At 40.5% G+C, this 285,379-nt stretch overlaps 3 protein-coding genes across 11 annotated transcripts; 2 read left to right on the forward strand and 1 right to left on the reverse strand.

Annotated features, from left to right (window-relative positions):
• Nucleotides 1–17,145: 17,145 nt before the first annotated feature.
• Nucleotides 17,146–140,502, reverse strand: plcd3b (phospholipase C, delta 3b; the record flags this gene model as incomplete). Its single annotated transcript, XM_079389106.1, has 16 exons — nt 140,269–140,502; nt 139,701–139,801; nt 137,664–137,831; nt 118,489–118,717; nt 115,342–115,471; nt 93,101–93,326; nt 92,513–92,714; nt 92,180–92,321; nt 80,466–80,618; nt 42,345–42,467; nt 32,989–33,139; nt 32,271–32,387; nt 31,993–32,171; nt 23,080–23,215; nt 17,361–17,510; nt 17,146–17,279 (listed from the first exon to the last, which is right to left on the reverse strand). The coding sequence occupies exons 2-16, from the start codon at nt 139,762–139,764 to the stop codon at nt 17,146–17,148; spliced, it is 2,304 nt and encodes a 767-aa protein (XP_079245232.1). The 5' UTR covers nt 139,765–139,801; nt 140,269–140,502.
• A 403-nt stretch (nt 140,503–140,905) lies between these two features.
• On the forward strand, nt 140,906–148,517 carry acbd4 (acyl-CoA binding domain containing 4). 8 transcript variants are annotated; one of them, XM_079389564.1, is made up of 11 exons: nt 140,906–141,101; nt 141,322–141,471; nt 141,698–141,818; nt 141,963–142,047; nt 142,188–142,308; nt 142,385–142,513; nt 142,782–142,870; nt 142,961–143,183; nt 144,979–145,193; nt 145,561–145,614; nt 145,753–148,517. In XM_079389564.1, the coding sequence occupies exons 2-11, from the start codon at nt 141,381–141,383 to the stop codon at nt 145,876–145,878; spliced, it is 1,254 nt and encodes a 417-aa protein (XP_079245690.1). In that variant the 5' UTR covers nt 140,906–141,101; nt 141,322–141,380; the 3' UTR covers nt 145,879–148,517. The 8 variants fall into 8 exon arrangements, with proteins under 8 accessions (XP_079245690.1, XP_079245691.1, XP_079245692.1 ...); XM_079389565.1 differs by having other exon boundaries at nt 142,967–143,183; XM_079389566.1 differs by having other exon boundaries at nt 142,385–142,489.
• On the forward strand, nt 148,224–151,045 carry LOC306852599 (protein HEXIM1-like). 2 transcript variants are annotated; one of them, XM_079389573.1, is made up of 2 exons: nt 148,224–148,517; nt 148,735–151,045. In XM_079389573.1, the coding sequence occupies exon 2, from the start codon at nt 148,751–148,753 to the stop codon at nt 149,729–149,731; it is 981 nt and encodes a 326-aa protein (XP_079245699.1). In that variant the 5' UTR covers nt 148,224–148,517; nt 148,735–148,750; the 3' UTR covers nt 149,732–151,045. The 2 variants fall into 2 exon arrangements, with proteins under 2 accessions (XP_079245699.1, XP_079245700.1); XM_079389574.1 differs by having other exon boundaries at nt 148,374–148,522.
• Nucleotides 151,046–285,379: the final 134,334 nt, after the last annotated feature.

Genomic DNA, 285,379 nt, shown 5'->3' on the forward strand with positions numbered 1-285,379 from the left:
AGTGTTGTGTGTTTGAGTTGTCTGAGTTAATTTATTGTCTGTGATTCATTTGTGACTGAAGACTTCAGATTATTTCTACTAATTGCTGGATAAAAGCAAAAAGCAAAAATCATTTTTGACCGCTTTTGCGGTTTTATGAGGATTTGGATTACCTTACCTGGATGGACTATGGAAGCTATCGGTGGAGCTGCTTGTGGAAGTGCTGTGTAGCCTTCTATGTGAAGGAAAGTGCTTCTTTTTGTCTTTGGTGGGGTTTTGTTTTTGTTTTGGACCATACTAGTCTTGATTTTGTTAATTTATTGTTTCCATAGCACCCTTTTACTGTGTCGATCTTCCTGTTTTCATCTGACGTCAAGTGCTGCTTTCATCAGTCCCAGCCTCCCAGGAGGGCGAATAACTGGACTGGATTTCAAACGAAGCGGATTTCACTATTGAACATTTGGAGAAAAAACTAAGGGATTGACTCGAGTGCTGTGTTTTTTCTTTTTTTTTGTGGTGCTGTGTCTATCTAACCATTATAATAATGAAGGTGATTTTCTCGGGCATGACCCATTTGACTGCACTCTTGATCACAGCGCATCGAGGAACGTCTGCATCTGGCTTTGCACTAGAGGTACCATGTGTCAGACTGTCTTTTATGTTCCAGTCCTGTTTTTACATCATACACTTGGTCCGTTTGTCTAGTATTATGGCTCTCCAAAATAATTTTACAATCGCCATAAATGCCCGTTGGAATTTTAAAATAGTAGAGACAATTTCTAATGATTATAATATGAAAACATTTAGGCAAAGGTGCTTGATTGTTTTATTACTTTTGATTTCGGGAAACGTTGACTCTAATCCAGGCCCAGTTTCTGCCTCTGCGCCAAGCTTTGAAACACCTGTGGATTTTAAATCAAGGCTCGGACTTGGTTATATTCATTTAAATGTTCGGAGTTTAATCACTAAGATGGATATGGTTCGTATTTGGGCACAGTCAACTGATGCGGATGTGATACATTAAATCTTTTTTCAGATTGTTGATAGTCCTACTAGACCGAATTTAAAATGTCCAGAAAAGTCATCTTTAATTGATTTAATTTTAACAAATGTTCCGCACAAGTATTCAACTGCATCTGTATTTGCGAATGACATCAGTGACCACTGTGTCATCGCAACGGTTAGAAATTCCAAAATTCAAACCACGCGTTATAACAAAACGTGATATGAAACATTTTTTCAGAACAAGGGTTTCTACATGATTTGAATAACTTGGAGTGGGAACAAATTAATTTAATTCCTGACCTTGAAATAGCTTGTGAATTCTTTTATAATATTTTTTCTGGTCTAGTTGATAAACATGCCCCCCTTAAAAGCTACAGGGTGAAGGGCAGGGACAATGCATGGTTTTCTCCTCTTTTATCAAATATGCTTCATGAGCGCAACTTGGCATGGGCGAAAGCTAGAAAAACTGATTTACATTCAGATTGGCTAGATTTTAGACGACTACGTAATGCATGCACGGTTGCAGTCAGAAAAGCTAAAGCTGAGCACTTCCTTATACAAACTTCTAATAATTTAAATAATTCATCAAAATTTTGGAAAATTGTTAAATCATTAACTGAAAATAATAAAGGTATAGAACTTCCTTCATGTATTATGAAAGGCTCCCACGCAGTCATTGATAAAGAAAAAATGCTTAATTGTTTCAATGAACATTTTATAGCCTCTAGCTTTTTGTTTGATTCAATTTATGGCGCTCATGCAAACTCTTTAATTGTTCAGTCAGAGAATTGTATGTCTAGTCAGGCATTCAGTTTTTCACCAGCTGCAATTTCTGAGGTATGCAAAGCTCTTAAATCTTTAGATGTTTCAAAATCAGCAGGTCCTGATAAATTGGAACCTTATTTTTTAAAGTTAGCCGCTGATTTTATTGCCCCTCCTTTGACTTATATTTTTAATCTTTCTCTTGTTTTAAATGAAATTCCATCTATATGGAAATCAGCTTTTGTTCTTCCCCTGTTTAAAGGTGGAGATCCTACACAGCTAAATAACTATCGGCCCATTTCAAAGTTGTCTGTCCTTGCCAAAATCCTTGAATCATTTGTTAATAATCAACTAAAGGACTTTCTTTCTGTTAATAATATCCTGTCTGATTTTCAATCTGGTTTTAGAAAACAACATAGCACTATACAGCAGCCTTAAAAGTACTAAATGATTTTTATTGAATCAGTTGACAACAAGAAACACTGTGCAGCTTTATTCATTGATCTGTCCAAAGCATTTGATACTGTTGATCATACTTTGTTGATACAACGTCTTGTCAGTATCGGATTATCTGAAGATGCTATTGGTTGGTTTAATAATTATCTCTCTAATAGAACTCAGTGTATACAGGCAGATGGTTTTATTTCTAGTTCATTTAATGTAACTAAAGGTGTGCCACAGGGGTCGCTCCTAGGGTCGCTCCTATTTACTATATATATTAATAATATTGATCAAAATGTTAATAATACACATTTTCATTATTATGCTGATGACACAGTAATTTATAGTTCAGCGTCCACACCTAATCTGGCTCTTTCACAGTTACAGCTTGCTTTTAATATTGTTCAGCGAAACTTATTCGATCTAAAACTAGTTTTAAAAGCAAATAAAACAAAATTTATGTTGTTTTCTAAATCAAAATCAATTCCTCATAATCCTCCTTCTATTATAACTTCTCAAGGTTTGGAGATTGAATTTGTGTCTCAGTATAAGTATCTTGGGTTTTTAATTGATGATGCTCTTTCCTTTGGCCCCCATGTCCAGAAATTGGTGAGAAAATTGAAAGTGACCTTGAGCTTCTATTTCAGAATTAAATCCTGCCTTTCCTTTGAGGCAAAAAATAAGCTTGTTGCTGCCACTTTTATGTCTGTATTGGACTATGGTGATGTTATATATATGCATGCATCTTCTCAGAATTTACATACTATAGACACTGTTTATCATGGTGCACTGAGGTTTATAACAAATCTTAAGACCTTTACTCATCATTGTGAGTTGTATGCCCGGGTTGGATGGTCTGCTTTGTCCATCCGTAGGTTAAAACACTGGCACGTTTTTATCTACAAATCTATCCTGGGTTTACTTTCCTCATATCTTAATACTTATATCTGTAAAAAATCCGTTTGCAATTATAGCCTTCGGTCCCAGGAATTTTTCTTATTGTCTGTTCCAGTGGTACGTACTGAACTGGGAAAAAAAGTCTTTTAAATTTGCTGCTCCCTTTGCTTGGAATAATTAGCAAATTAAATTACAGCTTAAGGAGCTGGTGTCACTAGATATTTTTAAAGGGTTTTTAAATAACTTGGAGACAGAAACATTGGGCTGTAGATGTTTTGACTAGTTGTGTATTGATATGCTTGTTTGTGTGCATGTGTGTAATTTATGGATGTTACTTGATGTTTTGGATGTTATATGTTAACCCCCCGTGAGCTGTGTTACTGATAATCTTGGCCAGGATGCTCTTGTAAAAGAGATTTTTAATCTCAATGTGTTTTTCCTGGTAAAATAAAGGTTATAATAATAATAATAATAATAATCTAGGGCCTTTTTCACAATCAAATTTAAGTTATGTGCAAAACATGGGATATGTTGAAGCTTCAGTAGCTGGGCACTTAAGATCATGTTGGATGCATTGTCAGTCACCATACACTGAACTTTCGAGGTAATTCCCCACTCAGACATGAGCAAGGTTTTAGCCTCCATGAGATGCTGGGCTGTGTGGGTTTGGTAAAACCTCCTTACACCCAATACAACAGTTACCATCTTTGCTTCTGGTGTAATGTAGTGACAAGTTACACCAAGATATCCGTCCATATTGATGGATGACCACATATCAGCTGTAGGGGTTATACATTTTATAATATTAATACGTAATTTAAAGAAATAGTTTAATTTAGCTCAAAGGGAATAATTTATGATTTTATAGGGATTTGAACAGAATCGGTATTGCGGCGACTCACTGAACGAGCCGTATGACAAGCTCTGCACTGGATATTAAAATCCCAAATATAGTGAAAACACTATTAAATAGCACAGTAACGAAATCGACAGATTAAGGCATTAACTTGTGAGCAGAAAACACAAGATACTTCTCTTTTCAATGTAAATAAGATTTTATTTATATAAACCTAAGACATAAACTAATCTAACACATGAACACAAGCATTCACACATTCACACGTTGCAGAAAGAGAGAAAGTGAGGAAAGGATGAGTTTAAGAGAATGGAAATGTGAAATCCCAAGTTTACAGCAATATGTTCAATTGCATAGACCTGAACAACCATCAATCACTTATTTAACCCTCGCTTTGAGTTTCTCAAAGAGGCTAAAATTTACATTAAAGTCACCGATTCAGAACTTGGAGGCGTTGCTTGCTTGCCTGTGTTACAGGGTTTCCTTTGTGTCGTCGTTGCAAACAGGGGGTTCCCCGAAGTGTCTGATTGGCTGGAAGTTCAGTAGTCTTTGAAGCGTTGGGCGTTGGCTGAACATGCGGAGTTGGGTCTGCTGGAAGTTTAAAGCGAGTGCAGTCGAAGCTGGACTTTGTATCAAACTTACATTATCACACGAAACTCCACGGAAAGAAAAGAAACTAAAGTAAAAGAATAAAATTAAAAGGATGTGACGAGACTAAGTTGTTTTCTTCTCATTATGGCACGTGGGCCAGAAGAGAAGAAGTGAGAGAGCGCAGCCAGAGAAGAGGGTGTAAAGAGCTAAGAGAGAAAATTTTACGATGTCCTGAGTTTTAAACTCAGCTTCTAGACCGTCCCATCTGGATGTCTTGACCAATTAGATACTGTCCTTGCTTGGGGTATTGCTTTGTTTCTCCACCCCTCTAATAAATCTGTTCATTCAGAGGTCTGAACTTTACAGGCTCTTGCAAAGTAAACCTTTTGATTTCCATAAGACTATGATGCATTTGACAAAGAATTGATTGGAAGAAACATTTAAAGCATGCATTTTCAAACTCATAGATACTAAACATGAATTGGAATCCCTCAGCTATTCAATAATGATTAAAAAGACATACATATTATTTGATTAAAACATGATATGTGGGTACAACATAAAAATGTCCTTTTAGGATGATTTTATGTGCATATGGAGAAGAAAGTCTTTGTGCAGTTCTAAGGAGAACGAAGGCATGTTCTTTAGACAAAGGAATGTTGGTTTGGACTGTCTTCTATGTGTGGAGACATGCCCAAGAGAGAGTCTGTAGCTAGTGATTTTATATCACAGGTTTACATGTGAACATCAGTCTTGATTACTTGCAACAAATTTGACAGTCTCCTTCTTGAATTGGAATTATCAAAAAGTGTTCGTTTGTCTCAGTGTTGCAAGCTGTTTGGTGACAGAGGCTCGCTAAGTTAGGATTGCTTCAGCTAGTTGGAGCTAGGAATCCGGACAGATTTATGATATCCTGTTTCTTGGAGCCTCTCTTTCTGGAATCTCAGCTTCTCATGTTTCAATGTTCTGATCGCAGCTTCACTTTGTCTGATTCAGTCTCTGATATCCTACACAGCCGTAAGACTAACAAATTCTGCCTTTTGTAGGTCTCTTGTTGTCTTCTCCTTGGTGCTGTTATACCTTTCAGTGACTATCGTTTTAAGTGCCTTCCGGGTTGGGAGGACATAGCTTGGATCAAGCTTGTTCACAAAGGCCCTGAAACCCATATCCTCCACAATAGTGAAGGGCTGCAAATCCTTCACCACCATGTCTACAAGAGCCTCATCCAATTCATTTTGTCTGCCTCATAAAAGAGAAGAGTAAAACTTATTTTCAGTCAAATATATTTAAATTATTTAGATTGAAATAGTCCACAGCTATAAAGACTAATCTGTTGGTTCATTAGTTTGAAACCTTCCTGAACAAAGAAGTGTGTATATATACACACACACACATACATACATAGATCCATACATATACAGTCAGGCCCATAAATATTGGGACATCGACACAATTCTAACATTTTTGGCTCTATACACCACCACAATGGATTTCAAATGAAACGAACAAGATTTGCTTTAACTGCAGACTGTCAGCTTTAATTTGAGGGTATTTACATCCAAATCAGGTGAACGGTGTAGGAATTACAACAGTTTGCATATGTGCCTCCCACTTGTTAAGGGACCAAAAGTAATGGGACAATTGGCTTCTCAGCTGTTCCATGGCCAGGTGTGTGTTATTCCCTCATTATCCCAATTACAATGAGCAGATAAAAGCTCCAGAGTTCATTTCAAGTGTGCTATTTGCATTTGGAATCTGTTGCTGTCAACTGTCAAGATAAGATCCAAAGAGCTGTCACTATTAGTGAAGCAAGCCATCATTAGGCTGAAAAAACAAAACAAACCCATCAGAGAGATAGCAATAACATTAGGCGTGGCCAAAACAACTGTTTGGAACATTCTTAAAAAGAAGGAACGCACCGGTGAGCTCAGCAACACCAAAAGACCCGAAAGACCACGGAAAACAACTGTGGTGGATGACCAAAGAATTCTTTCCCTGGTAAAGAAAACACCCTTCACAACAGTTGGCCAGATCAAGAACACTCTCCAGGAGGTAGGTGTATGTGTGTCAAAGTCAACAATCAAGAGAAAACTTCACCAGAGTGAATACAGAGGGTTCACCACAAGATGTAAACCATTGGTGAGCCTCAAAAACAGGAATGCCAGATTAGAGTTTGCTAAACGACATCTAAAAAAGCCTTCACAGTTCTGGAACAACATCCTATGGACAGATGAGACCAAGATCAACTTGTATCAGAGTGATGGGAAGAGAAGAGTATGGAGAAGGAAAGGAACTGCTCATGATCCTAAGCATACCACCTCATCAGTGAAGCATGGTGGTGGTAGTGTCATGTCGTGGGCATGTATGGCTGCCAGTGGAACTGGTTCTCTTGTATTTATTGATGATGTGACTGCTGACAAAAGCAGCAGGATTAATTCTGAAGTGTTTCGGGCAATATTATCTTCTCATATTCAGCCAAATGCTCCAGAACTCACTGGACGGCGCTTCACAGTGCAGATGGACAATGACCCAAAGCATACTGCAAAAGCAACCAAAGAGTTTTTGAAGGGAAAGAAGTGGACTGTTATTAAGTCAATCACCTGACCTGAATCCGATTGAGCATGCATTTCACTTGCTGAAGACAAAACTGAAGGGAAAATGCCCCGAGAACAAGCAGGAACTGAAGACGGTTGCAGTAGAGGCCTGGCAGAGCATCACCAGGGATGAAACCCAGCGTCTGGTGATGTCTATGCGTTCCAGACTTCAGGCTGTAATTGACTGCAAAGTATTTGCAACCAAGTATTAAAAAGTGAAAGTTTGATTTATGATTATTATTCTGTCCCATTACTTTTGGTCCCTTAACAAGTGGGAGGCACATATGCAAACTGTTGTAATTCCTACACCGTTCACCTGATTTGGATGTAAATACCCTCAAATTAAAGCTGACAGTCTGCAGTTAAAGCACATCTTGTTCGTTTCATTTGAAATCCATTGTGGTGGTGTATAGAGCCAAAAATGTTAGAATTGTGTCAATGTCCCAATATTTATGGACCTGACTGTACATATATGTATGAATATAGAACTATATTGAATACATTGGCTAAGTTTGTGAGGTGCTATTTTTAAATATTGTCAGTGAAACTATTTTTAACACGATTGTTAATTGTGATTGGGATGTTAAGTTGTAGGGTTTAGGTTGACATAGGCCTAAGTCTTTTTAAAAATATGGATTTTCTAAACAGTGTCTCAATACTTTGTGATCTGACTTAGATTTCATACAATGCATACCTTGCTTAGATGGCCCAGCGGTGCCAATAGGCGGCCTAGGTGCAGGAGCAATGTTACCATCCTCTGCACCCCCCAAAAGGGCAGGATGAGTGCTCCTCAAATGGCGCATCATGGATGACGTATTATTACAGTAGGCTAGCTGCCTATCACAATGCATACATCTCACTTTATTTTGTGTTTCCAAATGGAAATGCTCCCACACCACAGAGGGCCGGCATCTCTTGTGTGGAGCTTCCATTATTATGTAATTTCAATATGAAATAATCTATCTATCAACTAGCCTATGATATCCTATCTGTAACTTGATGTGTTTGTCACTATCTAACTTACAGTATATGAATGTATATGTATGCCTCTATGAATGTATCAGTATATCTATCCTAAATATCTGTCAATATCTATAGCCTATCTATCAATATCTTAATAATAACTTTTAATGTAGCCTAAATATAATTAACCAAATTACACTATAAATATCCCTATATCGCAAAACTTCTCTTCTCTCACAAAAACCCACGAAGTGAAGATGCGTTAACTCTACTTTTATACTTTGTGGGAGTTAGGTTGAGACAGATGTGCAATTGTGTGATTTGTTCCCGACCCTGTCAATCAAACGCCAAATCTGCAGGTATGACACTTCTCGAAACACTTGTGACACGCGCCGGAGCTTCGAATCACCATAGTCACGTGACATGGGTGTTTCGAATCACGCTTCGGAGCAGTGTTTCGAAACATCTGCGCTTCGGAATCTCGACACTGTGTCGAAACGTCAGTTTCACGTCAGCCATCCCTACTCTGACTCTGCCTGCCTTGTTGACCTGCTCTATTCTCAGTCTGCCGCCTGCCCTGACCCTCAGCCTGAACTTGGTTTATGATTCTGCCTTGTCTACATTGTGTTTACCGTCTGTGATTGACCTCTGCTTGTACGACTATTCTGTGGAACTAATAAAGCTGCACATGGATCTAAATGAAAATGCCTCCCCGTTACAGAAGACTTTGCCTGAAATTGATCCAGCAGCATTCCACCATTTCACCACGGAGGTATCTGCTCAAGCTTCGATCCTGACCACCCATCAACAGCAACTCAATCACCTTACCTTGCTGACCAAAGAGATGCTACAAGCCATACGGGATCTACGCCGACAAACGCCCATAGCTCAAGCTCCAGCCTCAAGCTCACCTCCTCAAGCCCCGACTTCCTCCACATCCACCACCAGTCCTCGTCTGGCCTTCCCAGATAAGTTTGATGGTTCACCCATGAAATTCAAGAGCTTCCTAATGCAGTGCTCGATGTTTGTGAGTCAACAACCTCTGCTTTATCCCTCCGATGACAGTTGCATCGCTTTTGTCTGCTCACTTCTCACCGGAAGAGCATTGGAATGGGCTACCGCTATATGGAGTGAGAATCAGTCTGTTTTTCCCAACTTTTCTGTCTTTATTCAGCGGTTCAAGGAGGTATTCGAACACCCCGCTGGAGGTAAAGAGGGGGGTGAGCAACTGATCACACTACGGCAAGGTAAAAGTTCGGCAGCCGATTATGCACTCTCTTTCCATACACTCACAGCACAAACAAGATGGCCCGACGATCCTTTAAAACTACATTTTCGGAGGGGTCTCAATTCGGAGTTGCAAGCGGAGTTAGCCTGTCGAGATGAAGGCAAAACACTGGATCAATTCATCGACCTTGCCATTCGGATTGACAACCTTCTTCGTTCCTGCCGTCAACCCCGCTACTTCCCGGCTCCAGTCGAAACCCTAAGCCCATCTTCTGCTCCAGAACCCATGCAGGTCGGATTCACTCACCTCAGCAAGGAGGAGAAAGAAAGGCGCATCCGCAGGAACTTGTGTTTATATTGTGGACTCGCAGGGCACATGAGGATTAACTGTCCCACACGTCCATCACGTAACCCTCCGACGGTGAGTTCCAATTTGAATTCCTCCACTGTATTAGAGATACCAGTCACCCTCTCTGTTAATGGACAAGTCACAGAAACGAGGGCTTTAATCGATTCAGGGGCTGCTGGAAATTTCATTGATGCTGATTTTGCCAAGTCTCACAACATTCCTCTTGTTCCCTGTGTGTCTCATCTGGCAGTGGCAGCGCTAGACGGCCGGCCGCTGGGTTCGGGCCGAGTTCAGTTCGTTACCGAGGAGATTCAGTTAAGTGTTGGGGTGCTTCACATGGAATCCATCAAGCTGTTTGTCTTCTCGTCACCCCACACCCCCATCATCCTCGGATTACCCTGGCTTGAGAAACACAACCCTTCCATTTCATGGTCAGAAAGGCAAATCACGCAATGGTCAAAATCCTGCCAACAAGACTGTCTTCCAGCTACCTCAGCCAAAAAGATTATGAGCACACCCAAAACAACTCTACCACGATCTCACAGAGGCATTCAGCCAGACCAAGGCCACTCAACTTCCACCACATAGGACTAGTGATTGTGGCATCACCCTTCAACCTGGTTCACAACCACCCAAGGGGAGAATCTTCCCTCTTTCTCAACCCGAGGCAGAGTCTATGAAAGCATATATCGAGGAGGAGCTCTCAAAGGGATTCATCAGACCATCCACTTCGCCAGCTTCAGCCGGTTTCTTTTTCGTTAAGAAGAAGGATGGGGGTCTTCGACCATGTATTGATTATCGAGGCCTGAATGACATCACCATAAAATTCCGTTATCCACTACCCCTAGTTCCGGCGGCCCTAGAGCAACTGCGAGAGGCAAAATACTTCACCAAACTAGACCTACGCAACCCTTATAATCTCATTCGCATAAAGGAGGGTGACAAGTGGAAAACGGCCTTCTCAACCACCACGGTGCACTACGAATACCTCGTTATGCCCTTCGGGCTTGCCAATAGTCCTTCTGTGTTCCAGTCTTTCATCAACGACGTATTCAGAGACATGCTCAACCGTTGGGTCATTGTGTATATAGACGACATCTTGATTTACTCTAAGTCACTCGAGGAACATATCAAGCAGGTCCGAGCTGTCCTAAAACGCCTCATTGATCACCAACTTTACGCCAAGGCAGAAAAATGCGAATTCCACCAAACATCTGTTTCTTTCCTCGATTATGTGATCAGTTCAGGAGGGGTAGCCATGGATGATCAGAAGGTCCGTGCCGTTGTCGACTGGCCTCAACCAACCACACTAAAAGAACTTCAACGCTTTTTGGGCTTCGCTAACTTCTATCGGAGATTCATCCGTGACTTCAACACGGTAGCAGGACCCCTTACGTCCATGACCAAGAAAGGTAATCAACGCCTCACCTGGTCACCGGCAGCCCTTCAGGCCTTTCAGTCCCTCAAGGAATGTTTTACCTCCGCTCCCATATTACATCATCCCGATCCAGAACAAGAGTTCATTGTGGAGGTGGACGCCTCCAGCACGGGCATTGGAGCGATTCTCTCCCAACGTCAGGGCAACTCGCCTAAACTATACCCTTGTGCCTTCTTCTCCCGTAAACTCAATACTGCCAAGCAGAATTATGATGTGGGCAATCGGGAACTTTTAGCTATGAAGGCAGCCTTTGAGGAGTGGCGTCATTGGCTCGAGGGAGCTAAACAACCTTTCACCGTTCTCACCGATCACCGGAACCTGGAATATCTCAAATCCGCTAAACGACTCAATCATCGACAGGCCCGATGGGCACTCTTCTTCACAAGATTCCACTTCAAAATAACTTATCGACCAGGATCCCAGAACACCAAGGCAGACGCACTCTCCCGACTCCACGAATTCTCAACCCTGACTCCCGATCAAGAACCAATCCTGCCATCTTCCATCATTCTCGCACCGATTCAATGGGATATTATGACAGAGATTACTGATGCCCAGACCACTGAACCTCCACCTGCCGAGACTCCGCCTAATCTCACCTATGTCCCTCAGGCTTTACGGCAACGAGTCCTCAGTTTAGTACATGCAACCCCCAGCTCAGGCCATCCTGGTATTATAGCCACACTCCAAGTTATGAGTAATCGATTCTGGTGGCCCTCCATTCAGTCTGACACAACGGCGTTTGTGAAGAACTGTGAAATATGCAACATCTCCAAATCTCCTCATCAATTACCCGCTGGTCTGCTCCATCCACTACCCATTCCTCAACGTCCTTGGTAACACATCGCCATTGACTTTATAACAGATCTTCCACCCTCACAGGGCCACACCACCATCCTCACAGTCATTGACCGCTTCTCTAAGGCCTGAGGACGTGGTCTCGGATCGAGGACCACAGTTCACTTCGCGGGTATGGACCGCATTCTGCCAACAACTGAACATTAACGTGAGTCTCACTTCTGGATACCATCCCCAATCCAATGGCCAGGTAGAATGCCTCAATCAAGAATTAACCCGATTCATTCGATCTTACTGCCACCGAAACCAATCCGACTGGAGCCGCTACCTATTCTGGGCTGAATACGCCCAGAACTCTATCTGCAAACCTGCTACTGGCATCACACCATTCCGATGTGTTCTGGGATTCCAACCTCCTTTGTTCCCCTGGTCAGGGGAGCCTTCAGAATTACCAGCTGTTAATTCATGGTTGCAACGGGGCGAGGAGACGTGGAATGAGGCTCATACTCACCTGCAAAGAGCTGTTCGTTGAACCACGGAACAGGCCAATCGACGCCGACGCACAAATTCAGCCTCTGTGGCTCCCTCCGATCATCACCAGAGGGAACCATCTCCTGCGTACTAACATTATCATTCGGACTCCATTTCCCATATCACCCCGTTCCTGAGACTGATTACCTGCACAGGTGTTCCTCATCAACCAGCATATATAAACCATTACTTCCCCTCTCTCAGTCCGAAGTCTTGTTCTTGCCCATGCAGACATTTCTGAGCGTTATTCCCGTGTTTGAATTCCTGTTGCGGACCTGGACTGTTATATCGATTATGAACGAACTCTGCCTGCCTACTCTGACTCCGCCTGCCCTAACCCTCAGCCTGAACTTGGTTTATGATTCTGCCTTGTCTACATTGTGTTTACCGTCTGTGATTGACCTCTGCTTGTACGACTATTCTGTGGAACTAATAAAGCTGCACATGGATCTAAATGAAAATGCCTTCCCGTTACAGAAGCACAGACAGTCCCAGGACAAACGTTCAAACAGCCAATGTCCAGCGTATCAGATATATGTCTTTGGAGAGATGTATTGCGTCTGACCTCTGATCACTTGTCACCAAAATCGTTGTCAGAAGATATGCTTCAAGTTTGCGTCCATATGTGGAAATTGTCTAAGTTTATCTAGGTTTTAGAACCAATTAGAATTTTGATGACTTATGCATTAATGCAATTAGCAACCTCTGTCGGGGTATAATTGTTGGTGATTTTGGCTTGTAAGGCAGGTCGGCCTACGAACTCCATCGCGAGTGTTGAAGCTGACTTCTGCTGATGAAACTGCAAACTATTTTCTTCAGTAAATTTTTCTTTAATTAATTGCATCTCTGACTCCTGGTCTTTGTTCATCATACCTGGTCCATGGGTTTTAACTGTAATTCCCCAACACCATGTATAAAATTCATTATATACATATTTTTACTTACTTACTTACTTTACTTTTGTCATTTAGCAGACGCTTTTGTCCAAAGCGACTTACAAATAAGAAAAAGTAACTAAAACTAAAAAGTTACAACTCTATATACTATCTACCCACATATTTAAGAAAATAAAGAAATTAAATAAAATTGACACATGCATATAACAAAAACATTTCAATAATAAACATATCAATGATAAAATTAAATAAAAAGCTACTACTATCCCTTGCCGGTGTCCCTGCCTGGTGGAGTCGCACGGTAGAGTCGATGGTCTTTACACTCTTTGGTCTTCACACTAAGAGGGCTTCACACGACGACTGCCGCGACCGCTGCCGCGGTATAATAACCTTTATTATACCAATCCAACAAATGATCATTTCAATTCAGCTGGACCCACTTTCCTGTTTATCAACTACAAATGGCCAAGCAAGTGCACACACTGACAAGATACACGATACAGTACGAGACCAAACGCGATTTCAGCAACTCTCATCCCAGTAAACAAAATAAGCGTTTCCTAGCAACGGCAAATGCCCTAAACACTGAGACAAGTAAATACACTTACGAGCTGATTTTAAACTTCCGCTGATAGACTGCTTCTCTTAAAGACCACTTCCATTACACTGCCTTCTGCTGGCGCTTGAACCCACTTTCCTGTTTATCAACTACAAATGGCCAAGCAAGTGCACACACTGACAAGATACACGATACAGTACGAGACCAAACGCGATTTTCATATTTTTAATGTAAGTCTATATACTAATTTTATGTGTATTTCATATATGGTAAAAACCTATATAACATCCCATATAAGCACAATGATTGTTTGCATATATTATGTTTAAATACACTTGCATATATAAATTACACATACATTAACATATATGGTCTTGACATTAATTATCATTTAAATAATCATATAAATATTTTTAATACAAATCTATACCCATTTTACTATGTGTATTTCATATATGGTAAAATCCTGTATAAGCATACCAAATAGTTGCATATATGTTGTTTAAATAAACTTGCATATATCAGTTAAACATATATTTTTCACATGTATGGCCTTAACATGCATTACCATATGTATTACAAAAAAAAAATCATCATATACAGTTGAGGTCAAAAGTTTACATACACCTTGCAGAATCTCTAAAATTTTAATTTTAGCAAAATAAGAGGGATCATACAAAATGCATGTTATTGTTTATTTAGTACTGACCTGAATAAAATATTTCCCAAAAATTGACCCCATTCAAAAGTTTACATACACTTGATTGTTAATATTGTGTTGTTACCTGAATAATCTTCCGTTTTTTTATTTTATTTTTTTGGTTTAGTGATAGTTGTTCATGAAAACCTTGTTTGCCCTTGAAAAGTTAAACTGCCTGCTGTTCTTCAGAAAAATCCTTAATTTCCCACGCATTTTTGTGTATTTGAACCCTTTCCAACAATGACAGTATGATTTTGAGATTGTTTTTCCTTCTGGAGCATCAGTGAGCATTTGAACCTTCTGTAATAGTTGCATATGAATCCCCTCATTGTGAAAAGAAACTTTGACTTTAACTGTAAATATTTTATTATATGTATTTAAACTAATTTTAATATGGGTATTTAATATATGGTATGAACTTATAGCTTTACATATCCTGAGGATGTATATATTTAATAATAATATATTATAAGAAAACATACATGACAACAGCACTTGCGATTAGGGATGTATATCATGCATTACATTTCTGTATGGAAATGACAAATAATACATTTATTTTCTAATACATTTGTAGTTTTTTTTGCACACATACAGGTACTTGGACATGTTATGTAGGATATTGTCCAAGTACAGAATTTACAACAAAATCACAGTTCGCAACAGACAAACTGGTTATTACACATCACTATTTTTAATATAACAGCTAGGGTAGGGTAAGGTAGGGTAGGCCATTTCTGTGCTACCAGTGTCATCTAGTGGAACTACAAAAATAAAGTATGTTTTCAAACAACCTTTTCAAATGCAAACACAGCTCTTACAGGTCTATAAAAGTGAAGGCATGCCTGAGCCAGGTAAAAGTAGACTACTTTCAATAAAAGGTTCAACATATTAGGAATACATTTACCTTAAGTTTAGCTTACCTGTTGAGAAAAAAAAAAAAAAACTGCAAGTTTACTGTATCAATCAAAACTTAAACATTTCATCAAATTCCTTAATCTTTGTTAACAAAACACAATTCCATGTGTACCCTTGTTATACCATTGTTCATCTCTGTGTTTTTTTGGCAAATTTTCTGCCACTGTACTTCTGTAACATAATCCGAATTCCATTTTTCACACTGGCTTAAACACCTTCTGGCTCAGACTGCTATAGTAGCCATACCCCAAACTCTCGCTATTGGCTGCACGGAGGTATGCAAATAGATTGACAGGCATGTAGAATGCCCTGTCATTGCATTCGGACTCAACTTTCTGCATTTAAAATAATCACAATATAGATAACAGATGGTTTCCATGCTACTAACAGGAACAATGTGAAGGTGCAAAAAGGTCCTTCTTTACTTAACAGCAGTATTGTAATTGATTGATGGACAGACATGAGTTGTTCAGAACACACCTTCTTAATTTCATATGATGATGACAGTTAGTTTGAGTTCTGAAACTTGCATTATGCTTTTAATGTAGAGTAATATCTCGTTTATCAAAATATCAAGAATATTTTGATTCTCCTTTTCATGACTCTTTTAACATGGCTTTTTTAAATTGGCTACATGACAGAGTACTTGGCATTGATTCTGTTCATTAATATTAATATCACATTGGCCAATCAGGTAGCATTAAAACATATCAAAACACATAATAGTATAATAATTAGTATAATAATTATAATTAGACTAAAACTACTGACGCCAAAACTCGCTTTGAGAGAAATATCCTAAAGATAACTATTCTATAAATACATGATAAAAATTTGAGAAACTGATTAAGTAACTGCTACACAAGTTAAATGCTGTAAATACTTTAACATACAAGTTCAAAAAGTTTTAGAGTTAACTTGGGAATCTGACACCTAAGAAAGAAATAAAATCACTTTTTCATTCTTTACTTGTTTTTGTGTTGACATCTAAGTGCAGTAGTTTTAGAGAGCTCTTATTGTACCAAGTACATAAGGATTACGTTGGCTGGACTCAGCGATTGTCAACACAACGTATACAAGTATGCTTCATCTCTGAGTCAATTCCACTCTTAACTGCATAGTAAAATGTTCCGTTAGGAAATGTAACATAATATTTGTATAACATGGGCTGGTGCATATTAAATGTATTGCATTGCCATTTTAAAACATCACATGACATCATTAACATTGTACTTTTGGAATAGGCTTGCATCTGCACATATATATTTATATATAAAATAATAATAATAATTTTCTTGAACATATCTTCTTGTTTTCCAGTAAAATAATGATATACATACATTGTCACAATTAAACTATAAGCCTTAACTTAATTCAAGACGCATAACATGCCTTGCAATTTTACACTGTATTGAGTCTTGTCATTTTGTTTCCCTGTAAAATTAAAATTTTGAGGATATTTACTTATTTTTACTGGAAAATAAGACAAACATATTATTTTCCACTCTGTGAAATGGCTTCTGTGTCATTTTTAAATAAATTATAATGTCTCGCACTCAGTGGTGGCAATTTTGGGTCTCAAATTTTATATAAAACATAATTTCCCAAATAAGGGCACTCCGGGTGCTTTAACTCATTGCTTTATTCTCTGGTACCATGAGAGCCCATTTGTCCAGCAGGGCTGCTGTAGCCAGGTGTGATTTTAACGTGGATGAAGAGACTGGAGGGAGACATGCTAGAGCCGTCTGCCTTCAGCAGATGAACATGTCTGTAACCTGCAGAACAGATGTTGTAGAATGAGCTTGTGCAGTCACAATAGAGCAGTTTGTGTTCAGTAAAAAATCTACAAATCATACCTGTCTGCATGCTTGTGAAAGGAAGCGTAAACTGGCCCAGAAAATCATTCTTGGTGGTGTAGTCATGGTCTTCAACCTTAAAGCGTACTAATACCAGCTCTGGCACATGAAGCTGGAACTTAAAGATGCAGTCCCATCTGGGGTTAAAGCCTGAGGAGAATGAGAAATTTATATTCACATATAATAATAAAAAAATATGGCTGCAAGCAGCAATTAAGGGGTCAAGCACAACAAAGGCAATATGAAGAGCCAAAGAGCTGAATTGAATTACATTTATTCATTTAGCTGACGCTTTTATCCAAAGCGACTTACAATTGCTATATATGTCAGAGGTCGCACGCCTCTGGAGCAACTAGGGGTTAAGTGTCTTGCTCAGGGACACATTGGTGTCTCACAGTGGATTCGAACCCGGGTCTCTCACACCAAAGGCATGTGTCTTATCCACTGCGCCATCACCACCCCACTATTGGGTGAGTATATGAATTGCTCATATACTCACCCAATAGTGAAAATCCTGTCATTAATTACTCACCCCCATGTCGTTCCAAACCCGTAAGACCTTCATTCATCTTCGGAACACAAATTAAGATATTTTGGAAATCCGAGAGCTCTATACCCCTCCATAGACAGCAAGGGTCCTACCATGGTCAAGGCACAGAAACGTAGTAAGGACATTGTTAAAATGGTCCATGTGACATCAGTGGTTCAACAGTAATTTTATGAAGATACGAGAATACTTTTTGGGTGCAAAGTGAACAAAAATAATTGTATCTCCTGGGGCAGTGCTCTGCCATTATCGACACATGCGTGTGGTCCTACTGACGTAGAACACACATGTGCTGTGCCTTGTTTACAAGCAGAGGAAAGCAATATGTATGCATCGATAATGGTGGAGGACTGTCCCGGGAGAGAAGAAATTGTTGAATAAAGATGTTATGCTTTGTTTTCTTTGTGCCCAAAAAGTATTCTCGTAGCTTCGTAAAATTACGGTTGAACCATTGATGTCACATGGACCATTTTAACAACATCCTTATTACATTTCTGTGCTTTGACCATGGTAGGACCCTTGCTGTCTATGGAGAGATAAAGAGCTCTCGGATTTAATCAAAAATATCTTGTTGGCGCCAATAACTTCGTGGATAGTGCACCAACATACAACTGCACTCACAGTGAACCGAGTTCAATTCCCATCTCGAGGTCCTTTGCTGATGCTGCTCCCCTCTCTTCACCCAACAATTTCCTGTCAGTGCTCAACTATCCTGTCTCATTAAAAAGGCATAAAAGCCCTTAAAAATATCTTAATGTATTCTGAAGACGAACAAAGGCCTTATGGGTTTGGAACGGCATGAGAGTAAGTAATTAATGACAGAATTTTCATTTTTGGGTGAACTAATCCTTTAAAGACCAGGGATCTCCAACTCTGCTCCTAGAGAGCTACCTTCCTGACTTCAGTTCCAACCCTGCTTCAGCACACCTGTAATTACATCTGTAATTATCAAGTACTCCTGAACCCCTCAATTAGCTGGTCCAGTTATGTTTGATTAAAGGGGTCATATGATGCGATTTCAAGTTTTCCTTTTTCTTTGGAGTGTTACAAGCTGATTGTGCATAGATAAGATCCCTGAAGTGACAAAGACTAAAGTCTCAAAACCAAAGAGATATTCTTTATCAAAGTTAAGACTCGCCCTCCTAAAACGGCTTATTCAAACACGCCCCCACATGTCTGCGTTACGATGTGGAAATATTTGCGCGTTAAGTAAAATTAAATAAAAGCACGATATTTGGCCTTCCGCAAGTAGATGCAGTTAGGAATCACTAAGATTACTTACAACAGAACAGCGACCCATTTTATGGACGATGACTTTGCTATGACAATCTGGCGCTTCTGAATCAGCTACTGTAAGTATGTTTTGTTTAAGTATTTGCTATTGACTGTTCAAATGCAGAGTTTTGTATGTGTGTGCGCGTGCGCAAGTGTGAAAGAGAGAGAGATAGAGAGGGAGAGAGACAGGGTCACATCACAGTGGAGTCAGCTGTCTTAATCGCAGCTTGTGTGCAAACACATCATCACTGTGTCTGTCACGCAACTCTGTTCCCATTTCGGGCTTGAACTGATGATAAAACTAAGGACAATTATTAACTGTCTTTACATTTATTTTGAAAGATGAAGCTTGCGATTATGGAAAGGGGCGTTACATTTCCGACGAGTGCTTGCGGTGTTTGGCCAATCACAATGCAGTGTGCCAGCTGGCCAATCAGAGCAGACTGTGCTTGTCGGAAGGAGGGTCTTTGTAGAAAACAATGCTTTTCAGAGAGGCGGGGCATAGAGGACCTACAATAATGTACAGTATTTTATAAATAATGTTTTTTGAACATTAAAGCATGTCACCATATTCTGTTACACCAAATACACAAAATAATGATCTTTAAAAAAGCATCATATGATCCCTTTAAGGTTGGAGCTGAATTCTGCAGTATGGTAGCTCCCAGGAACAGTGTTGGAGACCCCAGTTAAAGGCATTTGCTGATACAGCATTTTACTACAAAACTCAAAATGGCCAATGCCCAAAATGACATAGGAAAACTGGGTATCGTTCAATTTGGTATGATGCACCAAATCTAAAGTGAATTTTATAACTTTTCAGAAGTTATAAACAAAAATGTGTTTTTAAAGATTGTTTGACCAGTAGGTGGCACTGTGCTGAAAATACTCATGTTCCCTCAGGTCATGCTTAGTATAACACATACCAAGTTATATTTCAAAATCAATAGTAAAATTTGAAAGAATTTAGGGGAAAAAAAAGTATCAATGTTTCCACAAAAATATTAGGCAGCACAACTGTTTTCAACATTGATAATAATAATAAATGTTATTATATAAATGAAAAACCATTTTGTCTATGAGCACAAAATCCATAACTTTGTACGAGCATGGTCTAAAGATGATCAGAGTTGAATTTGGTGAAAGTCAGACAAATCATTTAGGAGTAGTTTGAAAAAGTGGGTTTTCAAAGAAAATCAAAATGGCGAACAGGAAGTTTGGCTGATTATGGTATAATTAGGGTTAGGGTTAGGTTAGGCCCGAGTACCGGTGGTGCAAAGACCCTATTGGAATTGCTCAGATTCTTCTTCTTCTCCAAAATGAATCACATTTTTGAGGGCCTAAACATGCTCAAAAACTCATGAAACTTTTGCACACACGCCAAAAGTTGTGAAAATGTACATCTGATATGGGTTTAAGAAGTGGGTGTGGCAAAATGGCTCGATAGTGCCACCTTTAAAATTTCAACGAAGTGCCTCTCAAGCTATGTTTCACATACACTGCCGCTCAAAAGTTTGGGATCAGTAAGATTTTTAATGTTTTTTAAAGGAGTCTCTTCTGCTTATCAAGGCTGTATTTATTTGATCAAAAATACAGAAAAACAGTAATACTGTGAAATCTTATTGCAATTTTTAATATTGGTTTCCTATTTTAATATACTTTAAAATAGAATTTATTTCTGTGATGAAGCACTGAATTTTCAGCATCATTACTCCAGTCTTCAGTGTCACATGATCCTTCAGAAATCATTCTAATATGCTGATTTATTATGAATGTTGAAACTGTTGTGCTGCTTCATATTGTTTTTTTGGAACCTGTAATAATTTTTTCTTTGATCCTTTGATGAATACAAAGTTAAAAAGAACAGCATTTATTTTAAAAATAAATATTGTGTTACAATATACAACGCTACTCAAAAGTTTATGTAATTTTTTTTATTTCTTTTTTTTTTTTAAGAAATCAATACTTTTATTCAGGAGGGATGTGTTAAATGAATAAATGTCATAGTAAAGACTTATATTGTTAGAAAAGATTTCTATTCTGAACAAATGCTGTTCTTTTTAACTTTATATTCATCAAAGAATCAAAGAAAAAAGTATCACAGGTTCCAAAAAACAATATTAAGCAGCACGACAGTAAGCAGAACAACAGTTTCAACACTCATAATAAATCAGAATATTAGAATGATTTCTGAAGGATCATGTGACACTGAAGACTAGAGTACTGATGCTGAAAATTCAGCGCTTCATCACAGAAATAAATTATATTTTAAAATATATAAAATTTGATGGTGGTGATGGCGCAGTGGATAAGACACATGCCTTTGGTGTGAGAGACCCGGGTTCGAATCCACTGTGAGACACCAATGTGTCCCTGAGCAAGACACTTAACCCCTAGTTGCTCCAGAGGCGTGCGACCTCTGACATATATAGCAATTGTAAGTCGCTTTGGATAAAAGCGTCAGCTAAATGAATAAATGTAAATGTAAATGTATATTAAAATAGGAAACCAATATTAGAAATTGCAATAAGATTTCACAATATTGCGTTTTTTTTTCTTTATTTCGAATAAATACATAAATACATCCTTGATGAGCAGAAGAGACTCTCTTAAAAACATTAAAAATCTTACTGATTCTAAACTTTTGAGTGGCAGTGTACAAATACGAAACACATATAATATACCAATACCTACAAAAAAGTTCCCCAGTACGAAGTCCAAAACCTACGGAGGCTCTAAGAGCTCATGGTGGTGGAAAGATTTCGGGGTGGGAGGAAAAAATATTTTTCCATATATCGTTGAAAAACTTTGCATTCTCTCGCAAAACTTTTGCATTCCCTCGCAAAGATGTTTGCGTTCTCTCGCAAAACTTTGCGTTCTCTCGCAAAGATGTTTGCGTTCCCTCGCAAAACTTTGCGTTCTCTCGCAAAGATGTTTGCGTTCCCTCGCAAAACTTTGTGTTCTCTCGCAAAAATGTTTGCGTTCCCTCGCAAAACTTGAGAACGCAAAGTTTTGCGAGGGAACGCAAAGTTTTGCGAGAGAACGCAAACATCTTTGCAAGAGAAATGTGTTTTAGCTCATAAGCTATAAGCTATAAGGTGTTAAATGACTTTGACATATTCCTCCAATATTTACCACTTTAAATGCATATTGCTCACCGTTCTTTGGCTTCCTAAAGTAACCAGGTGGCGGCGAGCCTGGGTGCGAGGGCCCTTTCAACGCTGCTTGCAACTTTAATTGATATTGATGTTCTTGGCATGATCCAAGGATTCTATCAAGACCTCATTTAACAGGCAAAAATATTCAAAGGCTATTATAATTTTATTCATTCAAACTTTTTGAGTACCTTAAGGGCATTGTACTGAAGACACATAAGTTTTTTCATATCTCCTGAAGAAAAGCGTGCAGGTACCCTCAGGTCATGGTTGTTGTAACACACACCAATTCAGTTTGAATACGCTAAAGCATTGCAGAGATACAGCCTCACAATAATTTTGGCATATAATTAATTCACGCTTTGTTTGAGAATGGTTTGACTTGATTTCTAGCATGGTCTGAAAATGATCTCAGCTAATTTTTGTGAAAATCAGAGAAACCATCTAGGAAAAATTCAAAATGGTGGAAAAATGTTTATGATGAAAAATTACGTCATAGGGTGCAATTAAATCATCTTGAGCCAAGAAATCGGAGGAAAATGACCCTTCCAGTTCAAAAGGTAGGCAATAAGCATAAACTTGCTGAACCATTGGTGACACTAGAGGGTTTAGAGATTTTGAGTTAGAGACTCCAAATTTATGTATGGTTCAGACCGTCCTCTGTGTGCCAAATTTCACAATAGGTGAATAAAATAGGTGCCTAAGCACATTTGGTGCTTGGCCCCTAAGAATTCTGAAGTACCATTATTGTCAATGCGGTGCGTCTTCTTTGTGTTGTTATCTATGGGAGCCCCATAAGTCTGCACCCATACAAGAGGGTCTACAATTGAGCTGAGCTTCTCTTTGTCAGGTTTAGGCAGCTGCTGGGCTGAAATCACCTGGAACAAGACAAAAATTTGAGCATGCATGCCAACAAATATGGTAAAATTATTGCAATGGAGGCTGCCACAATTTCATCATAGTTTATTTAAATATCAGATTGTTTTCCACCAAAAAGACTGAAACACTTGGAAAAAGATCAGTGCATAAAGTTGTTTGCTCACACTCTTTGATTAAAGTGAGTGATGATGTAGTGCTATTGTATTGAATTCACCCTTTCACCTACAGTGCGCAGCATAATTGAGTACACCCCCTCTGGAATTGAAGAAATCCAGCAATTACTCTTTACTTAGAAAACATGTTAGAGTTCTTTAGAGATATGTGTACCAGCAAGTATGCTTGATCAATTACCAAAGAAGCATGTCAAAATTATTCAGGGAAAAAAAAAAAAAAATCTTAAAGTGATTTGTGTTGCAAAAAAAATGTGTTGCAAAAATATAGCAAAAGTAACAAGAAATTCAAAAACAATGGACTTATGACAAGGCCCCTGAAATAACCAGGCCTTCACTTTAAGCTTTCATTTAGCGATGAGTGATTTTTTGCTAGAAAAATAGCAAGAGAAATATCAGGCGTCTCAGATCTAGCAAAATCTATGAAAGAGTGACAGTGTCTGTGATCTCATAGAGTAAGATGCAGCCTGCAGAAGTGACTGGAACGATCTACTGTAGCCAATGCACAATAAACTCATTTCACCCTTTTCCAAGGCCCAAGTCAACACCAAGTCAATCATTTCGGATCTAACTGCATCCAAAATGTTATGGTGTTGCTAGAGTAGTAGTACAGTGAGAAGTGCCTGGTTCCCACAGTGAGGTTCAGTGGTAGTAAAGATCTAATATGGATGTATGAGTGCTGAAGGTGTGAGGGAGTTGTGCTTCTTTATTGCTGTCATGAATTGTGATGTAACATCTTGAAACAGAAGATGCTATCCTTTCTTCATTCCCTGCATTGTTGGGCATTTTTTCAACATGACAATGATGATATGCATTCTCCCAAGGTGAAAAAAAACAAACTCTTGAGCACCTGTAGGGGATTCTGTAGAAACAAGTTGAGCAACATTCCCCATTTATTATTATTATTATTTAAGGAGGTCATCCTCCAGGAGTTAAACAGAAAAGATGAGACAATTTGTCATGAACTTGCACACACAGTGCCAAGAAGGGTCAAAGCAGTACATTTAAAATTAGGACATATTAAGAACTATAAATATTATGCTTGTGTTGAATTAAAGGTGTACTCATTTCTACAATCCTTCATTTATTTATTTTTTTTTAAATTACTTATTTTATTGATATTAAAGACATATTTCTCTGTTTTTATTAAGTACGTTTAATGCATGTCTTAAGATGTGAAAAAGAAGTGTGCTTAATTGTATTAAAAGTGTACTTTGTGTACTTCAAATCTTAAAAATATACGTTTTTAAAAAGTGCACTTGCAAGTAATATAATATAATTTAAATTAAAGGCCATTCGAGTGTACTTAACCCTTTCAGTGGTGAGTTTAAAATATTCTAGCGGTCCCCCCAGAGTGAGTTTTTTTTTAAGGCGACCATTATTTTTATAACGTTTCCCCTTACTGTTTCCATGGCGACGCGTCATGCTTCTCACGTAACACACCGCGGCCACAATAACACTGTATGACAGATGGATCGCTTTTATTTAATTTTTCCATTTTTATTTAATATATTCACAAAGTTGCTTACAATGTCATGAACAATCTGATATTCCAATTCACAAATATGTGTAAATGAGTGTGTTTTGTCGTTTAAACGCCTTTATAAATGAGATGGGCGCTATGTTTAGAGAGTCCTGTTAGTTGGATTTACACCACGTGAATTCATCAATTTCTCCGAAAATACGTGCAAGTAAGTGGCTAGTGAACTGGGTGAAGAATAGAGTGAACTTTATAGTTACTTACACTATGTGTCTGATATGAATAAAACGCATCGACAAATTAAATTTAAATGGATTGTTATTGTTGCTTCCATAGACATCTGTGTGTATTTTACAAGCTCTAAATGTATTGTTTTACTAGTACTTGTGTATTTAAATGTCTGAAACCTAAAATATGCATTATGTGGTTAAGAACACTGCATAGTTGTGATAATATGACAATGGCAGTGCACATCTCGCTTTGGCTCAGCACCAGCCAACGCACGAAACCACCATTTGAATTTGGCAGTTTTGCAACGTCACCGAACGTTCTAAATTTTACTTAATCTTACATTACTCACAGGGGCACGGAAATAAAAATCCTATATGTGGGACCATACCACTCAAAAGTTTAAAGAGAGTACACTTTAATGGCAATATGTCTTAACACATTTAAGTGCACTTTTTAAAAATGCACTTTATAATAATGTCTAATTAAGTATAACTTAAATTAAGTATAACTTAAATATACATAATTATGATTATATAGTGTTTAAAATAAGTACACTTATTGTGATATATTTATCAATGTACTAAAGCACATGTAAATAATTGATTTTAATTCAATTTAAGTGAGTTCTCTCTCTCTCTGTGTGTGTGTGTGTGCGTGCGCGCGCGTGTGTTGGTAATCCTATAGATTATGGGAACTAAATGACTCCACAAGGATAGTAATACCACTAAATTCTGACCTTGTGGACATTTTTAGGTCCCCAATGACGAAACAGGCTTATAAATCATACATAATTATGTTTTCAGTGATAGGTAATTTTGTATGTAAAACAGAAAATGATTTTGCATTATTCTCCAGACTCTAGGCGAGTTCAAATGTTTTAACTGTGTGTAGTATTGGGTTTTTCTTGCGCATCAACAAAAAGGGTTTTAGTGTATTTGTTTTAGAGATTGTTTTGAGAATAAATGTAGAGGGGTTTTCCATTTTGTGTTTGTGCTGTTTGTACCTAGGTACAACCCGAATTCCGGAAATGTGTGTTGGAAGGGTCTGTACACATCCATCCTATAATGATAAAAATCCACCCGTGTTTTTTTTTTTTTTAAATCCCTATTTTAAAATCCTTTTTCTCAAATCAGGCTGTTCTGAGATTCCTGTCAGAATAATGTAGTTCTGTACATGCCCCCCTACGATAGTTGATTGACAAGACCGCCTTACCTTAGACCCGCCCTGAGTGAGCTGAGAGCTGTCCGCCTCTGGTGCAGGGGAAGACAAGATGTCTCCGATTAAGTGATTGAGGCGTTTTTTTTGTTGGATGTAATAATGAATAAAGCAGTCATAATTTACTCCTGACATCTGAGCAGCTGACGACGCAGGGGATTAGTATTACTTTCGCTTTGAAGTGAATGCGCCGATCCCCAATCTGCCTAAATGCGTCTATGTTCGCGCCAAGCATTCGTGATCCAGCTTCATCTACAGAAGTGAGTATAACGGTTTTTTGCAAATCACCTTTCCTAATAGCGTGCTAGTTAGCCAGTTTCGCGGCTAAAGTAAACTACTGCTCATCACTCCACGGAAGAGAGTGGCAGGGTCAGCAGAGTCATGAGCATTTAAAGCAGTGGTCTCAAACTCAATTCCTGGAGGGCTACAGCTCTGCACAGTTTAGCTCCAACCCTAATCAAACACACCTGATCCAGCTAATCAAGGTCTTCAGGATTACTAGTAACTTCCAAACAGGTGTGAGTTGGAGCTGGTTGGAGCTAAACTCTACAGAGCTGTGGCCCTCCAGGAATTGAGTTTGAGACCTCTGATTTAAAGGGACATGGTTTAAAAAAAACGGCTTGATGAAAACAGAGCTGATTTTGACAGGGTAAAGAAGGTGTTTTTTACACTACCATTGAAAAATTTTAACCAAAGTATTTGTGGAAAATGGGCATCCAATGACCCCTTTAAAATTTGAATAAAATGAAAACTAAAAGACTTTAAAATCACATGAGCCAATATTTTATTCACAATAGAACATAGAGAACATAACAAATGTCTACATTAATTTTATCAACTAAATGAGCTAATTTTAAATTTGATGCCTGTTACAGGTCTCAAAAAAGTTGGCACAGGGGCAACAAAGGGCTGAAAAAGCAAGAAACTTTGAAAAGATTCAGCTGGGAGAACATCTAGCAACTAATTAAGTTAATTGACATCAGGTCTGTAACATGATTAGCTATAAAAGGGATGTCTTAGAGAGGCAGAGTCTCTCAGAAGTAAAGATGGGCAGAGGCTCTCCAATCTGTGAAAGAGTGCGTAAAAAGATTGTGGAATACTTTAAAAACAACATTCCTCAGCATCAAATTTCAAAGGCTTTGCAAATCTCATCATCTACAATGCATGACATCATCAAAAGATTCAGATAAACTGGAGGAATCTCTGTGCGTAAGGGACAAGGCCGAAGACCTTTGTTGGATGCCCATGGTCTTCAGGCGCTCAGACGACACTGCATCACTCATTGTCATGATTCTGTCATTGACATTACAGAATGGGCCCAGGAATACTTCCAGAAACCACTGTCGGTAAATACAATCTGCCGTTCCATCTGCAGATGCCAACTAAAGCTCTATCATGCAAAAAGGAAGCCATATGTGAACATGGTTCAGAAGCACATGTGGGCCAAGGCTCATTTAAAATGGACTGTTTCAAAGTGGAAAAGTGTTCTATGGTCAGATGAGTCCAAATTTGACATTCTTGTTGGAAATCATAGTGGCCGTGTCCTCTGGGCTAAAGAGGAGGGAGACCTTCCACTGTGTTAGCAGTGTTCAGTTCAAAAGCCAGCATCTCTGATGTTATGGGGGTGTATAAGTGCATATGGTATGGGCAGCTTGCATGTTTTGGAAGGCACTATGAATGCTGAAAGGTTAATAAAGGTTTTAGAGCAACATATGCTCCCCTCCAGACGAAGTCTATTTCAGGGAAGGCCTTGTGTATTTCTGCAGGACAATGCAAAACCACATACTGCAGCTATTACAACAGCATGGATTTGTAGTAAAAGAGTCTGGGTATTGAATTGGCCTGCCTGCAGTCCAGATCTTTCACCATAGAGAACATTTGGTGTATCACTAAACGAAAAATATGTCAAAAACGATCACAAACTCTTCAGCAGCTGGAAACCTATAACAAGCAAGAATGAGACCAAATTCCAACAGCAAAGCTCCAGAAACTCATAACATCAATGCCCAGATGTCTTCAAACTTGATGTTTACCATGAAATGTTTACCATAGTGTAGGAGATGCTACACTATGGTAAACATGCCCCCGTCCAAACTATTTTGAGACCTGTAGCAGGCATCAAATTTGAAATGAACTCATTTTGTGCATAAAATTGTAAAATTTCTCAGTTTAAACATTTGTTATGTAATCTATGTTCTATTGTGAATAAAATATTGGCTCATGTGATTTGAAATTTTTTTAGTTTTAATTTTATTCAAATTTTAAAAAAAAAGATGTAATTAAGAGATTTTTCTAAATAAAATTTTAAATATACTAAATTACAACTTCATTGTCAGAGATATAACTAGAAATATATTTAATTACATAATAGTATACATGTAAATTAAATTAAAGTATTTTTAGTTCACATTAATTGCTTATTCAGAAGTACACATTTACCATATTTCAAATTACATATAAAATATACTAAAGTCTCACTTAAGTGATTCAAAAATATCACTCAAAATGTAATGATTTTAAACATTACATTTAAACATTACATTTAATTCACCCTTAAGTGTACTGTTAACTGACATTAAATTATATTTTAGTTGACATTAATTGCTTGTCAGTACATAGCAGTACACTTTATTACCATATTTTAAAGACACTAGAAGCAATTATGAAAGTACATACTGTGTAAAGATGTAATAACGTCCCAATTAAGCGGTTTAAAAAAATCACACAAAAGTTTTTGTGTACTTCAATCTTAAAAGTATACTTTTTAAAAAGTGCACTTGCAGATAACATAATATAATTTAAATTAAAGGTCACTTTAATGTACTTAAAGAGAGTTGTTGTATTACAAATTTATTAAATGTTTAATTTAGGTTCCAATACAATAGTATATAAACTGAGAAAGTTTAGTAGACTGAATTTTGCATTTGAGGCATAGATGATGATATTCAAAGAAGATTAAGTCAAGCAATCCAGGTGTCTGACATTAACCTTTTGTCTTTATGCACCTCCTGAACAGTGTCATTGTCCCAAGTTAAGCTATGATAATGTGAAGGTATGGGTGATACTGTCAGGCTGATTGGATTAGCACCTATGCATTTGAATCACACTGTTATGCTGATGATGTCAGGGCCGGGGAAATTCTGGTAATGGGCCGATTCCTGTACTGCATTTGCATGCTTTGTTTAGATTGTCTCCACCTCTATGTATCCCTCCCCCTCGAAAGGTATAAACTCCACTGTGCTGAGATATAGTCAGACTTGGATGACTACAGCAACGCACAGTGAGTTCTCAATAAAGAGCAACTTCTGCTTGAAAGATATCCCAACGTCTCCTGGTCTCTGCTTTGATGAAGGAAAAGTTTCCAACAGAGTACAATTGAAAATACACTTTATAATAATGTCTAATTAAATATTACTTAAACATACATTTTACGTAATTATGATTTTATTGTGTTTTAAATAAGTACACTTATTTTGATATTTATAATATATTTTATTAATGTATTTTAGATGTATTTAGTCTATAATAAATATCATGTGCATTAATGCACTTGAAATTTTTTCTTCTGAACTTCAGTATACTTTCTTTTATTATACTCAAATAAAACTTATTATTGGAATTTTCATCACCAGCTCCTTCGCTATGAACTCTATGAAGTTCATAATATTTCACATACAGTGTCATTTATGAGAGAACTGTATTTGTATGTAATAGGCCACGTACACACTGCAGTTACATTCGGTTGTCAGTTCACCTTTTACTCCTTAATCGCGTTCTGTACACACATAATTATCTAAAATATGGGAGTGACAACCGCATTCCACAACCGCATTAGCTCCTGAAAAATACAGGTAGTGACCACCGCATTTACAGAAATTCTACGCAGTGTGTACGGAACGGAACTGAACAACTAGTTGTTAATGACGTATTTGAACGTGCATCAGAAATGTGTCTTCATTTGTATGTGAGATGCAAGAAAATAACAGTGAAAGAAGTCTTAACTTAGTACGGGGCTAGCTGCGCTCATGAGCCCTGTGTTAAAGTGTCAGTGTTGCCAGATCTTCGTATAAAAAAACTAAACAAAAAAGGAAAGGACAAGCACAAAAAACACTAAAACACCCAAATGCTTTATGATTTCATGTATATCTATGTATATGTCATATCCGCGACAGACCACTTTATTAACTCCATCTTTTTTAGATAAGCCCAAACAACATGCCAAAAGCATGGCAACACTGCAAGACAGCGCAGCCTCCCGAGCATAAACACAACGCTGCACGTCTATCAGCGGTGGTTCAGTTAAAATCGACGGACAAAAAGAGTCTTTAGTCAAAAAATGGCAGATAACAAACGGTAAACTTTTATTCACTCCCGCAAGGCGACAAAATGTTGCTATGGTTACAAATGCGGGAGTGAGTGCTGTTTTCTACACACATGGAACGACAATTTATGGGACTCACTCCCGCATTTAAATGTGGTTGTCACTCCTGAAACGTGTAGTGTGTACGTGGCCATAGTACTGTACTTTACATCGGTGTACAGAATACTTTGAATATCATTAAGGAAATGTGATTTCCACCAAGGGGAACGCGATCTGTACAGAGGGGGAACAGCCCCCCCAAACAAGAAAAACAAAAGAGCGCCACGTTTGGATGATTACAGATAAGAATTTATGTACTGCAGATAATGAATCAAGTAAGTATATCTTGATATAAGCTTTCTTTATTCTTAATTTAGTCTTGCCATTTGTGTGGCTTTCAATGTAAAGTGACAGTTTTTACAAGATGTACTGGGGAGGTGAATTAATCGTGTCCTATAATTTATCTATGACTTCATTTTCATATCGGAATGTGATCATGTGTGTGGACCAAGAAATTTGGCTGCTGAAAATACAATATTTTATTTTAAGTAAACAATTTAAAATTCAATTTAAGCTACTGAACAAAAGTCAAAGACCCGATCCTATAACATTTAATGTATATAATCAATATTATAACCACCAGTAATATTCAATATATCAACCACCTCTAGGAAGAAAAAGGACTCTAAAGTCCCACTCAAAAGTTCAACTTATTGCATTAATATAACTTTATAATGTGATGCATTTTAAATTAATTACAAATACAATGTACTTAAGCGACAAAAACATTACATTTAATTTTCACTTATGTGTGTTCTTTTAATGTATATTATTTCCACAATAAGTACACTTTATAAAAGTATACTTAAGTCCATTTCTTTTTCACAAGTTAACTAAAATATGATACATTTGAAATGAATTACAAATAAAATGTACTTAAGCGGTGAAAACATAACATTTAATTCGCACTTACAGTAAGTGTGTTCATTTAAAGTGTATTATTTCCAAAATAAGTGCACTTTATACAAGTATACTTAAGTTTACTTTTTTTGCACAAAGTTGTCCATGAATTGTATTAGTGATCATTACGAAAATACATCTCTTCTATTCATTCATAGGAGGTGCACTCATTTATGCGCTGCACTGTATATTTCATTAGAATACATCTCAAATGTGTAACATCTCACATGAAGTCAAATGTGTAACACTGTGACATCATGTAGTGTCAACTCAGGAAATAGATAGGGAAATTTTTCTCAATGAATGTGTTTTTTTTGTTTGTTTTTGTTTTTATAAAGACCTCTCTGTTTAGTGCTATACCTTGATAGTAAGCAGTGTTGGATTGTGGCCAGGGCCTCCCCCAGTGTTTTCCGGGTTAAAATCTGAATCAGGCTGGCACATAAAGCTTGGTTTCAGCAAGTAGCCACAGCAGCCGTTTGGTAAAAAACGGCCTCTGTTTAGATCCATCTCTTCACATTGGGTTTGGAAGTTCAGTGCCACTGTAAAATATTTTTTCTGTCAGTTTTTTATAAATGTTGACAACGCAGAAATTTTAAAAAATGTCATAGTCTGCATGTTTTCTTTGCTTAAATATTTACCCATCTGACAACCAGCATTCCACATGTCTTGAGGGTTGTAGTTGGAAGACTGCAAGCGCTGACCAGATGGGTAGATCCTGCTCAGTTGCATGCTGTTGTGACGTACAAACAACTTCCCTGTGAAAAAAGAGAGTCATTTTGGACCCATTCAAACAAACAAATAGGATAAAATATTTATCTCTGATTTACAGTTCAAGTTAAATTTGTTTTTACTGTAGATGTGATGTTTTACTTAGACGTTATGTTTAAAAAAACACAGCAAATATTCCTTGTGTATACACAAAATATTTTTTCTTTGTCATTTCCAGTCAAACTGTCATTTAGTAATCAAATTTTGCACAAAAAAATTATATATATATATATATATATATATATATATTTGTGTGTAGTTAAATATACATAAAATAATATATAAAATCACAAAAAATTCCGCTATTTTATTCCAATAATGTTTAAAATGATATCTTCACTTCAGAATGTTAATAAACACAATACATCATTTGAGATGTGGAGGAAATTACTCTGTGAGATAGAAATCATAACTTAAAATAAAAAAGACAAAATTCGGTCCACTGTTAACTGTGAACATAACATTGTTAATAGACAAATTAAATGATTCAGTAAGAATTTCAAAAGACTTTAATTTTTGAAAGTCTACAAGGAAGAAAGTACCTGTAGAATGAAGAAACACACTCACAAACATGCACTTGCATAGTACCTGCTTCTTTGATTAGCTTTAACGCATCACTTTCTGAGAATGACGATATTTCATTGGGATGCTTCTTGCCACATGGATCAAATTGTTTGAAAGCAACACTTTGGGTGTACACCACAAGATCAGACAGCTCTGTACTCAACCTGCAGTCCCTCTGAGGAAAGGAAAAGGCAAAATGTGATTAAATTAGTTATCTACAAAAGTGAGGATGATGATGATGATGATATGAAATGAATACTGATAGCAAGTCAAATAAAGTGAAATGACCCATACATGGAATTTTCCACTGCTTTTAACCTAAGTTACTGTACACACACATTAGGAGCAGTGAGTAGTGAGCACATACACACATTTTGTTGCAGCACCTGGGGAGCGACTGGGGGTCAATGCCTTGCTCAATTGGACCTCAGTTTTGGGTATTGATTGTGGAGAAGAGCGCTGTGCATTCACCCCCCCCCCCCCCCCCCCCCCCCATATGTATAAAAACATGAATAGAAGTGGTTCCTACGTTCCTGGAGCCCCCAACACTGCACATTTAGCACTTTAGGTCTTTTGAGTCTCCACCAGTGGCAGCTGGTGCTAAAAAATTTGGGGGGCGCAAACAAACTGAATGACACTGTTAATGCAGGCAGCAGGACTGAATGCAATTGTTAAATAACCGTTTAACAAGTGACATATTAATGAATCAGTACTGCTTAAAAATGTAAGTTGAAAATTCAACTGTTAAAGCACGAAAGATACCGAATCAGTGAATTTGCATTTAATGTGGGCATATTATCAATATTTATTGGTATTGACAATATATTTGTCAAGTTGTCAGACATAACTGAATGTATGTCCAACTGAACAAGGGACACTATCTATTTTAATATTGTGCATATAATAATACTTAATAAAGACTCATAATTTACTTGAAAAGAGACATCCATTGTATAACTACATCATCTACACAAGCCACTGTCAGGGCTCCAAACTGAGACTAAAATGGTCGCATTTGCGACCAAAAATATTAATTTGCGAGTGAAGTTTTTGCTGAGGTCGCCAGTGGCGACTATATATAATTAGCATGAAAGGACTTTTTTCCCGATTGTTTTGAGCTCACATCTTTTGTTATGTTCATGTAATAAACTTACATAAGACGATGCGCATCAAAGTTTTACTGGAAAAGAGTTTCAAACAGTCCTCGTCTCTGCCGCACACAGTCTGCTGAACGCAGTGAGAGAGACCTGAAAGGGCCTGTTTACACCTGGTCACTTCATGCATTTTCTCTGATCGGATATCTATATGATTTGTTAAAACGTTTCCCCATTTACACTTGGCCACATAAATGTGTCTTTGCAAAACGGATATAAATCCGTTCTTCAATTCCCGCTTCATATGCAAATATGACGGAGTTCACGTCAATGAAAGCAATGGATAATTTTATTAATTATCAGGTAATTTCAATATCAGAGACCGCAACAAGAGAGCGCGCGGCATCAGCACTGGAAAGATAGGCTAGTCTCGCTACTTTTAATGAAGAAGATTGTGTGTTGAGCGTCTGCGACTTACTTTCAGGTTCATTCAGTTTGCGCGTCGCTTGCTGAAGAAATACTCCGCTACTCATCCGCGGTGATGCTTGTTGCATTGCGCTGTCATATCTGACTATAACATGCCATATAGCCTATAAAACGCTCTCACACGTCTATTATTTTAATATTATGGGAGGAGTAAAATTACCATATGTGGTTTCAACAACCAGATGCATTTACACTTGTCCGGTTTCGCCCAGACCACCTCCTGAAGTGGTTCCAGCGATTGGATTTATATCCGTCTCGAATGCGTTTCGGACGGCATTTACACCTGGTCTTTTCAGGATCAGATAGCTATCCGATCAGAAAAAAAATGCATGAAGTGACCAGGTGTAAACAGCCCCAAAGTGCAAGTGCAGAAAAGCTGTGTCTATTTCGTGCACAACTTGAATAAACTTCAACAGGTAAAGCTGTCAGCTCTGTGCATACTGGCAATATCGTCAACAATTCTCATTTATAATCATTACTAATATGGCTTCTTCTTATCGCGATCTTAGTCTATATGCTGTGCTCTGTTAATGCATGGACTTCCTGTTATTTGAAGCGCACTTGCCATCCAGTAATCGCAAAAAGCTTTGTGCTGTCTTACTTTTTAATAAACAAAGTATCAGCTTTAAAATGCTACGAAATTCTAATTATGCGGTTTGGGTGCTCTTTAATGCGGACCACAAGCGCACACTTTCAGTAATATAAACACCAGTACCCCGCGTCCACACGGTCCGTGTATGCGTCCGGATCGCGCGAGCGGAGAGTATCGCACTTAATGCTCAGGCGCGATCTCTTTAGCACCTCAGTTCAAGCAGCAAATGAACCCATTATATATTTCGATTTACTACTATAGTAGGAAATGAACATGATCAAAAGGTAGGCAATAAGAAAGCCTATAGTACAACTTACTGAAATGTTTCATGTAAAAGCTCATTCAGTGTTTCAAACTAAGGAAATGTATAAAGCTTGTAAACATTGCATTGTAATACATTTACCTCAGAATAACCACTCAGTGTCCATAAACTCATCAGTCAGCTAGAAAAATAACTATAAAGAGGAGCGTTTTGCTATATTTACAACATTTATAGGATGCACTGCACAACATTTATAGGATGCACTGCACTCAGTTGCCAAGTGATGCTTATGGTCCATGATATTGGTACAGATTCTGTGTAACGAACAATTCTTTGTGACTGTATATTTCAAGTTGTAAAAGACATTTAATTCACACTTTAAGTGAACCTTAGTCCCCCGGTCGACCTGATCATCTACAAGATGGATTAAAATGCTGATAAAGCCTAGAAAAGATAAGACATAAACACATGACAAAATTATTGAAATGTTAAAATAGGGGGAAAAATAAAATGATAATAAAATAAACCACTTTTATTCTGTGGCACCTAAAAAAATAATTTGGCGCCTAAGTTTTTCTTTTATAGGAGCCAATGGCTCCTTACTCGATTTTTTTGTCTGGAGCCCTGCACTGTGCTAGTTAGACCCGATGATCGCCTTGCATTGTTTAAGTTACCTTTTGTGTCATTGCTCACAACGCTTTGGTGACAGGACTTTGAAATAGCAAACAGGGAAAACAATAAAAGGCATGACTTACATTGCATCCAGCTAGCCAACTCCATCCAAACTCCATGATCCATTTATTCGTCTTCTTCTTCATTTGAACAACTTTAAAAGTTAAAATTGAATTTACTTAAGATCAAAAACGGGAGGCTCTGATCTGAAAGCAGCCAATTAGGATGATTAGGACGATCTGAAACAAGCCAATTAGATCTCAGTTTCAAGTCACATGCTTTTCAAATGTTTACAGACCTAGTAGACATCCATTAGTCCAGTACCCAGCACACACACAAAACAAACAAAATATATATTTAAAATAAATGGTTTTTAATGAATTCATCAAAGAATTGTCAAACTGTATCAATGTTTCCACAAAAATATTAGGCAGCACAACTGTTTTCAATAATATAAGAATAATAACTAGAAGCTAAAGTTTGAAGACGAACTTTGATGATGGCTTGGCAAAGCCCATCTGGGCAGCCTTTTGGCAAAAGAGCCAGAGTACTTGTGTGTCCGGCATTCTTGAACTCCCCTGCTGCAAAAAAGCGTACAACAGTTATAGTTTTCATAATATTTTTCTATGGAACTTTGCTATTATCTATTTTAATAAAAAAGCTTACTAAGCTATGACAACAGCTTGGACAGAGTTGGCTAGCTGGATGCGAAATAAGTCATGCCTTTTATTGTTTTCTCTGTTTGCTATTTCAAAGTCCTGTCACCGAAGCATTGTGGGCAACGACACAGAAGGTAACTGAAACAATGCGGTTTAACTCAAGGCGATTATCGGGGTCCAAGCACAATGGTTTGTGTAGATGATGCACTTACACGATGGACATGTCTCTTTTCAAGTAAATTATGAGTCCTTATGTGAGTACTGTTATATGCACAATATGAAAATAGATAACTACTGTAATATAGTGTCCCTTGGACGTACATTCAGTTGTGTGTGATAACTTGAGAAATATATTGTCAATACCATTAAAAGTAAAAAAAGTAATGGTATTTAGAAGATTACAGTTTTTGCATACTTACTAAATTGGTCTTTATTAAAGGTTATGAAAATATAATGAATTTATATGTATTTTTTATTTAGTCACTTAAATGAAACCTTTTCAAAGTCTTTGAACAGATCTTGAAGATTTTGCTGTGGACAACATTAGCATTATGGCCTTCAGTTCTGAAGAACATTAAGATGAAATGGTCAATATTTTTTGAATGATTACAAATGTTTAATGATTAGTTTACTGATAATTTACTGATTCTGTATCTTATTTCATGATTTAAGAATTAAATTTTCGACTTACATTTTTAAGCAGTGATGATTGATTATTATGTGACTTTATTTTTTAAGTTGTTTTAAAATATATAAACAATATAATGATGAAACAAGCACAACAGTTATTGTTTTCACAATATTTTTTATAGACACCACTTGCTATTTTGTATTGTAATGAAGAAGGTTTTTCACACAAATGAACTCACAATCACCTGAATTTATCTCTTGATGTGTTCTAACGGGTAGATTGTATGCTATCGCTGGAATATTTTAACCTAAAAGGCTCTAAAACAAGTGTAAATGCTGTAATTTTTATGAGCATGTATGGACAGCACTCGCTAATCAGTGCGGTGAGAGTTCTCTTGTCTTTCACACTGTTCTCTGGCCTGACAGTCATTTATTAATAAGGGGTGGTGATGGCGCAGTGGATAAGACACATGCCTTTGGTGTGAGAGACCCGGGTTCGAATCCACTGTGAGACACCAATGTGTCCCTGAGCAAGACACTTAACCCCTAGTTGCTCCAGAGGTGTGCGACCTCTGACATATATAGCAATTGTAAGTCGCTTTGGATAAAAGCGTCAGCTAAATGAATAAATGTAAATGTAAATTAATGAGCCCTGACCCAGTAATAATCAGATAAAATGGTTTAGCTTGTCAGTGTGAATGAAATTTATGTATTTATTTGTATTTTAACCGATGTTAAAGTGAAACTAAGTGAGAGGAGTTATATGACTCCTCCCTCCAGTGGCACAATTTTTCTATGGGAAATTTTTCATTTTTAATAATTAATAATAAAAAAAAACTTATTTTAGGATTTATAGGCCTATGGGTACACTATATAGAGAACATATAAAATTACCAGTTTATAGTTGTCCAAAAGCAAATGTTCAACATTTTTTTGAAAATTATTGACCTAGAGAGTCTAGAGAACTGTACTACACTGATTTTACTAGTTGACAAAAGTAGGTTTTTAAAATAAACTCAAATGTTTAAAGAACAGTTTGACTGACAGCAGTGGTCACTGAGGCAAATTTGTTCAGAATGAGGAGATCTATCATATGATATGAAGATCTAGTGTTTTTGTGAATATATGAACATTCTACAATTTGAGGTAATTTTCTATAGAAATATTATGTTTTGAGGCCTTTTTAACTGTTATAGCGCCACCTATGGTCAAATCTCCATGAAACTGTGCATGCTTGTTAAGAGACATCTGACACGTTTTCAGTTATCGTTTAGGTTTTACAAGCTTTTCGGTACGTTTGGCCACGCCACCTTTTTTAAACAAGCCAGTTATAGCTAACCAAAGGACAAAAGTCAACTTTTTTTTAATATAATTATAGATCTAGAGATTCCAGAGAATATTACTACCATGGTTTGATCAAGGTCGAAAAACCTAGGACTAGTTCGCAAAAGTAAGTTTTTAACATATTTCTGAATATTTAATGAACGATTTAATTGACAGCAATGGTTGTTGAGGCAAAGTTGCTAATTATGATGAGATCTATCAAATGATAGGCATATTTTGTGGTTGTGTGAAACACCACGTGATTGCAGAGCCATAAAACTCGTTAGTGCCAACTACTGGACGATTTCTTTCAAAATTCTTCCAGACCTTTAGGGCTATGAGTCAAACATGCCCATCGAGTTTCTTTCTGATCGATCATACGTGAATGTCCTTATAGACACTTGTGCCACTTCAGACAAAGACATTGCACACCCCTTAACTATCAACACCCCCCCCCCCCCCCCCCCCCCATTTTTAAAATAGGCATGAAAGTGCAATATCCAAACTTAAATTGTTGTAATTTATGAACACTTTGAAATACAGACCTAAGGCTGGTCTCTTTTTAAAGAAGAAAATTAGAAGATTATTGCAAAAGTGGAATTTTTGTTGAAGTATTTTGAAGTAAAATTTAAGTATTAAAAAGTTATAAAAGTTTACATTTACTGTGAAGAAAATACACTGTACTCATTTTATTTTATTTTATATAAAAATATTTTACATAACAGGTTTTACTCTAAAATTGTTATACAATTAAAGCCTTATGTCTAAATAAGTTATGTTCCAAATTTGAAAATTGAGGTTCCTGTGAGATTTTAAGGTGTTATACCACAAACAGCCACCAGGTGCTATCAAACCTCCATAAAATGTTTTATGCATTTTTCTGTCATAAATGTGTATATTTCTCTGTCAATATTACTCTGTCAATATTATCACAACATAACCACCAAATATGGAATCCTGAGACTCAGACCTTTCCAATTATATGTTTTTTGTGAAGATTATAAAAAGTTTTGATTCCAAAAGACCGTAATGCATTTTGTAATATGACACTTGACACTGCCCCCTAAGGGGGAGGAGACCACCAAGACCGTTCTGGCGCACTATGGCTGCCATTGCATCATCCAACATGGATGCTACATGGATGCTACACACTGGTGGTGGTTGAGGAGATTTCCCCCTTTTATGTAAAGCGCTTTGAGTGCCTTGACAAGCGCTATATAAATGTAACAAATTATAAAAGATTTTAAAGTACCATTTCCATGGTAATGCAAAGTCTGATTTCAAAATGGTTTTCACAGGATTTATTTATTTATAGACCATTTATTTCACAAGCTTTCAAATGATGTATAATTTATGATAATTACGAAAAGATTTGATAGAGAAAAAGGACAAAAAAATGAAAAAATGTGCCAAGTGTCCCACAGGTGATTGCACCAACGGTTGCAAAGTTATAGTCGCTTTTATATTTTTTTTCATCTTGTAGTGCCACCAAGTGGCAGAGCTGCACATTTTTTTTATTTGACCAAAGATTGAGCTCATACATATGTGTACCGAGTTTGGTGAAGATATCTCATTCTGTTCAAGAGTTATAGCTCAATTAGCTATTGGCTAACGTTAGCATAGAAAGTTTTTTTGCGTACTGTTGGGGGTGAAAATCAAAATTTCTACTTTTTTTTTGAAAATTATTGATATTCAGTGTCCAGAGAATATTTCTGCAGTGGTTTGGTTCTGATCGGGCAAAAAACCTAGGACTAGTTTGCAAAAGTAGGTTTTGGACATAACTCAATTTTGCGCAAAAAACCGACTTCGTAGAGAAAATCTGGCGAATGTGCTTTTGTTCATATTGACCCAAGGATTCCAATTATTTAAAGTTTTTGGGCCTCATTCATGAAACATTCGTAAATATAGGAGGAAATTCAGAGTAATTTCCGCATAAAACGGGCCTTCCCAAAAACTCACCTGCAGATTCACAAAAGCTTCGTAAACGTCCGATTTGATAGTTAAACATGTGTATGTTAATGAATTCGTAAATGTATGTTCAATCATTCGTAAATAGGGTGCTCGTACACGCTCATTCACAATTATCGTAATCCCCGCCTATGACTACAGCTACGCAAATTTCATGTCCAGGAACGCAGTGGAATATTCTCGTCTACTTTCTCAGGTTTGGCTCCAGTATATTGCAAAAAAGACTAATAGGTCATATGGCTATCAATAAATATTTAATAACATGTGTCCACCAAAGCGTTTTAGCCACCTGAAAAATATCAGGTGCTCTTTTGAGCTGGTGGCGCTTGAAAACACTTTGGTGGCACTGCATTTTTCCCATAGACTGTAAAATAAAGTTTTTTCCAGCTGTCGATTTGGTTGCTATGATGTAGAATATCCACGGCAGTAACGTATTACTAGTATCTCATTTTGAAGAATATTACTGAATATAAAAATGCAGTAACTAATAATATTAACTTCTTTATTGTTGTTCAGTTTTTGTATAAGTAGGATGATTGGTCTGTGTAGTATTTGTCCCGCTCCTCCTCCATTGATTGGACGGCTGGCTAAAAAGTGATAGTGACAAGCGGCAAAGCTAAACTGGAGCTCAACAGTTTATCACCTCTCAGCTACAATAAAAAAATAAAAAGAAAACAGAGCAAACAACCTTGTAAAATATTATAATGGCAGTGCATCAAAATTCCAAGTTTGCCAAAAAGAACACAGAACGTTTTACACACAGCATTTACACGTGGTAGGGAGCAGGTGTAAATTTCTTTCATAGCAACTAGCGTCTTGAAAATACGAACATTTTCATGAATCCGAAAATTGACATCAAAACAGCTTTACAAACGATTTACACAAAAATTCATTCTGCTTGTGTTTCATGAATGAGAATTTTAGTTTTTTTGCACTGTAGCGCCCCCTTTAGGCCAATTGGGGCGAGTCTTTGGATCTGAGTAGCGAGCAATACTACTACAATCTGACCAAGTTTCAGCTCTCTAGGCCTTACGATTTGGGCTGCACAATCAGTTTTACCGGAGAAAACAAATTAAAAATCCTTACAATTACAATAGGGTTTCAGCACTACGTGCTTGAACCCCTAATAATAAAAAATAGCAAATTAATAAATTAATTAAAATAAATTTAAATGTAATAGAACAGAATACTAGAAGTACATAATGTAGGATATAAATTATTGTTAAAGAGTTATATTATATTTTATAAGATATTATATTATATATTATATATATTATATTGTAATATATATATTATATTACATTTTTGTCACAGGCTCACCAGGCTCCCTCAGCACCATCACACAACGCTCTCAATCAACAGACTACTAATTCTCCAGTGATCTCAGAATCCTTTCCAGCATCTCTATATAGAGATTTTCTCGATTTCCTCCATCTCTAAGAGATAAGACATTCCCTGTTAATTATCCTGATACCTACCAGTCTCTGCTTACCTGAGGTGTGTGCTGCTCAGGTCACGATCCAGCCATCAATCCACTCTGGTGATCATATCTTAATTACCTATCTAAACTCTTTTTAATAAGGGTTGGAGCTGAACTTTGCAGAAAGATTAAGTAGATCTCCATGAACAGAATTGAGCACTGTTGCTTTAGAAAAATATAAAAGCATGATGTACAGACAAAGACACACACTGACCTTCCTTGCTTTAGGTTTGCTTTCAGCTTTAGATTCATCATCTGAGGAGCTTGAGTCAGAGCTGGAGCTGTCCTCCTCCACTTTGATCTTCTTTGCCTTTATCAAGATCTTCCCTTTTAGGTCCTGCCAGAAAGAGAGCACCACAAGTATTTCAATTTCAACATTATACTATCATTTCAATTGGTAAATGTTGAACATGTAAACACTGTAATTATATAATAGCACAAATAGCACTTGCTAATGATCTTGATTAGTTTTTATTATCTGTGTATTACATTAAAAAAAAGACCACTGACCCCTTTAAAAGTCATTTTAATTCATACTAGTGGTAATAGTAGCTCTGCTAGCTGACATTATTATACAATCTTGACATTATGTATATATTAAAAGTGAAATCTATAAAATAGACAAATGCCAATAGATTCTAAACAAATGTATTCAAAGGCACTTTGCAGATGTCTTTAGACCTGTATCAGGACTCTTTGATAGCTGTCCTTTTTCTCACTACCATTTTCTTGTTCTCTCTTTCTCTTGCTCACTTTCTTTTTTTCTGTGAAGCGGCAATCAGTTGAGCACAGCCACTCACCTACTCTAACCTGTTTTCTATTGCTTTTAGTCCTATATCTGCTAGTGCTCTGCATCATCTTGATGCCAGAGCATTTGTTTTCTCGTTTGTTTAGTACATTTTTAAGTTGATTTTCTTAAGTTCATTCTTTTCCTGTTGGTTTTATTTGTTCTTTTGTTTTTCTAACTAATTCACCATTCAGTTGATTTGTCTGTTTGTCAAGGATTACGTTCACTGGCTGTTTGTTCAGATGCTGGACCTCATTTGGACTACTGGATTTGAACCTCACCTGTCTCTGACTCAGTCCATTTCTAGCCTATGGATTCATATGGATTTCTTGGCTTTGGTCTGACTCCTCTTTGCCTTTGTCTAATTTCTCCTCCTTGGTTCAGGTCTTGGTGGCCACTGAATTTTGTAATTTTTTTTTTTCATTTAGTTTCTACAACTCTGCTTTTGGATATCATTCTGTTCCTTAACTGCACACAAAAGTTATGAGCCAAAAAAGCATGAAGTTTACTAGCCTGCTTTACAGTTGAAAGAGCCTACAATAAAGCAACCTTTAGAGAAAGGAGTTTTAAATCAATACTGTATATAGGCTCAAAAGGCTGACACTTTGAGATCTGCCATTTTCAACAGTGTTATAGCTGCTTCTACACATTTGCTGAACAATCTCATGGCTAATGAGTGCCCAAAAGGAACAGTAAAAATATGTGTTGGCTGTGCCACGATAGGCAAACCTGAGGATTTTTTCTGTGCTGGGTTTCTTTATGCCGATGTATTGTAGGGCACTCACATTATGACCCGCTTGTCTAAAGTGCGATGCTATAGGACTGCGATCATCTCCCATCCTGATATTACTGTGGTGCACAATGATAAGAATATAAATCAAATGTGTAGACAAACAAGTAATAGTACAACAAATCAAAATACTATGACCAGTGTGTAGATGACTAAAAGACTTTTACATTTATATGAATCCATGATTCATAAATCTTCAAGGTAAATCAGTAGACCATTGAGAGTAGGTTCCCTTTCAAGGGAACTCAAACTGCGTCAAAACACTTTGGGAACGCCTCTGCATGACCTTGTCCTGAAGCATGTTGAAATCAGCCCAATAAAATGGCAAGACGTCATGGGCGGGGTGACGTAGAGACCAGGAAGCTTAAAAGCACACCCGAAACAAACAGCATTAGCTTCTGTTCCTTCAGCAATTGTTGTATGTGTGTCAGTATAAAAAATCTGTTGTTTGTCAGTGTCAATGCACAATCACAACAATATATGGTGAGCAAAGAAAAACAGGCAGCACTTTACACCGTGTGTTCTTCCCTGCTCGTGCTAAACATTACGGGTGGGGATACACGCATGGTCAGCTCTCAAGGGGGCTGACTTTGTGCATTGTGCTCCTGCTGCAAATGCTCTGCTCCTGCTGGGCACACTTTGAGGAGTGTGTCCATGTTTGTAATCTTTGTGCTTCTGGTCCCGCAGTTGAGGCACTGCGGCAATTGAGATTGTGGGAATTGCAAATGGATCTACTGGAGAAGTTGGAGACAAGCCTCGCCCTTTCTCCACCTTCACTGCCCTCTCTACATCATGGGTGGCGGTACATGCAATTTATGTGTGGTTTGTTTGGGAGGAGAGCACTCACAGTCAGCTCTTGAGGGGGTTGGCTGTGTTCATTCATAAAATGTCCCGACGTACAAGTGTGCACTCTAGAATGTTTAGCTTCACTCTTCTCTTTAGCTCTCAAGAGAAGAAAGCCTTATGCAATATAGAATCGAGTGGCTCAGATCTGCATTAAGTGCTGCAACAAAATAATGCCGGGGGAAACTTGGGACGGGAGATTCCCTTCTCTCTCTTTCCTCTGATCAAGTGTTAATGTGTTTGCAAGCTATTATTCACAGTTCTTTTACATTGCATACTTGCTATATTATTATAATATTCAGCTTATCATCCAGACTGTGTTTCACTTGTCTTCCATGGGCCAGCTCCTCATATTGACACAGCAAGAAGTTCTGATGGCAGTGGTGTCAGACTTCTGAGGGCAGGCCACTCTAGAGAAGAGCGGTTCACACCTCACTAAATGGTGCCTGTCTCTCCTCAGTGCCCTCAGGAGGCCAGTCTGTTAACCCCACTAGCTTTGGTACTTAAAGCACAGTGGTCTCCAACAAGTCCAGCTCTCAGTGTCTGCCCAGAAATGTTTTGACTCTGGGAGCATAGGCGGAGATTGCGGGGGACCAAGGGGGCCTTTCCCCCCTAACGATTGAAAGATTTTTCTAAATATTTGTTAATTAATAATGTTTTCAACTCAAAAGTAAATATGCATATAATGTAGTTATTTTAATATATTTTACTGTTATTTTTTGTAAATAAATTAATAAATAAAATCAAACTTACTAATAGGCTTTCCCAATCTTTTCTACATAAGAAGACAATCCCGAGACTCAAACCCACAACCTTCGGGTTACAAGTCCAACTCTCTATCCATTAGGCAACGACTGGTGCGTGACGAATCTGCATTTTGGTGGATAATAGCCTATGCTTGCCTGTTGCATGCGGTTGCATGACATGAATGGATATTTAGCCAGGTTTTTTACAACATACAACAACTGCAGAGAAATCTGAACCTAACCAAAATAAAGACAGATGAAGCTAGATGCCCGACTCCAGACCCAGACAGCCTCATAAAGGTGATCCACAGGATGCTCTGTTAGCAGCTCAGTGTTTTACATTTATGTCAGGAAAAGGACCATTTACATCCAAAAGTAATTTAATGCACACAGAACAAAACCTAGAAATATATTTCAGAATATAAACTACTTAATCGGCCATTGTCAGTAAGATTTAACGTTACTAAATGTGTTTGTGGGCCTGCGTGTTCAATTTGAATAATGTCCAACAGATATCTGTTTTAGAGTAGTGGGTAATGCACTCGTTGATTTGCTTAAAATCTACTTTGCGATTCTGTTGGCAAACATGTTTATGGCGCATTCTATTCAACATGTTTATTACTAGTGCAGCAGAAATAGACAGCGCAGCCTTTACAAGTAATTTGCGTGCAATGTATCTGGTTGCCATGGCAACCTCATGCCCTTCCTGCTGCTTTAATCACAGTAAAACCACGTTTAATGGTACACGGATTGTGACTTTGTACATTTACTACAGAAATGCTAAATTGTATTTAAAAGTTTGACTGACAAAATCGACTGGCTTGGTTTGGTCCCCCCAAGCTCAAACATCAAGCTACGCCTATGTCTGGATGGCTTGCGTTTTCCAAGGGGGTTATCAGAGCAGCCAGTTTGGTTGGTCCTTGCTGGTCATCCTCTTCAGGGCACCAAACTGACTACTCCAAATACACCAGAGGCCAGTCTCGAGAGACTGGTTCCCTTAGTAGACCTCTTGGCAACAAGGAAACTTCTGCCAAATGTGTCACAGTGGGTCCTGCAGTTGATGCATCCCGAGCAGGCTCTGGTAGTGGAAAAGAAAGTAGAAACTTGTGAGCAAGGAGGCCACAGAACGCGTTCCTCCTCTCAAGAGGGTGTTCTATAATCGGTACTTCATAATTCCATGGAAGGATAAGGGGCTGCATCCAATTCTAGTTCTGTGCCCACTGAATTGTTCTGTCAAAATGTTCACATTCAAGATGCTGACATTAAAACAGATTGTGACTCAAATCAGATCTGAATACTGGTTAGTCACCATAGAAGATGCATTCATCCATATTCCATTATTCCACAACACAGGAAGTTCCTGAGGCTTGATTTTTGTATTCCAACATTCAATTTTTCCTTTCAGCCTAGCACTTTCACCAAATGTGTGGATGCCACTTTGGCTCCTCAGAGATTCCATTCATAATACTCCATTCCAGAGCTCCCTCCACGAGGAAACTGTACTTCTTGAATTGGGTTGTGTTCAATTCATGGTGTGGAAATCATCAGCTTGTCCCAGTTAACTGCCCAGTTTGTTCAGTTCTGGAGTTCTTGGAGGGATGGTTCTCCACAGGGTTGACTGCTTCTACTTTCAGCTGCATACCACGCCCCTTTGGGTGGTCAGTCATTGGGAAGAAACCCGTTGCAACTCGCACTTGGGTCCCAGCATGGGATTTGGCCATGGTCTTGAAAGGGATTTCTAAGGGAGTTTTCACATAAAGCTAATTTTAAAGGAAACAAATCCAGTTCACTTAAAGTGAACCAGAAAGGGAACCCGGTTCTCTTTAGCACTGACATGATCTCAGACCTTTTCTTGTTTACACCACAACGACCCCAGCCTTTCCTGTGATATGACATTCATCTGAATTTACATTATCTTGTGGATGTGACTATTGTGGTTCTCAGTCATAGTGGCAACAGCTAGCTACAGTAAATGTGGCTTACTTTAGTAATTTTGACTTAGTAATATACAGTATATAATTTTCAAGAGTTTTTGAGCATGTTAAGGGCCCCAAAACCCCAGATGGTTGTGAAACATCATGTTGAGATCCAAAGAAATTCAGTAACAAATGAGAAAGAAAGTAATTGAAATCTATCAGTCTGGAAAAGGTTAAACCCTCCAATGTGGCTGAATTACAAGAATTCTGCCAAGATGAGTGGGCCAAAATTCCTCCACAGCGCTGTAACAGACTCATTGCAAGTTATCGCAAACGCTTGATTGCAGTTGTTGCTGCTAAGGGTGGCCCAACCAGTTATTAGGTTTAGGGGGCAAGCACTTTTTCACACAGGGCCATGTGGGTTTGGATTTTGTTTTCCCTTCATAATAAAAAACTTCATTCAAAAACTGCATGTTGTGTTTACTTGTGTTATCTTTGATTAATATTTAAATTTCTTTGATGATCTGAAACATTAAAGTGTGACAAACATGCAAAAAAAAAAAAAAAAAAAAAAATCAGGGAGGGGCCAACACTAATTCACACCACTGTATATATATATATATATAGAGAGAGAGAGAGAGAGAGAGAGAGAGAGAGCTCATTCCAGAATTGCGGGTACATTTCAAGCTGAGAAAGAAAATGAAAAAATAGGATTTTCTGTTGTTAAACTTTTTTATTTTCATAGAACACACTTTAAATGTAATATTTTCTATATTTGCTGATCTAAAACTTGTAAGATTTTAAATATTTATTCTGAAAATCAATGTACTAACAGAAAAATCTGTCAACTCTGTTGTAGACAAATTGGGTCAAACATATACAGTTAACAAATGTAACACAATTTAAAGCCCTGTCCTCCCTAGAAGAACATCTGTTTCTTAATCCATTAATTGAACTTTGAACCTAAAATATATATAGACTTTTTGTTTTAGAGTAAAAATATCAACACGTTTAATTGAAAAGTTGCCAACATGGTGTGCATTTTCTCTAAACATAGCTTTAAAAATAAATAAAATTCTTTATAATTTCATGTAGTAGTAGTACTATTTAGGCTAACTAGTTTCTGATCAATTTGTTAACAATAAAACACATAAGTATCATTTTTAAAGCAAAACTTTAAAGAGTTAAGAAAACAGAGTTGACCACCTGTAGTTAAAAGACCAAAAACACCAAAATTTTCTGCCAGATTCTGAAACGGAAACCATTTTAAATGTAACAACTATTTAATTTTATAAAATACATGTGAAATAAAACGACATAGCTGCTCTCTCACCCTGGGCATGCAAATCAGTTATTGGCGATTTCTGCCCATATGTCTTTAGTATTTAAATGTGCACTATGCAAGTTTTTTATAGACATAATAAAAGACAGAGCTCTTGATTAGGAATAGCAGTTTGCAAGAATTTTAGATTTACTTTGAAGCCATATGTTTACATTAGTATTCATAAACATTAGAGCAAAACAATCTTGTATTTTGAGTAGTGGTGATTTTTTTCCATTTGTGCCATCTATCTCTGTCTATTTTCTGCCTTCCTTACAGGGTCAGCATGTCGCTGTGCCCTCTGTTGCCCTTGCCTTTCTGCTGCTGAAAGTTTAATTTACCTGTAATTCAATTTCTTTAGCCTGTAATTATATAAAACAAATGTATCATTTACAGTAAAATGACCCAGAATCCAAAATAAACATATTAAGAATGCAAAATACTTAAATGTGACCGGGAACATTTGACTATGTTACTCATTGTCAACTCTGTTGTCATTAAACTTTTTAAACCACTAACAGAGTTGACATTTTCCACCATTTTGTGCTTTAGCTCAAGATGCTAATCCTCAAACCAGATACCACATGGCATGTCTAAAACAGAATTTTATGGATTTCCATCATATTATTGTTTTTAAAAAGTGAATGAGAGATTCACTGCAAAATCACAATAACATATTTGACAAATAATTATTCTACTATTGGTGCATCCTAAACATTTTGTACAAATTAATGAGAATAAAGAATAAAGATACATCAATGCCTTCCAAAGATTCCTACCAAAGGAAGTGACATCACTTGGTGCAAGTCGCATGTTTTCTATGAATTCTTTAAAGATTTGTATGCCTTTTTATAACTGAGGTAACAGAGTTGATCAGAATGTAGGGACATACATAAAATTTATTTTTAATTAATGAAATAGAATATTTAATATTTTATATAAATATTCTAAAAATTTGATATTTTATGCATTGTTTATGTAACTTAATAGAGTAAACACAAAAATATGAAAATTAGACTTATGTCATGATAATTCAAGCTGAATGTATGAATCAGGAGGCGAAGACACTCAATAATAGGTGTAGTGGCAGTCTTTCAATTATTATTTTCAAGACTAAATGTTCCTTAATGTACATAAAAGCATTGTTTTGGTTATAGCTTAATATAATTTGTATTATTATTCAAAACTGATTCAGCAAAGTTTTTGTTTTTTAAAAATAACAAAGGTTTACCTGGGAGATGCGAAATGTACCCTCAATTCTAGAATTACCCACATATATATACACTGAACGAAATTATAAACGTAACAAGCTGAAAGATGAACTGAAAGATGTAAGTCTTTTTCTATGTACACAAAAGGCCTATTTCTCTCAAATATTGTTCACACATCTGTCTAAATCTGCGTTAGTGAGCACCTCTCCTTTGTCAAGATTATCCATCCATTTCACAGGTGTGGCATATCAAGATGCTGATTAAACAGCATGATTATTGCACAGGTGTGCCTTAGGCTGGCCACAATAAAAGGCCACTCTAAAATGTGCAGTTTTACTGTATTGGGGGGAGGGGGGTCCGAAAACCAGTCAGTATCTGGTGTGACCACCATTTGCCTCACGCAGTGCAACACATCTCCTTCGCACAGAGTTGATCAGGTTGTTGATTGTGGCCTGTGGAATGTTGGTCCACTCCTCTTCAAAGACTGTGCGAAGTTGCTGGATATTGGCAGGAACTGGAACACGCTGTCGTATATGCCGATCCAGAGCATCCCAAACATGCTTAATGGGTGACATGTCAGGTGAGTATGCTGGTCATGCAAGAACTGGGATGTTTTCAGCTTACAGGAATTGTGTACAGATCCTTGCAACATGGGGCTGTGCATTATCATGCTGCAACATGAGGTGATGGTCGTGGACGAATGGCACAACATTGGGCCTCAGGATCTCATCACAATATCTCTGTGCATTCAAAATGCCATCAATAATATACACCTGTGTTCCATAACACCGTTGTCCATAACATACGCCTGCCCATACTATAACCCCACCGCCACCATGGGCCACTCGATCCACAACGTTGACATCAGCAAACACCCACACAACGCCATATACGCTGTCTGCCATCTGCCCTGTACAGTGAAAACTGGGATTCATCCGTGAAGAGAACACCTCTCCAAAGTGCCAGACGCCATCAAATGTGAGCATTTGCCCACTCAAGTCGGTTACGATGACGAACTGCAGTCAGGTCGAGACCCCGATGAGCATGCAGATGAGCTTCCCTGAGACGGTTTCTGACAGTTTGTGGTTATGCAAACCAATTGTTGCAGCACCTGTCCGGGTGGCTGGTCTCAGACGATCTTGGAGGTGAAGATGCTGGATGTGGAGGTCCTGGGCTGGTGTGGTTACACGTGGTCTGCGGTTGTGAGGCTGGTTGGATGTACTGCCAAATTCTCTGAAATGCCTTTGGAGACGGCTTATAGTAGAAAAATTAACATTAAATTCACTGGCAACAGCTCTGGTGAACATTCCTGAAGACAGCATGTCAATTGCATGCTCCCTCAAAACTTGCGACATCTGTGGCATTGTGCTGTGTGATAAAACTGCACATTTTAGAGTGGCCTTGTATTGTGGCCAGCCTAAGGCACACCTGTGCAATAATCATGCTGTCTAATCAGTATCTTGATATGCCACACCTGTGAGGTGGATGGATTATCTCGGCAAAGGAGAAGTTCTCACTAACACAGATTTAGACAGATTTGTGAACAATATTTGAGAGAAATAGGCCTTTTGTGTACATAGAAAAAGTCTTAGATCTTTCAGTTCAGCTCATGAAAAATGGGGGCAAAAATAAAAGTGTTGCGTTTATAATTTTGTTCAGAGTATATTATATATTATTATATATTATATATATATTTCACAGCCATGTGGGCATTTGGGGCCCTTAACATGCTCAAAAACTCTTGAAAATTGGCACACATGTTGGAATCTGTGGTCATTAGGATGCAGCTGAGGCTAGGATCCGGGCGTGGCACAGGCTGCTCTACAGCGCTCCCTGGAACACAGTAAGAAAGCTTGATGTATATCTTATACATACTTGCACGTATCCATATCTATCTCAGTACACATAGATCTCATTGAAACTTCAAAAACTTAAAACTTTGTAAACTATAATGTCCAGCTTCAGGTCGCTCAAGCAGGCATGTTCACGACAAGGTGGTAGAGCATATGACGTAGGCATAACGAAAGGCACAACGTAAGATCCAGGGAGAAGACTTGTCTCGCGAGAGTAAGCTGCCGGGAGAAGCGTGTAATCTCGCGAGAAGTTTTGTTTACGGCACAGGAAACCATGTGAACTAGTAAATTGTATCTGTTTTGATTAATATCAGAATCAGAAACAGAATGAGCTTTATTGCCAGATATGCTTACACAAACGAGGAATTTGGTTTCATGACAGATGCTTCCACAGTGCAACAGAATGACAGTAACAAAAACACAGATAATAAAAGAAGAATAAAAAATAGAACAAGTAAATAGGGAATAGCAATATACAAGCTGACAATTGTATGTACTGGTATATTACAATAGACAGTTTTTTATGTACAGGTATATTATGTGCAAATTGAAATGTAGACTATGTATATGTGTTAGATAAATAAGTGTATAAGTGTATAAATAGTGTGTGTTCCACAATTATTGTCAAGTGTTCATGAGATGGATTGCCTGAGGGAAGAAACTGTTTCTGTGTCTGGTCGTTCTGGTGCTCAGAGGTCTGTAGCGTCGACCAGATGGCAACACTTCAAAGAGGGAGTGTGCTGAATGTGAGGGGTCCAGAGTGATTTTGCCAGCCCTTTTTCTCACTCTGGATAAGTACAGTTCTTGGAGAGTAAGGAGGGTTGTACCAATGATTCGCTCAGCAGTCCGTGCTACCCTCTGTAGTCTTCTGCAGTCAGATTTGGTAGCTGAGCTGAATCAGACAGTTATTGAAGAGCAGAGGACGGATTCAGTGATGGCAGAGTAGAACTGTTTCAGCAGCTCCTGTGGCAGGTTGAACTTCCTCAGCTGATGAAGGAAGTACAACCTCTGCTGGGCAAGAGGTTTTTAACAATGGAGTGAATGTGAGTGTCCCACTTCAGGTCCTGGGAGATGGTGGTGCCCAGGAACCTGCATGACTCCATGATGATGAGTGGAGGGAGAGCAGGGGGGTTTCTCCACAATCCACGATCATCTCCACTGTTTTGAGCGTGTTGAGCTCCAAGTTGTTAAAATTGCACCTTACAGCCAGCTCCTTAACCTCCTGTCTGTAAGCAGACTTGTCACCGTCCTGAATGAGGCCGATCAGTGTGGTGTCGTCTGCAAACTTCAGGAGCTTGACAGAGGGGTCTTTAGATGTGCAGTCGTTGGTGTAGAGGGAGAAGAACAGTGGGGAGAGAACGCAGCCCTGAGGAGCTCCAGTGCTGATCATACGGTTGCTGAATGAGAATTTTCCCAGCCTCACTAGCTGCTGCCTGTCTGTCAGGAAGCTGGTGAATCACTGACAGATGGAGATGGGCACGGAGAGCTGAGTTAGTTTGGGCAGGAGGAGGTTTGGAATGATAGTGTTAAAAGGCAAGCTGAGGTCCACAAACAGGGTCCTCACATAAGTCCCTGGTCTGTCTAGATGTTGCAGAACATGATGCAGTCCCATGTTGACTGCATCATCCACAGACCAGTTTGCTCTGTAGGCACATTGAAGAGGATCCAGCAAGAGTCCAGTAATGTCCTTCAGGTGGGCCAGCACCAGTTTTTCAAATGACTTCATGACTACAGACGTTAGAGCCACAGGTCTGTAGACATTTAGTCCTGTAATTTTGGATTTCTTTGGGATGGGGATGATGGTGGAGCGTTTGAAGCATGAAGGGACTTCACACAGTTCCAGTGATCTGTTGAAGATCTGTGTGAAGATGGGGGCCAGCTGGTCAGCACAGGATTTCAGACAGACAGGTGTAACACAATCTGGGCCTTGTGCTTTTTTCCTTTTCTGCTTCCGGAAGACCCGGTGCACATTGTCTTCGATGATCTGAAGTGCAGGTGTGGGGAAGAGGGGGGTAGCTGGAGGTGTTAATGGTTGCGTGGAGAGGTGTTCAGAGCTGGTGTGGTTTGTTTTTGTAAACCTGAAGTAGAATTCATTCAGATCCTCTGCCAGTTGTTGATTCTCCACAGTGCTGCGGGATGGTGTCTTGTAGTTGGTGATCTCTTTCAGACCTTTCCACACTGATGCTGAGTCGCTGGAAGTGAACTGAATCCTTAGTTTTTCAGAATAATTCCTCTTTGTCACTCTGATTTCCTCTTTGTCCCCCTTCCTGTAAGCATCGTCTTTGGCCTGATAGAGCTGTCTGAGTTTTGCAGTGAACCACTGTTTGTCGTTGTTGTATGTTAGATGAGTTCTGGTAGGAATGCACATATCTTCACAGAATCTGATATAAGATGTTACAGTCTCTGTGAGCTCATCCAGATCATTGGCAGCAGCTTCTAAAACACTCCAATCAGTAAGGTCAAAACAGGCTTTTAAATCTTGCTCTGCTTCATTAGTCCATCTTTTAACACTCCTTGACACAGGTTTAGCTGATTTCAGTTTCTGCCTGTAGGTCGGTATACGATTAACCAAACAGTGATCAGAGAGTCCTAAAGCTGCCCGTGGGACAGAGTGATATGCCTCCTTTATTGTGGTGTAACAGTGGTCCAGTATATTACTGTCTCTCGTGGGACATGTAACATGCTGTCTGTATTTTGGCAGATCACGGGGCAGATTTGCTTTATTAAAGTCCCAGAGAATGATTGAAACAGAGTCCGGCTGTTTTTGTTCTGTGTTTGTGATCTGATCAGCGAGTTTCTGTAAGTATTTGGAGTTTTACGGTATTCTGGCTTTTTTTACTGTCCATTAAAGCCTGCCACATTTAAATTACGGTGTAGACAAACGAATTAGATAGATAGCAATCTTCCAAACAGCTCCATATAACAAAGCACTGTAACGACTAAATACCTTGGCAGCAATAGGTAATCCTTAATAACCTTTATAGATTTTTTTTCCTTTTTATAATGTAGACCAGGCAGTCACTTATAGTTGGACATGCGTGCACTTGAATACCGTAGCATGTAGCATGATCAATCATAAAATCAGTAGCCTACTAATCCATATTGTCGGACTAATTGGCTTTAATGATATGCAATTTCCTGATCAATCCTCTGCTAAACAAACAAAGCGGTCAGACAAAATAGAAATTGATTTTCACAATCTTTTAGACCAGGGGTTTCAATGTTACCGCTTTCAACGAGTAAGACGGACAAGAGGAAACAGAAGACAGAACGTCGCTGTAACGGTAGGTGGTTGTAGTAATCGGCGCCCACAACGATGAATAACACAAGATATATTTATTTAGCATCAACTCACGTGAACCATTGTAAACTTAAGATCAGACAAACACAAAGGCAGAACTGAGGACTTATAAAGGGGCTGGACGGGACCAGCGGGAACAAAGGAGAGCTGGACATACTCTCAGGCGAAGGGCTTGGACGACGGGGAAAGGATCTCAGCGCTGACCTGACTGATATTATAGATGGGTCCAAAACTCTCGCCCCCAGGTCAGCGCTGTTGGAAACACTCTTTCGGGCTCGTGGGCACCTAGAGATCGCCGTGGGTGGTGGCATCTCCTTTGTCATCTCGGGCGGTGGAACGTTCCTCACCACAGACGGCGGACTAGCTCCGACTCGGGTCCGGTAACTCCCCAGACACTGGAAAATCCCCCGTCTCCAACACAAGCCAGAAGTGTCTGGGAGGTCCATAGAGTAGAGACGACGGATCCCGAGTCGGAACAGCTCGAGGATGGCCACATCATGCAGATCCACCGTTGCGGCGAGCTTGCAGAACTCATCTGTGAATTTATAAAATGTGGGGTTCTGCTGGATTAAGGCGTCGAGGCAGACGATAAACTCCATCGTGATGAGTGCGTCGTCCGCGTCCTCGGTAATGGTCCGATCTTCTGTGTCGGTCTGATCTTCTGTAACGGTAGGTGGTTGTAGTAATCGGCGCCCACAACGATGAATAACACAAGATATATTTATTTAGCATCAACTCACGTGAACCATTGTAAACTTAAGATCAGACAAACACAAAGGCAGAACTGAGGACGTATAAAGGGGCTGGAAGAAACGAGAAAACAAGATAATTGAATCAAACACAGGTGATGCATATAACTAATTAACCGACCTAGGTCAGAAACTAAAACAGGAAGAACCAAATAAGGACAAAAAGGAAACTAAACAAACAGTTCTGTTACAGTCACAAGCGGGCCAAAGACAGAGCTGGAAGGTCAAAAGATCTTTTTCAAACTAAAAGAGATTCTGAAGTTAATGAGAAAGCAAGAGTCGTTGAACAAAAAAATAATGAAGTTTATGAGAGAAATTATCAATTTGTATGGGTTACAAATGTTAACAAATGATTTAGAAACAATGGAACTCCAGACTTTTATCACAGAAGAGTATCAAAATGTTATGTTATAAGTATGTGCTGTATTTAAAGAGCACAGATATGAATTTCTTAGAAGTCATTAATGCTATGTGTTTATTATGCTTGCTTTGTAAAAGGACGGTTGCTGACCAGAGGATGCATTTTGCATTATAGATGTGTAAGGAATGGTCTGAACGCACACACAGCTAACACCAGACTTCTTGACGCCACATAGAAACCCCCCCCCCCTTGACTTCATGCAGTAAATTCAAAGACATATCGCAAAGGATGACGTTTTTACGGTCGACTCGAAATAGACAATTTCCAGACTTTCCAAACCAAAGACTTTTACGACCTCGCAACTATCAGCACATTCCAGGAAAACGCGCCGTTTCTGTGGTGCTATCTAACAAAGAGAACCACACCTTTGAATTAGAAACGAGTTTTAAAAGGGACCAAAGTATACTCGTTTCTGCTACTGAAGCAAAATATACTTGAGAAAAGAAATACTATATCTATACATGTATTAAGGAGTGTGTGTTTGTGACATTTATAAGCTGTTGCATTATTTTTAATCCATGGTAAATCCAGAATGTATAAGTTACCTGATTACTAGATTTTTAGCTCACCTGCTATTTGTGTCGTTTAGAATTTGAGGATCTGTTTATCAATGTATGTAACCCAGTAATATCCTCTGTGGTCACGTGTATTTTTTGGTGCATATCAAAATATAAGTGTTTGGTTTCTTTAGAAAGCTAACCTTATGAAGAATATTATGGTTGAATGAAAATGATCCGCTTTATCAACCCGTGGTTACAATAACGGATAGAAACTTGCTTGCAATAATTTGTTTTATGTGATGAATAACTGACCAGATAATGTATGCAAAACACGCAGCTACGCAGGGCGGGGCTCCGCTCACAGAGACGCTTGCGATTGGATCACGCGCCAAAAAAAGGCGGACCTCAAATCGTCCCGTTAAAAACGGATACTCAACCATGAGAGTTGAGTTGGAGTTGGAGTTTTGAAAAACAACAGGAGGACACGCACGCTAGCGAGTCTCTCGTTCTGCTCACGCTGCAAGCGCTTCAGGCCTCGAACATCACGGCGAAGCAAAGCAACTAACACAAAGACTCAGTTAAACTTTCAAAGAACTTTAATCCTAAACTTCTTCACGTCAGAACGAAGCCCGCCAACCACTGAAGAGCAACCGCGTCACACGACCAATCCGCACGCGATCCGTCTCAAGCTGAGCAAAGAACGGATTTCACCTTTAAACCGAAGGAAAGACTGAGTTCGATCGAAACAACGCAAACGACAAAGTAAGGCAAAATCTCTTTACTGACTGAAACCGGGACTCCTCTCTGTTGCTGTTTAAATATAGCATGGTTCTGTCTATGAGTGTCCTCAGGTCGAAAAGCTAGCATTAAAACCTAAGTCTCTCTCTCTTCAGATATAAACAACTCGCTCCCATTGCAACGTATTTGTGTGTATGTTAAATTGTCTGTTTGTGTTGTCAGTAGTGTATTAGAGTTAGTGAATAAAACTTTGACTTTATTAAGAAATCTTTTGTCTGTGTTATGTGATTTAACATGTCGTAACTATTTGCCAAAAAGATCGCGTTTTACCTACGCTCATTGAGCTAACTTAGCTAACTCAATTTAACTATTTGATTTATTTTAATCGTTGGCCACGAATGAAATAAACAACGTGTTAAAAGATAACTGCTGTTATTAATGCTTGCTGGACAAGTCGTTAACAAGGCATAAGTGGTACATTCTGATTAATAACAATTAATCATATGAAGATCAACTCTTAAGAGTGATTCCCTAAAAGCTAAATAATAAAATAAATAAATATATTTTGTAGGGTTAATGTCTTACAGTTATGGTGGAGAATTTCAAGCTGGCATTAGTTTGATTTGAAAAATTCATAACATATTAAAAAAGTTGTGTTTTTCTATTTTTAACCGGAAAGAAATAGTTCATACACAAAGAGTCAAAGTTGGTTTCACTATTCTGTACATGCAAGTTACTTGTGGCAATGTGTTTGTGGAATGAAAGTGTATTTGTGTTGTTTAAAGATATAGCTTAAAACTGCAGTAAGATTAAAAGATGTCCGTGAGACATGTAAGTCGCTCATAGCGCAGAAAAAGAAAAAGAAAGGAGAGAACCTAAGCGTGTTCCTTTTGTTATCTCTCATAAAGGCCTTGTTCATAGAGTGATAGTCAAAGTGCGTTTCCCACTTTCTAGACACTTATGAAAACTAAATCTCCCTTGGCATTAAACATTAACGTAGCTACTTAATATTTTCTGCCACTTGTAAATTCACTAAAGAAGTGAAGTCAGCGCGTGGCACTCAGAAGGAGGGGCCAGATCGCGTCTGTGAGGGAGCATTTTATTGGATCTGATTTTATAGTGTGATAAAATAATCCACTGTGTTTTTCCTGTGAAGTCACGTGAAGTGACACAGAGAATCGGCCCGCCGTGGTCAAACTATTAGATTGATAATTAATCTGTGGGTTAATTTGATTCGGTCTAAATAAATTGAGATTGCAGTGCTAGAAAGAAACTAATCTAAAACAGTGCTGTGTGGCTGTTGAAACCTGAGATACCCTGAATTTGGACACAGCCTAGGTGTGTCATGGTAACGGCCTGAACCGGAGGTAGTCAGAAGACTTGCCCGGAAATGTTCTAGTGCGCACGCGCAGCCGCGAGCGCCATTTTGAAGCTATTGTAAACAAATAGCATAGCATTTGAAGCTAGTAGGTAGCATTAAAGCTTAGCCGAGCTGGTAGCATTGAAGGCTAGCGAGTAGCACATAGCATTTGGTAGCCTGGGCTTGAATGCAGTGGGTGTGTGTGCGTGCCACCCAGTTAACCCCTGTCTGCTGAACTCCAACTCACACTGTGTTCACGTCATTCCTCTCTCTCTTGTGCATCATTCATGCTATCTCTCCTCCCTTTTGAAAAGATTTTAACAAATACAGATGTCGATAAACTATTGTTAATTCTATAGGAATAGTTATATTCCAAAGCAGTTAATTTTATAGGAATAAAGGCATTTTATTCAGGATTGGTTTCCTCCCTTTGAGGTTAGACACAGTTAATATCAGACCTTAACTTCATTCACCTTGATAAAAGGATAATTAATTCAATTATAATTGTGCTCATGATTTTGGGATAATCAGTGGATGAATCGCTATGAAATATTTGAAACTGATAATTTAATTTCATCCCAGATTTGAAATTAAACTCATTTGAAAATAATTTCAGCTCCGGATTCCATATAGACTGATTGAGAGAATTATGTGTGCTCTGATAATTTAACAATAACATTAAGATCGTAGTTATTAACTATCAAGGTGTTTGATTTTCAGGCCCTGAAAATTTTTAAATTTCCTTTTATAAATTGAGATTAATTTGTTTTGAAGGTTCTGATGACACAAGGAATTAGTAACCTGTCAGATTTAGGGATGTGGAAGTTGTAAATTAATTTCATAATTAATTACGAATTTGAAAATTCTAATTTAATTTAATAATTGATTACAGTTCCTGTTTCATATTGGTTTCAGTTGCAATTGTGCTTGTAATTTTAATGACAAACCTCATTAAGATCTTGATACTTAACTGCCACTAGGAAGACTATTATAATATTTTAATATTATAATCAAATATATATATCCCTCTGAAAAGTTAATCTGAATCGATCCTATCAATTTTAATGATGACATCATGAAAAATTTAATTAGGAATCCCTATTTATAATTTGAAATTCTAAATTCAAATGGCAATTAAGTTTGTTCTGTCTACATTATTCTCAATCCTTTAGTTACTTAATTAACACGGGAGTTAATTTAAATATACTTTTGCTTAGGTCAAATGAGAACTTAAACTTCTAATTAGCCAAACCCTTAGGTGTATCGACTCAACAGCACCACCGTGCGGCCATACTTGTTATTAATCTTGATATTGGGAGTAAATTCTAAAGCTCATTTGTCTCTTTTCTCTCTGCCACTATCTTCTGATTTGACTACTGCTACTAGTTGCTGGGATTTTGCCTGAGGGAAATCATAAACAGAACTATAAAGCTATCAAGCAGGTATTTGGAAACTTGAGAACGTCTTTTCAATTTGTTTTCATTTTACCTTCCTCTTTGTGAAATCCTACCCCACAGCTGGAGCAGGTCAACGAAAAGGTAGGCGTCAGCGAGATTTCCAACACACACGAGGAACACGATAACAGGCGTCGCGGTGTCAATCTTGCCATTACGGGACCAGGGCTGTAACTGTTATTATTTTCCTTCACCCCGGAGAAAAATATTAGCAATCACAGACTTACAAAAAAAAAAAAGATATATTTTGTTTGAGTCCCTCTCCCTCATTTTGGCTTAGCTTAACCTTCGCCCTTGAAAAAAAAAAGAGAGAAGGGCTTTCTTTTACAGAAAACGGTGAAGCATCCGATTATCACCCTGTTCCTCGCTCTGTCGGGATTTTTCATTTTCTTTATCTGTTCTCTAGCTGTTCTACCTGTGTGTGTGTGTGTGTGTGTGTGTGTGTGTGTGTGTGTGTTCAATTTCTCCCACAGAGGCAACGAATTAGAAGCACGCACACCCCCACCCCCCCCCCCAGAGGATCACAGTCACAGAGAACCACACTAGTACACACTCAACACTAGTACACACTCAACACTAGTATACACTCAACAGTGCATATCTACACTCCTTTGTTTGTGATTTGTTTTGTTTGGTTTCTTTTGTTTTGGTTTGTTTTGTTTTTCTCTTCAAGGTCTGTGTCAGTTGCGGTTGGAAAACTTCCCTCACCCGTCAGAACATGTCTCGCGCAACGGAACATGTCGGTCACTGGGAGGATCTGGAAACATGGCTAAGTGCTGCAACCGACAGCCTCCTGCCTAAAGCCGCTGAAACACTGAAACACCAGACACAAGACCAGCTAGATGAAAACATCACAAGTCTCATGGCACAAGACCCAAGTCAATGCTACAGTCACAAAGAATTAGCCAAGATTACCGGCTCCTTAAGTCACACACTCATCGCGACCCTCAAGTTGAGCGACAAGAACGCTGCACAGCTCCAGCAGGAGTTGACACGCGCACAACGGCGCATCGAGCAGCTACAACTGGAAGCTCAGGAACGACGGGAAAAACCCGATGAGGTGAACCAAGGCGCTGAGGAGGAAATCAAAAGGCTAAAAGAAACCCTAGCAGCTACTAACAAAGAAATGCAACAAGTCAAGGCAGACTACGCTGATCGGTCCGAAAAGCTACAGTACGCGGAACAGCTGCTGGCGAAAGCAAAGGCCGACTTCAGGGACAAGAACGGCAGAATCAAAGCCCTTGAAGCTCACCTGTATGAGTCAAGAAACGAGGTTAGCCGTCTAACATATCAGCTAGACTATGTCAAAGAAGAAGCTGATAGTTTCCAAGAGGAACTCAAGCATGCTTATGAACTGCGCCGTGAGCCATCAAGGACACGAGACGCACCGACCTCACCCCTGCCAAGCAGGACTGGGTCACCTGTTCCTGGACTGACACGTGAGAAAAGGATGGAGGGCGTGGAATGGAAACCTTCACCACCTGCCTCTAGAGAACTTTACCTCACTCTACCTCGCCAGGAACATTGGCAAATTCACTCCGAGTGTGCCAAACAGCCAAAATGTCCAAGCGTATCTCCAAGACATCGATTTCCATCTGGAAATGCGACCTAACGTTACGGACAAAGATGGACTCTATTTGCTCCGAACAACATCCAGCTCTGAAGTTCGCAGCTTCCTGGACAGGCAGCCTGCTTACACAAAGACTGATTACCAACTGCTCCGAGAAGCCCTCATTAAAGAGTTCTCCGACCCTGAGTCCGATCAAGGCCTAGTGGCTGCCCTGGAGACAAGACAAGGACGTCACGAACCTCCTCAAGCCTACTACAGCCGACTCAGACGAGCCTACTTTGGAACTCGTAACGAACCTGACATGGAAGATGAACTAAACTTCAAAACTCTCTTCCTAAGGAACCTTCACCCCGGCGTAAGCCACCATCTTGGCGTTCTCGCATGTCCACGAACAATGACTGCTCAACAGTTGCGAGACTTGGCGCAGAAAGCCTACGGCAAACAGAAAATGGCCTCGGAAAAGAGCGGCAAAAGCCCAGCAGTTCTTGACTTCAACACTAACAGTCAAGGCCTGGCTCTAGAGGGCGCCCAACGCCAAGACAGTGCCAAGCCGCCACCCAGAGAATGGAATGCACCCTCGTCCAACAAAGAACGAGACTCCCACGCCGGTACCAGATCTAAACAGAGGTATGAACGCTGGGATGGACCGCGTGGACGTCAACGCTCACCTGGACGGCATTGGGAAAAGACATGGGACCAGCCAAGGCCTCATGAGAGTCAATGGGAAAGATCGTGGAACCAGCCAAGCTCGTTTGGAAACTCAAGAGGAAAAAACTCATGGGAATCCAACGGAAACGCCAAGGGAAAACGACAAAGTCACCCTGGAGCGACTAGCCCAAGGAATCGACGAAAGAATTCACAACGATTCCAAGCTGACCGAGCTCAAACTGAATCCACGCAAGAACAAAAGTCACCACCGTGTTTCGACTCACAAAAATTGATGGAAATGATGATGAAAGAATTCTTCCAACGGAAAGAGGAAGATCGAAGATGGGAAAAGAAAGAGAAACCAGATTCAGCCTGACTAGCGGCCGGACGAGAAGGCAGCGACCAGCTGGCCCAACCAGCCATGGAGAACAGCACTCCTTCATCTCACTCTCAGAGAACTGCAATCACAGTAACTTCAGATGGACACAAAACCCCATCTGAAAACCCAGCAACAGAGTTAGACATTAACTCAACACTCAAACCTCTAGATCACAGCAGCGTCCAGCAAACACCTGCTGATGAAACCACTCAAGTTCCTGAAAGTGCTGTCTTGGTCGTCTGCCACTCCTCCGAAGAACACCACATCAGCCCTGATATCCTAACCGTTTCCTCCCAAAATCCAGTCCCTCAACTCCTAGGCGATCTCATTGAGAAAGGTATAGCGAAAAAGTTTTACCTCTCCATCATCATTGAACGACACATCAGAGTCGAAGCCCTTCTTGACACGGGAGCCGACATCACTCTAATGTCCACCGAGCTCCTCGAAAAGGTCCAAGAAAGAACAAAGGGGACTAACAGAACTCTCAGACTCCACAGATGTGAGCTGGACCTCCAAGCATATTCCCACACGGGCCTCCAACTGAAACATGTGGCCCCAATCCACCTAACGGTTGGATCAATGGATCTCGTCCATCCAGTATACGTCTCACCACTCAAGACGTATCCACTTCTCATTGGGAAAGATCTGCTTAATCGCTTCAAACCGCTGATAGACTTCAAGCACCTAAAGATGTGGACACAAGTCCGCGAGCCTCTGCCCTGCCAGTCATTAGACTCCAACGAGTCGCAGTGTCAAGTCACAGACACCACCCTCAATCCAGCGACTGATGATGCAGTAGCAAAGCCTGTACCTGGATCAAGCACAAGCAACAAAGACCAGGACACACTCCTATGCTCACTGCAAGAGCCTGAATCAAACACAGGCCCCCATCGAGTCATGACTGCAATAGACGTTCAAGGCACATCAGTGTCCGACGCAGCACTAGCCCTGTGGGCAGAGAACTCAGCCATCAGCCTGAAGCTATTCAGCACAGTGAAGCAAAGACATCAGAGCCTACCACATGTTGCTAAGCACAGCCGCTTCCCTCTCAGCCCCTGGGCAACAACCATGGCCACCTCCAAGATCATCTGCGCTCTGGACATACGATGGAACAACAGACATCTGAGTCACTACTTCCTCGTCATTCCAGATCTACCGCACGACATCTATATTGGAGCGGATATCATGGTCCGGCTCAATGCTTACATTGACACTGTGAACGACGTCATATGGGCTCCTCTGTCACACCAACTGACAACTGCAGTCAACCTCAAGAACCTCCAATCTGGTCAAACCATGCCCGATGCATGCGCTATGATCACGGAGCAAGAAGCCATAATACCTGCCTACAGCAAGAGTGTCAGCGTCCGCCTCAACATGCGACCTGGCCAAACTCTCAACAGTAAGCTAAGCTTCTTCCAACCTTCCAGGACCTGCCTGAAACTAGGACTGACCCTGGAAGCCACACCTCTCATCGAAGTGTCATCTCGTGCTGTGTATGTGTTATTCAACAACTGTACGGCCCAAGACATCCACGTTCCCAAAGCCAATCACCTGGGATGGCTCATCAGCCAGACATTCCACGACTTTGAACTGATGGTACCTGTCATAGGCCCTATACCAGCACATCTAATGCCAGACGAACACGAATACGACGACACCGTAATGTTCACAAAACCTCATGGAATCATTGCCATCACTTCCATTCTGCCGGTGTCCAGAGAAAGCGTCTGTCGATCAGAACTAACAGATGACACTCATCTCGCTGTCTATGCTGTCTCAACACAGCCTGCGACGGAATCACCTCCACAGGGGTCCAACGCCCCTCAAATGACTTAACTGCAGAAGAACCCTACACCGGGTTCAACGCACAAATTCAGCAGATCCTGAGTGAGGCGGATGCCCTTCACAACGAAGTGGATCGCCAAGGACTCAAAGACATTCTGCACAAATACCGAGACTCTTTCGCAAAGGATTCTCTGGATTGTGGACTGACCAACATCCACACGGTGCGCATCCCGACAAACCCGAATGCGCCACCCACATTTGTGCGACAATACAAGATTCCAATAGCGTCATATGAGCCAGTGCAAGAAATTGTTGACTCCATGCTGGAAAAGGGGGTCATCCGGCCCTGCAACAGCACGTCCTCTGCCCCGATATGGCCAGTCCTAAAACCTAACGGCAAATGGCGGCCCACCATCGACTATCGCAAGTTGAATCAACAAGTACCACTGTCACGATGGCCTATGACCCAATTGGATCAAGAAATCCCAAAGATCAAAGGCTCGACGATCCTGTCAACACTGGACGTCGCCTCCGGGTTCTGGACGATCCCTGTCCACCCCGATGACCAACACAAGTTAGCATTCACCTTTGGCAATCGACAGTACACCTTCACACGGTGCCCCTTCGGCTATGCCAACTCACCAGCTGAATTCAACATCTTTCTAAACAAAGCATGCCCTGACGCCAGAGCTAGAGGCAACCTTGTCTATGTCGATGATATTTTGATGAAAAATTCAAATGTTCAAGATCACCTTAAGGAAATTGATCACGTCCTAAACCAGCTGACAACGGCAGGAGCCAAAATCGCTCTCCACAAAGGACAGTGGTGCAAAACCAAGGTGAACTATGTCGGACTGCTTGTCGGAAGAAACGGCATCGAGCCACAGTCTAACCGCACTCAAGCCATCCAAAGCATAAAAGCGCCGACTAACATCTCTGAACTGCGGAGCTTTCTGGGAGTGTGCAATTACTCGCGACAGTTCATCGAAGACTACGCTGACATTGCCCGACCACTAACCTCCCTCCTGAAAAAGGATGAAACCTTCGTCTGGACGGAAGCCCAGGACACCGCGATGAGCCAGCTCAAACAGCGCCTGTGCTCTGCCCCGTGTCTAGCTTACCCAGACCCCGGAAAAGAATTTTACTTGGATGCTGGATTCTCCAATCATTGCCTCAGCGCAGGCCTATACCAGCTCCATGACAAAGACAAGCGAGTGGTCGCTTATGCCAGCAAAACGCTGCTTTCCCCAGAATGCAAGTACTCAGACTGCGAAAAAGCTTTACTTTGCACTGTGTGGGCTATCCAGCGTTTCTCGAATTACATCGGTGCACAGAAAGTCATCATCGAGACTTGTCACCAACCTGTCACCTTCCTCAACAGTCAACGCATCAGAGATGGCGTGGTGACCAACGCACGCATAGCTACCTGGCTAATGACACTCCAAGGACGGGACGTTGAGGCACGATACGCCCAAAACTACAAATCATCATTGGGCAACGGGCTAGCAGCCTGCCAAAACTGTTCAACGGACACGCTGCACACACCAGCGGAACCCAAAGAACCACCACAACCTCAAATGACGAATCACAGGTACTTCGAGGAGAATGTGTGTGAAGGAATGCCCACAGCATATGTCGATGGCTGCTCCTACAACCACAAGGGCAACTTACAAGCTTGAGCGGGAGTGGTCTGGCTCAACAACGACCCTTGCCCACCGCAACAATTCAACTTAGGCCCTCGCTCATCACAATATGCTGAAATAGCAGCCATCCTCATTACACTGCAAATGGCCGCATCCCACAACATCAAAGAATTCCTCATCTGTACCGATTCAAACTACGCCCGTCTCAGCTTCACCTGCCATTTAGCTGGATGGAAACAGAATGGATTCAAGACAGCTAACAACAAATCTGTCAAGCACCAGGAACTCTTCCAAGCAAGCGATGCCATTGTCACTGAACACGACATTATCGTTTATTGGAAAAAGGTTCGAGGTCATTCACGTCAACCAGGACAAGACAAAGACTTCAATGACCAAGCCGATGCCCTCGCCAAAGCAGGAGCATTACACGGAGAGTCCTGGACATTTCAATCCCTCCCACCCAACCCAACGGTGGTAGCCATAACCCGCCGCCAGCACGCCACTGGCGTTCATGCCCCCGCCTCCTCCCTCGTTACCCTATCACCTCAGTTCGCTACTGACGATCTGCTCACCCTCCAAACAGCGGATCCCACTCTACGAACTATTGTGGCTCACATAGCCGACCCATTATCTCATCCTATTTCCACTTCCGACCTAACTGCTTCCTCTGAGCTCCGCACGCTCCACTCAATCAAGCACATGCTGCATCTGAGAGACGGTGTTCTCACATATGTCCCTGAGCCTCTCACTGCGCCAAAGCTCGTAGTGCCTCACGGCCAAAGGGGGATTTTGCTGACACACGCACACGATGCACCATGCGCTGGACACCGCGGTGCCAAGGCCACATACGAAACCCTCAAGCAAGTAGCATACTGGCCCGGCATGCAGCAGGACGTAGCGGAATACGTAAAAGGATGCCTGGTGTGTTGCCAGTTCCAACCGGCAAACCCAAACCACCGAGCCCCACTGCAAAGAAAGGGAATGACTTTCCCATGGTCGGACCTCCAAATAGACTGGGTAGGACCCCTGCCACGGTCAACACGGGGTAACAAATACTTCCTCACCGTGGTCTGCGAATTCACAAAGTGGATAGAATGTCTCCCAGCTCCCAACGATACAGCAGAAACAACAGCCTGCCTGTTAATGAACCACATCTTCTCAAGATTTGGACTGCCTTTAAGGGTCAACTCTGACTGTGGAACCCACTTCACCGCTGCAATCATGCAGGAAGTGTGGAAACTCCTGGGCATACAGGCCAAGCTCCACATAAGTTTCCAACCAATGTCCTCAGGGCAAGTCGAACGTGGTAACCGAACAGTGGTCAGCATGTTAAAGAAGTATGTGTCCGCTAATCAAAAGGATTGGGATATCAAACTTCCACTGGTATTGATGGCCGCTCGAGCCACCCCTCACCGGTCCACCGGAGTACCCCCGTTCACATTGATGACAGGGAGAAACATGACGCTACCGCTGCATCTGCTGTACCAACCCGGTGACCTGAACCTTGTCACTGCCTACACCACTCACCAGTACCTGGAAGAGTTGCATCAACACCTGAGAGCGACTTTCGCCTTCGCGCAACAGCAACTGCAGCGAAGCGCAGAAGGTCGTAAAGCCTACTACGACCAAAAGGCCTCTCACCATGAGCTCAGTGTCGGAGACAAAGTGTGGTACTACCGCTTTGCCCAACCAAAGCAGAACACTTCCCATCGCCTGGCAAAGAAGTTCTTACCTCGCTGGACGGGACCCCATGAGATAGTAGACAAGCTCTCACCTGTCGCCTACCGAATCAAAATCAGCCAAGGGCGCAGCGAGCCAATACTTCGATGGGTCCATCGAAACCAGATAAAGAGGCACCAGAGCTCCAGCCGACTGGCAAAGGGGGAAGATCAAGCCCACTGACACAGACCGACACCCATACGCTCTACATCACACTAACATAATCTCTGTTGTTTAGGAAACATATAGCGACCTCGTTAAATATAACACATACACTCTCTCCTCAGCTGCACTACTAGGGCCAACCTCTAGTAGAGAGGAGTTACTCCACACGTGACACTCGTTTGCGGCCTCACCTCATTCGGTGTCCTTGTGTCTCTTTGTGTATCTTTTTGTTTGTCGTGTCTCTTTTATGTTTTCCCATTTTCCTTTTCTCAATCCAATCTCTCTTCTCCTCTAGTCCCCTCATCAGGAAACTCCCTTTACAAATTCCTTAAATCCAGGTCCCGAAATTGAGATTGACTCCCTTTAATAAGTCGTTGGAACTCGTTGCGAGAACCGTGGTCAACCGATCCAGGTGACCGGGCCATTCTCCTCAGTTTAACCATTATCGACGCTAATAACATTTACCGGCTCAAAGATGTAGTGAATGTGGGATTTTGGCAAGGGAACACCTATGTCAAAATCCACACTCCTGAAGTCGTTGCGTATCACGATAACAACGAACAGTTGTATCTGGCCCCAAACCTAAAGATGTGTACGCTCACGAAGGACATTCACTTCCTTTGCCCGAGTAAGCCTTTTATCCGCGATAATACTGAGGGCATCTGCGGCCTAGAATCCATAAGGCCCGACACTAGCTGCCCCGCCGAAGCGACACCACGTTCTCAAGTTGAGGTAACGCAAGCCGAAATTATCGGAAACCGATGGCTGGTCAACACCCCAGCGCGAACGGCTACCCTCACATACGATCAACACGACACCGCCACACGCATTATCCTACCTAACCAAACTCTATGGATCACGGTCCCTAAGGGCTCGATCCTCCATATTGACGATTTGGCGTTGTACCACCTTACCGACGACGAGTATCAGGCTGAAATCGAAATCTCACCTTTCTTCAAACAGCACTCCTTCACCCTTGATCCAGAATTGGAAGAAAGGATCAGGGAGGAAGGAACACAACTGATTGATTTAACTCCCGTTGATACAGCTTTAGAAGCTATCGCTCGCCTTCCGCCCGTTGGCGCGTCAATTATTCGGTCTTGGTCTGCCGCTGACACAGCGCTTTGCATCTCTACTATTGTAGGATATGTTGTGACTTTGACCCTGGCCTTCCTCCTACACAAACGAGTGAACGCCGTTCAAGGGTCTTGCAACAAATGCACGTCAGGCGTCCCGCGCATTTTCCGACGTGATAAAACTGACCAAGAACCCGAACCGGAGAACTCACTTAACCTGATTGAGATCACGCCTGTACCGCCTCGTCGAACTCCGGACAACTAAACCAATCAAAATAACCCCACTTCCAGTAATCCAGTTGTCTTCTCAAGTTTCTAACCTGTACATTCCAAAATTACCCTGCACCAGGATTCAGTCAGTGATGGAGATGTTGTTGTGCCTTGTGTGTGCCTGTTCTCCCTTCTTGTTCCAGCGCCCGCTAACGTCCACAACGGGAACCTCACCGAGCGAAGGGGGAATATGTAAGGAATGGTCTGAACGCACACACAGCTAACACCAGACTTCTTGACGCCACATAGAAACCCCCCCCTCCCTTGACTTCATGCAGTAAATTCAAAGACATATCGCAAAGGATGACGTTTTTACGGTCGACTCGAAATAGACAATTTCCAGACTTTCCAAACCAAAGACTTTTACGACCTCGCAACTATCAGCACATTCCAGGAAAACGCGCCGTTTCTGTGGTGCTATCTAACAAAGAGTACCACACCTTTGAATTAGAAACGAGTTTTAAAAGGGACCAAAGTATACTCGTTTCTGCTACTGAAGCAAAATATACTTGAGAAAAGAAATACTATATCTATACATGTATTAAGGAGTGTGTGTTTGTGACATTTATAAGCTGTTGCATTATTTTTAATCCATGGTAAATCCAGAATGTATAAGTTACCTGATTACTAGATTTTTAGCTCACCTGCTATTTGTGTCGTTTAGAATTTGAGGATCTGTTTATCAATGTATGTAACCCAGTAATATCCTCTGTGGTCACGTGTATTTTTTGGTGCATATCAAAATATAAGTGTTTGGTTTCTTTAGAAAGCTAACCTTATGAAGAATATTATGGTTGAATGAAAATGATCCGCTTTATCAACCCGTGGTTACAATAACGGATAGAAACTTGCTTGCAATAATTTGTTTTATGTGATGAATAACTGACCAGATAATGTATGCAAAACACGCAGCTACGCAGGGCGGGGCTCCGCTCACAGAAACGCTTGCGATTGGATCACGCGCCAAAAAAAGGCGGACCTCAAATCGTCCCGTTAAAAACGGATACTCAACCATGAGAGTTGAGTTGGAGTTGGAGTTTTGAAAAACAACAGGAGGACACGCACGCTAGCGAGTCTCTCGTTCTGCTCACGCTGCAAGCGCTTCAGGCCTCGAACATCACGGCGAAGCAAAGCAACTAACAGAAAGACTCAGTTAAACTTTCAAAGAACTTTAATCCTAAACTTCTTCACGTCAGAACGAAGCCCGCCAACCACTGAAGAGCAACCGCGTCACACGACCAATCCGCACGCGATCCGTCTCAAGCTGAGCAAAGAACGGATTTCACCTTTGAACCGAAGGAAAGACTGAGTTCGATCGAAACAACGCAAACGACAAAGTAAGGCAAAATCTCTTTACTGACTGAAACCGGGACTCCTCTCTGTTGCTGTTTAAATATAGCATGGTTCTGTCTATGAGTGTCCTCAGGTCGAAAAGCTAGCATTAAAACCTAAGTCTCTCTCTCTTCAGATATAAACAACTCGCTCCCATTGCAACGTATTTGTGTGTATGTTAAATTGTCTGTTTGTGTTGTCAGTAGTGTATTAGAGTTAGTGAATAAAACTTTGACTTTATTAAGAAATCTTTTGTCTGTGTTATGTGATTTAACATGTCGTAACTATTTGCCAAAAAGATCGCGTTTTACCTACGCTCATTGAGCTAACTTAGCTAACTCAATTTAACTATTTGATTTATTTTAATCGTTGGCCACGAATGAAATAAACAACGTGTTAAAAGATAACTGCTGTTATTAATGCTTGCTGGACAAGTCGTTAACAAGGCATAAGTGGTACATTCTGATTAATAACAATTAATCATATGAAGATCAACTCTTAAGAGTGATTCCCTAAAAGCTAAATAATAAAATAAATAAATATATTTTGTAGGATTAATGTCCTACAGATGCAAAATGGAACTTCTAGTTAAAAACCAAAGAGTAAGGTGTTGTTCACACCTACTATGCGTACGAGGTGTGTGGTTTAGACACATACATCCACGAATGCATATGTGATGAGCAACGTGTTACAATTTTTCTATAGTTTAAAATAGCAATAGGCATGCTTGCTCTCTAGAGATATAGTAGTCTTTTGTTTGAACTGTTAACCCTGCCATGAGAAGTATCTAGGGTAAAGGTTGCGTTTCCTGTGTGCATGAGAGGCAGGAGCAGACACAGACAGAGGGAGAGGAAAGCAGTTGTGTGCGAGAATGACACAGGTGGATGCAAGACTATAAAAGGCTGGAAGAAGAGATGAACAAGGCCGGCAACTCCGTGGTGAGGACTTCTCATTTGTTATTTTGTTATTTTGTTATGAGTTATTGTTTTTAAATAAAACGAAACCATTGCATTGGTGATTCGTTAAACGTTTAAATCCAGTCTCTGAGTAATTAATTATTAAACAACTAGTTATCAGAACCTGAATAAATCCTTATTTCGAGCTTCAAGTGGTCTGAACTTGGCTGAACTAGCACGGACACCGTGGAGAGAATTGAAACTTAATTTAACATCCATTCAACAGAGAGGTAATTATAGAATTGTCTATTATGGATGCTTTGAGAAATATGGATGTGAATATTAGGTTTTAATCCCCCATACCGGTATAGAAATACTACAATATCCTACTGTAACTTTTCTTGTAACCCGATAAAATCAATCCATGGCGATGAACGTTGTCGGAGATGTTTAATCAACAAGCATACTTAGCATTACTATTCCTGCTTGCTGGCATTCACATAAATTCACAAGTCGTTCTTTTAGGTTAGGCTATTTCAATCAAGTCAATATAAAAGCAATTATGCTATGTCTAGCATTCTTTTACATTACTGAGCATAGCAAATAAATTGGTTGCAAAATGGTCACATGTTCTACTTTTAGTCTGCTTGTTAGTAAAAAAAAAAACATTAATACAGTAACATTACTATATGCAATAGCCTATATGAGATAGCCCATGATCACTAGATTTTATACAGGTGTTACTGTAACGATTTTGTAAATGGTGATCAGCAACCAAATACTGAATGTGGAAGTTACTGCGTTTTGCCTTGGTCGAATAGAGAACGTCTCTGGATCGATTGCTTCATTCTCTTCCTTTCTGTTGTGCTGCTGAGAGGTTTGCGATTGTAGCTCCGCTTTTTTATTGAATCTTTACCTTACTTTCACTCTCTGTTGTTTAAAGTGATAATATATATCTTAATTCCCACCATATATTTCTGGTATTATCTATCAAACTAATCTAACTAATTTGATCGTTCGCTTTTAAAACCGTGAGTGCAGCGCATTCGCATTCATTAGCTGGTTAGCTTGTTACTCGCAGTTCCACTCGCGTTTCTATTTGCGAAATAATGTTAAAGAGGTGTGTGAACTTGCAAGTACGATGTCAGACACTGTAATATGCTCTGGCCCCTTCCCTGATTACCGGGGTGATGAGATTCATAGCAGACTGTCATCACTCAATGGCTGGATGTGGTGCCCGCAGAATAATATAGACTTTATAGACAATTGGACGAGTTTTTGGGGCAGACCTGACCTGTTGAAAAGAGATGGTCTTCATCCCTCCTGGGGTGGTGCCGCTCTTCTCTCTAGAAATATGGCACATAGTCTTAAAGTTCGTACTTGACTAACTGAGGCCCAGGTCAGGAAACCGACCATCTGCTAGCTGCCTCACATCACAGAAGTCAGTTAATTCTCAGCACATAGAGACTCCTTGACCTAGATATTACACTATAGAGACTGTCTGTTCCCGAACTAGAAAATACAGAAAACGTCCAAACAAAATTAAGAGTAACAATTTAATTGTTGTTCAACAAATAAAAAATGTTTACAATACAGAGAAACAATTGATAAAACTTGGCTTACTGAATATCAGGTGCCTTTCTACAAAAGCACTTTTTGTAAATGTTTTGATCAATGATCATAACCTAGATTTGCTCTGTTTGACAGAAACATGGCTAAAACCAGATGAATACATTACTTTAAATGAGTCTATCCCCCAAGATTACTGCTATAAAAATGAGCCACGTCCAAAAGGTAAAGGGGGAGGTGTTGCTACAATTTATAGCAATATTCTCAGTATTTCTCAGAGGGCAGGCGTTAAGTATAACTCGTTTGAAGTTATGGTGCTGCGTATAACATTATCTAGAGAAACACGTGTTAGTGATAAATCCCCTGTGATGTTTGTACTGGCTACTGTATACAGGCCACCGGGGCACCACACAGACTTTATTAAAGAATTTGCTGATTTTCTATCTGAGTTAGTACTGGCTGCAGATAAAGTTTTAATTGTTGGCGATTTTAATATCCATGTCGATAATGAAAAAGATGCATTAGGATCAGCATCCATAGACATTCTGAACTCTATTGGGGTTAGACAACACGTTTTAGGACCTACTCATTGTCGAAATCATACTCTAGATTTAATACTGTCACTGATCAAAGAAAACAGTCTGACTCCGTGGTATAATGAGCACACTCGCACCCTAAAGAGAGCAGCCCAGAAAATGGAGCGCAGCTGGAGGAAAGCAAAACTAGAGGTATTTCGTATAGCTTGGAGGGAAAGTACCCTATCCCAAAGAAAAGCATAAAAAATTGCTAGATCTGATTACTTTTCGTCTCTTCTAGAAGAAAACAAAAATAACCCCCGGTATTTATTCAATACAGTCACTAAATTAACAAAAAATAAAGCATCAACAGGTGTTGGCATTTCCCAAGAGCACAGCAGTAATGACTTTATGAACTACTTTATTTCCAAGATCGATACTATCAGAGATAAAAATGTAACCATGCAGCCGTCAGCTACAGTATCGCATCAGATAGCACTATAGGAATAATTCCACTCATTCTCTATTATAGGAGAGGAAGAATTGTATAAACTGGTTAAATCATCTAAACCAACATGTATGTTAGACCCTTTTCCATCTAAACTACTAAAAGAGCCGCTTCCAGAAGTCATAGATCCTCTTTTGGCTATTATTAATTCATCATTGTCATTAGGATATGTCCCCAAAACCTTCAAATTGGCTGTTATTAAGCCTCTCATTAAAAGTTAATTACAGACCGATCTCAAATCTCCTTTTTCTGTCAAAGATATTACAAAAGGTAGTATCCTCACAATTATATTCCTTCTTAGAGAAAATGGTATCTGTGAGGAATTCCAGTCAGGATTTAGACCGCATCATAGTACTGAGACTGCTCTCATTAAAGTAAAGTAAAGTCGTGACGTATTGTCAAGTATGGTGACCCATACTCGAAATTGGTGCTCTGCGTTTAACCCATCCAAGTGCACACACACAGCAGTGAGTAGTGAACAAATGCACACACACACCGTGAACACACACCCGGAGCAGTGGGCAGCCATGCTGCAGCGCCCAGGGAGCAGTTGGGGGTTCGGTGCCTTGCTCAAGGGCACCTCAGTCGTGGTATTGAGGGTGGAGAGAGCGCTGCACATTCTGCACAATTAGAGTTACATATGACCTTCTTCTATCATCTGATCGTGATTGTATCTCTTTATTAGTTCTACTAGAGCTTATCGCTGCGTTTGACACTATCGACCACAACATTCTTTTAAATAGACTAGAACACTTTGTTGGCATTAGTGGAAGTGCCTTAGCGTGGTTCAGATCATACTTATCTGACTGCCATCAGTTCGTAGCAGTGAATGAAGAGGTATCATATCGATCACAAGAGCAGTATGGAGTACCTCAAGGCTCAGTACTAGGGCTGGTACTTTTCACGCTTTACATGTTACCCTTGGGAGATATTATAAGGAGACATGGTGTTAGCTTTCACTGTTATATATTTCTATATATATATATATATATATATATTTCTTCATGGCCCGGTGAAACACACCAAATTGAGAAACTAACGGAATGCATAGTCGATATAAAAAACTGGATGACGAGTAACTTCTTCCGGCTAAATTCTGAAAAAACAGAGGTGTTAATTATCGGACATAAAAACCCTATGTGCAATAACCTAGAACACTATCTAACACTTGACGGCTGCTCTGTCAATTCTTCTTCATCAGTTAGGAACCTGGGTGTGCTGTTTGATAGCAATCTTTCATTTGAAAGCCATGTTTCTAGCATCTGTAAAACTGTGTTTTTCCATCTCAAAACATATCTAAATTGAGACCTATGCTCTCAACGTCAAATGCAGAAATGCTAATTCATGCGTTTATGACCTCAAGGTTAGACTATTGTAATGCTTTACTGGGTGGTTATTCTGCACGCTTGATCAACAAACTACAGTTGGTCCAAAATGCAGCAGCTAGAGCCACTAGAACCAGGAAGTATGACCATATTAGCCCGGTTCTGTCAACACTGCACTGGTTCCCTATCAAACATCGTATAGATTTTAAAATCTTATTAATTACTTATGAAGCCCTGAATGGCTTAGCTCCTCAGTACTTGAGCGAGTTTTTATCACATTATAGTCCTCCACGTCCGCTGCGTTCTCAAAACTCTGGCCGTTTGATAATACTTAGAATATAAAAATTGACTGCGGGCAGCAGATCCTTTTCATATTTAGCACCCAAACTCTGGAACAGACTTCCAGAGTTTTCTTTAACCTGGCTTACACATAACACACCAATACACTTTTATTATTAAAATCCGTTAAAGGATTATTAGGCTGCATTAATTAAATCAACCGGAAACGGGAACACTCCTCATAACACACGATGTACTCGTTACATCGTAAGAAGAATGGCATCTACGCTAATATTGGTCTGTTTCTTTCTTATTCTGATTCTCAGTCCGTGTCCGGATCAGATGGTGGATCGGCGCCGGGAGATGATGTCTGCGGTCTCTCGACACCTGGATGAGCCCCAGAGACATATCCCCAGTGAAGACCTCGACTTAAAATACAATAAAAATAAAACAAATAACTAAAAATATAATAAAATACCTAACTACATAATACTATTGTTGTTAGAAATGGCAACAATATAAAAATAGAAATATAATACATTTATACATTTAAAATTTTTATTAAAACAATAAGCAAACAATAAATAAACAATAATATCCTGGCCAGAGGAGAACTGCCCCCCCAACTGAGACTGGTTTCTCCCAAGGTTTTTTTCTCTATTCTGTCACAGAGGGAGTTTTGGTTCCTTGCCACTGTCGCCTCTGGCTTCCTCAGTTGGGGACACTTCATTTCTAGCGATTATCGTCAATTTGATCTCACAGATACTATTTAAACTAAACTAAGCTAGACAATGACATCTCTGAATTCAATAATTAAATAACTGAAAATTAACTGAAAATTGAGTGTTTAATCTTATTATTATACATTACTGACACTCTATCCTCCAATTTGATACTGTTAATTGCTTTGACACAATCTGTATTGTTAAAAGCGCTATATAAATAAAGGTGACTTGACTTGACTTGACTTGTGACTTCTCACTTTTTGCAGACAATACAAAAGCAGAGTACAGTAACTTCAAAATAGGGGTAAAAATCTAGTTTGAGCCCACAGTTTTTTATGTTGATAACTTTCATTACTAAAACATCTAATTACCAAATTTCCAGTGTCCTACCTATAATTAAGTTGGCTGGAAAAATAAAACAGTGATAGAACAGTGTCTAGGTAATGTAGATATCTATCACACATTTCAATTGACAGGTGAAGGCTGTAATACTAAGGTTGTCCACCAGACGGAGGATAAGAAATTTTTTTTTATCATAGGATAAGAAATATTTTAACCCTAATCTTGTTCAGCTCCATCTCAATGGAGAGTCAGAATGGCTACGTTTACATGCAACTAAATCTGTTTGTAATCAAATTGACGGCTTGATCGGGATGAAATTTCGATCGGATTGAAGCGGGTGGTTTATTCCTTTTATAATATGATTGAGCATGCATGTAAACACTCCTTGTTTTGGATTCTCATCCACAGAACCCGTTTTGGGCGCGGGGAGGGTGATTTTTACTGCTATGAGCAGCACGGCACAGTGGTTTATAAGTATATTTATCCAGAAATGGATAAATATTAATTCTGCTATTAAAAACAAATAAAGAACCCGTCAAACAGTGAGAAAATCTATATTTGTGCAGTGTGCACATGTCAAAAACAAAAAATCAATTCCGATTTGAAGCTTGTGACATATAAACGCGCACATCAACCTGATTACTTTATTTAGTGATCATGTAAACACTACATTCTGATTCATCAGTCGGAAAGAATTCAGTCCGATTGAACCAAAAATTGAGCATGTAAACATAGCTACTGACAAATAGCCTAAATGCATAGAATCAGTTGATATGTACTGTACTGTAGGGGTGTGCAGCGGAGCCATTATTTGTATCTGTATTTGTATCTGTGACAATCTCAAAATTATTTGTATCTGTATTCGGATGTATCCGGAAGTGGGCGTGGCTTAACCTGTAAGTTCGTAAACTTACATGAAAATACCATTTTAAATGCAAATCTATTTGATTCGTAGTTTTCATTTAACAAATATGCCTTGTATAACTAAAGAAAGTATTATTTTTAATTATAATTGACTTTGTAAATATCTTCTATTTAAAACTAAAGAAAATGTTCATCAAAAAAGATGAAAAGTGAAAACTTTGTGTACAAATTTGTCAAGAGACAAGCATCCACAATCTTAAATAAGAGTATAAAAAAAGTAGCTAAAAAAATTTAAATGGAAAGAAAGTGCTCAGTAAGACAATAAAGACCCCAACGCGGCTATTGATTTGCACTCATTTCATTCATATAGGCTAGTTTACACATTCACTTTACACATCCAGGCCCATAGCCAGGCCCAGGTCCAGACCTCCGCAAATGTTTCATGTTCAAAAATAAAATTTGAAAACATGAAAAATTATTTAAAATCATGTCGCTGAATAAATTCATGTGGCTGACTCGCAGCAGCTGCGAAACGCAGGAGTGAGGGAGCTTGGTGCAAGTGCAGCCTTCTCCACTCCGGTCTGCATGTTACCAGATCTAGTTATTATAAGCGTTGCTGGACTTGTTTTAATACTTAATGTAACAGTGTTAATAAAGTAATTAGGGCATTAATAAAGTGGGAGGATGAAGGCTGAGGTTAGAGATTTTGTATCCTATTTGCAAATACAAGATTTTTCAGGGGATTGGTTGTGTTTTTTTTTTTGTAGCAATACCTGGCAACACTGCTTCGCTGGCACTGACGGTCAGCAATCAAAAAAGGAACGCGTGGATAGTTTATTGCAGAGACCACATTCATTAGACAAACGCAATGATCATGATCACCATGATATTATCTGTACGAAACTGTGTCAAACGCTATCAGAGCAGTACTAGCCATTACATTCATTAGACAAACGCAATGATCATGATCACCATGATATTATCTGTACGAAACTGTGTCAAACGCTATCAGAGCAGTACTAGCCATTATTATAGCACAAATCTTAACAACCGCAGACCTCACTAATGAAAATTTGTCAGGCGCTCTGGCTCCCGGTAATCATTGGACTATGGTGGCTGGTGTCTCTATTTTCATGTTCCATACAATAGAATCGCCAATAACTAGAGTACTTTCATCAGGTTTCTCAGTGGGTGCGTCACTGAGTGGGGAGAACCTGTTTGATGTTTTGATCGGAACAGAATAGTGGTGTTTTGACCCACGACTATGCCTCCTCACAGTCACCCAGTTGCTCTGCTGCATGGGCTCTAATACCGGAACCGAACAATGTACAGGACTCCCTGAGCTAGTCGCATCCAAAGCCATATCTACAGCCCTCACATTCTTACTGTCCTCAACTACAGTTTGGATGCGTGTCTCTAGTTCTAAAATCTTCTCTGTCAGCCTAACTATTTCCCTGCATTTATCACATGTGAATCCCTCGCTGCTGACAGAGACAGATAAACTGTACATGTGGCAAACAGTGCAAACAACAATAGCAGGAGAAGAAGCCATTACTCACCGTGATTGATGTATAAGACTTATGAAAAATCTATTTGTGGCAGTCAGTTTTGATATTGTGACGAGCCGCCACAAATAACTCAATGTATGGGAAACACTTGGACACTGCTGTAAGTCAAATGGCCATAATCTAATTGATAACAAATATTAGATTATGAAGTGAAGTATCGCCCGATTACAAACGCTCACTGGATGTCATGACAACAATGTCACACAGGAAAACTTGAAATATCTCGCCTTCACTTTCATTTCAGACCATCTCCAAGAAGACATTAAAAAAAAAAAAAAAAAACTAAACAAATGATTTACAAGTTTCACATGAGTTTATCAGAGTAGGAAATACAGTTAGTGTTTTTGAAATACGAAATGAAGGTGGGTCCGGATTGAATTCCCCCTGGGTCCGGATCCTTTCCGGAGTCCGGACTTTGAGAGGCACTGCACTATATTATCATCTATCGGCACCCTAAATTGAGTTGTGATGAGGCTTTGTTTCCTTGCCATAATAATGTACTCTCTTGAAAATTCTTTATTGTCAAATGTGTGTTGAATGTAAATTCCTATTAGGAATTTAACCATTCAATGTGAATTTATCTGAGAATATTCTTAACTAAGGAAATCTATTCAGTGATTGGTTCATGCACATGTCGTCATCCAAAATCCCATTTGTGGCACAGCAAAGCGTTGCGAATCAACTCTAAGACTGACACTTAAGATTTAGTCCTACACTTCACTTAAATCATGACTGAGATGATTGATAACTAACTTTTAACTAACTTTTTCAGCTTTGAGCCAAGAATTTTTTTTCACTTAAGTCAATTCTTAGCAGTGTTCTTGACAGTAATTCTTAGAGGCTTGATAAATACAGGCCCTGATGTTTTTTTGGAGCAGCAATATCAGTGTGCAGACATTTGTTTGTTTTTTGCTTGTTTGCCCCTTTTTTTGTCCTGCTCCTGAGCCCTAGTTGGCCCTAGTTCATTTAATCGTAAATGAACGATTAAAAGAAAATCTGTATGGACGAACTGTAGAGAACTGTTCCAAAACCATTCCAAGAATATCAAGCACTGTCTGTTGAATAAAATTCAAAACAAACTGAAGGGAAGATAGACTGCTCTTCTAAATTGGTTTTAGAGCATATTTGATTAAAACTTTATTGGGAAAAGTCAGACTTTATTACCTCTGGTGATGGTAGGCACTGAAGTAGCTTGTCATTGAGAGGTTTGGTGATCAGTTTGTCCCCCAGAATTGAGTGCAGCTGCTGGGCCATGATAGTCTGCTGCTCCACACAGCAGTGGTTCTCCAGAGACAGAATAAGAGGATATGGAGAGGTCTAGAAAATAAGCATATGTTCAAAATGCATATGTATTTATTTGTTTAATTTATGTATTTATTTTTGTTTTAGAGGAGAAGGGAAAAGGAAAACCACTAGAGATAATGACCAGAGCATTCACAAGGAGGATGAAAATCACGAGAGCGAAATTGGCTTCCAAAAGGTTATTTAGAGTGGATTTGCAAATTTTGCAAATAAATATGTTTAAGAGCTTAAAACAAAGATTGCAATAAAACAGTCTAAAACTAGAACTGCTAAGTACTAAAAACATGACTAACCCCCCTCTACTACATCAAGGCTGGAGTTTTACATAATACACATCACCACAATCTCATTTACAAGCTCTCGATTCATCCACCTCTCTAACTACTAGCAACAGCCATCTTAAATACACATTTCCCCACTTTACAAATTGGAACATGTTTCTTATAAAATAAATTCTTGTATCACAATATGATTTATACATGAAAATAAGTAACAAGATATAAGTAAATAAATACAATTAATATCAATAAAAAGAGGACAGATAAACTGAAATATCATATTCGCACAAAGATTTTCATAAATTGGCTAAAATGAGCTCTTTCCTCAAGTTCGCAATTCTTATTGCTACGCCCACTAAGCTAGATAAGGAAATAAATAATTATAACTATGCATCAGAAACAATAAGAACACAGTAAAAATGGTAATGATAGAAAAGTTTAAGGTCTCTTCATCACACCACTCTAAACTGTTTAGGGAAAAATAGGATACTGTGGCAAGGCAATGTGGGAAGGAGGAACCCCAGACCAAAGGAGCAGGCCCCGGTTAGAAAAAGTCATCAACCATGAGTATTTCCACCTGCTCACCCTCCAGACATGGAGCCACCCACACCTGTAGCCAATGATGACCTAATGGAGGTCATCATAAAGCTAGAATCTCTGCTTCAGTCTGTTGTTGGTGGCCCAAAGACAAGATGCTGAAACTTTGGATGGCTTAGACCAGACCAGCTGAAAATTAACCAGAGACACCTGGCTGAAGAGCAAAAAGGGTGAATCTTGTCATGTGTTGCTTACTGACCTGCCTTCCTTCTGTTCTGTCTCCCTTCTGAAGGTGGCCCTGTGGTGAAACGGACATAGGGAACACAGACAACGAAGATACCCCAGACCGGAAAGAACCTAAGTTCCAGTTTAGATTCCTTTTTACCCTCCTATTTTCTTGGTTGAATAAAAACCTCAGTTTTTGTTAACTGCGCATCTGCCTCTCCTGTGGTTATGTTTTGTGGCAACTAAAACCTAATTTCGCCCTAGGACATCACATTTGGTGGAGAATGCTGTCATAGAGGTCATCGCTTCAAGTGGCCACAAAATTATACCCAGATAAGGACAGAATGTAAGCTGCCATTAATGCCTTGCTGACCAGTCATCTCAAACAGAGGAAGGAGCTATGTGCCCTCAGGGAGGCAGTTACCACAATGTGTCAAGTCCGGTCCAAAACCAGGGACACAATAGACCCAGGGAGGGTCCTCACTAAGCACATTCCAGATGATGATATTGAAGCTTACTTGGAGGTGTTTGAGAAAACTGCAATCAGAGAGAAATGGCCTGAAGGAGACTGGGGCACCCTGTTGGCACCTCAAGATCTGCTGGCTAAAGATGCAGCTGATTATGTGAAGTTAAAGAGGGCCATCTTGTCCCACTATGGGCATAGCCTCCCTGCTCGAGCCCAATGTTTCCATGCATGGACTTTTGAGTCGACTCAGCCAGTGAGACCTCAGATAGCCACACTGACCCGACTGACAGAGGCCTGGCTCACTACAGGGGAAGGGAATTGTGCTGGACTGTTGCATTCACTCCCTGCCAGCTGAGGCAAAGCGTTATGCTGCACAAACCAGTCCTGCTGACGTTGAGACTCTGACAGCTCTATTGGAAAACCATCAGGTGACGGTGGAGGTAATGAAAGTGAATCATCAGGATCTATTGAGAATGGGCTTTCCTAGTTCCAGAGTAGAAAGAGGGGGTCCACTGAAAAACTAGGGGGACTCTCAGGTGGCAAGGTCAGTAACACCAGCCCAGGCCCCAAACCCACCTCTCTGGCAGCCCTCTAGCATTCAAAACCAAAAGTTTTACTCCTGTGGACAGGAAGGCCACCTCTCCTGGAGCTGCCCAGGAAGAGAAGAATCAATGCCCTCAGCAGACTCTAGTAATGAAGCATGTCACTATGGGATGACCTGTTAGGCTAGCCAGTGGACAACAGCCCCCCGTTTTGCAGTAAGAGTGGCCAACCAAGACACAGAAGCCCTACTAGACTCAGGAAGTATGGTTACCCTAGTATGGCCTGAATATGCACTAGGGCCAAAATAAATTTAGAAAATTACATAGTGGTGTCCTGCATTGAGATGATAACCCCCAGAGGAGGATGCACGTTCAAAGCTGGGGTGGTTGACGGCCTGCCAGTTCCAGTCCTGTTAGGTAGGGACTGCCCAGTGTATGAGTGTTGTTGGCCTCTAGATCCCCGAAAAACCCCTCCAAGGCCTAAAAGCCAGGTAAAGCGAAGTGACGAAAAACCTCAGTCCTTCCGGGTGTTTGCAGCACCTTCAGACCAGTAGTCAGGGAGTGAGTCGGTGAAACCCAGAAAGCGGTGTAGTAAATGTCCCTCCTGAAGATGAAGCAGAGACTCCCTTAAACTTTAAAGACTTCTCTGAGTTCCCCCAAGGAGAGGTGTTGGAAAGATAGGCACGGGCAATTTCGCACGCTCAGCTGCAAGACCCTAACCTCGAACAGGCTTGGAAAAGCATCAAGCCTGTGAATGACCACTTACTAGAGGGGGTGAGTGAACATTTTGCTGTTAAAAATAATTGATTGTACTGAGTCATTATGATTGAAGGGGAGGTTGTTGAACAGCTCCTGGCATCTAAACCCTATATCTCCAGAGTGTTGTACTTTGCTCACTTCCATCTCTTGGGTGCCCACCTGGGAACAGAGAAGACATACAAACGGATACCGAGTAGGTTTTACTCGCCAGGGGTGAAGCGAGCAGTCAAAGAATACTGCCGACAGTGTGCAACTTGTCTGAAGACCAGCCCCAAGGTAATAAATTGCAGCCTGTTGGTTCCTTTACCCATTATTGAGACTCCCTTTCGCAGAATTGCGATGGATATCATGGGGCCACTGCCCAGATCCAGCCGGGTCCATCGATACGTTTTGGTAATCCTTGATTATGCCACTCGGTATCCAGAAGCCATACCACTGCGGGCAGCAACTGCTAAAAAACTGCTATAACATTCCTACTATTCAGCCGAGTGGGCATTGTGGAAGAGATTCTAATAGACCAGGGTACCTGCTTCATGTCCAAAGTCCTGAAAGAGATGTGTAAACTCTTGAAGGTGAGCCAGATTCATCCTCAGACTGACGGGTTGGTCGACAGGTTTAATCAGACCTTAACCCTCTGGTTGCATTTGGATTCCAGTCACACTTGTGGTGTTCCTGGTCAAAAATGACCGGACTCCAAACAATTGCTTATAAATCTCTCATTATGCTATATTATCACCCAGGGCTAGCTATAGGCAGAGCAGGCGATTGCCTAGGGCCTCTGGCTTTCAGGAGGGGCCTCCATAACTGTAATATCCCCTACATGCTAGTCCACCAGTCAAGACAGGCAGAAATGATAGCCTCATTGTTCATTTGATATAGCTGAATTGTCACTCATCTGTAATTAAACCAATTAATGTTGCAGTTTCAAAGCGGATCCCGCCTTCTGAATGTTTGCATAACTAACGCATCCTTCAGGTGCTGCGAGTGTGAACTATGCAAAAGGCTAAATAGGCACGCAAAGAAATTTAGCTCCTAATGCAGGTGTGTGAGTTCTTGTCATCTATTTTGGAGTGATTGCAATATATTCTAAATATAAACTTGTTCTGCTTTATTACGAGTTTAAAAGAGCGTGAGTGCCGTTGACAGGCCCAGACGTGATGCTTTCAATTTGTGCGTATAATGAATGACATCTCGTCGGGAGCTGACTAGCAAAATAGCTACAAAAAGAAAAAGCAGAGAAGTTTGTATCCAAAGTTAAAAAGCAAACCCACTAGAACCTTTTTTTTTTTTTAATGGTTCAAAAACATTGTCATCTTCTAAATTCAGCTGATGATTAGGATTACTGTTCTAACACCTTATAATTTCAGTTTCAACTAACTAAACTTTTTTTTTTTTGCTGCTTAGTAGAAACCGTGTCTTTCTGTTCCACTTGATTTTAGTATGCATGTGTGTGTGCATATAATATATATATATGTCATATTTAACAATGCAATACATAATATCATATTATTGCTATTAACAATATTACAATATCTGTAGTCAATATTAATTAAATGGTACAGGGCAATCCTGCCCATGCCAAGCTAGGGGGAAAAAAAAGATAAAAGCATTTACTGAAGTGGTATTCAACAACTGTGATTAAATTAAATAAAACAGCAAAATAATAACATCAAAAAAAAAAAAAGAGATTACCTAAGATAAAGTTTGATTAATATGTATGTACAGTACCAGTCAAAAGTTTGGACCCATTACTATTTCTAATGATTTTGAAAGAAATTTCTTATGCTCAAGCCTGCATTTATTTGATCAGAAATACAGAGAAAAAAACCCAGTAATATTCAACAAGGATGTGTTAAATAGATAAAAAGTGATAGTAAAGACTTATTGTCACGGATCGGCCAGACTCGCTCACCACCCAATCACAGTGCAGAGTCACCTGATATCTGATTGCACGCACCTGTTCGGAATTGGCACTCTCATCAGGACTCCTTCAAAGCACACACCTCACTTCACTCAGTGTCCGGCCTCGTTTGTATGAAGTGGACTCTTCATGCTACTTCAGCGAAAGATTGATATCCTTACCTTCCTCGTGTACTTGCCTCCTGAGATTCGCTCCAACGTCTGTCTCCTCCATTGTCACCGAGTGATTGGCTCCATATCCTCCAGTGAGGTGTGTGCAGTCATCCATTCAGCCATCAGTTATTAGTGACGGTGAAATTAAGCTTTTCAAAGCACCAAGGCTTTCCCCTCAAGTGTATCGTAAAAAGGTTCATTACTCAAAGCTTTCCAACACTGCGCTCACTAATGACATCTTGTGCTCAAAAGGTGAAGGTGATGCATGTCCCAGATGGCCCGTTATTATAATAATAATTATTATTTTATGTATATTGTTGATTGTTTCATGTAATAAATCACTTTCTGCTCTGAAATCTCCAAAAGCAATACAATAAAATTCTTCTAAAATAAAGTTTTTCTACGTGGATGCAGTACACAATAGCTTATTAATTAATTCATGAAAGAATTAATAAATGGGATAAATTAACTTGTACAGAAACTATTTTTTTTTTAATGTGCTTTGATCAACACACGCAGCCTTATTCAAATAAGCTGTATCCTTATTCCTAAACCTATGGATTCATAGGCAAGGCTCATGTAGGCATATCTAATCAAAAGAAAAGGACATTATTGTGGAATTGTGAAATGCTTGTGAACTGGTTAGTGAAAGTGCTTGTTTAGCTCTAAAATATCTCAACATGGAGGATGTGTTGTTGTAAGGAAGCTGTTGAGGACAAATTAGGCACTCAACCTACAGAAGGAGGTCACATGTATTAATATATTGAAATTTTTTCCTACATTATGTAGGCCTATTATTTAACATATTTTATTATACATTGAATAAGCATAAAATACACATGCAAGTATTTATTTATATTATAGTTCATTATTATAATTTCTTATTTTAAAATACCTTTTTTCTTGGCTTTTTCCATGCTGACAATTCAAAAGAGCTCAGTCTCTGTTCCGAGGTGCTTGGCACGCGAAACCTGCGCAAGGGGTTCGAGCTATTTTTGAATCAGATTACAAAGCAGTCACGTGATTGTACACGAAAGTGAAGCTTCGGACGTCACTGATCATGTGATTATGGCAAAACGAATCAAGCTCCAGTACACTGCTTCACTGCCAGATGTTTCGTATTTTTGATACAAGCTTCGAAGCCTCGGCGCAGAACGTCACATCACTACCAGTTATTCTACGAACTCGGGTAAGAGCAAGAATTCACTTTACAAACCCTAATTATCCAGCGAACTCATCCATTGAACTGTTTACTCGCCTGCCTTTTCCTATCCAGCCTCTATTGCCGTTAATAAACTTCAATTATTATTTCTAACCCTCTGTGTGAGTCTCCTTCCATAACACTTATATTGTTTATATATATATATATATATATATATATATATATATATATATATATATATATATATATATATATTATTTTTTATTTATTATTTATTAATTTTAACATCAATTTAATAATAAAAAAAATCCTGAAAAAAAAGTATCACAGGTTATTAAATAAACATTAAGCACTGTTGATAACACTGATAGTAAATCAGCATATTAGAATGATTGATTTATGTAGGATTATGTGACACTGAAGACTGGAGTAATGGCTGAAGAAAATTCAGTTTTGCATCACAGAAATGGGTCTATATTTTATAGTATAGTAAAATAGAAAACCATTATTTTAAGTTTTAATAATATTTCACAATATTTTTTTTTCTGTATTTTTGATCAAATAGGCTAAATCCATGTTTAAGAGACTTTTTTTCTGTATTTTTGATCAAATAGGCTAAATCCATGTTTAAGAGACTTTCCAAAACATTTAAAATAGCAATGTTAAAACTTTTACGGACGTTCTAAGCGGCCATGCATTATTATAATTTTTCTGTCTTGTTTTCTCGTGATCACGACTTAATTTTCTCGTGATCTCGACATAACGAAAGTTGTTTTGTCGTTATCACGACTTAATTTTCTCGTGATCTCGACATAACGAAAGTTGTTTTGTTGTTATCACGACTTAATTTTCTCTGTGTATGCGGCATGAGAAAATGCTATAAGCAGCATCATCGCAGCATCATGGATGATCGTATTCGCTTAAACTTTGATCAGGGACTCACTCAAACTGAAATAATAAAAATAAAAATATGGTATAAGTACCATCCCAAATATTGAAGGTGTTGTGTGTGTGTGTGACCGACTACATTGATCCATGATAGAATACTTTTCATGCATATTCATACTTGGCCATTTTAGCTCTGTGTCTGTCAGTGATTGACGACTTACACATAAGTGTTCGACACTTGAGAAGGAGGCTGTCGGGTCTGCAACTTTATCGTCGAAGACAATATAGCGACCCTGATTTTCTCACGATAGCTTCAATTGCGTCGTGAGAAAACGGTTTTTAGGTTGAGATCAACAACTTTCGTTATGTCCAGATAACCACAAAACAACTTTCGTTATGTCGAGATCACGAGAAAATTAAGTCGTGATAACGACAAAACAACTTTCGTTATGTCGAGATAACGAGAAAATTAAGTCGTGATAACGACAAAACAATTTTTGTTATGTCGTGATCACGAGAAAACAAGACAGAAAAATTATAATAATGCATGGCCGCTTAGAACTTCCGTAAACTTTTGTACTGTATAAGTAAAAATATACAAAATTTAATGTTAAATATTGTATACATAAAAAGGTTAGGAATCTGTTTCAATCAAAAATTGTTTCAAGTGCTTTTTATTGGGGTGGGGGGGCCTCCAACATGAATTTTGCCTAGGGCCTCCTAATGTCTAGAACCGGCCCTGTTATCACCAAATATTGGATTCAATCTTTTTGTCAACGTATTTTCTTTCATTTAGGACTTTTTTTGTTTCTATTTGCATCCGATTAATCATAGGCCTCAGTTATCCGAAAGTAGGTACCTAATTTTTTAAGTGAAAAACGCTTTTTTTATGAATAATTTTCACAATATGAGAAAAATTATGAAAATTTGCACTGTTTCTCACACTAGTGCGCTTTAATGTTTAATCAGGAAGTATGCTTTTAAATACTTTAATTTTGTTCAAAATTGCACAAAGTCACACTTGTCAAAAATGGCCGGCCATTGAAAGTGAATGGTGAAGAATGAAAGCAAGAAACACAACTAGTGTTTAGTGTAACACACTAAACATAAAGGCCATGGACCTGTGCATGTGTGGATGCATGTATACTCACACACACACACACACACATCCATGCATACAAACTATTGTGAGTATTACACCTATTTCATTCTACCCTGAACTGCATGCAATATGCTTTTATGATAACTCTCTCACTCACACTCACACACACACACACACACACACATACATGCTCAAACTGCCTTGTCTTTAGCCTGCATTGACTTCAAAATAATCTTTTCTTTCATCACATTCTAGACAAACCATTATGACAATAGGTTTTGAGGTTTTCATGTTCTCACAGAGTACTGTTTTTTGTGATCTTACCCATTCACTTTCAATGGCCGGCCATTTTTGACAAGTGTGACTGTGCAATTTTGAAGTTCCTGATTAAACATTAAAGCACAATAATGTGATAAACAGAGCAAATGTTCTTTTTTTTTGTCATATTGTGAAAAGTATTCATAAAAAAAGCTTTTTTCACTCAAAAAATGAGGTGCCTACTTTTAGATAAATGAGTCATACAATGAATCAGATGCAAATAGAAACAGAAAACCATTCCTAAATGAAAGAAAACAATTTGCCAAAAAGAATGAATCCAATATTTGGTGATAATGTATCAAAATGAGAGATTTATAACCAATTGTTTAGAGTCTGGTCATTTTTGACCGGGAACACCACAAGTGTGACTTTGTGCAATTTTGTACAAAATAAAAGCATAATCTGAGAAGTACTTATACCCTGTGTGAACAAAGTCAGTAAGTTTGAGTCCAATGCAATAACGTTATCTAGTATTTTCGGGAAAAAGAAAATCTTCTCTAACTCAATTTGACCTGAACACAAGCAGAGGGTTAAAGCAAATGTTTAAACAGTGATTGAGGTGGATGGGAAAAACTGGGATCAGTTGCTGCCTTATGTGCTGGTGTACATAAGGGAAGTGCCACAGAGCTCCACTGGATTTTCCCCATTTGAGCTTCTCTATGGGCGAAGGCAATAGGAATGATGGCTATTGCCAAAGAGGTCTACATCGCCATATCGCTCTGTGGTGGAACATATGGAACAGATACACCAACGTATGACTCAGGTGTGGCCAATTGTTTGAGAGCACATGAAATAGGCACAAGAGGCCCAGGCACGAGTCTACAACAGAGGGGCCCAGCTAAGAGAATTCCAACCAGGAGAAAAGGCTATGGTGTTAGTCCCTACGCATGAATGCAAGTTTCTCGCCAAGTGGCATGGGCCGTATGAAGTGGTGGAACGAGTGGGTCCAGTGAACTATAAGATAAAGCAGCTCGGTCGGCACTGGATCCACCCGATTTATCATTTGAATTTACTCAAGAAGTGGTATGAGCCAGAACAATGTCTGCTTTCCACACTGTCATCCCAAATCCTCTCCCAAGGGCCTGTGGAAGTGGAGATGGGAGCCCAACTGACCCCAACCCAAAAACAAGACCTCCGGGAATTGGCAAATCAACATTCAGATGTATTCTTCGTACTATCAGGATGGACCGCAGTGGTCCACCATGACATAGTCACAGAACCTGGGAGGAAAGTATGGGGGGCGGAAGGGCGTGTGTGTATGTGTGTGTGTGTGTGGGGGGGGGGGGGGTACACTAATTTGGGATTAGAAGAGGCAGAATATCTTGGGTTCACCATTGGACGTAGTAACATTCAACCTCAGAGACAAAAGACCACAATCTCCAAGTGGCCAAGACCGGTAACAAAGAACAAAGTAAAAACAAAGAACCAAGTAAAAACATTCCTGGGTCTGATTGGATATTACCGTCAGTTTATCCCCAACTTTGCAACACTTGCAGTAACTCTGTGTTGGTTACCCCAAACATCCAACAACCCTTCATTGTCCAAACCGATGCCTCAGAGACGGGCTTTGGAGCAGTCTTTTCACAGCTGAGAAACGGAGAAGAACATCCCCATTATGTTCATCAACCATAAGTTATTCAAACCTGAACGTAATAATTCAACAGTAGAGAAAGAATGCTTGGCCATCAGGTGGGCCCTCAAAAAGCTAAGATATTACCTGCTGGGGAGAAAATTCACCATTATTACTGACCATGCCCCTCTGAAATGGATGTCCACTGCAAATGACTCTAATGATTGTGTCACATGTTGGTTCTTGGATCTACAGGACTTCTGCTTCAGAGTGGAGCATCGAGGGGGAAAACCGCAAGGAAATGTGGATGCCCTGTCACGGAGGGAGGAGTGCCTTTGGTCGGTCGCTCCCGGTGATAACCTGGAGCTCAGGGGGGAATGTGTGGCAAGCCAATTCAGGAAGGAGGAACCCCGAACCCAAGGAGCAGGCCCGGTTAGGAAAAGGGTGAATCTTGTCATGTGTTGCTTACTGACCTGCTTCTGTAAGGTGTAAGGCACGCCTGCCAGAGAACGGTCCCTGCGAGGATCTCGCCGCTTCTGTGCAGTGGGTGCTGGTGAATTGTGGATGTCCATTCACCATCTGCTCCACTGAGGATGACTTCACCAGCCCCACTCCTGATCCAGAGAACAGCCAGCCTTTACCCCACCGCTGCACGGAGTACTCGCCAGAGCACACCACAGACAGAGAGCCCGAGTCTGCCACGACACGTGAGTCAGCGCATACAACCGCGACTGAGCTGATCGTTGCCTGAGCCTCTAGACACGACTGACCATGGGTGTGAGCCGTGTATTATCGTGGGACTTTTGGTCCCACGACAATACACTCCCGCCGCTGAGGGTGAGCTGCAGCTGGCCTTTGGGAATTAATATGAGGAACTAGGGCTGGGCGATATGGCCAGAAAAATTATCACGATAATTTTTTTCATATCAGTCGATATTGATAATTATCACGATAAATGTCAACTCTTTATTTCTTTCAAGTTTAAAGCCAGAATTTTGCACCATTTGCTAATTTTCCTTAACAAAATAAATATCTAAATAAAAAAATAATTTCTTAGTTTCTGCATGTTCTAATGAGTGATATTGTTTCTAATCAAGAAACAGGTTTGGGTTGCCTGATAATAATAATGATAATTATAATATCACTTTTGTTTGTCTCTTAGGAATGCACATTTGATAGTAGCTCATCATCCCACTATAGTAGATAGTATAGATAGTAGCTCTATAACTATAACTATATATAGTATAGATAGTAGCTCATCATCCCACTAGCTCCACCGGGCTCCACTGTTGAATCTATGGTTTTTATATCACTTTTGCATTTGTTAACACTATCGGGTAGGTTTAGGATTGGGTTTGGTGCAGAGGGATATTTTCAACAAGAGCATTTTTTTACTTTTAGTGACACTCCTCGGATATTTGAATTATGAACCACCACAATACGTACCTGAAGCAAGGTAATACAAACACACCAATACGTGCCTATATCAATGTAACAAATACGTATCCCTTTGAAAATGCCTCAAAATGTGCAGTAAGGTACATAATAAACGTGTTGCAGAAATGTATTTAGAGGCACGTATTTCCAATGAGCCTGGGTTGAATATAAAAGCATCACCCAGTAAGCTGAAGTTGAAGAGGCACTTCCTGTGCTCACCCTGAATGCATATTCAGCGATAATCTTCAAAACCTCGCTAAATGGCACTTTGGATGTGAGGGTGTGCCCATGGTAAATAACTGGCTCCTTTTCCCCATCCCAGCAGTCCAGTTCCACACAGCGACAGCCTTGACTCAGAGCTCTGCACCACAAACAAAAATAAAAAACTTTTACTTTATTTGCTCAATATTGGAGAAAGCATTTTTGTGTGTCTTTGTGCAAAATTTCAATAAATAAGTCATCCTGTTTAGTATGCAAGCAGATGTGTATGTATAGCATTATCTGCTAAAATGACCAGTGCTGTCTTTTTTAATATATATTTGAGCATTGTACCTGATATAAGGGTCAACGCTGCTCTCGCCGATGAGCTGGTCTTTAGTGAGGTAGGTGTTGTGTGAGGAGGAGATAAAGTAGTGACTGAGTGGGTGGCTCATGTCCTGGTAGACTCTGCCATGCTCTGGGTTATACACATCATTCTCCTTAGACAGCATGTAGATGGCAAAACCATTGGGTGTCATAAACTGGTTCTTCTGGGCTGAATGGGACAGAACATACCTGCATCTTTAGGCTCAGAATTGCAAGCCTGATAAACAGTGCAAATTGCAATAAAACAGGGGTTTTCAAACCTGTCCTGGAATATTCCCAAGACTGCATATTTTCTATGTCTTCCCTCATCTAACATAACTGATTCAACTCATCAGCTTATTAGTAGAGACTGCAAGACTTGGGTGTGTCCAATAAGGGAAACATATAAAATGCGTATGCAGTGCTGGTTTGAAAACCCTTTCAATAAAATAATACCAATTATTACTGTAAATTAAGAGATCATTCAAAATTGTTCTGTGTTTTTAATCACTGAATGTTTAGAGGGTTTCTACCAAGGATTGTATGTTTATGTCATAGTAAGCAAAGTGTGAATACCCCATTCATTGAGCTCATAGGTAAGGATGAGGCTCTGAGCATGTACAAACGTGTGGTCTTCACCCTGGTCTTTCAGAAATTCACGCAAATCCACGGTGGACAGGACATAACCATTAGCGGAGTACTGCTGAAACACTCCATCTAGCTCAGGCCGACGTAGTAACTCACGGCAAAACAGCTCAATCTCCTCATGTTCAAGCCGTCCGTCTGCTGACTTATCACACTTCTGATATGCAAAGACACAAAGAAAAAGGTCATGTAGAATAAGGCATTAATATGTGCTTAATTAGCACTAATACATGGCTAATATTCTAGTAATATGCATGCTAATAAGCAACTAATAGATAAAATAATTTCTGCATTTAAAGTTAGAAAAGAATACCATGCATGTACAAAAATATGCATGACTTATGTCATATTATTAAAATCCATTTTTGTCTTTAGTGTTCATTATTGTCTGTTGTTTTTCAGCATCACATGCAGATTTGTTCTTTGATTAATGTCTGTGTGAACCAGAAGTTGCTGCCAACTTTATTTCAGTGTAGTGATGCATTTCCAAATGAAACTGAGTTTTGAATAGAGGACAGGGTTTTATTTTAGTGCCCCTCCTCTGTCTCTCACTCATAATCTGCGTCCAAAAGTTAAGGGTGCGAAGGACCCTTCGAAGTGCATGAAGGACGCTCCACCTTGGCAGGATTTCCTAATTGCACCAAAAGGGGTTCCTGATTACTGCTCCTGCCGCATAGCAATGGTGCGAGAAGATAGCTGCCATATAGAGACTGAGCGCATTTAGGCCATGCTCAAGGGGGGGGCAGTGTTGATTTGGATTGCAGGAAGCTGTCTCCTTGTCATTTCTGACTTATAACAAAAACAGAACAATGCCCAAAATCTGCTGTGTGACAAGGTGTACAGCTAACAAGCTAAAAAAAAAAAAAAAAAAAACAGAACTAAGTTTTTATAAGCGACTGAACCATAAAAGCCAGCCTTTAGGGAGACAAAAGTGGATACAGGCAATAAGACGTGAAGCATCAATAGGAAGAATGGGCAAATTGTGGGATCCTGATGCTCAGTATGTCTACGTATGCAGTAAACATTTCATCACTGGTAAATCAAATATCCAAATGTCAGTTTTATATATTATATTTCTGTAAGCTGTAGCATTTTGACAGTATGCAACTTTTTAGAATGTGGATAAAGAAGAAAGCTATGCAGCAACATAGTGCTAGTGCCTAAGCTGCAGTAACCAATATAACTTATAGCTTTTGAACAGCTTGTCCCACCATCATTTTAGTTAATAAATAGATCAATAAAGTCAAAATATCTCCTCTTCTCACGTTCACATAGAATATCAAACATCGTATAGATTTTAAAATCTTGTTAATTACTTATAAAGCCCTGAATGGCTTATCTCCTCAGTACTTGAGCGAGCTCTTATCACATTATAGTCCTCCGTGTCCGCTGGGTTCTCAAAACTCTGGCCGTTTGATAATACATAAAATATCAAAATCGACTGCGGGCGGCAGATCCTTTTACTGTTTAGCACTCAAACTCTGGAACAATTTACTTAACACTCTGTCAGTTTAAATCTAGATTAAAGACACATTTCTTTAACCTGGTTTACACATAACACACTAATACACTTCTATTATTAAAATCCGTTAAAGGATTGTTAGGCTGCATTAATTAGATCAACCGGAACCGGGAACACTCCTCATAACACACGATGTACTCGTTACATCGTAAGAAGAATGGCATCTACGCTAATATTTGTCTGTTTCTTTCTTATTCTGTTTCTCAGTCCGTGTCCGGATCAGATGGTGGATCGGCACCGGGAGATGATGTCTGCGGCCCTGATCATCGGCGGAGGCCGCACACCTCGACTTAAAATACAATAAAACTAAAAAAATAAAACAAATAACTAAAACTATTCTAAAATACCTAACTACATAATACTATTATTGTTAGAAATTGCAACAATATAAAAAATAGAAATACATTTATACATTTAAAATTTTAATTAAAACAATAAGTAAACAATAAATAAACAATAAAATCCTGGCCAGAGGAGAACTGCCCCCCCGACTGAGCCTGGTTTCTCCCAAGGTTTTTTTCTCCATTCTGTCACAGAGGGAGTTTTGGTCTCTTGCCACTATCGCCTCTGGCTTGTTCAGTTGGGGACACTTCATTTCTATCAATTATCGTCAATTTGATTCCACAGATACTATTTAAGCTAAACTGAGCTAGACAATGACATCTCTGAATACAATAATGAAATGCCTTTAACTGAAAATTGAGTGTTTAATCTTATTATTATACATTACTGACACTCTATCCTCCAATCTGATACTGTTAAGTGCTATGACACAATCTGTATTGTTAAAAGCGCTATATAAATAAAGGTGACTTGACTTGACTTGGCATAGGGTGGTGAAATAATCCTTTGACATGATTAAAAATAATTCCTTGCCAATTACGTTTTGCTTCAGTGGGAAGCATTCTCAGAGTAATATGACATGTTGCGCTCTGGTTTTGTGTCTTTAAATGCTAATTTTTTGGGTTTGACAGCTCATAAAAATGTAGTTGTTTTTTTTAGCTTGTTTACTGTACACCTTGTCAAATAGCAGATTTTAGACATTGTTCTGTTTTTTGTTATAAGTCAAAAAAGACAAGGAGGTAGCTTCCCACAATACAAAGTCAATGGAAAGGGTTGGATTGCTGGATTACAATTTTAAATGCAGGTGTTGGGTTGGAATTTACTTGAATAGTGTAATGCTACATATGAAAAAAATACAAAATACACACACATGCACACACATAGCAGTTCAAATGCTGACTGATACCTTACAAAGGTGTAATTTTATATAGTTTATTGTCTTGACCATGGTGATATTAAACACAGGACAGCAACACTACAAAAATGTGGTCTTTTACAACATGATGCATTGTTGTAGATTAAAATACCCAACAGTATATGTAGTAGGCTACTTTAAATTTAACAACCTTGGACATATTCAGAAGTAAAATGCAACATACACAGTAGTATTTGGAGTGTGCAAGATAATACTTTTACTTAAAGGGATAGCTCACCTAAAAAAGAAAATACTGTAATCATTTACTCAACCTCAAGTTGTTCCAGATTTGGAACAACTCTAAAGACCAGAATACACCAAGCCAACGGTCGGCCGTCGGGAACTTTTTGTTCGTCGGCCGACTACGTTTTCTCAGTGTGTTCTGCACCATCGGCTGACGGTGGTCTTCGTCTGCTTTTTTTTGGTCGATTTGATATGTTGAATCGGCATCGGAGCTTGTCGGTCAGTTGGGTCATCTGATCATTCTGATTGGCTTTTCAGCTGGTGAACCAGTGCACGAGAAAGGCACAGAACAGATGTGCTACTTGGCCTTCAGGTGCCGAGCGTCAGCTTGGTGTGTCAGGGCAACTTTGGACCCAGACGCTGCCGATGTGAACTGACCCCTGCTTTTGTCACCACTAGTTTGTCGTATTATAGTAGTATTGCATCCTTCATATCTCCAAAAAGTCTTTAGTTTTATCATATTTATAAAAGGAAGATACAGCTTTACGATTCTGTCCGAAAAAAGCCGAGCTCCTGGAGGCGCGCCGTGGGCGGAGTTAAAGAGTGGCGAGCACTTGAGAGCCAGTTGCCAACAAAACAGAGACATTTGATGCCGTTTCACTTATTGTCTGCAGTTCTGAATCATGACCGGAATCTTTTATAGCTGGGACTGCTCCATCTTTCAGTATCAAGCGATGTGCAAATCCAGCGTCAAACTGGGTCTTGTTTATATAACATTCGTCAAGAAACACAGTTGAGAAACTCTGTTGCTGCCCCAGAAAAACAAACTGCATCCACTGTTTACATAACACTGGGTTCTTCGGGAAGCTTAACAAGGTTATCTTTCCCTCATAACCAAAAACACACTTCTTTAGAGACATTCTTCCCGAGCGAGTCCTGTGCAGTGCAGCCGAATGAAGCGCGTTGATGGGTGCGGTTTTGCTCTCGCTCTGGTCGATGCGTGCACAGGCAAGTTCTTCAGAGAAATGCCCATATAAGGAGTTCCAGCCTCGTTTATGTCATGAAGAGCCACGATCGAAAAAAACTCTCCGAAACTTGTACGAACCCGGAATAAGATTTTTGGCACAGAAATACTCTGTTTTACGTCCAATTTTTATTTATTTTTTTACTTTGTTCATGCTTAGCGTGAGAATCCAACTCTTTAACAGTGTAGACAACTCTGAATGCATGAGGGTCATTCCTGGGCTTAGGTAACATTTCAATTTGGAATATACATGTTTTTCAACTAAATGTGATTCAAATTAAATATAAATTCCCCTCATCATTAGGCACATATCAAAACATATCATATCATATGTTTCCACCTCAGGCATTAAAGACCTTTTATTATTTTCAGTTTTTTCAGCTTTAGACACCTTTTTTTCTCAACCCCGTGACAGACAAAATGGGGTTGGTTTAAAAAGGATTTTACACAGAAATTGTTATAAAACAAACATGTACCTACTGCTCACGTGTCCCTGAATTTAAAATTTTTTATAGGACTGAAGCTAAAAATACACAAATTGTGTCTCTACGGTCTCTTTATTTTTGTAAAAATATATTTTTAATTTAAAATTTTAACTAAAACCGGGGAGTCACGTGATGTGCTTATGAACCTAGTCGCACTTGAGTAGAGCTCCGTATGTTTGATTTTTTCATTTTATTTGAAGTTTTATTAATTAATAATACTTTCCCTGATGTCATACAATCGGAAACAGCAGGAGTTGTCTCTGTCGGCTTCTCCGATTAAGAAGAAATCCAAGCCACCGAACACGAGCGATATGGTGGACAAGATGGCGAACACTGTTACCTACTTTGAGAACATTCTAAGAACTGAGTTGACGACGATGCGGAACGTGTTCGCTTCTCACATGTCAGTTGTTAAGTCGCTATGCTCTAAATTGGATCTTTTTACAGGGGCGATGAGAGAACAAAAGAAAGTTGTCGCAGATCATGATAGGCGAGTAGCCGCTCTTGAGCAACAGGTTGTGGACAGGCTGTGGATCGCAATAGGTGCAGCAATCTGCGTCTGGTTGGATTGTCTGAAGGTTGCGAAAAGGACGACCCTATTGGCTTTTTGAAAAGATCGCTACCGACGTGGCTCCCGTCTCTGGCGGGCAAAGAGATTGAAGTGGAGCGAGCACATCGCGTGTACACAAGGCTCTCCTCAGATCGTGGTAAACCACGGGTGCATTTGCTCCAATTAGAAAGGAAATGAGAGAAGCTGGCATCCAGAATTTTCTTCTTTATCTTGCAATGCTGAAGGTCATTCTTAATCAAGGTGAACCTAAAATGCTTTACTCCCCAGAAGAAGCAAGAGTTTTTCTCATATCCCATTCATCCACCAACTCTCAGTGAACTTCAGCTGGACATTTGCTGTCTAATCGGAGAAGAGATGCTTTAAATGGTTAGGTGACTGTGTTTTTCACTGTTCACTCTAATGTTCACGTTTTAATTCATAGTAACTAGAAGCTTTCATTGTGCATACAGTAACGCTTACTGGTCATGATGTTACTTTATTTATGTTTTAGTTGTATTCCTTCTCTTTCCTTTTTTTATTTTATTTTTTTGGAGATGCTACCTAGTCAATATGTGACTATGGGGCCAATGTTGGTGCTTCAGTAATGTGCAGGTTTTTGTTGACGCCACGGATCATATTAAGGGGTGCTGGCAGATCAAGGCTTGTTCTTGGTATGCCATAGTTCATGGGAATGTGTTTATGTTTTTTTGATTAGTGATGGGACAGGTGGGGGGTGATTTAATGGTAGACTCGACTGGTTTTATTTTCAAACTTGTATTTTGTCTTATTATGCAGTAATTCTGTTTGATACCTATGACTAACCTTAATATTCTGAGTTGTAATATTAATGGCCTAAGTGGCCCTCACAAACATACAGGTTTTCTGGATTTTTTGCGAAGAAGAAATATTGATATAGTGTTAGTTCAGGAATCCCATTTGAAAGAGGAGGATATACACAGGTGTAATAAGTTTTATGAAGTGGTATCTCACTCATCTTCGGACACTAAAACCAAGGGTGTCCTAATATTGGCGCGGAGGACTTTAAATATTACTATTATAGATAAAGGTTGTGATACAGACGGTAGCATAACACATATAAAAACAATAGTGGAGAATAGGAATATTGTATTTCTTTCAGTCTATGCCCCTTATACTGTTATGTAATGCTCCTCCAAGGAATACGGGAAACAGCAGGTAAAGTAAATACAGGCTTTTAATGAATCAACGCTTTCCAAAATACAAGAAATGAACATCCATATAACGTTAAGACTGGACGAAGACTAGAACAAAACTGAATGCTTATAAAGAAACGGAAACAAAGGAGTAAACGAGATGATTGATTAAACACAGGTGACATGACTTAACGATGATAAACTGAAGAGACCTAATGAGGGAAACTGGAACAAAACCAAATAAGGGCAAACAGGAAACTGAGGAAGAACACACACATAACATATACTCCTGACCCTACTTTTTTCTCTGTTCTGTCAACCTATCTCTTGAAATTTTCGGATTTTGAAATTGTATTGGGTGCAGATACGAATTCTGTAATGTTGCATATCCTAGATAGATCTGGACCAAAGGAATCACACTCTAGAGCTTTGTGTTCTGACAAACTTCGGGGCAATGTGTAACCTCATCCTCATTGGTGGATAGTTGGCGTTTATTAAATCCTTCTGCTAAGTCTTTCACTTTCTTTTCTGCTACTCATAAATCCTATTCTCGAATTGACTATATTTTCATTTATACTTCTTTATCTTCAGCTGTTCGTGATGCCGATATCTGTTCCTTATCTCTGTCAGATCATGATGAAAATTTGTGCAGATTATCTTTGATCCCTCAGCCACCTTGTGCCACTAGATGGCGATTTAACCGTAAATTGTTAAAGGATGAAAATTTTTCCAGTCAATTAAAAAATAAATTCGATGAGTTTATTGAAATTAACCAAGGTTCAGTGGATGATCCGCTAACACTTTGGAATGCAGTTAAAGGATTTATAAGGAATAACTCAATTTCATAAGCCTCTTTCCTTCAGAAAAACCGACACAAAAAGATAGTTGAACTGGAATCACAGCTCCAGAATCTGACTAGAGATAATAAACGTTGTTTCTCAGATAATACACTCAGTAAAATCATGGCGGTTAGGTCTGAACTCAATTCATTACTGAGATCCAGGGCAGAATTCCTGAGCCAAACGTCCAGACAGAACTATTATTTTCAAGGGAGCAGACCAAGCCACCTTTTAGCTCTAAGATTACGCAACAGTGAAAAGTTTGCTAATTTTTCAGCAGTGAAATCCCAATCTGGGCTCAATCATTATGACAGACCCAAAAGACATATCGCCTTCCACTGTTTTTACTCTAACCGCTATACTTCTTCTGCGGATGGTCACCCTGACTCTTTTGCATCTTTTCTGTCCAACCTTGATTTACCTAGGCTGTCAGATTTGGATTCGGAATACCTGGCTGAACCAATCACTCTTGACTGGAGTCAGCAATCCGATCTATGAAAAAATCCCCAGGCATAGATGGTATTCCAATCTAATTGTATACTACTTTTTGGTCAGATTTAGACCCCCTCGTGTTAGATATGATACATTTTTCAGTTACTCAAGGATAATTTCACCCATCTATTAATATAGCTGTTATTTCTCTCTTGTTAAAAAAAGATAAAGATCCTGACGTCCTGTTCTAGTTATCGGCCACTTTATTTGATAGGGACTGATGTTAAATTATATGCTAAAGTACTATCTCATCATCTGGAGAAATTTATGAATAGGCTAGTTCATCATGACCAAACAGGATTTATTAAATCTCGGTCAGCTTTGGATAACTTACGCAGTTTATATCATATTATTAATTCAACAAATAGTACGTCCTCCCCTTGCGCAGTATTATCTCTAGATGCAATGAAAGCTTTCGACAAGCTATAATTGAACTATTTATGGGCAGTTCTACAGCATCTGGGTCTAGGATCGAGTTTTATAAATACGATAAAAGTTCTGTATGCCAATCCAGCAGCCACTGTTCTCACAGGTGCTGTTTGCTCTAACCCATTCTTTATACATCGAGGTACTCGTCAGTGTCACGAATCTGGTCCATGCTCTCCCGGTTAACCACCACCAGAGGTCACCCGTTCACCACATTGACTTTCACTCACAACACACTGGACTCCATTTCCCACAATGCATTGCACAGATCACAGCTGTCACCATTCACACATCACACACACCTGATGCTCCTTTCACAATCACTCACTCTCTATTTAAGCCTGGGACTTGCTTTTGCTCAGGTCCGAGTATTGATCTGCGTTTAGTGCTCACCTAGCGCTAGCTGCTTTACCGTGCCATTCCGTGTTTCTGTTTTGTTCCTGTAATTGTTAGCGTTTATCACTCATTCAGCGATAGCAACTTTACAGAGCCATTCTTATAGTCTTGTCTTGTTTATCTTGTCGTGTCTGACCCTGCCCGTGTTTCCTGGATTTACCCCTTTGCCTTGCCGTTTGGACTGTGTTCGCTCCCCGTTTGGATTATTGCTGTCGACTCTGGATTATCTCTCTGCCTTGCCCCTTTGGATACTGTTCGCTGATCGTTGACCCACGCTTGCTCCACGGATTGCTCTGTCTTGTCCTTGCCATACCTGTTTGCCGATCTCTGACCCTGCCTGTTTTATGACCATGTTTTATAATAAAGCTTTGCATATGGATCCGCATGTCTCGCGTCTCGTCAGCCCCGTAACAGAATACTCGGCCACACAAGGATCCAGCGGCTTTTCAAGAGGACATTGGCCAGGTATGGAGTCTGCATGGATGCTATTAACCCTCGAGCAGGGCTCGCGACCGCTCGAGGTTTATGTACAGGAGTACTTAGACCTCGCCTATTTTTCTGATCTGCCGGACTATGCACTCATAGATTTTTTTTGCGAGGGCATTAATCAGCCTCTCCGGTCACAGTTAATCCGCGAGGGTCCCCGTTCATCTCTCAGTCAATTTATGGACTATGCTTTGCTGTGTGTTGGCTCTTCTTTTACTGTGGGTGTCACGGAGGAACGCGACACCGCACTCACTCACAAAATGGCGGCAGCAACAGCACCCCTTCACGTCATCGCGGTCAAGCCAGAGTCTGCTCACATCATCGCGGTCAAGCCAGAGTCTGCTCACGTCATCGCTGTCAAGCCAGAGTCTCTTCACGCCTCAGCTCCTCAGCCAGAGTCTCTTCACGCCTCAGCTCCTCAGCCAGAGTCTGTTACCACAGATTCAAGGTCAGTCCTTCGAGTTCTGATATCCAGTGTGATGGACCCAATACTGATGTCGGTGCGAGTAGCTGGCATTCCCAGGGCCTCAACCCTGGCTGTTACAGAGACTGTTCCCCTGACCTCAGTGCTTCCCGTTATGGCGGTCGCCATTTTGAGTGTGTGGGCTGCACACTGTGCTCCTGAGGCCTCTCCTGTCCACGAGTCTGTTCCTGAGGCCTCTCCTGTCCATGAGTCTGTTCCTGAGGCCTCTCCTGTCCACGAGTCTGCTCCTGAGGCCTCTTCAGTCCACGAGTCTGCCCCAGAACCTCCAGAGGAGGCGGCGTCCACTGCAGAACCACCAGAGGTGGCAGCTTCCGCTGCAGAACCTCCCGAGGTGGTGGTGCCCACTCATGAACTCGCTGTTTGCCCTGTCACGGCCACGGAGGCCGTTCCTGTACTCACTGTTTGCCTTGCCACGGAGGCCGTTCCTGACCTCATGGTCTGCCCTGTCACGGCCACGGAGGCCGTTCTTGAACTCACTGTCTGCCCCGTCACGGCCACGGAGGCCGTGCCTGAACTCACTGTCTGCCCTGTCACGGCCATGGAGGCCGTTCCTGAACTCACTGTCTGCCCTGTCACGGCCATGGAGGCCGTTCCTGAGCTCTCGCCCTGTCCTGTCACGGCTAAAGAGGTCGTCTGTGAGCTCTCGCCCTGTCCTGTCACGGCTAAAGAGGCCGTCTGTGAGCTCTCGCCCTGTCCTGTCACGGCTAAAGAGGCCGTCTGTGAACCCTCGCCCTGTCCTGTCACGGCTAAAGAGGCCGTCTGTGAGCTCTCGCCCTGTCCTGTCACGGCTAAAGAAACCGTCTGTGTACCCTCGCCCTGTCCTGTCACGGCTAAAAACACCGTCTATGAATCCTCGTCCTGCCCTGCCACGCCCTCCGTGATCATGAATGCTCTCCCTGTATTGTCTGTCTCTGCTCTCCCTGTGTTGTCTGTCTCTGTTTCCCCCAGATCTCAGACTCTGCCATGGTTTCCTGCCCAGTCTGCTTCCTGGCTAGGGTTTTCTGCTCAGGTCTGGTGGTCCTCTGCCCCGCCGTGGTGGTCTTCTGCTCGGGTCTGGTGGTCATCTGCTCCGCCCTGGTGGGTTCCTGCTCCGTGTGCTCCGCCCTGGTGGGCTCTTGCTCTGTCCTGGTCTCCGGTTCCGGCTGGATGTCCTGCTCTGCCCCGATCCCCGGTCTTCCCACTTCCTCAAGGACCTGGCCCTCCATCCCTCCCCCTGTTCCGCCTCCACTCCACCGCCCTCCTGGATTATTTAGGAGCGTCTGGAAGCCGCTCCTTGGGGGGGGGGGGGGGGGGGGCTATGTCATGAATCTGGTCCATGCTCTCCCGGTTAACCACCACCAGAGGTCACCCGTTCACCACATTGACTTTCACTCACAACACACTGGACTCCATTTCCCACAATGCATTGCACAGATCACAGCTGTCACCATTCACACATCACACACACCTGATGCTCCTTTCACAATCACTCACTCTCTATTTAAGCCTGGGACTTGCTTTTGCTCAGGTCCGAGTATTGATCTGTGTTTAGTGCTCACCTAGCGCTAGCTGCTTTACCGTGCCATTCCGTGTTTCTGTTTTGTTCCTGTAATTGTTAGCGTTTATCACTCATTCAGCGATAGCAACTTTACAGAGCCATTCTTATAGTCTTGTCTTGCCTTGTTTATCTTGCCGTGTCTGACCCTGCCCGTGTTTCCTGGATTTACCCCTTTGCCTTGCCGTTTGGACTGTGTTCGCTCCCCGTTTGGATTATTGCTGTCGACTCTGGATTATCTCTCTGCCTTGCCCCTTTGGATACTGTTCGCTGATCGTTGACCCACGCTTGCTCCACGGATTGCTCTGTCTTGTCCTTGCCATACCTGTTTGCCGATCTCTGGCCCTGCCTGTTTTATGACCATGTTTTATAATAAAGCTTTGCATATAGATCCGCATGTCTCACGTCTCGTCAGCCCCGTAACAGTCAGGGTTGCCCGCTTTCTCCTCTGTTATTTGCCCTATCCTTGCTATCCTTAGCTCAAGCTGTTCGACAATCTGAAACTATTTGTCCCATAATTATATGGAATACTCATCATCAAATTTCTTTGTTTGCTGACGATATCTTATTGTTTTTAGGGAAACTGTCACATTCTATTCCTCATGTATTGAATTTATTTGACAATTTTGGAACTCTCTCGGTTTAAAATTAATTGGAGTAAGTCATGTTTACTTCCCCTCAATTTTAAAATTGATTCCATGTCCCTTTCCATATTTGTTCCATTGGTTCAAAATTTTAAGTACGTGGGGGTAGATGTTTTTCCTGCCTTGCAAGAAATCGTCTCAAAAAACTATAATAGTATTCTAGCCAAAGTATCCTCAGATTTGGAAAATTGGTCTCGTCTTCCTACTTCTTTTCAGGCTTGTATATCGGTGATTAAAATGAATGTTCTCCCACGTATTAATTACATTTTTTCCATGATTCCTCTCACTCCACCCGCTGGCTACTGGAACAAACTTGATGCATGTGTGGGAAACGTCCTCGTATTAAACTTACTACCTTACAACGATGTAGATTTCATGGAGGTCTTTCTTTCCCTAATTTTAGACTGTATGCTCAAGCCTTTTCCCTCCGCCCTTTGTCAGTTTGGTTTGTAGGGGTGTCAACAATAATCGATTCGGCGATGCATCGCGATGCGGGGCATGAACGATTCAGCATCGATGCGGCAAAGTGCCATAATCGATTATGTCACTGTTTATTTTCTGGCGGAAAATAAAGTTGTGAAGTTTCAAATACTTCCGGTCCCGGGGGGATAACAACAACGAGCAAGATGGCTGAGGCGGAGGGAGATGACCGCGATAGACGGGATATTAAAACGCGCCCAAAGCTTGGAAAGCGGACATCTGGGCACATTTCCTCTCCTCTCTAGGTTAGAAAAGAGATAACGTTACTTGTGCATCCCCGGGACAAGTGTGTCAGCAGAGAGAGTCTTCTCCACTGCAGGAGATGTTATCACTGCAAAAAGAAGCGCTCTCAAACCGGACCATGTCGATCAGCTTGTGTTTTTGCACAAGAACCTTGAAATTCACAAATGCTAAACTGTGAGAAGTTATGATGTAGGCTTAGGTTAAACTATACATTTCCTCACTCTGAAACGGATTGTTGATGATGGTGATGTTGAACTCAGACGGAAGAAGTTGTTTGTTTGCACAAATTTGGTAGTAGGCTAAGCCTACACACTTTTTTTGTTTTGTTTACATTACTGTATTTAACATCTTGATATTGTGTTGTGTGCAGTTGATGTGATGTAGGATCAGGGCAGGCATATAATTGCCATTTTCCTAAAGCTGCTAAGCTGCTGTTTTGTTGAGAATAGTTTGCACTTTACTTTACTACTTGAAAAAAGTTTCACAGTAATAAGTGGTTACTGTGTGTTGTTGCACTGAATATTTTTATTCCTGGGTGGTTGTTGTTAAAATAGTGCTACTTATTATTTTAATATTTGCACAGGACTTCAGGAAGTGGTCTGTCTTAGAGCTGCTATTTTACTGTGTGTAAAAAAAAAAAATATTTATGTTCACTGCTGAAAAAAGTTGGCTGTTATTTTATTGCTCTATTTACTTAATTTCAAATGGTTCTTAAGCAGAGAGAAGAGAAACATTTCTCATTCAAAGCACTGATTTTGATTGTTTTCTTTTTCAGGTTTGAAAATGCCATATCCAATACCCTGTACCATTTTATTTAAATCACATTTAATTTAATTTAATAACTTTTATGTCAAAGATACAGGAGACACATAGCAGCCAATAAAATCTGTTGTTTAATATCTGCTTGTATTGCCTCATGACTGATGAAAAATTCGCCTTGTGTGCAGTAGAATTTTGATGGATCGCAATGCATCATAGAATCGAATTGAATCGAATCGTTACCTGGTGAATCGTAATCGAATCGAATCGTGAGGGCAGTGCCAATGCACACCCCTATTGGTTTGATCCTAACGCTTCGGTGTCTTGGAGAGCAATTGAGGAATTTGTTTATCCGTATAAATTGAAGCATCTTGTTTTTTCAGGGGTTCTGCTTAGGCAGTGTAAACCTCGGTTTGGTCCCATTGTAACCCACCTCCTCTCCACATGGAGGGATGTTGAAAGACGTTCACAACTAGTTACAATATGGCATAGGCATTCGCCTATTTTCCACAATAATAATCTTTTGGCAGGCAGTACTCCATTTCATTGTTGTCACAATGAAAATGAAGCTGATTGCATTAATCACGCTCACACCTGAGAATTATCACATAATCACACACCCTACTTAAACCATGGACTTTCTCTTCTTCTCTGCTGAGTATTGTTCTGTGTATAATACTCTCTGAGTGTTAGCTGCCTTACCGAGCCGTCTGTGTTTTCTAAGTTTAGTTTATTTTGTTTATAGTCTCGTTTCCTGTTTCCCGCCCTTGTATCGTGGATTTACCCTTGTCTCACCGTTTCGGACTCTGTGTTTACCTCGTTTGGATTATTGCTCAGATTATTGGACTACCCTTCTTCTCAAGCCCTCTAGATATTGTTCGCCGATCGAGGACCCACGCATGCCCTAGGATGAGTCTGTGGCCATACTCGTTTGCTGGTGTTTTGACCCTGCCTGTTATTTGACTGTTTATTAATAAAAGCTTGCAAATGGATCCGCACGTCTCTCGTCTCATCGGCTCCGTTACAGAATACTCGGCCACCCAAGGATCCAGCGGCTTTCATGTATAATACTGGCCAGGCATGTACACTGCAAGACTATTATTAGCTCTCAAGCAGGGTACGCGATCACTTGAGGACTTCAAATGGTGGTTGCACCCAACCAAGTCACAGCTAATCTTCACGAGTCAAGTCTCAACTGATCGTCAAGAGGCAAGTCACATCTCCGCTGACCATCCAGAGTCTTATGTTCTGTCTGCAACACCCAGATATCCAAGGTCAGTTCTTCGATTTCCCAGTCTGGTATCCAGTGTGAGTGATGCTCCTTGTATGGTGGTGGCACCCAGCAATGTACTCTCAGCCTGTCATGTCGCGGTCAAAGAGACAGTTACCACTGTAGAACCTCCAAAGGTGGCGGCAACTGCTGCAGAACCTTCGGAGGTGTCAGTGGTATCCACTCACCAACTCTTTGTCTGTCCTGTCGCAGCCAAAAGGGCTGTCCCTGAACTCTCGTCTTGCCCTGTCACGGCTATGGAGGCCATCTGTGAATCCTCGTCCTGCCCTGTCATGGCTATGGAGGCCGTCTGTGAATCCTCGTCCTCTCCTGTCACAGCTATGGAGGCCGTCTGTGAATCCTCGTCCTTCCCTGTCATGGCTAAGGAGGCCGCCTGTGAACTCTTACTTTGCTCTGGGCCGGCCGATGGGCCCATCTCCGAACTCTCGTCCTGTTTTGAATCAGGCTTGAAGGCTGATTGTGATCTGTCAGGATGCTGATTTTGAACTCTCTGTCCTGCCCGTTTCTGTCAATCTGTCCGATCATGAACTGTCAGTCTGCCCAGGATCAACCTATGAATCAGATGTTGAATTGTCTGTCTGTCCCAATTCCCCTCATGAGTCTAATGTTGAACCACCTGTCTGTCCAGTTCCTAATAAGATACCTGTTATCTGCCCCATTAGTCCAGTTGTGAGCCCAGAAACCGTAGATGCACTACATGTTTATCCTGTTAACCCTGTCACTGCCATAGAGACCATTCATTACTTGTCTTCCTGCTCTGTTTCTCCAAATATGTCTGTCTTGCCAGTCCTTGTCAATGAGTCAAATTTTGAACTGCCTGTCTGTTCAGTTATTGTCAATGAGTCAGGTCTTAAACTGTCGTTCTGTCCAGTTTCGATCAGTGAACTTCCTTATGAACTGTCTGCCCGCTCCGTTGTCACCAAAGAAAATATCAATGAACTTCTTGTGTTCCCTGCCTCGGTCCTTGAGGCCATGTATGTGTGCCTTGGAATTCTCAACTACCTGTTCACCCTTTCCGCAACCTAATCCTTCCTTCTGACGAATCTCCCTCCTCTGCTTCAGTCATCTATCTCTTTCTTCTTGCGCAGTCATACAAACCTTTGTCTATTACAACTGTTTGGGCCAAGGATCTTAATGAGGACGTGCATGTTTTATTTTCGGATCAGGTATGGGGTATGTTTAAATTGTCTTCTAAAAACCCTAATCACCAAATGATTAATTGGAAATTCCAAATTGGAAACTTCTCCTAAGTGTAACCTCTGTTCCCAATGAGTTTTGGGAGTTCCCAAGGAGTGCTCCCTTTCTCTCACCTTATCATATTTATTGGGTACTGAGATATCTTTGACTCCCTACCATTTTTTTATGAATGACTTTTGGTACTTCACCTTGTCCATCCAACAAATATATCTACTGTTAGCTGCTCTCACAGCAGCAAAAAAAATTGCTAGTCAACCGCTGGAATCCTCGTCACACAATGTACAGACAAACCTGGAATCTCGATGGAACTCCCAACTTCTCGTATACATGGATCTAATGTGAAAACTGTAAATTCATGGCATTCAGCTTTTTAATGTGTCATTTTCTAAAATCTTTGTAAAAATGTTTATAAAAAAATATAAAATAATAATATATTATTTGTTTTATTTTATTATTAATTTAAGTCTACCATGGGGTGGGGTGGGATGGGTTCTAAATTTGTACAGTTGCTTTTTGTTTTATACTACTGTTCCCAGGAAAAAAACATTTAAATAAACCGTTAACAAAAAAAATAAATTAACTAAAATCACAATTTTATTATTTTAGCCCTAATCATGTGAGATCGTAATCAGCAAGAAATACTTATGTTCGTAATTGTCTTCCCTGTATTTTTCTAAAAATATTGTGGTGTGATGGGGTTGAAGAGTAACACATTGGAAGAGATACATTGCCTTAAATGAAAATTTTTGGTTTTGGTTCTCTCTCATATTGTCCCCTTATTTCTGGGTCAGCATATCTGCATGCCCAACAGTGTCTTTCTGCTGAAAATGTGGGTGCAATTTCTGATGTATGATGCTTGTCAACATTTAAGTGGACATTTTACATCAAAAATTCTATTTAAAACAAAAAATATGAGTAAATATATATTTACTGAAACCATGACTATTTCATATTTTTTCATTAAAATTATAAAAAAATTAAGCAAGTAACTCAACCCTGTCACAAGTTTACAACCCCGTAACAATAAGAAATACATATATTTGTGACGGGGTTGTGATTTTTCACTCAAAATGGCCACTGCTGCTCATGTAGTGTAGGAGAGTAGACCATATATGGCAGCAATAAAATAAGTACATTGTATATACTTATGGATTAAAATAAAATATTGAAAAAGTGGGCTCACCACCTACAGGAGGGACCGTAAGGGGCCGGTGCAAAGAGGATCGGGCAGCAGTCGAAGGCGGGGGCCTCGACGACCCGATCCCTGGACACAGAAGCTAGCTCTAGGGACGTGGAATGTCACCTCGCTGGCGGGGAAGGAGCCTGAGATTGTGTGTGAGGTTGAGAGGTTCCGACTAGAGATAGTCGGGATCACCTCTACGCACGGCTTGGGCTCTGGAACCACACTCCTCGAGAGTGGATGGACTCTTCACCACTCTGGAGTTGCCCATGGTGAGAGGCGGCGGGCTGGTGTGGGTTTGCTTATAGCCCCCCAGCTCAGCCGCCATGTGTTGGAGTTCACCCCGGTGAACGAGAGGATCGTTTCCCTGCGCCTACGGGTAGGGGATAGGTCTCTCACTGTCGTGTGTGCCTACGGGCCGAACGGCAGTGCAGAGTACCCGGCCTTCTTGGGGTCTCTGGGAGGGGTGCTGGAAAGTGCTCCAACCAGGGACTCCGTCGTTCTACTGGGGGACTTCAATGCCCACGGGGGGTAGCGACAGTGACACCTGGAGGGGCGTGATTGGGAGGAACGGCCCCCCTGATCTGAACGCGAGTGGTGTTCAGTTATTGGACTTCTGTGCTAGTTACGGTTTGTCCATAACGAACACCATGTTCAAGCATAAGGGTGTCCATCAGTGCACGTGGCACCAGGACACCCTAGGCCGTAGGTCGATGATCGACTTTGTGGTCGTTTCATCTGACCTGCGGCCGTATGTCTTGGACACTCGGGTAAAGAGAGGGGCGGAGCGGTCAACTGATCACCACCTGGTGGTGAGTTGGATCCGATGGCGGGGGAGGAAGCTGGACAGACTCGGCAGACCCAAGCGTACTGTGAGGGTCTGCTGGGAACGTTTGGCCGAGTCTCCTGTCAGAGAGATCTTCAACTCCCACCTCCGGCGGCGCTTCGACCGGATCCCGAGGGAGGCTGGAGATATTGAGTCCGAGTGGACCATGTTCTCCACCTCCATTGTCGAAGCGGCCGCTCGGAGCTGTGGCCGTAAGGTCTCCGGTGCCTGTCGAGGCGGCAATCCCCGAACCAGGTGGTGGACACCGGAAGTAAGGGATGCCGTCAAGCTGAAGAAGGAGTCCTATCGGGCCTGGCTGGCTTGTGGGACTCCTGAGGCAGCTGACGGGTACTGACAGGCCAAGCGAACTGCAGCCCGGGTGGTTGTGGAGGCAAAAACTCGGGCCTGGGAGGAGTTCGGTGAGGCCATGGAGAAGGACTATCGGCTGGCCTCGAAGAGATTCTGGCAAACCGTCCGGCACCTCAGGAGAGGGAAGCAGTGCCCTACCAACGCTGTTTACAGTAGAGGTGGGGAGCTGCTGACCTCGACTGGGGATATCGTTGGACGGTGGAAGGAATACTTCGAGGATCTCCTCAATCCCGACGTCACGTCTTTCATTGAGGAAGCAGAGGCTGAGGGCTCAGAGGTGGACTCGTCCATCACCCAAGCTGAAGTCACCGAGGTAGTCAAGAAACTCCTCGGTGGCAGGGCACCGGGGGTGGATGAGATCCGCCCTGAGTACCTCAAGTCTCTGGATGTTGTGGGGCTGTCTTGGCTGACACGCCTCTGCAGCATCGCGTGGCGGTCGGGGACAGTGCCTCTGGGGTGGCAGACCGGGGTGGTGGTCCCTCTTTTTAAGAAGGGGGACCGGAGGGTGTGTTCCAACTAGAGGGAGATCACACTTCTCAGCCTCCCTGGGAAAGTCTATGCCAGGGTACTGGAGAGGAGAATACGGCCGATAGTAGAACCTCGGATTCAGGAGGAACAGTGTGGTTTTCGTCCGGGCCGTGGAACACTGGACCAGCTCTATACCCTCTACAGGGTGCTGGAGGGTTCATGGGAGTTTGCCCAACCAGTCCACATGTGTTTTGTGGATTTGGAGAAGGCATTCGACTGTGTCCCTCGCGGCGGCCTGTGGAGGGTGCTCCGGGAGTATGGGGTCCGGGGTCCTTTACTAAGGGCTGTCCAGTCCCTGTATGACCGAAGCAGGAGCTTGGTTCGCATTGCCGGCAGTAAGTCAGACTTGTTCCCGGTGCATGTTGGACTCCGGCAGGGCTGCCCTTTGTCGCCGGTTCTGTTCATAAATTTTATGGACAGAATTTCTAGGCGCAGCCAGGGGCCGGAGGGTGTCAGGTTTGGTGACCACACGATTTCGTCTCTGCTTTTTGCAGATGACGTTGTCGTGTTGGCTTCATCAAGCCAGGACCTTCAGCAGGCACTGGGACGGTTTGCAGCCGAGTGTGAAGCGGCTGGGATGAGAATCAGCACCTCCAAATCCGAGGCCATGGTCCTCAGTCGGAAAAGAGTGGTTTGCCCACTTCAGGTTGGTGGAGAGTTCCTGCCTCAAGTGGAGGAGTTTAAGTATCTTGGGGTTTTGTTCACGAGTGAGGGAAGGATGGAACGGGAGATTGACAGACGGATCGGTGCATCTTCTGCAGTAATGCGGTCGATGTACCGGTCTGTCGTGGTGAAGAAAGAGCTGAGCCGCAAGGCGAAGCTCTCGATTTACCGGTCAATCTACGTTCCTACTCTCACCTATGGTCATGAGCTTTGGGTCATGACCGAAAGGACAAGATCCCGGATACAGGCGGCTGAAATGAGCTTTCTCCGCAGGGTGGCTGGGCAATCCCTTAGAGATAGGGTGAGAAGCTCGGTCACTCGGGAGGAGCTCAGAGTAGAGCCGCTGCTCCTTCACATTGAGAGGGGTCAGCTGAGGTGGCTCGGGCATCTGTTCCGGATGCCTCCTGGACGCCTTCCCAGGAAGGTGTTCCGGGCGCGTCCCACTGGGAGCAGACCCCGGGGAAGACCTAGGACACGCTGGAGAGACTATGTCTCCCGGCTGGCCTGGGAACGCCTCGGTGTCCCCCCGGAAGAGCTGGAGGAAGTGTCTAGGGAGAGGGAAGTCTGGGCATCTCTGCTTAGACTGCTGCCCCCGCGACCCGGCCCCAGATAAGCGGAAGAAGATGGATGGATGGATGGATTGAAAAAGTTTTCCATCTTAATTTTATGTGACGGGGTTGAGTTGTTAAGCTTGATTGTACCCTTCTTGACTATAACATGCCTCAAAAATATGAAAATATAAAAAGTATGATACTAATAACTATTTTCTGCACCACTATTAAAGAGACCTGAATGATGTCATTGTCAGGGTGGGGCTTAAAATTGTTGTTGTTTTTCTGATGTTAAACCTAAGTTATGCTGTAAATAGTTGTAAAAAGTACTTTGAGTAATCTATTGGTTTTAATGTGTAAAAAACTATTTACAGGACAAAAAATTAATGTATAGATGAATGTTTTGTGTAAAAATTATAAGCTGCATTAAAAAAGTGAACAATGTACATAATTACTTTTATTTATACATGTGAACATGCATAAAAAATACAAAATGTACAAAAAGTACTGACTCATTTAGAAATAAATTACACTACAAAAATGAATAACGTATACAACTTATTTCATTTTTAACTTACATCACAAAAATAAACTACAGATATTTGTATTTGTTTTGTTTTATTTACAAAGTGACATTTAAAAAAAAACAAAATATCGAAACATTTTAATGTATCCGTTTTTTCCACTTTTTTTCTCCTCTTGAGAGAATGGTTAATCATTTATTTGTTAACCATTTTCTCAAGAAGAGAAAACAGTCTCTCCATTCTCTCCCTGCTCTACTGTGCTCTTCTCTCCTCTGTCCATCTCTGGAACTTTATGTCCTCCCTGAGTAGCTCCACCAGCTTCCCACTCACTCCCTCACCTGTTCCAGGACACTTGCAATTCTAAGGCAGAGCAAATAAACCATGCTTGTTAACAACAACAGCACAATGAATTTCAGCAAATATGTGTATTAACTTGCTTACTTTTTTAAGTCCTTCCCAAGCAGGCCCATTTTCTCCAGAATTTTCCTAAAACAAGTGAAAATGGAACCACTTGTGAAAAATATTAAGACAGGGGTGCAATCTTAGCATTAGAAAATATGACACAGCATGACATGCATACAAACTGTGCTGAAGTTTGGTTAAAACATTTGTAGACATATCTTGCATGACAACACTACAAAAACACAACAAAGTGAAAGATACTCCCTAAAAACTATTGAAATATTAGAAGTTTTGTCTCAGACCATGTAACAAATTAATTTGAGTAAATTAAAACACAATACTTACATTTAAATGTGACTTCCTCTGCTGTCACAGAACTCTCATCCGCCATGTTCTTTGAATGTAAATTCTATTTTCATCTGTGCGCAACTGATTTTGGGAAAGGGTAGGGTGTCAAGCGTCCATCAGATGTACACTTAATTTTCTTGCGAAATATGCGAGTGCATCCTGAATTGGGACAGCTTACGTAGTGATGCTGTGACGCAATCACACTTCAAATGCGGTTTTCAAAGTGTACACCCTTAACTTTGGGATACAGCTCTAGCAACCTAACGGTTGGAAGGGCGTGGTTAGGGATGTTCTGTCCAAGTCTTCAAACATCACAGAAGGAATGCCATTCCAGAGCAGAGGCAAATGTTCAGATTTTCATTAAACAAGACAAACTTTTTTTTTTTTTTTTTAAGTAGATTAACTTGCACAGATTAATTGTTCACCTCAAGACTAACAATGTGCGCTAAGTAAATTTCAATTTCATAAGAACTTTAATCCTTAAATGCATACCTCGGGTCTTTAGCGACCCGGGACGTCATTCACTACCCTCTCCCTCCTTCATTTTTTAAAGTTAGACATCAACTTTCTTAGTATTCCTCAATCTATTCATTATAAACAATATAACAAGAAAAAAATTAATTAAATTTAAAAGAATGTCTGTTTTCTGATTATTTTTTTATAAAAAGTGTATAGGGTCGCTTGAGACCCGAGGTGTGTATTAGTGTAAGTATATTTTTTCTGTGCAAAAAATATTAAAATATCTGATGACTCCTTGAGATGGCACTGTTTAATAGACAATGATGAAATGACGTTTTGCTCATAATCACCGCAGGCATAAAATAAAAGAATATCATAAGCAAAAATGTATCTGTTTGAATGGCTATACTGCAGAGCAATTACTGTATGCCATAAAATACAAATGTAACTGTCATTTGATGGTGGATGTGGTGAATAAGCTGCCAGATTTTGAAAATGGTAGTTTTGCAAATATGTTTGAGATCGCGAATATGAGCCAGATGCTGAATGCACGGTGGAAGTGCGCTCTGACGATGACGGCGATGGTACAATCTGCTCAAATTGAACCCTTCTAAGTTTCAAAAGGTAACGAAATATGCTTTATTTTATTCTTCTGTAATTGTTCTTAAAATATCAAGATAATTTTTTGGTATTGCAGCAGTTAGAGATCCAGCCGTGCTGGATATATAGGTCCGGGTTGCTGAAGACCCGAATATAGTAATAGTGATTGGCGAAACATTCATGCATTTAAGGGTTAAAGAGTTTTCATTCAAAACATTCCAAAGCAGGTCAAGTGCTGCCAGGGAATAAAGGCTGACCTTGAAGAGGTTGGCTGCATTTTCTTCACTCAGGTCTATGTTGATCATCTTGAAAAGGGTCTGGACCTCCTCATATGACATCTTGCCATCATGGTTCATGTCAGCTTGTTTCAGGTAGCCATAGATCCAGGTGAGAGCAGTCAAGGGTATAAACAGATTAAAAATAGCCCTAGTTTAAATGTATTGTGATGTCCAATAGACATTAGTTAGGGTTGCGGCTATATTTTGTTTATCATGAACAAAAATGAGGCTGTGAGGGCAGTCTATTCAATAGATTGTACTGTTTTAGTGATTATTCACACAAAACATGTTTTTATGTTTAAAAAAAATAGCGAGAGATGGAGTGAAGTAAAATCGAATTAACACAGAGTCGAGGTATGTTTTTACAACTTCGTTTAAAGAGGTCATTTTTTCATTCATTTTTTCAGTGTTGCATATGCTGAATAATCCCAAGTACACAACAGCATAACCCATGATCAGACCCTCACCTTCCCAGCCTCGTTTTCAACCATTTCATAGCAAACTACCCTACTTTCTTTCCCAAAAAATTACTATATATATATATTAGTGCTGGGCAACGATTAAATTTTTTTTATCGCGATTAATCGGATTGTTATGCACAAAATTCAATAATGAATTCAAAAGTAATGTATTGTGGACTTTTTCATCTAAAAGTACTGCTATATGAACAAAAGTGCAATAACCTTTGATTTGCAAACACTTTAGAAAAGTAAGGCACTTTTTTTACAACAGTATTCCTTTTACATAGTAGCAGTTAAAATAGTTCTTGTAAATCTCAATTTATAACATTAATGTAATCAAATTAAATATAAAACCAAAGCTATTTGCCACTGCCAGGGCATGAACGTTTTTGTAGAAAATATTTTATAGTTTGTTATAGAAAAACAAGTAATGCTCAGAGTCCAGAGCCTCATCATAACGTTATAGCAGGCACCTTCTGAGTAGAGACCTGCACTATCGCCGGACCTAATGCAACAGAGTGTGGCATGGGACAACACTTGATGGGCAAGTGCGGGCAGGTAGACACTTGTGTGTGCAGCATGTGGGAGAATAAGGGTGTACTATGCCGAAAACTCATCACCAAACACCAATGATTTGTACATACACTATATGGACAAAAGTATTGGGACACCCCCTCCTTTAGAACAGAAGAAGGCACTTCCAAAACTGTGGCAACAAAGATGGAAGCATAATTCACATATTTAAAAACTGTATTTCCATATCTGTTGCAACAGTTTTGAAAGTGTCTAAAATGACTGTACCCATATACAAGTCATTGGTGTTTGGTGATGAGTTTTTGGCTCAAGGTCTGCATTAAAAGTCACACCAGAGGTGTTCAACTGGGATTAGGACTTTGCTTTATGCAAACCAGTCAAGTTATTCCACACTGACCGAATTAATCATGTCTTTTTGAACCGTGCCTTATACACAGAGGCACTGTCATGTTAGAATAGAAAAGGGTCCTGTCCAAACTGTTGCTATAAAATTAGAAGTACACAATTCCCTAGAATATCATTATATGCTTTAACATTAAGATTTTACTCATGGAAATTACTAAAAGTAGTCAAACCTGTTCATTAGAAGGGGGTGACTCAATACTTTTGGCAATATATATATATATATATATATATATATATATATATATATATATATATATATTATATAGTGTTGTCAAATGATTCATCGCGATTAATCACATCCGAAATAAAAGTTTTTGTTTGCATAATATATGTGTATACTGTGTATATTTACTATGTATATATTAATACAAACACATGCATGTATATATTTAAGAAAAATATGCCATGTTTACATATTAAATATATTATAATATAAAAATATAATATATATATATAATATAAAATATAATAATATAAATATATACATGTACATGTGTAAATATTTTCCAAATATTTACTGAATGTGTCAGTCTCGTGTCCCTTTGTCTTGTTTTTCTCCTCATGTACCTTCCCCTTGACCTAATTTCTCCCGTGTTTGATTATCCCTTGGTTTCAGCTGTGTTTAATTAATTATCTAGTTTACTCCCTGTCCTTAAGCCCTGTGTTTCCTTGTCTCCAGCGTCCAATGTCATCCAAATCTCATTCAGTGTCTGTATCCCTGTGTTTTTGTTTTATCAAAGTCTATGTTGAGCATCTCCTGCGTCTCCATGTTTCCTCGCTCCACCTTCCCTTGCTCCAGTGAAATTGTGACAGAATGTGTGTGTGTATATATATGTGTGTGTATTTATATATACATAATAAATATACACAGTACACACATATATATTATGGAAATAAAAACTTTTATTTTGGATGTGATTAATCGCGATTAATTGTTTGACAGGGGCACAGGTATTCTAGCTAAATATGACATTATAATGGGTTTATGTGAAGATTGTTTTAAGTTCACTTAAATTAGAAGTTATTTTTAAAGTCTAATAAATTTTAAAATTGATAGCTCTTAATTATAATGTAAAGTTGAATGGCTATAGTCAATGGTTAAATATTAGGGGGAAATTTTTTTATAGGGAAATCTGTATTAATTGGTATCATTGATACTGGCCTTCAGTCATACAAATAAAGATGCCATTAAACAAATATAAAAAATATACTGTATTTATGTTGTTTGTACATTAATTTGAAGATTGAATGTGAAATTATTGCAATATAAAAGTATATTTAAAAACTTTAATGTTAGGTGGGATTAATCGCAATTAATTTCAGAAAAATGTACGATTAATTAGTTAATATTTTTTAATCGATTGACAGCACTAATATATATATATATACTGTATATATATATATATATATATATATATATATATATATATACACACACACTGTATATATATAATTCTACCTTCTTACATTTAAATTGCAATGCTGCATCAAATTCAGGAATTTAAAAGCAATTCTCAATTAAACTGATGGAGCACAACCTGATATACCTGATAAATATGTCAACACTTGTTACCCACTGAAGGAACATCAGCTATTAGCCTGAAGCAAAAAGAAAAGTGACTAAATCAGTACAAAATAACAGTAAGGACTTTTCACTTATCATTTCACTTACTGATAATTGGGGACCGTAGATTAAAATTGAATCTGATTATCTGCTGAAGGATATTTGTCAAGTTTCTCTTTCTGGGTCATGTTGTTGACTCTGTCCTGCAGGGTTTGAATGCCACGGACCCAGTGCTGGGCTTCCTCTTTTGTGTCACACTGAAGATCCAAGCTCTTCCTTCCCCCCTTGAACACAATGGTAAGACACTGCTCTTCTGGGAGTGAGGTTGCCAGATTTCTCAACATCTCAGACTTACAACCCTCCTGCACACACTCCACGTCCATCACAGAGACTAAGAGGAAAAGAGGTATTTTTAATTTGACAAAACTGGCTTAGTTTAATCAACCATTTATATTGATATTGTTGATATTGACAGTAGCACAAAAATAAGGAAACAAACAATGATTGAGCCAAAACACAGACTCCTTTGGTTTTCCAGTCTGTGTTCAGTAGACCAAATAAGCAAAAACAGCCTCTAAAATTAGAAAATGCCTACACCAGTGTGCAGGAGGTAGACAGCAGTGGCCTATAGTCTAGATTATTTACTCCAATATGGTCTCCATATGTGTGTCCTGTCAGCTGTTTAATTTACATTTCATGCAAAATAAATGGCTGTGATACTAAACATAAATGTCAGCTATACTAAATGTCAGTATTTTTTATACTGATTTATAGAGCAAACCTTACATGACCTGTCTGAACAGAGATTTGTCTTATTGTGGAAATCACCTGATATTTTCATATCTTTATTTATCACTGTACTGCAGATAGAAGGTGATTGGTAAATAATCTTTGTTCATCTCTACACTGCTGTGCGAAAACAAAGAATTGTTTATTAACCATAGTGACACGTTATAATAATTTTCATAAAAAAAATCAGTTACAAACATTATATAATGCTTAACAGATTATTAGTTTATATATATATATATATATATATATATATATATACAGTGGTGTGAAAAAGTGTTGGCCCCCTTACTGATTTTTAATTTTTTTGCATGTTTGTCACACTTTAATGTTTCAGATCATCAAACGAATTTAAATATTAATCAAAGATAACACAAGTAAACACAACATGCAGTTTTTAAATTAAGTTTTTTTTATGAAGGGAAAACAAAATCCAAACCCACATGGCCCTGTGTTTGGTGGTGGTAGTGTGATGGTGTGGGGCTGTTTTGCTGCTTCAGGACCTGGAAGACTTGCTGTGATAAATGGAACCATGAATTCAGCTGTCTACAAAAAATCCTGAAGGACAATGTCCGGCCATCTGTTCGTGACCTCAAGCTGAAGCGAACTTGGGTTCTGCAGCAGGACAATGATCCAAAACACACCAGCAAATCCACCTCTGAATGGCTGAAGAAAAACAAAATGAAGACTTTGGAGTGGCCTAGTCAAAGTCCTGACCTGAATCCTATTGAGATGCTGTGGCATGACCTTAAAAAGGCGGTTCATGCACGAAAACCCTCCAATGTGGCTGAATTACAACAATTCTGCCAAGATGAGTGGGCCAAAATTCCTCCACAGCGCTGTAACAGACTCATTGCAAGTTATCGCAAACTCTTGATTGCAGTTGTTGCTGCTAAGGGTGGCCCAATCAGTTATTAGGTTTAGGGGGCAAGCACTTTTTCACACAGGGCCATGTAGGTTTGGATTTTGTTTTCCCTTCATAATAAAAAACTTCATTCAAAAACTGCATGTTGTGTTTACTTGTGTTATCTTTGATTAATATTTAAATTTGTTTGATGATCTGAAACATTAAAGTATGACAAACATGCAAAAAAATAAATCACGAAGGGGGCCAACACTTTTTCACACCACTGTATATTCAAATAGCTAGAAGCATGAGATAATGTGTTTGTTAATGTTTACTAATAAACTTATTAAACATTACCTAATAATTAACAGATGATGTTTCATGTAAATTAAAATGCTAAATTAAAATTGTCATTAAACTTTAAATTCGTATGATCATGCACTTCCTGAAAACCTACAAATGATTTTAAAAGATGCTATACAATGATTAAAAGCTTTTGTTATGGTGCAACTCTTGAGGTGTGATATGAGTAAGGTTAGGGACAAGTTTGGCTGTATGGGCAGGTTTGAGGATTGGTTAATAGGTCAACAGTGTTCAAGTTCAAGTCAAGTTGAGCTTTATTGTCATTCCGCTACATGTGGGGACATACAGTGGAACGAAATGTCGTGCATCGCAGGACCACGGTGCTACATAAATACAGACATACAACAATGAAGTAAAAAACACTATAAACCTATAAAAACACTATAAACCTATACACAACTAACCTACTGACAGATTTAACTATAAGTAAACTATATATAAGCATTTACCCTATACAAACTAAAAGAATAAAGGATAAAAAATACAAACTATACGAATGCTTCACATAAATATTTACCCTATACAAACTAAAAAATAGAAGATAAAAAATACAAACTATATGAATGCTTCACAAATACTGTACATGTGCAAAGAGAGACATTTTGAGTCAAGCAGCTGGTTGGGGAACAGTGCAGGATGATTTGTAGTGCATGAGCATGTAAACATACATATATTGCTGAGTCTTTTGTGGGATTGTGTACACGCAGCAGTGTGTGTAAAGTGTCTAGTGCACATAGAGGAGAGTGTGTTACTACAGGTGGTGTGTACAGGCCCACTCACCTGTGTGTAGCACACTTCGAACTGCACAAAAAAAGTTCCATACAGTTTTTTCTTTGGTGTGGTAAGGTTGGGGGGGGGGGGGTGTTTGGGGTGGGGGGGTGGTCCATGTTTCAGGAGGTAGGGGTTTGCATGGTGTTTCAGAGGGGGGCAGGGTGATTTGAGTTCAGGGCTCTCACAGCCTGGGGGAAAAAGCTGTTGAGCAGTCTGGCGGAGTGGGCTCTGATGCTCCGGGAACCGTCTTCCTGATGGTAGGAGCTTGAAGAGACTGTGGGAGGGATGGGTGGAGTCCTTCACGATGCTCCTGTTGGTTTTGCTGTAGCATCGTGTAAGGAAAATGTCCAGGATGGAGGGGAGAGGGGCACTGATGATCTTTGCAGCTGTGTTCACTGTCCGCTGGAGGGTCTTGCGGTCAGCAGCACTGCAGTTCCCGTACCAGACAGTGATGCAGTTGGTCAGCACACTAATAATGGTGCCTCTGTAGAATGTGGTGAGGATGGGTGGAGGGAGACTTGCTCTTTTCAGCCGGCAGAGAAAGTGTAGGTGCTGTTGTGCCTTTTTGGAGAGTGACATGGTGTTGGTGGTCCAGGAGAGATCCTCTGTGATGTGCACCCCCAGGAATTTAGTGCTGCTGACTCTCTCCACAGTCGAGCTGGCGATGGTCAGTGGGGGGTGGTCAACGGAGTTTCTTCTGAAGTCCATCACAACCTCCTTTGACTTCTCCACATTGAGGGACAGATTGTTAGTGCCACACCATTCAGCCAGCTGTGCCACTTCCTCTCTGTAGTGCGCTTCATCGTTGTTGCTGATGAGACCTACCACTTTTGTGTCATCGGCAGACTTGATGATGTGGTTGGAGCTGAACTTGGCAGTGCAGTCATGGGTCAGCAGTGTGAAGAGCAGCGGGCTGAGCACACAGCCTTGTGGGGCACCTGTGCTCAGTGTGGTAGAGCTCGAGGTGTTGTGGCCGACACGGACTGACTGAGGTCTTCCGGTTAGAAAATCCAGGATCCAATTACACAGGGAATTGTTAAGGCCCAGCAGGTTTAGTTTTTTTATGAGCTGTTGTGGGATTATTGTGTTGAATGCCGAGCTGAAGTCAATGAACAGCATTCTAACATAGGAGTCTTTATTTTCTAGGTAGGTAAGAGCCAGGTGGAGGGTGGAGGAAATTGCATCGTCCGTAGAGCGGTTTGGACGGTATGCAAACTGGAGCGGGTTGAGTGTGTTGGGGAGGTTTTGATGTTGTGCATGACTAACCTCTCAAAGCACTTCATCATGATTGGAGTCAGTGCTATGGGACGGTAGTCATTTAGACAGGACACAGGTGATTCCTTTGGTACCGGTATGATTGTTGTGGATTTGAAACATGTGGGGACGACTGCCTGGCTCAGCGAGGTGTTGAAGATATCTGTTAGGACATCTGTCAACTGTGCAGCACAGTCTCTCAGAACACGGCCAGGTATGTTGTCAGGACCCGCAGCCTTGCGTGGGTTAATCCTAGATAGGGTCTTCCTTACGTCGGCTGGAGACAGACAGAGCGCCCGGTCGTTGGGAGGTGTGGGCAGTTTTTGTGCAGGTGTGTCATTCTGCATTTCAAACCATGAATAAAAGTGGTTGAGTGCATCGGGGAGGGATGTGTCCTCACCACAGGCCTGTGGTGGGGGCTTGTAGTCAGTGATGGTCTGAATGGCTTGCCACAGGCTCCGTGTGTCTCTGCTGTCTGTGAAGTGGTTGTTGATTTTTTGAGCATATGACCGTTTTGCATTTTTGATGCCACAGGACAGACTGGCTCTTGCTGTTTTGAGGGCTGCTTTATCTCCTGATCTGAATGCTTCATCTCTGGTCTTTAGCAGCCCACGAACCTCTGCTGTCATCCATGGCTTCTGGTTTGCACGTATGGTGATCGTCTTGGTGACTGTCACATCATCAGTGCACTTTTTGATGTAAGCAGTCTCAGTTTCAGTGTACTCATGCAGGTCTTTAAATTTGCGTGGTTGAAGTCACCCACCGGCTATGATGAAAAAGCCGTTGGGGTTTTTTGTTTGTTGTTCACTGATGGCGCTGTACAGTTCACGAAGCGCGTCCTTAGCGTTTGCACACGGGGGGATGTAGACCATGACAATAACAATGACCGTGAACTCCCGTGGCAGATAGAACGGTCGACACTTCATAAACATAAACTCCACCAGCAATGAACAGTGTTTTGATAATACCGCAGCATTGTTACACCAGTCTTTGTTGATATACACACACAAGCCACCTCCGCGGGTCTTACCAGACAGTGATGAATCTCTATCCGCTCAGAAGTTGGTTAGCCCGTGCAGCTGAATGGCGGAGTCCGGGATGTTGTCGTTTAGCCATGTTTCAGTGAAAACAAACACACAACAATCCCTTGCCTCATGCTGTGTAGACCGACTGAGTTGAATTAAGTCAAGTTTGTTTTCCAGAGGGCGAACGTTTGAGAGCATGAGTGTTGGAAGAGCTGGTCTTGTGGGGTTAGCTCTTAGCCTAGCTCGTATACCTCCGCGCTTACAGCGCTTCCGTCCTCTCTCACACCGCTTGCGACGCTGCCTTGTGCGGGTAGCGTCAGTAGGCGAGGCTGCGGTCTCGAGGTCCGGCTCCAGCAGTAAACAAAGGCCTTGTAGCTTCTCAGTAGCCGCCGGCGAGAGTTGATGTTCGTATGCGTTGCTGATATCCAAAAGACTTTGGCGATCATAGATAAGTTTTGGGGTGATTTCCTTATGAGTTAGCAGTAAACTGACACTATTTGGAGATGAACAGACGACAATAAAAGACATAAAAGCACCGTCTTTGGGACCCGGAGCAGCCGCTGCGTCTGATCACGCCGCCATCTGCAGTGTGCAGGGGTCAGTTTTATTTCTATAAGGGAACACAGTTCAATCTGTTTATATTACATTTTTTTATATATATTGTAACGGAGGTTGTCTTGTCCCAAAATATAACAAAGGTTAAACACACTAGGGCTGAACGATATGGACAAAATTTCATATCTCGATTTTCATGCCAGATATCTCGATATCGATACGATACGATATGACTACGGGTTCGGTGAAAACCAAGCATTTCTCAGAAAAATAAAAACATCATAATACAAAAAAATTTGGAAAGTGTAGTTTTATTTTTAAGAACTCACTGGTGGACGTCGACTCGTACGGCGTAAAGGCCCTTTCAAGGCCCTTTCACACAGGACGCGGCATGCGCTGCGCTGCGCTATGAAACCCATTCATTTCAATGGCTTGCGCTGCGCGAGGGCGGTTAGTTGCTGCGCCGACCAAAGCGCACGCGCAGCGGAGCGCACCAGCGGCGAGCTTGCGCGCGCGCCGCGGTCAAAGTTCAAAATAGTTCAACTTTTGCCGCTGCGCTCTGTGACGTTTCCCCGCGCGGCCAATAGAAACGGGGCATCCAAACAAGCGCCGAACTCAAAATGGATGAACAGCTGATTCTCTGTGTGTCTGAATTTCCAGAGCTATACCATACAAGTTTGCGGTCGAATAGGGACCTCAGCGGTGCATTCAAGGGCACTCGTAAAACTGATGTTCGTTGTGTGACTGCCAGAGTTGTATGCAGGGCGGGGCGAGCGCGGAGAGGGGAAATCTATATCGTCTATATCGTTGCTTTTTTTGATAGTAATATCTTGAAAGTTCATATCTCGATATAGATACGATAACGATATATCGTTCAGCCCTAAAACACACACAAAAAAAGCTATCTGAAGCGGGAATCTTCAATGCTTCAGATTCTAATGGCCGCAGATTCTAAGGTGTGTGCCAATTTTCAAGAGTTTTTGAGCATGTTAATGGCCCTAAAACCCCCCAAAACCTTGACAAAAAATAATAATAAAAAATAATCCTAAGGAAAACAATAGGGCCCTTCGCCCCTTTGGGCTTGGGCCCTAAAAAAAAAATCCTTAAATAAACAGGAGGGCCCTGCGCCTTAGTGGCTTGGGCCATAATAATCCTAAGGAAATCAATAGGGCCCTGTGCCTTACTGGCTTGGGCCCTAATAAGTAAATATAGCTGCAAGCAGCGATGACGGGCCCAAGCTGTGCCCAGCGGGCACATGCATTACAGTAACCCTCTAGCTGTTTGGATTTAAGGGATACAGCAATGAAAGGGTTAATCCGAACCATCAAGACACACATACAACAATTTATAAAACTTTTGTAACACTTTCAATAAGGTTTCAGTTATTAACATTAACTATATTAATTAACATGAATAATAATAATATAGCATTTATTAATGTTAGTCTCTCTCTCCTCTCTCTCTCTCTCACACACACACAAACAATATATAAAACTTTTGTAACACCTTTCAATAAGGTTTTAGTTTTTAACATTATATAAGTTAACATGAACAATATTATTTTATAGAATTTATGAATCTTAGTTATAATTATGTTCGAAATTCAGTACTGCATTAATTAAAATTTCTAGTTAATGTACATCAGTTACTGTACCATGAACTAACAAACAATTTTTACTAACACAAAAAAACAGTAAAAATATGTTGTTAGTTTTGTGTACATAATGTAATATAATGTAATGTGTAAACAATGACATTATAGACACAGATATTTAAAAATGGGTTAATGATTTAAACATGTTTTATGGAAGATATGATGTAGTTGGTAATAGAGATAAGGTTGAGGAAACTAGTGCCAGGATTCCTGTGGGTTCACCAATCTGCTTGAGAAGTGAACACACTAGAATGTGTCTTAAGCAAATTAGGTCCTGTAAAGCACCAGGTCCAGGTGGCCTTAGGGGCCATGTTTTAAAGGCTTGTGCGAATGAATTAACTGACCCTTTAACAAAATTATTTCAGTTTTTATCAAATTCTCAGATTGTGCCTAATATGTGGAAATTGTCATTTATACGGCCCATTCCTAAAAAAGTGGGGACAAAAAAATTTGAAGATTTCCGACTAGTAGCCTTAAAGGGATCCCCAGGTATTAAGACATGTATAGCTTAATATAACGTAAATTATGTCTCTTATTTAAATATGTAATAGAAAACCCATGAACATGTATGTTATTTAAAAAAATCTACATCGTTTTTGGACTATGGAGGGCACCATTATTTTATGTGCACAGTACATTCTGCGTCGATGACATCAAATGGTTGCATTCGGTGAGCTACTGGTGCTTATTTCTATGGTCTTTGGCTTTTTACCACAACACAACTCAGAATACACAACTCAGAAAATAAAATACTGATACGATACCACATTGTCTGGCTTTTGGTTGTCATTTTCAGTCAAAGGGCAACAAGAGAAGCAATGTAAGACTGCTTTCCTAGCGATAATAGGAGGAGAAAAGCATGGGAAGATGCCTGTGGATGATAAAACTTAATAAAAACCTGCTTCTTTTTTCTCTCCACTTTAGCCCTGATGCCTTTGAGTCTTAGTAGACCACAGCTACTGAAAGAGCTTACAAACGACTGAGACAAGAAACGCTAGATGCCATCTGTTAAGATGTAAACATGCCGACGCTAATCATGATTCGAGGCCGCTAGAAGTTCCTCAGCGCTTATTTCCCTCAATATCCGGGGCGTTTAGACTCCTTGTAGGGGAAAAATCGATGGTACAGCATTTGGTTTAAACTAGGGCTGTCAACGATAACGCGTTAACGCATGCGATTAATCTAAAAATCTTAACGCATTAATATTTTTTTAATGCAAATTAGTCATTTGATAAGGTTTGACCCCAACTTCTTGCCGTCATCGCAGCGCAGAAGGTAATCTATGCCTGCGTCCCAATGTGCACACTATCCATCCTAAATTCTATGTGGTATTAGTAATTTTCAATACCATTTAGGACAGATAGGGTGGATAGTAGCCTATGCACATTGGGATGCAAGGAATGTGATTATGAGCCGCCAGGCTTGACAAAAGTGAAGCCAACGTGGAGAGAGAGAGCAAGTGTGGCCGAGAGAGAGAGAGAGCGCGACAGTGCGCAAGAGATATGTATACTCACATATGATAAGGATACAGCAAACCAGTGTTGCCAGGGTCACAATTCCCCGCACAATTGGGCTATTTTGAAAATACAGTTGCGGGAAAAATTACAGAGCCATGGGTTGCGTTTTTTTGGGCTACTTTTATAATGTACCCCGGTTGCCCAAAGTGTACACATGTGATCGCAAAAGGAAGTTATTACAAACACTCGATGGTGGTTTAAAGTGAGTTCTGAGTAAATTGTACTATTAATCTCATAAACTCTTATGTAGCATGAAGCAAAATGTTAGCTCTAATGCACCTGCAGAACAGGTCCAATTCTTCTTCATAATTCTTCATTTTGTCATACTACTTCATGTAAGGTCGCAAGAAAATGTTTTGTTGTATTTATTTAGAAATACTTTTGATAATAGTTGGGTAAATGTATACTGGGATAGAAGCGACGTGGCTTGGTAATTTTTTTATTGCCAGTATAAAGGCTGATAATGGCTGAAAAAAAAAGAATAATAAGGAATATGCCCCATACCTAGCGGAGGTGTGAAAGGTTCTGTTTCCTTAAACTATGGTAATTTGTCATGCATTTCTTTATTTCAACAGATTTACAGGTAATTGTCATGCATTTCTTTATTTCAACAGATTTACAGGTAAATTTTAAATTTGCGATTAATCGCGATACATTTTTTTAATTGATTGACAGCACTAGTTTAAACCTATACTTATATCCATCGACACCTGAAAGCTCTTTCAGTAGCTGTGGTCATCATATCAGTATTTTATTTTCCGAGTTGTCTATTTCGAGATGTGTTGTGGTAAAAATAGCAACAGGTAACGCTAGTAGCTCACCGAGTGCAACCATTTTACGTCATCAGAATAATGGCGCCCCCCATAGTTCAAAATATGTATAAAACTATGCAATTTTTTTTAAATAACATAAATCTTTAATGGGTTTTCTACTACATATTTCAGTAAGAGACATCATTTACGTTATATTAAACCATACAAGTCTTAATAACCCAGGAATCCCTTTAACATCAATACTTGCTAAATGCATGGAAAGGGTCATTAGTTATCATCTTAAACCGTATGTATCTGAGCACCTAGATGTATTGCAATTTGCGTATAAGCCACAAAGAGGGACAGAGACAGATGCTACGCTCACTATTGTCGATACAATTGCTAGTCACTTACAACAAGCAACGGCATATGCACGTGTTATTTTTATTGATTACACATCTGCATTTAATACAATGCAGATATATTTACTTTTAGAATGTCTCTTAGTTTTAGGAGTGAAAGGAGTAATAATTCACTGGATTAAAAATTTCTTAACAGATAGACCACAACAAGTTTGCGTCAGGGAGGTTAAATCAGATATACTGTCAAATACAGGAGTACCTCAAGGATGCATTTTGTCACCCCTGTTATTTTCTGTCTATACAAATGAGATCCAAATGCAGAGTACAAATTATAAATTGTATAATTACGCAGATGATATGGCACTGGTTGCACTCTTATGGAAGGATTGTATTGATTATGAGTATGAAGAACATATTTTGAAATTAGAAAAATGGTGTAAAGCAGATTCTCTACTGATAAATGTAGAGAATCTAAAGACAAAATAACTGAATTTAAATCAACCAGAACCCTTAACAGAAATGACGTTATGTGATCAACCAGTGGAAATTTTGAAGGTTTTTAAGTATTTGGGAACTATGATTGATTGCAAACTAAATTTTTCTGGCAATGTGGATTTTATCTGCAAGAAATCAAATCAGAGGCTATATTTTATAATTGGAAGAATTTTCTGTTAGCCAAGGTTTTTTTACAAAGAGTTCATATTAGTTTAATTGAAAATGTTTTTGTCACGGTTCGCAGGTTCATTGACTCTCTCTCTCCTCGTGTTTGGGGGTGTGTTCTCCCGCTGATGAGCAGAGCAGGTTCAGCTGTGACTCTTCAGCTGCTCTATTTAATCCCTTGTTTCCTACCTTATGTTGTCAGAAGTGTGGAGTCTTGTCCTGGCGGAGCTCCCGTGTCGACCAGGTTCTGTTCGAGCTCTGGACTTCTGCAGTCATGCTTACTGGTTTCCTGTTGTGGAGGGGCTGTACTCTACATCCTCGTTTCCAGGATACTCTCCGGTTGCACCTGTTATTAATCCTTGTGTCCTGCCTCAAGTTGTCAATAAACTGTTTTACTTGCACTCGCGTTTGAATCCTCTTTTTGCCGTGACAGAACGATCTGACCACCAATGGATTCAGCGAGTGCGTCCGAGCTTCAGAACTTCCTGGGCGAGTAATGTCACCCGTATGGATCACCAGGAGGATCAACTAAAAGTCACGGAACAAGCTATTCAAACGCTGGTAGCTCAGGTGACCGACCTGTCCGCCCAACTCCAGCACCTGAGAACCGAGGTCAACAGTCTGCCTATTGCAGCACCGCTGGTCTCCTCTGCCCCTGCGTCCAATAGCGGCTCAAGTGAACCCCGCCTGCCACCACCTGCCCCATATGCTGGTGAGCCACAGTTGTGTCGAGCCTTTTTAACTAAATGCTCAATGTTTTTCTCTCTCCAGTCATCGATTTACGCTACGGAACAGTCCAAAGTAGCGCTGGTAATGACTTCACTGACTGGAAAGGCGTCATTATGGGGCACGGCGGTCTGGGAAAACAAGCATCCATGCGTCACTTCCTTTCAAGCACTCTCAGATGAGATGAAACAAGTGTTCGACCATGCAGTCATATGTTGAGAGGCGGCTCGAGTTCTAGCGGATCTTCGTCAGGGGCATCATTCTGTTAACGATTACTCTATCGAGTTCCACACCCTGGCTGCGGAGTGCAAGTGGAACCGGGAGGCTCAATGGGACATGTTTCTACACGGGCTGGCTGAACGCATCCAGAGGGAAATTTTCACGCTGGAACTTCCCCCCCCGATCTTGATGGATTAAGCATGTTGGCCATTCGAGTTGATGCCCGTCTGCAACGCCGAAACCAATGTATTTTTCAGACTTTAGTCCCTGAAATATCCGAGCTTTTAGCCGCCGGGGTAAACGCGGTCAGGCCCGCCTTCGACCCGGAGCCTATGCAGGTGGGCAGGGCTCGACTGTCTCGGGAGGAGAAGGACCGTCGGAGAGATAGTGGACTGTGTTTATACTGTGGTGCTGCGGGTCACCTCGCAGCCAGATGTCCAGTAAAAGGCCAAGCCCGGCCGTAGAACCGAGGTTATAGTCGGGTGCATTGTCTGTAGAGGAATCCTCTGCCTCAACTCTCCTTCCGGTTCGATTACTAATGGCATCCAGCACCCACTCCTGTCAGACGTTGGTGGATTCAGGAGCCGAAGGTCATGTCCTGGATAGAAGTTTGGCCTTGCATTTACAACTGCCTATTTTTCCCTTAAAGAATGAGGTCATGGTGAACGCTCTTAAATGGACAGAGACTACCTGCCATTACACACATCACTGGTCCGGTCATGCTCATTACTTCAGGGAATCACTCGGAAGAGATCTGATTTCTGCTCACGAACTCCCCACTCATTCCTGTCGTCTTGGGTCACCCCTGGCTGGTCCTCCACAACCCCTCGTGTGGTCTGGGGCCGCAACTCCATTGCTGCATGGAGCGATTATTGTCATTCCTCCTTTCTTATGCCTGCCTGTTCATCCATGTCCTGTTCTGTGTTTCAGGGGGAGCCGATGGACTTGTCTAACGTGCCTACGGAGTACTCTGACCTGAAGGAAGTGTTCAGTAAGTCCCAGGCTGCTTCTCTTCCTCCTTCCTGCCCTAGATTTATTACCAGGTATGTCTCCGCCGAAGGGCAAGTTATATTCTCTGTAAGCTTCCTGAAAGGGAGGCCATGGAGAAATATATTTCTGATTCTCTAGCAGCTGGGATCTAGTTATGATATTGCTGGGGACTACTTTCAGGTGCTGCGTAATATCACTGCGCCTGCTGCACCCATGGTACGGCAGCAAAGTTCCTTGATTATTACGCCGGAACGAGAGTATAGTTCCTAGCCATATATGCCTAGAAAATCGCAACATTTAATTTTCCGTTGGAAAATTTTAAGTAGCCTATACTAAATTTCAACTTCATTGCCAGAGATATATGACACTGAAGTACATTGAAATGGCACTTAAGTATGTTTTAGTTCACATTAATTGCTTATTCAGAAGTACACATTTACCATATTTCAAAGTACATATAAAATACACTAAAGTCCCACTTAAGTGGTTCAAAACATATCACTCAAATGTTCAACTAATTGGATTTAATGTAATTTTAAACTGTAATGTATTTTAAATCAATTACAAATAATATACATTTAGGTGGTCGAAAACATTACATTTAATTTACACTCAAGTGTATTGTCAACTGACATTAAAGTATATTTTAGTTAACATTAATTGCTTGTCAGTACATTAGTGCAGGGGTTTTCAACCTTTTAGGACATGCGCCCCCCTAAGTTTGTCTAATTTCACTCGCGCCCCCCCCCGCGCGAGCCCAAAGTGTGCGAATATCATTCACATATTGTTTGCTGCGTTTCCAGTGCGTAGCATTAAGAAACATAAAAATATAACCAGTTTACCTGATTCAGTGTGATGGCTGAGACAGGACACTAAACTGTATTAAAGATTTTCAGTCAAGAATAGTGAGTGATTTTTCTCTTTGCGTTTTGTTAACGTTACATGACTAGTTCCCCCAAAAATAAGTATTCTGTCATCTGTCTGTCAATTCTGTCATAATGTTTTATTTTTATACCATCATTTACTCAAAAGTTGTTTTAAACCTGAATGAGTTTCTTTCTTCTGCTGAACATAAATACTATTTTGAAGGTGGAAAACCAAACAGTTGCTGGTCCTCAGTGACTTCCATAGGATTTTTCTTTCCTACTATCAAATTCAATGTGGACCAGCAACTGTTTGGTTACCCTCATTCTTCAAAATATCTTATTTTGGGTTCAGCACAAGAAATTAATAGAGGTTTGGGACAACGTGAGTGAGTAAATAATGACAGAAATTAAAATTTAGGGTGAATTATCCCTTTAATGACAGTCGACAGCATGTTTAGTGTCCTGTCTCTTTAAGAGCTGCACGCATCTAATATACAGGCACGCATCCGTTTCTCTCTTAACTATTTACTTTCATTTTAGAGATAACCAACTGAGTCTGTATGTAAACCTTGTGTGTTTTGACAGTATTAGCGCAAAAGATAAGTTAGTTGAGTAATCTGGCGCTGTTAGACAGGCTTTTTAGTGCGCGTGCTTCAGGTGTATGCGCTCAGAAAAAGGGCACCTCAGACCAGCGCGCGAATTAAACATTTAACCAGCAAGGCTTGTGTGCAAATAATGTACTTTTGCGATCGCGAATAAGTGCAGTGTCCTGTCAGAGTAACTCTACTGCTGTATGTGGTGTTGTACAGTATATAGAGACGGAGGCGCCAGAACTGTATTTGACAGAATGTGTGCTTAAGCACGATACTACGATATTTCTTCAAAAGCAGATCGTGGAGACATTTTTATCGTCCACGATCAAAAATCGTCATATCGCACACCCCTATTTTACACCATTCTCACTGTCGCCGAACAGCAGGAGTCAGATTGCCCCCTAGCGGATGGCTGAAGAATTGAAAGCTCGTATTCATAAATCTTCAAGGCAATGTCTCTGAATTAATTGATGCTCGCGCCCCCCTTGACAGGTGCTGTGATCAGTGCAATGGATGATGGGAAATGCAGTCCGTGGGTGACGTGCAACAGTTAGTGTGGTGCAAGAGTCAATGTGGTGAGCGAGTGACCTCTGGTGGTGAGTAAATGGAAGTTCATAGACCAGATTAAGCAATTATGAAAGTACATATGAAGATGTACTAAAAACTCCCACTTAAGTGGTTTAAAAAAAATCAATGAAAAGTTCAATTTATTACATTTAATATCACTTTAAAATGTGATACATTTGAAATTAGTTACAAATACAATGTATTTAAGCGTTGAAAATAGTATATTTAATTTGCACTCACGTTTGTTCTTTTAAAGTATATTATTTCTGCAATAAGTACACTTTATAAAAGTATACTTAAGTGCACTTCTTTTTCACAAGGATTGTCACAAGTCCATTTTTTTCTATTTCTGTTACTTTTGCTATTTACAAACTTAATACAATGATTTGGTATTACCTGTTTTGTGCTAAGAAATAAGTCTCCTAATAGTTCTCTCCCAAGTGGTTTCTTTATTGTCAACATTAAGTCTGAGAATGATTCAGTGGTCTATATATATGCACTTTTAAGTGTAAAGAAATGACTTCTCTTTAAAAGCTTTGATTCAACATATCTGTTGATGAAAAATTGCCTTAAACTTACTCCATACTTTTTTTAGTAACTGTCAGGAGAGTGTACTCATTTTTTCAGCACAACGTTTTATCACTTTGATAAGAAAATAATATTTTCCTGAATAATTTTGACTTGCTTCTTTGGTAATTGATCAAGCAGACTTGCTGAAGTGTTATACTGTATCTCTAAAGAGCCATAACATGTCTTCTAAGAAAAGAGTAATTGCTGAATTTGTCAAGTTTCAGAGGACGAGTACTCATTTATGCTGTGCACTGTATTTTAACTAAATTTAGTTCTGTATCATATTCTTGATTTTTATTTTAAGTTATGAGACAGTTTTAGCCCTAATTACTACTTTACAAGTTTTCCATAATAGGGATGCTGAAATATCTCTTAGAAAAATCCCATTAATCTCTAAAGAGCTTGTTAAAATTATAATCTTCCATTAGTGACGTGTTGAAATGCCATACTGGGGACGTTTTAAAGGGGTCATCGGATGCAAAATTCACTTTTACATGTTGTTTGAACATAAATGTGTGTTTGCAGTGTTTGTACACAAGCACTCTATAATGATAAAAATCCACTCAGTGTTTTTTTTTTTTAATCCCTATAAAAAATATCCCCTTTCTCAAGTCAAGCCGTTTTCTGCGGATTCTGCGTGCTCCGCACCCAGGCAGACCACGCACAAATCGTGTGTGTCCTCGCTCGTGATATAGCGAGGGCAAGGATGCACACACGACTTAAAACGTGGTCTGAAAGATGCTTGGCTGTGTGATGTCACACAGACCCAGGCGCCTCCCACAATTGTTGATTTGACACTAGCGTTTTACCTTAGACCTACCCTGAGTGAGCTGTCATCAGTCCGCCATCGTTTCGACGAGAAGTATACAAGAATGTATCCCAAGAGAATGAGGCGCTTTGCTGTTGTATGTAATAACGAGCATAGCAGTTGTTATATACTCGACATCTGACCCGCTGAAGACCCAGTGGATTACTTTTGTTTTTGAAGGGAATGCATCCCCCCAATTTCACCAGTGGAAGGGACTTAATGACTTGGAGAGGATCTGCAAAGAGGAGTGGGACAAAATCCCTCCTGAGATGTGTGCAAACCTGGTGGCCAACTACAAGAAATGTCTGACCTCTGTGATTGCCAACAAGGGTTTTTCCACCAAGTACTAAGTCATGTTTTGTGAAGGGGTCAAATACTTATTTCACTCATTAAAATACAAATCAATTTATAACTTTTTGGAAATGCATTTTTCTAGATTTTTTGTTGTTGTTGTTATTCTGTCTCTCACTGTTCAAATAAACCTACCATTAACATTATAGACTGATCATTTCTTTGTCAGTGGCCAAACGTACAAAATCAGCAGGGGATCAAATCCTTTTTTTTTTCTTTTTTTTTTATTTGTGCATCCCACAACACAAAACTTCTAATGCCTTTTTGGGACTGACAAGCAGCTACAGCAAGAAAAAAGTAAAGGCAGACTGCTGCTTCTCACTCAGGGCTGTGTCTATGCTAATAGGGCAGAGTGCGTCACAAATGGGCAGGAATTTCTCCCTACGATGACGTGTATGTAGGGAGAATCTGGAATCACTTGTTCTGAGAGACTGTTTATGATTTATTGGCATTATAAAAAATGAGTGGGTGGATTTTTACCATTATAGCCTGGTTGTTTTCACACACTGCAGCCACAAAACTGTGTTCAAACACCTTATAAAAGTGATTTTTGCATAATAGGTCCCTTTTAGGTGCATGGTCACTAATCCTTATAGGGTAAATTTTAGTATTAACAATATTTTTGATACTAGAATTACTACTACTACTACTACTACTAATAAAAATAATAATAATTTCATGAAAATGACTTGTGTATGTAGAGAAGAAGAAAAAAAGCATTCTCTTGCTGTCTCATTTTTAATTCTTCAGCAGTCCCCAAAGCTCAGTCCTTTCATATATTGCATGTTGATGATTACGAATCAGGCTTTCTGCAGGATTTCTGCTCTCATTTAAGATTTTTTTAAGCCCTGCACAAATAAAATTAATACCATATAAATGGGATAGTGAAGTGAAGTGATGTGTGGCCAAGTATGGTGACCCATACTCGAAATTTGTGCTCTGCATTTAACTCATCCAAGTGCACACACACACAGCAGTGAACACACACACACACCGTGAACACACACCCGGAGCAGCCAATGCTGTGGCGCCCAGGGAGCAGTTGGGGGTTTGGTGCCTTGCTCAAGGGTCTCACCTCAGTCGTGGTATTGAAGGAGGAGAGAGAGCTGATTATTCACTCCCCCCACTGACAATTCCTGCCGGACCTGAGACTCGAACCCGCGACCTTCGGGTTGCAAGTACAACTCTGTATCAATTAGGCCACAACTGACCCCAGGGCTCTCTCTATCCATTAGGGCACGACTGCCCCCATAGGGCAATGTCTACAGTAACTGCAGCATATTAAACTGTAACATGACTATACAAAGCATGATACATTTCACATTTCAGCCTTTAAACCATTTTTAAGAAAATGGATGAGTCAAAAGTATTAATTATTATATTAATTTAAACAATTATTCTCAATAAATTATTATATTAATTAAAGGGGTCATCGGATGCAAAATTCACTTTACACGTTGTTTTAACATAAATGTGCATTGGAAGTGTGTGTACACATCCATCCTATAATGATAAAAAGCCACCCAGTGTTTTTTTTTTTTTTAAATCCCTAAATACTTGAACTAATAACAAAACATACTTACAGTCACTGATTCAGATGCGTCAGATTGTCATAGCAAGTCGGAATTGACCCGTTTTTTTTTTAGCCTTCGTGCATAGCCAGCCTTGTACTCTATTAGGTTTACGAAACTGTCGTCCATAAAATGCGTTGCACAAATTTGAACATTTGGGTTGTGCTGTTCTGTTGTAAATAATCTTAATGATTCCTAAATGCATCTACTTTCGGAAGGCCAAATAAAGTGCTTTTGCTTTCACCTAGAAACACACAGCGTCTCCCTGACATGGCTGCATCAAGACTACTGCGGTTACTGAAACCATGCCTTCTTTCTTTGCGTGAATATTTGGGTGGCATTACGCAAATATTTTTCGTTACGTAGACATGTGGGGGTGTGTTTGAATGAGCATTTAGGGGGGCGTGGACGAGTCTTAACTTTGATAAAGAATATCTCTTTGGGTTTGAGACTTTAGTCTTTGCAACTTTAAAGTGAAAAAGGGAAAGTGACGTGAGGCCAAGTACCGTAACTCATACTCGGAATTAGTGCTCTGCATTTATCCCATCCAAAGTGCACACACACAGCAGTGAACACACACCCGGAGCAGTGAGCAGCCATTTATGTTGCGGCGCCTGGGGAGCAGTTGGGGGTTCGGTGCCTTGCTCAAGGGTCTCACCTCAGTCGTGGTGTTGAGGGCGGAGAGAGCGCTGATTATTCACTCCCCCCACCAACAATCCCTGCCAGTCCTGAGACTCAAACCCATGACCTTTGGGTTACGAGTCCGACTCTCTAACCATTAGGCCACAACTTCCCGTTAGGGATCTCATCTATGCACAAACAGCTTGTAACACTCCAAAGAGAAAGGAAAACTTGAAATCGCATCATATGACCCCTTTAAAACAACATGGACTAGAATGGCTTGCTAAAGACAGAGCTGATTTTGACATGGTAAAAAGGTGTTTTTTACACTGTCATTGAGAAATTTCAAACAAAGTATGTTATAAACTTTTGCCGGCTTGGGTCAATGGCTACCGGTTTGGTTACCAACATTCTTCAAAATAGTGGGTGTTCACGCACATGTCTCAGCCACATCACAAAACATGATCTTTCTAACTAGGAGCAATTATAGAGCATAATTATAATTTAAGGCATTTGCCCAGTTGCCAGGGCAATGATATTCATGTGAATTATATGGAACAAACCATAAAGTGAAGGGCTGCTCTCTTCCCACCCAGTCACAGACTGTAATTAGAGTGTACAGTGAAGCTCAGAGAAACCCCCCATCTGAACTACAAATAGAATGGCCTTGTAATGACTGTCAGTGCTGCGGCCAGTAGACCTGGAGCCTGTTTAGACAGCCATAAATAGGAGGTGTATTTACCAGGAGGGGCTCTTAAAGTTCCTGAGCACAGAAAACAGAGCATCACTTATAATCTACACACCTACTGCTTCATAAAAATCTTATTTTTAACATGTTCACACTCAACACTATGCAGAAATTCTTCTGACAAATAAACACACTATTTGCTGAGTATTATAACTCACAGGACTGCTGACTTTTGGCTTTGTTGGTGGACTTGTTGGATTCACACCAGACAGTGACTCCATCATTCATCAGCTTTAGCATGCGCTTCCTCTTCCAGCGTGGAGAACGCACCTTCGTCATAGAGGACCCCTGCAGCATCCTCTTCACATCATCATCATCCTGGACCCCTGCAGAGTTCATTAATAAGTCTAATGATTGTGGCACTCTAAAAATCATTTGCATTTGAACCAGCATTTATTCAGAGCAGATTAATTAAATCAAAACAAGTCTGCATATTCACAAATTAGCATGTAACCATAATAAAACCTAATGTGAGTGAAAGCAAAAAGAATTTCACCACATTTTTACCAATGTTTTGTGTGGCTTAAAACAGCAATAAATCCATTGGCTCAAAATCCAGAAAGAAAGAAAGAAAGAAAGAAAGAAAACTTGAACTGCATACATTTTGTATAAAAAAGGACCACTGTACAACAGCACAAGTTACAAAATGTTAAAAGTTTACAATCTAATAAAAACACCATTGCAGCTTCAACAATACAGTGTATTTATTATAACAATGTTTAAAGCTTGCTCAAAAGTCCATATCTGCTCAGCTCTGGCAAAGGAACAACAAATCGAGACATTGTAGAATATAAATATATATATATATATATGTGTGTGTGTGTGTGTGACCCTGGACCACAAAACCAGTCTTAAGTCGCTGGGGTATATTTGTATCAATAGCCAAAAATACATTGTATGGGTCAAAATTACTGATTTTTCTTTTATGCCAAAAATCATTAGGATATTAAGTAAAGATCATGTTCCATGAAGATATTTTGTAAATGTCCTACTGTAAATATATTAAAACTTATTTTTTTATTAGTAGCATGCATTCCTATCAGTGTTGGGGGAAACGCATTACAAGTAACGCGAGTTACGTAATAATATTACTTTTTTCAAGTAACTAGTAAAGTAATGCATTACTTTTTAATTTACAAGAAAATATCTGAGTTACTTTTTCAAAAAAGTAACGCCAGTTACTTTTTCCCCATTTATTGACTGACAGTGTGCTGTGTGAACATGCTGTTACTATAGATCTAAACTAAATGTGAATGTGCATGAATTCATCCCACTCGCAAAAAACAGATTTAGTATTCATCAAAATGAATTAAAACAGTGAAATGCAAACTCAGAATATGACGCAAACTGCAATAATTAAATATGTTAAACAACACAAATGTATCTAATCCCATTTTATTAACCAATGTCTTTGCTGCTGACCTTTGATGATCCAGTTCAACCATACTAATAAGCAAAAATGACTTTAGATAAACTAACAATTATGCTTCATTGTTTTTTTATTGCTGAAGAGTGTTAAACCTTCTTATCCTGAGTTTTACTTTACAAACGTGAATGTACTTTTCCTTCACAAGATACAGGGCTTTTACATTTGTATTAATGTAATTTCTTGTATTAAAAACAATCAAGCCCTGCTCATATTTAAAAAGTAACGCAAAAGTAACGTAACGCATTACTTTCCATAAAAAGTAGCTAAGTAACGTAATTAGTTACTTTTTTAGGGAGTAACGCAATATTGTAATGCATTACATTTAAAAGTAACTTTCCCCAACACTGATTGCTAAGAACTTCATTTGGACAACTTTAAAGGCAATTTTTATCAATATTTTTATTTGGGTGTATATATATATATATATATATATATATTATTTATTTATTTTTATTTTTTGCACCCTCAGACTACAGATTTTCAAATAGTTGTATCTCGGCCATTGTCCTATCCTAACAAACTATATGTCCAGAGTCAAACACGCGCACACACACACACACACATACATATACATTATGTATATATATATATATTCCTATACATAAGCCAAAGGACAAAGAACAACCCATAAATGTCATAAAAAGAGCCATTTTCATGACCAACTGATCAGTGAAATGAGAATTGCCCATGTGGTAGAGCCCACACAAATATGTATAACTGTGTGTGTGAAACCTAAATAATAATAATAATAATAATAATGCCTTACCCATTTTTATTAGGGGATCGTCTGGTTTAAGTTGGGACGTCCCGGCTCCATTCTTTCTCAACATGACGCAGTAGGTCGTCTTGCGTCTTAAATTGGAGAGTCTATGTGGATAAATACACGGATGGTTGTCTAGATAGTTTGTGCTGTACTGACTCTGATACAGCTCCATTTGAATATATGTCAAGAAACAGCATAGACACTGCCCCTGTCTAATGAGCTCATGAATGTTAAAGAGCTGCTACTGTTATATGACAACATTGGCTTCGTTTTTTTTTTCTTCAGTCTACGATGTACAAAAATCCTAACCTACATAAATATAACGATAGAAACTGATGTAGGTGATGTATAAACACAGATGTAGGTGCCCAGTTGTCCTATCTGTGCTCTAGAACTGAATTATTTGAAACAACGATGCATATTTATAAGAGCAGCTCGTTTAAATGGGATTAGATGACACAGATGTTATGAAGAATAAATAAAAATACAACGACTATATATTCCGTTCAAAACGTAAATACACCGACAATTTATAACAAACGGATTGATCAAGGCTGGACTACAATCTTACCAAACACTGCGCTGTGCAGACGATCATGTGCTGAGATTAGGATTAATAAAATGTCTCCCTCTAGCGATCTCACTTAAAAAAAAAAAAAAAACGGAATCTGCAATTTAACGTTTGTATTAATGTTTTTCCAGCTATTGTAATAATGATTGATGTATATTTGAACCTTACAGTGCAGTAGCCCCTGCAGAACACAAGATCTAGGGGGCAAGGTTGGATACCTCCCACCTTACATGTATCTAAACCTACCCGTCTCCACCCCCTGATCCCTAAACCCACCCATCTCCACCCCTAAACCTACCAATCTCCACCCCCTAGATGTGGCTCCAACCCCGCCCCCTGGATCTTAAATGCACCAGTAGTGAGAAACGCCATTGAAAGATGTTTAAAGGCAAACACTTAAAATAAATATTTTCTCACAAAGCTATACGCATTTAAATAAATAAATAAATCACATAAATTTATTTCAAATTAACTTGTAATTAATTGTCAAATGTATGTAAAACTGCATTTTTGTATGCTGAATTATTATTATTATTATTATATCTAAAATTTCCTCAGTTTTTTTTCTCTCTCTTTTATTTTTTTTTTATTTTTTTTATTTTTTTGGGACAGAGACCAATCATCGCCGTAATACTCCGTCACGTCACTGAACCAGGAAGTGAACTCCTGGCCGAAATTCCAAGAGGTGAAAGATCCGTTTTTTAGAAGACTGTTCTCGAACTCACTGATTGCACAAGGTGCACCGCTTTGATGAAATGTGATCGCTCGTTATACTGTCTTATTATAGTTATATGTTAGTGTTCGGGTGTAATGGCAGCAGAAGTACAGGGCAGGTGAGTTGAACCTCGCTTACTCTGCTTGACCCACTGGCTAATAACCTGAAATCATAGAGGACATAAAATCTAAGACTCCTGGAAGACTAATGATATTAAGTATGTGTGTGGGGGGCGGGGGCTTTGGGGGGTACAAGTAATCAGAGAGCACACTTTCTTCCGATACTTGATTTCTAAATTACAGAATGACATATTTGTCACCAGTGAATATAATTCACAGGTTGTCCAGTTAATGAACATTCGGCTGCAGGAACGTGGGAAAAATAGACACCATATGATATGCCAGCTCTTACAATGTCAGAGATCGAGGACTGTCAAAAAAGACGCTTCCAGGCGGCTGTCGACGTCATTCAAAGCCTACCCAAAAATGGTAGCTTTGCTCAGCATTGACAAAAATTACATTATCGACGAATGACATAATCACTGTTATGTATAACATCATCCTGTTGTAAGATATTTAAAATTTGCACAGCTTGTCATTGCAAGCATGTATGTAAAATATAATATATATATATATTATATTTATAAATATAATATTTGCATAATTTACAGCCGCTCATGACACCTGGGGTAAATTTTAAATTGCATTTGCATAGGTTCCTACAGACCCTCTTATGAAGTGATGCTGCGGTTTTATGGTCTATACAAACAGGCAGTCTGTGGCCCATGTACAGTGTCACGCCCTGGATTCTGGGACCCTGTAGGACGTTACAAATGGTAAAACTTTTAACCAGTTATAAACAGCATATTCAGTGCTATAATGTGCTCTATAAGTAAAGTTCAAGTGATGGTTTTCAGAGCCCTTAGAACATTTAAAGGACTGTTTTATTGTCATGGCATGTTTCACTGGTCTTGTGTCAGGGATGCTTGGAACCAGTTTGGAGACATGAGTCAGGAAAATGCCATGGCAGCTTATGTGAATGAAATGAAGAAAGTTGCACAAGAGGTGGGAGAGCCTCAATAATACCCAATAAATTCATAAAACAAATATGGGAATATGAGAAAATATTCTTTAAAACTAATTTGTTCAGAGTGGCAAGCAAATTTTTTTTCCCATATTAATTTGTTGTCATGTATTATTTACAGGTTATAGACACCATGCAAATCAATGAGAAGACTGCATCCTTTTTCCACTATTTTGAACCACTCTATCATGTCATTCATGATATGCCCAGGCCTCCAGAGGCACTTTTATCTCTCAGATCAGGTGTGCATTTATTTATTTTGCTAAAATACTGTATGTTCTATCTGATAAATCTATGATTTTGGTGTGCATTGTAAAGACGTAAATGCCAAAGAAGCAACTGGTGGTTGGGTGGATCATGAAGTGGAGAGGGCAACTCAAGAACCAACTCTTCAACTGGAGGACACAGGGATGGTCCCTGAAGGTGAACTTCAAACTGAGAGGACAGGTAGTGGAATGAGTATCTATAAATGAGGGATCCTGAATATTTTGCAGCCCACCAAAACACATTTTTACAATGGAAAATTTGGGTTTTAAGCTTGTACAAACAAATACTTGCAATTTTATATTGGAACCTACTGTGGCTGAAATGCACCAGTTATCACTATCCAGACATGTCTGACCCAATTTGATTTTTAAAAATGTCACTGTTGCATAAGTAATAAAAGATTGTGTGCACTATATTTCTTCTCTTTCGTCGCCAAATATGTGTGTAGAGACACCTGTGTCTGAGGTTCAGGGGCCGACTAGTGACTCAGAAAGTGAAATCTTCTGTGAATCATTGGAACAGCTGGACACTGTTAAGGTCTCAAATTTGACTAAGTCTAATTAAAATTTGTGTGACAATCTATGTCCCGCATTTTGTACACTTTTTTTTTTCTTTTCTTTTTTTGAGCTCCAGCCTGCTGCAGTGCCAGATGGTAATGCCAGTTTCCAGAATGACCATGCACACATTGAGACCTCTGGAATCCAGAAGAATCATTACAGCCCTCTCTCTCAGGTGACTCAGATCGGTGCTGGACATGGTAGTGAGGGGGCAGAAGATAATCATGGTGCTTCCAAGAGGAGGAGAACCAGAGGGAGAGAGGGGATGCAGCAGGACTGGAGGGACCCCTCCGGTAAATTTAATCTGGATTTTTAATCACACAATATAAACCTAAACCCCTTTTTGTCTTATTGTGTCACTATTACTAGTGAAACCATGTAACAATATTTTGGTACATTTTATAAAATTGTTTAAAGGAACACTCCACTTTTTTTGGAAATAGGCTCATTTTACAACTCCCAAAGAGATAAACAGTTGACTTTTACCGTTTTTGAATGCATTCAGCCGAACTCCAGGTCTGGCGGTAGCACTTTTATCTTAACTTAGCATAGATCATTGAATCGAATTAGACCGTTTAGTAAAACAGTAAAATGCTGCAAATAATTTTTTCTGCAAATAATTTTGTCTGAAATGCGATTCACACCTTTACAAAGCTTCTCTTGCGCATGCAAATTTAATTTACGCTTACGATCTTATGTACACTTTCACAGCTTTTACCCTGCACATGCAAATCTTTATGGCATCATATTACCTTCATACACTTGTTCCTTCAGAAATCATTGTAATATGATGATTTGTTACAGTGGCATGCGAAAGTTTGGGAACCCCTTGCAGAATCTGTGAAAATGTGGATAATTTTACCAAAATAAGAGAGATCATACAAAATGCATGTTATTTTTTATTTAGTACTGTCCTGAGTAAGATATTTTCCATAAAAGATGTTTACATATAGTCCACAAGACAAAATAGCTGAAATTATTAAAATAACCACATTCAAAAGTTTGGGAACCCTTGGTTCTTAATACTGTGTGTGGTTACCTGGATGATCTACGACTGTTTTTTTGTTTTGTGATGGTTGTTCATGAGTCCCTTGTTTGTTCTGAACAGTTAAACTGAGCACTGTTCTTCAGAAAAATCCTCCAGGTCCTGCAGAATCTTCAGTTTTCCAGCATCTTTTGCATATTTTAACCCTTTCCAACAGTAGGTTTTCAAAAGTGAAAACTTTTGAACAAGATGAAGATGTCCAAATTTTTCTTGTTGAAATATCATATTTTTCCATTTAGTACTGCCCTTCTGACGCGACAGAAGATACTTGCATGTTTCCTGGAAGACAAATGAAGTACAATTTACCTTGATCTTCAAATTCAAAAAGTTTTCACCCCCGGCTCTTAATGCATCGTGTTTCCTTCAGGAACATCAGTGAATGTTTGAACCTTTTTTAATTGTTGTGTTTGAGTCCCTCAATCATCCTCAGCGTGAAAAGGTGGATCTCAAAATCATACAGTTACTGTTGGAAAGGGTTCAAATATGCAAAAGATGCTGGAAAACTGAAGATTCTGCAGGACCTGGAGGATTTTTCTGAAGAACAGTGCTCAGTTTAACTGTTCAGAACAAACAAGGGACTCATGAACAACCATCACAAAACAAAAAAACAGTCGTAGATCATCCAGGTAACCACACACAGTATTAAGAACCAAGGGTTCCCAAACTTTGAATGTGGTTATTTTAATAATTTCAGCTATTTTTTTGTCTTGTGGACTATATGTAAACATCTTTTATGGAAAATATCTTACTCAGGACAGTACTAAATAAAAAATAACATGCATTTTGTATGATCTCTCTTATTTTGGTAAAATTATCCACATTTTCACAGATTCTGCAAGGGGTTCCCAAACTTTCGATCCCCACTGTATATACTCAAGAAATGAAATTACCTTCAGGTCTAAAACTGAATTCACTCAAAATATCTTAATCATCACATTATTAGTGCATATTAGTGCAAACAGACCAGTGTGATCTCAAAAGTGTGGATGGTATCCCCTACATTGAAACCAACAAAAACTTATGCATGTATGTTTTTGTTCCAGGTTATATGGCTCCCTGCAATGCTAGGTGGGCGGAGCAGCTTGCCTCAGGGGCTGGTTCAGGGCAAGGAGGCAGAGACGATTCTAAGGGTGTGCCTGACAGGTTACAGAACATCCAGGTGCAGCAGCAGATTATTCTAGCCTTACAGCAACTCAGAGAGGACATGCAGAGCGTCATGCAACGACTAGAGGTGGTTGAAGACCTTGCAACTGCAAATGTAAGGAAGCTGAATAAAATAAAAGCCAAAAAATTGCATGTTATTTGTCAAAACTGAGCAGTATAAGAATAGAATAGAGACAGAATGCTGCATGGTTTCAGTTTGCAAATATTAATTTTAATAATAAAAAAATTAAAATAAAAAAGATTTAAGAATTGAAGAAATAGCAGAAATACAAACATTTTGATCTCCAGAAAGATTAGCCATAGATGCTATAATGGCATATCTTTAAATGTCATAACTTTTTTTTTTTTTTTTGTTCTGTAAAATATTTTCTTCATTCATCTTGTATTGTTTCCACCTGTAATGATTTTGATAAGTAAATAAAAATGTACGTCTTTATTTTTATCTGTATATTTGTTTTAAGGCTCAAAGTTCACAGCGGAGATCCCATTTACACTTGACAGCTGCAGAAACGGAGGTAAAATTTAGTATGACAGACTTAGTATGAATTTCAAGACTCAACTGGTGCTTGTCACCGCTCAATCATATACTGTGTATTTTGATTAAATATGTGTAGAAAAGAGAATTCTTTAATATTTTAATTTCCATTTTACAGGAGAAATGGTGGCCATTTGACATCTCTGGACGTACATTACTGCTGTTGTTAGTGTGGCCTTTTGTGACTCAGGCACTGATCTTTCTTCTGAGACGGAGGAAGAGAAAGATTAATGTGTGCTTATGAATTTACTGTACTGAGTTCAAATTAATGTAGAAATCACAATGATAACTAATTAATTGTGACCTAGCGTTCAGTGCTTCAAATGTAGCACTTTGTTAGCATGAGGTGAAGAGAGGAAATGTTCTAATCTCATATCTCTGAAATCTGATTATTTAATCTTGCATGAACAAGATGAATGCAGTTCTTAGAGACATCCTGAAGTAAATTATTTAATTTAATGTCCATGATGTTCCATTGTAATTCTGGTTAAATGTAGCCAAGTGCAGAGACTTTGTCAATAATGTATAATATACATACTATCGTATTTTGAAAATAAGTCATGTTTATTAGTATCTCTGTGCTGATTGAAATTGACCTTGTAAATGCCAGCACCACAACAAAGGATTACAGCCCTACTGATCTTACTTGTAGGATGTTGCAGGATGCCAGCTGGCACTTTGTAGAACTGACTAAAAAAATGTATGCAATCAAAAAAAAGCCTTAAATAACTACAGGGGCCTTCACACAGGGAACATGCACAGAAGCTATCACTCTGATATGAGTAAAAGAACCAGCAACAGCATATTCAAGTCAAGTCACCTTTATTTATATAGCTCTTTTAACAATACAGATTGTGTCAAGGCACTTAACAGTATCAAATTGAAGGATAGAGTGTCAGTAATGTATAATAATAAGATTAAACACTCAATTTTCAGTTAAAGGCATTTCATTATTGAATTCAGTGATGTCATTGTCTAGCTCAGTTTAATTTAAATAGTATCTGTGAAATCAAATTGACGATAATCACTAGCATATTCTGACTATCATGTTCTATAATGAAAGAATACAAAACAAATGGATTTTATATAATGGTCATCCACTTGTTACTTTTATTAAACGTAATTTTAAAGCAGTTGTTCACAGACAAAACTTATTTGCTGGGTTTATTTTGTGTAGCTGCAACGAATGAGTTTGAATGAATATATATTCATTTAGTAATATCTAGTGGAGAAAATTAAACTAAATCCATTTCTTCAGGAATTATTATCGTTTCATATTAGATGCATTAATCTAGGTAAAACTCACGTACAGCCCCATCGACACAGTGGAATTAAACCAAGTATGGGGATTCTTTCTATGATTGTTGCCAAATAAAAAACACAATCATGATATCGCCAGTTCTTTCTGGCCCTTCAAAGTCTGTTTTGCAAATGCCTTCAGTAATTATATGATCATTTTTAGCACTACTGATAAAGATGGCAAGTTGAGTGCTATGGTAGGAATTATGCGTTTACTCTGTGTCGACAAAATGGCAGTCTTTATGAATACGAATTTTAAAAACTTAATGTAAAAAAAAATTATATCGAACAGGCCGCACTGGTTCCTTTAACAGATGCGAGGCAGCTAGCTAACTTCCCTAGCACGACTTCATTTCTGGGTGAGCCAAGCAACGGGATTTCATTTTTCAAGCATTTCCATTTATAAATAAGAGACGATGCATTGCTGTCTTCTAAAACGACTTATCTGAAAATAGAGTGAAGGCATAAATCTAATCATTTCTCTAATGCAAGAAAGCTTTGCCAACTAGCTTGTCACTAAATCCAACTGTTATAAAATATCTAGCAGAAACTGCAGGGTATTCCGAGTATTTAAATGTCTATGTGAAATAAATGTAAAATGGTTTACATGGCTTAGTTTTAACCAGTTTGCTTGTGTTAGTTTATTCACGTTAATCTAGACTCCATTATCCAGGTAGCTAACGTTAGCTAGCGAACAATCAGGTTGCTAAACAATCGTTTGCGCTCAATGCAATAAACAACCCAAGGACCTGTTTTGTTTTGTTTTTTACTTTATGTTGCGACATTTCACTTTAACAAGGGAAACAATTAAATCATTATAAACTGCAAGTTCGTCATCATCATGGATACAAACGTTACAGATTCACTTTCCACGGAGAACATACAGCTTGAAACAAGAACTACTTTTTGCTTGAGGGATGATCAATCCTCACAAGGGCTCAGGGTGTGTCTTTAAATGTTAGGGTAGAGATGCAAAGTAACCAAACGCGATATTGTGTACCACAACGTGTGCTTTCTAAATACAATACGACATCAACATAATCTGTAGAGTTATTTCTTTGTAAATAGGTGAACGTTTAATGCATCGTAGAATGGGGCGGATGTTTCTACCTGCTGCGGCCATGCTTGGTAGCGTCCACTAGAGCGACCGGGACAGCTTTCGTTTTGATTGACAATGAAAACTACCAATCAGAATGCTTCAATTGGACAGTACGCCCCCAAAAAACTTTTTATCCAGTGAAAATTGCGAGAGGGCGTAGCCCGCTCGGGACCGAAAACTGTCGTTGGATTGTGGGTAATGGAGGTTTTACGGCAGAGACTGTTGTGTGCAAATGACTAGCGGGACTTCAAGTCCCACAAAGCAGGAAAAAACTGGAGGACTGGCCGCATGCGCCTTTACGCGGGGGAGGTAATAAATTCAGAAGCCCCAGTCCTCTCCGTATCAGAAGCGAATTGGAGTTTGCACTGGAGGGAAATGTTCTCGTACCCGTCAAGAAACCAAGTCAATAGTGGACGGAACAGAAAGAGTTCACATTAACAGTCTTAGATAGCATAATAACTCAAACACGAGATTGGAGTTGAACGGTGAGGTAACTCAAATTGACTTAATGCGAGTTTGTTCATGCGGTTTCTTATGTTAAAATGTTCGTTCACTTAAAAAAAAAAAAAAAAAAAAAAGCTTTTTCCTTTGTGTTTGGTGAATTGTTTTAAATTACAGCGGTCAGGAATCTGATTTCTATTCATACTTCAATTTAGAAGAGTGTCCCTCATCTCACTGATCACAAACTTGTATCTTCTTCAGGTGGGAGTGTACAGTTATGGAGCTTATTAAAGAAGAAGCTGCACTGGAGGATGACAGCAGAGGGCGGCAGAGGGGTGGTCTGACAAGTGTCGTCTCCTCGAAACAAGTGCAAAGCAAGCAGCTGGATATCTGTCCGGGTTTGGTGTCTGGAGATACACATCCTATGTGCCGCGGCCGGGATAGGAGTGATCCGGAGCCCAAGGCTGGTGACGCAGCAAGTGACGACGGCTTTCCTACGGACGAAACAAATAAGAGAGACTCTGGTTGCACGACAGTAAACGCCGAGGGGCTGTCAGATGGCCGCCAGGGCAAGAAGAAACACCGGCGGCGGCCCTCCAAGAAGAAGCGCCGCTGGAAGCCTTACTTCAAATTAACCTGGGAGGAGAAGAAAGAGCTAGATGAACGCGAGACCGCCCGTGCATCGCGGGTGCGCGCTGAGATGTTCGCCAAAGGTCTGCCCGTTGCCCCATACAACACCACCCAGTTCCTGATGGAGGAGCACGACCGTGAAGAACCTGACCTCAACACGGAGCTTGGCGGCAGAAAATCCGGGGCGATCCGCTCCGATGACACGGCCAGTGAAGATGAGAATTTTGAGGGCGAAGATGAAGACGAGGAAGAGGGCGGCGGTGGCGGCGGCGGCGGCGAAGGCAGCGACGGTATGGGCAGACCAGGGCACGCAGGCGGAGAGTTTTTGCAGAGAGACTTTTCTGAGACCTATGAGCGGTACCACGTCGAGACTCTCCAAAATATGTCTAAACAAGAACTGGTTAGGGAATACCTGGAGCTGGAGAAGTGTATGTCACGGTTAGAGGAGGAGAACAACTGGCTTCGCCACGTCCGGAGAAACCCCGAGTGCCCAGCAGACGGCACCGGCGTTCAGCGCGTGCGGGAACTGGAGATTGAGGTGGAGAGACTGAGAGCCGAGAATAACGAGTTATTACTCAAAACCCCTAAAAGTAAAGGGCCAGGATTCAACCAGTCTCAGTCGTGCTGAATCAAAGTTTTATTTCTGTTGTATGTCAAATCGTTGCACTGTCTTATTGTAAACAGCATCTCTGTGGTAGCTAATAACGTTTCTCAGCCTTTGCCATCAGAAGGTTTTTTGTTAGTTTGTTTGTTTCTGACAGATAATTTTATAAAAATATTTTATGCAGTCCCACATATTTGGTCAGTCCACACAATAATATACGTTCGTGATTTGTACAATTAAATTGACAAAACGAATAGCCTACAATGTTATGTATAAAATTTAAAGAACGATCAGGAACTACTCTTAAGTTTCCTTGAGTATTTGCCATAACCTCACAAATTGCATCAGCTAATTTAAGTTTTGTCAATTTACCATAATCATTGAATATTTAAACTTGCATTTAATTTAAAAACAGCAAACGTGGAGCGCTTTAGATTCATATTTGTTGGCGCAGATGCTTCAGTGTGTTAATGCATGATAAGACAGTATGTTGTAAACAGTGGAAAACCGTTATTGGTGTTTTGCTCAAATATTGATTAAATTATTTCTTATTTTAGTTCTAATTTTGTCTTATGTTGCCTGTTGTATTCTCTGTCTTTACATTATAAATATCCAAAACTTAATTCTGAGGAGTCATTTTCAATTCTTCTGCAACCAGTTATCAAAAACACTTTTCAAGTGAACTTGCAAAAGTTTTTGCATAGAACTAAAATGACTAATCTATTTAAAACCTTGAAATATCTAATAAGTAAATGAAAGTGTGATGTATAAGTATGGAAAATGTGCTAAATGATTCATTTAATTTTGTCAGAATATTGTTTTAATGTAGAAAATATAATCAATATGACCATGAGATTGTTTTGTAAGCAAATATGAATGCAGTCGGGTTCCAGCCCCTTCAGGATTTGGATCCCTGTGTTAATATGAAATTTCTACACTTTCTCACTAACCTCTCAGATAGATCTCTGGCTTTCTGCCTTTTACAAAAATCGTTAAATCATTAATGGCTGCAAAGTTATAGAAAAACTTTGATCAGAGGGTTTGATCTGGTATCTTATCAAAGACCCTTCATGTAGTTTTTACAGAACCTACCTATGTTGCATTTAGTGTAAAACACTGATCAAAGTTTGATCAATTATATCATAGCTAATTATATCATAGCTAACCTACAGAGGTTAACATTTCATATGTGCTGATAAACCCAATTTTTTTTTATATTGTGTAGGTCTTGCACACATGCACTCCACACAGAAAGACATTTCTGTGCAAGACACAGAAAGAAGACATTATTTATATAACAGCACAAAGGTAAACCAGTATACAGCCTTTTGCACTATTAAAAAAAAAAAAGAAAATTCTTAATATTATATATTCTATCATATTTAGCATTTGAACATTTGAGGATTACTTAACAATGCTTTGTATTTGTTACAAAAGTTGGTCCACACAATCACCCGTACACTGTATGTATATGCAAAAGGTGAGTATGACATTCAGTATACATTAAATAGGGATTAGATTAGTTTACAAACACGCTTCCTGGGGCCTGTACCATGAAGCTGGATTTTCTGGCTAGCCAGGTAAGTTTCCGTTTAGTTTGCACCAATCCTGGGTTTTAGGTACCATGAAAGTGGCTTGGCTTTTAGCTGCGTTCATTCCCATAGAAACTTACACTGCATGGCTAACCTGCTCAGGGGCCTGTACCATGATGGTAGATGAATACATTCAGAGTATCAGGATTAGTTTTGAGTTGACAAAACCAAATCACTCCAATCTGGCTTTGTTGGTACCATGATGCTGATCATCAACTTTCTTTGCCAACTCAGACTTTGATCCTGAGTTTGTGGAGCACGTGCACATGAATGTGAGACATCACTGCCAATCACGAGCCTTGGTTAAAGGTTAAAGGATTGAAGAATATGATGAATTTAAATGCATTGAAACACAATGAAAAAATTACTTGTTCATGAAAGAGGACAAATAAAATAAATTATCTTGCTTTATCAGTGCAGCCACAAGTGAAACTTAAGTTAGTTTATATAGTTGGAAATATACAGCGATAGAGACTCAAATGTAAGGTCACGTAGTAATTTTTAAAGCATTATCTATTGATTCTACAGCTTATTTATATTACATATGATCTGTATATATTAACATTAATTTAAAATAAATGATTAATAACAACTGTTAAACTAAAATTCATAAAATCATATAAAATAACTCTAAGTAATTATCATTAAAGCCAGACATTGCTTTAGTGCTAGTGACCTTTAATTTGGAACAAGACAAACTGGGGGAGTGACTTTTATTGTGTCAGACATGTGTCACTTTGCTCATATCTGATTGGTCTAATTTCAGTTTGAGCTCTCCAACCCAGAACATAACCTGACCCAGAGCAGGTTAGCCATGGAGTGTAAGTTACTATGGCAATGAACGCAGCTAAAAGCCAAGTCACTTTCATGGTACCTAAAACCCAGGATTGGTGCAAACTAAACTGAAATTTACCTGGCTAACCAGCTAATCTGGCTTCATGGTACAGACACCTGGGGCAGGTTATGTTCTGAGTAACAGATCTCAAACTGAAATTGGACCAATCAGATGTGAGCAAAGTGACACATGTCTGACAAAAGTCACTCCTCCCAGTTTATCTTGCTCCAAATTAAAGATCACTAGTACAAAAAAAAAAAAAAAAAAAAACAACTACAACAAAAAAACAACAACAATTGTCTGGCTTTAATGATAATTAGTCATTTTATATGATTTATATAAGTATATGATTTATATTATTATTAATCCATTACAAGCCATTTTAGTTTAACATTTATTATAAATCATTTATTTTAAATGAATGTAATATAAATGTAATAAAAATAACTTGTAGAATCAATAAATAATGCTTTAAAAATGACTACATGACCTTACATGTTAGTCTCTATCACTGTATATTTCCAACTACATAAACTAATTTAACAAGTTTCACTTGTGACTGCCCTGATAAAGCAAGATAATTTATTTTATTTGTCCTCTTTCAGGAACAAGTACTTTTTTTCATTGTAAATGCATTTAAATTCATCATATTCTTCAATCTCTTAACCTTCAGCAAAACCTTTAACCTTTAACCAAGGCTCGTGACTGGCTGTTCACCAGTGATGTCACACATACATGTGCACATACTCCACAAGCTCAGGATCAAAGCCTGAGTTGACAAAGAAAGTTGATGATCAGCATCATGGTACCAACAAAGTTTGATTGGAGTAGTTTGGTTTTGTCAACTCCTCTGAATTTTGTCATCTACCATCATGGTACAGGGCCCTGGTCACAAAAGATGAACTTTGCAAAAGTGTCAAAATGGCATTTTTTTGTTTGAATTTTGTGATAAAATGTACAGGATTTGAAAGCTGAGACTTGGTTTCTTATCAGAAGTAAAGTACACACCACTTTGCAATTATTGGATGGGAGGCGCATTACAAATAATGTTTGTTCAAGGAAAAACGTGGACCTGGTAACCCTGGCTTGAACTGCAGGTGATTCATAGGGTGAAATAGAAGTCATGTTAACAATGCTGCAATATTATTGCTTGCACAGCCCTAAATTCGACACAAGGAATGCTTTCTTTATGAAAGGTGCTGTCTAACACAATTTTATTGCTATTTTTCCGATAACTTTTTATGGGGTGATATTTGTGATGAATCTGGTCTATGAACTTCCATTTACTCACCACATTGACTCTTGCACCACACTACTGTTGCACTTCACCTCAAACTATAATTCCCATCCGATATAAATCCATTGCACTGGCGACACACAGCTGATTGCACTGATTACACAGCTTACTTAAACCATGGACTTCCTCTTCCTCTCTGCTGAGTATTGTATAGTGTATATCACTCTCCTAGCGATAGTTACTCTACGGAACCACTCAGTTATCATAGTGTTGCCTTTTGTGTTTTCTAGTGTTTTGATTCTTGCCTGTGTTTCCTGGATTAACCCTTAGCCTTGCCGTTTGGACTCAGTTTGCACATCTCTTGGTCTACTGCTCGTGTATCTGGATTATCTCTCTGCCTTGCCCTGTTGGATATTGTTTGCCGACCCTCCAGAGTCTCTTCACGTCTCCGCCGACCCTCCAGAGTCTCTTCACGTCTCAGCTGATCACCCAGAGTCACGTCTTCAGTACCCCAGGCTGGCATCCAGTGTGGAGGATCCACCACTGGTGTCAGTACGAGCAGCTGGTACCCCTAGACCAATCACTATCCCCTCGAGTGCTTATGTTCTTGAACTGATTCCCCCGTCTGAGGCGCTTCCCCTGATGGGGATCGCCTTTTGGTGTGTTTGGGCTGCATACATCACCACTGAGTCTCCAGAGGCGGCGGCGTCCACTATCGTATCTTCAGAGGTGGCAGCTGAGGCTTTCCTGTAGCTCAAATAGTAGAGCATGGCGCTAGCAACGCCAAGGTCATGGGTTCGATTCCCAGGGAAAGCAAGAGCTGATAAAATGTAAAAACTGTAACTTGAATGCAATGTAAGTCGCTTTGGATAAAAGCGTCTGCTAAATGCATAAATGTAAATGTAAATGATGCTGCAGAACCTCCTGAAGCGGCGGTACTCTCTTCAGTTCCTTGCATGGTGGTGGCGCCCAGTAATGCACTCTCAGCCTGTCATGTCACGGTTGAAGGTACCATTGCTAAACTCTCTGCATTTGAAACTTCTGATGGTATTGCTGTAGAACCTCTAGAGGTGGCGGCATCTGCTGCAGAACCTCCAGAGGTGTCAGTGGTATCCACCTATAAATCCTCATCCTGACCTGTCACGGCTAGGGAGGCCATCTACGAATCCTCGTCCTGCCCTGTCACGGCTATGGAGGCCGTCTCTGAATCCTCATCTTGCCCTGTCATGGCAATGGAGGCCGTCTGTGAGCTCTCGTCCTGTTCCATCACTGCTATGGAGGCCGTCTATGAATCCTCGTCCTGCCCTGTCATGGCTATGGTGGCCGTCTGTGAGCTCTCGTCCTTTTCCGTCACGGCTATATGGAGGCTGTCTATGAACTTTCTGATTGTTCTGTCACCGCCACAGAGGCCGCTTTTGAACGTTTGCCCTGTTCTGAACCGGCCGAGGAGGCCATCTCTGTACTAGCACTCTGTTCTGAACTAGCCAAGGTAACCGATTGTGAACTGCCTGTCCGTCTCGTCTCTACTAATGTGTTTGAGTTCGAACGGTCTATCTTGCCTGTCACTACCATGGAAACTTTAAGTGAATTCTGTATGTCCTGTTAACTCCGTCATTGCCAAAGATACCCCTAGTGAACAGTCTGTCTATCCAGTCTCCGTCAATGACCTTGATTCTGAGCTATCTGTCTGTCAAGTTTCAACTTATGAATCTGAGTGTGAATTGTCTGTTTAATGTCACCTTACTGAAAGGTCTACCAGTCCAGTTTCAGTCAATGCCCCCAGTTTTGATCCATCTGCAGAACCACTACCCCCAAGTGTGTTTAATTCAGAATTATCTCTATGTCCTGTTCCAGTCCATGAGGATAACATTGAACTTTCTGTCTGTCCAACCACTCTCAAGGAGGCCAATACTGAGTTGGTTGTCCTCTCTGTCACAACCCAGAAACCCTCCATTGAACCCTTAAACCCACCTGTCATGAGCCCAGAGACTATGAATGCATCCCATGTCCATCATGTTAACTCTGTCACTGCCATGGAGACTATTTATGAACGGTCATCACGTCCAGTTTCAGCCCATGAATCCGATTATGAACTGTCATTCTGTCCAATTTCAGTCAGCGAGCCTACTGATGAGTTTGTGTTCCCTGCCACGGTCCCTGAGACCGTGAATGCACTGCCTGTGTTTTCTGTCTCTGCTCTCCCTAGATCTCGGTCTCTGCCATGGCTTCCTGCTCCATCTGCTTCCCTGTGTTGGTCTTCCGTCCCGTCTGCTCCGCCATGGTGGTCTTCTGCTCCAGTCTGGTGGTCCTCTGATTAATAGATGCATGCACAATTATCCATGTACTGCATAAATTTTATGCATGTATCTTACTAACCACAAACAAATGCCTTTCAATTTAAATCTGTGGAATTTAGGATTAAATGATTGTGCAGCGATTTAAACAAATACAGACATGTTTGCGATTTAAACAGGTTCTGATCTGCATTAATATATCATACATTGCTCATGCAAAAAGGAATCCGTGCATTTGTGGATCAGGTGACATGCGTGCATTTATTGACCTCTTGTTCGGTTCATTTGGATTTTGAGACTTCATTTTTTGTAGTTTGCAGCATTTTACGACGCCCACGCACACAACTGCCAATGAACAAGGCCCAGTGCAATTCATTAATGTGTACACGATTTGAAAAATTAGCAAATGTGCATCACTACACTGAAACAAATGCTTTTCAACCACTGTCTGCAGAGTTAAGAATTACATCAATGTGCAGCATTTTAGTGAAGTGACATTCAGCCAAGTATGGTGACCCATACTCGGAATTCGTGCTCTGCGTTTAACCCATCCAACGTGCACACACACCGTGAACATACACCCGCTGCAGCGCCCGGGGAGCAGTTGGGGGTTCGGTGCCTTGCTCAAGGGCACCTCAGTCGTGGTATGGTGGATTACTAATTAAAAATTAAGTTTTGATATATTTACGGTAGGAAATTTACGAAAGAACTTCATGGAACATGATCTTTACTTAATGTCCTAATGATTTTTGGCATAAAAGAAAAATCAATAATTTTGACCCATACAATGTATTTTCGGCTATTGCTACAAAAATACCCCAGCGACTTAAGACTGGTTTTGTGGTCCAGGGTCACATATTTTATTTACTTATTAAACATTTTTCTGAGTCAGTGTTGGCTGCAAAGATGAAGTTGATGATGCTGATTTGCCATCTCCGCTGTATGAGAGAAATGTACCTTATACACTTACAGTAGCCTATATAATGAGATAGTGTTTATTTTCGATTTGTATCTGTTCTTGTAAAGTATACATTTTAAGCATTCTATAGCCTAGACAGGCTATATTTCTCTCATCTTTGAGGTAAGATAGCTTGAGTTTCTCTTCATTTTTGTTCCACGCTCCAGTTCGGCAGAGACAGCAGAAAATCCACCTGTTTTCTTTATTTTACAAAAGCACAAAGATTTGTTGATATTGTAAGTGTACACAAATAAAAGTAGACTCTACAGTTTTGAATGGTCTATATGATCAAAACAGTCGGAATATTTTATTTCCGCTGTTCGATCGCGCCGGCGTCTCACGCACTGCATTGCAAACGTTGCAGACTGTTTATTATCAGAATAAAATACAGTAAACCAAACATATAGATACACTAGAGTCTAGATACACTGGTTAATTAAAATAGTTCATAGTACAATCCATGCTGATAAGCCTGAGCTCGGTCCAAGCATCATGTGTAAAGGATGATTTTTCCGAATGAGAGATGTTTGATGAATGGAGTAAGAAAGAGGATTGTAGGGCCAAATAATAATAATAATAATAATAATAAAAATCTCCAGAATAAAGTCATTATATTGCGAGATTAAACTCTTTAAATATCCAGAATTTGTTTTAAATAAAATGCAGAGAATAAATATTCAATTTTGAGAATAAAGCCACTGTATTTCGAGAAAAACTGGCTATTTACTTTAGGATCATTGATGGTTTTGTATGGCTCCATCCATAGAACAAAAGGACTGTAACTGTACAGCCGTTAATGGCAATGCTGTATGGTTTTAGTTTAGGGCAGCGGCTATTTGCACTAAGTGAAAATAGCAATAGATGCTGTTTACACTATTATAAGTGCAAATATTCATAGATGCTTTTCACTAAGTGAAAATATGAGGTAACACTTTATTTCGATAGTCCACATTAGACATTCTACTAACAGTAAGTAACTTTGCAACTACATGTTAACTAGCAGCCATTAGAGTATTAGTAGACTGTCTGCTTAATAACTTCTAACACTTTATTTTGATGGGTCCACAACATACAACATATTGACTATGAGAAAATTTGCAAGTATATGTCAACTTATTCTACTAACCCTAAACCTAACCTAACAGTCTACTCTGAGAGTTAGTAGACATGTAGTTGCAAATTAATGAGAATTAGTTGACATGTAGTTACAAAGTTACTTATAGTTAGTAGAAAGTCTAAAGTGGACTATCGAAATAAAGTGTAACCAAATATGATATATTCTATTTACACTAAGTAACAATAGCAGCATTTTTAGAGATTTGCTGTTTACACTAAGTGAAAATAGCCATTCTATACATGCTGTAAAAGTAGCGGATCTTTGCAATAAGTGTAAATAGTAATTAGATGCTATTTATAGACTACTTATAAACAGATGGGGAATCAGCATTGTCAACTTCATCTTTGCAGCCGACACTGACTCAGAAAACAGTTTAGTAATAAGTAGGCCTAAATAAAATATGTACTAGCTATTTTTCCCTAGCCATTCATTGTCATTCCTTTAGCCAGCTGGCTTTATGCTATAGCCTACAAAAGGCTAATTGTTTTAATATAGTACAGTTTAAGTTTAGTTATAGTTCAGTAATAGTTTAATTAATTGAATATAAACTTGCAATTACTAATGGCTGAAATGAGCAACTATAATAGCCCTTTAATGATGATTATAATAATAATAATAATAATAATAATACAAGGAATGAATAACTGACAACGTGCCTTTGAGTTACAGAAAAAAACCCCCCACCAACGTACCATCATGACAAAACAAAATTGTTTGGCAAAATTAATATAAGCTATTCTGTGTCCTAAGACAAGTTAAAACATTTTATTATATTTCTACAGGCAGAGTAGAATAGCCAAACCAAAAAGAAACAAAGAAAAGACAATGTAACATCCATAAAACCATACATAATGGAATGTACACATGTGACTGGGGCTAGTGCCATCTAGTGGTCGCTGTAACTGCCAAGAAGTCAGTTTGTATTTTTTGTTTATTTAATTATTTTAAGTGTTTTTTTTTTGTTTAGGACTTTTAATTTGAAGTTGCTTAGTGAGCGCCGGTTAGTGGAGACTTATATTATGAAAAGGTCTATAGTGGATCAGGAAGACGTCTGCACCGTTGGCAGTAATGCACCGAAAGTTGGTTTGCCAACCCCCATAAAACACCAAATGAAGAAGAAGAAGATGTCTGCACCGCATGGATAGTTAGAGGCTGCGTCTGAAACTGCCTACTTCTCTACTATATAGTAGGGTAAAAGCAGTAGGCGAGCGAATAAGTATGTCCGAATCCTTCGGATTCATAAAAGAGTAGGCAGGAATTACCTGGGTGACATACTAATTCTCGCGAGATTCGGACGTGCGTCTACTTAAAGTGCGTCCGAATATGCCTACTTCTCTACTATATGGTAGGGGAAAAGCAGTAGGTGAACGAATAAGTATGTCCGAAACCTCAGTATTCATAGAAGAGTAGTCGAGAAGTTCCCGGATGTCCTACTGCTTCTGCCCAGATTCTTGAGTGTTCACTCTGATATATCAGATGTATGTGAACTCGTTACTGGCATAAAGTTGGCTTGACGTTGGACGTTCGATATTCGCATGTTTAGGGACCGTCTCCAAAGTTGCATGCGATATTGGTATACATTTTTCTAACTTCAATAGCATATGAGCAGAATGACTTACAGTCATAAAACAAACTATAAACTGTTCATCTAGGTGTCAACTATAATGCATACCTTTTACATTTTTGATATTTATTAAAATCTACTGTAAATCATTTGTAAAAAAAAAAAAAAATGCTATTTTTCTGTACCGAATGGGCTCAAGCGCAAATTTTGTATTGTATTGAATGGCTTACAATTTTAAATTTTTGATATTTATTAAAATCTACTGTAAATCATATGTAAAAATTGCTATTTTTCACAACTGAATGGCCTCAAAAGCAAAATATGCCATAATTTAAAGCTCAATAGCATTTGAGCAGAATGACTTCGAGTCATAAAATCAGCCGTAAACTGTTCATCTAGGTGTCAACTATAATGCACACCTTTTACATTTTTGATATTTATTAAAATAAATTGTGAATCATATAAAAAAATTTTTTATTTTTCTGTACCGAATGGGCTCAAGCGCAAATTTAAAGCTCAATAGCATTTGAGGAGAATGGCTTACAGTCATAAAACAAACTATAAACTGTTCATCTAGGTGTCAACTATAATGCACACCTTTTACATTTTTGATATTTATTCAAATAAACTGTAAATAATATGTAAAATGGCTATTTTTCACAACCGAATGGCCTCAAAAGCAAAATATGCCATAATCTAAAGCTCAATAGCATTTGAGCAGAATGACTTACAGTCATAAAATCAGCCGTAAACTGTTCATCTAGGTGTCAACTATAATGCACACCTTTTACATTTTTGATATTTATTAAAATAAATTGTGAATCATATAAAAAAAATAAATGCTATTTTTCTGTACCGAATGGGCTCAAGCGCAAATTTAAAGCTCAATAGCATTTGAGGAGAATGGCTTACAGTCATAAAACAAACTATAAACTGTTCATCTAGGTGTCAACTATAATGCACACCTTTTACATTTTTTGTATTTATTAAAATCTACTGTAAATCATACGTAAAATAAAATATATTTATTTACTACTGAATGGACTAAAATGCAAAATTGGGCATAATTTAAAGCCCAATAGCATTTGAGGAGAATCACTTACTGTCAAAAAAACAACTACTGTAAAGCGTCAATCTAGGTCTCAGGTCTGATGCTGTCACATTCACATTCTCCAGGCACTATGCCTGTCACCTCAAGACAAAGACTGTTATACACTCAGCTAAGTGTTTCCAATGTTTCATTAGTCTATTTCACTCACCTGTTTGCTACATTTATACTAATAAAAACCTGATTATACACATTACCTCAGAGTCGTCTTCTTCTGTAATTGTGACAGATGCACACCATTAAAATGTTTGATATTAAAATAAACTGACAAATTAAAAAACGTATGTATTTCACTACCTAATGGGCTAAAACACAAAATATGCAAACCTTTTACATTTTTAATATTTGCTATAAAACTGTCAAAATTATATTTAAATTTAGTTTATTATAAAAGTTTGGCCAAGTTCTGCAAAAACACTTTTCTGATAAATACAAATACAGTAATAAATCTGCAAACATTTTATATTAACTTACTGGCATCCGGCTGGTATAGCGTTATATTTACAACAGTGTCTTATATATAGGAAGGGACACACACTTTACAGTCACAAAATCAACTTTAAAGGGTTCATGTAAGTGTCATAATTAAAATCAGCAGTCATATTTGCTAAACTGCTGATCTATAATACAAACCCGATTCCAAAAAAGTTGGGACACTGTACAAATTGTGAATAAAAACAGAATGCAATGATGTGGAAGTTTCAAATTTTTATTCAGAATACAACATAGATGACATATCAAATGTTTAAACTGAGAAAATGTATCATTTTAAGGGAAAAATAAGTTTATTTTAAATTTCATGGCATCAACACATCTCAAAAAAGTTGGGACAAGGCCATGTTTACCACTGTGTGGCATCCCCTCTTCTTTTTATAACAGTCTGCAAACGTCTGGGGACTGAGGAGACAAGTTGCTCAAGTTTAGGAATAGGAATGTTGTCCCATTCTTGTCTAATACAGGCTTCTAGTTGCTCAACTGTATTAGGTCTTCTTTGTCGCATCTTCCTCTTTATGATGCGCCAAATGTTTTCTATGGGTGAAAGATCTGGACTGCAGGCTGGCCATTTCAGTACCCGGATCCTCCTTCTACGCAGCCATGATGTTGTAATTGATGCAGTATGTGGTCTGGCATTGTCATGTTGGAAAATGCAAGGTCTTCCCTGAAAGAGACAACGTCTGGATAGGAGCATATGTTGTTCTAGAACTTGGATATACCTTTCAGCATTGATGGTGCCTTTCCAGATGTGTAAGCTGCCCATGCCACACGCATGCAACCCCTGATAACAACTTGGGTTGTCTTTGTCCTCTTTAGTCCGGATGACATGGCGTCCCAATTTTCCAAAAAGAACTTCAAATTTTGATTCGTCTGACCACAGAACAGTTTTCCACTTTGCCACAGTCCATTTGAAATAAGCCTTGGCCCAGAGAAAACGCCTGCGCTTCTGGATCATGTTTAGATATGGCTTCTTTTTTGACCTATAGAGTTTTAGCCGGCAACGGCGAATGGCACGGTGGATTGTGTTCACCGACAATGTTTTCTGGAAGTATTCCTGAGCCCATGTTGTGATTTCCATTACAGTAGCATTCCTGTATGTGATGCAGTGCCGTCTAAGGACCCGAAGATCACGGGCATCCAGTATGGTTTTCCGGCCTTGACCCTTACGCACAGAGATTGTTCCAGATTCTCTGAATCTTTGGATGATATTATGCACTGTAGATGATAACTTCAAACTCTTTGCAATTTTTCTCTGAGAAACTCCTTTCTGATATTGCTCCACTATTTTTCACCGCAGCATTGGGGGAATTGGTGATCCTCTTGACTTCTGAGAGACACTGCCACTCTGAGAGGCTCTTTTTATACCCAATCATGTTGCCAATTGACCTAATAAGTTGCAAATTGGTCCTCCAGCTGTTCCTTATATGTACATTTAACTTTTCCGGCCTCTTATTGCTACCTGTCCCAACTTTTTTGGAATGTGTAGCTCTCATGAAATCCAAAATGAGCCAATATTTGGCATGACATTTCAAAATGTCTCACTTTCAACATTTGATATGTTATCTATATTCTATTGTGAATAATACATATAAAATAAAATAAGTTTATGAGATTTGTAAATTATTGCATTCCTTTTTTATTCGTAATTTGTACAGTGTCCCAACTTTTTTGGAATCAGGTTTGTATGTATGTGTTTCAAAATTATATCATATGTGTGTAAAAAATTGGAAATAAAATTTACTTGACAGGATGATAGAAGTATTTTAAATTGCTTGCTATTACTTGAAAATATGGCTACTGTTGATATGACAATTGATGTCATGTGACCCGTCAGAGGGACATTCTTGGATCCTACAAGTCAATTAAGAGCATGCTGTTAGCAGACTGCAGTAGCCATCATGGCTAGATTTAAAAAAGGAAAATATAAAAAAGAAAACAACCTTTGGGCAAAGGCTGGTGGCAGAAGTAAACTAGTTAAGGCATTTGCTACACATGGTGTGGGAAAAGGAAAGGCATATTGGTCCACCCTAGCTGTGCACATTTTCAACTCCCATCCACCAAATGCAAAATTGGCAAAGTGGCTGCAAACTGTTTGGACAGAGGACAGGAGAGGTGTTCGAAGACAGATGCTTCAAACAGACAGAAGTTCTGGTAAATATATATATATATATATATATATATATATATTGTGACGAGCGTCCCGAGGATCTATCAGCGTTGCCCTGGAAACATACAAGCAACACCTGCGCTCGCCCATTACGACGGAAGCGATCGCACCTGTCTCTAATTCGGCTGCGGCCAGATAAGCCGCGTGAGCCTCACAGTCAGGGAGTCTCAGCTCCAACTCACAAGAGAACTAACCCGCTGTACTCTCCGTTTCCTCCGCAGACACAAGCTTTTGATCGACCCAGCCTGCGCAGACGACAGAGCCGGTCCATCACGCCACGGACACGCACCGCAGAGCACGTCACTCACCTCCACACTTCCTTGCACTACCCGAGCACCTGTTTGTGAATAAATCCACCCTCCGGGGTATTATTTTGAGCTCTCCTTGTCGCGTGTTCCTACGGAGCCCCTTAGAGCTCATGGTGGTGGAAAGATTTCGGGGTGGGTAAAAAAAATTCGGGATGGGAGGAAAAAATATTTTTTAAATCTTTTGCGTACTCTCGCAAAACTTTGCGTTCTCTCGCAAAGATGTTTGCGTTCCCTCGCAAAACTTTGCGTTCTCTCGCAAAGATGTTTGCGTTCTCTCTCAAAACTTTTGCGTTCTCTCACAAAGATGTTTGCGTTGCCTCGCAAAGATGCTTTGCGTTCTCTCGCAAAGATACACCTACTCTATACCTAAACTTAGCCCTCACAGGAGACTGTGCATTTCTACTTTCCCCCCAAAAAACTCACTCTGTATGATTTTTATTGTATGTATTTGAAAAGTGGGGACCTTCATCTTGTAATACCTATGTCATACCTGTGTCATTATACAAATTTATGTCCTCATTTGTCACAAAAACGCACGCACACCAGTGCACGCACATACACAGTACACATACAAAGTACACACATAGACATATATATATATATACACACACACACACACACACACACACACAGTATACACACACAAACAGTACACAGACAGTACACGCATTCAATACACACAGTATATATACAGTACACACACACACAGTACACACACGGATCACACATACAACACACACACGTACACAACACACACACACACACACAGTATACATGTACAGTACACAAAAAACCACAAATCGCTACACGCACACACAGTATACACACACATACAGTACACATGCACACACACACGTGCAGACATTACACACACAAACATATACAGTACACACACATACAGTACACGCATGACGCATGCTTACAAACACAGTACACGCACCTACACATAGCACACACATACAGTACATACACACACACAAACACACACACAAAGTATAAACATATACACTGAATATAGCTCTCATGATCCCCAGCACCTACTATCTTTACAGTGTATACACACAATATACACACTATTTGTACACACACACACACACACACACTCATGTCACTCATGACAACTTTTTGAATCAACATAAACCAGCATATATTAACATGGCATTGAATACACTGCTGCTGAGCATCTAATAATCAGCATACTGAAATAAAGAAACATGCTGCTGGTGTAAGTTTTGAGGCCACGTTTTGACAATGCTGTTAATGATTGACCAAAACTTTCTTTTAACTTTAAAGATAGGGAAAATATTGAGAAAGCTGAGGAAATAGTTGAGGTGACTGAAGGGCACAATGAAACTAAGGAAAGAAGGAATGAAATCTATCCTTGTGCCAGGGAAGATGACAGGAACAGCACTGGTGATAAAGAAGAACATGAGAATGCTAACGATGACGATTTAAGTTCAGGACACAATGAGCATTATGTGAGACAGGAACAGTTACAATGCAGATGAAGATGAGGATGATGATGCAAGTTCAGGACACAATGAGCAGAATGGTACAGAGGAGTGGAGGGATGAGGATTATTCTTGTGACAGGGAAGATGAGGCTGGAGACAGGAACAGTTACAATGCAGATGAAGATGAGGATGATGATGCAAGTTCAGGACACAATGAGCAGAATGGTACAGAGGAGTGGAGGGATGAGGATTATTACGACTATTGTGACCAGTGTTGGGGAAAGTTACTTTTAAAAGTAATGCATTACAATATTGCGTTACTCCCTAAAAAGTAACTAATTACGTTACTTAGCTACTTTTTGTGGAAAGTAATGCGTCACGTTACTTTTGCGTTACTTTTTAAATAGGAGCAGGGCTTGATTGTTTTTAATACAAGAAATTACATTAATACAAATGTAAAAGCCCTGTATCTTGTGAAGGAAAAGTAAATTCACGTTTGTAAAGTAAAACTCAGGATAAGAAGGTTTAACACTCTTCAGCAATAAAAAACAATGAAGCACAATTGTTAGTTTATCTAAAGTCATTTTTGCTTATTAGTATGGTTGAACTGGATCATCAAAGGTCAGCAGCAAAGACATTGGTTAATAAAATGGGATTAGATACATTTGTGTTGTTTAACATATTTAATTATTGCAGTTTGCGTCATATTCTGAGTTTGCATTTCACTGTTTTAATTCATTTTGATGAATACTAAATCAGTTTTTTGCGAGTGGGATGAATTCATGCACATTCACATTTAGATCTATAGTAACAGCATGCTCACACAGCACACTGTCAGTCAATAAATGGGGAAAAAGTAACTGGCGTTACTTTTTTGAAAAAGTAACTCAGATATTTTCTTGTAAATTAAAAAGTAATGTGTTACTTTACTAGTTACTTGAAAAAAGTAATATTATTACGTAACTCGCGTTACTTGTAATGCGTTTCCCCCAACACTGATAGGAATGCATGCTACTAATCAAAAAATAAGTTTTAATATATTTACAGTAGGACATTTACAAAATATCTTCATGGAACATGATCTTTACTTAATATCCTAATGATTTTTGGCATAAAAGAAAAATCAGTAATTTTGACCCCCAACACTGATTGTGACATATGTCACAAGAATAATCCTATCCTATTCAAAGCTACCCAACAATAAGGAATGTGCCATCTGTGTGTCACATCTGACAGTTTCCATTTCCGAGTATCTGTTAAGGAACATCCACACTAGAAGAGGAGTCCTTGTCCACAGTGGCTTCCGTGTATGACCCACTTGGCTTTGCAGCGCCCTTCATACTTGTTGGTAAGCAAATATTGCAGATGATGTGTCAAGACAAAGTTGGTTGGGATGAAACACTCAAGGATGACTTGCGACCACAGTGGGAACGTTGGATTTCAGATTTATGAAGATTCAGCGATGTTATCTGCCATCAACTATCAAGGATGTTCAGCATTACTAGCTTCATCATTTCTCTGACACTAGTGCTTCAGGTTATGGAGAATGCACGTATCTCAGAGCCATCGACACATCAGGAAAGGTTCACTGTTCCCTAGTTATGGGCAAAGCCAGAGTCGCTCCTATTAAAATTACCACCATACCAAGGCTGGAATTGTCAGCAGCTGTAGTGGCTGTACAAATAAGCGACTTGCTGAGAAAGGAATTAGAGTTAGACAGCCTAGAGGAGTACTTCTGGACAGACTCAAAGGTCGTCCTTGGGTACATTAATAATGATGCCAAAAGATTTCACATCTTTGTGGCCAGTCGCATTCAGCGAATTAACCAAAGTACTGACGCCAAGCAATGGAGATATGTGAGCTCTGAAGAGAACCCAGCTGATTATGCATCCAGAGGCCTTACAGCAGAAGAGCTCATATCCTCCAATTGTTTTACAGGACCAGAGTTCCTTTGGAAAAATGAACTGCCCAAAGATGTTAAGGTGAGAGATATCGAAGTCAATGACCCAGAGCTTCGAAAAGTACAGGTTCATGATACCATACAAATGAAGAAAGATCAACAAGAATACATTACTTGACCGGCTCAACAAGATTTCTGATTGGACAAGAGTGGTGAAAGCTATTGCAAGACTTAAAAGATGTGCCAAGGAAGCCAAAAGTCTCAATCCAAGAGTCAATGAAGCCTCAAGCACTGAAGAGAGAAGGGAGGCAGAATTCACCATTATCAAAATGGTTCAACAATCAGCCTTTTGTGATGTGATACAGAGTCTCAAATATCCAAGATTCAAGATTTTTATTTGTCACATATACAATTATACAGGGTATAACCAGCAGTGAAATGTAGGTCAGGTCCGCTCCAAGGACAGTGCAATTATATAGAATACAAATATTAAGAAAAAGAAAAGTAGAAAAAATAAGAGGAATAAAATAAAATAAAAGATAAAAAAATATAAATATAAATGTGCACTATCCACTGGTATCCACTATCCACTGAAGAGCAGAGGATGGCAGATCTCCCGCAGGAACGTATGGAGACAACTCCTCCTTTAACGTACTGCAGAATGGACTGCTTTGGTCCTTTCTACATCAAGGAAGGAAGAAAAGAGCTAAAGAGTTATGGGCTTCTATTTACTTGTATGTGCTCAAGAGCTGTGCATGTAGAAATGCTGGATGATTTATCCACTGATGCATTCATTAATGCATTACGTACTTTCATCGCCATACGTGGACCTGTGCGTCAACTTCGATCTGACCAGGGCACTAATTTTGTTGGTGCAAGACGAGAATTTGCTGAAGCACTAAAGGAAATGAATCCAGAATGCCTAAAGGAGTTTGGCTGTGAGTTCATCATGAATACCCCATCAGCCAGTCACACAGGGGGCATTTGGGAGAGGCAAATTCAGACAATAAGAAGTGTCTTGACAACCATTCTGGATCAGTTGGCTCAAAGACTGGATAGTGCCTCTCTAAGAACATTTCTCTATGAGGTCATGACTATCATAAATAGCCAACCATTAACAACAGATCATCTAAACGATCCATCTGGTCCACAACCTCTTATGCCTAACCACATATTGACTATGAAGTATTCAGTAATTTTACCACCACCTGGAGAGTTCGTTAACGAAGACGTTTATCTTCGTAAAAGATGGCGCAAAGTGCAATTTTTAGCTAATGTATTCTGGTCAAGATGGATGAAGGAATATCTTCTAAACCTTCAACAAAGGCAGAAATTACATAAACACCATAGAAATGCAAAGGTCAATGACATTGTCATTCTGAAAGAGGATACAGCTTCACGCAGTCAATGGAAATTAGCGAAGGTGATAGAAGTGCACACTGGCACAGATGGCTGTGTCAGAACAGTGAAGTTATTGATCAGTGATTCAACACTGGATAGAAGGGGCAAACGTGTTACAAACAAAACTTACCTTGAAAGGCCCATCCAGAAAATTGTTATCCTGATTGAAGCCGATTAAGAATTCTTACCATTTCTTGGGTTAGTCTATAATATTTTGGTTAAGAGTTATGTTACTAAATTACAAAAATCACAAGAAAGTGTTTTTGGTGGGAGTGTAACTGCCGAGAAGTCATAGCAACACCCTAGCAACCACCCCGGGTACCTTAGCAACCACATAGCAGCCACCCCAGGTACCTTAGCAACCGCATAGCAACACCTTAGCAACCACCCCAGGTACCCTAGCAACTGCATAGTAACAATCTATTATAGATAGATTGTAATCTATCTATAATCTAACTCTATCTATCTATCTATCTATCTATCTATCTATCTATCTATCTATCTATCTATCTATCTATCTATCTATCTATAATCTAACTATCAATCTATCTGTCATCTATTTCTAACTTCATAGCAACAGTATAGCAACTGTCCAAACTAACCTAGCAACCACCCCGAGTTCCCTAGCAACCACATAGCAACACCTTAGCAACCACCTCGGGTACCATAGCAACCACATAACAACACCTTAGCAACCACCCCGAGCACCATAGCAACCGTATAGCAACACCATAACAACCACCCCAGGTACCCTAGCAACCACATAGCAACACCTTAGCAACCACCACAGGTACCCTAGCAACTGCATAGTAACACCCTAGCAACCACCTAGAATACCCTACCACTCTGAGGTACTTAGCATCTATCTATCTATCTATCTATCTATCTATCTATCTATCTATCTATCTATCTATCTGTCTGTCTGTCTGTCTGTCTGTCTGTCTGTCTGTCTGTCTGTCTGTCTGTCTGTCTATCTATCTATCTATCATCTGACTATCTATCTATCTATCTATCTATCTATCTATCTATCTATCTATCTATCTATCTATCTATCTATCTATCTATCTATCTATCATCTGACTATTTCTATCTATCCATCTATCTGTCTATCTATCTATCAGGAAATGTACATAGCTAGTTATTATTATTCTATCTGTCTATCTATCTATCTATCGACTGACAAAAAGAGTCTTTAGTCATAAAATGGCACATAACAAACGGCTAAACTTTTACTCACTCCCACAAGAGGACAGCATGTTGATATGGTTACAAATGCAGGAGTGAGTGCTGTTCTGTACATACGTGGAACAATAATTTTATTATTTATTTATTAATTTTTATTATTTAAATGCGGTTGTCACTCCTGAAACTTGTAGTGTGTACATGGTCATTATTCTTATGAGACTAAAATTTCTGAATACATCTCCTCCTAGAGCTTTCAAGCTAGAACCACCAAACTCAGCCCAGCTCTTCAGACTGATCTGACTCGGGTTGCTGTATCTCTTCAGACTGATCAGATTTATAGTTTTCATAAAAATTAAGATTAACAATAATAAAAATCCCATAGACTTACATTGACGAAATGTTCAGATGAGTCAAGACTATTCAAACTCCAACTGCCAAAATTCAAATCTAATCACACTGAAGCCCATTACACTCAATCAGACTTCCCTTCTATGTACTATTTCTAACCCATTCAAACTCATCTATAGTCATCTTTACACAGCAAAGGAGGCACAGAAACCAAATCTGAAGCGGCATAAAACCACGAAAATGTGCATTTACACAGACCGTTTAATGCTGTTGTGAAGCGGCATAAATGCATTTACACAGGAATTAAAATTGTGGAAAACATACCTTTTAAAATAACAACAAAATTAGTTTTAACAAAAACAAATGCTATAAAATTAAATAACAAATATAAAAAAGAACAAATAATGTAAAACAAGAAATAAATAAAAACACAACATTTTAAAATGTAACAACGTTAAATTTATATTTCCTGCACGTGCTACAGTGTATCGTGCGCTGGACGGTTTGTCAGTTAGCTTCTGTGGTATTGACAGTTATTTTCTTTTTCTTTTTCTTAACAAAATTGTTCCAATTGGAAAAAACACTTAAAAGATATTATGAATTACTGCACTGGAACATCGCCGCACGATTAAAAGAGGCCAAAATGTATTTCAAAGAGCCAGGGAAGTCACTCAGGCCACCACAAACAAAAATTGATACTAGCGTTAGCTTTCCAGGAGAGACAGCAGATGTCGCCAGACCGTCGTGTGTGGGTAAAATGTCGTCCGCAAGGAGATGTTTTTTGGAATGTAGCGGTACAAAATTACAGTGATACTAACTGGGTTAAGCATTTTAGGATGAGTCAAGATACTTTTATGTCCATGTATAATGAACTTATACCAGCTCTACAAAAGCAGGTTACAGACTGGTGAAAGCCAATTGATTACAGACAACGACTTGCTGCTGTAATTTACGCTCATTCTTCTGTCTGTGTCAAGCATCTAACCGCATTTACCAGCAAAGCACAGTCAGGGATATTCCCCAGATATTATCACACATATCATAAAAAGCGAATGACTTGGCAAAATGTTAAACGAATTTAGTAGCCTATTTTGACAAGACGAATAAAATAGCTAATAGGAAACCTAGATTTTTTTCCTCTGCAAACTTTTTCCTATTGTGTTGTAAATGTTAAACGAATTGTATGTATCCTGACAAGACGAATAAAAATAAGAAATACAACTTTTGTACAACATTTTTATTTTCTCTGTGACACTTCGTTTCCTATTCAAGATTCAAGAGTTTTTATTTGTCACATACACAATTATACAGAGTATAACCAGCAGTGAAATGTAGGTCAGGTCCGCTCCAAGGACAGTGCAATTATAAAGTATACAAATATTAAGAAAAAGAAAAGTAGAAAAAATAAAATAAAAGAATAAAATAAAATAAAAGATAAGATAAAAAATATAAATATAAATGTGCAGGTCAGTATGTTGTTGACTTAAATAGTAATAAGAGGAATGTGCAAAAATAATGTGCAAAAAAGTTGTACAGGGTATTTAAATAGCAGCAATATGAGGTAGAGAAAAATTATGAATAGCTTATTGATATATGATATTTACATGGAGAAAAATTATGAATAGCTTATTGATATGGTGATATTTACATGGAGTCAAGTGATGTTATGACACAGAGTTAAGAGTTTAGGAGTCTGATTGCCTGGGGGAAGAAGCTCCTCCTAAGTCTCTCAGTTTTTGCCATCAGGCTACGGAAGCGCTTACCAGATGGAAGCAAAGTGAATAGACAGTTACCAGGGTGATTTGAATCCTTGAAGATTTTAACAGCTCTATTTTTGCAGCGTTTGAGGTAGATGTCCTGCAGAGAGGGGAGAGCAGACCCTGAGATGCGCTCAGCTAAGCGTACAACTCTCTGTAGTGCTTTGCAGTCCTGATTGGAGCTGTTTCCATACCACACTGAGATGCACTGAGTCAATACACTTTCTATGGTCCCTGAATAGAAAGTTTTCAGGATTGCTGGTGAGAACCTGAATTTCCTCAGCTGACGCAGATGGTACAGTCTTTGCCTGGCTTTCTTAACCTGTGTTTGGATGTGTGTAGTCCAAGTCAGGTTCTCGGAGATGTTTACAACGAGGTACTTGAAGCTACTCACCCTCTCCACAGGGGTCCCACTGATCATAAGAGGAGTGTAGGGCTGCTGCTGTCTCTTCCTAAAGTCCATGATCAGCTCTTTAGTTTTGCTCACATTCAGAGAGAGACAGTTGTCCTGGCACCATGATGTGAGACTCTCTACCTCATCCAAGTATGCGGTCTCATCGTTGTTGGAGATGAGGCCCAGAACCACAGTATCATCAGCGAATTTGACAATAGATGTGGAGCTGTGAGAGGACACGCAGTCATGCGTGTAGAGAGAGTAGAGCAGGGCACTCAGGACACAGCCCTGTGGGGCTCCTATGTTCAGAGTGATGGAGTTTGAGGTGAACTGGCCAACTTTCACCACTTGAGGTCTGCCGGTGAGGAAGTCTTGAATCCAGTCACAGAGTGAGGAGTTTAGGCCGAGGTCTGTGAGTTTAGATGCCAGCTTGATGGGGACTATAGTGTTGAAAGCTGAGCTATAGTCAATGAATAGCAGCCTTACATAATTCCCATTGTTGCTGTCCATTTGTGTGAGGGAAGAGTGGAGGACGTGAGAAATGGCATCGTCCGTGGATCTGTTTGGGCGATAGGCAAACTGAAGAGGGTCCAGAGTATCAGGTATGGAGGAGCAAATGTGGCTCTTTACAAGTCTCTCAAAAACCTTCATGACTATAGATGTGAGGGCAACTGGGCGATAGTCATTCAGGCAAGAGGGTTTATTGTTCTCTGGCACAGGGATAATAATGGATTTTTTGAATGAAGTGGGAACCACGGAGGTAGCAAGTGACTCATTAAAGATGGAAGTGAACAAACCAGCGAGCTGATCGGCGCGGGACCTCAGAACACGGCCGGTTATCCCATCAGGTCCGGCTGCTTTCCTGACGTTCACTCTCTTTAGCGCCCTCCGAACCTCATCCTCAGACACGGTGATTACAGGATCATCGCTGCTCTGCCTGCTGCTTCCTGACGCGCTGGTCGGCAGAGACGCGCCGCCGCCGTTGCCATCGAAGCGGCCGTAGAAGATGTTTAACTCGTCGGCCAGCAACGGATCTGCTCTCACCTCTGCGGAGGATTTGTTTCCGAAGTCACAGATGGTCCTCAGTCCCTGCCACATCCGTCGAGAGTCGTTGAGCTGGAAATGAGACTCAATTCTCTCTCTGTATCTGTGTTTGGCGGCTCTTATTGCGCGTCAGAGAGCATAGCACGATGCTTTGTACTCGCTCGTATTCCCAGACAGAAGAGCCTCATTGTAAGCGGCAGTGCGTGTGTTAACCGCGGCACGGATTGTTCTGTCCACCCACGGTTTCTGATTGGAGAATGTCCTTATCGTTATTGTTTCTGTAGCTTGCTCGGTTAGCGTGTTTACAAAGCTTAATGCTACATCCGTGAACTCGCTGACGTCAGAAGAACTCGCCCGGAACATGTCCCAGTCGACGTCATCAAGCGCAGCCTGCAGCATAGTCTCTGAGTGGGAGGATCCTGAATGAGCCTTTGTTTATATCCCAGTGTTAGGAAAATGGCGGCATGGTCCGATTTGCCAAAAGCCGGTAGTGAGCGGGCTTTGTAGACATCCTTGAACTGAGTTTAGCAATGATCCAGTGTGTTTGGTCCTCTAGTTGGACAGGATACGTGTTGATGGAAGTTCGGCATGACCTGCCTGAGGTTGACTTTGTTAAAGTCCCCCGCGATGATAAAGGCAGCGTCAGGATTATTATGTGAGGATCCTGTTTGTGGACTTCAGCTCTGCTTTTAACACCATTATCCCGGAAACCCTTCAAAATAAGCTAACTCAGCTCTCCGTCCCCACCTCCGTCTGCCAGTGGATCAACAGCTTCCTGACAGACAGACAGCAGTTAGTAAAGCTTGGCAAATTCACATCCAGCACTCGAACCATCAGCACTGGAGCTCCTCAGGGCTGCGTACTCTCCCCACTGCTCTTCTCCCTCTACACCAACGACTGCACATCTAAAGACCCCTCTGTCAAGCTCCTGAAGTTCGCAGACGACACCACACTGATCGGCCTCATCCAGGACGGTGACGAGTCTGCTTACAGACAGGAGGTTAAGGAGCTGGCTGTCTGGTGCAGTCTCAACAACCTGGAGCTTAACACGCTCAAAACTGAGGAGATGATCGTGGACTTCAGGAGAAACCCCCCTGCTCTCCCCCCACTCACCATCATGAACAGCACTGTGACTGCAGTGGAGTCATTCAGATTCCTGGGCACCACCATCTCTCAGGACCTGAAGTGGGATATTCACATTGACTCCATTGTCAGGAAGGCCCAGCAGAGGTTGTACTTTCTTCGCCAGCTGAGGAAGTTCAACCTGCCACAGGACTTACTGAAACAGTTCTACTCTGCCATCATTGAATCCATCCTCTGCACCTCAATAACTGTCTGGTTCAGCTCAGCTACCAAATCTGACCTCAGAAGACTACGGAGGGTAGTCCGGACTGCTGAGCGAATCATTGGTACAACCCTCCCCACTCTCCAAGAACTGTACTTATCCAGAGTGAGCAAAAAGGCTGGTAAAATCACTCTGGACCCCTCACATCCAGCACACAACCTCTTTGAACTGTTACCATCTGGTCGACGCTACAGAGCTCTGAGCACCAGAACGACCAGACACAGGAACAGTTTCTTCCCTCAGTCAATACATCTCATGAACACTCAATAAATAAACGTAGAACACACAACTAATTCATTATCCATTCACCACACTCACTTATTTTATTTTTATTTTCTCATTTCTAATTTGCACATACTTGACCTGTACATACATAGTCGCCTATATTATATATTATATATTGTGTATTTTTTATTTTTTATTTTTTTGCTGCTTTGTACATTGGTTATTGGCTATTTCTTGTTATTTTGTTTTATTACCTGTGTCCTGTCCTGTTACTGTCTTTCTGTTGCACTGTGGAGCTTCTGTCACTATAACAAATTCCTTGTATGTGTAAACATACTTGGCCAATAAAGCTCATTCTGATTCTGATTCTGAGGATGTTTGTTAATGTAGCCGCTGAGCACATCGTGAAGCTTAGACAAAGCCAAGCCGGTGTCTGCCTGTAGTGGAATGCACACAGCAGTAACAATGATCGATGAGAACTCCCGGGGCAGATAAAATGGGCGGCAAATAATGGAAAGATGTTCCAGATGAGGCGAGCAGGAACGTGACAGAATGGAGATATTCCTGGGATCACACCATTTCTTGTTAATCATGAAACATACTCCTCCACCCCTGGATTTACCGGCCTCTGCTGTTCTGTCCGTCCGAAAGACAGAGAAGTTATCACTCGGCATTACAGCAGTGTCTGGGACCGAGGACGAAAGCCACGTTTCTGACAAACAAAGGATGTTACAGTCCCTTATGTCCCGTTGGAAACTAATCCTGGCTCTAAGATCGTCCATCTTATTCTCCAAGGATTGGACATTAGCGAGGAGAATGCTTGGAAGAGGAGGACTGTGAGCCCTTTTCCTGAGTCTGACTCGAATTCCAGCGCGCTTCCCGCGGTGTTTCTTGATCCGTCGCCTCGGGGGGTTATTGTTTATCTCCCCGTTCCGAAGAATCTCCAGAGGCCACGCAGGATTCGTGGATAAAGTGTCCTGAAACAGGTTGGTGTAGCGGTTTCCAATGTCCAAAAGTGTTTCTATGTTGTAGGTGATCAGTGCCGACGTGAAATGTGTAAAAAGAGAAAGTAAAAGTAAGTAAAAAAGAAAGTTAAAGCAAAATCTCAGCGGAGCGACCCGAACAGCGTCCGAACACAGCGGCGCCATCTTGTTATTATGGATAGAATCCTACTGTGTTGGCAGCAAAATGTTAAACGAATTAAGACACAAAATTTGTTTTACATTTTGCTGTCAATAAATACGAGACAAAACGAATAAAATAACAAATAGCCTACAATTTTGTGCAGACTACACTTTTATTTCGTGGGAAGTCGTGGACTAATGGTTAGAGAATTGGACTCGTAATCGAAAGGTTGCGGGTTCGAGTCCCTGGCCGGCAGGGATTGTAGGTGGGGGGAGTGAATGTCCAGCGCTCTCTCCACCCTCAATACCACGACTGAGGTGCCCTTGAGCAAGGCACCGAACCCCCAACTGCTCCCCGGGCGCCGCAGCATAAATGGCTGCCCACTGCTCTGGGTGTGTGTTCACGGTGTGTGTGTGTGTGTGTGCATTTGTTCACTACTCACTGCTGTGTGTGTGCACTTGGATGGGTTAAACGCAGAGCACCAATTTCGAGTATGGGTCACCATACTTGACAATACGTCACAACTTTTACTTTTTACTTTTTATTTGTTAGCCTATCTCTCTTTCTTTAGTAGCAGAAATTAAATTCTGGAAATGAGATCTAAATTTAGCAGGAATGGTCAGGTCGGGAAGAAAATTATTCTAAGCGGACAGCGGGTGAACAAAGAGTGAATATATCGCGGGAGCGGGTGGGAGCGGAATATAACCTTGCGGGAGCGAACAGTCCCTCGCAGACCTCTAGCTCGGACTGACAGGCGTCCTTTAGGTTGTCATGACAACAATGCTGCTTAGAGTGGCACTGTTTCACGTTTAATTTACAAAACAGCATTGCGTTGCCTTTGATACAAGGGACTGAGGTGGGTCAGACCCAGCATATTTTAGGTCTGCTTTTATGCGGCATTGTGTCTTTACACTGAATTCTGAGCCGACACAGACCCTGTTTAGAGCAGCCTTAAATCGGCTGTGTAAAGATGCCTTATCTAATATTTCTAATCTAATATTTCTAATCTATCTATCCTAGAGACATGCTAATCATGCTAGAAACATGCTAACGACAAACTAGTAACTTACAAATCATGCTAGCATCATGCTAGTAACATGCTAATCATGCTAGAAACATGCTAGTCACTCACTAATCATGCTAGTCACATGTTAATCATGCTAGAAACATGCTAGCGACATGCTGGTCACTTGCTAATCATGCTAGAAACATGCCAGTCACTCGCTAATCATGCTAGTCACATGTTAATCGTGCTAGAAGCATGCTAGCAACAGATTAATCATGCTAGAAACATGCTAGTGACATGCTAGTAACATGCTAATCACTTGCTAGTCATGCTAGCAACATACTAGTAACATGCTAATCATATATCACATATCTCTGCAATAAGCACCTAATACTTGCCATAGAGAATCCCCAAAGGAGAACTCTTATTTTGTTGATGACATGATAATGGCACCGTTTCATTTTTGCTTGACCAATCAGCGAAAAGGGGTGTTTAATTCCCTCCCACATGTGGAAATCGAACATTCAAGCTGATTATCCATTTTCTACCCATGAATGTAAAAATGAAAATTTAAGATGAATTTTTGTCTTTCCATGTTTTTGAAAAAAAAGAAAAATGAAAATGGTGCCGTTTTCTCATGTTTCTGTTTTCAATATTAAATAAAAAAAACAAATGAACGCAATGTTCACGGACCAAGGAGATTCCCCTTCTACACAGCATCAGCAGAAAGAGAAGTGCATCAGACATGAAAGAGAAGTTCAGAGAGATGGAGCTGGAACTAGTGCAATGGAGAGAAGAAGTGCATGGAGCAGTGCAGCAGACTGATCAAACAGAGAAAGATGAGGATTACAGGTAAGAGATAGCAATGCTAAAGGAAGAATTTCAGAAACTGAAAAATCAGAGTACAATAAACAATTGTCTGTAATGAGAGAGAAAATGAGAGAGCTAAGAGAAGACAGAAGGAAAACAAGTGAAAATGGAAAACAACTGCCAGCTCTGAAGGAGCAACTGACACATACAGGAGAAAAATGGCAAAGTTTAGAGCAGACTTCTCCTCCAACAACCACAGCCATCAACCCCGGCAGCCCTCCTCTACCTGACTCCTACAGTCAAACACAGCCCAAGATCGTACTCCTGATAGACTCGAATGGCAAATTTGTTGATGAAAAGAAATTGTTCCCGAGAAGAAACATCAAGAAAATATGGTGCCCAAACACACAGAAGGCCCTGGAGCTCTTGTGTGTAGAGCAGCTGGGTTCCCCCAGCCATATTATCATCCACACCAGCACCAACGACCTGAGAGCTCAACAAGAGAGAGTAGCTACAGCTCTTGTTAATGTAGCAGAGAAAGCATCCTCCTATGGAGGACCAAGAGTGCCACTTAAAAATAAAATCAATTTCAAGAATCAATTTATTGATTTAATAATTCAAACATAAAAATGTATATAAATAAATCACTTTTAAATGGACAAATTAATAGACATATTTAAAGATGTTTATTTAATTTGAGTTTTTAAATCGAGTTTAATAAAACAATAAATTTAAAAATTAATTTTTTAATGTATAAATAAATAGACAAATTTAAAACTGTTCATTTAATTAATGTTTTAAAACGTGGATTAATAAAATAATAAAAAGTACATTAATTCATCATTTTAAATGCACTTTTTAAATCGCTGTTTAAAAATGCATTTGGCAAACGCTTTTCTCTCTCTATTTGCCAATTGCTTTTCTTTGTCCTTTTGCCAAATGCTTTTCTTTATCCATTTGTCAATCAAGTTAAAAAATGCCATTGGACAGTTCACACGTGGGAGCAACCAATCAACTTTCGCCTCAATTTGAAGAGCCAACCCCTCTTTCGCTTGTAAATGTAACACGCACTCTCATTGGACAGTTAGAGCTTTATCCCACTTTAATTTGCTTTTGTGTCGCCATTGCAAATGAGAATTGTTATAGGGCCTAAAACATGCAAGTATCCTACCATGGCTGACATTGCTAATATTTTAAGACAACTTGCCAATGAAGTGGATAATGGTTCTCACTCCAATGTCCCAGAACGAACATCAACTCTGTCCGGGACACAAGGACATAATGCAGTGGACGGTAAGAAAAGTTACTTATTTTCTTTCTTAAATTTAGTTTGACTGTATGTGAATATGTTTATGTTCACATATGACGTATGCCAATATTATAACATATTTGACGTGACATATAATATATGACCAATTAAGAACAAGGCATTTGTCGCGCCAACGTTAGATACGGTTTCAGTCAGACCCCTAGTCTCACACATACACGCACTAAACCAATGTTTCCAAGGAAGCAACTTTGTCATTAATCGTACATTTTACGCTTTTTGAGATCCAATATAAAAATATCTCAATATGGCCCTCGACCGCGAGGTCTCGCTTTCCAGCATAGGATCGTGCGTTATGGTCAATGCATTGCGTCTCTTGGCCACTTCCTGCACACGAGGAGACCATTCTGTGGTGGTAAGCGAGACCTCGCGGTCGCAGTGCCGTAGTAACCTCAGCTGATTCGTAGTTTGTTTCCCAGACGGATGCTGCGCTCTGCGTTAATACATCCAAAATCACTACATATAGCTACTCTTTATCGTAGGTGTATGTAGAGCCCTGCGCGGGACTGTTTTCTTAAACCCACACCCGCCCACTCCCGCAGAATTTCTGACCAGGACCGCCCGCTCCTGCAATGTTTGCGTCCGCTCCCGCGGACGTTTCTCTCAGAGCTTGTAAAAAAATGTTGGCTACACAAATACTCAAATATTCGTTCAACTTTACCTCCAGAATAGCAGGCTTTAAACTGTATTGCATTTAAATAAGATGAAGTAATGCTAAACCAAGCACACGTGACAAAAACATTGGGGATTTTTTATTAGCGTTATAAAACATTAACCGTTAAAACAAAAGCACAAATAGCAGCACCTCCATTTTTAAAAGTAGTATACTGCTTGTCATAAAAAAAAAAAAAGAAATCGCACCAGGTTTCTGCATTTTTGCATCCTATAGCATGCATTTTGATAGGATGAGGAATATGAAAAAAAAAATCAGAAAATTTTGGACTCAGTGTGCAATGACCAACTGTTAACAAACAGTTTAAGTAGGCTAAATAAGCCAAAGCAAAATATTAAATCACTTTAACTTATACATAGAACTTAGAGAATAGGTATGTGTCTCAGGGCAGAGGTGCCACATTTATGTCCTTGTGCATGCAACGTTTAAATCCTTCCCATTTTTTTCAGTGACAACTGAGAATGGTTTCCAGATAACTGACTTGCCTTGCGTTGCTTTGCTTTTGTCAAGTAAACAGAAGCTTTAATTTTCTTCTAAATTGAATGTGTTGACTCCATTTCTATTACACACCAAATCTCACCGTTCCCTGCGGGTCTTCCGCAAAATTTTCAGACCGCCCACTCCCGCCTGCAGCAAAGGTAAAATCACCCACTCCCGCGAGATTTGCGTTGGGTCCCGCGGGAGCCCAAACCCAATGCATCCCTCTAGTGTATGGTGATGTATGGTGTCAGATCATGTTGCAGTTATAAATTAGGATTTTAGCAGGTCACTGCTGGTTAATGGGTCGCGTTTAGTCACTATTTATATTGTTTCATGTCTGACATCAATTGGGGATTCAGATGTATTAAAATATAATATGTGACAATTAAGACTAGAGTGATGTCAGGATATGCTAATTTTCATGTGACACCCTCAGGCAGCCTATGCCGTGTCCGAAACCGATCCCGTGTTCATCCCTTAATTTCATTACAGTATTTGTTACAGTATTTGGAAAGCAGTGAACAAGAGAGCAGGGTGTGTCCCAAATGACATACTTCACACTATGCACGTAAACTAAGCATTCTGCCACCTACAAAACTGTAATTACAACAAAGGCAAAACTAGACATTGACCAGAAATACATGAAAGCCATTGAACACATAGAAAATAAACAGAGCATCATAGATTAAGTAAATGTACATTAAATAGTTAAAATAAAAATAGATAAAATAAACCAAATAGACTAATTAAAATTAAAGATAATTTAAAAAATGGGGCAACACTATTTCACAATAAGTCATATATTATCAGCAAATCAAACAGTTCTTTCTCATTTTGACCCATCATTTTTGATAAGGCTTTGAGATATGCTTTAGTTGGATTCTAAATTGAATAAAAAAAGGAGGGGATTTAAGAATTCTAATTCCCTGGGAAGTTGTGGCCTAATGGTTAGAGAGTCGGACTTGTAATCCGAAGGTTGTGGGTTCGAGTCTCCGGCTGGCAGGAATTGTAGGTGGGGGGAGTGAATGTCCAGCGCTCTCTCCACCCTCAATACCACGACTGAGGTGCCCTTGAGCAAGGCACCGAACCCCCAACTGCTCCCCGGGTGCTGCAGCATAAAATGGCTGCCCACTGCTCCGGGTGTATGTTCACGGTGTGTGTGTGTTCACTGCTGTGTGTGTGCACGTTGGATGGGTTAAATGCAGAGCACGAATTCCGAGTATGGGTCACCATACTTGGCTGAATGTCACTTCACTTTTGAATGTGCATACAGTATATGTGTGTGTTCCATAGGTGTATTCAGAATGGTTATTACAGAAGTGGTTTCACAGACAAGGTCAGATGTCAAACACACAACGCAATGTGCATCAATGAAAATCAGTTTGTACACTGTACATTTGAAGGAGCCGTTGCACGTTTTGCCCAACATGACCTCAGTCATAATCAGACTGTTGCACAATCATCTCTGTAGGTGATATTTGCTTGCACAGTACCTGATAAAGCTGCCTATACTGAAACACTGATATAGGAGACAGGAAGCAGTTTCAGACACAGCTGTAGTCTCACAAATTCCTGTGGCATATATATGTAGGTCTATTAAGGTCTATATAACACAAAAACTTCTGTATTTTTTTTATTTTTTTTATTTTTTTTAAATAGCTGCACTTTAAACAAAGCATTTTTAACATGTCATTGTTATGGGTTTAGTTTACATTGACATTGTTTTCAAATTTCCAGTTGAAGTAAATACACTTTTCGCAAGCTATGGAGCAGAAGCCAGCAGGAGATCTTTAAGTCGTCGTAATCGTTCTGCAAGACCTCGCAGTATAGCTTCACAAGAGTGTTCTGCTGCTTAAGTAGCATGACACAGAATGTTACACCAACAAAGTTTGAAGGGGAGGAACTGGAAGCTGGAGAACTTGGAGAGAAAAAAATTAAATTTTTTGGTGGGTATGTTTTTTTTTTGTTGTTGTTTATAAACAATGTAAAATGTTTAGTAATTGGTAAAATTCCAAAATTTTGCTTCCTAAAATTGTGCTTTCTTTTCTTTTGCTGTCTCTTTACAGGTGATGAAAATAATGCAGAAGATTTTAAAAACTATATTCTAACGACATATCCAAAACTTGAAAACTGTGGGGGATTTGAGATTTTAAAAGCATCAGGCATGACCCGATCTAGGAAGCTGGTGGTGTTGCCTTGCCGAAACACAGGATACACAATTAAGACTCTAGAAGAAAATATGGGACATTCTATCATCTACATACGTCCTATGCACAAAGATATAGATCTGTCCAGTTCTGTAAGTGTTTTTTTTTTTTTTTTTTTTTTGGATTTTTTTTTTTAAACTACAACTACAGACTTATTTGCTAAATTATGTGCTTATTACATTTTAGGCAACAAAATAGTTTTTTTCATAATGTACATGACTTGATTTGTATTATTTTCATTTACAGTTATGTGTGCTCTTTTTTTAAGGTTGTCTGCGAATCTCCCATGCTTGGGCCAATGGAGAGATGCCTTACCTGTGAAAAACAGTTCAATTTCAATGAACTGAAGGTTCACATTGAGAGCTGCAGGTATGGAGGAGATTGACTGGTCATAATCTTGTTGTAATATTCAGTTTCTTATATGGAAAATTAACTTAAATTTCATGTTTTTGAAGGCCTAGGACCAATTGTTCCAATAACCTGCCACCAAGATTAGAGAATGAACACCTAAATGCACATACTTCAGACAGTGATTCACGCATCATCCAGTCACCCACTGAGGATAATTCTGAGTCACCCACTGAGGAAAATACCTCATCTGTTCAATTCATCGATTTAACAGATGAAAACACAGACGTGGTAAACTTCAAATTTGTATTGCTAAGAGTCCTGCCATCACACATTTTCATCACACGTTTTATGGTAGATGCTCTTAACAGTGTCTTTAAAAATGGTATTTAATTTTTCTAAATTTCCTGTCTAAAAATATTGTCAGGAATCCTTAAGTGAATGGCGGAGGATTCGTGAGGCGCAGGATGAGGAATATTATCAGTCTTTGATAGCAGATCAAGCCAAAGTATGTTTGGTAAACTTTATAACAGACATTCATGACATTCTGTGTAATCTTTCTGTCTGCATTACAATGCAATGTCTGATTTTGTAATTTGTTGTTTCAGGAACTTCAGAAGATGGATAGTGAAGAATCTGAGAATAGACGCAGAAAGGTAAGTCTAAGTAAAGGGAATCAGGATGTTGCAGCCTTTTAAGACATTAAATATTTACCTGTAATGGCTTATGTGCATTTAAATAGCAGTTAACGTGAAGCAAATTACAAGATCAAGAATTCTACAAAAGCATCATCATAGAGAAAATAGTAAGGCTTAAATTCAGAGTTTATAGGTTACTCTGAGAAAAAGCTACTATAAACTTGGACAGACATATACGTGTGCAAAACGTCAGTTAAGAGTGGATGTTTTCTTCATATTTTTTTCTATAGCATGACTGGTAAATAATATACAGTGCAGTGATAATTTCTAAGGTTATTGCAGAAGAACTGTGTTTTATTATTCCATGTTTTTGAGCTCTTTGGATAATTATTAGAAGATCATTTAGGCTTTGAAGGAAAGTGAGTGATTAAAAGTCCTAGACCTGGTAATTGATTTTATTACGTGTTGTGGCAGTGCTACAAGGCAATGCACACTGAGGCCACATAAATTGGGTGAGACAAATTTATAGAAATGTACAGTAGACAGGACTGTGAAGATCTAGTAGAACTCATCCAGTGACTCTGTAAATTGATATCTGTTCTTTGAAAGTTATGTGGGCAGTTTGTGAATATAAAAAAGACTGTTGTAATTTGTTTTTTCTTTACATTACAGTTTGATATTGAAACTTACCTACGTTATTTTAGGCTATAGATGAGAGACGATCACGAATGGCGAGTTTACCTGAACTTTCTCATGGTGTGCCACTAAAAGTAAAATATCCAAGTGGCTTGATGAGGACCAGGAAATTTATTTTAAGTGAATCAATTCAGGTTGGTAAGGTTTATTTTATTATATATATCTTATTATTATTACTATTATTATTACTATACACAGCAAAATCGTGTTAAATTAACACTGCTGGGTGTCTATATGGCTCCTTACTACAGAGTGTTAAAAGTAACACTGAAGCAGTGTTAAAGTTAATGAGGTAATTAAGAGATTCACTGAGTGATGTTCGCCCATTATTGAAGGCACCTGATGTTAAAAAGGAGAATCGCCAAAGGAGAAAATCTAATTTTTTTAAATCACCATTATAGTGGTCAGTGTTTACTTTAGTTGGGCTCTTGACCCATGACTTTTTAATATTATATTTTATTTGGTTGCTGTAATAGAATTATAATAGCCAGACAAGCAAAGAACAAAAGTCATCAGGTGGTGATGATTATGTTTTGACATAATTATCATGTAGTGATCTGATGTTACAGGGTGAATGAGACGTGTGGATCCATTTGCGAAGCTTTATTATAAAACATGGTCATATACAGGCAGGGGCAAGACACAGAGCAATCCGAAGAGCAAGCGTGGGTGGACGATCAGCAAACAATATCCAACAGGGCAAGGCAGAAAGATAATCCAGGTACACGAGTAATAATCCAAATGAGAGGCAAACAGTGTCCAACGGGCTAGGCTAAGGGTTAATCCAGGAAACATGGGCAAGAATCAAAACACAGGAAAAACGAACAAGGCAAGGCTAGACTACGATAACAGAAAGGGCTCCGTAATTGTAGCTATCGCTATGAGAGTGATAAACGCAATACAATACTCGGCCCTATGGCTTAAGTAAGACGTGCAAATGACAATCAGCTGTGTGTGATCAGTGCAATGTGTGATTGGTGACAGCTGTGATCAGTGCAATGGATGATGGGTATTGCAGTCCAGTGATGTGTGGTGTGAGAGTCAACGTGGTGAGCTGGTGACATCTGGTGGTGAGTGAACAGGAGGGCACGGACCGGATTCGTGACACCTGATTAGCTGAGTTAGGTTTTCTTTTCTTTGTTGGTTACATCAACACTGTGAACAACAGAAGATCTGGCATTATCAGTTTAACCAGACAGAAGTTTTTAAAACATATTTTGATTAAAAAATAAACAACTTTAATTTAGACACACATACTTCAAGAATAAGCATGAGAATCACAACAACGGTGACCATCAAAAAGCATGTTGTAGCCAATCAAAACTCATCCATGGGTGCCATCATGCATTGTGGCAAGAAGAAATTACGAGCAGAATTGATCTGTTTATCTAAATATGCTGTTTGTCACCGTTGTTGAGATTCATACGCTGATTCTTGATGTTTGTGTGTGCGCCTTAAAGAGAGACTTTTTGTTTTCTTGATCAGAAAGAAAGTAAAGATATCCTTCCAAAATCTATAGAAAATACTAACTCTTTCACAGTAGAACCACAAGGCTGCTGTTATCAATAAAGGACATTTAACACAGAGATTAGACTAAATGGATTCAGGTCAAATACAATTATGTTATAACATAATCATCACCACCTGATGACGTTTGTTCTTTGCTTGTCTGGCTGTTATAATTCCATTATAGCAGCCAGATAAAATATAACACTAAAAAGTCATAGGTCAAGAGCCTAACTAAAGTAAACACTGACCACTATAATGGTGATTTAAAAAAACCATTTTCTCCTTTGGTGATTCTGCTTGTTAACATCAGGTGCCTTCAATAATGGTCGATCATCACACAGTGAATCTCTTAATTACCTCATTAACTTTAACACTGCTTCTGTGTTACTTTTAACACTCTGTAGTAAGGAGCCATATAGACACCCAGCAGTGTTAATTTAACACCGGGGATTTTGGTGTGTGTGTGTGTGTGTGTGTGTGTGTGTGTGTGTGTGTGTGTGTGTGTGTGTGTGTGTGTGTGTGTGTGTGTGTGTGTGTGTGTATATACACACACACACATACAGGTGCATCTCAATGAATGAGAATGTCGTGGAAAAGTTAATTTAGTTTAGTAATTCAACTGAAATTGTGAAACTCGTATTAAATAAATTCAATGCACACAGACTGAAGTGGTTTAAGTCTTTGGTTCTTTTAATTGTGAACCAAACCATTGCATTTCTCAAAACATCACAAGGTAGCTTGGTATCCCTCCTGAATGAATACATTTTTATTGAGTTACATGGAGAATGATTACATAATTTATTTACAATAGTTGTTTACTGAAAAGTTAAAAACTACCCCTCACTAATACACTTTAGTTACGTGACGTCACGTAATACGCAATTACGTGGAAAAGGTCACGGTTGAGGTAGGCGGAAGTACCGAGTCAGTAGGCTTTTTAATATTAAAACACCCAGGATACGCACACGAAATGGGCATTTTAAACGATAAACTGACACAAAGACATTTGAATATGTGTATATGGTCCTCCTTCCACACATTTGTAAACACTGACTCGGTACTTCCGCCTACATCAAGCCTTTTTGAACGTAATTGCGTATTACGTGACGTCACGAACGCGCATCACAGAACAGAGCAAGACGAGCATTTGTGCTTATAAAACTTAAACTTTTTTATTTATTTTTTAAATGACCGATCGTTTCGCTAGATAAGACCGTTATTCATCGTCTAGTATCGTTTAAAGCCCTTTGAAGCTGCACTGAAACTGTCATTTGGACCTTGAACCGTTTGGGTCCCAATGAAGTCCATTTTATGGAGAAATGTTTTCATCAAAAACCTTAATTTCTTTTCGACTGAAGAAAGAAAGACATGGACATCTTGGATAACATGGGGGTGAGTAAATTATCAGCAAAAGTTTTTTTAAAAGTGAACTAATCCTTTAACGTTAATATCCAACCTAAAGTTTCGACATACTGTATCCACATTGTTTTTCCGGTAAGAGTGGGCACGGCTAATTGCAAGCACTGCTCACTGCAGAGCCAAATGACCTCTAGCTCCCCCTTTCTGGATGTCCAGCTCCACCTCGGTGTGAAGTAATGGGTGGCGTTATGTTTAGTAATAGGGTAAGGGGTAGGGTAGGGTGTGGTTAGGTGTCTACCCATTACCTCCAGGGAGGGGGAGCTAGAGCTCCAGCTCCTCCCATTTGGCTCTGCAGTGAGCACCCTCTCGCTAATTGACTTATCGCTGAGCCCCTCCCCTCGGATGCAGATGAGCCAATGGCAGTCGAGTATCAGCTTCACTCAAACCCTTTCCCAAAAGGTCCACGATGCTCACTGGCCTATTCCTTATATTGCCAAAAAGACTGTTATGCTGATCATCATATTTACTACATTTAAAAAGCACCTGCTCTACTGTTACCAAAACATCACATCCATCACGTATACCATTTTCATGCTTCCCCATTAATGCAAGGGTTGAATTTAGTCCTGTGTGTCCCATCCTTAATCTAGAAATCATAACTTCTTCCTTTCTGTGCCTTCCATAAAACTGTTCTTTTTTCCCTACTGATTTTACAATATTATAATACCACCTACCTGTGCTACTATTTTCCCATCTTTGTTGCCATATTTTTATTTTCCTCCTGTTAATTACTGATTTTTATCTCACTTCTTCCCCGAGGTAACGTTACCTTAACATCCACCAAGTTTTTCTTTAATGCTTTTTTTGCTAACTCATCAGCTGTTTCATTCCCTAATATCCCCATATGTGCCAACAAAAATACAGAATTATACCCTCTACTTTCAGTCTGTATGGTAATGTATAAATTTCCACTAGCAGATCTTCTCTATCAGTTTTTGTGGACATTATACTAAGAGCTGATGAAGAATCTGAGCAAATTGACCGTTCGCAAAACCTGCCCACACTTAGTTACTGTTGCCATGACCGACAAACAATGCCGCTCTCACACCACACATCATGTTCTCACGCAGTGAAAAATATTTTATTTTACATACCTTAAACCATCACGTGCAAGTTTTCGTCGAACTGTCCTTAACGACACACCAATACATCTCGCCGTCTCTTCTGCTGGTACGTCCAACGACTGGTGTTGTTCAAGAATGCTTGGAGCTACAATCATAGCGTGACGGCTGCTGCATTCCGAAGGACTGATTCGTTGAATGACACTATGTGCCTCATCAAACTTAACCCAAATCCTTCCATTTACTGTACAACCACAATTATCCGCTGCATTTGCAACTACTTCCCTCAACTCTAAAACTCTTCTGTATATAAAATGATAATCGAGAGGAGAATTATTTCGCAGAAATCAGCTAAAGCTGACAAATCATCAACAATCCCTCGCCAAACACCTTCAGATTCCCCTGACATTTTCCATTCCTCGAGCCCGTCTTCAAACTACCGCTGTAATGACATATAGCTTTTCTAACTGTCCAATGAGAGTGCGTGTTACATTTACAAGCGAAAGAGGGGTTGGCTCTTCAAATTGAGGCGAAAGTTGATGGGTTGCTCCCACGTGTGAACTGTCCAATGGCATTTTTTAACTCGATTGACAAATGGATAAAGAAAAGCATTTGGCAAAAGGACAAAAAAAAAGCAATTGGCAAATAGAGAGAGAAAAGCGTTTGCCAAATGCATTTTTAAACAGCGATTTAAAAAGTGCATTTAAAATGATGAATTAATGTATTTTTTATTATTTTATTAATCCACGTTTTAAAACATGAATTAAATGAACAGTTTTAAATTTGTCTATTTATTTATACATTAAAAAATTATTTTTTAAATTTATTGTTTTATTAAACTCGATTTAAAAACTTGAATTAAATAAGCATCTTTAAATATGTCTATTAATTTGTCCATTTAAAAGTGATTTATTTATATACATTTTTATGTTTGAATTATTAAATCAATAAATTGATTCTTCATTTTATTTTTTAGTGGAACTCTTGGTCCTCCATACCATTGGTCTGTGGCGATTACGCAGTCAGTGGGTTCGGGAACTCCACCTTCTTTGGTGCGCAATTTTCGTTTGTTTCTCATTCAACAAAAGTCAGGCAGGAGAACAACATCTCCAGTTCACTAGCAACATAAATACACTGTGTTGAATAGCTAAGCTGCCACGATTATATCCGTACCTGTATGATCGCTCGCGGAGAGACTTTAAAGATTCAGAGAAAGAATTTAATTCCTAGAAAGAAATTGCAACGAAGCTTGGTGTCGACGATCCGGAGTTATGCAAAAAGCGATGTAGAGAAACATCAGATGCAAGTTTTCCAATGCCATAAAAAGAATGAAACGAAAGAGTAAAGATATAAGGTAGCAAGTACCAAATACATGTTTCAAAATACTGCTGCTGCTGCTGTTGTTGCTCTTTCAATAAACGAATTTAAAAGGTATAAATGAAATGCCAAAAGAACATACAATAATAAACCTTTGTTTTTATAAAATTGACAACACATAAAATATAAAAACGTGTAATAATTTATCCTGTTTAATAAAAGACCTAGATACACCATCATTTCATTGTTGTTGTGTTTAGGGCATTAACGCGAGCGTCCCGACATGTTTACATTAATCTACACCCCGCCTCCAGCAGCGCGGGGGTGCTGGAATGTTCGGAAACAGTAGCTATACCGTCACTCAGCCTTTTCGAAGTTATTTTTGCCCCCAAACGAAGAACGGAAATAAACTTCATTTGAAGTATATCGCGGCCTAAAGGGACATCACACTGATCCGCAGCTCCAGCGCACTGCAGTGACCTCATGGACACCCCATAGAGCCACTACAAAGACACCCTTCAAATCACTGCCCCCTGCACCACTTTAGCTCTGATCGGAGGAACCCCATGGCAGTCACCCTGGAACACACTGCATCACCAGGCTTGCAACTCCTTCACCCCATCAGTCACATGAACATCAGCAGGAGCAGCACCCAGGCAGCCAGAGCTAGAGAGAGAGTAGTATACGTTATGTCAAGGTGATTGATTTATTACCCTCATAAAAATTCCACCCCCCCTCCCATAACTGGACACCTGTTTGGACACCTGTTTTGTACACCCCCCAGCCCCCCCGTCTAAGCGGCCATCTTATTGACCTTATAGTGAACTTAAGAGATTTATGACAATGTGTTTGTGTGTGTGTGTGTGTGTGGGGGCCGATGTTATGTGCTTTAAACTTTAAATGATGAAAAACTGTGTTAAATGGGGTAAAGGGAAGTTTTTATTAAAGTGTTTTCACATACATATCAAGAAAAAACATCAAACGTACAAAGACTGTTTATTTCCCTACAAGTGGAGACTAGTGTTGTTAAAACAGGAAAAACGTAGAAAATAAAACAAAAAAGCATTAGATACACTATTTTTCCTTTCTATCATTAGAATTTAAAACTAGTTCGTTTGACAAAGTTAAATAGAAGAAGTGAGCGTGTTCGTTTATCTATAACAAAGAAGAATCGGACTGATTAAAACAATAAGATATATTTATCAAAATCTATGTTGTGGTTTTTAAAAAGTATGAATTTATAACAGATACTAAGTTAAAGAAAATAGAATTGTTTTTATCTTACCATGGTACGCCTGTTTTTCCCCTACAAGTCGAGACATGCTAGTGTTGTTAAAACAGTTTTAGGAAAAACTAAAACAAAAAAGCATTAGATAGTCTAGTTTTTTCTTTCTATTATTAGAATTTAAAAAAAACTAGTTAGTTAGACAAAGTTAAATAGAAGAGTTGCGAGCGCGTTCGTTCATCTATAACAAAAAAGAATTGGACACGTTAGTTAAAACAATAAGATATTTATTAAAATCTATGTCATGCTTTTTTAAAAAAGTTTGACTTTATAACAGATACAAAGTTAAATAATATAGAGACGACTTCTCTTACCGTGGTGTGAAATAAAAAATATCAGACCGTTAAACAACAGTATAAGATACCTGTAAAAATCTTCTGACATTACAATTGAAAAGCTAGCTTTTGTCCCAACTTAGAAAATTAAAAGAGCAGACTATTCAGACAACGTCCGTTAGACAACCTCTCCCTTCTGTGTCAAAACTCAGAATGAGCTCGCGGGCCGCTGTCAGGCCACACCTACATCACCGCCCTCTAACGCTGTAAGGAGAGACCGGTCTGAAGATTTGCGTGTTAAAAGAATTAAAGTAATGTTTTAACATTAGAACAAAGTTATTTTTAATAAATATTTTACATTTCTCAATTAATGAGACCGTTCACTATTCATCATAAACCTTTTCACTTTAAAAGGTTACACAACTTTCCTTCTAAACATTCACCTCTAGGACACAGGAAAAATGTTTGTTTGTCTTATTTTATTTAAGTACCATAATTCCTTTAATAGACTTTTGATTTTTGTCTAGCTTAAGACTTCTATCGTACTATATAACCCAGACTTTTTTCGTTTTAAAAATTAGGTTACACAAGTTTTCTTTTAAACATTCAACTCTACCCCGCAGGAAAACATTATTTGTTTTGTCTTATTTTATTTTACTCTTTGATTTTGTCAATCTTAAAACTTCTAGGATGCTATGTCGGTTAAAATACACATGTGCGAGAAGAAACTGAAATGATAGCAAATGTTTTCAGTCATAATTAGAGGGGGTAAACTTTTTTTTTCTACAACATCTTACGAATGTAAATGTTTTGTGTCACACAGAGCGAGCAAATGAGAAAGTACGCTGCGCGTCTGGCCACGTGTTATCTGATCAACAGACTCATTGTAAAATATCTAAACTTTCCGGGGATTCAACTCATTTGCAATCTAATGAGTTTTTGAGGGGCTCTGGCGTCATAAACTTTGTTAGAACGTGGTTCATTGATTAAAACAGATGGTCTTTCTAACATGTTCACCGATCAAAGGACATCCGCTTTAACCATTTATGAGGCGCACCTGCGTGTGTGTCTGTGCGCCTCTGTCGAAGGTTTAGGCAAAAGTTCGCTGGCCCGGTCAAAGGAAGTGTGACCTATTGAACCTTTTCATGACACATATCTGGTGAAGTTAGATGTAGTTGAGAATTGAGTATTTATAATGTATTTATAATCTATTCGAATGCGGCTTTAAACTAACGTTCAGGACGTGATGAGTTAGAAAAAGAAGAAGGCGATAACCACAAACTTAAATACACGTCCCCAAAGATGATGGTTTTAATAAGACGGTCTATGCTGTAGGAAAACAATCTTTAATTTACTTCATTTTACCTAGTTTTATTTCTTCCCAACTTAAGAATTAAATCAGTCCCTGCTTCAAACGTGTATTTGAACAGATGGGTTACATCATACGAGTTCAATAAACAGATATTCTGAGATTTGATTTAAACACTTCTAGATAAGGGAAGAACAGCCTCTACATGCAAGAGGGTCTACGATAACACGAACTAATTATCTTGTAAAGAAAAAAGAAAGATCTAAAATCCGTTTCAACCCATCTCCAACAGAGTTCAGTAAACTGATGAAGACCAGACGTAATATACATTTTAATGTATATTTGTTTAACACTATGTTATTATCTTCAGATACTTTTGAGAATGTCGAATTTGACGAGGGTTTGGAACAAATCCTTGAAGATATATGTAAGTCTTTACATTTGCCTATTGAACAGTTTAACATCTAATTACCGTCCATAATAGGGTAATAACAATCCTTATCATTTATACAGTTGATGAAACACAACTATTTGTTCGTGGTGACGAAGTAGGACTTAATGGTGAGTTATACAGATTTTTTTCTTAACATCTTAAAAAGTTCCAGACTCTCAAACAGTCTCTGATGATTTGACAGCCGAAGGGGATGATGACGTCGGGGTTGTGGTAGAGGAGGTTGTGGTGAGAACGGACTTACGTCACGAACCAGATAACGTCACACAGCCCGACCCCTCCCAAGGTGACCGTTCAACGGAAAGAGTTCACACGCTTACCGACTGTGAGAGTGGGCACACGACAGAGACCGGTTCTCCCAGGCAGCGAATATATGGTTGCGGGCAAGGTGTAAAACGCCTGAGATTACCGGAACAGGATGCTGACGCACCAAGCACTAGTCGTTTAAGGACTTCAGAAAATAATGGTATGTATTAAAACAGAAAATCAGATTATCCTTATGTTCCACTTTTATCTAATAAATTAATAAAAGCATTATTGTTATTCTTTTTTTACAGAACAAGATCATGACGAAGGAGGTCTAACAGCCTGGACTGATTCCATGATTAACGCTTGGGATCAGGTGTCCTTCACTGATTCGGAAGCTGAGGAGGAGGAGGAGGATTTACCCCATGAATTACCACAGGAACTGTTCCGTGAATGTGATTTAAATAGGAGACTTGATCGCGAGGCGCTGAACCGCGTTAACCGATACTTTGAGAGAGTCTTCGACCTGGCCGGACAGCCCTTATCATACCGGGAAGTAGAAGAGATTGCATCTAACACTCAAGGTGATGTAATTTCGATTTTAAGAAACATAATCGAATGCCAGCAACAACATACAGACGCCTTAAGACATGCGGCTGAATTTTGGAGAAACTGTCACGAACAGTTGTATAATCAATTCAGAGAGTTTCAACAGGCTATGATTGGTGTTCCAGAAGATGTCCGTGACCACCAAGTTGAATTAAGGCTTACTGTTAACACGTTATCATTGATATCTGAACGTTTGAATCTTTTACAAAGAATGTTAGTAGATTTGCATGATCGAATGATGGGTGGAAGATATATATATATATATATATATATATATATATGTATATATCTTACATTATTTGTATGTTACAGGTATTGATTTTTCATACAATTATTAGTATTTGTTATTGACAACGGATTATTATTGTTTTATTCGTGTTATTAGTAGTTCATGTATGGTGAAATGTATTGGATTTTTCATACAAATATTAGCATTTGTTATTGACAACGGGTTATCATTGTTTTATTCGTGTTATTAGTATGTATGGCGAATTCTTCTCATCGTTGATTGTTTGATTTATATCATCAACATTTCATATGTATTGATTTGTATCTGTTTATTATTATCTGTTTCTGATTCAATTTACAACCGGTTGACATATCTGCTTATGTTACGTTGTGAACCATTGTGATGTTTTCAAGGGGGTACGTTTGTCTTTAAGGTTGAACTGTTTTTGTATTTACTGATTTAAAAATAAATTTTCAAAATGAGCAGTAAAAGGTGTCACGACGATTTGCATAACCATGTCTCAGAGGAGGAACAGAGAACATCGAGACCCAGACACAATTTTCAAAATAATGCAGATCAGTTACGTGATCTGATTCATAATCAGTTACAGATGTTACAACCAGATTCGCTTAACATGATCGAAAGATTACACGAACTCGTAGACGTCCAACATGAATGGTTAGGAATGTCTATAAATGACTGTGAACAAACCGGCGCGGGTCCGTCTAACGAGGACTCCTCAGGTTATGACCGGTTTGCTCCAGAAATGGGTCTCAGTCAAAACTTTAGAGACAGACTAATAAATGAAGGAGGACGTGTTGGTGATTTTACGCTTATTTCTAGACCGAAATTTAATGGTTTAGAAATTCGTAGAACTTTAAATTTCCGTGAAATTGACACTGATGATTACGCTGCATATAATATCTTTTTGCAAGATATTTTGAACGAGATCGTTGATTTTTCTCGACTGATGGGTGGTGAAGACGGATTTATGAACGTCTCTCTGCAAGGAGAGAGTCTCCCCACACCAATTAATGCGGTTCTAACACCGGATAATAACCATGACGTCGCTACGTTTCTGGATCAAATCGAACGAGCCGCGCAAAGCAACGCGGACGTGGGCACCGATTCTGCACTACAGTTATGCGTATCAGTGGCGAGAAATAACCGAGGAGGGGGCCGTAGAAAATTAACCGATTTGGCACATAACATGGTCATCCAAAAAAATAAGATGAATCTTTTCATCCCAAAAAATATATCAGACAATATGTGTTTCAGTATATGTCTAGCACATTTTTTAAACCCGCATAGTCCCGACCAGGAGTTGTACAGAATAGCCAACGACATACACACAACATTGGGTTACGGGGTGCAAGATAAAATTGCCTTTCATGACGTGTATAAATTCGAAATGAAGTTAGACTTGAAAATAGTAATCTTTCACAGATCGTGTTCAGGTAAATTGGACGTGTATAAAAACACAAATGAAACGCATCAGAACACCGTGCATTTATATCTACATGAGGACCATTACTACATGATACAAAATTTGAAAGCATTCTTAGGATACGGGTATGTCTGCGAGTACTGCTATCAAGGCTTTAACGATCCTAACTTACATTATTGCAAATTTACATGTAACACGTGTAAAACGTCTCAATGCTTCACACACGCTAAGAAATGGTTGCAGTGTGAGGACTGCGCGAAATATTGCAGATCTGACTTCTGTTATCAAATGCATAAACAACCGCAAACCGACGGTGTGAGATCTAGGTGTGACCTCCTGAAATACTGCGATAAGTGTTGCAGACAATACAGAACAAAATGGTCAGGCGATAAACTATTACCGCATGTGTGCGCGCCGTCCAAATGTACGAATTGCAACGAGATTCTGGTAGATGAAGGTCATCACGCCTGTTATATACAACCCCTAAAACCTGACGAGCATAGTGAAAAGTATATCTATTATGATTTTGAGACAATGTACGAAAATGGTAAACATGTAGCAAATTACGTGTGTGCCATTTCGCAAGACGGCGAGGAGTTTACAGCCGGAGGTGTCGATTGCATAGACAAGCTGGTTAAACATTTCAGGAGGCCAAAATATGCTGACTTTACATTTATAGCTCACAATGCATCGGGGTTCGATTCTTATATATTGCTCGAGTATTTTACAAATCAGGGATTGACGCCAAAAATCATACTGCAAGGATGTAGACTGTCCTATATGTACGATCACGCATTTAAACAGCGATATATTGACAGCTACAATTTTTTGTCTATGAAATTGTCCAAAATGACAGCCGCTCTAAACCTAAACACAGACGAAAAAGGTTTCTTTCCCCATCATTTTAATCGTTTGCAAAATGCAGATTATGTAGGTGTGTATCCGCCTAAAGAATATTACGGATATAGTATGATGTCTGGCTCTGATCAGATAAAATTCGACAGCTGGTACCAGAGCGTGGCAGGACAGGTGTTTGACTTCAAAAAACAACTCGCAACGTATTGCAAGAACGATGTTGTTTTGTTGCGAGAGGGCTGTATGAAATACAGAAACGAATTTATCGAATGCACAAACGTGGATCCCTTTGGCTGTGTAACGCTTGCCGGTTGTGCAATGAAGGTGTTTAAAAACGCTTTTTTTACCCAAAGACACCATAGCCTTAACTCACAGAAATGCGTATCTTAACCAGTACAAAGCTTTTTCTACCCCGTCCATCCAGTGGTTGGAATACCTTAAAGCGACCAAAAATGTTGATATTCATCATGCCTTAAATCACGGGGAAGTCGGATTTGGTGCTTATCGCGTGGATGGATACTATGAGATTAACGGAGATAGAATAGCTTTGGAATTCCTGGGATGTTTCTGGCACGGTCATTGTTGTCGTTTCAACCCTAACGAGTTAAATCCTGTATCAAAAATACCTTACGGTGTACTCAGAAGACAGTCTGATAATAAAATGGAGGTCTTACGTAAGACTTACAATCTCAAAGTTCGTAATATATGGGAATGCCAGTGGGAGAAAGCCAAACAAAACGACCCTGATGTTATGGCTTTTATGAGTAATTACACAGCTCCTGAACGACTGAACCCTCGGGAATCGCTTTTTGGTGGCCGGACGAACGCCCTGAAACTTTATCATAAAACCGCAGAGGGCGAACGCGTTTCATATCTGGACTTTACGTCGCTGTATCCTTTTGTACAGTCGCGTAAAACTTACCCGATCGGTCATCCTGAAATAATTTTAAAAGATTTTGAACCGATCGAGTCGTATTTCGGACTTATTAAATGTACTGTACTACCCCCACATAAACTGCTACATCCTCTCATCCCCTTCAAATCATCACAGGGAAAACTATTGTTTGCTCTGTGTCGCACATGCGCAGAGCAGCAACTACAGGAGCGCTGTCAACACAGAGAAGAAGAGCGCGTGTTTTCAGGGGTTTGGACGAGCGTAGAACTCACACACGCTGTAGTTAAAGGATATAAGGTTGTCAAAATTGTGGAAGTGTGGCATTTTCCGCAGACCTCAGACACTTTATTCGCCGATTACGTTAAGACGTTTCTCAAATTCAAACAAGAGGCTTCAGGTTTTCCTCCGCACGTGGTGACAGATGACGAAAAACAGTCCTACGTCAAAGCGTATTTTGAGAAGGAGGGCGTTCATCTGGACATCGACAAAATCGCCCTTAAATCCGCGCGTAGATCTATAAATAAATATTTGCTAAATGCTCTTTGGGGGAGATTCGGGCTTAGGTGTAATTTACCAACAAGTGAACTTTTAACTGAACCTGAAGATTTCAGCCGTTATATATTTGGAAACAGTCATGACATTAAACATTTCTCATTCGTGTCGGACTCCGTGGCCCTGGTCCAATGGTGTTGTGCAGAGGCGGACCCCGCCCCCGCGAACGATGTTAACGTGTTTATCGCTTCATTCACCACCGCTTACAGTCGTTTGGAATTATACGATCTTATGGACAGATTAGGATCTCGCGTTTTTTACGTAGATACAGACAGCGTTATCTTTTCAACAAAAGAAGGCGAATGGATGCCTCAAACAGGATCATATCTAGGCGAGCTGACTAACGAGCTTACATAATAAAATTATGTAGATGACAGCATCGCGGAATTCGCCGCGACCGGACCAAAATCGTACGGTTTTAAAACTGCAAAAAATAAAGTCACCCTTAAAGATAAAGGTGTGACCTTGCATTTTTCGAACGCCCAAATCGTTACCTTAGAAAGCATGGTTTGTCTGGTACATGGTTATGTGACATCACGTGACACGACCCACCTGCTCACACGGACAGAGACTATTGTACGTGATAAAAGGAAATTCACATTGCATAATAGATCAGTTTTGAAAAGGTTCAAAGTGGTTTATGACAAACGAGTTCTTTTGTCCGACTACACAACTTTACCTTACGGATATTAACAACATGTCTGGATCACACCATGTGTATGTTGAAGAACGTTTTGATTTTCGTTTTCAATTTCCTTTTTCCGCAGTGATCTCTGGGCCCTCCGGCAGCGGAAAGACTGTCTTTGTAAAAAATTTGTTGTGTAATGCAGATAAGCTGATTGATGTAAAATTGGATAATATTGTGTTTTTATACAGCTGTTGGCAACCTTTGTATGATGAACTCTTGTCATTGTTTGATATTAAATTTATTGAAGGTATTCCAAAATCTTTAATGGATGAAAATGTATTACCTCCTAATAAGAAATCTATTTTATTTTGTGATGATTTAATGGAATTAGCATATTCGAACGATGAGCTCTCACGAGCATTCACGAAATATGTCCATCATAAATCATTTTCCATTATATTGATAACTCAGAATCTGTTTTTTCAAGGTAAAACCAGCAGAACTATTACACTGAACACACACTATATTATTTTGTACAAAAGCCCGAGAGATTCCATGCAAATAATGGTTTTAGGTCGTCAGATTTTTCCAGGGAATACCAAATATTTTATGGAATGTTATCAGGATGCGACCAATCAACCCGAGCGCTTTCGTCTCAGATCAGGTCTATTTTCAGATCACCAGGTGGTGTACGTGCAGAAAAGAAGGCGGTAAACTTTGGTGAAAATAAGAAAGAAAATGAGCGACAGGCTTTGTAAAAATCTACCTCTTTTAAAATTGTTATATAAAGCCTCACCAAGGCAGCGACGTGTCATTTTACATACGGCATCAGATCAACTGATTTTATCCTTGTGCGAGATAGCTCTTAACGTGCTCCGCGGTACCATACCTCTAAACACTGCGCAGTTCCGAAGATTAAAAAAGAGAAAAGATGAGATCAAATACGCAGCGAATAAAAAGATTAGCGTCATAAGAAAAAAACGACTGATTAATCAGAGAGGCGGTTTTCTCGTACCCCTGTTAAGCGTGGCCATACCATTTATCACAAGTTTAATAACGTCCAGACAACATTAGGAATGGAATATGCTGAAAAGCATTACGTGATTCCTCAGAACCAGTTGGATAAATTAAGGTCCGGGAATATTCGAGAGACGATCCAACAAGTTGTGGAGAACAATTTGGACGAGGCTATAAGAAAAATATTACAAAGGACCGATTTAGATCCACACGGGAAAGCTAAACTTTATGCCAATGTTCTGCAGAGGTATTTAACTATAGTAAAACAGGGCGATTTGGAGAGCGGTAGTTTAACTCTCACGCTCCCGAAACAGGACACCGTACGTCCCGATGCACCTGCTGACGCACCTGTCACACCGAGTACTAATGCACCTCCCCCGCCGTCTAATAACGGTGATGGAGAGGATCAAATCGTCGACGAGATCTTAAACAACGTACCACGCAGGAGTTTAAAAAACATCAAATTCATTTTGAATAAAATGTCTAATGCTAAGCAATTGTCTTCATGGACAGAATCTGGAGAGTTTGTGTTTAAAGGACGTGTAACTCTGTGTAATAAAAGTATAACAGCTCCTCATACGATCCGTGATGAATACAGACCTCGCGGTTGGAACGAATTTCTGGACGCCTTTGCCCTTTTAAATATACCATTTTCAACTATAAGCAATACACAAGTTAAACGTGCTGTCGAGACCCTGAAAAGAAAATCACCCACACAGACCCACCAGATGTCGCCAAAGACACCCACCCCGTTGAAACAACTGAGAGGTAAAAAGAAGCCTGCGGTTACGTCACAACCTAATGCCCCCATCGGAACCCGCTTTTAATTCCCCAGCTCTTGATGCTACCGCCTGGTTGTCTTTTTAACATCATTCTTTGTAAACATGTTTGAAATGTTTGTATTAAACCTGCGCTGAATTATCAACATGACTGATTACGTATGTCTTTTATTTATACACACACGCACGCACGCGCACACACACACACACACACACACACACACACACACACACACACACACACACACATTGATACATTTGTGATTACATCTATTTATTTATTAATCACATCTTTCATTTATACAGTACGTGTGTTAATACATTGTCTTTTAGTTATTAAACATGAAATTATAGAAACGTTCTAGATGGTTTACAGAGATTTACAGATCTGGACACACTGATTACAGTTAAATGTCTCACAGAGTCTAGGTTTCAGTCTCTTTTACAAAACGAACAACCATGTCATCATTTTTAATCGAATCATCATAATACATTTTAACAATATTTTCATAATCGACCCCTTTTGACATGTGATACAGAAAAAACACACAGTGTTGTCCACAGGCGTCTGATGCAATGTTTTGAACCTGTTTGTTAGAGTATCGTACGCAAATAGAATTGTTTTTTAAAAAGTCTTGGACAGTCTTTGGAAAACGCTGATCTTTAGGGTTTCCACCGAAGCTGTCAAAAAAACAGCTAATGCGATCGTTGTTTATGTAGATGGCTACCCAGTGTTGACCCGGTTCTGTGGACGGATCCGTGTTAAAAATAAGCATGGCAGGTAAATTCTTTAAAGGTGATTTGGGGAGGTGATCGGACGGAAGCACTCCTAAAAAATACGTGTTGTGTGCGATTTTATCCATGACTGCCGTTAGTAGAACCGTATTCATTTCAACGTCTCAGTAATAATCGACCAGCACCTGTCTTCGATTGGATATTTCGACGATCGAATCAAAAATCGCATATGCGATGATGGTTATGGATTGTCTGAGAGGTTGTCTGAATCGGGCTTCCAGTCTAATGTTTCCTGACCTGATTAGAGAGACGTGATTCGAACAATCTTCATCGGGTGCTAAATTAAACCCGTAGAGGGTGTATCCGTTGAGAAAATCCTGACGATCTATCGCCAGAGGATGATTTATAAGATGTCTACCGGTAGATAATACCAGTTGATAAAAGTCCCTCACGGCAGATCCTCTCTCATACTCCGGTTGCAGGGGTTTGGATGGGATTTGGACACCGTCACGATATAAAGCCAAAAATTCCAGATTAAAATGTTTAAAAGCAAAGGGGTTTTTGTCGTATGCACCTAAAAAAGCATAATTTTCCGTCATTGCTAAAATGATGGATTTCGGCAGCGTTCCGAGAAAAAGATTTTCTTGATTAGACACGCGAGATCCTACAGGGATAGAGAAATTCTTCAGACACACACGTTCTATAGGGTATTTAGCGGTGGTCGATAAAAGAGCTTGCGCGTGTCCTAGCCGTACACCCGGCGAAACCGAAACTTTTTTCACAAAAAGAGATGCTGATATAATATTGAGTTTATAAGCGGTAGCGTCATCACGCATCAGACAGAACTCGTCTTTACCTCGCGTCATCCGTATTTTTATATCTACACCGTTCAACATTAATTTTTCTTGAAAGAATATGTCGCTATGGATGGGTGCTAGTAACTCTACAACGTTGCTAGCGTTGGTAAACGCGGCTCGCTTCATTAAACCCGCATTCTCTCCAGCAGGGTCTGTAGCGTCCATGTGACCCGCTGTATCTCTGTAAAACAATCCTGCTGAAAAGATGCTTTCGAGGGTATCTTTTCCGAAATTTATCAACGCTTCGATCAAACACCTATAAGGATAAGTGCTAGAGCTCTGCGTTATCAGACGATCTCCTAGAGAGACGTCCACCTGCGAGAATATACAGGCGCCAGGGTAATTTATTAACCCGACGGGCGCACCGTCTGCAATATCGCTGCCGTCCGGCCTGGTTATTTTGATCCGTGTATATAACAGAGTGTTATTTAGATCGACGTAATCTTCGCCTGTCCCCGCAATAAAAAATTCTAGCGGCGATGAATCTGTTATCGCGGATAGCGGTGGTATTTCAACGTATGTATTTTTTTCGATAGACGTCTGAGTCATAGGTACGGTAAATAAATCCAACTCGGATTTAATACACTCCTCAGACATATTGTGAAATAGAGACATGGTTTATAAAATAGTATTGAGCGGTCTTTTGCGCCGGACAGTTTTCTTTACACGTTTCGCACGGGAACGTCTTGAGCGTTTTGCGACCGTACGTTTCTTACTAGCGGGTTTACCCTTCTTCACCCGGCCACTCCCCCTACGCATTCGCACTCCGGGCGGTTTAAAAGACCCGCGTGACATAACCATTAATCCGTTACCGTTTTGGACGTCGTTGTTATTATCGTTATACGATCTCGATAGAGCTGTGGTTACTACGTCGCTAGCTATATTTCTCGCAGCGGCTTTTAGATGCGGTTTTGCTATACTAAAACCTCTTTTCAACAGAGGTAGCGCTGTTCTGAAAAGTGCTTTGAAAATACCGCCTATACCAGAACCGTACATGACAGAGCCGCCGGCGTAGCCGGGTAATCCGTTACCCGCTTGGTTACGGTAGTAAGCGATATAGCGTTTGGGATCCATAGTCGTATAGTTTCGTTAAACAAAACAAAAAAACAACTATTTCACAGGTCTAAAGTGGAGTTTAGCCACAACTTTACCGTAAGTGAAACGGACGTGTTTGTTCTGATCGTCTTTGACTTCGATGGAAATGTCTGTAATATTAGACTTATTCACAGGTGCGTAATGCGGCTTATCGAATCTAACACTAATGATGTCGTTAGCCGCACCCTCTATATGTACAGTTCTCAGTAGCGGTACATACGAATCACCGACTGATTGATATTCAATCATGTCTGTGTATATATACATGCTATAAAACCCTCCTCTTATGTCAGCCTGATTAGGGGCGTACGTCACGACAGGTGCGTCATCAGTACGATCTTTGCGAGGTTGATTTACAGAACCTAGAGATGTGGCAGGTTTTAAACCTAAAATAATAGCCAACTTTCCATAAAATATCAAAGATGTGGTCGTCGGTGCTTTTAGAAATATCCTGTTTTTGACGAGATCGTAACCGAGGGTCACTCTAGGAGGTAGATTCGCATTTATTTCTCTAACCAGAAACAACACATCCTCATAATATCCCGGTTTTAAGGTATTACACACTTTAGATATGTTTTGAAGGTTTTTTTCTTTAATATAGATAATCATGCCCTCAGTCTCTTCGTGATGATCCTCATCATACCCCAGTATACCGGGTGTCGTGTTGATAACAAACGCCGCATCCTCCTCATTAAACGTATACCAGGATATAGGATAATAAAATTCGATCAACCCCACCTCCCAATGGCCTTTGAGGTTCATACTTCTGGCAAGTCTTGTTTTGTAATTAGAAATACGGTTGTCAGGATACACATCCATTGACGCGTTGCAAGGAAGCGTAACGTAAAATCCACCTTCGCTCATGATATAGATTTTCACGAATGATGCTCATGATCGTCTCGTTGTTACTTTAAGGATTTTTCTGTATGTCCAAGATGTCCTGTTCTGCCAACCACGACGAAAATTTAGTCGGCCACCCCCACCATTTCACGAGACAGAACACCTGTTTTCCTCTCTTTTTTCGATCTAAAATCTTTTCTATTTTAAACGATTTATCTTGATTCACAATAATTTTTTGTAATTCTTTTTCATAAAAACATCCTTCGATAATATCACCGTCATAGTCTTGTAGCCTGTACACCGGTGGTGTGCGGGGTATACAGGCTGCTATAGTGAAAAACTCTTCCGTGTAATTCTGCGCATACCCCTTAGAAAACACATTTCTGACTTTAGACACTCTAACCACATCGCCGATTTTATACCTAAAGACAGGTGCGTCTTTGCGCATGCTTCCGTACAGATTATTAAACACCTCCGCTTCGTTTTCTTTATGAACGTCCAGAGGTCGCATTTTAATACTTTTGTGATAACTCGCGTTATACCCATCTATAAGATCTTGTAAGATGTCATAATAACGCTTTGAATTGACGGCTGTTAAATATTGTGACATTCTTCCACGAAGCGTACGATTAAAACGTTCGACGATAGAAGCCTTAACGTCGCTCGCCGTAGCAAAATGATGTATGTTACGCTTTTTCATCAATTGTTGGAAATGTTTGTTAAAAAATTCGGTGCCTTTATCAGTTTGTAATTTTTGCGGTATGCGGTTTTCTTTGAGTATAGATTCGAACGCTTTGGTAACCTCCTTCCCCGTCTTATTTTTCAGCGGACGAGCCCATGCGTACTTACTAAAGATATCTATACACGTTAGTAAAAATTTTATATTATCGTTTTCTTTCGAATAAGCAGACATATCAACCAGGTCTGCTTGAAACTGCGCATCTTTTCCGTACACCACTACGCTATTGCGCTTGTATTTGACAGGTGCGGTTCTGTGTAACGTATAGGCGTCCTGAGATGCTAACCAATCCGTCACTTCTTTATCCTTCAGAGCTACTCCGTATTCCTGTAACACACCGCGTTTTAACCGTGCTTTACCCCCCAAAGATCCTGGATCTGAAGGATTGTAGTACACTTTTTTCATTAATTCAGACATCTTACTCCCGTGTTTTTCAGAAAATAATGACAAACGCTGTTAGTGTCAAGGATTTTTATTTACAACAGTTGTAGAAGCAATAATCAAACATTAAATATGATTGGTTACACAACATCTAGATATTGAAGGAATTTCACACACATTACAATATTTTTCTCAATCATATATTCGGTTAATACATCGATGATTTCACACACATCCGTCGCTTCTTTTCTTGACAAGGTCATCACACACACATCGGTTACATAAGTACAAAGACACAAAATGTTACCAATTTTAAGACTTTCTTCATATTCAGACATATTTTCAAGAATGTTTTTAACAGTCGTGTGGATATCATAACCCTTTGCAATACATTGACGCAGCATAATGTTCCACTCGCCCGACATACACCGTACAATGCTCATTTGATTTTTTAATTTCATTAAACGTTTATTATCCACATAATAATCAGTCTCATCATCGATAATCTTATACAATAAATGTATTATTTCTCTCTTAATGTGTCGTTTAAATAAGAGTTTTGTCAGACAGGATGTGTTGCAGAGGTTTCCCATGTTCCCAGTTAGTCGGAACCTGCCGGAGCACTTTTCTTCCAGTTGTCAACAGCGTCGTAAGCAGCCTGTTCACAGGTTTCGTTCACAAGCGTTGTCCTGAGTTCAGCCAATCCTCCGACTATGAACATTTCATCCCTGAGCTCACACAGAACAGCATCGACAACACCCTGAATCCTTTGGAGGTGTGGGGATAAACCAAACAGTTTCAATGTTCGGGCCAGAATGTGTTTTAGGTCAGGTTTACACACTTTATCCCTTAGTTCTTTAAAACAGCCGAGAAAATATTACGCAGGAGCCTCATAAGACATGAATGTTGCGTTTGCGATGGATGATCCGTCGTACAGCCATAACAATCTTTCTTTAACTGTCTGTCTACCAGATGTTCCAGAATGATCCCGACAACAGCTTTAATGATTTTGTGACCGGTTACACCGATACATCCGTCGACGTTGTCCGAGACGGTATCAGAGCTTGTAGCATCGTCCGCCGTAGATTGAGACGGTCCGTACTTCGCCAAGAATGCGAGGTTATGGTATCTCAGTTCTTTACAAAATTTGTCCAACCAGACAATGTTGTCCGTAGACGTCCATGCGGCGCACGCATTGTCATCGCCTACAGAACTAGCTGCGGTTGAAACGTTTTCTTGGGACATGTTGCTACCGTTAGCGATCGAAGCTTATTTCCTCTGAGTCCTGCTGGGGAGGTCTGTATTTAATGGTTATAGAATGTGGGCGGTGCTACGTGAACGCCTCTCCGACTGGTCACACACCATTCAGGGTGAAACAATTTCACTTTTATGTTGTTGTATCTGTCAAACGCGTCGCACCACTTAAACAATTTGTCAATCTTTCCGAATATGTCTTCTAATGCAGGCACGTCTTTCCATTGAAACAAGAATTTAATGCTATAGTATTTGAGATGATCCTCTTCAGATATTGGCCAAACGCGTTCGGGCAGACCTTCTGTGGTATCGCTGCAAAGTATGTAGATGTAATCATTGCCGTGTTTATTAACGTGATCCCCTAACACTCTGTAACGCATTCCAGGCATGACACCGTTCCATTCCCCTATGAATAGAGGGTCATCGCATCCGTCTTTTAAATCACGCCAAACGTGGTTGTAAAATAAACACCAGTCTTTTACTGTGAAAAACAGTTCGGGGTCATCGCTGGTGTCGTACGTGAATCTTTCATCGGCGTCCACGTTGCTCAGCCTGACCTCCCTGTTGGTCTTGTCAAAGTTGTAACCGCATATGCGATTACCGGATAAATGAAACTCACGCTTAACGTCATCCAAAGGTTCGTGGAGGAAATTGGTCAAACACGGACCGTGTTTCATCTTTCATCTTCCTAGGTGCTAGAGTGAGATCATCCATAGCATCCACGACGGGCTTCTCGGGGGTTTTAGGTATTGATGCCTCAGCCATTGTAGAATAATTTTCTGTTTTTCCAAATTCGCAAAACCTACGTACGTATTTTATGTCTAGGTGAAGATAAGTTATCCTCAACACCGGTTTTTAAACACGGCGTTACAACAGGGGGGCTATCGCTACACCCACATTAGGGCGGTGATGTAGGTGTGGCCTGACAGCGGCCCGCGAGCTCATTCTGAGTTTTGACACAGAAGGGAGAGGTTGTCTAACGGACGTTGCCTGAATAGTCTGCTCTTTTAATTTTCTAAGTTGGGACAAAAGCTAGCTTTTCAATTGTAATGTCAGAAGATTTTTACAGGTATCTTATACTGTTGTTTAACGGTCTGATATTTTTTATTTCACACCACGGTAAGAGAAGTCGTCTCTATATTATTTAACTTTGTATCTGTTATAAGTCAAACTTTTTAAAAAAAGCATGACATAGATTTTGATAAATATCTTATTGTTTTAACTAACGCGTCCGATTCTTTTTTGTTATAGATGAACGAACACGCTCGCAACTCTTCTATTTATTTAACTTTGTCAAACTAACTATTTTTTTTTTAATTCTAATGATAGAAAGAAAAAACTAGACTATCTAATGCTTTTTTTTGTTTTAGTTTTTTCCTAAAACTGTTTTAACAACACTAGTCTCCACTTGTAGGGGAAAAACAGGCGTACCATGGTAAGATAAAAACAATTCTATTTTCTTTAACTTCGTATCTGTTATAAATTCATACTTTTTAAAAACCACAACATTAGATTTTGATAAATATATCTTATTGTTTTAATCAGTCCGATTCTTTTTCGTTATAGATAAACGAACGCGCTCACTTCTTCTATTTAACTTTGTCAAACGAACTAGTTTTAAATTCTAATGATAGAAAAGAAAAATTGTGTATCTAATGGTTTTTTGTTTTATTTTCTATGTTTTTCCTGTTTTAACAACACTAGTCTCCACTTGTAGGGAAATAAACAGTCTTTGTACGTTTGATGTTTTTTCTTGATATGTATGTGAAAGCACTTTAATAAAAACTTCCCTTTACCCCATTTAACACAGTTTTTCATCATTTAAAGTTTAAACCACATAACATCGGCCCCCACACACACACACACACAAACACATTGTCATAAATCTCTTAAGTTCACTATAAGGTCAATAAGATGGCCGCTTAGACGGGGGGGCTGGGGGGTGTACAAAACAGGTGTCCAAACAGGTGTCTAGTTATGGGAGGGGGGTGGAATTTTTATGAGGGTAATAAATCAATCATCTTGACATAACGTATACTACTCTCTCTCTAGAGCTACTGTATGCCGAAGCAGCCAGCAGATCACTGATAAACCCCAGCACCAACACAGTCGACAGCCAGCCGACTCCATCTCAATCCAAAGACCTCAGAAACAACCAGCACATGCTGACTCTGCTGTTCTCTCCCCTAATGGGTTAGTGACTTAAAGGGATGAGAAATGTATGTGTGTACATTTGTATCTATACATGTGCATTTAAATGTAGCCCATGTGTGTGTGTTTATTTATATATTTATTTTTAAATGAACCTCTTAGAGATCTCATATTATTTAATGTATTTTTGAAAAAAAAAAAAAAGAAAGATTTTTTTTTTTTTTTTCCATTTTTGGTGTTAAGACCCAACATTCAGATTTCAAAAGAGAAATTCAGAATTCTGACATTATAATTCTACAAGAAACATGGAATGTAAGAAATTTGTCTAAGAGGCGTGACACAGGGCAGAGACTCAGGGGGAATGCTGATATGGTACAGAACAGAACTCATAGACTAAATCAAATCTATAAAAATCGGAAAATCGTACATTTGCCTAAAAATCCAAAAAGATATTGTGTCCACAGACGTCACATATTCTTTTGCGCAACATACTTACCCCCGGCTAAATCTCCCTATTATAATGCAGACAGCCCTCTCATTTACTACGGTTACATAAATCCTACAAATGGACAAAAGAAAACTATCAAAGTGCAATAGAAAGTCAAACTATGAAATTACTATTGGACAAATTTATAATTAACACATATCAACAAAATAAAGTAGGCATAAATCTGGCACTAAAGGACATTGCAGATATATTTCAGCATCCATGTGCAATTTGAAAAAAATCATCAAAAAGAAACCAAAAAACACCAATGAAAAGTGGTTTGACGATGAGTGTAAAAGAATTAGAACGACAGTGTGAAATCTTTCAAATAAAAAGATCAGATCCCGACAACCAAGAACTCCACCTTCAAAATCAAGAAGCTCTTAAAGTGTACAAACAAACTCTAAAAGCAAAAAAGTAAGAGCCTACAGAAGAATTATTTCAAATAATGTAGGAATCAATAAATACCAATAACTTTTGGAAAAATTGGAACACTCTCTATAGACTCTCTATAGACCACAAAAGGAAGAATTGGCCATTCAAAATGAGAAGATATGGAGGACACACTTTGAAAATCTATACTAAAATCTATACGAGATATGCTTTGTAAGGCTCCACCCATCCGGCCCAAAGAAGGTCTCCGATGGTGGATGAAGGTTTCCTGCGTGTTCGGTCTTTCCAGTGTGCACAGTTCTTCAATTTTAATTAAACTTTAATCTGACTCCATTTTATCATTTAATCTGACTCCATTTCTTTATGACCTCGTATTTAACTTGAAATACAAATTGATTGCTTGTCCATTTCTAATTTATTATTCTGATATTTGATTATTCTAGTTAACTCTTGACTTTATATTTACTCGTTCATTCGGTTGCTCATGTCTTTAACAAGGATGCAACGTAATCTACTAGAGTCAATAATTACAGAGTAAAACAGAATAAGGTCAAATGTAACAATTTATTATCAGTCAGGTAAATATTGTATGTATTATGTCAATTCCACAGCAATTCAAAGAGATCAAATCATATCAATACAAAACATTGAATTCTCAAAGATAAATCTATGAGTAAAGAATGCATACCTGACTTTATAGAAATACATAGTGTGAGCATTGAGACCATCACTACGGGCTTCTGGTTACAGAATCGCGCCTGACCTTTTGCCACATTCTCCTTAAGTACTTCAGACCAGAATAAACATCCCCCAAACTCGAGACAGGAACTAACAATTGTAATTTGCAATTTAATCAAGTCGAGTTGGCACCTTTTGGGACAGAAGGTAATTTGCATGAAAACCACTAGGTGTTGGTCCGCCCTCTACAGTATGCAAAATGTCTCTGAACTCTTAGGATTTGTATTACCTTTTAGTTTACTTCTTATAAGAATGAGACCATTGTAACAGTCGCCCTGAGACAATTCAAATGATACCAAACATGACTGTAAATAACATTTGCATTAATGTAGAATATTACATTCTTCTATTGACCATTCTGAGTGAAGGGAAGGATGGGGGAAGGAAGGGGATGAAAAGGAACTGATGCATATGTGAGAGAGGCATTTTCTTGTATTCTCTCTCAGTGGGGTGTGGAGACAGATGTCTGTATGTTAATGCACTGTGTGTGTGTGTTGTCCATCTCAGGAGTTCAAAGTGTCTGAGGTTCTGTAATCCTTACAGATTCCTCTCTCTGACCACGTGGGTCAATTCCAGATTATTCCCAAAGAGGTCACTTGTCAGACACTTGTTGTGGTCCTTGTGATGTAGTATTTGCAGCTGTGGATGCCTTTAGAAAGGCCTTTGTGTATACCAGTCTCAGCAGGTGCATGTAGCTTGAACTCAGCAGGTAGATGAACGGGTTCAGGGTTTCACCTGTCTGGTTGAGAACAACACGTGTGCATCCTTTCATTTCTTGAGTCGTTCCATCATGGAGAAACCTCTGTCTCTAGTGACACTTTCCCTAGGACTTCCTTGCCTCTTTTGTTGAATCTCGTCACCTTCAATTGTGCAGATGTCTGGGCAGACTCCAATAGGTGAAGGTTTCTCGCTGGTTACATACTGCTTTGTGTGAGACACTTAACAGCATCTTAATGGCTCAATGATTGAACAATGATGAACTCGATGTAGAAAGCTGTGAGATTTGGCACAAGAACATATAACAAAGCAAAAACAATAACATCATGTCAACAAGTGCGAATGGTACATTGGGTCTCTGGTATCTTTTGAGGTTTCATATCATAAGGTGATCTCATTTTAAAACAGCTAATTCCTCACTACCGCTCTGATGGATTTTTAATGGTAGTGGAATTACAGAATGCTTGGTCTGAGTGGCTTATATGAAAAGTAGCAAAAAGTCAGTGTACCTTACATGTTTATAAAGATGCTATGCATCATTAAAACATATGACAATAATAATAAACATTCAATCTCAATTACAAAGGTATAGACATATATATAATTCTCCAATGCAAGTCACCTAAGATTTCAAGGTAGTGATCTAAAGTGTGCTTAGGTACGAGAATGGAGATCCTGGATCCTTTGTAATTGTGTGTGTGTGTGTGTGTGTGTGTGTGTATGTGTATGTGTATGTGTGTGTTATGCAAGTTACGTCACATTCGATGGCATAGTCAAGTTGTAAATTTTGTAGTTGATGAACAGAAGTGCCCACACTTCATATTTAATAATTTTGATAATATTTCTGTTATTAGTGATGTGTTGGGAAACCAGCGGGCCCTCTGGTTTGTCAAAACATCCCAATAACAATCAGAAAATTTAAATCTTTTGAATTTTCATGGCAGATTTGACTCTGCATTCAGAATTATACATCATCGATTTGTGACAGTAGCCATACAGATGTATTATGTTTTCCATGGGTTGGCAGATGGTTGTAAATCATAACTATTATGTGTGTCTTTCTGAGACTGCCATCATGGGATTAACTAAATCCTATGTGTGAGAATCTATGTGTTTCTGTCAGTGTGAAGATGGACAATAGATCTTTAGTGGGGTACCACATTTGGAATCTAAGCCATCATTGCCTTCTGTGATGTGTAGTGTTCAGACTGGACAGTCTAGATGAGGTGATGTTGTGATGGTGGAGATTTGTGTTCTGTGCTCATGTCTGGGAGATGGGTGAAGTCTAATCTATAACAATCTGTGTTGCAAAAATTTAGTTCCGGTGCTAATCCGGAAGGCCATGTAAATATTTGTGTGGTAGTATGCTATTGTGATGTGTGAATGGCCTCTTGAAGTGTTATTGCACCCATCTCCCGCAATTTCAGGTTATTTCTAACAATTCCGCCGTCCTGGCTTGATGCAGCTGGCATCAGGTGCCTTCCTGGTATCTCACTTTCAAGGAATTGCAGTGGTCGACCTGAAACAGAACCAAATACTGAGAGAACCACAGTTAATTTAACAATTCTGCCGTCCTGGCTTGATGCAGCTGGCATCAGGTGCCTTCCTGGTATCTCACTTTCAAGGAATTGCAGTGGTCAACCTGAAACAGAACCAAATACTGAGAGAACCACAGTTAATTTAACAATTCCGCCGTCCTGGCTTGATGCAGCTGGCATCAGGTGCCTTCCTGGTATCTCACTTTCAAGGAATTGCAGTGGTCAACCTGAAACAGAACCAAATACTGAGAGAACCACAGTTAATTTTGAGTATTTTTCACCTCCCTTTTAGCATTTTTCTAGAACATTTAGAAGATTGGGTGGTGTTATGTGGCTACATTTAACTGTGGAATATTAATCTTAATCAGTCCTTCTGATCAGATTAAAATTTTGGTTGGTGTTACCCAGCGACGAGTGAATTGGTTTGCATTTGCTTGTGCCACACTTATTAAAATGAAAACCCAACTCCTCCCTCTTGGCACAATAGAATTCACGTGTTAATTCATTTAAATATGGAAAGGCAGGTCAGAGCTGATGCAATGCACAATCACTGTTTTTATGTTTCAAAGGCAAACGGCTAATTGTTGTGACTATTTGTTTCATTTAGTCTTGCTGATCATTTTCATTAAGACAATTGTGAAATCACTCTGTGGCCACATGGCAATTCTATGCTCCTGTATCTGGTTTAACTGCAGCTATATGGAAAATAGCACAGTGTATCACCCAAGAGACAAACAAATTCAACATAAACACACACATGTAACTTAAATTGCAATGCAATTCCAGTATTACAGTTATTCTAATTTCACACAAGAGACACGATCTAGCATGTATGTAGCATCTACAACCTTAAACCTAAGTGTTTCGTACACTTACAGTGAAGCAGTCATGTGTTTCATAAAGAATAAACTCAACTAGCCTATGTGCACATGTAGTAGCACAAACAACTATAATGTGTGTAACATGTGCACATTGTGTTTAGCACAATTACAAATTTGAAAATTCAAACAAGATCATTGAAACTGGGATGTTTACATATTAAAGTCATCACTATTAAGCTGCTAGCCCACTAGCAAGTGAAGTCAACATCTGGAGGCCTTGCATCAGCAATGCAGTTACCTCACAAAGAGTTTTACATGAGGATGACTTGTTACATGTAAACAATTGGTCTTTACATTTAGAAAGTGAACCTGCTGTCTTCACCATACGGCTGTCTGCTGTGTTCGAATATTTGATTATTCTGTCAAACTCTGATTATATTTTACCCGCTTAGATCAGGAAACTATATCGCTTCGAGTTCCTCACCAGGTCTCCGGCACAATTTCGTCAGTTCCGATGACCCAAAACAGAGGTATTTGGCTAAATATCTGAGAATACTTAGCCCACTTGGATGCCCCTCAGGAACTTAATTCAATCGTTTACTTTAGTATAGTTTTCTTTTTGACCACCATTTAAAGACATTAGTCGATCAACTTTACCTTTATCAAAATGGCTTTGTTTTGGCCAAGCTCGTGGCTTCTTCCACGTAAACTTATCTAAAGTAACATTAAATTAGAACAGAGGTCATCGACGCATTCAGATCTAGGCTGATCAAACAGCATCTGCTGATTCTAGACAGAAACTTACTCATCTCCTCATCCAAGCACACGTGAATCCAGGTATCGGTTATTAGTCGTCACTAATCTCTGACGCAAACTTGTGGAAATATACGAATCCGATAATCTACTTGGGAAAAACAAATCTCAGAGTCGGTCAGAATACAATCAAACGTTTACAATTTATTGACCAAGTAATGAATCAATAATTAGAAATTATTTGTCAACAAAACTACACACAGCGTATGTTTCAAACGGCTCATTGCTTCCCTGTTTAATTTCCTCTCAGGTCTATCAGCGCTTCAGGCCACAGGCTCACAAGAGCTCGGCTACGAGTTTCTCTCTGTGGCCTGCATCTTAACGCGGCATCATCATTATCACTCTCATTTTCAACCTATAGCTCAAAGGTTTCTTCCAGTGCTGCCTGTTTAACTGCAGCCACTGGAAAACCTGATTTATCGCAGCAATGTTCAAGAGCTGATATGTAATTACTGCCGGTTTGAAGTTTTCTTTGAATTTGGATCAATTGTTGTCGCCATTTCTTCGCGCTGTCTAGCCCACCTCTGTTGTTTGTAGGCAAACGCTTCGACCTGTGCTCTAAGCTTTTGCAATTCATCCGAACGCACTTTATCGATTTCTTTGATACTCGCTATTGTGCGCTCATTTTCGGCTAATGTTTCCTTTACCACTTAAATGAAGAAAGATATTTTTATATGCGCAGAAAAGCCATGTTTTCCAGCTAATTCTTTTGCCCACCGGATTTTTTCGGCTCCGGTCTAAACAGGGTATTCCGACCCGTTCTAAAAATGTGTCTATATGTGAGATGCAAAAAGCTTTCCCTCAACACTCAACACAAAAATAAAACGAAGGAACTTACCGCAGCAGTTGCAGACAGGGAAGAAGAAGCTCAAACCTCATGTTCTCAGTCTGTGAGAATCAAAGCGAAATTCGCGCTGGAAAGACGTTGCTCGTCTGTTGCGAGATCACGGAGGCTGGTCACCACTTTGTAAGGCTCCACCCATCCGGCCCAAAGAAGGTCTCCGATGGTGGATGAAGGTTTCCTGCGTGTTCGGTCTTTCCAGTGTGCACAGTTCTTCAATTTTAATTAAACTTTAATCTGACTCCATTTTATCATTTAATCTGACTCCATTTCTTTATGACCTCGTATTTAACTTGAAATACAAATTGATTGCTTGTCCATTTCTAATTTATTATTCTGATATTTGATTATTCTAGTTAACTCTTGACTTTATATTTACTCGTTCATTCGGTTGCTCATGTCTTTAACAAGGATGCAACGTAATCTACTAGAGTCAATAATTACAGAGTAAAACAGAATAAGGTCAAATGTAACAATTTATTATCAGTCAGGTAAATATTGTATGTATTATGTCAATTCCACAGCAATTCAAAGAGATCAAATCATATCAATACAAAACATCGAATTCTCAAAGATAAATCTATGAGTAAAGAATGCATACCTGACTTTATAGAAATACATAGTGTGAGCATTGAGACCATCACTACGGGCTTCTGGTTACAGAATCGCGCCTGACCTTTTGCCACATTCTCCTTAAGTACTTCAGACCAGAATAAACATCCCCCAAACTCGAGACAGGAACTAACAATTGTAATTTGCAATTTAATCAAGTCGAGTTGGCACCTTTTGGGACAGAAGGTAATTTGCATGAAAACCACTAGGTGTTGGTCCGCCCTCTACAGTATGCAAAATGTCTCTGAACTCTTAGGATTTGTATTACCTTTTAGTTTACTTCTTATAAGAATGAGACCATTGTAACAGTCGCCCTGAGACAATTCAAATGATACCAAACATGACTGTAAATAACATTTGCATTAATGTAGAATATTACATTCTTCTATTGACCATTCTGAGTGAAGGGAAGGATGGGGGAAGGAAGGGGATGAAAAGGAACTGATGCATATGTGAGAGAGGCATTTTCTTGTATTCTCTCTCAGTGGGGTGTGGAGACAGATGTCTGTATGTTAATGCACTGTGTGTGTGTGTTGTCCATCTCAGGAGTTCAAAGTGTCTGAGGTTCTGTAATCCTTACAGGGACCTCTAAAACCCCAAGATTTCTCTAAATGGGAAAAAGAAATTGACATTATGCAAACAAAATTTGTAAAAACATCTTAAAAGTTAACAGAGCAACCCCAAACAACTCGTGCAGAGCTGAATTAGGACAATATTCACTATTAATTAATATTCAAAAGAGAGCTGTGAAATTCCACCAGCACCTGAAATGCAGTGATCTGAGCTCTTACCAGGCTGAAGCCCTGCAGTGGCAGGAGCAGAACCTGCAGAAGAGTGCACTTTTACAGCTGGAACTCAAACAACACCCGAACCAGCACAGTCAAGCCCAACCAAATCACAGAGTTACAAAAACAAAATTACATTGCCTATTGGAAAGATGCCACTAAAATAAAAAAGAAGATGGAGCTGTATTTACACCTGAAAAGATAGTACAAACCAGCAGAATACCTGAGCTGTGTAAAAGATCACAAATTAAAAAAGACACTAACAAAGTACAGACTCACTGTCTGGCTATAGAGAGAGGACGGCACAGACAAAGATGGCAGCCACGAGAACAGAGTCTGTGTTCACTGTGCTCGCAGAAAGAGGTGGAAAAAGAGGAACATTTGTTACTGTACTGTGATTTCTATCCCAAAATTAGAGCTGCATATTTCCCAAAATTCCAACAAATTAAACCAAATTTTATGGCAATACCAAATGCAGAAAAATTAAGTCACATTTTAGGGGAAAATTCCAAAATGATCAAAACAGCAGCAAACAAGTCACAAACTAAGACTGTCAGCCAGTGGACAAAATTGAAGCAAGATTTTTATTTATTTATTTTTTTTTAAACAATGTTTCTTGTTTGTGGAAAAAAAGTATAGATGTACTTATTTACTTAAAGGTGCGGTTGACTTTTTTTTTTAGGCTTGATTGTGTTTATGGGGTGCAGTCAAACATGTCATGCTTCGTTTTTTAAAAAACGCATTATTTTTCACATAATTTACCTTTATTCCAAACAGCTCTGTCCCTTCTCTGATAAACGGCCCGATTATTTCCTGGTTTTATGAAGCCCCTCCCTCAGAAATACGTGATGGGCTCAGATTGGTTAGCTGGTCCAGTGTGTTGTGATTGGATAAACCGCCTCTAGTGGATATCTAAATATCCCGGCCCTCACCTCAGGGGTGCCGGCATGTGCTCTGGTTGTATTGTAAACAATGTCATCATCTATATTGCTTATCAATTTGAGCCTGAGTGAGACCCAGAAAATATTAGTGAAGAGGATTGTGCAGAACCTGTGCAAGCACGGCTCTTAATGGTATGTTTTTTTTTTTGTTTATTGTTGGTTCATACTATTAGATACGCTGTTATGTGTAAGTGCTACTGCTTCTGTTACCTTTTAATATATGGTTTTATTCTGATTAAAGCTTTAATACAACACAGAAACCGCACGTGCATCCACGTATAACGCTTCTCATTGAAATGTGAAAATAAGGGTATAATTGGAACCGTTTGTTGGAGCTAATCTGGTGAATCAATGAATAGGAACAGGATTGAGAACCGCTGCTTTAGAACATTGATTTTGAAACTTGTGAATCCATTAAAATCGTTAGAAGACAGAATATATGAATAGATTTTTACATGCACCCCTAGTTTTCTCTTTCTCTAAATCAGTGCAGCATGGTCATGCCCCCTTTGCTGCATGTTCCCGGGGGCGGGGTTTATCTGGATTCGTGATGTAACGGACCCGAGAAGTAACTCGTTGTGGTCCCTATATGAGCCATTTTTGTAGGCATTAAACTGCCATCATTTTAAAAGACGATATCTCTGTTTACATTGAACTTTCAGCTTAGTTACTTTGCAGATATTTTTGTAATTGTAGCGGCTGAACTCCTCTAGTTCACCGCATGGGAAACGCCATTGAACAGCTTTTGACGCGTGCTTCCACTTTTCTAAAGCATCCACAAATGATGTTGATGGTGCATCCTTTCTTTATTTTGCTTTTGACACTTAAAAGAAATGTAAATCAATTTAGTCCATAAACAACAAACTTAATGGCTGGGCTTGGCTCTGCTCTTTCTTGCGTGCACGCCATCTCCTGTGAGCGCGGTCAAAGACATTATCCGCTCACGACGATTCCACCTGGCTCTCCGACATAACGCCAATATATGCCGATGGCGCCACCTAGTCCCCACCTCCTATAGAGGACTCGTACACACAAAAAACACAAGACAGCCATACAAAGCAATACTTAATTCAAAAATAATAAATAAAAGAATGCTTTAAATAAATTCAAATAAACAATAATATGGCTCCTACACACCGGCCCCTAATTGTTTTATATAACTTAAACAATTAATTTATAAAAGAATAAAAAAGGAGCAAATAAACAACAAAAATACGAAAACTTTAATTACCTTAATGTAGAGCTTTATTTTCTTCTTCTAAGATTAAGCATAGCTTAGTAACAGGTCTCTTAATGGTTGAAGTTTTAGTCTTGAGACTTACAGAACGTACTAGTCCTTTCTTATCTGGTTCAACTGTAAGTACTTTTCCCAGAATCCACGAACCTCGAGGAGCATTGGGGTCGACCACCATAACAACGTCTCCAGGTTTAAGGTTTTTTCTTATTTTTACCCATTTTTGCCGTTCTTGTAATACCATAAGGTATTCCTTTGTCCATCTATGCCAGAATAAGTCGGCCAAATATTGAACTTGTTTCCAACGCCGTCTGGCGTAAGAATCCGACTGTGAGAATATTCCTGGAGGTAGAATAGGTTGCGATTTCAAGAGAAGGATGTGATTTGGAGTCAGTGGTTCTATGTCATGAGGATCAGAGGACGCAGTACAAAGTGGTCTGTTGTTTAAAATTGCCTCCACTTCACAAAAGATGGTTTGAAGACCTTCTTCATCAACACTCTGCTGATAGAGGATAGAGTTAAGTATTTGCCGTGCAGATCTGATTAGTCGCTCCCAGACACCGCCGTGATGCGATGCAGCAGGAGGGTTAAAACTCCACTGAATTCCATGTTTGAGCAGACTATCCTGAATCCGATCTTTATCTAAATCACTAAGTGCCCTTTTAACACTTTAACCTTCAACCCCATTTAGGGCCTCGCAGGTGAAAATAACCTACCTGAATTAAAATGGTAACAGTTTGTGACAAAGTGTGCTTACACAAACAAATTAGGTATCTTTGGAAAGAAGAGACTCTGGGCTTTACTATCTATCATCCAGAGTTGATAATGCTCAAAAAGATAAAAAGTTATAGACACTGACGTGCCTTGAAAAATATTTTTCCACACTGAATGTTTTTTTATTTCATATACAAATACATGAAATAAGTCCTGGAGCAATCCAGAAAAGTAATGGATCGAAAGCCATGTGTCTCATCAGTTCATATTTCAAATTTGAAGAAGATACCATGAAAAATGAGATTCCTGCAATATTTTTTCTGAAACTATTTATAGTCCCCCCACCCCCCTGTTTGAGGAAAAATAACCACCAAATGGATTGCAGAATTATACAAGCTATTTTAGTCATTATACATGTTCCTGCATAGTTTTTCAATTATAAAATAATAGACAGATTTATTTGAGCACTAAAAAATACAAAAATAATTATTTGAGTAATAAAAAAGGAAAAAAAATAGAAAAAAATGCTTTGTATATAGTATGTATACTGAAGTATTCTTCGTTATTCGTTATTACAATGATAAATATCACTGCCAGACGTGAAGTGATATTGCCAGACATGGTCATAGAGTCAGTAAACACACGCTGATGTGCTTCCATTCAGATTATAATCAAACAGATGGGCCATATAATCAATAATAGCTGATCAATGAATCACAATGATAGCCGTCATAGAGTCGCTAATAAACACGCTGATGTGCGTCCATACAGATTATAATCATGCAGACACGGCCACATTCCCCACACAATACACACACACACATATAAAAAATGTAGAAGAAAAAAAAAACAGTTTTTTATGGATAAAGCAGATCGCTAAGTTATGCCCCGCTCAGATGACAGCGTGCGTCACAGAAGCGTCACTGCCGGCAGGAGGGAGCGCCAAATTCAAATAATCTATATTCCGCTTTTCTGAGACTTTTTTTTCCGTAGACGGTCTCATTATGTTTGTAAGACCGTATTCTACAAAATCGTTTTGTTTTTTTACCACCAAGACGCTGTTTTTGAGCGTAATTTATTCCATAACGGACGCAAACAATAACTCTCTGAAGAAATGAAACGTAAACAAAGGAATATTCATCCTTATTACAACGTTATTGTTTCGCTGGACTAAAAGTGCTCGCTGGTATGTTTTTCTGTGGACCCTTACCTCTCTAACTAAACTGGGATTTCAGCAGTGGACGCGTTTGTGGCTCGTTATTACAATGATAAAGGTACGTACGGCTTTTTTACTCTGCGTGTTTGGATGTGTACTGCTTACACAAATGTAGCAAATTTGTGCCACTCATTCCTTATAAGCTTTCCATCGAAAAACAGCGATCTGTCGTCGATGCTTGAGGCTTAGACCCTCAGAATGATATAGAGTTTGACAAGATTAACTTTGTCCCGTTTCATTTATTCTATTAGAAAACAATGACACATGCAAACAAAGAGCGTTCAGTGCGAGGTCGCTCTGGTGCAGGCTAACAGGTTAAGTTCCTTTTGAGCGCCCACTAGATTTGTTCCATTATCGGATCTGATATGTTTAACTTGTCCTCTTCTGCAAATAAATCTTCTCAGGGCATGTATGCAAGAGTCGGTTTCTAATGAGTTTGCTACTTCTAAATGAACGGCTCTGCTGGACATGCAAGTAAATATTACGCCATACCTTTTCACGTAGCCTCTTCCTCTTTTCACTTCAATTGGGCCAAAGTAATCTAATCCAACATTAGTGAAAGGTGGAAGGTCCGGTAGGACTCTCTCTAATGGCAAATCTGCCATTTTCTGTTCCATCGTTCTGCCTTTTACACGCCGACAGATCACACACTTGGAAATTATCCTTCGTGCTGCAGAATTACCCTTTGTAATCCAGTATTTTTTACGAAGCTGGGACAAGATGTAATTTCTACCACTATGACCAGATTGCTCATGTGCATGCCTTAGCAAAAGTGTTGAAATGTGAGCGTCCTTAGGCAGAATGATTGGATGTTTTGTTTCCTCTGGCATTGCTAATTTGTGTAGCCGTCCACCAACTCTCAGGATACCGTCATTAAGCATGGGATCCAGCCGATAAAGTGAACTTTTCCTTTGAACAGTAGAAGATTTTGTTTCCAATGTTGTCATTTCAGCTGGAAATGATGTTCTTTGAGTATATATATGATAACAGCCTTTTCTGCATGAGCCACTTCTTCTACAGTTAGGCGCTGTGTTTTGAAAAGTTTCCGCTGGTAACGACCATGAGGACTGTCAATGTTTGATGCTGGCTCTTTTCTTTTCTTAACCATCAGTGCTAATATCTTTCTCAATCTAAGATACCAGGCTACAGCTTTCAACAGCTTCATCCAATTTGAAAAATAAGAGATCAGGTGACTTGTTGGCGTTTCAGTCTCTTTTAAAACATTAACATAGGTTACAATTTCCCTTTTTACTTCCGGATCATCTTTTGACGAAAGGTAAGAATTCGTTGACTCTTGTTTAGGCCAACTTTCTTCAGTGTACCACAGAAATTCTGGGCCATGAATCCATCGACTACATTCCAGAAATTTCTCAGCATTCATTCCTCTTGATGCTTCATCTGCGGGATTGCTTTTGGTACCGACATATCTCCATTGAGAACGATTGGTGTTTTCTCTTATTAGAGAAACTCTGTTGGCAACATAGGTTTTGAACCTTGTGTGGTCATTTCCAATGTACTTAAGCACTGATTGGCTATCGGTCCAGAACATGGATGGTTCTAGGGAAAGTTGCAGTTCTTTTCTGAGCAATTTATCAATTTTTACCATAAGTACTGCTGCTGCCAATTCCAGTCTAGGCACAGTCATCTGTTTTAGAGGAAGAACTCTAGATTTTCCAATCAGAAAAGCAACATGTACCATATCCTTCTCATTGGTCAGTCTAAGATAACTGACTGAGCCATAGCCACTCTCACTGGCATCGGCAAAGTGGTGCAATTGTGCCTTCATAGTTATTCCAAAATCCTTTGGTTTGATACAACGTGCAACACTGAAACACTTGATCTTTTCCAAACCATTAATCCATTCAGTCCATTGCTGGGTTACAGCATGTGGCAATGGTTCATCCCATCCATAACCTTTCTTGCATAGCTCTTGAAGAATTTGTTTTGCTGAAAGGATAAAAGGTGCAAGAAATCCAAATGGATCAAAGATAGAACTTGACACAGATAGAATGCCTCTTCGAGTGTGTGGCTTTAATTTGGCTGTGATGTTGAACTGAAATTGGTCAGAATTTACACACCATTCCAGACCAAGAGCTCTTTCTGTAGGAAGATGATCTTTGTCCAAATCCAGTGTTCTGATTTCTTTTGCTCTTTGTTCATCAGGTATGGAAGCAATGACAGTGCGACTGTTGCTGATCCATTTAGTAAGCTCAAAACCTCCTTTGTTGCACAAGGATGTAAGATCATTCACTAGCTGCACTGCTTCAGCTTCTGTAGCCACAGATTTAACACAATCATCCACGTAAAAATTGTCTCTGATGGTATTAACTACTTGGGGATGATAGAGCAGTTCATTGTCATCTGCTGTCCTTTGTAGTGCAAAATTTGCGCAACTCGGTGAGGACACTGCTCCAAAGATGTGCACCAACATGCGATATTCTTTTGGGTTCTGAGTGAAGTCACCTTGAGGCCACCATAAAAAACGCAAGTAGTTTACATCAGAATTTGCTACTCTGACCTGATGAAACATGGACTTTATATCTGCCATAATTCCAATGAGCTCTTGACGAAACCTTAACAAAACTCCTATAAGTGGACTAGTTAAGTCTGGACCTTGCAGAAGTTCTGAATTCAGAGAGGTACCCTTGTATGTTGCTCCACAATCAAATACCACCCTTAGGGTTTTCTTTTTAGGGTGGTACACGCCATGGTGAGGAATGTACCAAGTGGACCCCTCTGCTGGCTTTAATTCTTTTGGTGGAACTTCCTCAGCATAGTTTCTCTCAAGAATTTCATTCATGAGTTTTATATATTCCTGCTTGTACTGTTCACTACTTTTAAATTTCCTTTTGAGACTGAGGAGACGCTGCTCTGCAATCTGGCGATTGTTAGGCATCCTAGAACATTCTTCTTTAAATGGCAACTTTAGACTGTAATGATTGTTCTGTAGAATTGCAGATTCATTTACTATCTTTAGGAATTTCTTGTCTTCCATTGAGAGTTCCTTCTTCTCTTCTGAAGTTACTTCACTGAACTCTTGGTTGTATTGGGAAATTAGTAGCTTTTCTAAGTTTGCCACTGAAATTCTGTTTACATAGACAGATGTTTCAGCATTCCCTGTCGTTTGACCACCTCTCAATGGTCCATTTACTACCCATCCTAGTAGGGTTTTTACTGCATATGGACCATCGTCCTGAGAGTTAACAATCTCCCACGGTTCCATTACCCTTGGGGCATTTGTGCCAATCAGCAACTCTACATTTGCATGTATATAAGGAAGTTGAACATTCTTTAGATATGGCCACTGAGATAGTTCTTCAGGTCTGGGAATGTTGTCTGTTGTGACAGGCATTTCTTTCTGTGTGAAGACATCAGGTAAAGGCAAGAATCTGTTGTCATTCAATGCAGAAACTTCCAAACCGGAAATAATACTGGTGGGAACAGATCTTTCCTGTGTCATGGTGCGCAATAGGATACTAGTTTTGCGTCCTTTGATGCTGAGCTGAGACATAAGTCTTTCAGTGCAGAAGGTAGCAGAGGACCCTGGATCCAAAAGAGCATACACCTCAAGCACTTTACTGCCCTTTGCAGCCTTAACTTTGACAGGAACAATGGAAAGAATGCATTTTTGATCACCGGCCCCAATATGCCCACAAGCTTTTGGGGACACTAATGCATTACCTATTGCATCATTTTGATTTTCTGTCTGCTTTTCCCTTTTAACTTGCTGTTCGATGTGCAAAACACTAGGGTGTGATTGATTGCACCTCTTGCAAATGAGACGATTCTTGCATTCCTTACTCACATGACCAGCGTTGAGGCACCCGAAGCAAACACCCTTTTCCTTTAAGAAGGTTAGCCTTTCTCTGTGGCTTTTCTTCATAAACAGTTTACACATTTCCAAAGAATGTTTACAGTTGCAAAATAAACAGATAACCTCTGGCTTGGATGTTTTAGGGATGCTAGTAATATCAGTGACAAAACTACTTCCAAACACTTTGGTTGTTTCTAGCTTAACAGGAACCTTTGTCTTTCCTCTCACATTAGGAGCACCTTGTATGTCACCAAATGCTGGATCAGCCGCAATGCGTGCTTGTTTCTCAATAAACGCAATTAAATCCAACATTTTTACTCTGCATTCACGCTGCTCTTGCAACTCATAAGCAACCGTGCGCCATTTCTCCCTTAGCTTGAATGGAAGTTTAAGTACGATGTTTCTCATGTTAGAGATCGCATTGAATTCATCCATATAATCCATATCTGACATAGCAGTGCCACAAGCTCTAAGGAACATAGCAAAATCCTGCAGTGCCTTTGAATCTTCTGGCTTAATCGCCGGCCAGGAATTTGCCCTTTCCATATAAGCACATGAGATCTTGTACTCATTTCCAAAATTTTCTTTAAGCAGCTTTTTAGCAGTTTTATAGCCTTTAGATGGGGACATATATTCACAGCTTTTAACAAGTCTTTGAGCTTGGCCTCTGGTGTACTGAATAAGAAGCTGCAAGCGGTCTTGATTGTTCTCAGTCTTTCTCTCTACCATGTGTTCAAAAGAGTGAATAAATGATGTATATTGCAGGATTTCTCCATTAAAAACAGGAATATCAACCTTAGGCAAAGTTGACAGAATGTGCTGCTTCACCAGGATCTTAGTTAACTCATTTTGATTTTCAATAACTTTAGCAATCTTGTTGTCTTGGTCTGCATATGGCTGCTGACTTGTAGACAAGACTGTGGACTTCTCACTTTTTACTTGAACGCATGGTTTTGTCAGGTCTTTAAAAGGAGGAGCATAACTTGGAATGATACTTTGAACACATACACCACCTTTTAGTTTAACATCCTCTGCATCTTTATCCTCCTCAGAGTGCAAGACATCACCCGAATCTTCAAATTGTACACTAACATCTTCTCTTGATTCTGCTTGAAGATTATTCATTGCGGTTTCTGCATTTTTTAAATAAGTGATCTTTGCTGCGGCAGCTTCTAATTCACCTTGAACTTCTAAAGCTTCCACCCTTTTTCTTAACAACTCTTGGTGTTCCTCTAACTCATGCCTTTTTTGTAGAGTAGCAGCCTTGACTAATAATGCTGCCCTTTTTGCTTCTTCCTGAATACGGACAGAGCTGGTTGATTTGCTACTTAATCTACTTGAACTGCTGCTGCATACAGACCTACGGTCACCATCATCTCCGTTGTTTGGTTGCACACAGGAATTTACTTCGGAGGCATCACCAGGCAGGTTCACAGTCTCTGAATTTTCTACAGTGGTGATCCATTTTGACACATCTATTAGAAAATTGTTTATTGGTACCATTCTGGGCTCATACCACGCTCTAATATCCTCATTTTTATCTTCTTCCCCCAACCTTTCTACATACGTTTCATGCAGGGCCTTGAAATCTTTTAATTGTTCATTAAACTTAATCATATTGCCTTTAACTTCCTCCAGATAGTCTTTGTCTACCATTAAAGAATTCACAATTCTCAAGCGTCTGGTAACATGTGACAATTTTGCTGATCTGGACGAACGCAGCCTTGCTACATCTTCATTTAGGCTTTCCATCTCCATTTTCTCAGTTGCTTCTGCATCCAACTCGTCCATTTTAATTTGATTACACTTTAACAATGACGTGGAATATTTAAAGACAATAATACATGTTCATGCTAATATCTCTTTAAAATCTCGTTGCTTAGCCAACACCGGGAAGTTTGACACAAAAACAGCCTTTTCATCAACGCTTCTTTCAGCTTTAAATACTTAAAGTGCATACCTCAATCGTAGCTTTATTGACATTCCTTTGATGTGAATGATGAACAGGCGACGATGCTCTTGCGCCACAATTTATCCGATATCCATACGACTTCACGGAATGTCTTTGACTTTGTAGCGGCTGAACTCCTCTAGTTCACCGCATGGGAAACGCCATTGAACAGCTTTTGACGCGTGCTTCCACTTTTCTAAAGCATCCACAAAATTGTTGATGGTGCATCCTTTCTTTATTTTGCTTTTGACACTTAAAAGAAATGTAAATCAATTTAGTCCATAAACAACAAACTTAATGGCTGGGCTTGGCTCTGCTCTTTCTTGCGTGCACGCCATCTCCTGTGAGCGCGGTCAAAGACATTATCCGCTCACGACGATTCCACCTGGCTCTCCGACATAACGCCAATATATGCCGATGGCGCCACCTAGTCCCCACCTCCTATAGAGGACTCGTACACACAAAAAACACAAGACAGCCATACAAAGCAATACTTAATTCAAAAATAATAAATAAAAGAATGCTTTAAATAAATTCAAATAAACAATAATATGGCTCCTACAGTAATCATATATAATTATATTTATATAATCATTTGTTCCTTATTCATGTAATGGACAATGCTTTGGCAGTACTGTGTCATGCCAATAAAGCTCATTTGAATTTAATTGAAATTAGGACTGTCGCGATTCGATTTTATTCGACAATTCGATTTTTAAAGTGGTCATCGGAAACAAAATTCACTTTTCAAGTTGTTTGAACATAAATGTGTGTTAGTAGTGTGTGTACACATCCATCATATAATGATAAAAATCCACCCAGTGTTTTTTTTAAATCCCTATTTTAAAATCCCCTTTCTCAAGTCAGGCTGTTCTGAGAGCCCTGTCAGAATGACGTAGCTCTGTACAGGCCCACGATAGTTGATTGACAAGACCGTCTTACCTTAGACCCGCCCGGAGTGAGCTGAGAGCTGTCCGCCTCCGGTGCAGGGGAAGACAAGATGTCTCCGATTATGCGATTGAGGCGTTTAGTTGTTGGATGTAATAATGAATATAGAAGTCGTCAGTTACTCCTGACATCTGAGCTGCTGAAGATGCAGAAAATTAACGTTACTTTCGATTTGAAGGGAATGCGCCGATCCCCGATCTACATAAATGCATCTATGTTTGCCCGAATCATTCGGGATCCAGCTTCATCTACAGAAGTGAGTACAAGGGTTTTTATCGTTTTTATTTTGAATCTTTGCAATTCGCCTTTCCTAATAATGTGCTAGTTAGCCAGTTTCACGGCTGAAGTTTAGCATGCTCCATAGATATATATACCCAGACAGCAACATAGTTTTGGCCCAGATGTGGGCCGGATCTGGGCCGACACTGCTTGCTGTCTGGGTATATACCTAGATTCCTCATTATCGACTGTTTCTATGGGCAGCAATACGTAAGCCATCTGCCATTTTTGTAACGATCTGCGAATCTTTGAGCGCATTGACTGTATGCATCTGCAACAGCAAGTTATATGTTTGTATATCTTTGAATATTCATTTATTATTATGGTGAATGCGAGATGGCTGACGCGGCAGCATATCTGGAGCGGTCGAATAGGGAATCTACACATATCTATGGTCTGCTCCTAACTCCATGGAAGAGAAGGGCGAAGTCAGCAGAGCTCACTACTATAGGTGCATCTCAATAAATTAGAATGTTGTGGAAAAGTTAATTTATTTCAGTAATTCAACTCAAATTGTGAAACTCGTGTATTAAATAAATTCAATGCACACAGAATGAAATAGTTTAAGTCTTTGGTTCTTTTAATTGTGATGATTTAGGCTCACATTTAACAAAAACCCACCAATTCACTCAACATCTCAACAAATTAGAATATTTCATAAGACCAATAAAAAAACATTTTTAGTGAATTGTTGGCCTTCTGGAAAGTATGTTAATTTACTGTATATGTACTCAATACTTGGTAGAGGCTGCTTTTGCTTTAATTATTCAAAAACGTCATTATTAAAAACTTGATCAGTTTGTGGCACTGCTGAGGTGTAATGTAAGCCCAGGTTGCTTTGATAGAGGCCTTCAGGTCATCTGCATTGTTGGATCTGGTGTCTCTCATCTTCCTCTTGACAATACCCCATAGATTCTCTATGGGGTTCAGGTCAGGCGAGTTTGCTGGCCAATTAAGCACAGTAACACCTTGGTCATTGAACCAGCTTTTGGTACCTTTGGCAGTGTGGGCAGGTGCCAAGTCCTGCTGGAAAATGAAATCAGCATCTCCATAAAGCTCGTCAGCAGAAAGAAACATGAAGTGCTCTAAAATTTCCTTGTAGATGGCTGCGTTGACTGTGGACTTCAGAAAACACAGTGGACCAACACCAGCAGATGACATGGCAGCCCAAATCTTCACTGACTGTGGAAACTTCACACTGGACTTCAAGCAACATGGATTCTGTGCCTCTCCACTCTTCCTCCAGACTCTGGGACCTTGATTTCCAAAAGAAATGCAAAATTTACTTTCATCTGAAAAGAGGACTTTGGATCACTGAGCAACAGTCTAGTTCTTTTTCTCCACAGCCCAGGTGAGACGCTTCTGACGTTGTCTCTGGTTCAGAAGTGGCTTGGTAACCCTTTTCCTGAAGACGTCTGAGCGTGGTGACTCTTGATGCACTGACTCCAGCTTCAGTCCACTCCTTGTGAAGCTCTCACAAGTGTTTGAATCAGCTTTGCTTGACAGTATTCTCAATCTTGCAATCATCCCTGTTGCTTGTGCACCTTTTCGTACCCAAATTCTTCCTTCTAGTCAACTTTGCATTTAATATGCTTTGATACGGCACTCTGTAAACAGCCACACCTTTCAGTAATGATTCTCTGTGACTTACCCTCTTTGTGGAGGGCGTCAATATTCGTCTTCTGGATCATTGCCAAGTCAGCAGTCTTCTCCATTATTGTGGTTTCAAAGAACAAGAGATACCCGGAATTTATACTGTAGGGATGGTCATTATTTGAAACTCAAATGTAAATATTCTAATATTTTGAGATACTGATTTTTGACTTTCATCAGCTGTAAGGTCTAATCATCAAAATTAAAACAAAAAACTTTTGAAATGTTTTACTTTACATGCAATGAATATAAAATATATGAAAGTTTCACTTTTTGAAATAACTTACAAGACAAAATGAACTTTTTCACGACATTCTAATTTATTGAGATGCACCTTTATTTAAAGCAACATTGACTATAACAGCGTGCTGAAAACAACTGATTTTACAGGGTAAAGAAGGTGTTTTTTACACTACCATTGAAAAATCTTAACTAAAGTATGTTATAGACTTTTCATTAAGACCCTAAAGAATCATATCAACTTGTGTAAAATGGGCATCCGATGACCCCTTTAAAAATCCTCGACTTACTCGGGTCGACTAACTGGCAAAATACCGGAGATGGCACATTTCCATAAGAATCCATAAAACGCATTATTAGACTGTTTTCTAAGGCTGCATGATATATTAAACCCATTTAAAAATCATAATTAAGCATAATTGTGAATTCACAAACGCTACGATTTAATTAAATAATTATATGCGACGCAGTTCTAATACAGTCCCTTACAAAAATTATCTGCGGTAAATGTGGTAAAACATTAAAAGTACTACACAAAAATTGTGTGGTAATTATGTGGTATTGTGTTGTTTTTTGGGACGCTTTACCAAAGCATTTTTGTTGTACTGTATGTAATATATCTGTGATATTCCTGTGGTACTACTGTCATATTTCTGCAGTAATACCTGGCTTTCCTGTAATAGTCCTGTGGTCTTTTTGTTATATTTTTGTGGTAATCCTGTAATACGTTTGCAGGGTTTTTTATAGTAACACTTAATTTGCTATGATATTCCTGCAAGACAACCATAGATTTTCTGTCATAAACCCGTGGTATTACTAGCATACTTGTCATAATCTTAAAAATGTTACAAATACAAAAATGTGACACACCATACTACATCTACCATATTACATTTCAACATTTATTCACCACATGTAACAACATCATCTGTGTACACTACAAACTAGGGTATATGACACAATAAAACAATATAAGGCACAATTAAACAAAGCATGAAAATGCAAATTCACAGTATTCAAACATTAACATCTCACAATTAAGCTTTCGCTCATTTGATAATTTGTTGTGAGCAGCTTCTCTCAGGGATCCTGTGTCCACATTGGGGAAAGCATTGTCTCGCATAGCCAGAGCTTCAGACTTTCACCGAAGAACCATGTATGCTACAAGAAATAAAAAAGAAAGAAAGATGGTACTTGACTTGAAAGATGGGATCTTTTCTAATGTTAACTCTGTTAACATTGAGGGAATATTCCAGGCTTAATACAAGTTCAGCTCCATGAATGGCATTTGTTGCATAGTGTTAAGAAAAATAATTCCAGGGTCATGAAATGGAGAATTAAAATGTTCTTGATATTTACACATACTGCAAGTTTCATAATTCGAAAGTCCCCTGTTTAAAATATGAATTATTATTTTCTTCCCTTCTGAAACACCTAGATTTGAAATCGGGAGAATTGTGATGTCACAATTCTCCTTTACACACTTCTTAACATGTCATTGTTGTATGCAATCAAGTATTCTGTCTGTCAGTCAATCACAAGAGTACGGAAGTTCTAAGCGGTCATGCATTATAATTTTTTTCCTTCTTGTTTTCTCGTTATCACGGCTTAATTTTCTTGTGATCTTGACATTACAAAAGTTGATTTCTCGTGATCACTACTTTATTTTTGTCATGATCTCGACATAACAAAAGTTGTTCTCAAGTTACACAACTGCACCAACAGGTGACAGTATAGAACTACGATTGGGGAGTTGTATACTGCCTACTGTATCAGTATACTGTACACGTTTGGGAGAGAGGACCTTCTTAGGTTATTTATAATTTGTGCCGTTCATTACTGACATTTAATTAACTTATAAATGTTAAATGCTTGATATGATCATTTTGCCTGAAATTTTATGTTATCGTTACCGCTGCATGATTCATCACTGTTTCTCATTTACAACGACACAGCCCATTCTAATGTGCATCTTTTTTATTTTTAATCTTTATTGTTAATAAATGTATATTAATCAGATATACATATGTAACATACTCAAGATTTAGAAAAATGTATCTATTAAAATGTTTCATTGTTCATGTATTTTATTTTCAAAAACATTTAATGTGAAACATTTCCGTTGTTGCGGATAATATATATATATATATATATATTGACACGATGATGTCTCAAATTTAGCCAATGAGGACACTCTCCCTGTTTGAGAGGCAGACTGTGATCGTCCAATCAGGTTTCAAAGAGGTAGAAGTAGGCTAAATCCAGAACGCGCAACAAAGAAGTTTAAGAAATAAGGTAGTTAAGACATTACGGCTGTCACGTAGCACTCGAGGCAAGGAGCGAGGAGACACGGAGATTTCCCATCATCAGGAGGGCACGTGCGAACAGCCGGCACTGGAGGGCACGTGCGAGGAGCCGGCACTGGAGGGCACGTGCAGGGAGCCGGCACTGGAGGGTGTTCTTGAAGCGCAGACACTTGGGGGCGCTCTTGAAGCGCAGACACTTGGGGGGCGCTCTTGAAGCGCAGACACCTGGGGGCGCTCTGGAAGCGCAGACACTTGGGGGCACTCTGGAAGCGCAGACACTTGGGGGCGCTCTGGAAGCGCAGACACTTGGGGGCGCTCTGGAAGCGCAGACACCTGGGGGCGCTCTGGAAGCGCAGACACCTGGGGGCGCTCTTGAGGAGCTGAGCTGGATGGGACCAGCGGAGACGCAGGAGAGCTGGACGGCCCCAGCGGAGACGCAGGAGAGCTGGACGGCACCAGCGGAGACGCAGGAGAGCAGGACGGCCCCAGCGGAGACGCAGGAGAGCTAGACGGCTCCAGCGGAGACACAGGAGAGCTGGACGGGACCAGCGGAGACACAGGAGAGCTGGATGGCCCCAGCGGAGACGCAGGAGAGCTGGACGGGACCAGCAGAGATGCAGGAGTGCACCTGCGAGGAGTATTGTGTAATTCAGTAGTAAAATACAGAAATGTTATTATCTTATTACTATTACTGAAAAGAGAATGTAATATCAAAGTATTGAATAATGGGTTAAAGTAGCATAGACTGTGAGGTCATCGTGAGTTCACATGCTAGTTCATTGTGAGTTTACATGATGCCAGGTGCAGACGCCAAGGGAAGGCCACCAGACATCAAAGAGGATGAAATGACCTCCAGACAAGGGGAGGCCATATCATTTTAAAAAGGGAGATTCAGCAATATTCCACCATTAGATAACGGATCAAAAGGCGTGCAAAATATTGGTGGCGAGCCAAAAAGATATGGCAAGTAAAAAATAGAAAGAACCAAGGTTAAAACATTGTCAATACATTGTCAGAGTGTATAAATTGGAGCATCTGAACAAGCAAAGACCAGAGAGACAGTGGATGTGGCGGCTGACTCTTCGGCTTTGTTACTTTGTTAATAAAGTCTTCCTTTGACACCTGAAACTCTGCTGTTTTCAGCCTTTCTGACTTCGCTGACTGAGATCCAGACGAGAACAACCCCGGCGTGCCACAACATTGACTTGGTGTCACGAACAGGATTGGACTGGGGTCCGGCGTCCTGGAGGGCCGTTGCGGGCGGGAGGCCTGGGTCAACACGCAAATATTCCGAAATTAAAGGCGCCTCAGGTGAGCAATTTTTGCTTATATTGGATATAAGATTGTTTGCGTGGTTGACTAGGGTAGCGCCTGTGATGGTACTCTAGGGTGGGCCTCACCAATCGACCAGTTCAAGAATGTTTAGCATAAAATAAGTGGGTATAGATTGATGAGTTTCAAGTGTCAAAGGATACGCCCATTAGTAGAATAGATAACACAAGAAGTGTTGAGTAGATTAGGAACTCCCGTGGTTACCGCCTCCAGAGTGTAGGGTCTGCTCGAACGGGTACTAGATAGTAGTATAAGTGTCCAGAGGGACAAAGCCCGTAGGGACGGGCATAAGTAGTGGGTGTCCAGGTTGCGGCACTGGTGTCCAGTTTGAGGCACCAAAACCCGTAGGGACGGGTATAAGTAGTAGTGTGTGTCCAGTTTGAGGCACCAAGACCCGTAGGGACGGGTATCTGCAGATTTAACTGTTAGTCTTTGTTTGTTATATGTGAGTGTTGATACACTGAAGCTTTGAATGTTTGCTTGAATCACTAACTCTGCCAGCAATATTGCGCTGTTATTACTGGAAACATATAAATATGTAAATACTATGGTAGAATTAGAAAGAAAGAACCAGTGTAAATAATTGTAAATGTGTTGAGGGAAGACAGTATATTGAATGGAGTATGTTAATGGAATTATAATAGTGGAAAGAACAAAAAATACTCCAAGAAATTGGCTTTGTCGATTGTTTGGGCATTCTCCAAAGTGTCAGCGCTGTGATCCAAATTGTAAAACTCAATTATTATTAAAAAAGAAGGAAGAATTGGTTGATTTCGGTAAAAAGAGAAGAGACAGTTTGAGCGCTTATAGCTTCTCACTGTTGAGAGGGAGAGAAGGAGAGCAGCGAAGGTGGGGGCCGGCTGTGTGTGTTTGAGTGCTTGACTTCTCACTGTTGAGAGAGAGAGAAGGAGAGCAACAAAGGTGGGGGCTGGCTGTGTGTGTGTGTGTGTGTGTGTGTATGTGCTCGAGCAGTGTAAGTGTGAGAGAAAGAAGCGAGGAGAGCTAAGGAGGGAGGAAATAAAGAGAGGAGACATTTAAGTGTTTTGTGCCTGTCTCATCCAAAATAGAATGAAACGAACAGAGAAAAAGAATCATATGGAAAAATCAAATCACTGGGACAGTGAGAGAGAAAAACTAATTCAGGAGGCTTTGATTAAAACAAAAGGGATCCACAACCATTTTTGGTTGGAATCAAGTTTTGTTGATTTGGATGGACAAGTACAAAAGCTGACAGAATACAAGAAAAATAATTTTCTTAGGAAATTGATTGAAATTACAAATTTGAGAGAAAATTCAATTGAATGGCCAGGAATACCCTGGGAAGATGTGGTGTACAAACATATAACAATTTGACAATTGACAACTAATTTATTTAGGCTCTGTGCTCCAGCATCTTCCCAATTGGAAAATAAATTAAATGTAAATGGCATTAACGATAGTCAATTAATTTAGAAAAAGATTTTTAAAAAAAAAGGGGGGGGGGGGGGGGGGGGGTAAAATGACAGAGATAGAAGAAAAGAGGGAAAAAGAAGGGGAAAAAGGGGTAGAAAACTTCTAATAATGCGGGAAAAAAGGTTATTTATTGATTATATGGAACCCTTAAACCCAATGTGGTGTACAAGAGACGAATTGAACATTAGTATATTCAAGATAAAAGGGTTTTGCATAAAATTAATGCCATCTCTCACTTACATGAGAGGAGACTGGAGTTTTGAAGCTTTCAGCTTGGGGGAACACATCATTTGGACAAAAAACAATCTTCAGATAAAAGAACCAAAAGGCATTGGGTTACCCTTTAAGTTATTAACCAGAAAACATATTGGGATTATTTTGAAATATTTGAGGCAAACCAATCGGATTCTATAAATAAGGTGATAAGTCCTCAACCCAGTAAAAGTCCAGGTGTAATCAGGGGTCGGATACTTTTAGTGGTCCTCGTCTGATGAGTTTGGTGAAGATTAGCTATTAAATTTAAATAACTGGGATTAGAGAGGTAAATCACCTAATAAAGAGAGAAATAGTTAAGTTAAAACAATTTACCAACCAAATTGATAGATAAAAATTTCACAGTGTCTGCTCTAGTAGAGGTATTGGCCTCTGAGAATCCAGCATGTAAAGAAATAATAAGGGAGCTCTCAAAGAGATGGGCAGAGAGAACAAAGAAACTGGCTACTAAGCGGCCGGTGGAGGGAACATTTAATGTGGCTATGTATAGAGAAATGGAGGTTCTGATTAAAAATCACAAGACCAATGATAAATCCAAAAAGCAAAATGACAAAAGGGAACAAGAATTAGGGGTGTTGACTTTATTCAAACAATATGGGATCAAATTATTAAAATTGGAAAGGGAAAATAAAAAGAATGAACTAAAAGAAGAAAGACCACCTCCATATGCTCCTTGCTGTGACCAGGTTGTTAACCAGATGCCTTTATTACAGGGAAAAATAGATATAAAAGGGCCCATAGAATTTGAGGGGTATGTACATGACACAAATCCAGAAGAAGAAATAGATGAGCAGAGCTGCACAGAACTAATGCCATCAGACAATAGGGAGGAAAAGTATGCTCACAGGGCTGTGAAGGAGGGGCTGGAGCCACAGGAGGAGGGGCAGTGGACATCCACACCATTGCCACAATCCAGACGAGAGGAAGAGAAAACAACCTACAGGGAGGAGCCAAGGATTGAAAGAAGGGGGACCAAGAACTACAAAGAAAAAAAGAAATCAGGTGAGCCTCTCACACATCATCCTCTGTCAGCAATGCTAGAAGAATTGGCAGAATGCTACAGGCAAGTGACATCAGCTGGTAGAGGCAGGGAGAGCTGTGAAGAAGGAGAGTCTGATGAATCATCTGAAGGAGGAGCGCCCTCTGCTGACTCAATCCGGGAAGAACTGGCACAGATGGAGGAAAGATGCAACAGGACAAGAGAAAAGATCAAGCAAGCTATCAACATGACAAGAGAAGAATATGATCAAGTAGAGAAATCACTACAACAAGACCTGGATGAATGGCTGCAACATCAATCAATGCAACATCACTCAAGTCTACATTACCCTGTCCAGCGGAAGCAGTACAAGCAAAGTAGCTGGGACACTGATCGTGCAAGATATAGAGCCTCCAGGTAATCAATTTCAAGAATGAAGACAGAAAGAAGAAGAAGAATACAGATCAACAAGACCAGCAAGAGAAGCTGAGAATGCTGAAGCAAGGTATGAGTGTCCTATCCTCATCAAACAAGGACATGCTCAATACATACCTTGGGCAGGACAAGACTTGGACTCTTTAGTCTCCCGCCTCCCAGATATCCATGAAGGAGCTGGAAAATGGATCAAAACAGTGGAAGAAGAAACAACAGGAAAGCTTTTGGCCCTAGGTGACATCAAAGCCTTGCTTGCAAAGTACCTAGGAGCCTCCAAGATGAATGACATCCTCAAGCAGTCAGGCCTTCTTCATGCAGTGGATAAGCCTGGAGCAGATGGAATCTCTTTTGACAAACATCGACATGACATCTGGAGGGTACTGAGAGCTGAATACCCGATGCAAACTGACCCAAGCTGCCTGAAGGGGGAGCCGATGGGAGAAGCTGAGAACCCTACCACTTACATCCAGAAACAACTGAGACAATGGAAAGAAGAACTGGAAAGAGATCCAGAGCAAGATAGAGTACTGACAGCACTCTTCAGAACTGCCATTGTGGAAGCCATGCCTGCATCAGTAAAGCTGAAACTGGAAGATGTGGTAGGTCTGAATTCAAAGTCACACAAAGAATTCAGAGACCATGTGGTTCATGCTGTGGAACAATACAGAAAGCAAGAACTGAAGATGAGAAACCAAGAAAAAGAGTTACAAAGAAAATTGACTCAGATGCAACTTGAAGAACTGCTCAACAAGAAGAAAAAGATCCAAGCAGTACAAAAGGAAGACGCCTCAGCCGTTATGGCACCTGTCAATACTTCAGTGCCAGTCAATCCACCAGCACCAATGTATATGGCTGCACCAGCAAATCAGATTGTGACAGCACAGGCGCCACCTGCTGGACAACCACCAGTGGTCATATATCTCAAACCAGAGCAAGCAAACAACAGGAACTGGAACAAACAACAACAAGGAGGAACTGGTTCAACAACAACCAACAGAAACCAGGAATATGTTGGGGGTGCAATCAGCCTGGGCACCTCAGAAGCGAGTGTCACATCAATCCTTGGCCACAGAACCTGCCAATGACACCAGGAGTCAATTATGGACAACAACCAGTGCAGACCCAAGCTCAGGGCACTGTCAACCCGTGGCGTGGTCCTAATCAAGGTTACTAGGGCTGCCCAGAGAATCCTGAGGGGAGGAATCAGCTGCCAATGATATCTTCTGATGCCGATCAAGAACCAATGTTGCGAGTTAATATCGAAGGAAAGTCAATAACTCTCATGCTTGACACGGGGGCCTCGTATTCCTGTTTGAATCTAAAGGTGATGATACACGAGGCAACATTTTGAGCAATGTTGCCGAGCGATGTTGCCGAGCGATGTTGCTCAGCCACTTTTCCATTGAGAATGGGCAACAAAATTGTATCTGGATCCGTCAGATCTGTAGTCGGCAATTTTTGAGATCCTCCAATCAGAATGCAAGCAGCGAATCACGTGACCAACTTGGAGCTGTCAGAAAAATTCAAACAAGATGGCGGTTTCTCAGCTGCAGTGGAGCGAAAAAAAGGAGCGTTTTTACGCTGGTAAGTTGTCATGTTTCAACCCAAAACAGATCATTTACCTTATTTAATGCTTAAAACACTTACAGTTATCCAACTTAAAGATGCAGTAAGCGATTTTTAAAAACTGGTCGGACGGAGCACCATAGCAAACGATAGGAGAGAGCGATTTGCAGAAAGTATGTAGAAAAAGAGATAAGAGTATACAAAAGAGAAAAGTTCTGATAAATATTACTGTAAAATGAAGGGTTATGATCAGGCAAGAGCTCTGGGACACGCGATAATAGAGAGACCTAAAGTTAAGCGGTAATGTCTGAAAACGGAAATGTTTAATCTCCATACATGAGTATTAACTTGATTTGCGGTTTCACTGAAAAAAATAAATACTGTTGTTGTAATGTTAGTTTTGAGTTGTTTGTCTGGAGCTGGTGCTGGTGCTGCTGGCGATCAACAACAAACTCTTGCTTGTATATTCTCGTGTAACGTTAAGTTAGGTCTTCTGTGTTGTTTGTGCTTCCTTTTCATTCATTTATTATATTAGCTTTATTTTTCGCGACATCCACTCTTGCATTGCGTGTGAAATGGAGGCCAGAGCTGGTGAGAGCTGTGCAGGTAAACCTATCTTCCCTGATCTAGGTACACCGGCGTACTTTTTAGCCCGATGCGATCGGGGTTTGAGACCAGGCAGTAGCATGTACAAGAATTTTGAAGGTGGAGCAAAGGGGGGCGTGTTTGTTTGGGTTCATTTCAAATATCGACAGTGTTCAGCAACAATTCTAGGAGATCACTTATTGTTCCTTTAATGTGCTCATCTTGTAATTCGTGATTTTACTACATAGTTAGCTAGCTAGCTGACTTATTTCATTAACAGTGTTTATCTAACATTGTCTTGTTTTGTCTGTCCGTGTACACATACAGAGAATGACTACCTGTGGAACCCAAAATCAAAACTATATAAACACCGGGACCTTAAAACGAAAGCCTTCCAGACTCTCTGTCAGCAACTGTCAGATGTTCAGCAAGTTACCGGTACATCCAATTGTGAAAATTTCTTTATGCATATTGTGACACCTGTCCCGGGATCCGATCAGCGTCGCCCTGGCAACGGAGGAGAAACACCTGCTCCTCATCACGGCGGGCTGATCGGAGCCAGCTGATGCGGATTTGGAGAAGGCTACAAAAACCCACGGAAGGACAGAGATGGGTGAGCAATGTCTCCAGGCAGTAACGAAGCTAATGTGTGTTTCTCTGTCCTTCCCCAGACAGCTCTGGCTAGCGATCCGCCCGCCACCAGCACGAACTCACCGAGCACACGTCGCCGAAGAAGAGGAAAAAGGACACCGCACACCACCGGCACGACCCGTTACTTGCACCTGTTTTTTTTCCTGTTCATTAAATTCACCCTCCGGGGAATTTCCCTCACTAGCACGTTGTGTGATTCTTCAGCCCGTGACAACTGGTGGAGAATGCGGGCATGATCTGAAGAATCACCGCCACACTCGTGCACCCCGAACTAACCTTTTTTCTTTTTTTCTCTTTTCTGTGTATTCCCCATGGATTTAGGCGGCGACTCCTCCCCGGCTATGGAAGAACTGATGAAACACCTGACCGAGGTCAGCATTCGACAGCAACAAATTGTGGAGTACATGGCCGCCCGCCAAGGAGAGACGGAAAGAGAGATCACCGCCCTCCGCGCCGCCACCGCCCCACGGGTTCCGACGCCCGATCCCCGGATACAGGCGACCCAGCTGTTGCCGAAAATGACCGGTCACGACGACGCGGAAAACTTTTTAAAAATGTTTGAGGTCGTCGCGGGACGAGAGGGATGGCCGCGTGAAGACTGGGCGCGGATCTTGGCACCTTTATTAACAGGTGAACCCCAACAGGCATACTTCTCGATGCCGGCGGAACTCGTTAACTCCTACGATGAGGTAAAAAACGAGATAATGGGCCGGGTGGGCCTTTCCCCGATCGCCGCAGCTCAACTGTTCCACGGGTGGCACTATGATGGAAAGGTGCCAGCCCGCGCCCAGGCCGCCGAATTGTCCCGCCTGGCACAACACTGGCTCCTCGCTGGAAATCCCAGCGCTTCTCAGGTGGCGGAGCGAGTCGTCGTAGACCGGTTCCTGAGAGCCCTTCCACGCCCTCTCCGGCAGGCGGCCGGGATGAGGAACCCGTGCACCGTGGGCGAGGCGGTGGAGGCTGTCGAGCTGGCCGAGGCAACCCTGCGACAGGAGGCCGGGGAGAGAGCTCCGCCGTTTCCCCGGAGGGTGTACCAGGAGCGACGCTCGCCAGAGGGGCCCCGGCGACCGGGGAGCAGGCCAGCGGTTCCCGGCAACCAGGATGAACCTATGCCAACGGAACCACCACTTCCACCGACTCGTTCCTGGCTAGCTGGCTGTGCAGTGCATCAAGCCCTACCACAGGAAGCTCGATACGCCCTTGTGAATATTGATGGGCGCCCCTTCCAGGCGCTGATGGACACCGGAAGCGCAGTCAGCCTAATCTCGCCGGCGGTATTACCCCCACGCGCCGACTCCAAAGCCAGGATGCCCATCACGTGCGTGCATGGCGACACACGACAAGTGCCAACCCGGCGCGTGGCCATTACGGCGGAACCCGGCACTTGGCATCTGGAGGTCGGGATCGTGAGGGACCTACCGGTCCCCGTGCTGTTGGGCCGTGACTGGCCAGGCTTGGCCCAACTCCTCTCCCACACTGCACAGACGGCTAGCGTTGCCGGGAACCGCCAAAAACGAGAGCCCAGCCGAAGGCGCCACCGACCTGCAGTCCTCCTGACGTCGGACAGTGCCCGTGATGGTGAGTCTTCCCCCCCAAGCCTCTAACCTATTCTTTGATGTGTTCCAGCAGGTGAAGGGGGGAGGGAACTTCGCCAAGGAGCAGCGGGAGGACGAACGGCTCAAACATTGCTGGGCTCAAGCGCGGGTGGTCGAAGGAGAAGAGACACTACCACCGCCACACCCGACCCCCCACTTCATAGTTCAAGATGGCCTGCTCTACTGTGTTGCACAGCTGAGAGGGGAGGAAGTGAAACTACTGGTGGTACCGAAGGTGAAGGTGGAGACGATCTTGGAACTCGCCCACTCACACCCCATGGCTGGCCACCTGGGGGCGGACAACACCAGCCAACGGATCCGCGATCGTTTCCACTGGCCAGGGTTGGAGGGAGACGTGAAAAGGTTCTGCCAAGTTTGCCCTGAATGTCAGCGCACGTCCCCGCGTCGGCCACCCCCCTCTCCGCTCATTCCACTACCTATTATTGGGGTCCCCTTTGAGCGAATCGGGATGGCTCTGGTAGGGCCTCTGCCTAAGTCAGCCCGGGGACATGAGCACATCCTCGTCATCATGGATTATGCGACCCGGTACCCTGAGGCCATCCCCCTACAAAAAGCCACCACCAAAGCAATCGCCCAGGAGCTTTTCTTATTGTGCAGCCGGGTCGGCATCCCAAAAGAGATACTGACCGACCAAGGAACGCCGTTCATGTCCCGGATGATGAAGGACCTCTGTCGCCTCCTACAGGTAAAACATCTCCGCACCTCCATCTACCATCCTCAAACCGATGGGCTGGTCGAAAGGTTCAATCAGACGTTGAAGCAGATGCTCCGTCGAGTGGCTGCGGACGACCCACGGAACTGGGACCAAATGCTGCCATATGTGCTGTTCGGGATCCGGGAAGTCCCCCAGGCCTCCACCGGATTTACCCCCTTCGAACTGCTGTTCGGGCGACAGCCCCGGGGCCTGCTCGATGTCGCCCGGGAGGCCTGGGAGCAGCAACCCACCGCCCATCGGTCCACGGTCGAGCACGTGAAGGAGATGAGGGAGCGGATTGAGCGCGTCATGCCCCTAGTCCGGGACCATCTGGCCAAGGCCCAGGAAGCTCAGCGTCGGAACTACGACCGGGCGGCCCAACCACGGGAGTTTCAGGTCGGAGATTACGTGTTGGCACTGGTCCCCTCGTCCGCCTGTAAGTTCCTGGCGAAGTGGCAAGGCCCGTACGTCGTCACAGAAAAAATCGGCCCGGTCACCTACCGGGTCCGCCAGCCGGGTCGTCGAAAAGAAAGCCAAATATATCACATCAACTTGCTGAAGCGATGGGTTGGGACCGGGCCCCAGTTGACGGCCCTCGCCACCTCTACTCCCGTGGTTGTGGACGTCAATACCCATCTGTCGGCCGCCCAGAAGACGGAGCTGCTCCACCTGGTTGGTCAGTTCTCGGATGTGTTCTCTCCCCTCCCCGGGCGGACTCAAGTTCTCCAGCACGACATCCGCACTCCCGACGGAACCATCGTAAGGCAGAGACCCTACCGTATCCCGGAGGCCCGGAGACAGGCTGTCGAGGGGGAAGTCAAGGAGATGCTGAGGTTAGGAGTGATCGAGCCCTCCCGCAGTCCCTGGTGTAGCCCCATCGTCATGGTCCCAAAACCAGATGGCACTCTCCGGTTTTGCAATGACTTCCGCCGCTTGAACGAGGTCTCTGAGTTCGACGGGTACCCGATGCCACGCGTCGATGAGCTCCTGGATCGGCTGGGGAGAGCCCGGTTCATCTCCACCCTCGATTTAACCAAGGGATACTGGCAAGTGCCCCTGTCGGACCGGGCCAAGGCAAAGACGGCCTTTTCGACCCCCAGTGGCCACTGGCAGTACCGGGTTCTCCCCTTCGGGCTGCACGGGGCACCAGCCACCTTCCAGCGCCTGATGGATATCCTTCTGCGGCCCCATCAGGAGTATGCCGCCGCCTACATCGACGACGTGGTAATTCACTCAGAGACCTGGGAGGACCACCTCGAGCGGCTCCGGAGAGTGCTGAGGGAACTGCGCAGGGCTGGGCTCACCGCCAACCCCAAGAAGTGTCATCTGGCCCTACCCGAAACCAGGTATCTGGGTTACCTAGTGGGCCGGGGTCTGATACGGCCCCAAGAAGACAAGGTGGCAGCAATCCGCAAGGCGTCCCGACCGGTCACGAAGAAACAGGTACGGGCCTTTCTGGGGTTGGCGGGATATTACAGATGCTTCATTCCTAACTTCTCCTCCTTAGCCACTCCATTGACAGACTTGACCAAGAAGGGGCGGCCGGAGACGGTGAGGTGGGATGAAGCCGAGGAAGAGGCGTTTCAGAGGATCAAGGCGGCCCTCACGACAGAACCGGTACTTCGTGCCCCGGATTTTTGCCGCCCCTTCTTGTTGCAGACGGACGCCTCTGACACCGGGGTGGGAGCCGTGCTATCGCAGATACAGGACGGTGAGGAACACCCGGTCGTCTATATCAGCCGGAAGCTGTCCCCCGCCGAACAACGCTACGCAGCGGTCGAGAAGGAGGCGCTGGCAGTCAAGTGGGCAGTCCTGGAGCTAAGGTATCTCCTAGGACGAACCTTCACACTGGTCACCGACCATGCTCCCCTGCAATGGATGGCCCGGGCCAAGGATACCAACGCGAGAGTGACCCGGTGGTTCCTAGCGCTCCAGGACTTCCACTTTGACGTGCGCCATCGGGCCGGCGCCGCCCATGCCAACGCAGACGGACTCTCCCGCATGGGGACAGCTTTCTCAGGTCTGTCAATGAGTCTTCCTCCTCCAGCCCCAACCTCCCCCCTAGCCCGAGGGACCAGGGCGACACTTAGGGGGGGGGGAGTGTGACACCTGTCCCGGGATCCGATCAGCGTCGCCCTGGCAACGGAGGAGAAACACCTGCTCCTCATCACGGCGGGCTGATCGGAGCCAGCTGATGCGGATTTGGAGAAGGCTACAAAAACCCACGGAAGGACAGAGATGGGTGAGCAATGTCTCCAGGCAGTAACGAAGCTAATGTGTGTTTCTCTGTCCTTCCCCAGACAGCTCTGGCTAGCGATCCGCCCGCCACCAGCACGAACTCACCGAGCACACGTCGCCGAAGAAGAGGAAAAAGGACACCGCACACCACCGGCACGACCCGTTACTTGCACCTGTTTTTTTTCCTGTTCATTAAATTCACCCTCCGGGGAATTTCCCTCACTAGCACGTTGTGTGATTCTTCAGCCCGTGACAATATGAAATAAGCCTGGCTATAATAATGAATGCAATATTGCATAGCTTGTCAGTGCCACAGCCCTACTTTGTCATATCACCTATAGAGTATTTATATGTTACTGTTATTCTTAGAGGAAGACATCAAGAGGAAGTTTAAAAACCTCCGTACTATGTTTTTGAGGGAGCACAGCATGGTGCTGAAGAGCAGCAAATCTGGGTCCGGAGCTGAAGATGTTTACCACCCCAAGTGGAAGTATTACAACATCCTGTCCTTTCTACATGACCCCTGCACCCCTGAAGAAAGCTCTGACAACTTGACTGTTTCGGATGCTCCCTCAACATCCCAGCCTCCACAGAACATCACATCTTCTCCTTTTCCTTCTCCTTCTCCTTCTCCTTCTTTCTTTCCTTCAACACATACTCCTACTACTCCACCTCAACCCCAGTGCCACAAAGCTGTGTCTGAGCCCAGAAAGCAAAAAATTGATCAAGCTGCAGAGGCCATGCAGTATGCTGTGGGTTTCCTAAAAAAAAAAGGCCTCCTCACCACACACAGGGTTTTTAAATTATCTTGAGAGCTGTCTAGAAACTCTGCCTGACAACAAGGTGAAGAAGCTCAAAAGGCAGATAATTGAGCTGGCTCATGCTGTCCAAGATGAGGACTAGTATGTATATTAGTGTGTATATTAATCTGTAATTTTAATTTATTTAATATAACAGTAATATATAATAATATAGTATATTAACTTATTTAACTTATTTTATTTTGTATTTTATGTTTTACATTTGCAAAGGTGGCTGAAGTGAAAAATAATAAACAAAACAAAATGTATTTGATTTGTAGTGTTTCATTTATTATCATCTTCTTGTGTTCTGTACATTAAACAAATTGGTTGAGGTTGTTACAGTGTGGAGGAAGCATAAGAAGTTTTTTACTTAAGTAAAATTGTTGAAGCCAAGACAACAGTAACAGCTGCAAAAGTTTCCGCGTCCATCTTTTGCTGTGTCCGTCTCCTTGGCAACAGATTTGCTCCTCTCTGATTGGTTGTTGCCAACTGTCCGTTGCCCTAATTAGTTGCCCTGTGTCTCACCTGGTTGCCGGTTGACGGCAACATTGCCCAAAGTTGCCCGGCAACATTGCTCAAAATGTTGCCTCGTGTATCATCACCTTAAGATATGCCTCGCACCTCCCTATGTCTGGAAAATATATAAAGACAGTAGGATTCTCGGGGGTAACTCAGCTACTTCCTATGACGGCCCCTGTGAGCATAAGCTTAGAAGACACTGAAATAAGAATACCAATTTTAGTTTCAGAACATACACCTGTCAATCTGTTGGGTAGGGATGCTATATGTAAATTGAAAATGCAAATATGGTGTACTCCAGATGGAATTTATATAAATGATAGGGCAGTGAGACAAATTAATCTTACAGAATTACAACAAACACAAGAGCCATGTGCTAACATATATTGGTTAGGAGAGTTGAAGGAAGATGTAGAAAAAACAATTAGCAAATGGGGAAGGTAAATAAGAGAACAACTTTGTGAACCAAGTCTACCAAAAACTGAATTTCATTGTACTATGAAGTATGATGAAAGCAAAGACCCAGATTTTGAAAAAAGATGGCTGGAAGACACAAAAGGAATAACAATCTCTATGATGTCACAATATATAGTGATAGGACCAAAAGGCGCAGCTCTGCAGATAGATAGAGAAAAATTAATTGATGAATGGTTTGAGGTGTCCAATTCAGTTCCCCATGTTACTTTGTATGTAAATAAAAATTGTGTTTCTAAAAACTTAGGCCCCATGATGCATGAAGCAGAAAAAAGCGAATGGGAAGCTACAGAGAATCTTCTAATATTTCAATCAGCAGATAATATGATGTAGGGTTAGTAAAATCAGCTGATCCAATTAGAATAACACTTAGACTTGGAGCTAAAATACCCAGAAAAATACAGTACCCTTTGAAACCAGAAGCTGTAGAAGGAATAAAAAAGACAATTGAGGGATTAATGGCAGCAAGAGTACTCATTGAAACTAATAGCCATAGTAACACTCCAATATTCCCAGTAGCTAAAGCAGATAAATTAAAATGGCGTCTGGTACATGATCTGAGAGCAGTGAATGAGATTGTGGAGGACTGGACTGCTGAGGTTCCAAATCCACATACGTTGTTAACCAATGTTTCATGTGCTGCTAATATAATCCTGATCTCTGACGCGCATGGTTTTGACCAATGCGCGAGGGGGGAAAGTGATTAGAAAGGTAAAGCGCTAAGGTTTTTGGTCTCCTTATTTGCAGGGAATACTGGTCAAGTATCTATCTGAAACCCCCATAGCTTATGTAATTGATTGCACATTAGACTTTGAGTGCTTCAACAAGACAAAAGGGAAAAATGACCTGGGAAAATTCAAGGGAAATTGTCTAGTTATTTGGCATTTAAATAGAGAAATGTATCAAGACCCAGAAGTGTTTAAATCAGACTATAAAGACAAACATGACAATCATAACGGTTAAGGATAATTGCACAGAAGCTACCATATAGCTTTCCCCTAATTATCATTATGGACGAACAATCAGAAGCAGTGGCAGATGACTATTGGGTATGTGGGGGAAAAAGATTGCGAGCCACACTCCCAAAAGATTGGAAAGGTATCTGTGCTAGAGTAAGATTGTTACAAGGAATAACAATAATTGAAGAAGACATACATGGTGTAAAAAAAAAAAAAAAAAAAAAAAACCCTCAACCGAAAAGAAACAGAGTAAAAAGAGCTTATGAAACAAATCCAGATGTGTATTTAGATTCAATTGGTCAACCTGGAGGGATACCAGAAAAATTTAAAGCAAGAAATGAGATAAAGTCTGGGTTTGAGTCTATATTTGTATGGATAACCCCAAATAAGAACGCAGAATGGATTAATTATATTTACTACAATCAGCAGAGATTCATCAATTACACTGATGACGCTTTAAGGGCTCTAGGAGAGCAATTAGGTCCCACAAGTAAAATGGCGTGGCAAAACAGACAAGCTTTGAATTGGCTATTACCCGAGAAAGGAGGAGTTTGTGTAATGTTTGGTTCTGACTGTTGTACCTATATCCCAAATAATGCAGCCCCGGATGGATCTTTCACCCAAGCAATGGAGAAACTGAAAAATCTGAGAGAGGAAGTGACCAAGAATGCTGGAGCAGATAAGCAGATTGGAAACTGGTTAAATTAAATTTTTGGGTCTTGGAGGGAGTGGTTGATTAGAGTGGGCATCATAATAGCCATTGCTATTGTTGTGTTCTTTGTACTGTTCTGTTGTGTTGTGCCTTTCATCAGATCCATGCTGGCCAATGCTGCAGCCAAACAGATGCTTAACATATCGATAAAACCAACTGGAGTTGATGCCCACGGATACACTGTGGGACCTGGACTGGACGAATTGGATGACTTTGACCTGGACCACGTTGTGTAAACACCTTCCTGAATAACAACGGAGTGGTAGGGAAGGGGTGCCGTTTAACTTGTTATAATTTTTTATTTTAATCTTTTATAGAAATATTAGAGAATTTGGATAGTGTAGGGAGAAAGTTAGGGGTACTATGTATTTTCCTTTGGCATATGCCCCTTCCTGAAGTCATTCACTCCTTATATCATTTATCTTGAAATTATTAATTTACTAACCTTAAGTATGTAATGTGTGATTAATGAAAGAAAAGGGGACGATAAGGGTCTTAAGCAGGTCATTGTCCATGTTATGAGACACTGCAACCGGAAAAAGGGCATGATAAAGAAAGATTATGTATTTTTCTCTATATTTAGTTCATTATATACTAACATTTCATTTATTACTATAACAATGATTGCTTTATACACTGGGAAATGTCATCAGAAAGAAAGAAGGAAAGAAAGGATCGACGAGCACCTCAGTGCTTAGCAACATGAGTAGATTCAACTGGAGGTTTAAAAACCCATCATCTACTCCAACACCAGACAGGGCTAAAGAACGCTCCTCTGGCAACGAAGGATAACATCACCAGATAGCGCTCTAGGCTACCGGAAATGCCTAGAGTTCATCTGGCTACATGGGACAAACCAGTGTTTTATGTTTAATTAGATGTGTTAATTAATCATTCATATATTTTACATAACCATGATACCCATGGGCAAGGCTAGAACATTTTGTGCACACGCTTACATACACAATGATGATTGCATTATTGACCCCCAAAGAGTGCATAGATAGGAAGACAGATTCTTTTACTCTTCTCTAGTCAAGGGTGAGGAGAGATGTTTGGGTCTGGCTTCCTCTGGAGTGCAGTATCATAAAGAAACCAATTGGTAAGAGGGAATGAAGGACCATTATTGGTTCATAGAAAGAATAGAAGCATGGGTGGACTTGTGGAACCGCACTCCAGGTGAAGGATTTGATGGTGAGACTTAGTAAAGTCTCAAAGAGGGGAATATATTGTGTAATTCAGTAGTAAAATACAGAAATGTTATTATCTTATTACTATTACTGAAAAGAGAATGTAATATCAAAGTATTGAATAATGGGTTAAAGTAGCATAGACTGTGAGGTCATCGTGAGTTCACATGCTAGTTCATTGTGAGCTTACATGATGCCAGGTGCAGACGCCAAGGGAAGGCCACCAGACATCAAAGAGGATGAAATGACCTCCAGACAAGGGGAGGCCATATAATTTTAAAAAGGGAGATTCAGCAATATTCCACCATTAGATAACGGATCAAAAGGCGTGCAAAATATTGGTGGCGAGCCAAAAAGATATGGCAAGTAAAAAATAGAAAGAACCAAGGTTAATACATTGTCAATACATTGTCAGAGTGTATAAATTGGAGCATCTGAACAAGCAAAGACCAGAGAGACAGTGGATGTGGCGGCTGACTCTTCGGCTTTGTTACTTTGTTAATAAAGTCTTCCTTTGACACCTGAAACTCTGCTGTTTTCAGCCTTTCTGACTTCGCTGACTGAGATCCAGACGAGAACAACCCCGGCGTGCCACAACAGGAGCAGGCACAGGAGGGCGCTCTTGAGGCACGGGTTCGCGGGGGCGCTCTGGAGGCGCGGGTTCGCGGGGGCGCTCTGGAAGCGCGAGTTGCAGAGGGCTCGGGGAAGCCGCGAACGGTGGTGGGCTGGCTCGGGACCGGACGCTTCCCAGACACCGGTAAATTCCCTCTCTCCAGCTCAGGCCGGTAGTGTCTGGGAGGTCCACGGGACGGTGGTAATTGGCCCCGAGCCAGAACAGCTTATTAAGCGTTACATCATCCCACGCCGTCGCCGCGGCGATCTTGTGGAAACCCTCTGCAAACTCGTAGAAAGGGCAATCCTCCCGGATTAAGGCGGCGAAGCGGGAGGCGGCGTCCATGCCACGGAGCAAACACTGGAACCAAAATAAAAGTTTTCAAAAAACGAAAACAAAAAACATGGAACGCCGCTTACAGTGTTTGGTCCGGTATTATGTCACGTAGCACTCGGGGCAAGGAGCGAGGAGACACGGAGATTTCCCATCGTCAGGTTTGGTCCCAAGTCCCAAAACACAGAACATGGAGATTGGGGTAAGACGAACAATACCGGACACAGGGGCAGGGAAACACAGGGCTTATAAACACTAGGAAATCAACAGGGAAGAACAGAAACAGGTCCGGGGCAATTAAGCAGGGCTGGAGACAAAGGAACTAATGATGACAAACGAGGACAGGAACAGGAAGGCCAAATATGGGCACGAGAGGAAGGGGAAACAAGACACAGGACTGACAATGGCAGGCTAAGGCACAATTTTCGTTAATATTCTAAATGAGGCTAAGGCAATAGTAAAAGGGTATGGCAAACTATTAATAAATTGATAAAGAAAGACATTAAATCATGTAATAAATGTTTAGAATTGGATTTTAAAGGAAGTACAATTGATAAATCTGACAAAATTGCTGATGCATTTAATAATTACTTTGAGTGATAAATTTGGAATAAGACAAAGAAATTAAATCAGTGAATTTAGAAAAATCTGCATTTCATTTGACAACAGTTACAGAGAGTATAATTCAAAATATTATAAAATATTTTTAAAATTCTAATGCCAAAGATATAGATGATTTAGACTGTAATTTTTTTTTTTAAATAATAGTGATATCTTTTTCGCACCAATTACTCATTTTGTGAATTTATCAATTACACAAACTACATTCCCAAGTTGTTGGAAAACGGGGTTACCCCAGTTTTTAAGACAGGTGATCCAACTAATGTTAGTCGCTTTAAGTCGCTTTGGATAAAAGCGTCTGCCAAATGACTAAATGAAATGAAATGAAATAATGTTGTAAATTATAGGCTGATTTCAATTCTATCAGTAGTGTCTAAAATAGTATAAAAAGTAGTAACTGATCAAATTGTGAATTTCGTAGATATACATAATTTATTGTGTCCTATGCAATTTGGGTTTCGTAAACAGCATTCGACAGAAACTGCTGTATGTTATTTTATTGAGCAAATTCGGTCAAAATTAGATAAGGGTGGGGTTGTTGGTGCTGTGTTCCTTGATTTACAAAAGGCATTTGATACACTAAATCACAATATTTTATTATCTAAATTATCACATTTTAATTTTTCAGAAGATACAATAAAATGGATTGAGTCTTATCTTACATCAAGGAAACATTGTACCCGGATCAATACATACATATCTTATGTATAAATACGAGATTGTCCCACAGGGGTTCCTCAGGGGTCAACCCTAGGGCCATTACTCTTTAGTTTGTATCTGAATGATTTTCCAGATGTTTGTCCTGATGTGCATATTCAAATGTACGCAGATGACACTGCGATTTATGTACATGACAAAACAAAAGAAAAGGTGGCACAAAAATTATCTATGATAATAATAATTATCTAATAATTATTATCTAAAAATTATTCCATATTTATGAAAAATTACAAATTGTACCAGATTTTAAGTATATTGGAGTTATTTTAGATTCTCATTTGACATTTGAAAAGCATGTTCGAAAAATAGTTTGTGTAGTGTCACCTCAACTTAGAAATTTTAAATTTATACGGAGTCAACTTTCAATAGAAGCCTCAAGAGTTTTTTTGAATTCTTTGATCTTTTCTCATTTCTCTTATTGTATTACTTCATGGTCGCAAGCAGGAAAATCTGCTCTTAGACCTTTATATATTTTGTATAAACATGCTCTAAAAGTATTCGATAGGAAACCTTGCAGGTATCATCATTGTTTGATTATTGATAAGTAAATTTTTTTTACTTTTGACAATTTTATTGCGTTTTATAATTGTTGTCTAATGTACAAAACTGTTAACAATCTTGCACCCTCACCCTTAAAGGAATTTGTTTTTTCTTGTACTGAAAATATAAGACAAACTAGAGCTTCATCTAGAGGTGATTGTACAGTGAATTTTAGAGCTACTGATTTTGGTCGTTCAGCTTTCTCTGTAAGGGCAGTTAGTAACTGGAATAATTTACCAATTACTATAAGACAGTGTTCTACTTTAGCACAATTTAAGTTACATTTGAAATCATGGTTAAAAACGAGTCAGGTGTGTGACCATTGAATATTTCTGTGTTTTTAATGAAATTGAGTTGTAAAATTTTTAGAATTGTTTCTAAAACAGCAGAGATCCCTTTCTCATTCTCTCTATCGGTAAGCTGCGACCTTCGACAACTCTTAATGCCTTCATCGGGGATGACATCGCGGAAAGGAAGGATTCTGCCGGGGAAATCAGTGTTGCTGAGTGAGATTAACACGGATTTGTGAATAATGCAGTTGAATAGGAATACACTTTATTGTTGCTGAACTGATGCTATATCAAACATGCACCAACAAGAAAGGGCCCCAACGAGTAAACATACCCGGGTATTTCCATATTTATGACTTTTCTGTTTGACTTGTTTATACCGTCGTTGATTTGACATTCATTGACTGCTGATTCAGTCCACGTCTTCCACGTCTACACTGAATCGTTCAAAGGAATCAAACAGAGTGATTCATTTAATAGTATTCAATTGCTGTGATACAGAAAATTCTGCACTTGTCTGAGACTGATTGTTGAAATTTGATTTACTTCATTGTTTGTTTATACCTTTAAACACAGGTCATTTGGGTTTAAAAGAGACTTAAGACTTCTTCTTTTGGCTCTCTGCGAAGGCAGACACTTTTTCTCTCCTCTACTCCCCTTATCTTCCCTGCTTGCTCTCTCGTCTTGTCTATTGTCTAACACTTGAGAGACTCTTTCTGCACTGCTCTCCAAACCGAATAATCATGGATTTGATCAACTGGTCTCTCAACGCAATTGACACCATATTCTCTACAAGAGCCCTGGGCTCGGGGCAGCCCAATTGTCCGGACGGGACGTTCGCTACTGGCTACACGATGGACGCATGGGAGAGATGGCGGGTCGTGTGTCTGGTGGCTCTTTCCGTGGAGGACATTGAAGACATCTACCTATTCGGAACCATGATAACGGGTTTTCTGCTGATTGGATTTGCCCTGGGTTATCAGAGAATTCAGAAGACGGGAACAGCTGTCCAAAGCCTCACAAGGCTGCCCGTCATGATTGAAGCAGTGGGCAGAGCGGTCAGCATTGAGACTGAAACCATCAACCGCAATATGGATTCTATCACGGAGAAGCTCACGGCTGTGCTGAGAAAAATTGATGGACTTGGAGACCAGAATGGACAAAGAGAGCTGTGAAATTGGTATGCAGCCGCTCGCACCAAGACCAAACAATCTTATCATCTTTCGGCTTCCCAAAACAATAGAACTGCCTCGGACAAGGTCGTTCTAGAAACAACTCCCCCGGAAGGGCACTGCAGTGATACGCTCTTGCTTCCTGACCCCTCCCACAGACACCTGGTGACTGTCGACTCCGTCTGGGTTCAGCTCAAGGCCGTTTCCATGGCAATGCAATTGCTGTGTCGCTATCACAATCTGCGGACTGAGACAACTTGTTTTGGATACCAGCGGGGCGGATTTCCAGGCCTACAAACTCACATCACACACATACCCATATATACAGACATTCCATTCACCACCCCCACCCCCGATCCCTCGCCTTCGCCGCTTTGTTCCGCCAGTCCGACAGGCGGGTCTGCGATCGTTGCTGATAATAGCTGCTGGACCGGATGGCTGTTTGTAGGAGCTGGATTACCCCCCCACCTGTTGCAAGTCGTGTGTCTATGGTGTATTGATTATGCGCTTTTGTTGCTGGGGTGTTTTTTCTGTTCTCACACTGTACTCCCATAGGAGCATAGTCTGGGGGTTATTTTTTTTCTCCCCTCCTTCCTCATGTTTAAGCTGTATTTCTTTCTCAAATTCCCTGTCTTCCTGTCCTGTCCACCCCCTTGTCATATTGTATTGTATGTATGTTTGTGTATGTATGGACAGGTTGATGGCTAATTTCGCTGGTACTTGTGACTAGTGACAATAAAGGGCTACTACTACTACTACTACTTCTAAGACCACAAACTCATTTGAGAATTGTTTTATTTCATAATGTGAAGTACAGTTAAAAGGTCTTCTTTTTTTCACTGTGATTATCGTATCTTTCTTTACATTGGTTACATGTAATAAATAATTTCTGTTAATCTAAGATAAACATTCTGGGATTTATTGAGGATTTTCTGGCTAACTGTACATTTTTGGAGGCACCACCATAGATCCTTTACAGCTCGAGTTATACGTTAGTAATAGAAACCATAGGTGAATTTCCAGCCTAATTCTCAATCTATCATCTGGGAAATCAGGCTCCTGTGCGGTAACTGAATACACATACCAATAGGAGGGTTACATTTTTGGGATAATTTTCCCTGTATGGTTGTCTATTTTAAAGTTGTTTGTCTATTGCAGTGTTGGTGAGAATTTTGTGCATCATGGATCCTTCTCAGGCAGCTGAGTGGAGTCGTCAGGTCCAGGTTAGTCTTGCTAAATGTGTCATACTTAGTGGTGTTCCCTTAGATGTGAAGGACAAGACCATTACCGAGGTGTTAAACACAGCATTTGGACGTACCCAAATTCGGGGACGACGAGGAGATACTACAGGAATTAACTTGTTCCTGCTGATTGAAACTAGCATTGATGTTGACCCTAACATTTTACCTCCAGAAGTAGGCATTCCTGTAGTAGTGGGGCCTTGGGGTGTTCATATCCTTGAAACTGTAGATCCAGTTGCTCCTAAAGCCACGTTTAATGAGAAGTTGGTGTTTCTGATGCAACAGGAAGGGAAGTCATTGAGTGATGTGACGTCACTTCTTGAACCAGAACCTGTCTCCTAATGTTGATGTAAACCTGAACTTAGTGAATGCCATTGACCGTCTGGTTGATAAGTGTACACAGGGGCCAGGTGATACCCTTACTTACAGGAAACTGAGAGTGTTTTCAGGTGTGCAACCTATTCCGCCTGGTGAAGAGGATTATGAATCCTGGATGGAACAAGCAGCTCAGATGATTGGTGAGTGGCAATGTGCTGAGACTGTCAAGAGACAGCGCATTGTGGAAAGTTTGAGAGGGCCTGCCGCTGACATAGTCAGATTTTTGAAGGTGAGCAGTCCAACTTCAACTGCTACTGAATATCTTAGGGCTCTTGACACAGCATATGGCAGTACAGAGATTGAGTCAGACCTGATGGTGAAGTTTGGTAGCACTTACCAAGAGCCAGGCGAGAAACTTTCTGCTTTTCTGTACAGACTTGATAAGATTCTTCGCCGTATCTTTCTGAAAGGTTGTGTTAAAGTGGAAGACTTGAACAGAAGACGGATGGAGCAGATTATTAAAGGAGCTCTTACGACTGACGTGGTAGTGATGAGGCTATGTAAGGAGTGGTCTGAACGCACACATCTAACACCAGACATCCTGACGCCGTATGGACGGCCCTCCCTTAAACCTCCTGAGACCAGAAAAACATATATTTTGGGTTTTTGAGAGCCCTTGTCATTTGGAGAAACTCCACAGAACCCTCCCTAACTGCTAACTCCATTAAGTCGCAGTAATTCAAAAAAAAAAAATAGTGCAAAAGACTTTTAAATGCACGTCCAGGCACGGACCAGCCCAGACCTCCAAGGAACTGACCTTATGACCCGGCTATCACGCACATTCCTGAAAACGCGCGCCTTTTCTCTGTTGCGCTCTCTAAAACAGACAAAGGAATTCAACTGGTCCATGTTCGCTATCTAACAAAGAGAAAGAAAGAGCCACACCCGGAAGGATTTTGTTTTAAAAGAACAAAGTTATACTGGCTTCTGCGACTGAAATTATACCCTGAAACAAAACACTATAGACAATATAGTTTATACATTAAAGGGTGATTTTGTTTGTGACATTTATAAGCTGTTGCATTATTTTAAATCTATGGTAAATCTGTTTCCAGAATGTATAAGTTTACCTGATCATTAGTTGTTCATGTTCACATGATTAATATGTGTATTTAGAATTTAGGATCTCTTTATCAATGTATTTAACCCAGTAATATCCTCTGTGGTCACGTGTATTTTTGTGCATATCAAAATATAAGTGTTTGGTTTCTTTAGAAAGCTAACCTTATGAAGAATATTATGGTGAATGGAAATGATTGGTTTACATCAATGCATGATTACAATAACGGATAGAAACTTGCTTTCAATAAGTGTTTCATGTGACGAATGACTGAACAAGATAATGTATGCAAAACACGCAGCTACGCAGGGCGGGGCTCCGCCCACAGAAACACTTGCGATTGGATCACGCCCCACAGAAACACTTGCGATTGGATCACGCGCCCAAAAGGCGGACAAGCAACTAACACCAAGACTCAGTTAAACTTTGAAAGAACTTTAACATTGGAAGCTAAGACCTGAATCGACTTCCTGAGCGCCATCACGTCAGAACGAGACGACCAACCACTGAAGAGGGCTCTAGTCACACGACCTCCCGAGCAGCCAATCCGCACGCGATCCGTCTCAAGCTGAGCAAAGAACGGACATCACCTGAAGGAAAGACTCTTTGAACCGAAGAAAGCCTGAACTCTTTGAACCGAAAGCAAAAGACCAAGTAAGGCAAAATCTCTTTATTGACTGAAACCGGGATATCTCTCCGTTGAGAGTAAAGATAGAATGATTCTCTGTCTATGAGTCTCCTCAGGCTAAAACGAGCATTAAGTTAGAACCTAAGACTCTCTTAAGATCCGAACAATTCATTGCAACGAATGTGTGTTTATGTCTGTTTTATGTTGTCTAGTCAGTAGTGTATTAGAGTTAGTGAATAAAACTTTGACTTTATTAAGAAATCTTTTGTCTGTGCTATGTGAGTTTACATGTCGTAACTATATGCCAAAAAGATCGCGTTTTACCTAAGCTCATAAACCTAAGAACTAAGTTAACTAGTTGTTTATTTTGATCGTTGGCCGCGAGTAAAATAAACAAAATTGTTAAGAGATAACTTGCTGATATTAATGCTTGCTGGACAAGTCGTTAATAAGGTATGAGTTGGACATTCTGATTAATAACAATTAATCATATGAAGATCAACTCTTAAGAGTGATTCCCTAAAAGCTAAATAATAAAATAAATATTTGTAGGATTAATTTACTACAGCTAAGAGTGACTTATATCTTGTGTGATCCTCCAAATTTTTCAGACCTGCTTAGAGAGGTAAGTGAGGAAGAAAACTGGATTAATGCCAGAGATGGGGCCAGTCGGGGTGGCTACTACCACTGCTGTGCCTCGGGTAACGGCTTCAGAGTAGAGCCCTGCACGGACCTCAAATTTAGGCCCTAGCCCGGCCCTGGCTCGAGACGCTCAGGCCCTAGCCCGGCCCAATTCTGACAGCTTATCAGAATTACCGGCCCGAGTCCGACCCGAGCCCGTCTTTTTTTTTTTCCTATACTACTGTTTCGGCTATTAAAATAGTTCAGTAGTTTTGTGTGTAATGGCAAAATTATTATATTTAGTTTAGTTTTTTTTATTAAGTTAATTTAGAAAAACGTTTGGAGCATTTTTGTTCGTTAAATAGCCTATAAGTTTTTGTTTTTATAAAGTAACGACCAAGCGGCCAGCTGCAGATAGTGAGCTGATCATAGCTTATGTTTGATCAATTTAGCCTTCTCATATCATCACGACTTGCCTAAAATAAAATCTATAGATATACTAAAACAGTTCAAGTATATAACAATGTTTAAACGTTAAACCTTCCCTATAATAATAATGTGCTCTAGCCTATATAAGTAAAGCGCGCTCTGCAGGACATGGAGGCACCAGCGCAAACACTTGCATTTACTTCAGTGGAAACAAATTAAAATAGCCTACGCTGTCATTTTTTTTTTTTGATAAGAGTAATACATCATTCGGACCTGTACAGGGTCTACTTGTATTTGTGTGCACTCACAATACCAACAAAAGGTAGTTCTTTTATAAAACAAAGAAAACAAACATGATGTGCTTTCTGCCGTCTTGAACAGGAGCGCTTCACAAAAATGAACCGAAGCTGAGCGAATACATGCCTCACAGACATGATAAATATATCTATAGAAAGCTTTAAAATATTACTTAACGAAATAAAAAAATACCAAAACAAAAACTCTTTTATTATAATCTTAATCATAATCAATAAAGATGCATTTCTCTCTAAAGGCGCGTCTAATGAGGAGACGGCGAGTCAGGATCAGCAACTTCACCCTTGCGACACAGATTCAGAAAACATTAGTTTATTAGTAAATAATTCAAATATGTTCTCACTATTTCCCACAGACACATTCAGGTTATGTTTGCTGGGGTTTTGCAGCAAGCTTTAGCCTATTGCATGCATTTGAACGCAGAACTACTCAGCTGCGCAGAAGTCACTTGCGCACCTGCTGCTGCGGAACACTAAACGCCATCGAGCTGCTCTCAGTCGCGGCGCGTCTCGTCTTGTTTCCACCAGCGCTGCATTTTTTTTCATCACTAATTGATAGATGTCTACAATATAAAAATAAGGAGAAACCCAAAACAGGCCCGAGGCCCGGCCCGTGTCTGAACTATGATGTGAAAATTGGCCCGAAGCCCGGCCCTAGAGGCGTAAAAAAGTCGGGGCCCGTCGGGCCCGGGCCGAAATGCAGGGCTCTACTTCAGAGAACGAGGTAGATAGCTTGAAACGCGATGTGAAAGAATTGTCAGCTCAAGTGAGTAAATTGATGAAAGTTGTTGGATCAACTTCAGCTCCAGAGACCTCTTCACAGAAAACATCTTCCAGTGATGAGTGCTGATGCCAAGGCCAGGGATGCTGTTCTAAACAAAGACCTTGCAGTGCCTTTTAAGCCAGGTATTTTCTGTTACAAGTGTGGCGAAGATGGACATACTAGCAGAGAATGCAAAGGTGAGGAAAACCTGAGGAAGGTTAACCAGAAGCTTATTAAACAGAGCCGCTTGCCGGGCAACTTCAGAGGGGTTCTGTGAAGGAACGGCACCGGGCTCCTCTGGAAATGCGTTCCAACTCTTTTCTTTCTGAACATAAACATTCTTCAGATCTTCCTTCTGGATTAGTATGTCCAACTTCTGAAGTACCTGTGCAAATAGAAGGAGTCTAAGCTAAAGCATTATTAGATAGTGGTTCACAGGTTACGATCTTGTACAGAAATTTCTACCATACTCACTTGAAGCACTTACCTTTAAAGCCAGTGGAGAATCTGGAGATCTGGGGATTGAGTTCTCATAAGTATCCTTATGATGGTTACTTGCCCATTCGCATTGAATTTACAGAAGCGGTGGCTGGAGTACCTCAAACAGTTGATACACTTGCTTTAGTTTGCCCTGATCCCAAGCCGGAGCAACCGATAGCTATAGGGACTTCTTTGGTCCGCCAGTTGTTTGACGCGTGCAAGGAGAAGGCAGGAGAAAACGTCATGAATGTCTTGAATGTTCATCCAGTGGTAAAAGCACCTTATGAGACTATTCAGACTTCAAATGGGGTGACTTCTTATCCTGGGGTTGTGTGGTTTATCCAGCACAAACCAATTACTTTGAAGGCTGGAGAAGTTTGTCAGATTCATGGAAAGCTGAAGTTTTCTAGTGAGTTGTTTGAGAAGCATGTTCTGATTGATCAGGCGACTGACACCATTGCTCCTGAAGAATTGTTAGTGATGCCTGAATTACAGCCTGCTTGAGTGGTGTCAAACCGCATGGTTACTGTGACGGTGAAGAACATTTCCAGTAAGGAAGTACTCTTGAACCGTGGTACTCCTATTGCTCACATCTTTCCTGTAGATGTTGTACCTCAGTTGACTCCCCAGAGTAACGTGTCAGTTCCAAATACGTCTCCTGATTCCTTTGACTTTGGTATCCAGAAGAAGCGAAACAACGTTTGATTGAAAAACTTATGGAGAGGCATGATGTCTTTTCTGTTCACGAATAGGATGTGGGATGTTCCAAGAGTACTGTTCATGAAATCAGATTATCGGATTCCACTCCTTTTTGGGAAAGATCACGTCGGCTAGCTCCTAAAGATTTGGAAGATGTGTGAAAGCATTTGCTTGAACTTCAAAAGTGTGGTATTATCACAGAATCCAAGAGTCCATATGCATCACCAATTGTGGTGGTACACAAGAAATCTGGAAGCGTGAGGATGTGCGTAGATTATCGAACTTTGAATCGGCTAACAATACCTAATCAGTATACGGTGCCAAGGATTGAGGATGCCTTGCACTGTTTGTCTGGTAGCAAATGGTTTTCTGTGCTCGACCTGAGAAGCGGATACTACCAAATTCCCATGAACAAAGATGACCAGGAGAAAACCGCATTCATTTGTCCGTTAGGGTTCTTTGAATTTGAAATAATGCTTCAAGGGATTTCTGGAGCGCCTGCTACGTTTCAGAGGGTCATGGAACGAACCATTGGTGACATGAATTTCCTCGAAGTACTGGTGTATCTTGATGACCTGATCATTTTTGGCAGAACCATAGAAGAACATGAAGAACTGTTGCTCAAGGTTCTGGACAGGTTAAGAGAGGAAGGTTTGAAGCTATCCCTTGACAAATGTCAGTTCTGCAGAACCTCTGTTACCTATATCGGTCACGTAGTGTCTCAGGATGGAATTGCAAATGATCCATCGAAGGTGGAAGCTGTGGTCACCTGGCCAGGACCTAGAACTGTTACAGAGTTAAGATCTTTCTTAGGCTTCAGCGGTTATTACCGGTATTTTGTAAAGGGTTATTCAAGATTATACCATCCTTTGAATCAACTGCTCAAAGGTTATCCACCACATTCATGTCGGAAGGGGAAGACAGTAAATCCATCCGCTGTGGAGTATTTCAAGCCAACTGATCCTTTTGGGGAGAGGTGGGATGACAAATGCGAGAAAGCATTTGAGGAGTTGCAACTCTGCTTGACAAAAGCCCCCGTCTTGGCTTTTGCCAATCCAGAATTGCCTTACATACTTCATGTAGACCCTAGCCGAAATGGGCTAGGTGGTGTTTTGTACCAACAACATCCAGAGGACTTACGTCCTGTTGCCTTCATTAGCCATAGCCTTTCACCGTCAGAGGAGAATTACACAGCACATAAGCTGGAATTCCTTGCTCTCAAATAGGCTGTGGTTGATAAATTGCATGACTACCTTTATGGTGTCAATTTTGAAGTGAAAACAGACAACAATCCGTTGACATATATCTTGACCTCTGCAAAATTGGATGCTACAGGCCACAGATGGTTGTCTGCATTGTCAACATACACCTTTAGTCTGAAATACAGGCCCGGCAAGAAAAACGTGGATGCAGATTCTCTGTCCAGATGTCCCCATTTTATTGTAGCACCTGATGATGAGTGGGAGGAGATTTCAGCTCCTGGAGTTCGTGCTCTGTATTTGTCAGTCTGTCATAACATGTGAGAAATAGGAAAGCCCTCATGATTGGGGGGTACGTACTTTTACTTCTTCTGACGACAATGTGTCAAAGGCATTAGGTAATGTTATTTCCTTTTCTCAGAATGAGCCGAGGAATTCGGACTCTGATTTGCTGAGGGAGGCTCAGGGACTTGATCCTTTTCTGAGAAAAGTGAGGCTAGCCATTAGTCAGAAGCAACTTCCCAGTAGTGTAAATTTTGACCATCCAGATCTGAAGCTCTGGAAGAAAGAGTGGGGAAATTTAGTTGTGGAAAAGGGAGTGTTGTACAGAGTGCTTCCTTTGGCAGACAATAGCGTAAGACGACAACTTGTGCTCCCTACTTCTTTTCATAATTCGGTATTGACATCTCTTCATGATGAGAGTGGACATTTAGGTTTTGATAAGACCTATGCTCTCATTAGAGACAGATTTCTCTGGCCAGGTATGAAAGCTGAGGTGGAAAAATACTGTACAACTTGTGAACGTTGTACAGTAAGAAAGACTTTGCCAAGAAAGACTGCTCCCATGCCACATTTACAAAGTTCTAATCCTTTAGACTTGGTATGTATTGACTTTCTGACAATCAATCCTGACAGTCGCAATGTGTGCAATGTACTTGTGGTTACTGACCATTTTACCCACTATGCACAAGCATACACCACTAAGGACCAAAAAGCTTTGCCTGTAGCAAAGACTCTGTGTGAGAAGTTCTTTGTCCATTACGGGTTACCGAACAGAATCCATTCAGATCAAGGCAGAGATTTCGAAAGCAAACTGATCAAAGAGATGTTGAATGTCTTGGGTATAAAAAAAAATCTCGGACATCTCCATACCATCCACAGGGAGATCCCCAACCAGAAAGATTTAATCGAACTCTGTTGAACATGTTGGGTACCTTGAATCCCAGTCAGATATCTAAATGGAGTCAGTATATTCCACAGCTGGTACATGCATATAATTCTACTCAGAATGTGTCAACGGGCTATTCTCCCTATTTTCTTATGTTTGGTAGGGAGCCCAAACTGCCTGTGGATGTTTGTGTTGGGAGGTCAAATGAAGAAGATTCTTTAGTACTACATTGCAAATATGTTGAAAACCTGAAAAAGGGTCTGAAAACTGCTTACAGTTAGCAGCTGCATCTGCTGGTAAAGTGAACCAGAATAACAAAAGGAGACATGATGAAAAGGTTCATCAATACGAATTAAGTCCTGGCGATAGGGTTTTTATCCGAAACCTTGGATTGAAAGGGAACCAGAAACTTGCTGACCGCTGGAATTATGTTACCTACGTAGTAGAAAAGCAGTTACAAAACTTACCAGTGTACCAGTTGGTTCCGGAAAGTGGCGAGGGGCAAAGGAAAGTTTTACACCGTAACCATATTCTGCCTTTGAGATTTCAGGTTAGAATAAATCAAGACAGTGAAGAACTTCCAAAAAGAAATGGCAGAGCTCGGAGAAAACGCTTGAGACAGAAAGAAATCAAATGGGACTGTAACTCCTCTGGAAGTACCACAGGATGTTTTTTCCTCTGATTCAGAGTCTGAATATGGCTATTGGTCATGCTTAATTAGTGACTCTATACCTAGTGAGATGGGTAGGCCTAAGGTTCAGGATTCCACTGTTGTGAAGGAGATTTTTCCTGAACTAGTGGATGAGACTGACATTGTTCCCTGTGAGGTTGATAACAATGACTTTGTTGACCAGGACGGTAATGCACAAACTGGTGTCCCATCTGAGTGTGTTCCTGAGATTTGCTCAGAAACAATATCTGAGACTCATTTAAGGAGATCAGAAAGAGACAGAAAACCTCCAAACAGGTTTACTTACCCCAGTTGGGAATACCCAGTAAAGAAACTGTAGTAATTTCCAAAGATTCATTTAATAGTATTCAATTGCTGTGATACAGAAAAATCTGCACTTGTCTGAAACTGATTGTTGAAATTTGATTTACCTCATTGTTTGTTTATACCTTTAAACACAGGTCATTTGGGTTCAAAAGAGACTCAAGACCAAGGGCTCGACAATAAGGACTGCCCGATGGCCCGGGGCCAGTGTGAAAGACGTTCGGGACAGTAGACGGATTTGTCACTTGCCCGATCGGGCCACTGCAGCGTCATCGCGAAATTTGATCATTTGCATGTGTTAATTAAAGCCTTGTTAATTTAAAAATTCAAGCGATTAAAAAGCATTTCTGCCTGAAAGACAACTCCATTCATTAGTACTCGGTTGCTGTGTTCTGTTCTGTGTGAACAGCGTGCGCACAGACAGCCGCGTCTCTGACACGTGCGAGCCGCCTGAACGGGCAAATACATTCAAAAGTATATCAAAATACCCATCTTGGCAAGTAACTTTGTAGCTTTAACAATGGTTAGTCTAATTTATACACTGGAGTACAGATGCACCGATCAACCAGAAATATTTTGTTTTATTTCAGACTATCTCTGTCCCGTGCTTGCACACAAATTGCACTGCAATCATTTTCCCAAATGCCATTTGTGTGGGAATGTTACGTTATTATTATAATTAGTCTGCAAACTTCCGTTAATAGAGGCCAGAGATGCTGGAGACGAAATCAAAGAGGAAACAAATACTGTAGCAGTCAGATCAAGATCACTGTTCACACAATGCGTGAAATATAGGAAGAAAATCCAAATATTGAATTTTATATGAATGTTTCTGAGGGGAACTGTCTGTTTTTAGAAATGGCGTTTTCTTTTCATTTTGTCTCCGTATAATGCATTTCAATTAGTGTTAATAAGCGCAGTTTTTTTTATCAATTCATGATTAAAATGCAGTGGCTGTTCTAAATTCCCTATGTATCTTTATAGGGAAGGACCTTTATTAAGGACTTTTATTATGAATGCATGCCGCTAGTTGACGTTGGTTTCCGCTAATCCGCTTTACTTTCACTTTCCCAGTCGTGTGCTCCGTTATTTCTTTAGGTGTTATTGTGCGTGATTGAATGTAAGTTTACTTAATCATTCCTGATTATAAGCCAATGATGTTTATTTCATTGTTGTGTCGAAATATTAATCTTGTGTAATCGAACATTATATCGTTTCTGTTGTTGTTATATTTAAGATAAATGGTGATTCAAATGCGTATGCTCGCTACTGTTAATCCTCTCCTCGTCATGTTGATTCATGTATAATGTATCAGTAGCAGGTTGTTATTCACATGTTTGTAATTTACATTCAGCAGATGCAAACTGATGTTTACTTTATTCTGTTTATTTCAGAGAGACCACATTTAACACTTTGTGAACATAAGTTGTACAATATCCGATCCAGTTGCAGCAATGTTGTACCATCTGCTGTGAGCAGTTAAATACAGATAAACAGTTGAAGAGTGCCCTGTCTCCTGTCGCACTTTTTACACGAGTCCCGTGGTGGATTAATATCAATACCCCTACCGATCTATTAGTCCCGTTCATTTGGTCCTTGGAGCCGGATACTATATTCACTACGGTGATATGGAGCAACAGAGCCAGCTTCATTCCCCGGATACTACACACACTGTTCGCACACAGACGAGAGCACGCCAGCAAGCTTATGATGTAGCCTTGCCGAAGTCTCTTATACCAGACCCTGTGCCTCACAACAGTTCGTACCACCTATCAAGGACGGATTCTCCAGCAGCACCGTTGAACCTCAGTGGACAGGCCGAGCCAGTCTCGACTGTGGAGCAGCTGCCCATGGATGATCTATCGCTGGTGCAGTATGGAGAAGTTTACGCTGTGAGTCATCAGGTGGATATTGAGAGATCTGCCAGTCTTCCTAGATTTTCAGTAGCTCCTCCAGGGTATCACAGCCCATCAGAGTGTGATTCATTCAGCAGTGGTGCTGCATCGCCCACGTTCCAGGTAGATGTACTAGCCAGAGCTATTTCACCACCTGTGGTCAGACCGAAGGCTACTGCAGTTTCATCTGTAGCGCTTCCGCCTTTAGGCCAGTCATTTCTCGCTCAGACGACCCACATTGATGTTTCTCAGCAGTCAGCTTTGTGGCACGGGACACGAGCTACCACCCCTGCTGCACATTGTTCTATTTTGCCATACCTTGGTGTTCCCCCCTTATCTGTTCCACAGGTAACGCGACAACAGGCAGCTCTGTTTAGCACAGCAGATCCTGCATGTCAGGTGACCTCATCACTGCCACATACTGTTACATCAGTGCAGCTGCCTTTGACCACTACGACATACAGGCCCCTAGTGCCCCCTGTATATCAGTTACAGGCTCACGCACCAAGCCAATCTACACAGCAGTCGTTTGCTGCGTCTGACCCGTATCGCCCTCCACTATTGACTGATGGGCATTATCCGGTTCGGCCACCCGTTCACACTCCTGTGCAGCCTTGGTATCACCCTTTAGTGGTTCACCAGCCACCCCCTCCTCTTCCAGTTTACCAGCCTAGGCCTGCTACACCCCCACTACAACCAGTTCCTATGCCAGCCTTGCCTAAGCTCGTGAACGACAGCGAGAGGGAGTTTACAGACCTGAAGATGGCCTTGGATAATCTTCTCAATCCTCACACAGAGCTCACTGAGCACTATAAGTACAGAGTACTGATGGAGCAGTTGGTTCTGGAGGAAGCTAGATTGATTGCCCAAGCCTGCCGGCATCATCCTGCGCCCTATATAATAGCGTTGCAACGTCAGTATGGCCAGCCGCATCAACTGGCACAAAGCGAGATCGCAGCCCTGCTGAATTCACCTGATATCAGAGTTGGGGATGCGAAGGTCTTTCAGAGTTTTGCACTCAGTGTTGACTTGCTAGTCGGTATGCTGATGTCACTCGAGGGTCCACAGGGGCGAGAGCTCTCCTGTACGGGGCATGTTGACAGATTACTCAGTAAATTGCCCAAACACTACCGAGACAGCTTTATAGAGCACTTACAGTTGCGAGGCCGATTGCACACTGACAGCCTTAACCCATATAACCTGCATGATCTTGCTGACTGGTTGAAGTTTAAGGCGGAAGCGCAGCGTTTATCGACCAAGATGGTGCAGTGCTATCAGACTGAGAGAGTACAGATCTCACGGAAGGATCGCCAACCTGTTCCTAAGCCGCAGATTCGATCCACTGCCGTCTATCATGGCAGTGATCAGCCCACAGAAGCTAGCACAGGGCAGTCTGTCCGTATCAGTGCAACTCATGCTCAGTCATCAGCTGGGAGACTGAAACGTTTGTGTCTGTTCTGTAAGAGTCAGGAGCATTACCTGTCACAGTGTAACAAAATCACTGAGTGCTCACCTGATCAGATTCTAAAGTGGGTAAAGGATGGCAAAAGATGCTGGAAATGTGGGCGCACAAGTCATAAATGGGAGGAATGTACGTTGAGGAAGCCCTGCAAGGACTGTGGTAACATACACAACATACATCATTTACTTCTCCTAGTTTGACGGGACGTGTGTACCTGAAAGTAGTTCCAGTGCTGCTATGGAGAGGCAAGAGGTCGGTTTCGACCTATGCTATCCTGGACGATGGAGTTCAGCGGAGTATCATCCTTCCTGCAGCAGTCCAGCAGCTAGGAATTCAGGGAAGGGAGGAGATTATGGCCCTTCGCACCATCTGACATGACATCACAGAGCTGAAGGGGCAGTCAATTGACCTGCTGCTTTCCCCGCAGTCAAGGCCAGAGGAGAAGCACAGTTTTACGGGTGTTTTCACCGCTCCTCTCCTCACGTTAACCGAGCAAACCTACCCCGTCAAGAGGCTCCAGCGATGTTATCACCATCTCAGAGGGATCCCCATTCCATCTTTCGATAGGGTCCAACCCCTAATTTTAATCGGGTCCGATTATCCGACTCTGATTACCCCTAAGGAGCCCATCAGATTGGGACCAGCGGGCGGACCCGTCGCTGTACGCACGCAGCTTGGTTGGGTCCTCCAGGGACCAGATGGATTGCTCCCACATCAGGTATCCTCCCCACAGTGTTTGTTCACTTCTCTTACACCACTACGAGACCCCATTTATCAACATGTCGAGCGACTCTGGCAGCTTGATGTCCTTCCATTTCGCAGCGAGAAAGTGATAATTCGGTCTAAACAGGATCAGATGGCTGCAGACATGTTGGAGACCAGGACGCGACAAGTAGACGTTGACGGAGTCTGGCGCTACGCTACTCCACTCCTTCGTGCTCCAGACGCTCCACCGCTGAAGGGGACGATGGAATCCGTTCTGTCCAGCCTCAGGAATACTGAGAAGCGCCTGAGCAGAGACCCTGAGAGGGCTAAGGTGTACGACGCTGAAATACAGAAGCTCCTTGATTCAGGGTATGTTGTCAAGGTACTACCAGAAGGCCAGCACGTAGACGAGGAGTCGTGGTTCATACCACACCATCTCGTGCAGTATAACGGCAAATACAGGTTTGTTTTCAATTGTTCCTTCGCATACCAAGGTGTCTCCCTTAACCAGCAGTTGCTACCAGGTCCTACCCTCGGTGCCTCACTGCTAGGAGTCCTCCTCCGGTTCCGGCAGTACGCAGTCGCCATTAGTGGGGATATCCGTGGCATGTTCCACCAAGTGAGACTCCTACCCGAGGACAGACCCCTTCTGAGGTTCATTTGGAGGAGCATGCACCGCCAGGACCCACCAGACATCTACGAATGGCAAGTCTTGCCTTTCGGCACGACCTGCAGCCCCTGCTGCGCTACCTTTGCGCTGCAGATGCACGTTCGCTGCCAGCAGGTCGGGAATGAGGATGTGTTGCAGTCCATAGAGCGAAGCTTCTACGTGGACAACTGCCTACAGAGCCTACCCACTGTTGAGGAGGCCAAGCAACTAATCGACAAGATAAGGCATCTCTTAGCCTCTGGGGGCTTCGAGATCAGGCAGTGGGCCACGAATGTCCCCTCCGTTGTCCAGCACCTACCAATTAAGGCCCGTTCAGAGAATATCGAACTGTGGTTACAGCAAAACCATTCGGACCCGCTGGAGCCGGCTCTTGGCTTAATGTGGCACTGCCTAGAAGACAGCCTGGGCTACAGGCATCGTGCATTAGCAGAGCATCACCCGACCGTGAGGTATATCTATAAGGTCTTAGCAACACAATATGATCCCTTAGGATTCTCCATTCCCTTCACCACCCGAGCCAAGGTTCTTGTCCAGAGGCTCTGGACCAGACTGAGGGATTGGGACGATCCGAATCTTCCTGCAGACCTGCTGGAGAAATGGAATACGTGGGAGAAGGAGTTACCTGGTCTCTGTAAGCTCCGACTTCCTAGGTGCTATCTTCCTGTCGACTTTGATGTGGAGGAATCAAGATTCAGCCTACATGTTTTCGGTGATGGTTCGGAGGTTGCTTATGGATCAGTGGCTTACCTCCGTGCCGAGAAGCAGGGTAAGATCCACACTGCCTTCGTTATGGCTCGCTCTAGGGTGGCCCCCAAGCGGCAGCTGTCGATGCCATGCCTCGAGCTGTGTGCAGCACTGACCAGCGCCCAGCTTGCACAGTTCCTCAAACAGGAATTGAGCATTGCCATAGAGACGGTGACGTTATGGACCGACTCGACTACAGTACTCATCTGGATCCAGTCCGAGTCCTGTAGGTACAAGGTGTTCGTCGGGACGAAGGTGGCGGAAATACAAGAGTTGACCGAGCTCCACTCTTGGCGGTATGTTGATTCTTCGAATAACCCGGCGGACGACATTACCAGAGGGAGGACGCTCATGGAGCTGGCGAACTCTGACATGTGGATTCGAGGCCCAGGATTCCTCTGCGAACCACCAGACCGATGGCCAGCCAAGCCCCTTGGAGAGGCCCAAGAGGATACATCAGAGACAAGGAAAGCTGTCTTCTGTGGATTAGTTGCAGATCATCGCAATCTAGACATGCTTGATTCAGCTCAGTACGCTTCTTGGAGTGCCTTGGTCGACGCGACCCACCAGTCTCTCTATGGGGTGGCCGCCCAAGATCTGAATAAAGAATCCTTAGATTACAAGCATGCGGAAGCGCTCATCTTGAGCCAATGTCAAAAGGATTCCTTCCCAGAGGAGTTCAAGGCTTTAAAGTCAGGGAACCAGATGCCCACAGCCAGCTGTCTAAACACGCTTGCGCCTGAGTTCGACCCCGAGTTTAGCCTGATTCGTGTGGGAGGTAGGCTACGGCAATTGGATAGCTTCAGCGAAGCCGAGATACATCCAGTGGTTCTAGATTCCCACCATCAGGTGACCAGACTCATTATAAAGCACTTTGATGAGCGTCTACTCCATCCCGGACCTGATAGGGTCTTCGCAGAGCTACGTCGCCATTTCTGGGTTCTAAAGGGCAGGCAGGCCATCAAACGACACCAGAGAGAGTGCGTAGAGTGCCAAAAGTGGAGAGCTAAGCCGACTCTACCTATTATGGCTGACTTACCCTCAGCTCGTCTGCGAATATATAAACCCCCCTTCTTCTCCACCGGAGTTGATTGCTTCGGGCCCTTCATGGTCAAGATTGGCCGTCGCCAGGAGAAACGATGGGGTGTCATCTTCAAGTGCCTGACGACCAGATGCGTTCACCTCGACTTGCTCAACAGCATCAACACCGATGCATTCTTACTGGCATTAAGACGCTTCATAGCACGTAGAGGAACCCCGTCTGAGATTTTTTCAGATCAGGGGACTAACTTTTGGGGAGCCGAAACCGAACTGAGAGAAGCTTTCAAGGAGATGGAGCCCAGACTGCAGGAGCAGCTGGCTAGCTACCAGATCACCTTTAAGATGAATCCTCCCGCCGCACCCCACTTCGGAGGCGCATGGGAAAGGGAGATCCGATCAGTAAAGTCTGCACTGCGAGTAGTAATCGGGAGCCAGTCTGTGCCTGAGGATGTTCTGCAGACTGTACTGATCGAAGTAGAAGGTATCCTGAACAGCAAGCCCTTAGGATACGTTTCATCCGACGTGGCGGACTTAGATCCGGTTACCCCCAATATGCTTCTCATGGGGCGGCGAGACGCCTCACTTCCCCAGGTGATATACACCCCTGAGCCCTTGTCCAGGCATCGTTGGCGTCATTCCCAGACTATCGTCGATCACTTCTGGTCTTACTTCACAAGACATTACCTCCCAGATCTTCAGACTCGCCAGAAGTGGCAGCGGGTAACGCCAGATCTAACTGAAAACACAGTGGTCATGATAATCGACCCGCAGCTTCCCAGAGCCCAATGTCCAGTTGGTCGAGTTGTCAAACTGGTCCCCAGCGCTGACGGACACATTAGGTCAGCTCAAGTACAGATCAATGATCGCCTATACTTACGACCTGTGGCCAAACTTGTCAGACTTCCAGCACTTCCGGATGGAGGTGACACTGACCTCAACGACTAGGGAATTTCCTTTTAGACATATTAGCTATGCTAATCTGGGGGCGGCTGTTCTAAATTCCCTATGTATCTTTATAGGGAAGGACTTTTATTAAGGACTTTTATTATGAATGCATGCCGCTAGTTGACGTTGGTTTCCGCTAATCCGCTTTACTTTCACTTTCCCAGTCGTGTGCTCCGTTATTTCTTTAGGTGTTATTGTGCGTGATTGAATGTAAGTTTACTTAATCATTCCTGATTATAAGCCAATGATGTTTATTTCATTGTTGTGTCGAAATATTAATCTTGTGTAATCGAACATTATATCGTTTCTGTTGTTGTTATATTTAAGATAAATGGTGATTCAAATGCGTATGCTCGCTACTGTTAACCTGTTAACGTTCACCAGAGCGACCTCGCACTGAACGCTCTTTGTTTGCATGTGTCATTGTTTTCTAATAGAATAAATGAAACGGGACAAAGTTAATCTTGACAAACTATATATCATTCTGAGGGTCTAAGCCTCAAGCATCGACGACAGATCGCTGTTTTTCGATGGAAAGCTTATAAGGAATGAGTGGCACAAATTTGCTACATTTGTGTAAGCAGTACACATCCAAACACGCAGAATAAAAAAGCAGTACGTACCTTTATCATTGTAATAACGAGCCACAAACGCGTCCACTGCTGAAATCCCAGTTTAGTTAGAGAGGTAAGGGTCCACAGAACAACATCCCAGCGAGCACTTTTAGTCCAGCGAAACAATAACGTTGTAATAAGCATGAATATTCCTTTGTTTACGTTTCATTTCTTCAGAGAGTTATTGTTCGCGTCCGTTATGGAATAAATTACACTCAAAAACAGCGTCTTGGTGGTAAAAAAACAAAACGATGTTGCAGCATACGGTTTTACAAACATAATGAGACCGTCTACGGAAAAAAAAGTCTCAGAAAAGCGGAATATAGATTATTTGAATTTGGCGCTCCCTCCTGCCAGCTCTGACGCACACTGTGACACGCACGCTGTCATCTGAGCGGGGCGTAACTTAGCGATCTGCTTTATCCATAAAAAACTTTTTTTTTTCTTCTACATTTTTTATATGTGTGTGTGTGTATTGTGTGGGGAATGTGGCCGTGTCTGCATGATTATAATATGTATGGACGGACATCAGCGTGTTTATTAGCGACTCTATGACGGCTATCATTGTGATTCATTGATCAGCTATTATTGATTATATGGCCCATCTGTTTGATTATAATCTGAATGGAAGCACATCAGCGTGTGTTTACTGACTCTATGACCATGTCTGGCAATATCACTTCACGTCTGGCAGTGATATTTATCATTGTAATAACGAATAACGAAGAATACTTCAGTATACATACTATATACAAAGCATTTTTTTTCTATTTTTTTTCCTTTTTTATTACTCAAATAATTATTTTTGTATTTTTTAGTGCTCAAATAAATCTGTCTATTATTTTATAATTGAAAAACTATGCAGGAACATGTATAATGACTAAAATAGCTTGTATAATTCTGCAATCCATTTGGTGGTTATTTTTCCTCAAACAGGGGGGTGGGGGGACTATAAATAGTTTCTGAAAAAATATTGCAGGAATCTCATTTTTCATGGTATCTTCTTCAAATTTGAAATATGAATTTATGAGACACATGGCTTTCGATCCATTACTTTTCTGGATTGCTCCAGGACTTATTTCATGTATTTGTATATGAAATAAAAAAACATTCAGTGTGGAAAAATATTTTTCAAGGCACGTCAGTGCCTATAACTTTTTATCTTTTTGAGCATAATCAACTCTGGATGATAGATAGTAAAGCCCAGAGTATCCTCTTTCCAAAGATACCTAATTTGTTTGTGTAAGCACACTTTGTCACAAACTGTTACCATTTTAATTTAGGTAGGTTATTTTCACCTGCGAGGCCACAAATGGGGTTGAAGGTTAACAGGTTAATCCTCTCCTCGTCATGTTGATTCATGTATAATGTATCAGTAGCAGGTTGTTATTCACATGTTTGTAATTTACATTCAGCAGATGCAAACTGATGTTTACTTTATTCTGTTTATTTCAGAGAGACCACATTTAACACTTTGTGAACATAAGTTGTACAATATCCGATCCAGTTGCAGCAATGTTGTACCATCTGCTGTGAGCAGTTAAATACAGAGAAACAGTTGAAGAGTGCCCTGTCTCCTGTCGCACTTTTTACACGAGTCCCGTGGTGGATTAGTATCAATACCCCTACCGATCTATTAGTCCCGTTCAGTGGCTGTCTCTAATTTCAAATGGCTATGAAAAATCAAGGTGCAACAAAGAGTGAAGAATATGCTAGTAGTTCTAACCTATACTTTGTGTCATTTTGGTGATTTATGTTAATGTCTAAATAGGGGTTCTTCCTGACTGTGGAAAAATGGCTGAGCAAAGGGGTGCATATTGACACCTTAAGAGGATCAATGTTGTTTGATCTGTATGTTATATGTTAATGCCTAGTCATCAATTTGTTCCTACCGGCCTGTCTACATCCACCACTGAATAAGGAATGCTGTCTGGATGTCTACCTTTTTTAGGTGTGGATAAAGAAAGGTGTCATGTCTGAGGATGTTCCCTTACTAACCTCTGTAGGATCAGAACAACCTAATCTGTAGGTTGAATAGATAAACTTATGAGAAGCAGTCTTAAGTTAAAAATTATTCAAACCACCAACTTCTCAGACCACCCACCTTATTAATTTCCTTCTAACAGTGAAGGTGTCTAACTGACAATGGATATCCTTTATGTGCTTGCGTTAATGGCTTTACAACATCCACCTCATATAGATGTGCACAGAGTCATGCTTTAGTTCAGTTCAGTTCAATTTATTTATAAAGCACAATAAAACAACAATGGTTGACCATTGTGCGGAATAATATAGTTTAAAAGAAATCAAAGTACATTACAGGATATGACAAGACAAACAAATAAGTATTTTAAATAAGCCCTGCTTTAGACAAATAATCAACACATTGGCTGATTATTTGGTCTCTCTCTCTCTCTCTCTCTCACACACACACACACACACACACATACACATAATGGTTTGTATACTGTACAAACTGTATTTTCCATCACCCTACACCGACCTTACACATAAACTTACCCCTTACAGAAAACTTTGTGCGTTTTAAGATTTTCAGAAAACTACATTCTGTATCATTTATAAGCTTGTTCCCTCATGAGGACAAAAAAAAAATGTTTTTGGATATTGCCATCTTTATCCCCCATAACGTAGGGTATACCTGAGCCACACTGTCCCCACAAGGACAAAGATTTTGGATATTGCCATCTTTATCCCCCATAACGTAGGGTATACCTGAGCCACACACACACACACAAATCTGAGTAAGCTCAATTTTAAATATGAGCAAAATTGTATATGTTGTTTACTTTTTTGTTGTTATTTAAGAAATGTTTTCATTTTAATCTAGCCTGTAGATATGTGTACTGTAAAAGAAAAAAATACATTTCACTTAAAACTAGTAAAATAATTACACCTACAGACCCACATTGTGTGTCACTAAAGCAAATCATGCTGTCTATTGGCTTTAAATGAAACTTTAGTTTTATTCTTTAATTTCTTTAAAATATGCTAAAGCACCCAAGTGCTTTTCTCACATGTAGAAAACTTGTGACAAACACATAATTTTTTACTTCAAAAAAGTTTTTGAAATGTATGACTGAACTTTCTCATTTGACAGACCTATGTTTCAAATTAGTTATTATTTACACAAAACTTGTACATTTTGACTATTTGACTCTTTTGTAGGTATCATTTAATTTGAAATGTTTTACAAAAAAATTAAAGCGCCAGCATCTGTGTTTTCAACATGAAAGAGATGTACAAGGATGTTTCAACTATTATCGTCAATTCTTTTTGACCATTAAATAAACTGGTAATGAATTTTCTACGGCAAGTGATACAATGTACAGTTCTCATACTATGTGTGTAAATAGCTGTGCTAAAACATTTATGAGTAATTTTGCATGCCAAAGGCGTATGTAGCACTGCCCCAGGCTTGGGCCAGTCCATACCAGTGTCTCCACACGTTACCTCCCTTCGGGCAGGGTGTGGCCTCCATAGCACCCTTCTCCGGAAGGCTCGCTTCCCCGTCGTTACTGCCGGGCTGTAACAACAAACAGGAAAGACTTGAAGCATAGAAGCATAGAAGGTCGAAATCCCTTCCGATTTCTGGGGAAAGGAACAGCGGCTTGGCTATCTCCAGCAGCAATGTACTCAGTGGTCCCTGCGGGCGCCAAGGTTAGCGAATTTGCGCTGGGGCGACGGGAAGGTTGCGACCTTCGCATCGCATTTGTCTGTCACGCGCTAGCTTGTCAACATCTGCATGCCATAAGGTCGTGATGGGGTTCAGGTTGTGGCGCTTACCATAGACCCCTAATGTCGTCACGACATAACTCGTAGTGACCGACAGATAGGGAACGTCTCGGTTACGTACGTAACCCTCGTTCCCTGATGGAGGGAACGGAGACGTTATGTCCCCATGCCACAATCTTGAACCATCGCTGGTTGCCAGGGACACGTTCTTGGCTCATCAGCGGAAAACCTGATGAGTGGATGCACCTGTCGCCCTTTTATACCCGTATGCACGGGGAGTGGCTCAGGTATGCAAAATCCACTAGCTAAATTTCATTGGCGTTTTCTCTTATCAGAGGCAGTCGGGGCTCCCAAGTGAATCCCCTAATGTCGTCACGACATAACGTCTCCGTTCCCTCCATCAGGGAACGAGGGTTACGTACGTAACCGAGACGTTCTGCCGCTTGCCGCGTCCCGTGTTGAAGAGCCTTCGGCGGGCGGTAGAGTCGCCGTGCAGCTGCAGTTTTCTCTCGTAATTCGGGGGTGTTTTGTGCAGTTGGGGCGGTGCTTGCGTCACGGTCTCGGCGATTACACGCGGAACATAAATACAAACTGAAAAACCTGTGAAATCCAAGTTAAAAAGTTCTGAGAATGTTTAACATCTGTATTTATTTGATTATTTTACAATTGTTTTGTTTTCTTTAGGAATCCTGCAAGCACTTTATTTTATTGATATTAAGCAGATGCCATTTTTTGTTCAGATCAAATGTTATGACATAGAATCTCATAACATTTGATAACTTAAACTGCTAACCTTTAAAGTAGAGTCTATAAATATATATTTTCTTTTTATAAAATACATTTTATATATACATTTAACTAAAGAATCATGCAAGCACTATTATATTTCCCCCTTTACTCGTACTGCACAAAAAGTGGTTCAATAATGTTGAATGTTATAGGGACTGATTATTGCAAATGCAGATCCCAGTGTGTTCTGCAGTGTGTTCTGGTTAAACAATTTTTATTTATTTTTTGCTAAGGTTTGCATATGGTGGTGTGTTCTTAATATTCCTAAAAATATACATATATCCTATTCCTAAAATAAGAAATATCCCAAAATATCGCCTTGCTTACAGTGATACGTATCGTATCGCCAGATTCTTGCCAATACACAGCCCTATAATCCAAGCGGTTTAAGATAGTCCTTCTCTGCAGGTGTCACCTGCGCTTGCGGCATTAAATGCTTTGTTGTTGGACCATTTAAACATGTTAATTACACAAATAAAATGTTTAGTGTAGCCTAACTCTGTACAAAATCAGCAGTGTTTGATTAGCCTACTTATTTTATTGTAGACATAATTTCTATATCCACAAGATACAGTATAAGAGCGCACGGTTATCTGTCAATCATTTGCGCATCAAAGGGGGCAAGAAAGGAAGGGGGCGTTGCTCATTGCGTTAAGAGAGTGTTTTTAAAAGACCAAACTCAGTAAACACATTATTAATAAATTATAATGGCCTGTACAGACAAACAGATATGAGTCCAGGATGCGAACGCAATGCGTTTTTCTTATAGCCTAACTGTTTTCTATGGGTAAAACGCTTAACGCGTTAATTGCATTCTTTTTATGGGCTTATTTGTTTGTCTGTACATGGAATGCTTTATTAATGATGTGTTTACTGAATTTGGTTTGAATGGGAACGCTTAATGCGGAATTAAAAAAATTGCGTTATTATGGGCTCATCTTATTGTCTGTATATATATATATATATATATGAATTACTATGTGTATATGAGTTTTGTCTTTTAAAATCACTCAATAAACGCATAAAGCCAGGTTAAGTATTTTAGAATGTTCCTGTCAAGGTTGCGTTCGTTACTATAGTAACAATAATGTTGAAATTAATAGAGAAAATTAAGTCATGAACATGAGAAAATAACTTTTGTTAAGTCGAGAAAATTAAGCTGTGATCACGAGAAAACAAGAAAGAAAAAATTATAATAGGCTAATGGCCACTTAGACCTTCCATACAAGAACAATACTGCTGCTGGATAAAGATGTTGAGCAAGATTTGTTAAACTCAAACGTTATGTCAGTGGAGGCAAAGAAACTGCCCCTTCAAAAACTTTACATAACCTTCCTAAAGATCCAAGCATTAGAAATGCATGCTGTAGTTTGTTTTTAATGACGTGTCTGAGCGTCTGAAAGAAGTTAAACAAAGTTTTTGTTTGTTCTTTAAATTTTACTACGGATTGTTTTGTACATTATTCTAAACCTGCTGTCAGTTTTTCAAAATATATTTTATTGAAAGATACGGCAGTGCCAAGCATTTAACACGATAAAGACACCAATCTAATAAAATCAGTATATACCAACACATGAGCAGCATCTCTACCAAAAATTAAGCAAGCAGAAGCAATTACCATGCTGAAACAGACAGTTGCAATCTTCTTGGTTTTGTTGTTTAATTTTTTTCTGCCTTAGGATCTGACTTGGGCTAGAACATAATACAGCTCTATCACAGGCATCTCGAGTATTAAACACACAACAGGGGGGAGCTGATACAGTGTGATGAAGTTAGCCACAGGTACTTACTTTAGTTTCTGCAAGAGACAATGCCCCTTGAAATTAAATGTTTTTCACAGAAAGTCAAAATGAGGATTAATTTTTTTGCAAACAAAACATTTTGCAAACTTTATGAACAAACCTCAAGAAACTTCTTAATCTGAAACTTTTTCATGATGCTTTAAAAATGAAGAGGACATACATGTAAAATGAGCATCTCTGTGATGATCTTATAGCAGTCTGGCATGTGAGTGACCATGTCAATCATGTTGTCTTCTGAGGTCCGAACCAGTGTGGGGCCAAACACCAGGGCCAAATTTCTAGGCTCCATCTAAAGCAGAGTCAACTTTAGTCAGTTTTATCAGAAAATACTCCTGAATGTATGGGTGTTTCCTTAACTTCATGCACTTCTATGTTTCAGGGACTGATTTTTATAAAACAAACACACTTTACCTTCCTTTATTAGATCTTGAAACTTTTAACATGCTTTCATTTATTTTTTAAATTATGTATAAATCTTATTGACTTACCTTTACTCCATATTTTATTTTATTTAAATTTTTTTCAGTCTGACAATGAACAGTAAGGAACATGCTTGATGAATGAGAAGTGAATAAGAAAAAAGGAAACGAGGTAAATTTTACACTGTAGTTTTGTAAGATTATGCAGTGTAAAAATACAGTATATGTTTGTATTTAGGACACAAAAAATGTGATATGTAAAATTTTGGGGTCAGTAAGTAGTTTTTACATCAATCAAAAGTGGCAGGAACGACATTAATAATGTTTCAAAAGATTTCTCTTTCATATCAGTGCTGTTCTTTTGAACTTTGTTTATTGAAGAATGCTAGAAAAAATGTATCATAGTTTCCATAAATATATTAAGCAGCACAACTATTTCCCACAGTGATAATAATAATAATAATAATAATAATACAGTTTTTATACACTAAATTAGCATATTAGAATGATTTCTCAAGAATGATAAGAAACTAAAGACTGGGGTAATGACTACTGAAAATTCATCTTTAAAAGTAATTTACATTTTAAAATATTTAAAATAGAAAGCAGTTATTTTAAATTATAATAATATTCCACAATGATGCTGCTTGTGCTGTATTTTTGATCAAATAAATGCAGCCTTGGTGAGAAAAAGAAACGTCTTTCAAAAACATTAAAAACATTGAACCAACCTCAATATTTTTAATAGTGGTGTACATATACTACTGGACGTAAGTCTGTTAAGTCCGTCTTATTAAGTCTACAGTGCCAAAAGTACCTGCAATTGAAGAAACACTCTGAAGTATGTCTAGTACAGCATGAACCTTATTCTTCTCTGAATGTCTGCAACTTTTTTCAGGTGACAGATTAAAAACTTCAGTGCAATTTTCAAGCAGTCTTGAGGAGCTTGATTGGCCACTTCAGGTGTGTTTGATTAGGGTTGTAGCTAAACTCTTCGGGATAGTGGGTCCCAGGGGCGGACTGGAACATCTGGCAGACTGGGCATTTTCCCGCTGGGCCGACGTACTTTTTGGGCCGGGCCTAAACATATATTTATATTTATTTGCTGCTTTTCCATTTTGCATTTACTTGTACTTTTACTTTCAATACTTAAGTACGTTTAAGATTTTTAAAAATACTTTTCTTACTTAAGTACAATAAATATCCTATACTTTAAGACTTTTACTCAAGTAATATTCTAAACGAAGACTTCAACTTCTACCAAAGTCATTTTTTGGTAAGATACCTGTACTTTTAGTTGAGTATGGCTTTCGGGTACTTTATACACCACTACACACACACACACACACGCACACACACAAACACACAATCACACACACACACACACACACAAACACACAGGATGCCTTCTTATGCTTTTAAAGGTTCATCCAAGGAGTTAACAAATTTGACTAAGTAAGTTTACAGTTTATTTAATGCTATACTATGGGAAACAGTGATCATTTGATCAACAATTTATGATGTCTCTTCCCTTTCTCCCTCAAACAAACAGGATGTCATGACTGTATAGGCCTATAGTTTTAGGATTCATCAGTGTGGATAATAGTTTTATTATATTAATAAATTACACTTTTTAGAAGTTTTTAATGTGTCAACTCTCACTCTTTCCTACCTATTATTATATGGCTTTAGTGCTTTTATGGAATAGGAGCTGGTATACATATTCAAGAGCGTGCAAAGATGGGTAGTATTTTGATCGTATGTAGTGGGCCGGTCTGGGCCAAAATGCCAGAGCTGATTTTTTGTCCCAGTCCAGCCCTGGTGGGTCCCCAGGAACAGGGTTGAAGACCTCTGCTCTAAACGGTTAGCGTCAATGAAGTCATTATATTTATCTGCAAGTAGAGGGCAGCAGTGAGCTGTGTTTTGCTGGAACACACACACTCTCTGACACCCATGCAAAGGCTTTGTGTGAATGAATTTAAGACGAAGTCTGTAAAGAGGGGCTCTGGAAGTTTCCTGAAGAAGGACTTCAGAAGACTGCTGATGACATTCATGTCTTGCCATTTCTGTAAACAAAACATGTGATCACTGTTTTAATTTATACCTGCAGATTTGCTGTCTGTCTTGGGCACGCTCCCTCCTCACCTCCTTAGCAGTATTTATATTTATACCTTGTCGAGCTGGTCCTGAGGGAAGACACCAAGGCATTGTTCCCTGGCACTCTGTAGATGTCAGTATATTCCAAACCCATCTCCTCCACCAGATGGCAACAAGTCTCTACAATCTGTGGGACAAACTACACATACAAGCCTATTATAAAATATTACAATATCTTTCTTTCCTTTATTTATTTATTGTCTCAATAGCACTTTTTTTTTTCAAAAAGTTAATCTCTCTCTTTTACATGTGAGTTTATTAGTTCACATGCCAAGCCATTCTGTTTTTAGTGAAGTGAAGTGACATTTAGCCAAGTATTCACCCATACTCGGAATTGTGCTCTGCATTTAACCCATCCAACGTGCACACACACAGCAGTGAACACACACACACCGTGAACACACACCCACACACCATTTTATGCTGCAGCGCCCGGGGAGCAGTTGGGGGTTCGGTGCCTTGCTCAAGGGCACCTCAGTCGTGGTATTGAGGGTGGAGTGGTACCATTAGGCCACGACTTCCCCGAGCTACCATAAATTATGCAGTCGAGATTCCCACATTTGGGGAATTCGCAGGGGTCAGCACAACCGGAGTGCAATGGCCAAGCCTCGCCCTGGGTGAACCGCCTTCTTGATCATGGTGTCTCCCCTGCCAGGTAAGTATTTTAAATACTGCAATAACTCAGTTGCATATGTGTAAAGTTTAATGAGTCCTGCAATTTTGTTGAATGTGAGATTAACAGTTTCTATGCTTAAGCTATCTGTTTTGATCACTGTTATAATTTAACTGCATATTATGGGGAAGTCGTGGCCTAATGGTTAGAGAGTCGGACTCGTAATCGAAAGGTTGCGAGTTCGAGCCCCCGGCCGGCAGGGATTGTAGGTGGGGGGAGTGAATGTCCAGCGCTCTCTCCACCCTCAATACCACGACTGAGGTGCCCTTGAGCAAGGCACCGAACCCCCAATTGCTCCCCGGGCGCCGCAGCATGGCTGCCCACTGCTCCGGGTGTGTGTTCACGGTGTGTGTGTGTGTGTGTGCATTTGTTCACTACTCACTGCTGTGTGTGTGCACTTGGATGGGTTAAACGCAGAGCACCAATTTCGAGTATGGGTCACCATACTTGACAATACGTCACGACTTTACTTTTTTACTTTTTTTTTTATGTGTAATACTGAATGAGTTGTGCAACTGTTCCAAATGTGAGATTTATATGCTTAACAGTCGTGCTTAACAGTTTCTATGCATTGCTTAAGTTATCTGTTAACTTAACTGAACATCATGTGCAATATTGAATGTGTCTTGCAACTCTGTTGAATGTGACATTAACAGTTTTTATGCTTAAGCTATCAGTTTTCAATACTGCTATAAATTAATTTAACATCTTGTGCACTGTTATATATGAGTCGAGATGGCGATGGTAATGGTGTGTTTCTGACCCTGTAATTTGTTTACTATTTATTAGATTTATGGGTTATTTATTTTTTTAGCATATGCATCCAAAAGGATTGTATTTCAATTTCGTTGTACTAGTACAATGAAGTTCCCGAAATGAGGGAACGAGACATTGCTCTTATTGCCGTGTCACCGAGCTCAGGATCTTAGAATGCAAGTTGCTTCAGTCAAAGGTTCTGAATGGATGACGTACAAGCACTGCCTTATATAGAGTGGGATTCCCGCTCATATTTCGCGTGCTTGAACGCCATTGGCCAGTTTCACTGGTGTGATTCAATAAGGCTTCAGTAGTATTCGAGAAAAAGGTATTTCCCCATAGCAATGTCTCGTTCCCTCATTTCGGGGAACCGAGGTTACGTGAGTAACCGAGAGCGTTTTGCCAGTAATTGTGTTGACGCCCCGTTTCCATGGCAACTCTGCTCCCCGTTTGTGCTGCAGAGCTCAAAGCACACACAACATTCACACAAACAAACATCTAGAATTAAAACATTACATTAATAAATTACAGTCTCGTTCAATAATTATTCAATAATGAATTTAAAACTCAATTTGAAGTTCAAAAAGCAACAGCAACAATAGCTCACCATATAGAGACCGATTCTTTCTGGCAGCCTGTAAAATAGTGAAAAACACGCGAAAAAGCAGTTAGGACTTCTCTTTAATAAGATTTCCCCTCAGAGAAATTGCTGGAAACGCATTAAGGCGTTAACATTAATTTTAAAAATCGCTAACGTGACCATTAGCTAAAAAAGTTAAATGGAAATGAGGCACAGTCTCTTCACCTGTGCTGTAGCACACCGAGCGCCTTACCAGTACATTTTAAGTGTCACAGAATTAACAAAGTAGTATTTTTTTTCTAATTTAGCTTAAGTGAAATCTTACCTGAAAGCCCCAGATGTCGCCGGGATGAGTCTCTTCTCTCTGTGGGTTGCTAAGAGACGAATAACTGGGCTCGCGCAAACAGATAAGCGCGGCATCGGCCTGCGGTCATGAACTGACTCAGGGCTGGCGATTGAAGAGCTGAGAAACAGAGCACTCCGAATTATATCAGCCTATGCCTGGCCGATGTTTTTTTAGATGCTTTAGGTAGTGAGGCCGACGTTTCGATATTGGGCAGACGTCGGCCAGACATACGTGTGCTGTCCGGGGAGTGTATTAAGAACTCGTGGGACTATTTCTGTTATTGAGAAACAGCACACAAAAACTTAGAACAAAGTTCTTATTTTTCTTTCTTTTATTTTGTTTTATATAGCTTCTTACACTTTTTTCAGAAATCACTTCAGAGTTAAATTTCAATTGCTTCGTTAAATGTGAGGGGTCTAAAAGATTTGGTCAAAAGAAAGGCTTTGTTTTTATTTTGTAAAGGGCGGAAACCACATTCTCTTTTGTTACAAGAAACTCATTCTTCCGAAGTAGACGCTAAATTCTGGGCTAACTAATGGGGTGATCGAATATTATTTAGTCATGGGACCAATAAGTCCGCTGGTGTTGCAATTTGTTTTAATAGGTTCCCAGGTGACAAGATTACACACAGGGCAGATGATCAAGGTCATTGGTTAATGGTGGTTTTAAAAGCTGATAGTTACTTTTTTTATCTTAACAAATATATATGGACATAAAACTAATGCCCAAAATAAACAAATGTTTGAAGATGTTACAATCACACTATCAGAGCTCAAAACATTATACCCTACAGATATTATTTTAATGGGAGGTGACTGGAATATGACACCGGATGAATGAGAAGACAGATGGCCCTCTAAATTTGACAGTAACCACTTTAATCGCATAATTGGAGAATTTGTTACCAGAAATGATCTGGTAGATATATGGAGAAGGGTAAATCCAGGAATAAGCCAATACTCCTGGCATAAACCCTAATAACACCAGCAAATCTAGGATTGACTATTGGCTGGTTGTTGATGCACTTGTTGGGTTTGTCTCGGATCTTTTGATTTCTAAAGCCCCATTAACAGATCACTGTATAATAGAAATGAAGATAAATTCAGCTAATAGAAGAAGTAAAAATAAAGGTTATTGGAAATTTAATTCAGGTCTGTTAAAAAATAAGGAATATTGTAAAAGAATAAAATAAATAATTGTTACGGGGCTGACGAGACGTGAGACGTGCGGATCCATATGCAAGGCTTTATTATAAAACATGGTCAGAAACAGGCAGGGTCAGACATCGGCAAACAGGTATGGTGGAGGCAAGACAGAGCAATCCGTGGACCAAGCGTGGGTCAACGATCAGCGAACAATATCCAAAGGGGCAAGGCAGAGAGATAATCCAGAGACGAGAGCAATAATCCAAACGGGGAGCAAACAGAGTCCAAACGGCAAGGCGAAGGGTTAATCCAGGAAACACGGGCAGGGTCAGACACGGCAGGAAAACAAGGCAAGACTAGGACTAGGATAATGGCTCTGTAGAGTTGCTATCGCTATGCGAGGGATATACGCTAACAATACTCGGCCCTGAGCAAGAGCAATCCCAGGCTTAAATAGAGTGATGGTGATTGTGAAATGGTGATCAGGTGTGTGTGATGAGTGAATGGTGACAGCTGATCTGTGCAATGCATAGTGGGAAATGGAGTCCAATGTGTTGTGTAGTGTGAAAAGTCCATGTGGTGAACGGGTGACCTCTGGTGGTGAATGAGTGGAAGTGCATGGCCAGGATTCGTGACATAGCCCCCCCCCCAAGGAGCGGCTTCCAGACGCTCCTAAACAATCCAGGAGGGCGGTGGCGCGGAGGCGGAGCAGGGGGAGGGACGGAGGGCCAGGTCCCTGAGGAAGAACCGGCAGAGCAGGAAACCAGGGCGGAGCCAGAGGTCAGGTCAGGACCGACAGCGCAGAGGCCCACCAGGGCGGAGCAGACAGGACCGGAGCCCACCAGGGCGGAGCAGACGACCACCAGACCCGAGCAGAAGACCACCACGGTGGGGCAGACGACCACCAGACCCGGGCAGAAGACCCCCATGGCGGAGCAGACGACCACCAGACCCGAGCTAGAGCCCACCAGGGCGGAGTAGACGGACCAGGAGCCCACCAGACCGGAGTAGAAGACCACCACGGTGGAGCAGACGACCACCAGACCCGAGCAGAAGACCACCATGGCGGGGCAGAGGACCACCAGACCTGAGCAGAAGACCCTCGCCAGGAAGCAGACTGGGCAGGAAACCATGGCAGAGTCTGAGATCTGGGGGAAACAGAGACAGACAACACAGGGAGAGCAGAGACAGACAATACAGGGAGAGCATTCATGATCTCAGGGGGTGTGGCAGGGCAGAACGAGGATTCATAGACTGCGTTTATAGCCGTGACAGGACAAGGCGTGAGCTCACAGACGGCATCTTTAGCCGTGACAGGACAGGGCGAGAGCTCACAGACGGCCTCTTTAGCCGTGACAGGACAGGGCGAGAGCTCACAGACGGCCTCTTCGGCCGTGACAGGACAGACAGTGAGTTCAGGGGCGGCCTTCATGACCGTGACAGGGCAGACAGTGAGTTCAGGAACGGCCTCCATGGCCGTGACAGGGCAGACAGTGAGTTCAGGAACGGCCTCCATGGCCGTGACGGGGCAGACAGTGAGTTCAGGAACGGCCTCCATGGCCATGACGGGGCAGACAGTGAGTTCAAGAACGGCCTCCATGGCCATGACAGGGCAGACCATGAGGTCAGGAACGGCCTCCATGGCCATGACAGGGCAGACCATGAGGTCAGGAACGGCCTCCGTGTCCGTGACAAGGCAGACCGTGAGTTCAGGAACAGCCTCCGTGGCCGTGACAGGGTAGACAGTGATGTCAGGAACGGCCTCCGTGGCCGTGACAGGGCAGACAGTGAGTTCAGGGACGGGTGCCACCACTTCGGGAGGTTCTGCAGCGGAAGCCGCCACCTCTGGAGGCACTGGAGCAGACTCGTGGACAGGAGAGGCCTCAGGAGCACAGTGTGCAGCCCACACACTCAAAATGGCAACCGCCATAACGGGAAGTACTGAGGTCAGGGGAACAGTCTCTGTAACAGACAGGGTTGAGGCCCTGGGAATGCCAGCTACTCGCACTGACATCAGTGGTGGGTCCATCACACTGGATATCAGACAGGGAACTTGAAGGACTGACCTTAAATCCTTGGGTGTGACAGACTCTGGCTGGAGCACTGTGACGTGGTGTGACGCTGGCTTGACAGCGGAGACGTGGTGTGACGCTGGCTTGACAGCGGAGACGTGAGCAGACTCTGGCTTGACAGCGGAGACGTGAGCAGACTCTGGCTTGACAGCGACGACGTGAGCAGACTCTGGCTTGACAGCGACGACGTGAGCAGACTCTGGCTTGACAGCGACGACGTGAGCAGACTCTGGCTTGACAGCGACGACGTGAGCAGACTCTGGCTTGACAGCGACGACGTGAGCAGACTCTGGCTTGACAGCGACGACGTGAGCAGACTCTGGCTTGACAGCGACGACGTGAGCAGACTCTGGCTTGACAGCGACGACGTGAGCAGACTCTGGCTTGACAGCGACGACGTGAGCAGACTCTGGCTTGACAGCGACGACGTGAGCAGACTCTGGCTTGACAGCGACGACGTGAGCAGACTCTGGCTTGACAGCGACGACGTGAGCAGACTCTGGCTTGACAGCCATGACGTGAAGGGGTGCTGTTGCTGCCGCCATTTTGTGAGTGAGTGCGGTGCCGTGTTCCTCCGCGACACCCACAGTGAACGGAGAGCCCACACACAGTAAAGCATAGTCCATAAATTGACAGAGATGAACGGGGACCCTCGCGGATTAACCTTGACCGGAGCGGCTGATTAATGCCCTCACAAAAAAAGTCAATAAGTGCATAGTCCGGCAGATCAGAAAAATAGGCGAGGTCTAAGTACTCCTGAATATAATTCTCGAGCGGTCGCGAGCCCTGCTCGAGGGTTAATAACAGTCGTGCACAATCCATACCTGGCCAATGTCCTTTTGAAAAGCCGCTGGATCCTTGTGTGGCCGAGTATTCTGTTACGGGGCTGACGAGACGTGAGACGTGCGGATCCATATGCAAGGCTTTATTATAAAACATGGTCAGAAACAGGCAGGGTCAGACATCGGCAAACAGGTATGGTGGAGGCAAGACAGAGCAATCCGTGGAGCAAGCGTGGGTCAACGATCAGCGAACAATATCCAAAGGGGCAAGGCAGAGAGATAATCCAGAGACGAGAGCAATAATCCAAACGGGGAGCAAACAGAGTCCAAACGGCAAGGCGAAGGGTTAATCCAGGAAACACGGGCAGGGTCAGACACGGCAGGAAAACAAGGCAAGACTAGGACTAGGATAATGGCTCTGTAGAGTTGCTATCGCTATGCGAGGGATATACGCTAACAATACTCGGCCCTGAGCAAGAGCAATCCCAGGCTTAAATAGAGTGATGGTGATTGTGAAATGGTGATCGGGTGTGTGTGATGAGTGAATGGTGACAGCTGATCTGTGCAA

This window comes from Barbus barbus (genome assembly GCF_936440315.1).
Source record: "Barbus barbus genome assembly, chromosome: 32".
Classification (NCBI taxonomy): domain Eukaryota; kingdom Metazoa; phylum Chordata; class Actinopteri; order Cypriniformes; family Cyprinidae; genus Barbus; species Barbus barbus.

Coding starts and splice junctions, on each gene's coding strand:
- acbd4 (XM_079389564.1), top strand. CDS start 141,381: ATGCCAGCTCTTACAATGTCAGAGATCGAGGACTGTCAAAAAAGACGC. Junction 141,472..141,697: donor TCAAAGCCTACCCAAAAATG/GTAGCTTTGCTC, acceptor GCATTTGCATAG/GTTCCTACAGACCCTCTTAT. Junction 142,048..142,187: donor TGAAGAAAGTTGCACAAGAG/GTGGGAGAGCCT, acceptor TATTATTTACAG/GTTATAGACACCATGCAAAT.
- LOC306852599 (XM_079389573.1), top strand. CDS start 148,751: ATGGAGCTTATTAAAGAAGAAGCTGCACTGGAGGATGACAGCAGAGGG.